The sequence below is a fragment of the Ixodes scapularis genome, unplaced genomic scaffold, assembly GCF_016920785.2.
Source record: "Ixodes scapularis isolate PalLabHiFi unplaced genomic scaffold, ASM1692078v2 PGA_scaffold4__175_contigs__length_147842914, whole genome shotgun sequence".
NCBI classification, from domain to species: domain Eukaryota; kingdom Metazoa; phylum Arthropoda; class Arachnida; order Ixodida; family Ixodidae; genus Ixodes; species Ixodes scapularis.
The window spans coordinates 86,885,096-87,141,259 of NW_024609879.1; the positions used below are offsets into that span (position 1 = coordinate 86,885,096).

The 256,164-nt window shown below is 47.0% G+C and overlaps 3 protein-coding genes and 1 pseudogene across 3 annotated transcripts; 3 read left to right on the top strand and 1 right to left on the bottom strand.

The window, feature by feature from the left end:
• Window positions 1–14,154: 14,154 nt before the first annotated feature.
• LOC120837758 (zinc finger C3H1 domain-containing protein) lies at window positions 14,155–100,478 on the top strand. Its single transcript, XM_040207326.3, has 35 exons — window positions 14,155–14,804; window positions 16,320–16,429; window positions 17,833–17,943; window positions 21,816–21,977; window positions 25,298–25,379; window positions 25,900–26,000; window positions 30,914–31,279; window positions 32,845–32,938; window positions 34,484–34,584; window positions 37,097–37,252; window positions 38,469–38,612; window positions 39,737–39,996; window positions 40,839–41,013; window positions 41,340–41,531; window positions 43,017–43,421; window positions 43,869–44,024; window positions 46,792–47,045; window positions 48,279–48,400; window positions 51,128–51,226; window positions 56,459–56,581; window positions 58,346–58,538; window positions 60,352–60,541; window positions 64,970–65,158; window positions 68,050–68,277; window positions 70,568–70,725; window positions 73,150–73,270; window positions 73,777–73,952; window positions 77,466–77,537; window positions 82,543–82,650; window positions 89,220–89,483; window positions 91,859–91,960; window positions 95,781–95,820; window positions 96,393–96,455; window positions 98,819–98,936; window positions 99,015–100,478. Exons 1-35 carry the CDS (start codon window positions 14,258–14,260, stop codon window positions 99,068–99,070), a joined length of 5,838 nt encoding a protein of 1,945 aa, XP_040063260.1. The 5' UTR covers window positions 14,155–14,257; the 3' UTR covers window positions 99,071–100,478.
• On the top strand, window positions 99,350–100,478 carry LOC120837757 (annotated as a pseudogene).
• Window positions 100,479–103,381: 2,903 nt separating this feature from the next.
• LOC120837761 lies at window positions 103,382–208,089 on the top strand. The gene is made up of 2 exons (XM_040207332.3): window positions 103,382–103,597; window positions 206,192–208,089. The coding sequence occupies exon 2, from the start codon at window positions 206,273–206,275 to the stop codon at window positions 207,017–207,019; it is 747 nt and encodes a 248-aa protein (XP_040063266.1). The 5' UTR covers window positions 103,382–103,597; window positions 206,192–206,272; the 3' UTR covers window positions 207,020–208,089.
• Window positions 160,075–162,076, bottom strand: LOC120837760. Its single transcript, XM_040207331.3, has one exon. The coding sequence runs from the start codon at window positions 162,074–162,076 to the stop codon at window positions 160,922–160,924; it is 1,155 nt and encodes a 384-aa protein (XP_040063265.3). The 3' UTR covers window positions 160,075–160,921.
• Window positions 208,090–256,164: the final 48,075 nt, after the last annotated feature.

A 256,164-nucleotide genomic window follows, 5' to 3' on the forward strand; every position in this document is an offset into this window, starting at 1 on the left:
CAGCTTGACTCGCCTTGGCTCGACTTCTGCTGACTCGCCGATGTTGCCAGATGCACACACACAACACTCACGACGCAAAATTCCGTTTCATTTTAAGTGCAAGATCCAGGCTTTCAATGTCGCTACCAAGCATGCACGATCATGCAGTGGTAGCATCGTTCAGGGCAACATGCTCACGCTCATAGCCTCAGCTTAGTAAATGAAACCATAGCCCCTGTATCCACTCTAATTCTCCAAGTCAGTAGTAGGCTGAAGTTTATCCATCACTACAAGAAGTTGGGAGTGATGCTGAGAAGTCTGGGAGGGTCGTCGCATGTACGGAATTGACTGATCGACGTGCAGTTCCCTGCAAGATGATGTCCTGGGTTGGGCAAGGTTCGAGCATGTTGGATGTTATCAGGAACACTTGGTTACACAGGATCCGTGGGGGCATGGCGGTCCCATTGACTGTGGCCATATGTGCCTGGGGTGTCACTGCTTCCCGAGTGCTAGCCAGTGCCAACCTCTTGAACATAGTCACGACACTGCCTCAGCATCCCAACATTGAGACACTGGAACTGGTAGCAGTGGTCTAGGAGAGCCAGAGGAATCGCTGTAGTTGGATAGAAACATTGCAACAGATGCATCAGTCCTCTAGGCATAAAATATCTTACACCTTAGACATATTATTCTCAAAATTGTAGATTCAATGGGGAAGCAGAGCAGTCAAAATTTCACCAAACAGCTAGCTTGGAACATTTCTCGGAAACTTCACAGAATGGCAAACATTCTATAGCTTCTAAACATACTATTTACAGTGCTAGAAGCTGGCACTCTTGTCTCGTATTTAGAAACAGTTATTCAGTCATTTTCACCTCATCGAGGATGCACAATTGGGAAGATGATCAATCCAGTTGTTTTATTCACATTAAAGCGAATTAACGAATAACTTTAGAATGCTGACAGGAGCTATATCAGTTAGTTTTGAGTGACATTCAGTAAAAGGAAGACAAGTGAATTTTTTTTTCTTTTTAATTTTGTGAGTTTGAAACAAGATTGCCTGCATTTTCTAAGAGCTAAAAAAACATGTAGGGATATTATTTCTACTAGTTCAAACATTTTTTCTTGTTTTTTTGCAAAAAAAGGAGGTACTTACTATTTTTATTATGCTTTGGTAGCCGCTGGTGCTGAAACTTGATGTCCTAGGTGGCATTCCTACAGCGATTCTCTATGACCTGAGGGAATCCTGAGGCAGTTCGGCTATCCCGTGTGTGTTTAACCGTTCAGCGGTCGCGGCGGCGCTCACGATCTTGGGCCAGTCGCGTCGGAGGGATGCGATCACTTGGCAGTGGTTCGCCTCACGACGAGCAAGTTGGCGATGATTCTGTCCTCCGCAGGAGAGTATGGCTTTGCAGCGCCGACTCACTTTGTCACTGGGGTGGTTAGGTGCACGCAAGTCACCTGGCGAACCAAGTACTCTATGTAACACCGACACACATTCACAAGGTGCCTGATCACGTCGCCGGCATCAGCCAAACGCCTGCTTGAAGAGGCAGTACGTTAGTAGGTACGGTAGCCTGTTTTCAAACCGAAGCTCGCGGAATGCGTCTACGACGAAGATGATGGACGGCCTTCTCAACAGCCGGAGACGCTCGAACCAAGATCAATCCATACCGCCGTGATAGTGACGGCGGAAGCGCAATACGGCATCCAGGATCCCTCGCAGACGTAGAAGTGAACACGGCAGCCGAAGATCGAGCGTGAGGGACAACCAGAGCAAGCAAGCACTACCGAAATTAACGAAAGAACTGTGCCACTGTGCGAGCAAGCTGTCAGCTGTAGTGGCACTGGCAAAGCGCGGGAGGCTCGGCTTACGGATCGGCTTATGACGACGTTAGGTTGGCTAATGGATTTCGCCCCACGCTTCGCTTTATTTTTTCGTCAGAAACTAGTGAGCGCAACTTTCTATCCCAGTTTTTTGTTATATTTTCTTGTCCCAGCAGACAACACACACAAAAACAAGTGTTTTGCCGTGTTAAAATTGTTTATTAACGAAAACGTGTTCTATGTGCACGAGACGAATTTGCGATCGCAATCGTAATAGACATCACTTAAATGTCATTTTAGTTGTCGTCTGGCAGGTCCCATCTTGAATGTCATTTGAAAACCTGAATGTCATTTGGCGTAAATGCCATTTTAGCTGCCGTCTGACAGGGGTATAAGCTGAAAGCGTGGAGCAGGTTTCGCAGTCATCGGACCGATGAACCGGAGGCTAGCGGAGCGGCGGCAACATGTAGGCACCCTACCGGAGGCTTTTTTATGCCTTGAGTCCGCTGTCTGGGCGCGGGTAATGGCAGGAGCGTGATGATGTGGCAAAGGTTTCACGGGTGACGTAGTAGCTCTTTTCGATTCGGGAATGTCTGATTCCCGGCCTATAGTTTCTTGTGTGTTATGCTGCGACCAGCGGGGCTGCCAGAGATTTTGTCCGTGACAACGTATTCGAGTGTACCAAGGCTTCCAGTGTTTAAAAAGTCCAACGTACATCGGCAACAAGCGATTTCTTCAAAAAAAGCTTAAGGAACTCATGTGATGCGTTTAGTGTTTGGTTTGGCAAATTACTTCTTCTGCCACATCGTGTTGAATCTTCACAGACCCCTTTCTTTCCGTGTTTGTGTTTGTATGGTTCTGCAGTGCCCGTGTCAACATCTATCTCGGATTACATATTTCAAGTCCGGTATTTTCATCGTAAGTGCGCTGCAACCTACTCCTTTGCAGCAATTGACCGTTCCGTTCCTGATTACGTCTAAAATTAGGCAGTGTCTATTTCCTAGCAGCCGGGAGAATAATTTCACCGAAATTCTATCGGCAGTCGCCTGCCTTTAGCTGTCTACAATCATGTGATAACTGCAGGTGACTTTCTTATTCTCCCGGCGTTTTGTGAACACTCGTTTCATGGGCACCTTTTCGTTGATACATGTTTTCTAGACACGTTTCGTCGACACTAACGTTTCACCGTTACTCGTTACGCGAAATACAGGCTGTAGGGACATTTCGTCGTGCGTGTGTCTCTGAGGCGCGTGCTCACCGACCCAGCCCACCCGTTTACGTCGCTTCGTAATGACAGTATGCGGCGGCTCATTAAAAAAATTGTTCACCCTACCTGTGATGCCCGTATATATCACCTCGCGCATATAGCCTAAAACGGCTCATTAAAAAAAAAAAAAAAAAAAAAAAAAAAAAAAGATGTTTGTAGAGGAAAGCTAACCTGAGCTGTCGATGAAACGTCGTTCGATGAAGTGATTATATCGCCAATGAGTGACGACTGCCGGCACGATTTCGGGTAATTTCGGGCTGCTGAGAGAATAGACACTACCTAAGAATCACCCCGGTTCTTGTTCGCTCAGTAATCTCCTCAGTTGTGTAACAGCTTCGTTGTACATCTTCACATATCACAGATTGCTTGCACGTTTGTACTTGTTTACGGAATAGGCTGTCTAATAAACTTATAGGAGATTTGGAAACAATCCGTTGTGTCTGTTTATCTGCCTTTTTGCAACCACCTGGGCGCGTACATTTTTTACATGTTTCCTTGAGGTGGGTGCACAAAGAGGTGTGATGGTACATCATTGAATGAGGTGTATATATGTTCCATATGAGCGGGTAGGGTGTGAAAACGGTGTAATAGTAAACCCTGTTGGCGGGTGTATCTCTGTTCCCTATGAGCGGGGTGGGTGTAAACAACGGTGTAATAGCAAACCCTGTTGGCGGGTGTAGAGAAGGGAATACTTGTACACCTTAAATTGGGGTGTACCTGCACACCGAAACGACAGTGAGGGTGTAAGAAAGGAGTAGTGACACACCCCAGTATGGGGTGTACATGTGCACCCCCGAATGCTGAAGGTGTATAAAAGGGTGCACATGTGCACCCCTAAAGAGGGTGCATATATGCACCTCGTTTTGAGGTGTACTTGTACACCTTTATGGGTGTAGTATATGTGGCAGCACTTACACCCCCTGTGGGTGTTCCCACTACACCCTTGTTTTTTTAGAGTGCACAGCCGGCCTAGGGACAATCTACACAACATTGACTCTAACGCGGCGTAGGGATGTAGGAACAGGCGAGCGCGACGTCATCAGTGCAGCCGTTCAATCGCCTGGCGCCACGGTTTTGCTCGCGCGCGCTCCGGTGAAGCTCGCTACGATTTTGTGTTTTAGAATGTCGCTGAAATTTGAGCACCGAGAGAGTTTGGATGATTGACATCTTGTCCCGCGTAAAGTGCCTTCATACACACACGGGCTTTTGCTTGAGTGGTGACATCTCAGCCATTTTTCCTCCCAATCGTTGTTTTATGCATGTTGAAGTGCGCGCAATCCGGCGTCGCTCAGCTCGGGCGCGTAGCTTTGGCTAATAGATAGATGCCATTTTACCGCCCAAGTCACGCACCGAGTGCGCGAGAGCGTTACGCGCTGGCACATTCAGGGCAACAATGGATGTCTTCACCCTGAGACAGACAGACATGTAGGCACCCTAGTCCCGCGTGACGCCATCGTGGCGAGAGTCCAATCAGCACGCTCTCCAAACTTCGGCCCCAACTTTGTGTTTGACGAGTTTAGAGACCCTGCAGACTGTAGCAGCGAAACGGAGAATAAACTCCCCTTGCCTGGCGCGCGCCCTAGTTTCAAGGAACGCTACTCCATGATGCTGCAGGCCCCCGCGGCGTTGAGTTTGTTTCAGAGTTGCGCGCCTGTTTTCCACGTGCCGCCGCGCCGCTATTCGCTGAGATCTGATCACGTGAGGAGCAGACTTCAAATGCCATGCAGGAAAGCCGGCGCCACAGGGATGAACGCGCAAGTCTGGCTCCCGTCGCGCCATTTTGAGAACGAGAGAGTAAAGGAGAAAGGGCTACCGGCGTTTTCCCCCTTGCTGGAGCGTTAAAAAGAGCGAAAGTCCCGAATGAGAGGCCTCGCCGGTGTTGGGTGACTGCATTTCCCGAACTTCGTTCGCGCTTTCTTCTTTGTTTTAAGCTACCAAACCTAATTAGAGCCACGGGCTTCGATGGCGACAGCCCCTCGGTCATCGGGACACCATTGCTCGGTTATAGGGTGCACGAATAACGACAGAAAGCGTCGAACAGGGTTGTTAGAACACTCGAGTAATGAAAAAAAGTTTTCAAAGTGAATAATGCAATTATTAATATTTACCAAATGTGGCGGATTAGTTTATTTACTGAAATACACCAAATGTGATTGACATCCTTTATTTCAGTAAACCAAGTCGATCAGAATACTCATTATTATGCGCCAAAACCCATTAGGCGAGTGCACGATAAAAATGCCTCAAAAGTATTTGATGAGAACACTTTCGTCTATTGTGCTTTCTCCGAGGCAGGTCTTCGTCTGAGCTTACTAATAGCAACTTCAACTGGTCATTTTGAAGGCGCCGGGATTAGAAAACCAGATCCGAGATGGCCGGACCACGCGATCCGAACGGAGTCGCTCCGCCTCCTCCGGATCCCCCATTGGAACGTGAGAAGTCCTCCGGGATCGGTGGACGCCTTCCCGTCATTCGCAGCAGTAAAACGGGCGGCCCTTCGCGAGCGGCCGTTACGAATTCTTCCGAGGAGGCGAGAAGCTCTGCGAGAAAGGAAGTCACGTGTGCGTGCCGAGAGGCTGACCAGGCTGGCTTCCACCGGTCGAATCCGCCGGAATCGGCGGAGCCACTTTTCTCGGATCTGGATCGAGATCCGCATCGAGATCGAAGGGTGCAGAGAATGCGTTAACGCGTTAAGGGGTGTCAGCGCACATGAAGGCACTCTAGTCCAAACAGGACACTACAACACGCACGACTCCGACAAATCGTGAAAATTGAAGCGGACGTTTCTATAGAAGCGTCCGCTTCAATTTTCACTATTTGCCGGAGTGATGCGTGTTCTATAGTCAGTTACAGGTCAAGAAGGTAGCGGCAAATGCCCCTCAAAGGGAATCACATATCCCTCCGCCACCTCCGCATCCAATAGCGTCCCACCGTTTCCGCGACGTTGCGGCCAACGCGCGAGGAGGGTCTTGCCTTTCTGTACATATCTGCTTTATTTTTCGAATCTGACTTAGCATTGTGGAAGCCACGAGAGGGAGATTAGAGTTCTGCCCCACCGACGGAAACAAATGCGACTTTCGGGGATTAGCTTCCCCCCCCGATGGATACAAAGGCTGCTTTCAGGAGCTCGGTTCCCTCTACGATGAATACAAAGGTCGCTTTCTTAAAAAGTGGGATCGGAGACAAGTTGGAATCTATTGAAGCGGAACAAGGAGCGTTTCCAGTGAACTCTTCTTTCGACTGCGGAGAGATTTGAAACGGGCGCACCACACTTGTGGGAGGAGCTTCTCCTACCTTCTTGACTTGTAACCGACTATAGTGTCCTGTTTGGACACCCCTTTACGAGTCACGTAGTAATGCGCTCGTTACTTCTTTTTTTTTTTAACAGTAACCTGTAATTGGGGGGGGGGGGGGGGGGGTACTTGCGCTCCCTTTTTCGAGTGACTGGCAACGTAGTTACGTTACTCGTTATATTCACAAAACCTGAAAAAAGATACTCTTATTATTATTTTTTCATCTGTTCATACTTTGTTTTACCCTAAGTCCAGACGCAACCCACGCTACGAGCTGATGGGATCAATCTAAAAGCGTCAAAAGGGTACAATCGTAATGTTCGCCCTCTTTGTATACGTGTTCTATCATTGCTGAACCAATCATGAACGAAAACGGCCCAGTGACTCGCCCTTTTGACGCTGTTTGATTGGTCCAGTTAGCTCGTAGTGCCGGCTGCGTCTGGACATAAATTGAAAGCAAGTATAGGCGCGAAGCCATTACTTATCGCACTCATTCCACACACATATTTTGCCTGTCTTATCACGTACATATAGGGATATCGACATAGTACCAATAAATATTTATATATCTCCAACATCTGACTTTGAACAAACTTTAGACAAATTAGACAACTTTTTTCGTTCCTTAACAAATAAAAACATAATAATAGTGAGAGATTTTAATGCTAAACATGAGCTATGGCGGAGTACGGTCACAGACAAGAAAGGAGAAATCTTATGTGAATTTCTTATAATACATAACCTTTTCACACGTAATAATAAACCTTCTCCGCCAACGTTTCGAACAAGTAATGGTAAAAGTTGAATATATTTAATGATTGTTTCAGGGGATCTAATTAATAAAATATCACACTGTGAAATATTGAATAAAGAATCTTCGAGCAATCATCAGTATATTTCTGTTGGCCCAACGGAATTAAAAATTCAAACACGGAGAAAACTAACAATAAATGGTCTAACCAAACTTTATAAACTTACCACAAATGACTTCTGGTTAAAATCTAACTATTTCTCTAATTTAACAAAGGAAATATTATAGAATAAATTGAATGGATTTATCATAAATTTAACAAATGGATATAAAGCTGTGAAATAAATGTTAGTATAGTGAGCATACTACACCACGGTGGAACTCAGAACTAAAAGAAATAAGAAAAAAAGTTAATGTGTTACGCAAACCATATCAAAGATGCAACAATACAGAACAAAACCACTATATAAAAGAAAATACTACGATTTTAAATAATCATATAAAGAGAAGATAAACTTAGCTAAAATAACATCATGGAGGAACTTTTGGTATGAAAATGCAAAAAGTTCGCTATTTGGAGTTCCTTTCAAAATCGCTCTAACTTGTTAAGACACCACTTTTACACCTCCAATAACCAAAACAAATGGAACCAGCACCACGTTGCTGCTATAATCAAAAGATTATATACTAGATAACCTTTTTCAAAAAGACGACGTATCCACGGACTCTGATCTTTTAATTAATACAAGAAATAAAATATTTGATCTCCCAGTAAATGCAGACGACTATCTGTTCAATTACCAGAAAATAAATACCATCGTCAATAATTTACGTACAAAATCAAACCCTGGGGTGGATAAAATAACAAGTCCTATCATAATGCAAATATGGACTCATCGTCCACATTTTACATAAATATATTTACCTCGTGTTTACAATCAGGCTATTTTCCAAAGGTATGGAAAGTAGGCAAAGTAATTCTATTAAATAAGCCAGAACGTCCAAATAATCTTACAACCTCAAATAGAACAATCTGTTTAAATCCCCTACTTGGTAAAGTCCTAGTGCGATCACTTTATAATACACACTCTTTTAAACAAATCACACCTATTACACCCAAATCAATTTGGGGCTTACCTATAACAAATCTTCCACAAAAGCACTGTATAACTTAATATAAAATAAAGCTAAACCTAAAAATATGTACAATAATATCACTAGATTTTTAAGGAGTATTTGACTCAGCATGGTACTCTTTAATTCTATTTTTTTTTTTTTTAGAAAACATAACTGTCCACAAAATTTATATTCTCTGCTCCACGTATTCTTTATAGATGACCTGTAAAGTATAATTGGGAACCTAATCGAGTACAAAGGAAAGCAACTTGGGGTGCCCACAGGTACCTCCACTAAGTCCATTATTATGGGATATTAAAATACACGACCGACTAAATCCTTCCAATAGATACAAAAAAAAAACATTTTAAAAATTGGCTTGCTCTTTATGTTTATACAGCCTTGATGGAGATGCGCCTCAACGGGTAATCGGTCTCTTAGCTGTAGATGAGAAATTTAGCCAGTGCGGTACAACCGCTAACCTGGGATTTTTAACGTGCATCACGCAGGAGTGATCACACGAACGCGTGCCGGTACGAAACTCATCCAGATCGAAACGGGCGGGGGCGGCGGGAATCGAACCCGGAGGTTCCCAGCGCAAGCTTTCGCTCCAATAGATACATACACATAGACAGGTATTTGTAGACGATGTAGTGCTTGTAGTAGACGGATTCTCCAAGTCAAATTTGGGGGTTTTACGTGCCAAACCTACGACGGGCATCTGGCACGCCCCAGCGGAGGACTGAGGATTAATTTCGACCACCTGGGGATCTTTTGACGTGCAACCGAAAGCTCGGTTACACGGCGCCTTCTCCGCAATAAGCCTCCGTCAATTGCGGGCACCTCGGTCGGGATTCGAACGTAGACGCATTCTCTCGCCAGGAAATCGAAACGCGCTCCGAAATTATAGTTTTAGTGGACCGTACGCTATAGCTTTGCGTACGCAAGGAGATTGCGGGTCGTGAGTGCGCATGCGCAGAACGCAATAGAAGGGCTAGCGTATTGCGTACGCACGCAACGCTGGGGAGTTTGCGTTGCTGGCTAGCGGGCCTTGAGGGACGCTCTCGAGAGATCTCGGACCCAACGAGGGCGCCAGTTTCAAGATGGCGGTTGCCTCGGCTGGCGCAGCAAAGGCGACATGGTGTTTTCGAAGTTCTGTGTTACGTGAAATTGCGTGGTGTTCAGCTCGACGATTCTTTCTGTGACCTACCGCGGTCGAATCAGATCGCCCTGCAGCTGAAGGAGTGCACAGTGGAAATGTTCGCCGCTCTCAGTGTGCGTCAACGCTGCGATCTGCTCAACGCTAAGCCTATTCCTACAGTTCATCGCCGACGGACGAATGACTCTAAAAGAAATCGCCGAAGTTCTCGCTGGACATCAGTTGGTCATTAATTTCATTCCGCGATAGCATTGCTAAAAGATGCCGTTTCCACGGGACGACTGACGGAGGCTCCGTGATCGAATTTGGCTACGCACTCGTACTCGTACACTCTAAAAAAAAAGGGAGGAGAAAGGGAGGAAAACAACGATGTTCCTCCCTGTCGCCAACGGAAGGGAGGAAATTGCCCTTGTTCCTCCCTTTCACCGATCCACATGCAGCGCGACCTAGTGGCGCTTGAAAAAGGGACGAAAATTCCTCCTCTATATTCGTGGCGGCTGCGGCGGTCGAACCGCCGCTGCCACCGCAAACATGTTTAATGGCGGTGACGGCAACTTGAGCGCTTGGTAGCTTGGTTGCCGTCACCTCCACGAAAAACGTATACTCTTGAAATAAAGCGTACGTACCATACAGCGAAAGGTAATCCGTGAGGTGTTTATTTCAGTTCTGTATAAAACAGAACAGCATATCCAGTCGATAGGAACGAGCCTTGCGTTGCGGCGAGCGACTCCGTCCGACACACGCTGTAGTCCGTCCACATCGGAAAAACGACCGGCTTGCGGGAACACGCGTTTTTCAAAAACCATAGCCCGCACAAGAAACGACACTGCAATGACGATTCGGGGAAGGGACGAGGCAACGGATCCGGAAAGCAAGGTCAACTATGCATTCGGGAAGAGTCCACTTGGAAGAAAGGGTAGTACAGACATTCCATTCCCGTTGCGGGGCAAAGTGGGGGCGGAGGGCAGATCCGCGGGCTTGAAGGAACGCATGATTCGACAGAGCCAACGGTTCACCGCTGCTTCTTTTTAGTTTGCGCTGCGCCCCATCTGCTGCTACATGTCAAAACTCGCACTAAAAAAAAGAAAAAAAAAACTCAGTTTTTTACGTTTTTTTTTTTATTCGACTGACTTAGTCTATTATCACGCGATCCCTTTTGTGTCGCGAAACGAGCGCAGCTAACCCGGCGTCAACAACCTGGATCTCAAACTCGTCGCAAACGTACTGGACGTACTTATAAAGGAAGCAAACATGAACATAAACACTCGATAATAAATTTAAATACTATTCAGATAGAGACATGAATAGAAGATTACTAAAAATTGCTTTAAGAACCTCTATTTTAGCTTTAGTGTCCGAAAGAGTTCCGTTGCGTTAGCTCTCGGAACGCTGTATTCTGCACCGGGCTGCAAACGTTCTACTAGAACACGAAAACGCGGCTCCGCTACGGTATATATAGCGGAAGCCATAACGGATTGCGTATGGAGTTGCGAGTGACTAAACGATCTATTAAAACCCTCAACACGGGCTTTTTAACTTTCTGACTCGGGCAATGTGATGTTTTCAAGCGGTCGCATTATATCACCAAAGACAGTCTTATTTTAGTTGTCTGCTGAGGATACCAAAGTCATGGTTCGTGGGCCTTTATCACGCCCGGCACTTACTTTTTATAGGGAAAACGCTCCAGATTAGTAAATTAAAACAATTCTAAATTTCTGCAGCACCGGTGACAAAGCATGAACCAAGATATCTTCTCTGCTGTTTCAGGAAGTCTTGTTAAAATCGGTAATCTTGTTTGTTTCAAAATCCGTTGAACTTGTGCAACAATTAAAATGATTAATTACCCCACCAAAACTGAAAATAATTACACTGGCACTGAACACCGCAATCAAGCAATAGCTTGATTGCAATGTTTAGCACAGTGTACTGCATTTCAGCACTGCATTGTCAAGATAATTCATCAAACTTATTCAGAAGAAAATTATTAAATTTTAGTTAATTAGCCTAATGATCTACATTTGCTTTGCTCGGGGTGTTGAATTAAGAGATGGGGGCTATTCCACAAGACAATTCAAATAATGTATTAAGTAAGAGTAATATTTACTCCACCTTTCCGTGTTTATGTGCCAAATGATTGCAGTCACCGAAAAAGTTGGATTCAAAAATAAGACTGCCATATATAGAGCTAGTGGGAACTTGGCGTACGTAGAGAGACGAGGGGGTCCGGTGTTGCTGCGTTGTTGCTGTTGTGTGCGTGGTTGATCTGCGTGTGTTCCGTGTGTTCTCTATGTTCAGTGATGTATGTGCATTTCCACCATGTAGCGTTCGAAAGTCGGCAAAACCTAAAGAAAGAAAAAGAAGAACGCCTCTACGACTTTTTTTTTTTTTTTTTTTGCCGTTTTGAGCTCCATCTGTTGAAAGCTATATCAACACGAGAGGAGGAAGTTTCCTCCATTGAGAGAAAAAAAGGTGGCACTTTTCCTCCCTTCTTAGGGGAGCAAATTTCCTCCCCTTTTTGTAGGAGGAAATTTCCTCCCTTTATAGAGCAATATAAGGGACACGCGAGTTCCTCCTTTCGTGTCTCTTTCAACAAGAGATTGGTGCGTCTGATGTGATAATGCTCCATTGAACACGAATATTAAAGGGGCCATGAAACGAATTTTGGGTTGGAATGATTGATTTTAAATTGGGACTTTACTAATCGCATATCGTTTAGTTGGCCAAAAGAAAGAGGCTAGAAAGTCAAAAGCCAGCTTTTCGGTACGAACATTTGAAAATGTAGCGGACTATTTTGTACCTTCTCTTGAAAAGGCGGAGAGCTTTCGAAGGCGGAAAGCCTTCGAAAGCTCTCCGCCTTTTCACTATGATACATCCGCGGTTCCCAAAGCGCGTCACCGGCGCCAAACTGACGTCAGCAGAGCCCAGCTCACGCATTGGACACGAGAACTGCGTCCCTCGGACGTATGTGCTCGTCAACAATCAATCCGTCGACGAATATTTGGGTTCGCGTTCGTGGCCAATGAGTGCCCTGACGGAACTTATTGCCACTGGCGAATGACAAGTTCTATGGTGTGCATAGCAAGCACGGTGGAACCTAGGAGTCATCGCACAGGTGCCGAAGGAATGTCACGACCACGTGATTTCACAATTCGCATTTAAGTTGAGGATTAAAGCTAAGGTGGAAGAAATAGAAAAATCGTTTCATGACCCCTTTAACCAAGAAATATGCACCGACATTTTAAATCTGGTCCATTCAAAACTGCCCCTCTACATACGCAGTGAGTGCCAAGTTCATTACCAAGTTTTGAAGACCACTGCTTTTCTCCTACAGCTTATACCACATTCCTCGGTAGACTCATACCAGATAAAACTGATCCCTTATGCCAAGTTTCCAAAAACTCCACTTAATTTGCATTTTTTTGTCACAAAGTGGCATATAGTGGATGGTGTTTCGAACTACAGGTTGCGTGAGAGCTCCGTAAAGTTGGCTGCACCTGCGAAGATTCTAGGAATGTTCGCAAGCGAATGTGCTAATGTTCGAAAGGGAACATTGCAAAAACATTGTGCATACGAATGTTCGCCAACGAACGTTCCTACGATGTTGAGCAGCTTACCTTGTAGGGAATGTTCGCATGCGAATGTTCATAGAACGTTTCGAGTGGTGTTTTAACGTTCCTTCAACATTCAGATTATACAGGGAATGTTCGCACAACATTGGGGGGTACTTGGGGCCATCGCTCACGGCGACCTCGATATGCTAAAACACCGTTCACACATGCGCAACCGAGTAAGCGTCAACACTCTGTGAAGTTTCTCGTCGGCTTCGTGATTTCTTATTTTCGTGCCTGTGAATATAGTTGTTTCAGTCTGTACAGTTTTAGCAGCAGGCGACGGTAGGCGCGTTTCAAATGCAGGCTTTTCAGGCGAGGGTGGGACTTTCGATACGACCTTGATCCTGTGAGGCAAAACAAAAACACGCGCTTTCATTGTGAAACAGCATATCTAGATGAAAGCAGTAACACGGCATCAAATGCACCGTGTAAAAACAACTTGTCGATGTCGCGTTTTAGTGATTTCAATGGGTACTGATCAAGGAGGATAGAAGGGTAGGAGAGGGCATGACGTCTGCCGCGTAGCCTCCACAAGCCACGCTCCCTTGACGCTTCGCCTCTTTCTCATTTTCCTCCTTACTCTCCTCACTTACCCTGCCAACGTGACCACATCACGTGACCACATCACGTGACCGTAGCTAGCCTTGGTCTTGCTATGGGGTACTACAAGACACCACAGTCTAGCCTTCGGGCTGATAAAACGTACCGGACGGAGCGCGCGCAAGCCTGCAAGGAGTCAAAGGAGTCCTACAATCAACCTTCCATCTCACACGTGACATGTCACGCGCACCAATCACCAGACAAATCTGCGGTCACGCCGCGCACAAAATCGTTTAAACTTTTTATGACTAGGCTTCATCAATATTGCAACGTGCCCCCTCCTAGTACTTCTAACCTCCTTGTCCTTGGGCATGCAACTCAGCAAAACTACGCAACGTCAACGGAAGGATGGCAATCTTCGTGTGAGATTGTGACAACGTTGTGTGCTCGTCACGTTTATGTTTTTGATCGAATTTTTTGAGTCTTCGCTGCGATCGTGGAAGAAGCGCAACGGCGCAACAGCCTTTGCCCCATCATCATCATCATCGGTGAGCAGCCCACAGGTGCCGCCATCTGCAAGAACACGTCGTCATTTACGTAACAATGGCTGCGCCTATCCGAGGGCACCTACCTGCGCAGGTCTGAAAAGTCAGCTTCAAGATCGTGCTAGAAGCTTCTTCGAGGCGTCTTCGAGACGCCTCCCGGACACCGCAAATGTCCTCCAGGGGAACCTCGGCCGCCTGCGAGCTAGAAGAAGGCGAAATCAGCGACGACGCCGAGGAAACGGTCAAGTTCGAGTCCAGTCGGGCTTCGCGCGTTCCTAGGCCTCCGCCTTCAAAGCACCACTTCGGCAACAACTCTCACCCTGATCCTAGCCCTCCGAGACACTACAAGAAGCCGTTGCGGTGCGCGAACACACAAAACGGACCTCCGCCGAGCGTATACGGCCGAGGGGCCAAGTTAAAACCTCGGGAACCTAGGCCTAGCGACGGTACCCAACGCGGGCGTTCATCGCCTCCCCTTAGGAATGCCCCCGTGTCTTCGAGAGAACGGACTGGTGTTACGAACACGTCTCAGTCGCCCGCTATAGGCGAGGGCAGAGGACGACGGAGCTCCCAGCTCGAACACTACTCGTGGTTTCGGCGATCGGAAGGCGCCGAACCTCGTAGGGAGGACGACGCACAGAAACGGTCTAGGAGCACGCCTCTGAGGACAAGGAACAAAGCCAGCCCGTCGCCGCCCCCGAGTGCCCGCAAGAATCGTATCCTTCGAGGGTCCTCTGAAATTCCGATGAGCCTGTTAAGTTGCAGGGAACTAAAGGTTCAGTGGGTACTAAAGTTTCAATGGCTAAGAGTACCCCCTTTTCAGCAAATATGCCTCCGGACACAAATCCAGTGATGTCTAAATATTATGGTGTTGTGTGCCATACACCTTTTGCTAAATCTTTACAGCGCCAAGAAACGTATTGAGTTTGTAGTTGCATAAGCTAGCATCTAAAGCAATTTTTTTTATGCAGAAATTTAAAGTATTTAGCCTCTTGCACGTGTCAAAAGGTCTCCTCCAAGTTGTCCCCTCTTATGGCTTGTTGGTCAACAAAGCCAGTGAAGACATAACTTGATAGTCAGAACATAGGAAAGTGCAAATTTCCAAGATTTTAATAGCTATGCTTATGTTCATGTGTTTCTTTTTTTGTGTGTGTGTGTGATTTACAACACACAGGGGTTGCATGTGACTTGGTGAACATCAAAGAATGAGGTAGCAGCTTTGTATCGCTGGAGTTTTAGCTGTGACCTCTATCTATGAATGAACAACAGATATTGATAAGCCTTTGCTGTTTCCACCGTTTATCTGCACTAATATGTGCAGGTACTCATACGAATGCAGCCACTAGCTATACTCGGTGGTTCAAGGAGAGGCCAGGCTCTTTAAATCAACCGCAAAATTCGGTTTCTTAACTTATCGCGCTACGACTTGTACAGCGTTGCCCACAGGTGGTGCATTTTTTTTTTTTGTAAAATTTGCAAAGAGCGAACTTACCCGAGGAAAAGGTAAAGAAAGAAAAAGGCTTAGCTCCTATGGAAACGCAGCGACGCCACCGGTCTTCAAAGAACACGGCGCCGTTTCGCACGGGAGACAAGGGATGGCGCAACAAACGCCTCCAACGAACGAGCATACGGTGCAGAGATTGTCTTTAGCAGACAATCTTTTCGACTAAAAAGCGGCGCGCGTTCCGCAGGCGGTGACAGTCGCAGAAACAAAAACAGGCGCGGTAACAACAAGGAACTGCGGTTCCTTGTCTGCTAAAGACGCCGGCTCTCAGTGTCGTATGCTCGTTTGTTGGCGGCAGTTGGCGTCGTGACCGCTTGCGCCATCTCTTGTCTTTTGTGCGAAACGGTGCCGTGTTGTTTCAAGACCGGTGGCTTCGCTGCATTTCCATAGGAGCTAAACCTTTTTCTTTCTTTACTTTTTCCTCAGGTAAGTTTGCACTTTGCAAATTTTACAAAGAAAAAAAAAGCACCATCTGTGGGCAACGCTGCACTAAGTCGTAGCGCGATAGGTTAAGAAACCGAATTTTGCGGTCGATTTAAAAAGCCTGGCCTCTCCTTGAATCACCCTGCACTATGGTGCGTGGGTTTTACTTGTTACTCCGTGCACTTGTGTCTCTCCCTACGAAAGAATGTTTCTACCCCGTATCTCCTCTTGACTGTCTACGCATAACTTCTTTCTTCGCTCGGTTCTCCTGTATTTTCCTTTAGTCCACCTTCACACCCTACAGATTCTCAGCCTACATTTCTGCAAAATACGGTCAAGTCAGAACCATCCTACGAAGATCTCTTGGCACAGTACAGAAGCATCCAAAACCAATTGGAAGACCTGAAGAAACATGTGAGTTTCAGATTAGGCAGTCCCATCTTATGTATGTGCACTGTTTGGATCTGTACTGGGGCAACGCAGGCTGCATGAAGCATTTTTCGTGGGCTACCTAAGTCCACAAATCGTCCAATCGGCAGATTGCCGAAGCTTGAGTGGCCGAGAGTGGTTCCGAGATCCAAATTGCGCACATGTAAGGTTGGTCGAGTTAACGGTTATAAAATCTAGAAACTCCTTTATTGATGCTGCAAAACTTGGTGCCTTTTTCTTTTTCTTTTTTTTCAAGTGTTGGAAAGTTGGAAACAGCGCCTTAATTTTGTTTTAAACTGTGGGATGTCTGTAAAAAAGATCATAAATGTGACTACATCAGGATTTCAATGCTCGTCGCAGCAGATGTTGTGTTAGGTTCCTTGCAGCTCTCTTCTTTGTTTTTTTGCCATGCGTAAATGGTACGGCACAGCATAAACACGATATCGCTACTTTTTTGCATTTAACTCGTTCAAGCGTGTTATTGTTGCTTGTGCCATGATTTAAATTCTGGAAGCTGCAAGAACTTGCCTCTTTTTGGGCAGTAGTGGAAATTGGAATATGCCTTCTATGCCTCTTTCAGTTTTCTTTCTTATTTATGTTCTGTAATGATATTCTAACAATAGTGACATACTATACTAATTTCTTTTAATGGTAGTAAAAAAAAAAATGTCATTATTCTAAAGGAATGTTTCTAGAGTGTACATATTTTGAATAATTGGGCTTTGTTGTACCACTTACTACTGGAACAAGAGACTGCAATCTTGACTTGCACACAAAGATAATTGCCAGTGCTCTTCTCTAGTTTGTAACTCTCCTTTTTCTTTTCAAGCTGTAGACAACCTGCCAAGAAAGTGATACTTGTGATGTATGGAAGGTAATATTCAAAGTGAATGTTAACCCTTTAATTGCCTTGGACGAGCTCTGCTTGTCGGCTGCTTTCTAGTTAAAAATGCCATGGACGAGCTCGGCTCGTCCAGTGGTTTTTTCAATAGCACTCAATTCCACGGACGAGCTAGGCTCGTCCGAGTAGTTTGTGGTGCTGATCATAGATGGCAGCACTCGCTTTAGTTGGCGCCTTTTTTTTGTGCTGCCGCTGATTTTTGCGTAATAAATTGAAATTGTATCTGTAATACTAAAAAATAAAATTCCCCAATAAAAAACAAAATTGGCATTTTTAGGTTACTTTAAAAAAAAAATGGCACTTAAGGGGTTAACAAAGTGTATGGTTTTTAACATTAATTATTATGCTGTAAGAGTAGTTTCTGAACTGCCCTGTGGTAGCACAGCTATGTTGGGGGAAAACGGGCTTACCAGTTGCACCCTATCTCGAGTGTTCAATTCGTCCACGGAGGAAAGTGCATACTGCTCGGCTCTCAAAATACTCGCAGAGCATCGAAGAGCATGGAGCTTCCAGAAACGCAAATGGAGACAAGTCAGCTTCCAGGAAAGCAGATGGCAAGAAGAAACGCCACCAGCCAAAGTGCAGGAAAGCCAAAAAGGTTAATACGAAAGATTTTTTTTTATAGTAGAATGCACTCTTGTTTTGCCAGTTTATAGGGCACTGGTGTGTAGCTAGTAGTGATGCAAAACTATTAATAAACTGACTATCGATACTACGATAGCTTTTCCAGAACTATCGATAGTGGCAAAAACTATCAAGAGTACTACCGATAGTGCAAGCGATACTATTATTGATAGTGCAGTCGATAGTTGACTTTTGGTCGACCATCGATACTATTGAAAGTCAGCTTTCAGAAACCTATCGAGTCTTAGGAAAATTAAACCACTACCCAAAAAGGGAATGACGACGGATATGTGTGGACAGACAACGCATGGTTTTGGGAAAACCAAGAAATTGAAAGGAAACAAAACAGAGTTGCTTTCTCGTCCAATTAATTTAATTTTAAACAGAAATGGCTGTTTGCTAGTTTTCTTGTGCACATATTTTGCATATTTGTGGGGTTCAGATATTAGGCTTTACACTGTAGTATGCCCGCATTCGTAAAATTATTCAGTATATTTTTCTGTCTTAGAGCTATTGAAAGCACTCGCTGAAGACATTTAGCATAAGTTTTTTCACAAGTTTGTTTCACGCTTTTGTTTCTTTTATTATTCAGTTGACTCACATTCCTTTTCATAGCATTGACCACGGACAGGTGAAAATAAGCACTCTGCTAGAGATCGTAATTTGTTTCTCTCCTGATGACCATTTATAGTGAATTCCCGAAATCGGGAATTAGCTGTCGACGAAAGCACTTGGGCTTGCATGCCGTCATATGTTGCCACTTTTTTTCGGTTCCATTTTGGGAAAGTTTTATAACGGCGGCTGGGAAAATATTTACCTGTTGGTATAAAATACAACTTAAGAATACAGATGCCATCACTTGATTTATAAGTAAATATTTTATAATCAATATATACCTTTCCAAAAACCGCTTCTAGGCCGTTGCCATGTTGCTGATGCTGATGCGGCTGGTGTGACTCTCGCACCCTCTATCAGCCAGAAATTTTCTGCCACTCTCTTGGACTGTGAAGACCCGCTCAGCGCGGTTCTCTACCTACGTTCTTGCGGTTTTGCATTCAACGTTTTCTCGCCCCTCTTGAAAGTTTCCACTTAATTTTTTTTTTTTATGCATCCTGGGTACCCTTTTTGTGTTATCTTCCGTTGTGAGAAATAAGACTGGTAAGTGCCTGCCATTCAAGCTTTTCTGCTGGACATTCACGGGAAACGAAGGAGGTGAAGGACGTCGAACGACCCTCGACGCGACTTTGCAAACATTGTTCTCCCCCCTCCCAGAGGTAATCCGCGTAGAATCCTCAGTCATCTCCAAAAATTGTTGTCCGGGTTGGGGTGGGAAACGGGTCAGTCGCGTTCGTTCCTTTGCTCTCCCCAAAACGTGCCCCAAAACGAAGTTATCTGCGATTCTGTCCAATCGTCAAGATGTGACTGTCGTCCACTGTGACTGTGTTATTTGAGATCTTTCTCAAATAAATTCTTTTCCGATAACGCTGCATCGTGCGGTACATACCATATATTGTTCGAATGTTAACACTTCCTCAGTTGTATGTCCGTGTCCTGTCCATCGGTAAACATGTTATTTGTGAGCGTGAAAAATGCATGCCTTTCGGTTATCTTCTGTTGTAAATTATTTTCGACAGCTAAGCGTTTTGTCGTTTAACACGTGGTTAATCGGGCGGCGCCGTCAAAGCTTATCGTAAAAAAGAATAACGGCAACTAACATTCCGGTCCCAAAAAATAGTTTATTTTTTTTATTTTTTTTTTGCTTCTTTGATTTTTTAAATGTGTACAATGCTTTCTTCATGTCCTCGAGAAAATACATTCATCATGAAACACAAAATACAGCAGGAAAAGACCAGAATTTATGCACCAGCAGTGTTTGAAACTGCGCCTACGCAGGCTGCACCTGTCGAAATCACAGTCCACTCGCTTAGGGTTAGCAGGAACGCCGGTGAGAGTCTAGCCTCAAACCCAGTGACTGGGCTCGAATACGGTTTGTTGTCCCTGGGGTTGAGTGTTTCTTGGAAAGGTGTATATGGAACAAACTTTGTTATGCAGACTTCAGATTGAACATTACCAGATAAAAAAAGCTTATACCAAAAAAAAGAACATAGTTACTGATGCTTTTAGTTTTTTCATTCTTCAAATACAATAAGTTTGGGAACATAACATTAACTGGATTAAAAATGAATTATAAAAACAAAAAATTTCTTGTGATCCAAGTAGCAATATTGGTAATGAGGCATTAGGAAAGGCAATATCTTTTCCTTTCTTTCTCGCAACCTGTTTGTTTCGAAAAAAAGCCACACTTTTATTTTCATTCTTGTAAATTCATGTCCCCTCCCCATACTTGCGCATTAGATCACCATCGCTATCATCATATTCAAGCAGGGTTCCGGATTTATGCAACACATATATAGGGTGTTTCACGAAAGGTGGACAAATTCAATATTGTGAAAACTATGCGTGGCGACAAAAAAAGGCTTGTGTCGCTTTGGTCCTTGACCAGGGGCCTATTTAGGAAAATGATTAAAGTCCAGGATAATTTGATTGTTAATTAATTTTGGGTAATTAACTTTCTAAATATTGTGTTTAAGGGCATGGTTTCAATTAGAAAATTGCTCAGCATCATTGAAAAATATAGGTTTTAGATTGTTCCTTTGTAATTATGCAGAAGTCCGTAACTAGTTGCGTTTTTCTCCATGCTACATGACATTTTCTGGACATTCTTCGTCACCTAATAAAACCCCATCGATAGCTCCCATCGATAGCCTGGCTATCAATACTTTCTCGATATTCGACTATAAACAATTTCACGGTAGCTGACTATTAATAGTATGCTATCGAGTTTCAAGCTAGTCGACTATTAATAATTTTACGATAGTCAACTATCGATAGCACTATAGGTAGTTTTTTTTACTATCGATAGTTTTGCATTACTAGTAGCTGGACTTGGCGTAGTTCTTTTAAAAGGTCTTCATTATCTGATGGACGGACAAGTCACTACAGTGACTGTCTTGAAAGCAATGCTTTGCTTATTTTTAAAGGAAGCGTTTAAATGCTGATGAATTATCATGCTAAGACATGTTTGGATAGCCATAGCAGAGTTCTGGCATACTGGCATGCTTGAGAAAGACCTTAGAGTTTGGCTTCCTTCATAACTCATTTTCGCAGTTGTTTGTAGAAATTAACATTTCCAAGTTGTCACCATCTATAGGACTCCAAGCATGAGCATTGCTTTTTTGCATCTAAACTCTTAAAAATCACAGTTATATAGCCTGATAAAATTACATGCTATTTCCAGAATGGCATGCGTAAGTTCTACAAAACTGTACTTTCCACAAAACTTAGCATAATTTCCGTAAAACTGCGGGAAGAAATTGTGCATGAAAGATACTTCTTGTATGGCAGACGCACATTTCAGACGTCATGTCGGGTCTTTCTTTCTTGTCCCGCACTCTTTTCGTCTCGTTAGGTCTTTCTTGGTCACAAATGTGTCTGTGGCATGTGCTCTCGCAGCAGAAGAACCGAACGTAGATTGTGACGCAGCGTGACCGCGCACATTGCTAATTCGATGAGTGAAAAACCCAAACAAATGCGGTTCGTGGAGTTCTCGTGGGAGGCTGCTTTTGACGTCAAACTTTCTGCATCCTTCTACAAAACATTTTGGGGGAGACCCGATCAATGCCGTGCAAACTCGTCCATTGTGCCTCAGCTCAAGCGGAACCTTTATTGTCCAAAGTGGCCTTTCGGACGTCGCCGTTTTGCTTTCTCTTTTCTTTTCTCTCGTCAAACAAGGCAGCACAATGTGTTCACTTCATCTTTTCCTTTTTGTGTACATTCCTTTGTCAGAACCTCTCGGAAGCGAGGGACGGCAGCTCGGAAGCCCACAGGGACAAGTGCACGTCCGAAAAGCCGGAAGTCCACGAAGCAGAAGTCGAGAACGGTGCTGCACCCGTCGAGAACGGCCATCTGTCGCCAGTGTTGCTGGACGTCAGTGACATCAGCGACGACGTGAGTGCTGCACCTCCGTGCATCCGTTTGATTGGCGGGTGTGAGTTTGGCCTTTCTCGAAATGAACGGACCGCTTAAAAACGCGACGACCCGACTTGCCTCGGAAGCCCCCTTCCGATTCAAACCACAAATACGAGTCGGTTCCTCTTTCTTCAAGTCGAAATATGGGAACCTGCCCGGGTTGTTTCCCCTGCCGATTTCAGAATGGAGGGGTTTTCGAGCTTTGGTTTGGCTCACAGTTTTAGCACTACACTCCAAATTACTCGCACATTCAGACCCTTGTAGTTCACACCCGTGATTGTTCAAGTTTGGGCTTTCCTGTGGCACTGCTTGACAATCCTTTGACGATTGGTTATTATATCGGTAACGTGGTTTAAATTCTATACGTCAAGCTTGTTTGTAGAAATAGAGTGCCGAGACCATTTTTTTGTTTGACACGTGTCTCTGTGTATGGTATTTAAACCATGCCCAGATCCAAACGTCTGGCAAAAGCGAGTTTCGACCCCGGAAACTAGCAACTCTGCATATCGACGACTTCGAAGCAACCTTGGGTTCTGCTTCGAAATGTAGTGATGCTCTTTCAAGGAAAAGCTCGGGCTGCGAGACGCTTCATTCGGGCTTGAAGTCCTTTCGGCACTTGAATTTTAGTCAGAAACGCTTCTGAATAGGGGAAGGGCCACTGGAGAGGTGCACCAGTGAGACTAAGCTAAATTTGAGCTGGAGCACACTTAGAAATGGAGTGGCGGTGGATCGTGGACCAAAACTCTTGCAAAGTCTTAACATCATTCGAAAGCCCCCCTCCCCGCTTTCCTTCAAAATTTGAACAACACGCCCAGGATTGGCCAGTGCAGCGACCCGTCATGAAGAGCATCGTCACGTGCGATTTCAAGGCTCACGATCCAAAGACACGGTGGCTGTCGGTAAGCTCGATGAAGGTGGCGGAGAACGTTGGCCGCCAAGAGTGGTCCTGTGTTGGCGTGGTGTGTTGTGATGTCGGAACGTTGGCCGCCAAAAGTGTGACCCAGCATTGGCCCTGTGTTGTTTGCCAGGAAGTGGAAACATTGGCCGCCGACATAGCGGCCTATTATTGGCCGATTACCGTTTGCCGTGAAGGAGGAATATTGGCCGTCTAAAGGGTCTAAAGGGAGTCCTAACGTCGGCCCGGTGTCGTTTGCCGTGAAGTGAGGAGTTCCAACGAGAGAGCAGCCCGCTGTTGGCCCAGTGTTGTTTGCTGTGAAGTGGTGCTGTTGCTCGTTGACTTGGGGAGGTGGGAAAGGAAATTTTTCCTGGTGTTTCCCAGTCAGTTCTTCTGCTGTGTTTTGGTTTCCCTTTATTCCCTCCCCCTTTTTTTTTTTTTTGTGCAAAGTCTAAGATTATTTTTTATGTGCAGCAAAGTGCTGTGTTTCCTCACTGCTGCATTTACTTTCTCACCCATCGCAAAACCCTCCGCTGTTAGATCATTTTAACGAGATCCTATGCTGGTGATTTGTGTCCGATTTCGGCAGTGGTGATCACTTCCCGATGAGAATGACAGGGTCTACCATTTTGGCCCAAGCACTGTGCTTCCACAATGTTTGTTACACACACACACGCACCATCAAACATCTTATTCTCAAATGAGAAGAAGTCACTGGAATCACAAGCACTGGCATGCATCCTTACAACATTCTAGGTGTGGGCACCCCCAGAACCACCCACTGCCTTTGAAGCTGGTTCTCGCATGTAGCGCAGTTGTGAATCTGTTCTGTAGCTGGTGCCGATTTAGCGGTATAATTCTTTCTCTCACTGCTGAGGATTCCCCCTCACAACTTGCAATACCGCGAGGTAACCCTCCGCAGCGAGATCAATTCTATGAGATCCCGTGCCGGCTATAGAAGTGCCCTTTATTCCCTCTTCTGTCATAGTCGGGTAACTTTATCCTGCGAAAGACAAAGTTTATGGTACTGAGGCAAGCTTTGCCCCAGTACACCAGTCAAAAGGCCTTAGAACGAAACCGCCGGAAAATTGGCCCTTTATCAGCACTGTGTTATTGATGCATTGTATGGGGGACAGACCTTTAATCTAGCTTGAGACTTTTTTTTTCCCAAGAGAAAATTGCACAAGAAAGGTCATACCTTGTGTAAGGCTTATCTTGTTTTAGAAGTTAAAGTGGCATTTCTTTTTTAGTATGTCTGTGTGTCGTGAGGAAGTGGAGAAATATAAACTTCTTGCCAATTCAGGCTGGCTTCTTCACTTCATCAGCTTCTCATTTATCGATAAGGACCGCCGCAAGTTCTAAACTGAATTTTTAACACATCTTTTTGTTTCAGCTTAAGAATGAGGCAAGTACATAAGCTACAGCTCCATTGTCAAAGTAAAGAAACACCAGTTGCTCGGTGTTGTATAAGAAAATGTGTCATATATGAGATTTCGCCTTACTGGATATTTGATCATTGCTTTACCGTGCATTTGAACAAAACAGAAATTACCATTGTTTTTTGCGTCGACAGTCGACAGTACCCAACATCAGCAGGGCGTGGCTCTCCTTAACGCATTGAAGAATTTCATATCCGCCGAAAAGTCCTACTATAAAATGGTTCTGCACGTTCGAAAGAAGTTTGAGCTGGAGCACGCCTAGAAGTGGTGCGGTGTTATAAGGACTTTGAGAGCAAATGGTTTTTATAATTGTGATTTATCGGATAAATTCTGTATTTTGGAGCGGAACGATTCAAAGGACTCCGGCGTGTCCAACGTTCTTCCTGTGCCACAAGACTCGGTCGGCTTTTGTGCAACCTTAACGTTCTACTAGCCGCATAAGAGAAAGTCTAGGATTATTTTCGCCAGTCGCTCAGTGCTAAGGTATTTCCGTTTCGTGGGGTTCGGTGAGCGGCATCCCCTGCTCTGCTGCAACGACCCTTTCTCTGCAAGTTTTGAACATGCTGTTGTGAGACAGCCAGACAAGCCAAACATTTTGTCGATTTGGAATCTTAACCTAATGTTAGAATAAACTCAAAAGGATGCCGCCTCCTTTGGCACAACGAAACCGCATTTTCAGCATGTTCGTACGCGTGCTCGACGTAAACGTATTGGAGCTTGTTTTTCACGTGGGTGGGAAGCATCTGTGAACTATTTCGGGGTGTGCGATGTAGCGAGCTTTGTCTCTCTCTCTGAATCGATTTAATCTCCACTTTCTAGCGAAAATGGGCGCGACGCTTTTTGGGCTAATAAGCTAAAGTTTAAGCGGCGCTGCAGGCTCTATGTCGTGGAGCTGTCGTTCAATGGCTTGTAGCCTTTTTGAAGCCGAGGCCGGCCTAAACGTTGCTTGCCCTTGCTGGTTCCAGGAGGAGGACTTGTTGGAGCTGCGGCGGAAAGCCCTGGAGTCCATCAGGAAGGCGAAGGAGCGGGAGGAAGCCAAAGTCACAGGTGAAAGTTTAGCTTTGTTCGCAAGTCTTCTACAACCTTAAAAACTGAATTTGTGGAGCCTAGCAGTTATTTGTGCTACGTGCTTGCTCGTGCAGTACTACGTGCTTGCACGAGCAAGCACGTAGTAACCAGGCACTTTTGACAATTGTGTGTGTCGCATTAAGCTCGCCTTAGTAGAAAGCACTTTCATCCCCAGTCATGACCTGGTCGACAAAGGTATTCAGTTGGACACTGTAGGCTCTCAATAATTTAAAATCGTTCTATTCTTTTTATTAGTTTTAGGCTTGTGTGCTTTCCCAGCAGTCGTACATACAGATCTCTGGGACAAAACTTGCAGTAATTCGAAGTTTTTCCTCTGTGTCTGGTTAATTAAAAAATAGAGTGTGCCCCGTGTCTTTATTAAGAATTTGCTTACTTCATGGAGAGCAGTAGTGTACCTTGTCAATGTCTGAAGGGCATAAACCAGCTTAAGAACTGGAGTTGACATTTTTGCATACCCTGCCCTCGAAATGCTTTTCAGACAATGAGGACGACAATGTTTCATTGCTGGTGTTGGAAGAGTTGCCGTCGGATCTCTTGGAGACGGACCTTCCAATCCAGGAAGTTCAAGAGAAGCAGCAGGTAGGTCTACTTACGATGTTTGATCCAACCCATTGTAGCCCCTTTACATTGGTTATGTGTATATTTACTAGAGCAGTGATATTCCCTGTCCGTGCTCTTCAGAAAATTTATCCCGCATGAATTTGTGAACATTCCAAAAGTATTGCTAACGACGTGCTCAGATATAGACCTTTCCAAGAAAGAGCGTGTGGCCGGTGCCATCTTGAGTGTTTGTGCGTATGGCGTGTGCTTTCCAAAGCGACGAACACGCACGTGCTGGGCTGTGAAGATCGCACGCTGGACTGTGATTTTGTAAACATTGGACATTGGAAAGGTCTATAGTCTGGACAAAAAAAAAACGCAATGTTGTGTTGGTTTGTAACCACAAAGGCAACCTTGTTTATGTGCAATCAGCTTTTTACATTGAAGCAAAGTAACCTTTTTGTTGCATAGATCTGTACCACAACAATCTTGGATCAGAATTGTGACTTTTTGAGTTTTAAGTGCGTCATTAGAAGTCCATCGCAACACCGTTTTGCCCTGTCACTGACTACTTCAGCAAAAACGGCAGCGGAAAGTGTTTGCTGGGTTTCCCATCAGCAAGGGCCGTTGATCGCTAGCAGTGTTACCAGCTCAAAAATCAAAAACCTGTTAAAGGGTTCCCGAAAAACTGCTGAAAACTGCCAAATTTAAAGGACAGCTTCAATCAATTTCAAGGATCTTCAGTTAATGGTTGATTTATATCCCGAGGTAGTAATAAACGGTACTATGTTAAAAAAAAGTGTCATATTTTTTGCGCAATCTTAATTTAAAGCTTACCCAAACTAAAACCTTGTCTGCTGCTGGCAACATTGATGATGTATCTTCACTTACATCCTCTAACCACGTGGTAGAAATTGTAACGTCACGTACCAGACACGCGGGCGGGCGCAAGGGCGGAAGTGTCGTCTGCCATGGTCGGCAGTCCGCTACGCCCAGCGATGCCTGCGCTGCGCAGTTGCAGCTTGTGTTTTAGCGTAGAAAAGGGCAAGTTTTCCCAAGGGCTTGTTTTGAAAACATCAGTAGAAAGTGAAGTTCAGTAACCGCACATAAATATGTCGCGACAAGTTTATAGAAGTGTGCCATGCTCAACGTCGCAAACTGACTCTCTCGCACGCGACATATGCTGCCGGCGATGATGCACGGTCGCACGGAAGCACACAGGTGCACGTGTGTTCCTTGAATCACGTGGTCAGTGAGAAGTGCACTGCCAGTGCCGCCTGTGGGCTTTGCTTAAAAAGTACAGTACAAGCAAACAAAATCTCCCCAAGAGACCTGAGCACGACATTCGTAGAGCAAGGTCGGCTGCTCCGACAAGGTGCCATTGATTGCTCCGTTGGCTTCACCGCGGCTCACCCTCTAGGATTAGCAGTTTTTGGTCGTTTTGCGCTTGTCGAACCGTGTTTTCTGGTTTTATAAACATTTGGGTAGAATTGATCGAAATATCTGGCGTGTAGTCTATTTAGGCGTTACTAAACAGAATTGCATTGTTGTCTTAATCTGTAAAATGATCCGGAGTTGCCCTTTAAGGCACGGGACAAGAACGACCATTTTTACACCATGTTTCAATGTTTGCCCCCATTATATCTCGACGGCGTCGCAAGTGTTGTTTGCACTGACAAAGAATTTTGTCGAGAGTAAGCAAAAACAATGACGTCATGACTCTTAACTTACTGCAGAAATTGAACTTTGTGCAATCAATAAATGTAAACTGGAGAACATTTTCTACCACCAGAAAACACGCCAACATGACGTGAAAACTGCGAAAAATGCCGCCAATTGCTAGACTGCCATTTCTCCCGCAAGACAACTCGGAAAACTCCTAAATTTAGCGGGAACACCTCTAAATCGGCAACACTGCTGGCTACATCGGTCATGTGCAGCGATGTGGCTGAAGTGGCGCTGTAGGAGAGCTTTCTGTAAAAACAAACTTAGCCACAGAGGCATGCTGTCGACTCTACAGGGGAACCAATCAAATCGATCGATGAGCCTGCTGGAAGAACTAGAGAGGCGTCCACATTCGCCTTAATTCTAGTGCTTCATAGCTTTTGCGGCGTTTCGAAGGAACAGCGTCGAGAGCTGACATCCTTTGCCAGAGTGGACAGAAACTCGTTCGAGACTGCCCACACGAATAGGACACTGTCAAACACACAAAGAACGCGAGGCTTAGCAGTCTGACCAAGCAGATGCCATTAGCAAGAATTAAGGACTGAAGGGCTTTTCACACGGGACCGTGCGTTTAATTCTTTTTATGTTACATCACGAGTTGGTGAGACAGTTGTGCCTCGTATGTTACATGCAAAACTACTTTTCGAACTGTTCGTTACACTTCATAAAAAATATGGACGTCCCAGTGACTCGCTTCATAAGCAGACGTAAGCTCCTAATATAACGAAAGCTAAACAGAAAGGAGGAATTATGACAGACGTGTACAAGCTCCCGTAGCATAACGCAACGTGAGCAAACGGTTCTGTGTGGACGTGCCTCGACGACATCGTCTATTGTGACTGTCGCCTTATGAAACTGCTTTCCATCCAAACACAATGTATGTGTTTGAACTGTTCCAAATCAGTCTTGGAAAAGAATGCCTCGACGACTTTCACCTCTAAGACACTTTGATTTCTGTGGCAGAAAATTTTACTAGATCGCAGAATCCAAGGACGGCGGTCCGTATGGAGTGCCGTAGTGGCTTCGTTGTCTGGGAACCGGAGGCAGAGACCTTCCTTCAGATCCCAGGATCTCGCGGTGTCGCATGGCGTCGTGTGATACCACAATGTTAAGTGACACTGTGACGTCCTCGTATATTATTGGAAATTATAGTTCCGTATAAACATTACATCCACTCCCTCTTTGGCCAAAATATCGGCTTCCAGTTGTCCCGTAAATAACAAATTCAGTGTACCGTAATATCCCAAATCAACCCCCCCCCCCCCCTTGCCGCCTGAAATTCATAAAAAAAGTGGGATGGGCCATGTCTTTGTGGGATAGCACAAAAAGTTTAGAAAAAGCAAAATGAACGCCCATTTTTTTGTATGTTTATGGTGCGGCTGCACAAGAGATACAGTACATTAAACTAAAAACTCGAATTAATTTCGTTGTTTTTGCAAGAAATGCTCACAAAAAAAAGTTTTATTATCGCAGTCTGTTGCTTACATATGTGCAATGAACACTGCCAATCGGCATATAGCGTGAATGTTTGTTCCACGACAACACGTTTCTAACGCCGCTATGTTCTCTTCGCTAAGAAAGAAAATTAAAAATTCAATTACCGTAAAGTTCCGAAAGAATGCCCACCCAAAATGAAGAGATAAATGGTGATAGCCCACCACAAGTTAGTGGGCTATCTTTGTGGACGCCACAGCAAAAATTTATCAAAAATCGGCTATATAAACCACGTGATGTGGGAACTGATACCGCAGATCGCGGACACCGCAAATTCGCGTGTCACGATGCGATAAACGCACAAGAATTCGCTACGAACTCCTGTGTCATGGGAGAGGATACCGCAGGTTGCGGACGCAGCAGATTCGTGTTTCACGGTGCTAAGGACCCACAGAAATCCACCGAGAACTCGTATCTCACGGGAATGAATACCGCGAATTGCAGACGCAGCAGATGCAAGTTTTATGGTGCAATAAACACGCGGAAACCCGCTACAAACTTGTCTGTCATGGGAACCAATATCGCGGACAAAAAGGCAGGAATCTGCTACAAACATGTATGTTACGGGAACAGATCATGAACGCAGCAGAATCATATTTTTCTATGCAATATACACGCGGGACCAATTCACGTGGAATCAAGAATGCGCACGCAGATCGCAAACAAAAACGCGGGAATCTGCTAAAAACTTTGTCACGGAAACGGACACCACAGATTGCGGGCACAGCAGATTCGCATTTCACAGTGCAACATACACGTGGGAACAAGTCGCATGTTACCAGAGCCGATATCGCGTGCGCAGATCGTGGACAAAAACGCGGGAACCCGCTATAAACGCCTGTCAGACGTGCCGGTACAGCAAATGGCATGGTTGACGCAATTCCCGTCGGACATTGCGTGACATTTGACGGGAATCGGGAGGTGGGCGATGTTTCTGAATTTTTATGTTGCAGATATTTAGCCAGAAAAACGGGATGGGCAATCTCTCGGGGGCAGGCGTTCTCAGGTTGAGGCGGCTTTGCTGCGTGGCGTGAACGGCACCACAAACACGGAGCTCAAAATGGGACGCTGTACAAACGTCTGTGTGCGGCATTCTAGCAAATCTTTATTTTCCCGCTGGCTTTGTCTTAAATATTGCACATCCTTACCAACCGCGGTCGCGGCGTTTCGGGAGAGGGGTGGGTTCACGGTGAACTTACTTTGGTAACTCAATTTCACATTTCAGGACATTGGGCGTTCACTGACCTCGCGATCCCTGAATGGGTTACTTCTTGTGTTATTTCTCTGCCTTTGTTTCTTTTTGTCCGTACAGACTTTTTTCTAAGCAAAACAAAGTTTCATTTTATTATCTCTGTCATTTTCCTCTCGCACATATCTACTACAACTTCTGAGTCGCATGAATCGAAGAGGAACTGCGTAAACAAAAAAGTGTCTTTCCCTCCTTTGTTTTGCTGTCATGGACGTCCTCTAACTGTCAGGTCCGCGGTCGCGTCATTTGGGTAAGATGAATGTTCACGAATTGTCGAGTCTGCGTAGGAATATTTAAGGTAGGCGATCACATTTTTTTTTTTAAATCGATATTTACCCAAAAAGTGGAGTGGGCAATGACTCGGGATATTGTGGTAGTTGTTACGTTGCGACGGACAAGAGTGACCCTGGGGTGCGCAGAGTACTCGAGCGCAGCGTGCCGCGGCAAAGTTGTTCAAAGCCGCACCTTTCTCCGCGTCGTGCAGCTGAAGAAGGGCCAGAAGGCACCCTGGTACGACCGGGAGCTGACGCAGCAGATGCGGCGCAAGGACCGGGCGTATCACAAGTGGAAGCGGCACCCCTGCTACGACAACTGGGAGGCGTTCAAGTCACTCAAGCGGGAATACAACCGCATGCTCAAGCGCAAGCGGGCCGCCTTTGCCCAGTCTTCCTCCGACGGCGCCACCGTGATTGTGGCTGCATCTGCGGTCGACGAGCAGACGAAGGCGGGGGTTCCCGAGGAGGAGCAGACGGCGGAAGGGGACGTCGAGGCGACCCCCGCGGATTCGCCGGAGGTGGCCATCGTGGATGCGGCGGAGTCGTCCTGCGACAGCACCACTCTCCCCCTCGAGGTAAGGTCGGCTTTGACTGTGCTTCTGGTGTTTCTTCTGTGCGGGCACGGCCTTTTTTGGAACGGTAGTTTAGTCTGTGAATTTATTTGTTAATGAGGAATGTGCGTTATCTTTCGAATTCTGCGAGAAAGGCGTCACGAGGGTCTGTTATGTCGTATTGTGGTGTCGCACGACGGGGTATTGCCAAAATGTTGCATGATGTTATGCAATGCTGATGCCATGCGACTGATGTTACGGCGTCACAAGACGTAATGACATGACATGTGATGCAGTGCCATCACTGTCGTGTGACTTCTTGAGGCCACATGGCATCATGATATAATGTGGCACTATAACATTGTTTGACATCACATATGGCATCTCACACATATGGCATGCACCCAGCTCAATCACAGCACAATACGTCTTGTCCAGTCTTTGTCAGTGTGATCTAGCTTGTGTAATCTTTTCATGGCGATAGCTGTTATAGCCTCTTCCCTCCACTGGAAATGACGTCCTTCGTTGTGGTTTTTTATGTTGTAGTTGGTGTATTAGGGTGTAGGGTGTTCGTCGTCGCCGTTGCGAAATTCTCGAAAAAGATTGCCCTTTGCCCCCGGGAATCGGTCCTGGGTTCGTCATCTGCAAAGTGGGCATGTCGCCACTAAGCTCGCCACAGCTTTGACTAGGTTGCCTCAATATCCCTCTGTTTAGGGCGATGCCATTCTTTGTAGTATCTGGTGCCGACTGCACACGCTTTCTGTCAAAATACAAAGAAATGGCCAATAGCAAAATGCCAAGAGCTTGTTCCGGGAGATATGCTTTCACATGCTTCCGGTAAGAAATGAGGAGTCCTGTGTTAATCCAGAGTACAGTCACAAGGATAACTGCGACATGCCACGGCAAAGTCGTTTTGTATTGGTGTCGCGTTCACACACCGTGGGGTGCGTAAACAAAGCTTTCAGAATGAAATGGACATCTGGCTGTTTTGTTCTGAACGCTTATGTTCATGCGCCCCACGGTGCATGAACGGACGAGGGGTAGGGATGGGTATTGAACCCAGGATTCTCTGGATTTTGCAGCGCAAACTCGCTCCACGCACTCCGAGCTGCAATGGGCCAACACGCTCGGCCACGGATCCCCATACCGCATTGGCACTTGGAAATGTTGTGTGCACCAAGGTCCCAAGCATGTCGATGTCACATTCGTAGTTCCATTGCGAGAGGCTGTTTAGAGTCCGAGTAGTCCGCTTCCACAGTCGCTCGGCGGAAACCGTGAATAGCACTAATTGCCTCCCTCCCTGCATTCTTTGCAAGAGCAGGCAGGTTGCCTTTGTTTCCAAGAAATTTTGCATCGCATTCCAATAAATAAGCGCATCTAGTCAAGAAGGCTATATTTTCAAAGCTTGCTCTGACTCGAGAGAATGCTTCGATTCTTAATTTCCGGAATTGGCCGATACAAAAGAATGTAACTAAAGCGCTATGCTTGTTTCCTTTTTTTTTTATGACAGTGATTAAGTTTAAGGTGACAGGGGTTTTGCGACGGGTGTTCTTTACTCTGACTAATTGCTCGTTTCTCTCACCGTGCAGAGCATCCCACTGCCGGACTTTGTGAGCGGCGACAACTATGAGCCGGTTGAAATGGAAGTGGACAGTGACGATGCTACCGAGACGCCCACTCTAGGTTGGCTACCTTCTTTGAAATTATGGTTTAAATGCGTAGCATCTATAGGGTCAGCTCTTAAAGGGGCATTAAAGGGGTTTCTGAGATCATCTATTTATGGTCATCACTCACTCTACCTCCTCTAGGCATTCTAAATAATTCGAGATTAGATCGATACGCAACCGATTTCCCCGGTGGAAACAGGGTCGGGGATCACGACGCGCCCGTTTTTTTATGATTCGGCACGGAAACCGGTTGCTTCTCACGCAGTGAGCGGGTCGGCCAACAACGGACCGATTTTTGAACGCGTGCAGGAAACGTCGCTCGCGATTGGCCCTTGCACGTCCAATGGCACTTTCCGGTTCCTGCACCAAACCGCAAAAAGACTGGCGTGTCGCCATCTCCGATCTCGTTTTTAATGGCGAGATTGGGCTCGACGCTCTGATGTCGAACTTTTCAGAACGCTTAGAGCCTGTAGCCTGAATCACGGCCATGAGGGAAGGCCGCACTCCGTCGCTCGTCAAATCCGACTGCAGTCAGTGCTACAATCTAACAGAGTTATTCGAGCGGTGCCAAGAGCGCATTGCCATGGTGCTCATCGTCTCTCTGCACTTGCCATCGTCAGCAAAACCAATCGCGAGCAAAAAACGCTGGGATCATGTTGCATTTATTGCGCACGATTAGATCAAGATGCACTTTTGGTGCTGCCCGATTGGCTCCTTCTGATTGTGGCGTCGGCTGCAAGTGGGCCTAACTTGAAACGGAGTGTGGTGGCTTTGCACAAGACCCGGAGCAAAGCTTCAGCAGAAGCTCGGTCAACGAATCCTTGCCGTCTTGTTGTTGCTTGCTGGTTCGTTTCTGGCAAGGTGCAAGCTTCCCGAGTGGAGCTTGTTTGGCCCAGTGGTCTAGCTGCGTGAACAGTTATGCATACTTGAATTATGTATCTTGAATTTCGGTCGCCTTTATGCCTTTCATTTAACTTTTGTCGTTGCGTTAGTCATTTCTTGAGTCTGGCTCACACACACTTGTGGCTGCCTACAACCGGAGAGGCCAGAGAGCAGTTTGCAGCCCCACGATTGTAGGGAGTCGCGAGTGCAGGAAAGCGGCCTTTATGCATGAAGATGGCAAAAAGTCGCCTTGTAAGGCAACCTCACCTGTGTAGCTGAAACTCCGCCAACTCGGGGATCTCTCTCTAGCCTTTCTGATCTTACCTAGAGCCACATAATGAGCTACGCTTCCGAGTAAAGTCACCTTTGCCATCTTGCCTCCTAGAATCATTGTTGCCGACCAGCTGAAGCTTTATTTGAAATCACAGAAAACGGTTTTTCGGCCTCTGGATATGTTAAAGCAGCCCGCTCAGCACTAGGCGCCAAAATGGTGGCACCCACAAGAGAATCGGGGAACGGAGTGCCAACACTCGAGGCGTAACTTGTTTGGCGGTTCTAATCTTGCCAATTAGCTGATGTTGACGTGACCAGCCCGTGTCGTTGTTATTGTACTAATGTTCGGGTCAGTGCAAGGGAGGAGTGGGATCTCACTGTGTGTCTTTCCCGTTCGGCCAATCAGAAGTCCCGGACGGAAGCGAAGACGAAGACGAAGCTGCCCTCAGGGAGCAGCTGTTGCAGGCGGTCATGCGGAACCGAGTGACGAAGGCACCGACCACCGAGGTCTGTTTTCCCGTTTGTTTCGTCGTCTCGAATAGATGCAGCGGGAAGATTTCATTCCTGTGACAGCTTTAGTTGTTTTGTAAGAAAACAAAGTGTATGATAGACTCTCATTAATTCAAACTCTAAGAAGCCACAAATTTTGTTTGGATTATGAGAAATCCATCTAAATATGGTGCAACTTAAAATTGTGATTTACCATATGATGGCTACACACACAAAGCAGATATTTTATGATTTCTTCCACATAGACCTACTGATCATAAGCAGGTATGCCACGCACGAAACATTTGCAAAGTGTATAACGTAAATTTATTTATCCCTCAAGAATGTTGCTTATTGTGGTCTGTTTAGACAGCACATGACAACTCAAAACAGAATTTTGTTCATCGTGCTAAGAAGTTGTCTAATGTGGACTATTAAGCAGGGAACATATGAGCGATAAAAGCGGGCACCACCGGCAGTTTTAATAGCAACTCACGTGGACGCTGTGATCTGGACCTATGCCATGTCGCAACGTCACAGCATCCACGCAAGTTGCTATGGAAATTTCTGTGTGGTGCAGGCGTTTTGATAGCCCATGGTGCCCTGCTCAAGCCCCGTTGAGTGCGCTTGTCACCGAGCACCGGTGCACTGCAGAGAAGCGACACCCATGGAAGCAAGCTCCGTGGGTGTTGCCTCTCTGCAGTGCGCATTTGCTCAAAAAGAAGCACACTCAACGGGGCCACAAGAACAAAAAGTATGAGTAATGCGAAAACGCAGTCCAAATTATGCGGATTATGAAGTCATTAGAAAACATAGTGGGACTACCAAAATTTTTAAATTTCTTTGAATTAACCAGAAGTATGACATATCAGAGTTTGAATTATCGCGAGCCTATTGCAGTTCTGCTTGCAAGAGGGATACTTCTCCGATCACAAGGACTTGTGCTCTTGAGCTTAGGTGGGATGACTGTGTATCCAAAGGGTTAAAACGAGCGCTCCTTGGACGGGTTTGCAATCTATACCTTGTTTCTTCGTTGCTTGCCAAAAAGCGAGTGCTATGCCCCCATCCCCCCCCTTGAGCCAATTGGAACAATGGAAGTGAAGCCCGTGACAAAGGTAGAGGGGCGAGAGTGTAACCCGAACAGTTGGAGGAGAGGGGAAGGAGGAACTCCCCTCTGGGGTGTTTGTCACTCAAAATTTGAACTAAAGCTGTTTTCCTCGCTTCCCCGTCCGTGGCTTCGACAGCATTGCGCTCAGCTAGTGAGGTCGAGGTGTCTTCCTCCGACATTTCGATTGATTCACTGAGGCTCTAGCCTTCGCCGTTTGCCAAATTACGGACGGTAAAACTTACCTTTTGCTTGACGCCGAAATTGGTCACAAGTCGATGCCACAAGAGTTGCCTCAGCCATAGGCATAAAGTTTTCAGATTCTCAGGGGTGGCTAAGGGGCGAACAAAACCCAAGCCCAACTAAGAAAAAAAAAACAAAGAAAAAAAAAACACGATGCACACTCATAAAAATGCGACGCACTGCGTTGCGTCGCGTCTTTTTGCATTCAGGTTTTAGTTTTGCGCAATCAACCTTTGTTGACTCGTTGCTGTCTCTGCACTCCGTCCAAGTGAACCGTGCCGTTAGCGCTTGCTCGAGTCGATTTCGCTTGAACAAAAAGTTTGCGTTACCCATGTGCGCTCCATCCTAGGCCGGCTTGCACATTTGCAGTCGAGCTCGATCGACCGCGTCACAACCGGTCACGACTGTTTGTGGTGAGAAAACACACCGGGGCCACTTGTCGGGTAGCTGTGGAGCACCTCGGATCTGCACCTATTTTGTGCGTCATTCCTTCCTCACGTGCTTAAAATGTTCTCACAATATTAATGCGAACCATTTCTCACAAACAGCACGTAGATTTGAGCTTGCAAGTTGCGTGGAACCTTTGGTCTAATTATACGCATATCGGAAAGGTTTCAATCGATAGGTGGCACAAGCGTGTTCCCTCGTAAGTGGTCAGAAGCAGCTGCGATGCAGTCTATCAGACTCCAACGCAAATGTTTGAAGCGGCCTTCAGGTGAAAGCAGACATGTACGGTAATCATTACGAGTGATCAGATAACCTGTAATAAGTTACTATTTGGAGTAATTCTGTAATCATTGGTATACATTTATTAGGAAGCAATTACAAAAGTAATCTCATTACGTTTGGAAGTGTCGTGCTTAGTCGATTCTAGCTCAACCACGATTGTAACGCAAAGGGCTACTTTTCGTTTTGCCCCACGAACCTTCTAACCCACTCTTCCTCGCCTACCTCTCCCCCTCACTTCACTGCTGGTCACATGACTTCCCCGTAAACCAATCGGCGTCAAGCATCTCCCTCCTCCTCCTCCCACCCCTCAACCAATCAGTGTCGAGCCTCGCAGCCACGCTCTTATCCAGGCTTCAGTTTTGGGCTTCGCGAAAGGCCGAACACATTACCAAGGAACGTTTCATGTTGAAAGCTTCATTCTCAAAGACCTCTGTTTGCGTTGTCTCGCGACAGCCCCGGCTGGAGGGCTCCACGCAGCCGGGGAGTCCCGCCACGCCCGTGCCACCCTCGGCGGGCGCCACGCCCCCTGTCGTGGAGTCTCCCAAGGTCAGGGTCATGCAGAGGGCCCCCGCAAAGAGGACAGACTCACCGTTTGGGGACACCAGGAGGGTACGTCCCGGACACTTTGACGGTCCTTTTCCTTAACGTGCCGCAGACGGCTGTGTGTTTGCGAGCTTAGCCTCTCATGAATTTCGAGCAGGCTGCTTCACTCGCGAAACTTTAGGGAGATAGTTTGCCAGAGCAAGACCCTGCGAATGGGACGAACGCGTTGCCGGATCCCTTGCGTCGGAGGTGTAGTTAATCGATTGAATGTTTGCGGTTGAGTAAATTTAATGGCCACTGCTGTGGAAGCATTTTCAGTGAGACTTCCTGGAACTTTCTATGGGGCGCTTCATTACTTTCACTCTAAACCTAAAAGTTAATGTATTTTAGCCTTATGTATGAAGCTGGGGATGTGGAACGTGCAGTTTGCTTTTAGTTGAGCTGACACGGAGAAATTTAGCCCAATGAATTTTGTGGTGTCATGCGACTTCACATTACATTGTGGTGTCTTGTGATGTAATGTCATATGACGCTGACGTCACATGACACCCTGGTGTCATGCGACGTCTTGACATCACGTGACATGGTTTGGTCATGCGATGTCAGATCGTGCAACCACCGTCGAGTCGATGACGTCGCGTAAATACCGTCTGCTAAATTCAGCAGGTGTGTGGTGGTGATTCGTGGCGTCGCATCACGCTTTCTTCAGATATCCCAGCCCTCGAACATATTCGACGTTAAAATTCAGTGTTTATTCAGACAAAGACTGAAAGAGAGGAGGAGACGAGAGCATCTGGGGACGTTGGAACACCAAGCTCTGGTTGAAATTATTAGTGGGCAGACGGAAAGCTAGATTTGTCTCCACTGCACCGTGCGAACGCCGTCCGCTGGATGCCAGAGTTCCACATTCTAATGCATTCGATGAGGACAGTGGAGGAAAACTCAGCTTTCGTCTCCTTTGCATTGTTCGAGCACATTTCAACACGAACATCCGGCGTGCATCCAGCGGGTGGCGTTGGAACACCACCCGCTAAATGCCAGAGTTTTGCATTCTAACATGTTCGACATGTTTTGCATTCTAACATGTTTGAACTAATCGTTCAAACAAGAGTTCGGTGTTCCAACATCCCCGCACACTCTAGTCTCTTCCTCTCTCTTAATTTCTGCCTGCACATGGGCCTACGACACGCCGAATCGTGAGCTAGCCCGTCGGAGTGCCAAGGCGCGTGCAGCTTTAAGGTGACGCGGGGCACCGCTCGTTTGCCTGCCTTCTGTCTACCAGGCGGCGCCGGTGGTGATCAACCTGGCTGCGGACGACACGACGGAGGAGGAAGAGAGTGAGGATGAGGACGCCCTGTTGCCCAGTGAAGCCAGCTTCTCCCTGGGCCTGGACCAGCTCCTCAAAGAAGCTCGGATGAAGGCCCAGGTACTTCCCTCTGCGCTCTTTCCGCAACCTCGGGAGAAACTGGGTCACGAAGCCTCTGGCTCGCTTGGGTAGTCCAAACAAGATGCAGACATGCGCCAAAAACCGGTGACGAGAGCTTGGCGGGAACTTTCTCGAAGTTTTGGAGTGGCAGACAATGTTTCGCCAGGAGACGGCTTCCTTTGGGAATCGGCCGAGAGACGTAGATTTCGAAAAAGTTGTGGCATCGAGGCCCCCCGAGAGACACTTTTCAAGTTAGAATGCATAGGGGAATGCAAAGCCACTAAGGCACGGGTTCTTAAACTGGGTTTCCCAGAGCATCGTCGAGCCCGTCCTTGATCATCCTTGCCCTAAGTACAGCATTTTTCTAGTTTTAGCACCATTTTAGCAGATTTTATGTCAAACACTCTCCAGTATGTAAATTATTGTTTACAAGGTCTGTCGGCATGTTTACCACTTTGTTGCAATATGTCGAAATCGGTAGAGGTTTCTTGGGATAGAAAAGATGGGGAACCCTCACTTTAAGGCAGTGGTTCTCAGCCATGGATGTGTCAGGGACCCCTTGCGAACCGCTGGCAGTGATGGGGGATCCCTTCCAGCCGGCGGGGGCGGCACGTTAGTAAGTTAACAGATCTGGAGCATGAAACAGGTGCCTTTTATTGCTACGTAGCAGAAAAACATAAAACAAAGGTGCCACATCACTTCATTTTGGTGAGTTCATCAAAACGTGCCAACTAAAAAAAAAAAGAAAGTTTTGTTGAGGGTCTTGCGGACCCCAGAAGTGGCTTCGCGGACCCCCATTTGAGAACCACTGCTTTAAGGTGTTGATTTTGGGGACGAGTATGGCACTCGTTGGTTAAAAATAATCTCGCTGATTGCTGCCAGTGTCTGTCTTAAGTTTTTATCTAAGTTGATTAGATCTTCATTACAGCAGATGATAGTTCTAAGGTGCCCAGAAAATATGTGGATAAATCTTGCCACAAGGCTAATGCCCAAGACTCTTTTTTTTTATGTACTTAAACAAATAATTAGGATAACCGACATAAATGGGATAGCTCCGGGAAACTGCGGCTTTAGTCGCACACCAGTAACTTAGTTTTTTATCTCCTCCCTTCATCATCTTGCAGGGACCACCGCCGGAAGAGCCAGCGCCGCCCGCAGTCACACTGACACCTGCGTCGGTGCTGAAGCTGTCGCAGGCTCAGCAGCTGGAGTACCGCCGGCTGAAGGCGGAGATTGCACGCCGGGAGCTGCGCAGCGCCACCGCTCCCACCGTGAAGATCTCGGCCGCCGAGCGCCAGCAGCTGAACAAGCAGCGCAAGCTGAAGCAGCAGGCTGCCATGCTGCGCTCGCTGCGGGCGCTCGAGAACACCCTGCACGCTGAACGGTGAGCATTGGCAGGCACCACTTTGAGGTGGCCGCCCAGAACACTGGACCATTTCCAAAAAAATTCCCCCTTTCCCTCATCATCATGGTAAAGGCGGTGGCAACTCAGAACGTGACGCAGCGTCGAGCTAGATGCAATTGCTGCACCGGAGTTTTCGGGTCTGCGGTAGCTTCGAACGTTGCTAGATCGAGGTCAATTGACAAGCTTCCTAAAATGCCCGGTGCCCTTTCGCGGCGCATTCGTTCGGTGTTGTTCGCTATACTACCGACTTACCGAATGGATGGAAGCAGCAGGACCGGTGGAACCTTGGACGTACATTGCCCGTGGTTGAAAGCGACTCTATGGTGTTTTTTTGTTTTTTGTGAAAACAAAGTTTGTTCAGAAAGGGCGCCATTTGAAAACGGTCCTTCTCTGTCCCATGTGGGAGCGGTGCTCCTCGTAGAGCCAAGATCACGTTCCGCCCGTAGTTGCTCACATGCGGGCGGCTACGGCTAATAGAGCGCATCGTTGGTGCTGCTCTACATTTTGATCCCACGACGTGACCCTTGGGAGTAACTAAAATTCTCTTCGAGCGAGACATTGGCTGGCACTTGCGTCCAATTGGCGAGGAGATGAGCGCTGCGGGTACGTTCAGCTGGCACTTGCGTTTTATTTCGTTTCACTAGGGCGAAAGCGGAAAAGAGCTGGGTGGCAGCCACATAATGCATTCTGCGTTAAAATCCCGAACGACCACGTCTCGGGCGTGCGGACGAATTGCAAGAACAGGTCGTACGTTCCTGCCGACGTCCGTGTGGTTCCGGAAGCGGAAAGCCAACCGTGGTTTCGCCCGTGCCTCGCCGCAGGAAAGCACTGCGGCTGGAGGACAAGCGCATGGGCTCCCTCCGAACAGAGGTGCTGACCAAGAAGTCGGCGGTGCGCGGCACCCAGGTGCGCATCCAGAAGCTCAAGGAGCAGCTGGCCACCCTGGAGAAGGTGGTTGCCGGTCACGTGACCGTCATACGCAAGGCCAACGTGCAGGTGAGGCCCCGCATCTACCGCGCTGCCTGTAGGTCGCCGAGAGGACGTGTTGTTTGCCGCAAAGACTACAACAGAATCGTCCACGGACGCTGCTCGAGGACGTTCAAAGCGTGTTTTCTTTGTACTTCCGTGTGCTTCGGAGATGTGTGCAGACAGTTTTTGTACGACCAAAGTGACGGAACCATCGTACAAGTTAGAAACGCGCCTCAGACGGCTCTAGACCGTTCTTCGTACTACATCTTAACAGTGCAACCTCGACCTTAGGTGGTTGGTTAAACTGTCGGTGTCTGTGGCACCCTGTTTCACAAGTTGTGTCTGCTGTACAGCTGCAAGCACTGCAGGGGGAGGTGGACAAGCGCAAGGAGCACATTGTGGACCTGGAGCGCCAGTGCCAGCACCACGGAAGGGCGCTGTACGGCGCCAACTACAAGGTGCCGGCCACCGCAGATGCGCTAAGCTCACCCGCGACCTCCGCAACGCCCACCAAGCGGAAGATATCCATCGGCTCGTTCCAACAGGTGCGACACACCAGCATGTCGGAGCCCATACCGTTTCAGCTGCTGCACGTAGAAAGATGGAACTTTTGCCGAATTCTCACTCAGACGGTGGATTTCGCCTCGCGAAATTTCCGGGCACAGTTCTCGTTAAAAACCAGACCGAGAAACCTGCCTGAGTTGACAGCAGACGCAGTCGCTACCAACCAAGTTGGCGACGGATGTAACTCGCGGCGCCGTATCCCAACTGGCTCGTCCGGCAAACAATGGAGCATCGCCCGCTCATCGCAGCCCGGCGAAAACACTTTAAAATGGGTCGCATCAGTTGAGACGTCGTAACTGCTACGGAAGCGGGCCACCGTTTGAAACGTGTTCAATACCTATGGAAACATACGGGAAACGTGTCGCTTATAAAAGGAACGATCAACCGTAAGCACAATTGCCGACAACGGGTCTGGGCGGCTGTCTATCGCCGTCAAAACCAAGACAAAGGGTGGTCGAGGTCGACGATAACGTCGTCCATAATCGTTGGCGGCTTTGGAAACGTGGCGTGTGGTTCGTTACGTTTACACTTCTTGTTTTGCGATATGTTCTTCGGCAATCTTGTCGGCTAATGCTGCGATCTGATTGGCTGGAGAGCGATTATAAGATGCCGAGTGTGGTTCGCATACTTGCAACTGCTTACGACCGCGTGCCTTAAAACCTCTTAAATTCTCTCGCAGCGAGAGATGGTCTGGTAGTCGTGTAGCACTTGGCATTTCCGTACATTTCCCATTTTTTTTCGTGCGTTGTTCTTTCTTGGCTTGAGAGACTTCCGACAATGTTACAAACGACCATTTCTCACGAATAGTATGTACCTTTGATCCCGCAAAACCTTCGCGCTAGCGAAGTGTGGTTCCAGGGTCGCCTCATAGACGGCGCCAGCGTGCAAGTGCATCCTCTCGTCGTAAGAGATCCCGGGAACTCGGTCGTAAGCAGACGCAAGTGTGTCAGCGGGCCTCTAACCGATCGGTTACCATATTTTCTGGGCTATAGTCCGCAGCTTTACATGTTTCAAAGTTGACATTTTAGGCTCTGCGGTCGATCCACGTGTGCGGACAAGACGGGAATTTTGTCTTTGAAGATTGTTCGTTATGGCGAGACGTGACGGCTTTTGTGAAGTGAAGAGTATGTTAATGATGATAGTTATGTAATACAAGCTTTGCGAACTACGAAGGCAGACACTTGTCTAGGTGTGCTGTTCTCGAGAAGACTTTCGCGTCAACTAAGCACCTGGTGCGGCGGACTGTCTAAGCGAAAACCTTTATTTTTGACCCCAAATTTGCTCTTGCGGACTATACACCAGCTGCAGACTGTACACCGGCTGCGGGCTATAGCTCGGAAAATGCGGTTCTATAATGCAGAGCAAGCGCCCTCTCACGGCGCGAGGATTCCCCTCTCCGAGTCCGGACCAGAGTTGCGCGTTCAAGTTGATCCGCCAAAGTCGTCTCGTCTCTCGTCCAATTGCAGATCCAGAAGCGAGCACGCGTAATGGCGCCATCCGAAACAGACAACGCGGCGCGATTGAGGCGCACGGACGCCGCTTATTTGGCCGAGAAGATCCGGCTGCAGAAGCTGGAGGAAGCCATGAGGCTCAGGCTGCAGGAGCTGAAGCAGGCCTCCGGTGCCAAGGGGGCGACGACGCCGCAGTGTGCATCCACTCCTGCGACACCTCCACCCCCCGCCACGGTGCCTGCCACAGAAACGTCGCCGCCCATCGATCAGACGTTGCCAACGAAGTCAACGACGCGTGTCGTTATTGCCGCCACTGCGGCTTCCAAGGAGAAGGCAAGGATGGAGAAGGCGGCTGAGAAGGAGAACCTTGTCGGCGCTCTGGCTGGCGTCTGCAAGGCGAATCCTTGCGTCGAAGAGAAGGTGAGTGCGTTGGAGCCAGTGAATGAGCGTCGCTTAATTACTGTTAAGCAGCCAAGGTAGGAAAGATAAATTTTTCAGGGTTCACGATAAAGCACACATAGGGTGTGGTAGCGCAGCAGTAAATTAAAGAAAAAACATGTATGGGTCAGGAACACACACCGAGCAGAAAAGTATTCTTTTAAGGGTGCGCCAAGGCCTGAAAGATTAAAACTCTGACGATTCATTTATTGGGGCTAAAAACAGTGGCGTACAATTCAAAGAGGCAATTGGTTCAGGTGACAAATTCCAATTGTGGATAGTACTAGGAACACAAGAGTATTTGTAACAGTTGGGCCTGCACATTATTTAGGCGATTGACTTTGACAAGGAATCAGCTTTCATAGAAAACTTTAGTTATGCCAAAATTCTAGGGGAAAATACTGACTGAACTTTATGGGGATGTTGCAGGCGGAGACGGCAGAAGAGAAGGCACTCAATCGAAACCAGAGAGCAATGGAGGCGCTGTTTGTGGCGCATTGCGCCAAGCAGACGCTGGCGAGTCTACCCCAGGTGAACGCCCTCGTCTCGACGGAGTTCCCCCTGCCCCGAGAGGACACACCACGCGTGAGTGCATGCCGCCTGCCTTTGTCGAGTAAATTACTTCCACCCCCAGAGCTGTTACTAGAGGCATTTGGGTGAAACCCAATTTCTAAGTCGTATTGTCAGTCGTGCGTACAAGAAGCGTGCCTCGTCGTTTTCGTTTTGTCGGTGATGGTACACACGATAATGGCCATCGCTGCCACTTCTTCGCGTTCTGCAGTGAAAATCTGTGGACTTTTATGTGCGCCATTGAACCGCCGTAAAATCCCGAGAGATGCCCCACTCCCGAAAGGTAGTCCACCCCCTATTTCTGGCTTCATTTGCTATACCGTATTTATTCGAATATAAGGCGAGGTTTTTTTCCGAAATCCTTAGTCTCAAAGTCGTACCCCGCCTTATATTCGAAGCTCAGTACAGCAATACGGCAATTTTGGTGTAACAGTTTCGGTTTCCGCCTTTCAACCATTTCCAAGCTTCCAAAAGAGCCCGACAATACTGTTACAAATCTAACGCAGAGATTTAAGAATAAAACATACAAAATGTTACACAAACGCAAGTTACAGATAGTAACTACCGAGTTTAGGCAGCTGCGATGCAGGAGACGCGATGGCTGCAGACGCCTTCAACCATATCAACGAGCTGAGCCAGCAGTAGCCGCTTCCAAGCCAGTAGTAGCCGCAAAGTTTGTAAACAAGTTGGGACGCCATTTTGCATTTTTTTGTTGGAGTGGCCGAGTCTCTACGGCAGGATTTTTTCAGTGCTCGCTTATTTACGCTACCAGCGCAATGGCGAGTCACCGTTGCCACTATGATGCAGCTTTCAAGAGGAAGGTTGTATCAGAGGCGGAGGTTTCTGGAAACTGCGCGGCGGGTCGGAAGTTTGGTGTTCCGGAGAACAACGTGCGTCGTTGGCGCAAACAGAAGACTGCGCTGTTCGCCTGCGCAGCGACGAGAAAGGCTTTCCGTGGCCCGCGAAAGGGAGCGTTCCCCGAAGTGGAAGAAGTGCTGACGCAGTTCATCAAAGAGAGGAGAGGCCGCGGTTTGGCTGTTACTTCCGACATCGTGCAGATGAAGGCGCGCGAAATCGCGAGAGAGCGTGGCATCCCCGCTCTCAAGTTCAAAGCTAGCCGGGGCTGGGTGCAGAAATATATGAAGAGGGCCGGATTTTCCTTGCGAAGGCGGACCTCCGTGATGCAGAAGTTGCCCGAGGACTACGAAGAGAAACTAATCTCTTTTCAGAGATATGTTATCGGCCTGCGACGCGACCACGACTTTCTACTCGGGCAGATGGGCAACGCCGACGAAACCCCGATTTTTTTTGACATGCCGTCGCCCCAGACCATTCACCAAAAAGGTGATCGCCAAGTGAGCCTGCGCACTACAGGCAACGAGAAGGCTAGGATCACCGTTATGTTAGCCTGCACCGCCGATGGGCGGAAGTTGCCCCCCTTCATCATCCTGAAGAGAAAGACCTTTCCGAAGAACGAGGTCTTCCCGCAGAACGTCCACATTCGTTGCCAGGAGAAGGGGTGGATGACGGAAGAGCTTTTTCTGAACTGGATTAAGTCGGTGTGGTGCCGAAGACCAGGGGCACTGCTCGCCCGGAGGTCAATGCTGGTCCTCGACGCGTTCCGCGGACATCTCACGGAGGGTGTGAAGAAGAAGCTGGTGGACGAACGCACGGAGCTGGTCGTCATCCCGGGGGGCATGACAAGCCAACTACAGCCGCTTGACGTTTGTCTTAACAAGCCCTTTAAGGCACACGTCAGACGGCTGTACAATGAATGGATGGCGTCTGACACTGTGGCCCTCACGCCGTCGGGACGTCTAAAGCGGGCGTCCCCGTCTATGCTCGCCCAGTGGGTGGTCGACGCATGGGCAGCGATCCCCGAAGCTATGGTTGCAGCATCGTTCCGCAAGTGCTGCATTTCCAATGCCCTTGACGGCACCGAAGACACTGACCTCTTTGAGTGCGAAAGTGATAAGGATGATTCGGATGCTACCACTTCTGAAGACAACAGCTTCTAAGTTTGTCTTTCGTCTCGCTCCGAATAGGTAAATATCTTTGTGTGCAGATAGTTCAAATACTTGTGTCTGCTTCGCTGAAAGGTAAGGAATTTAATTGCCTTCTTTCGTTTCTTTCGCCTTATATTAGTGTGCAAACTTTTTTCTTTTTCTTTGGTCCTTCAACTGCCCCCTCGCCTTATAATCGTGACCGCCTTATATTCGAATAAATACGGTATTTTTTAAACACCGAAAGATAGCCCACTCCCAGTAGTAGTAGTGTTAGGATCAGTGATGGCCTCGGCTTAAATGCGGCTAGTTAGCTATGGCAGGAAATAGTTGAACGTCGCTAACCTGGAAGTATTGTCACCTTTGCTTCGTTGCCCCTCACCACGATAACAAGCTTGGAAGGAACACCAGGCCTAAAAATGGAATTTACTTTACTTTTGTCGGTTGTACACCGAAAGTTAGCCCACTCCATATTTTCACCCAATTCGCTCTTGATTTTAGGTGGGCTATCTCTCGGGATGTTACGGTAGTCGTCATTTGTTTCTTTTGGAAGGAAGCAAGAGGGGGTTTGCAGCTGTTGCTCCTGGTCGTGACATCGAGGATGGGAACCATAAGGGAGCACCAGGGAAACATTTCGTCACCAGTGGAGCCCCGTGCTCACACCCTCCCTCTTTTTAAAGCTGCACCGTGCAGTCTCAAGGAGCAGTACAAGCGCATTCTCGCTTTCGTCTGCGGTCGTTCCTCGAGGTTTGCTGCTAGGGGTGCCTTCTCCTCCGCAGAGGCTAGAGCTGTGCCTGCTGAAGCCCCAGCGGGAACAGCTGTCTCCCGCCGCCGCCACCCACCACGCCGTGGACGTAAGCGAGCCCTACCGTAGCCCCCTGTGCCACCTGGGCTCGTACCGGCTGAGCCCACACCTGCTGCGCCAGCCCGGGGCCTGGCTGGAGGGCACCGCCCACGCCCACAAGGTGCAGCCCCGCGTGCACCTGTGCCGCTACGAGCTGGACGGAGCCTGCTACGACGACCACTGCACCTGGTGAGGAGGGAGGGGACGGGGGGGGGGGGGGGGGTTGCTGCGTCGTCTTTGATGTCCTCCTAGAAGTCATCCTTGAGGTCATCCTTGAGGTTGTCTTTGAGTTCGTCCTAGAAGTCATCCTTGTGGTCGCCCTTGAGGTCATCGTAGACGTTGTCCTAGAACTCATCCTTGAGGTTGTCCGAGACTTCGTCCCTGAGGTCGTCTTTGAGGTCGTTTTCGAAGTTGTCCTCGAGGGCGTTTTAGACACTGTCCTCTGGGCGTCGTCCTTGAGGTCGTCCAAGAAGTCGTGTTTGAGATCGTTCCATCATAGTACAGCTTCGCTGGCCTTCCTTCACCAGAGTGGAAAGGCTGAAAGATTTTAGTTGTTTTCGTGCACCAAAAGCTTTCTGAAACAAGAAGCGGCGCAGTGCTATGGCGACGCGTGCTCGGTGACTCGTTAGCTTCTTGTGCTCGGTAGGGTCGCAAAATTTGGTCACGAATGTAAGATGAAATTCTTTGGTCACGATTGTAGGTCAACCCTTAATTTTTGACAACATTTCCGAAAAAAAAAAAAAAAAGGTTGACTTATACAGTCGCCGACCAATTTTTCGGATGCCGATAATTCAGATTTGTTCTTATTCCGGACCTAAAGGAAGAACTGTGACCTACTCAATAGAAATAGTGCATATCCACGACCAATGTTTCGAACAACTTGAAGTCCAAAAGTTCAATTTTTCTGTCAAAATCATCTTGAGCGAACAGCGGGAAACACCACCGGGAAGCGGCCATTTTGGATTCTATGTTGGCTGCACATGGATTGGCTTGGTTTGGCAGCACTCCTTGAGTACTGCCAAGTCTTACTGTTAGGTGACAACGTACGGCTTTTCTTTTTCTCTAGCTGCGCATCATTATCATCATCATTGTTAGCATTTTGCTTTGTTCATTCGCCATTGCAGTCGTGAACTTGCGCCTCTCACCTTAATCTCGTCTCGGTGAATCAAGTTTTCGGACTATGCTGGCTTGGACGTCATTGTCCCATCTGTTTTTTCGCTGCCGCGATATGTCACTAAGAAGCGCTGAAAGTACTCGACCATAACGCTAGAAAAGAAGGCAGTTATTCTCAAGCTAATAGAAAGTTGCCGAACACGAACGGAGGTGTAACCTGAAGCGAGTCACTATTTACGGCTTTTGGGCACTTATTAGGACATGGTCTCATGCTCGATGTCTTATAATACATCTTCTTGCTGCTCACAGGCAACATGCAAAGGACTACGCCTGCAGCCCGGAGGAAGTGCTGCTCGATCTTGCCCTCTACTCACCCTCCTTAATTGGCGTGTCCGCCGACGACTCCGCTCAGCAGTGCAAGGCCAAAGCAGGTGAGTTCGTTGAATTGTACGCGATAACAGAAGTTATGACAAGTCGAATATGGTTGTTGTGAGCACAACCCCCAGGAATGAGACTTTTAAATAATAATTAATAAATAAATAAATAAAATCCGTAGCATTTATAGGGCTAACTCTTGGTGCTGTAGCATTTATGGCATGGAAGGCGACATCGCCCTAATGATGCCGCAGTGTTCACATGACATCATGAGCGGTTCAAAAAGTTGGTAATGTCACGGTGTTCGCACAATTTTATCAGTGTGGCAGTCGTCACAGGACATCATAATGTCACCGACACTGGCGTCATAACTTCACGTGACGTGACCTGACGCCATGTCATGTTCTAACGTCGCATCACTTGGTCCTGTGATACTAGTGTTTCATGATGTCACGTAACACTGTGACATCATTGTGTCTTGTCATGGCATCCTGATGTCGTGTGAGACCATGACGGTCGGATCGTAACCGCTAAAGAAAACTGCAACCGTGCCAGGTATCGAACCCTGGTCACTGGCGTGAAAGCTGAGTGTGCTGCTGACTGAGCTACGGACCCAGTAGGTTGTTTGAGAAAGCAAGCGGAGCAGAGAGGTGGAAAGGGCAAGAAAGAGAGGAGCAGAAGCAGGTGGTCTAGAAAGAGCTCACAGTACGAGGAGGAGTGAAAAGGGCCAGGAAAGCTTGCTTCCCCTCTCTTGGTGACACAGAAAATTCAGCGCAAGGGCTGTGTATCCAGGAGGTGCTGGAAGAAAGTGTGCGTAGCGTCGCGAAGAGAAAATGGTGTGACGTAACCCGTTTTCATACACAGCCTTGCCCTAGGCACCATCACCCCAGGCAATGAAAGGCCAAGGGTCATCCTGCCCTAGGCATTACCCGAACTAAGAGCACACCCCGCACCCTGATAAAGCTTCCGCATTTAAATGCATTCGGCAGAATGACCACACATATACCATATTTACTCGCATAATGAACACACTTTTTCCCGAAAAATTGACACATATTTGGGGGTTCATCACATGGGGTAAAATTTTTGCATTTACACGCTTCTTGTAAATGTCTTATTAGGTGCCAATATGACACGGCAAGGCACTGTGGCACGTCTCCAGTGATGGAGGCGCACCCACGGCTGGTCAGGGGTGCACCACAATAACCATGCTTTATAAATTGCAAACCTTTTTAAGGCGCTTTCAAGGTGCCTTTTGCCAAAGGAAAAGCGCCCTATGAAGCTCACTCAGCACGAAAAGCAACACGACCGTTCTTAGGCGATATATATTGCTAGTATCTATATATTGCTAGTATCCAGCGGGCACGCTGAGATATAATCCGCGACTACCCTACTACCCTACGCATATAAGAACTCGTATGAAGTTCAACCCCCAACCTCCAAAGCCCACTCGCACGAATCAAGTTTCGTTCACCGAGAGGCTACCAGTCACTCTCGGCCTACAGCGCAACGTGCACCTCGCTGTGCCGTTCTGTCCCGGATTAAAATGAACACATTTACACGGGGGTATGTGAAATTAGGCCTAACATCTTTCACGATTTCACTGTCCGAAAGTGGACCACAGACGACAGCTTGTTTGTTGACATCAATGCATCCGATAGGCGAAGAACGTCCGGGGCTCGGCAATTCCTCAACCCAAGCTTCGTCAAATGTGTGCAACACTCGGTTTCACAGTTGATCACTTCCGTAACTATCGCAACGACGCACTTGCGGCCATTACGTGAGCAGCCTGGCTTGGCTTGACTTGGCCTGACTGCTTGGCGGCAAAAGAAAACTGGCTTGGTGGCTTGCTAAATTGGACACAATTTGAGACACATGGATCCGAAAATTGGAGGTGCATTGATTACGGGAGGGGAAAAAAAAAGTCAAAATATTGATGTCCGTTGTGGGGGGTGCTTTTATTATGCAAGTAAATACGGTAGCCAATTCTTTTTTCTGTGTTTGCTTAGCAGGCACAGGTTTACGTGTCTGGAGCATTGTCTGGCTTTCTGCACGAGAATCCGTGCTTTGGCTCTGACAATATGGGGTACAAGCGGTTTTCCGTTTTGTGATTACAGTCGGTGACAGGTTAAGAACCCGGCAGATTCTTTGCCTCGAGCACAAGCTTTCTGCCTTTGGTAGCCCTTTGTCGCACGCAGCCAAGGCCCCGGCGTAAGGCAACAAGCACGTGCTGGAGGTGGAGCTTCTGCCATTGCCTTCACCTGTATAGAGTGTGTGGCCGTGATTGGGCTTGCTGGTCTGAAATTGAGGGGAAGGGAGCAGCATTTAGGCAGGCCAGTTACTTTCTTCTGTGAAGCGAGAAGATTCTAGGATCTGCTAAGGATGATTTACACTTGAAGAGTCTTTATGGAATTTTCTCATTAAGAGGTTTGTGTCGGGGAAGGTTTGATCAAGTCGGGTATCTGAAACGGTGATTGTGTTGAAGACTGTCGGGGTGAGCGAAGTCTTCCCGACAGTCTTCGAGTTTGTAGGATTTGAGTGTTGGCCTGCCTTCTTGCCGAGCTTCGATTTTCTCTCGTAAAGAAAGTTGCAGTACGACAACGGATTTTGCAGCGAGTTGACGTAATTCTGTCTACTTGGGTGGAGTATTCTTTTGTTTTCTTGCCTTTACCAGTAGGCGAAATGTGCCACCTTGTTGATTCCACATTTTAACGACAGCCTGCTCTCCACGATATTGTCGATTGACGTAGTGCCTCAGACTGTGGATGAATTTGTTGCCGCAGAGACGTATGTGGCCAACATGACGAAGAAGCATAAAGGTCTCGACCTGAGGTCGCTGTGTCGGCTGGTAGTCACCGAAGTCAACAGGAGCCTAAAAAAAGGTATGTGGTGCCTTGTTCAATTAAAAAGTTGTGCAAGCTTTTCTTTTTTTTTGCAGCAGTTAGCAGCACATAGACAGCATGCACACTTGTTTCCTTCCTATTAACCCTTTGCGGTCAGATACTCTGACCAACTTAATGGTCGTTCCAATCAGAAACTATTTTAAGGCGAGACACTGGTTCTAAAATGGACTATTTTATTTTTGCAGCTATACTAATGAAAATCACTGTGCATATGTGTTCCTTCTTCCTCAATTCAAATATGAAATCAGTTTCAAAATATCTCAATTAGTTTTCAAGTTATAAAAAATAGTGTTGCCTAATTTGGTTAATTTCTTACGGGTCGTTAAGGCCATTTCGAACAAAAATATTTTTTTTTATTGATGTAGATGCATAGCTAAAGGTCTGCCATGCATTATAAAGCTATTTATATTTTCACAAAATTACATTATAATACAAAAATGTACTAATTATGCTAATTATGACACTAATGAGGTCGCATTATTTATCATAAAATTTTCGTTGTCATTATAAACTGCAAAAAAATAGCTTTACTCCACAATCCAGTCCTTTCTGAATAAAACGGTATAAAAAGTTTCAAAATGCTACGATAAAAACTTCATGAAAACTCCCGTAAGGCTAAGCACGTTGACAAAAAACATGAAGATGAGAAAATCAAAGTTAAAGTTTTGACATTGAACATAGAAAATTGTGTGAACAATGATAAATAATAATTGCCACCAAGGTGTAGTGTAAGTCTTTATGAACAACTTGACATAAAAGATGATGTAATCCATTTATGGGAACATTCGGAAAAAAATATGAAAGAAGTAAAGAACGAGTGAAATGTTGATAAAATCACATTTTCCTGTTTCGACGCTGACTACAATAAATTATGTGAAAACCCTTATGCAATAATAGTTATCAAGATGTAGTGTAATGCATTCTGAACAAATAATTTTAAAAATTGCAATAATTTGTTTTTGAGAAGATTCCAAAAATGGTGAAGAATTACTGATATAGGCTAAAAATTGCTTCTAAAGTGATGACCCGACAACTTTGGACAACGGGAGAGGCGAGCAAGAGTTTCAAGCTCCAAACATAATTTTGTTTGGCCCTGAAAAGGGCCTTTGTTCCACATGGCACTGGAAAAAGCCATTACAGCTGTCCTGGGCTGTAATCTCGTGATGCTCCTGCCTGGTGTCGCTTGGAGAACCTTTCCTTCACGCTACTGCTGCTCTGGTGCACCGCGTTTGCTTTACGTAAACGGAGACTGTCCTTTTCGATGCTTCGGCGGACAAGGCAGTCACCGGTGGCGTAGCCCAGGCCTGCAGCAATGGACTCGTTGGTCGCTCTCCTTCCCTGGTTGTAGACAGCAACAGCTTCAGCCGCAGCCCTCTTCACGCTGTCCAGGGAGGCATTCGCATTCTTTGAAGTCTGCGTCCAGATCACCGAATGCAGGCTCTCACTGGCATTCTGCGTCTTTCCCTCACTACACCGTGCCAACAGGTCTTCATTGCTGAGCCTTTCAAACACTGGCTCCAGTGCAGCCCGAACACAATCCGGAAGAGGATTCTTGTGCGGCGGCGGAGGCTCACTGTTTGCCAAGGCCCTGTTGTATTTGCACCAGGACTCCGCTCCCTCGGGGCACTTGCTGTGGTCTGGGGAGCCGTCTGTGGAGGTCATGTGCAGGAGTGTGGCTTCCACCGCCCTCTTCATTCCTGGAACGTCATGGCTGTTGCTCCTGAGAGCATAGCCGTAATAGTTAGTGATCTTCTTGATCTTTTCCTGTGTCAGCTTTCCTCTCCCACCAAGTGACTCGCCTTGTGCCTTCTTCTTCTCAACAACGTTGCGCAAGGCAGCTCCCATCCGCTTGTGGACGTGGTTCACGCAGTCCTTCTTCTCTATCTTGATGAAGCCGTAAACCTTCGCTTCAGACAAGGCATGGAATGTCCGGCTGTCCCCATCCGAAAGGACGGTGGTGTAGCGGAGACCATGCTTGGTCAGAGACCTCTGGAACATTGTGAGCGCAGCCTCCACCTCCATACGGCCAGCATTGCAGTCAATGTTTCTCTGGCAGTCGTGGGTTGCGTACCAGTCGCTGTAGCCATCGTCCTCGGGCTCCGGTCCCAAGGCACATCCAAGGCAGAAGTTGGAGTACACAACATGGTCGATGACGAGGCCAGAGTACAACTCCACAATGCAGCCTACACCAATGTGGGAGCTGCGTCCTCGGGTCATCCATGATCTGTCGAAGATGACATCGATGTTGCCAATGGGGTTCATAAAGCCTGTGTAGAGCCCCTTGACGACAGCAACACTGGCGGCTTCACTGTCGGTTGCTGCATTCTCACATGCCCGCACAAGCGTTTTCAGGTGTTCCTGGTACGTCTTGTGGTGCAGGCCCCGATGAGAAATGTTCATGGAGGCACAGAAGTCTGCCAAGGCTGTCACTCCTTTGCCAATGGATTGGATCCCCTTCATGGCCCTCATGTTCACTTCAAAGGGAGTGATCTTTGCTGTTCCAGCAACCCTGGGAGAGGAGAACTGCTTCTTCTGGAAGTCGCAAGTGCTGCAGACGAGCACAAGCTTGACGGCCAAGCCGTACTCCTTGTCCGCGGCCTTGCTGAGCGTGAGAGATCCCACACCGCAGCTTCCACACCTCGCGTGCGCGAAGAGGTCGTTGAGGACTTTCATGTCGACGATGACAAACTGGGTCCCGGCATCGCTTGTTTGGCATGATCCGTTGACTTCAAGCAGATCGAACTTCCGCTGGGTCGCCGACTTCTCCGATAAAACGCGCTTGCTTTGCTCCGATCGCTCGGCGCGCTGCGCTTGCTCGGCCGTAGAGTAGTAGGTAGAGTCGACGCGAGTGGTGCCGGCAAAACTTGAGCCATCCGGACCAGAGCTTGAGGCCGCAGCATCGTCAACGGGAAGGCTAGCCGATGGTCCCGGCAGATCCAATGCGTTCGGCAGTGGCGCAGATCGTAGCGGCGCACTTGCAGGTGATGTCTTCCGCTTGTTCCACGCACGTCGCGTCTTCCTCCCGAACGTCCGCCGCGTACTCTCTTTCAATCGAGAGTCCCCCGGCATCTCGATCGCTCGAAATAAAACTCCCGCAACTTCGTAGCGAGAAACCAACGATGTCCGACGTGAACGCGCGAACGTAAACGATTTCGAAACAACGTGCACTCAGCCGCAGAACGAACAAAGCGACAGGCCAAAACGAAGCAGACGACGCTTCTCCACGCTCTCCTTGCGCTGCTGGAGGCGCGCGCGCCAAGAGGAGGAAAGGAGCAAAAGTGGAAAGGGGCGCGTCTTGGCCTATGACAGGCGCGCGCGGCACGACGTACCTGTGACGTACGCGCGCGGGCCAATGAGCAATCGTTATTCCGGTCATGAAAACCCGCGGAATGCGGACGCTCTCCAAGGTTGTCGCGATAGTGAGTGGGATGAGGACGTAGGGAAGAGAACCAGCTCCCCAACAAGACCAAGATGGCCGCGATCCGACGATCGGTCGTGAAGCGACGCGGGCGCGCAGTTTGACTATTTTTTTGCGTTGGATTCGCGATTTGAGCGTCGCGGAGGCATCGTATTTATCGTTTTTTTTATACTTAGACGTCGAATAGGACATTGAAACTTCGCAGGCAGGTACTTCAGACTATATTCTATCCAAACATGTGATTTTTGAAAAACCCCAAATTTCGCGATTTTTTACCATTTTAAGACCCGCGTCTCGCCTTAAATGCATGGGCCACGAAAAAGTAAAATTTTTTTGGCGAGCAAAGGTCGCATCTTACACTGAACGTAAGTACAGGGAAGTCTGGGAGATTGTTTGTGTACGAACTCCAGGGCGACGTTTGTGGCGGAGCGGCTCCGCGGCCGCTGTCTTTCGCAGTCGTTTCATCTTCATCACTACTTTCACTCAAGTCCCAGAGGACGTCTCTTCATCATCTGATGGAGGGATATAGTCGTCCTCTTCACCGAAATCATTGCAACTTGCAATTATATCGCGCGAAGAGTGAGAGAAAGAGGATGGCGGGAACGTGGCCATCCCTCGTGCTAACGAAGTTGAAATTTGCGCTCTCCTTTAGGCTGTTTAGGATTGTGCACTCTGCAATGATTTGTTCTGCTGTTTGAAAAGTAGACTTTTGGGTTTTGTTTGTGAAAGGCTGCATTTGATCCGAGCGATTGCGGTTACTCTCAGCTGAACAGATGTTCTATCTTAGTGATGGGCTTAGTCTTTCGTGCCCTGAAAGTGAACGGATTGCATATACTGTTTGGGGGCACAAGTACCGCACTTACCGTAAAATCCCCGAATGGGGGGGAGCTTGAACGAAGTGGGTGCTTCCACAATATTTTACGGTAATTCTTTTAACACAGAATGTGTTCTATGGCTGGTACCTAACCATATCCGGTTGGGCGCCACGCTAACGCCAATGCGGCAACTTGTTGTCACTTGGTCGACTGTTTTGGAGGGGGGGAATGGGACAAGTGAAGTTGTTTCGAGTGAAGAGTCGCCCTATCGGCAATTCCTATGGATGATGACAGTAGGAGCTGTCATCCTGAAGGCCAACCTGCAAAATCGTTCTCTGCCTGGCAGAAAACCCTTTCAGAGTGTCCTTCTCTCACTCTTCCCTTCTCATCTTCACGAAAGAATAATCGGTTTCCTCTCTGGAATGGAAAGTAGAAATCGAGGGTCAGATTTCAGAACTTCTGGCGGGAGGATTGCGACTTTGTGCGACATACCTGGCCAAGGATGTCGCACACGGCTGACATCTGGAATGGGAATCTATACCAGCATTTCTCCGTCACACTGCGCTACCAAACCATAGAATGTCAAAGTACCGTGCACAAACTTCCTGCTTGAAATGACTCTTGGCCACGAGAAAATGCGTGTTGCAAGCTTTCCGAGCAGCCTCGGTGCTGCTCCCCATTCATTGCCCAGCTGACGGGGCAGTGTGCGTTCACCGGACCATTCGACTGTCAGCCTTTCTCTGCCCGACCCAACTTTCTGCACTCTTGAATGCGCAGATAGCATCGCCATGCGATGCAAGGCTGGCGGCGGACTTACCTAGCGAGCACGTCGCTTGCATTGCCCTGTCAGCCCGGCGGAGAAGGAAACATAGCAGTGCTCCTTTGGCAGCTCACTACCTTATAGTTTGAGGGGGTGGGGTTGCGTAAGGGATGGAGTTGAGACCGACCTGTTTCAATTTTTTGCGTCGTTGGGTCCAGCCGCTCCGCACTACTCGAGCCTGGAGAAGCGCCGGTGGTCGCTGCGACAGTGCCAAGGACCGGTGGGGGCATCGAGGTCTCCGGAAGCGGCCGAGAAGCCGACGTTACTGGCACCGAAGAAAGGTACTTCCTTTTATTCTTAAGATCTTTCATTTTCATGTTAAAACAAAATGTGCTTTAAAGCTGGTTTTTGATGTTGAAAAAAGCGCACAACTGGGACAAAAACAAAAAGACAAAGAATGCAAGACAAGCGCTGACTAATGACTGGTTTGTTATTAGAACATAAGGAAGAAAGAAACAAAAAGAAAACATGGAGTCAAATGTTCACGCGCTTGCTGGGCGATCTCGTAAATGTTGAAAAAAACAGTCGCACTGTTTTTTCAACATGAACTTTTACCAACTTGCGCTGTTATCTATCCTAATCTCGTTTTTAAGCCTAGCACATCACGAAGTGTTGCAACAAAACTATTATAGCACAAATAGTTCTCTCTGAAATACAAAGAATGCATCTTTGACCGGCGTGTTTAGTGTCCTACACCGTCCTTGCTTCGAAGGTGGTCCCAGAGGGACAACAAAGTGCATCGCAGGATCCACGTCACGGGCCTGGCAGTCGGCCGTAGGAGTTCTGGCAAAAAATTGCAAACGACCGCGCAAAGTGTGCCGCGATTGACAGCGGCAGCTGCTGCGTCATGGAAAGGCACATTGAAGGATATTTTCCTTCAGCCAGTGTGCTGTACAATCTTTGTAAAGAGTTCTTTGCTTTCAGTGGAGTTGATGTAGGTTGACATGTATGAGGAGATGCATGCTTTGGTGTGTATGTATGCGAACTGTTCTCTAGAGGGGCTTAGCACCTCTACAGAACAGCTCGCATACATACCTTGGGAGCGTGTCCACACAGTGCGGCCGCCTGGGTATTTCGCAACAGCGGCTGCCGGGGTGGGTTGGGGTGGATGAAGGGAGAGCAATTTTCTCACGATCGCGTGGGTTTTGGAACAGCGGCGGCCTGCAGGGGGGGAAGGGGGGGAGAGAGCGAGAAAGAGCCTTATTGGTGGGAGGAACAACAGAGAGAGAGAGTGCAGTGCCTCTGCTGGAGAGTAAGGTTTGGAGTTCACATATGGGCATCTTTTGCCGGGAACGGGCTCTAACACCTACCGCTGTAAAAGAACTGTCCAGTTGGAAGAGCGACCTGCAGCAGAACAGGCGTCTGCCACCACTACTGCTGTGACGCCGCCAGGACTGCGGTGGCATCGGCGGTGGCATCCAGATCGCGTAACTCATTGTGGCCTGTGCAGGTCGTCGGCTCATTAGACGTTTCCTTTTTTTGTTTTCATGAAGGAGTATTCAACGCTCGTTAGTGTCGTCCTCGTGCGGGTTCTCGTGCAACCGGTTTTGGATTCCACGTCTTTCGTGTTGCATCCACCCTTTCACCCCGCGCTACTTTTAGTAGGAAGCGTTTTTTTTTTCCGTATCTGACGGCGCTGCGGCCATAATCGCATACCGCCTTCTAGTGTACACCTTCCATTTTTCTACCCTTGTGAATGTGCACCGACCCTCGTTGTCGAAAGTGCCACCGCCAAGTGCGTCTGCCAACACCGACGTCCCTCTAGCCTTCCTGTCGTCCATGTGAATGCCAAAGCCAGTGAGGGAGTCCCACTGATAAACGTAGATAAAAGCGGGAGAGCGTACCGGTTAAACATATTTTCTGGGTTTTTAGAATTCTAAAGTTTGTTCTCCACCCGTTAGCGTTCTAAAAAGCAAGAAAAAAAATTGGTCCCACCGGTTCCGCCAACGTCACGTGCATCTCTCTCATGCGAATGATTCAATACCGTCGCCGTGCAATGGGCCGTTCTGCGGGTGGTCCTCACTGTTGGGCCCCACTCCCCACAGACTGGAAGAGCCTGCTGCAGCGGAGGCTGGAGCCCAGCGAGGACCCCGAGCTGGCGGACCTGGAGCCGGAGGTGCGCTACTTCGACTCGTGCCACCTGGGCATCCAGGCCCTGGAGGAGGTGGTGGCCCAGGAGCCGCACAACGTGGAGCTCTGGCTGCGCCTCGCCTACCGCCACCTGCACAACCGGCGCGGGTAAGTGCGCCGCGCCCCCGGGCCGGGTGCCGGGGCATCTTTAGGCCTCACACGCGCTGTGGGCGCATGGAGCACGACAAAGGGAGCTTACCGTAACATCCCGAGAGCAGTGGTGTAGCCAGGGGGGGAGCAGATACCCCCCTTCCAAATCCAGTTTTTTGTAGCGTGAGCTACACTGGCCGAGGTTGAGCAGTTTCGCGTGACTGTCAAAGAGCTGTGCTGCTCAAGCGTGAGGCGTAGTGACGTCACACGGCGCACAGCTGGTGCGCCGGAGCCGTCACCATTGTGCGCGCCTTGCCGGTCTGCGCATTCCAGAAAAGTGATGTCATAGACGCGGCAGACGCACTAGCGCCACCGCGTGCCCAGCTGTGCGCCTTCGTTGCGCAGTAGCCAAGTCTGACGCTGCACCGAGCCGCTTGATAGCGCCTCTCATTTTGTGCGTATAAGCTCATGCTATGTACCGTATTTCCTCGCACAATGAACGCACTCGCGTAATGAACGCACCCCCCAAGTCGGCTCTCAAAATTTCGACTTTTTTTTTCACTCGCGTAATAAACGCACCCCCAACTCGGACGTCAAAATTTTGACCCCCTCCTCCCACGCGCGCGAAATTAACGCACTTTTCTATCCTGGTGCAGCGAGGTCGCGAATGCATGGGCAGCGTAGCGTGGTCGAACAAAACGCCTTGCAAAAGGCGTTCAAAAAATGCGAGAGATCCAACCGAAGCAAGAAAAAAAACATGCGAGAGGAGCTTTTTTTTTTTTTCGCACAGGGCAGTCTGGACTTTGGGTTCGCGAGAAGGAGGTAAGAAAGAGAAGCGGAGAAGCGCTCTAAGCGAACGAAACAGCTTGCGAAAGGCGGCAAAAAGAAAGAAAAGAAACCCACCGAACTAAAAGAAAACAAACAGAAAAGCCTTTTTTTTCTTTCTTTTTTTTTTTTTTGCACAGCGCAGTTTGGTTACGGTGGTCGCGCGCCGCGCGCAAGGAGGTAACAAAGAGGAGCGGAGAAGACCTCTAAGCAAACGAAACAGCTTGCCAAAGGAGGAAAAAAAAATAACAACCCACGGAACTGAGAAAAAAAAAACAAGAAAAAGAGGAGCTTTTTTTTCTTCTTTTTGTTTTGCGGAGCGCAGTTTGGTTACCTGGGGTCGTGCGTCGCGCGCCGCGCGCAAGGAGATAAGAAAGATAAGCGGAGAGCCCTCGCCTAAGCAACGCCTAAGCAAACAAAACTGCTTGGGAAAGGCGGCAAAAAAAATAAGGAACTAAGAGAAAAAGAAAACAGGTTTTTTTTTTTTTTTTTGCACAGCTCAGTTTGGTTACGGGGTCGGGCGCCGCGCGCAGGGAGATAAGAAGTTACTTCGATTTTTCAGGATAAAATGTCTGTTCATTATGCGAGTAAATAACCGATGCAAAAATTTTACTTCGCGTAATGAACGCCCCCTTAACTTTGCATCGATTTTTCGGAAAAAAAAGTGCGTTCATTCTGCGAGTAAATACGGTATATCCTAGCATAGTCGAGCTAAGCCACCGCAATTTTTGGGTAGTGTCCCCTCTTAATATTGTTATATTCTTTTTCCTAGGCTGCATTCTTTGCAGCCGCACGAGTACGTGCGTAGCACCTGAAGTTACGCTTTTCTAAGGTGCTCAGTAGCACAGTTGTAGAGCATTGGACAAATGAGTAAGGGTTTGTGGGTTGGATTCCACTCGAGAGACAGTGATTTTTGCAAAGACATCTAATCGTGTTAGCACTTTCCTAAACGTTAGATGCCTGGATGGCATCCAAAAGGAACCTATTCTCTCTCCCCCTCCCCTAGGGGTGACCCAGAGTCCAGGCTGGACCAGGCCCTGCACGTGTTCTCTCAAGCCCTGGAGAGCAACCGGGGCAGTCCGGAGGTGTGGTGTCACTACCTGGGATGGTACGGGGCACACCCGCAGTGCCAGGACCTGGCCTACCTCTGCCGCCGTGCGCTGGACTACTGCCCGCACAACTCCGTCTGGTGGAAGGTGGGTGGGCTCGCAGCTTTGCTTCTGACAAAAAGTGACTGTCGGTAGCTCCGTCTGGCGGACGGCGCGTGCGGTCGCAGTTGCACCCTTTACAGAGAGAGATTGTTGGTAACTTCACCTGATGGATGGTGGATGCGCTCGCAGTTGCACCATTTTACAAAAGGAGATTGACAGCGTTAAATGTTGGGACTTCGTAATTGGGGGATTCTTCAACTTTTCGGGCTAGTGGATCCTTTATGGTTGCCCTCAGTTTCTGCTGTTCTCCTTGGCATAACATTGTGCGGTCGTGAGCAAATACTATATAGTGACCAGTGTAAAGAAGAAGAAGAAGAAGAGGCAGTCACGAAAGATCCACGAGCTCTGGAGCAGCTTCGACAGTGGATGTCTTCGAATGGTGGTTCTATGTTTGTAAATATTGTAGATAAGACATTGTGGCACTGTGGCTCTTCATCTAGGATGTTGAACCATTATTTATTTGACGGGTTAGTTCCACTCTTCGAGGGCGACCAGCAATCTGTGGATTATTTCGTGCTTTCTTATTATGCGTGCGCACATTAGTTTGCGCTGGCGAGTGATGCAAAGCTATGAGGTAAAGCATCTTCATGCACTCTGAGCTCTCTTGTCAAACTGTTCTTTTGAATCATTCTTTGTCACATTATCGGAGTGCAATAAGCCAGAGATTTTCCCCGAACCTATCGACTTCTCCTCTGGGCACTCTTGCAAGATTCCTTGACCGAGCTCTTGACCACTTTGTCTACCTTTTGGCTCGCGTCTTGGGCCGTCTTGGGTTGAACCCATCGAATCAACTTTCGACTTCTGTGCTCCATTCACCCCAGTTGACAGTACTACAATCACCTCCGTTTTATCACCTGACGCTTCTCTCCGTGGGGTCTACGGGCGGGAACATGATCGTGCAATGGAAAAGATGTACGGCTGGTCCAATGTGCACATAGCTTCCCCACTGCACTGTCAGCTTAGGTTTGGATGGACAGTAACTATAGTGAAACTCGTTTAGAACGAACCCACGTACAGCGAAATATTGTCAATATCGAACTCACAAAAATTTTAAATAAAAATGCATGTAAAAAGTACTTTATATAACGAACAACATATTGGCTATATCAAACTTTTTTCCTGTGGGAAGGCTTCCAAAAATGCACGAACATTCATCTTCTACCCTGTCCCTTTTCTCCAAAAAAAAGTAAGAAAGAAAGAAAATTCCAAAAGCTCAAGTTGCAAACAAAATTGAGTGAAAAGAGGCAATTCAGAAGGGGGAGAAAGCTAAAAAAAAATACACTCTTAATGCACACAAAAAAAAACAAAAAAAGAACTTTCATCCCAAAACCATTGCTCACGAAAAGAAGCGATTCAGAAGCTAAAGACACAAACTCTGCATGCATGCCACAAAAAAACAAAAAAAATTTAGCGCATTGTTACAAGGCGGAAGCTAAAAGATGAGAAAGAAAGAGAAGCTCTCGCCTTACAACAAACGCATCGTGGAAGTTCGTTATAAATAGTTTTTTCTATATCGAATTACCTGCTATATCGAACTGATCGTAGCATTTCCTGCTGTTTGTTATAAACGGTTTTGACTGTAAACTCATAAAAAGAAAAAAAACACTACCCCAAAAGAAAAGATTGCAAACAAAAAAGTTTGTTTGAAAAGTGTCATGTTCACCAACTTCTAGAAAGAATTCCCGAAAAGTAGGGGTGTGCGAATACCGAATAGTAGTTTTCGAATCGAATACCGAATCGAATCAAGAAAAAAAAGCCGAATATTGAATCGAATATTGAACAGTGATTTCATATGTAGGAATTTTTCAAAGCGTGCTGCAAATGAGACTATTATATGTGCAGAGTATGCGCCTGGTGTAGAATATGCATCTTGTACGGAACAAAAGCAAAAATGTAAAAAAAGTTCTGGTAAAAAAATAAAAGCAGTTGCTGTTGGACGTTGGCCACTAAAGATTCAATTTTATGGCGCAAACATAATTTATCTACCCTAAACGTCGCAAAAAAAAAAAGTTACAGCCACGCGTGCCTTTTTTTTCTCATTAAAAGCACAACCTAACATCGCGACGTTTTTTAAAAAATATTTGTGTATCTCAGAAAAGGAGCATTTTGCGATATTTGGTCTCCATTTTAAGGAAGAAAAAGGACACCGGGGATTTTATTTCGCATAAATAAACAGATAGGTGTTAAATCTGGGTAAACAGGCTTAAGGGGGGAGGCTGGTCTTTAACTTTGTGTTTTTTATCTTTCATTTATCGTGCTGAAATTTAGTATACTGATGTATTTCTCAGTGGCGATTTCAAATATGCAATTAGTTTTCAGGTAGCTTTACTAGATTTTGAGTTATCAATAAATTAGTCCTTTTAATTAGGTCCTCTTCACGGGTCGTTAGCGTAAAATTTTACAGAATATATCAGTAATATTTATAGAATTGCACTCATCAGGATATATTTTGTGCGGTGATGCTATTTTTGTTGCTTTATAGCTCATACAATAATTTTAATTAATTAGTCTCAAAAAAATGTAGCCTCCCGTTTTGTGCAACTTGATTGCAAATGTTTTTTACCAATGTAATATCATTATATCAGGCTTAAAATAGCATCACCGCACAAAACATGTCCTGGTGAATGCAATTCTACAAAAGTTTCTGTTATATTCTGAAGAATTTTATGGTAACGGCCTGTAAGGAGGACCTAATTAAAATTAAAAATTTATTACTAATTAAGGATCTAGTAAAGCTATCTGAAAAATAATCGTATATTTGAAATCACCACTGAGAAATACATCAGTATACTAAATTTCAGCACAATAAATGAAAAATAAAAAATGAAATTTTAAGGACCAGCCTCCCCCCTTAAACAATATAATCTGAAGCAAGGAAACAAAACTTGGTTAGGTGGTGCAAGTCACCGTCCAACTGCCGCTATGCATCCATTTTTCCGTCTATCTATCCTGTTTTAGAGAAACTTGATTTAAAAGAGGGAGCAAGTGAAACTTAAATTACGAAGACTGCTCCAGCGCAGGTTGGTCGTAAGTGTGCTTGTGTTGTCGCGTGGAAAGAAGGCAAGCAAACAAAAGAGCGACGACGCCTGCCCTGCCTGCCCGATCCCGGTCGACGCTTTCGTCTTTTCGTCACCTTCTCGCAGTTCGTAATTCAAACGCGGCTATTGAACGGTTGGAAACCCTCTCAAATCTAGGCACACTATTTTTCCGTTCCGTTTTGTTCCGAATCAGAATGTGCGGCTTGCAGCTCCAAAAGAACGGCGACGATAACTCGGCTGGTTTCATCGGCGTGGTTAACGTAGTTTTCTTTGTGTGATCGTGCAATCGCCGATTTCCGTGAATGCGGCAAGTGCGTTCGACATCGGCGCTCGTGAAAAAAAATTAGGCATGGCGCGGCGTAACGGGATGTTTCAGTTGTGATTCAAGGGAAGATTGTGTCACGATCGTGAGTAAATCTGCGTGCTATAAAGTTTGTGGCGCTCGTTAATTTTCTTTTTTCTAACCTGCGCGTTAGATTTTTGTGGAATGGTAGGACCAAGAGGTGTTTCTCGCATGGTCTGTCTAATATCACGGCGCTTATATCGGGAGAAAGAACGGCTTTTTTGTCAGCTCAGCACCGACCGCGTGTCTTTGGCCGAATATCTTGAATATTCGAGTGACCGAATACTAGGAATGCGATTCGCGAATCGAATTATTCGGGAACTTTCTATTCGATTCGAATTCGTATATTCGAGTATTCGCACACCCCTACCAAAAAGTTTAATTTGTTTACACTACATAGTTATTTTTTATGATTTATTTTCGGTCCACCGATGCTAAAGAAAAGGTCGAGATTCGAGCACTTTGAACGTGTTTTTCTCCGTTCCACTTCTCAGCGTAAATTTTGCTTCAGGAAAGCTATCATTCGGTAACTGGACAAACGAAAAAGCTCACTCATTGTTTTTTCTAATTGGAATTTAATAACCAATACAACTGTGGCTTTTTTTTTTTTTTTTTTTTTACTTTCTAGGTGTCTTTTATTCAAATGTTAAGATTTTGTCGACGACATAGAAAGCAAAAAAATGATTAGATTTTTCAGTGGAATGTTAGCACAAACTAAATTGTTTTGGAAAATTTGTTTTCACATTTTGCACTGTCTAGGCATCCTGCGGCATATCAGGTGAAGAAAAATGTTGAGTATTACGTCAGTTTTCTAAGGACAGTTTTCCTAAACAATGTCAGTTTGTTCCTGATAAAAACAGCTATAATTTTTTTCAAAATTTATGTATGCAGATACAAATTTGCATTGCATCCTGCCTCACAACTGCCTCTATATACTGTAAATTACATTCATATTAAGCCAAAGGTTCACAAGTTGACCCTTTCGCGTAGTGTCCTCCCTTAACCTTGACTGGAACGGTTCATCGGGCACAGAGCGTGACCCTGGCGGAAGGGGTCCAGGCCCAGGGCCAGCTGTGCCAGCAGCAGCTGTACCACCTGACCCAGGGACTGGCCAAGGGCGACACCACACCGGATTCCGGCTGGATCCTGGAGGTGCTGCTGTACTGGGCACGCCTGAGCTCCCTCTCGGGGAACCTGGCCCTGGCCTTCCTCATCCTCAAGGTGGGGGCCAAGCGTGAACTCGGGGCTGTGTTTGGGGCCGCGGGTTCATCCCCAGCAAGCCGAGGGTTACCCAAAGTACCGAAATTTCAACGCGGAGTGTGTTACGTGGCTGGCACCTAAACATATCTGGTTAGCTGCCAGCGACGGAAGTCGAGGGGCCGACTGCAAGCTGAACGTTAACACGGCGCTCGTCTCCTCACTGATTGGACAGAAGTGTTGGCCGACCCTCTTCCCTCGAGCAACTTCGCGTAACTCCTGGCAGGGAAAAAATAACATCACGTGCTCGGACATACAGCGACGCTCTGCTCCATGAAACGAGCGCTCTCCGACCTTTCCCAGAGAAAGGGCACGAGGTGGAGCAGCAGAAAGGAAGAGGAAAAAAGCAGACATTCACTTTGCCGCATCGGGTCGAGGTGTAATTTGAGCGTGTGTTGATATGGCTCCCGGGGGCACCATTCGTTTGGTTAACGACCGTTGCCTCCGCCGGCCTACCTGCCTCGTCTCCTGAGACCGCCTGCCCCTCCAGCACAGCAAGGTCGTTGTGGTCGCACGTGATGCCGTCGGTTGCCCCCTGATCAGCGTGTCCGCGGTACTGCTACCCACAGCACACGGTCCTCTGATTTTTCCTCTGGCGCTTCGAGCGGACTCCTCCGTACACAGGGCAGCATCTTGGCTCGTGTTGCCGACTGCATCTGCTACATTTTCGGGTTCTAGTGTCTTTCTGTTGCGTCGAAACTGGCACGAGGAGGTGCTCTGGCGCTTCCCGGGCCTTTTTCTGTGTTTGCATTAGTTTGGCCGTTTTGCTTAACTGCACTCCAGAACTGAACTCCAGAGTTGAGCCCTCTCGAAGCGTGCATTCCTGTAGTTCTTTGTCGACGGCGCAGTACACGTTCTGGTCTCGCATCATAGACTTGGTGAGGCTGGCAAAATTGCACAATTCAATTTTCAGCTGCAGATCCCAAAAGTGGTTCTTGAAAGGCTCAAGCTCTTTCTGCATCCAAGGTCGAAAGATGTAGCATTCCCACATCTCCTTACAGCAAGGCGTGCAGTAGCCTTCAAATTTCCGGACGAGGACGCCGTAATCTCTGCGTTCGGCATCGGTGCATCGGAAGGTGTTGAACACTTTGGTCCTGCGACTTGTACGAGTATTGACGCCTTCTGTTTCGCCGAGCATGGTTTCTCCGGTTCCCTGGTTTCCAAGAAGAGCACCACTCATTGACAAATTTTTTTCAGTTTTGCACGATGTTACCAGCCCGTTGGAGTCCCTCTGGAGGCTCGAATCCTTCTGTAGTGGGCGTTGTGGCTTATGTCAGTGTTGGGGCAGTTAGCGGGATTGTTCTGACACCGTCTAATGTCGCGCATGTTAAGAGACTTTGACGAGCAACGGACAAAATGAATGACAAACGTTTAGTGGTGCCCCCGGGGACCATATCCCCAGATGCCATAGAGTGGGTGGCTGGGTTGCCAAACCAGCTTGTAGGATCTGCCGTTACGGCACCCTCACCGATTGATGAGAGCCCCAGCCAAATGCTGACGCCGCAGTCGTGCCCAATCCGTAACCCCAAGCTGGCCTCTGGTACATGACAGAAAGTTCGGCACTATTGCCGTGTCGTCTACGTGTGAACACACTCGCACGTGTGGTCGGCAGGTGTGCTGGAGGCAAGAAGGAAGAGAGCAGGCACATACTTAGGAGGTCGCGGGGAGGCGCGAAATGGCAAGTTCAAAGCTGGGATGTGCGACCACAAGAACGCACGCTCTGCGTTCCACTCCTGCCAGGGCGCTAACTTTAGAAAAGCTTCCACTAAATGTTTGCCATTCACTTGGTCCGTTGCTCGTTGGAGTCCCTCAGCATTCACGACGTTGCATGGTGTCTGAACAATCCTGTCGACTTCAAGCACGACAAAGTTTGTGCCGTCGAGGCATAATATGCGTACCGAGTTCTTTTGTGCAATGTCACTGCAAAGCAACACTTGATACGTTCTGACCATCTGAAATTCACAGTCAATAGACATTTTTGCAGTAAACTTCTTCACATGCGAACGCCCCCTCCGCTGGCCTTGTTTTCCACTGTTGCCATTTTCGCAGGGTAAAGTTCTGGTCGACCAACACACTCAGTACCTATCTTTGCGCATATTTCGTCTTTTTTAACGATTCTTGTTTGTGTGTGCTAGTATGGGGCGTAAAAGGCAATGAAGATCAATACAACGGCACGATGCTGATGTATTCTGACGGGCGAAGCGAGCTGGGCTGCCCTTCATTTGTAGTTCAAAGACAACTCCCCAGACGGCGCTTATTACTGGAAAAAGGTCAATTCACCGATGTTTGTTTGCAAACAAGCTCGCTGCCAGTGGACCCCTGTACACTTACAGATTTTCTCCTTTCTTTTAGAGCGCAGCTCTTAGGCGCCTGTTTCCGGCTTGTGCGGCGTCGGCGTAACCACGCGGTGCATTACGGGTAAATTTCCCCGCTAAATTTAGCAGTACATTTTCCCCTAAATGGGAGGCGAGCAGGAGAGGAAGAGGGGCATAGCCTCCTCTCCGTACCTTCCCCTCCCCGTCCTTAAGAGCTGCGCTTTAATTCGGCATGTTGCATGGAGTTGTAAACGGCTTTTTTAGTTTCGCATTTTTTTTTTATTTCTACCACTTTCTACAATGCATGCAAGTTCTTGCAAACGTATTATGGAAAGCTTCTTATCCGATTGCTGTGCGTTGCCGAAGAACAAATAAATACACTATCGGAAGTCTACCTGCCAAATACCGCTACGCCCTCGTAGCATCGACTCCCACTGAACACAGCGAATACATCACCCGTCTGCGAAGCATGGAATAGCAACCGATCGAAACAGCTTACGGAATCTCCTCGTCCGGTCTCTGTTCTCACCTTCCCCACAGACGGCGGTGAAGTCTGTGATTGGCTTTGAGCACTTTGTGGTTGAGCCCGAGGCCGGGGAGCTGATGGATGCAACCACCCAGGACATCCTGCAATGCGCCAACATGCTGCTCAGCCCCAACGACCTGTGCTTCCTCTGGCTCTGCTTCCTGTACTTCGTGGAGTTCCGACACCTGCCAGCGTGCCTCTTCTCCACCGAGCGGGGCTCCTTGGGGAGGCTGTGCAGCAAGGTACCAGAAGCACTTCCACCACCGATAAAGGAAACGTGTCCCCGAGGGCCTGTTTGCACATTTGCATTCAATCGAGACCGCTGGCACCGTCAATGTGGTAGCCCCGGAACGTTTCTGACCTAAGTATATTTCCAGAGATTTTTTATGCGTTGCTCTTTCGCCACGTCCTTCGGGCAATTCCGACAATGTTGTGAGCAACCCTTTCTAATAGATAGTGTGTAGACTTGACCTTACAAATACCGCGAAACCTTCAGTTTAATTTGACATTTTTCGTTTCCTTTCGTTTTTGGTAACGTGGGTTTCGTATTCGGTGTGCAGGACGAAAGAATACGACATTTGAACCTGAAATGCGAGAATGTATAGGTGAGGCAAAACAAGAATGTGTGACAATCACACATTCTTGTTTTTGGAGCGAGGAGCTCGTGTACCAGAAAAGTCTACCGTAGAATACCGCGCATCCACCCATTCCACATTAAGCGCCCATTACCAAATTCGTAAGATCTGAGAAAATACGCACGGTACATTAAAGGCCCATTCACACTCTTGCAAACAAGTACGACCGAGAGAGACGAGACTTGTTAAAACCTCTTACTATTTCTTAGGACGAGAGAACACACTGGCGCCATCTATACGGTGACCCTGGGACTGCAGTTCATGAGAGCGAAGGATTTGCGGTATTTCCGAGGTCAAATGTGCGTAATACCTGTAAGCAAGGCTCGTTTATAATGTTAACAAAAGTCTTTTGAGTCAAGAAAGAAAGGATAATGCGCGAGAGAAATTGAAAATATGCCGGACCGCCAAGTTTACACTGCTACCCAATAGATGGCGCCAGTGTGTCCTCTCGTTGCAAGAGCTTTCAAGGAACCCAGTTTTCAGAGGTCGCAAGAGTGTGAACGGGCCTTTATATGTAAAATTGATGACCGGACAAGCGCCCATCCACCATTTTTTTGCAATTATCTCCAAAGTTTAAGTGGGCGCTTGCCCAGTATGTCGATTGCACGATGTGAAATCTTCTGATTGGTCGATAAGGTCACGACGTCACAGCCGCATGACCTTACATGGGAATTTCGAACAACACACAATGCTCGCGTGAAGCGCGATGTCACGCATAAAATGAAAGGGATTAAAAAATGACATGTAGTGCGAATTAATGACTGCCGCATGTTTCAAATGGTTTCACCTAATAAAGTAATTCATTTGCCTTAAAAAAAATTTGAAGAATTTTTGGGCAAGACTTGAACCCACGACCGTTCGGTTGCGAGCCAGACACGCTACCAACTGGGCCGTGCCCGCCGCACTTCCTGCTCACTGGCAGGAAGAGCATGAGAAGCGAATGAGAAGGTGATGCCAATGGGGCTCGATAACGCTATTGCTTTTCACCCTTAAAAGCTGAGTTTAAGCATCCTCCAAGTTTTTCGTGAACACCTTTCAGTGGCGTGGAGGGATGAAATGTTGTTTTAATGCATACCAGAAGTGACAACATTCAAGGTGTCTGTGCATCTGCGAAAGAAGTGCACATGTGGAGCAGAACTATTTCAGGGCTCCCTGATAGATGGCACTAGTGTGTTATCTTGTCTAAAGCGCTGGATGGATTTTGTAAACAAGTACCTCCAAGCTGGTGCAGGCTCGGATACACTTAACCAAAAATGGCTGAGCATTGCCGCCATTCTAGTTTGTAGCAGAGGCAAGCACCGGCATCTACATTAGACCGATAGGAGTGTGCTCGCAAATGGCGGCACGTCACCGGCAGCCACGGCAGACCAATATGGAGAGCAAGTCATCTGCTTCTTGCGCAGGAGTTGCGGTAACATCAGAACGACGCCAAGCTCTGATTGGCTTTGATTGGAAAGATAGTGGGTAGACTTCAGTGCGGTCTACTCACTACTTTTTTTCACTCGGCCAATAAGAGCTCGGCATTCTGACACCATCGCAAGAAGCAGACGAACCTGCGCTCCGCATAGGAGCCTGCGTGTCTGAAGGTGGGATACACCATGAGCCGAAAATGGCGTTGTGTCACCGGCATCCAAGAGGAGAGCCCACGGCATAATCAAACGACGGCGGTACTTGGATAAGTCGGGATATCCAGTGCTCTAATCTTGTCATAAGGGTCATGAGTGGTTTTAAGAGCAGAAGCACTTAAACACAAGGGTGGGAACCCGCCTTAATGTGGTGAGGGGGTTGACGTGTAGTTACTTCCACGCTCCCCCGTTCTGAGGCAGCTGAAGTGCACGGCAGAGGGGGAGACCTCTTCCAGCAGGCTTACAGTACGGACTCTACAACTCTGGTGCAGGACTGCTTCGAGATCCCCTGGCACGAGCGCCGGACGCTGACGCAGTCGTACGACGCCCTGTGCTGTGCCTTTCACGAGGGCATAGACGAGCTCGGCGGCCCCGAAAGGTGCCTGCCCCTCTTTGCAAGCCAGCTGGCCCTGATGGTCTCCCAGGGAATGTGAGTGGGACTTGGAATGGGACCCCGAAACAGGGGGAACCCTGCCACGGAACATAGATGCAGATGGGAACCCGAAACTAACGGGACCTTGAAACGAATACAACACCCCAAAACAGATGGGACCTCAAAGCAGGCGGCAAAACCCGTCCGGGCAACGCTCAAGGTGCCCGCACAATGTGTCGTGTTCCAAATCTTGCTATGTGAAGTGTAAGTTTGTCCGCTTCTTTTTCAAGGGTTAAGTGACGTCAGAATGCCGAGCTCCAATTGGCTCTGATTGAAGGATGGTGGGTAGACCTCGAAGCAAGCTTCCTCGAGGTCTACCCTCTATCTTTCGATCAGAGCCAATCAGAGCTCAGCATTCTGACGACTCCACAACATTGGAGTTGTTACTCCTTGTCATTTCATTCCGACGAGGAACTGGAGTTTTCGTCGGAAGACTTGCCGCACTTTCCAACAGGCGTATCGGCGTATGGGACCAGTCCCATGCTGTCGCTGTAGCACAACATATCTAATTGAATTACGCTCAGCTGGGATGTCTACATGGCTATCGCGGCGATGAGAGGTGCCGATTCAGAAAATATGTCGGTGGCATCGGCGCTATCAGCACAGTAAAACCCTGTGGTAAAACCTACCGGCACACCGCCAGCTCGCCACTGACGCTCCCATTCTCCTACTGCCGAGAGAACTACCGGTTACGGTGACAGCGCACATCACAACCGTCAAAATTACTCCGCGGGTTGTTTTGCAGGGAGTTGTAGAGGAAGAAAAACTCAAAATTTCATTAATTTTTCGTGTAGAAGTTAATAAATGAAAATGGAAACAGATGCCTTTTCGGCATTCAGCGAACATTGAAAGTTTAATGTAAAGATTATTTGGCAAAAGTAAAAGGAGTCACTTCATGGTCTTTAAGCCTAAAACGAGTGCGAGCAGAAGTCGCGTCGCACCGCCAAACAGCTTAACCGTAACAATTGTTGCGCGGGATGGCACAATGTTGGGTTACGTCGTGGCGTCGACGTGACGCGATTCTTGCTTGTTTTCATGTTTCACACATTAATTTCCGTGTTCGGCCTCTGGCAAGCCCGACTGAACGGACCGCCGGCCACCGAGTGAAAAGCCTTTCCCTCAAGGCTTGGAGTTTGGAAGAATAAAGAATGTGAAGCTCGTATGTATGTTTGCAAAAAGAAGCACAGCTAAACGTAAACTGTTTCACGCTTTAAGACTGTTAAAGTGTTTGTTCTGAACAGTGTTGCTGCACTGCCCCTTCAATTTTTCCCGCGTCCAGTGGCGAAAATTTTGTTTTTTTTTCCCGCAGAACTAACTTAGTGACAAAACTCATTTTTAGGATATGTATGATGCCAAGTGTCTTTAAATACAGCAACTGCTCACTTATGTTCTTGTTTTGTAGAAATTTTCTTTGCATAAATTACGAAATGTAGGAGTTGGACGTTCAGCAAACTGGTCCCCCTCCCCCCCCCCCTTCCCCCTTTTCTTTTCCACACTCTACATTGGTTGAATGAACTAAGGGAACTAAATGATGAAGGCAAGAAGCCCATTAACTAAACTGTAAAAATGTGAGACATTTAGAAGAATATTTTTATCAAACACACTGTGGTATAGTAAATTTATATTGCATTTATTAAATTGTCTGAACTAGGGTTTCTAGCTGCCATGGGGAGAAAATTGCCTAGCTGCCATGCTTTCTCCCACAATGTGGGAAATTACCCACGATTCTGCAACACTTGTTCTGAATGCGAGTCAACCAAATCCAAAGTTTGTCTTCTGGCGAAATATTAATAGTCTCAAATTTGCCTCAAAATTTGGTTCCACACATTACGTACAGAGATCTAAACTAAAAACCAGTCACAAGTCACTTTTTTTTTTTCTTTTTAAGGTATTGAAGTTTTAAATTTGGTTTGAATGGTTGAAAGGATCAACTGGCAAGACTGAACTTGACATTAAATGTTCTCAAATAGAGGACAGTTTGGGGGAAGTACAGTTTGTTTCCGACAGATCACAAGAAGTTTGATGGCGTGAAATGAATGCTGGTTTAGCTCACGCCATAAAAAATAAATAAAAAGAAAACCATGCACGAAATACTGTGTTTTTTGGACTGCCTGCTTGACTCGACTACAACATCATCTTCCGAATGGAGAGTGCGAGAAAATTTGCATGTTGGTTTCGGCGTCAATTTTATTTGCCGTTTTCTCAGTCGCCGTTTTGAATTTAGAGATGAGAGATAAGCATGCCGGAGAAGTGCAGATCGGGCACTCCGAAAATTTGTTCAGTTTGGGTAGCTGGAAAAACCGCCGGAGCTCCCCTTTTATGCTTCCTGCCGTTTTGTTTGTTTGTTTTATTTTGTCCGTTTGAATGTTTTCCGCCTCGACTGTCGATGTGCCCGTGACCGGTGTCGCCCTCCCCGCCCAGGGGTTCGGAGGCGGTGGCGCTGTGCGACTCCGTGCTGCTGGACAACCCCACTTGGTCCGAGGGCTGGATCGAGCTGGCCGAACTTCACCTGCGCCTCGGAGACACCGCCCAGGCCACCAAGGTCTCCCGTCTATCCTCGCGCGGTCTCCCTGTGCACCGTTCGAAACTTTTGGCAAGGGTGGTACCGCAGTGTGAGAATCGCACTCACTATCTGCTGGGTGATGAGCTTCACAACGAAAATGCGTGCTTACACCTTTCTGACATGGAAGTACAAAGTAAATTCCTTATGTCGCTCGCAGTTAAAAGAAAACTAGAATTACTCACGCGTCGCGGACCCCACCTCCTCCTGCCGTTCTACGATTATCTTCCAGGTGACAGTCATTTTGACAGGCACCAGTGCGCCACCTATGGGTCGAGAAGGGGAGGTATTCACTGGCGGTGGTAGCCGAGCGCGTCTTTATCAGCATGATCGAGCTCATATAGTTGTTTTAATAAAAAGCACGAATTACTAAAAGCATGCTGAAACACCTTCGCCCAGTGGACAATGGAAGGACAATGGACCAATGAGGAAGTCTGTTTCAGGACCCATGTCTTGCTTTCCCCCCCCCCCCCCCTCCCCCCATTCAGGCGCTGAGGAACGGCCTATCCCAAGTTCCCGGGGACGCCCGGCTGGTGTTCAAGGCGGCCACCGGGAACTTTGAGCTCTCGGGCTTTGAGCTCAGGGAACTGCTCAAGGACTTTGTGGCCACCCACTTTCACATGGAAGCTCTCTCGACGGACACCCGCAATGACGGCACCACTGAGTGAGTCCACATCTTGAAGACATTACACTTGCAAATGCTGGAATGTGTAAAGGGGCTAAAAGCTCTTTGGCTCTAAAGAAGGCAAAAGACGCACTGCGGCAGGTGTACTCTTCCCAACCAGGGACGGCGCCAGGATCTTCATAATAGGGGGGCAGTGGGGAGGCGAACCAAATTGGGGGGGGGGGGGGGGGGGGGGGGGGGGGGGGGGGGGGGAGGGGGGGAGGGGGAGGGGCGGTTGCTTTGAGGTGCTGTCGCCCACGGGCTTATGCAAGATAGCTTATGCGGTGTGCTCATTGAAAAGGGAAATGCGGAGACACGAGGAGGAAGACGGGGGGGGGGGGGGGGGGGATCACAGCAGGGACCTCTGCCCCCTGTGCTCAGCCTCACAACCAGGTTTTGCTTCCCTTTCTGAGACAGTCCGGAATTCCCCATGACCTCGACTTTAACTAAGCTCACCTTCGTTCACGTCTCCGGTCTCCGCTGAAGATAAGCACCACAGAGCGGAATACGGAGAAAAGCAAGCAGGCGTCACAAAGGGAAGCTGCTTTTTCTAAAGCGCATGATAGCTTACTCGCCCGCGGTTAGGGAGGCATGAAGGCACCCTACCCGCGGTACGACTTCCAGTGGCTGGAAGTTAATAGAAAAAAATAAATAAAACGCATGAACGGCTCTAAAGTCTGGACGGGAGGAAGTGGCCGAGTGGGCTAACGCGTCTGAGCTCGGAGCGTGGAGCGAAAGCTTGCGCTGGGAACCTCCTGGGTTCTATCCCCGCCGCCCCGGCCCGTTTCGATCTGGATGAGTTTCGTACCGGCACGCGTTCGTGTGATCACTACTGCGTGATGCACGTTAAAAACCCCAGGTTAGCGGTTGTACCGCACTGGCCAAATTTCTCATCTACAGCTAAGAGACCGATTACCCGTCGAGGCGCATCCCCATCAAGGCTATATAAACATAAAGAGCAAGCCAATTTTTAAAGTCTGGACACTCGTTGCACTGGGTCTTCAAGCCGACGTCGTAGGCAATTATTTGTGTACAAAGCTGCTTCATCTTGGGGTGGCAGAAGAAAGTTTAGGGGAGGCGCCCGCCACCCCTCGCATCCCCTTGGCGCCGTCCCTGTTCCCAACCAAAAATGACATTTGTTGTTGATGTTGTAGTTGTTGATGTGGTTGTCGTCGTTGAAGTTGTACTCTTAGTAGTAGGGCTTAGGCTGTCTGTCGTCGATGCTGCCGAATCCTCGAAAAAGATTGCCTGCCGCCCACGAAAAATTAACCTGGGTCTGCTGCGTGCGAGGTGGATACGTTACCACAGAGTTACGTTACGGGGTTTATCTACGGCAAAGTTGTTATACGCTAGGGTTTGGGAAAAAATCCATCCTCACTTGTTGACAGGAAACTCCCTATTGGTAGTGGCAAGTATGAATAAATAAAAATAAAAAGAGGGTGCAACCAGTGTGAGTTAGCCTTCCTTGGCATTATTAGATAGTGAGGTTCTGACCCCTTGTTATCATCTCTAGGCGTGGCATCGAGAGGTCGACCTAAAAGTCGTCTTTGAGGCCGTTTTAGACATCATCCTCGAGGTTGTCCTCTAGGCATCGTTCTCGAGGTCGTCCTAGAAGTCGTACTTGAGGTCGTCCTCGAAATCATCCTAGGAGTCGTTCTAGATGCCGTCCTCAAGGTCGTCCTAGAAGTCGTCCTCGGGGTCATCCTAGAAGTCGTCCTTGAGGTCAACCGAGAAGTTGTCCTAGGCATCGTCCTTAAGGTCGTCCTAGAAGTTGTCCTTGAGTTCGTCCTAAACGTAGTCCTAGAAATTGTCCTTGAGGTCGTCCTAGACGTCATCCTCAAGGCCAGTGGTTTCCGCGAAGCCCCACTTCTAGGCAATAAAAGTTGGCTTTTTTCAGCTTGAGAATGAACGTTGCAATTTTCGGGTGCGTTTTCTCGTGTATATGTTAATAGGAGAAGTCTACTTCACACTGGCCCCCAGTTGTATCTATTTATTAAATCACTATCTTAATTAACCAATAACTTTTCTTTCCCCTCACCACGAACGGGGTCCTACATCATCTCCGCCAATCCACAAGGGGTCCGCGAAACGTCAGTGGTTGAGAACCGCTGCTCTAGGCGTTGTCCTCAAGGTCGGTTCGAGGTTTTCCTAGAAGTCGTTCTTAAGGTCGTCTGAGACGTTATCCTTTAGGCACCGTCCTAGACGTCGTAAAGTTTCGATCGAACAGTCGTCTCCGCTCGCGTGAAGAGGCACGCGCAACTGCAAGCCTGCCAAAGTTGCCCTCACGTGCATGCGAACATGATTGCACGACAAAGGCACCAGCCGGTGCGCTTGCAGCTCACTGTTTTATGTTTGCTTACTTTTGTTGAAAGTCTGACACGTTGGGAACTGGTAAAACGGTGGCAAAAGGTTTTTTGGAATTGCGCGGCATTGCCTATAGCATTGTACACTTGTGGGCGGTCTCAGCAGTAAAAGCACAAGCAGCGAGTTCCGTCACAGCACGTCACATCAGAGCACAACACACCTCAAATTGACCTTCATTTGTACAGCTCTTAAAACAAATATTTTTATTTATCTAAGAATATCTGCTTCAAAAACCACTTTTGCTGCTCCGAAAGTGAATGTAAATTTTATCTAGGTGTATACAGTCGAAGTAAATGAATGCTTATAGACAATAGAAAATAAACGGTAACCATTATCTATGCCAGGGGTGGCCAGGCTGGCCCGGCCTAAGAGCCGCAAACGAAACCACGAAACTTCTAAGAGCCGCGGGGGGGAGGGGAGGGGGGGAGGGGAGGGCAAATTTAAATTTTGTTCGGAGTCTGACTGTACGTATGAGTGCACAAGGCTGTACGACAGTATGTATGGGGGTTACAAGGCTGCCAAACCGCGAGCCATACTTTATTCTGCCTGAAATCCCTTCTGTTTTTCCTGGGGAAACGCGGAAAGGAGCCAGGGGGGGGGGGGGGTCCACTTATGAGGGATCCGCGAGCCGCACTTGGACCACCAAAGAGCCGCGGTTTGGCCACCCCTGATCTATGCAGACAGAATCGCATTTCGTGAACACGACGCCGATGCCCAACAAACTGGATTATCATCGAACTGCTCAAATGTTTTTGGATGCAACAGCGTTCTCCCGGAAAATTCTCATCTGTAACACGAAACAATATGGCCCACTGCTCTTATCGCATGCACATGCGGGTGGTGGGTCGGTCTGCGTGTCTGTCGTTGGACGAGGGGTCAAGGGGTGGTTTGACATGCAGGTGACACACTGGACGAGCGTGCATTGCAGTTGGCTCCGCTCTACGATGGCGATGAAGAAACTTATTTAAAAAGGGAGTGGCTCTCTGGCCTAAAAAAAAATGTGAGACGCTCGCTGGAACTCCCGCCGTCCTTTTCACAATGCGTCACAGGAGCAAGCAGATGACCACTTTGACACCTCTCTGCCCCTTTTTTTGTTTTTTTTTTATTTTCGCGTCAATCTTGCCTTATCTTCCTTGTTTGTTCTTGCAGGTCTCGCGTGGGCTTTCCGAAGCTCCCGAAGAACAGCCAGTGCTCGGCGGTTCACGCACATCTCATCTACATGTAAGTGCCTTTGAATCGATTGTTTCAAAGAGGTCGTCCAATATCCGCCACTCGTCTTCCTGGGAGCACCTGGTGCATCTTGTAGAGCAGAGAGCTTAGAGTCGCGTGCAAAACAGTTGGCGAATTCCAAACTTTCACTGCGTCCTCGAACGTACCTTGGTGCCGTTTGTGAACCGCTATACTCGGCATCAATGTTTTCGTGGTATGTTTTCAGAGTTGATATAATTTCCTCAGTACTGCAGCCCAACACTGCTCAAAGGGCGCACGGCTTGGTGCCCTCGCAAAGATTTTCTTCCTCAATCCTGACAAACAACCTCGAGGCTGAAAAAGGGTGGGGACGATTGTCTGTACCTCATATATACTCCGTTTTACGATAACTTGGTGAACTGTGAAGGCTGCAACCCCCTGTCGCCGCGACCCAACTAGAGCATCGGAGGAAGTCGGATGAAAACACTCCATGGGTCGAGGCAACAGAGACCTCGCTCGTTACCACCGCGGCGGCAGTGCCGTCCGTTACAAAGAGGAGCTCTAGGTTTCTTTCTCTTTTAACAGCAATCGAACTCGCATGATTTTATTCCCATTGAGAATATTTAGAATAAATGAGGAATAAATATTTACGAATTTATGAGTTTCAATTATCTTTAAACCAAAAACGTAACGCCCCATCCGTATCCACTCCCGATTTTTTTCTCCTTGTAGCACCGTGGCCCTTGGCACCATTCTTTCTTTGTTGCGCTCAACTGGTTGCAACTTGGGTTGCGTTTAGACAGACCCTTCTGACCGCAACACTACAGGACAAAGAAGAAAGACAGACATGTTACTTTTTCGCGTCGGCCTTTTTTCAAGAACAATGTTGCTTTTGAACGATCGCAGCCATGTAATTGACCACTTCCGCTCAATACATTTCCCTGTCATTTATTTATTTATTTATTCATCCTTAATATACAAGGTACATTATAGAGGGGAGTGAACAATCTAAAAAGAAAATGTAAATTAAAATCAACTAAGGGTGCTGTTAGTAAGAGTTTGTTTAAAAAGTGATGTATCAGTAATTGATGCTATTGAAGCAGGAAGGTAATTCCAGTTTTTTAATGTGCAACGTAGAAATGAGACACTAAAAGTGTTAGCGTTATAGTTTCGTATGCCACCATTATGGATATGGTCGAGGCAAGCCGAGTGACAAAATGGTTGAAGTACAAGTTTCTGGCGTAGTAATGGGTTGTGATCTTGTGAAATAAACAGAGACGAGCGTGTTTACGGCGGGAGGACAAGTTAGGTAATGACAAGGTGGTTTTCATGTTAGTGACACTGGCTGTATGGTGATAGTTGGACAAGATAAAGCGAGGTGCTCTGTTTTGGATGACTTCTAATGTATCGGTAAGACTTTGATGATTGGGATCCTGTACGGATGGTGCATATTCTAATTTGGAACGAACTAGACACTTGAACAATATTAGTTTCAGGGATGAAGGTGCTTGAAAAAAATTGTATTTTAAATATCCCAGCATGCAGTCAGCATGGCTTGCAACATACTCGACGTAGGTAATCCAAGAAAACTGAAACAGATGCCAGTGTATCATTGTTTATGTAATAAGTGGGACATACAGGTTTTGTGCGTGATACCCTCATTCTCTTACTTTTATCAGTATTTAATTCCATTAGCCAAGTATTGCACCAATGAGCTATAATGCGAAAGCATTAACTGTTCCATGGAGCAAAGCCAGCGTTGTCTATAACCATCTGTAGCAGCGAAACGGCAGTTGAATTCCCATTGGCCAGCAAAACGGCCATTAAATTCTTATTCGACGTGTCTGCAAACGTGTCCGCCTCTCTGCCCGGTTTCCTTGACACGCTGGCCGCAAGCAACCAAATCAGATGCACTTGCTCCAATCTGCCCAGGAGGCGCCAGTCATTAAATTGCAGCCGCCTCGGTGGCTCCGAGGCGAGAGCATCGGCCTACGGATCCCCAGGTGGCGGGTTCGAATCCCAACCGAGGTGCCCGCAATATGACAGAGGCTTATTGCGGACAAGGCTCCGTGTAACCGAACTTTCGGTTGCACGTCAAAAGATCCCCATGTGGTCGAAATTAATCCTCAGTCCTCCGCTGGGGCGTGCCAGATGCCCGTCGTAGGTTTGGCACTTAAAACCCCCAAATTCGACTTCGATTCATTAAATTGCAAATGCTCTCCGTGGTTTGAGTTGCTCTCTCTCTTAAATCTACGCTCTCCGTCAGCATGATTCAGTATGTTGTCACAAATGCTGGTTCGCTCCGTTTATGGTCGAGCGCTTCGAGCTTGCGTGTGTGAAAGAACCTGCGGTGCCCATGACCAGGCATCGGACATGACCAGGCATGACCAGGCATCGGACATGCCGTTAGCGTACACCCTATGGCGGTGCACCACAGCCATCACAATGTCACTGTGGTTACAAAATAAATAACAACCCCGGATCTTAATATATACGTCCGATTCTTTTATCGTTCAATTACCCAATCACACCTTAATTCTTACATTTATAAATACTTCATTCCCACCATAGTACAGCTTCGCTGGTCTTCCTTCTTCACCAGAGTGGAAAGTTTGTTATGAAGTTCTGCAGGTAAAATGGTAATTGACGTTCATAATCAAATGACAAGTGCTTTGTTTTTTATCTGAGTTATAAATTGCTGTTTTGTTACAACCTTTAGAACTCGAAGGAACCATTAATTTATGGGCTCTATATTATTGTATTATTTCAGTGAGATTCAGTACCTAAAATAACCATTCACAGCAGTTTGTGCTGTCCTCCTTCGTTCATCTTCTCACCCTGTCTGGTGCTTCTCCATGCAACTAAACACTAGTTGTGTTTGAGGGACTCACTCCTGCTGATGCTAGCTAAGGGATACATGTAAGTGAGAAGTTAATGTAGACATTGCCTTTTAGTTGGATGTGCCAACACTACCCAGAAAAAATATATCGGCAAAAAAAAGTTGATTTTGAAAAATGGCATATTTACATCCACTGACATCTAGAAAGTATTCCCAGAAAGTTTGAGTAATTTACACTGCATAGTTAATTTTTTTTATTAATTATTTTCTGTCCACCGAAGCTAAAGGAATGGTAGGGTTTTGGAGCATTTTGAATGCATTTTTCTCCTTTACACCTTTTTGGTGTAAGTTTCATTTTAGTCAACCTATCGTTTGATAATGGCAGTACAGGGAAGGCTCGTTCTTCACTTTTCCTGCCCGAAATTTAATAAGGAATGCGGCTATGAAATTTTTTTTTTGTCACTTTACGAATGTTTTCTTATAAATAAAGTTGACCAACTTTGCAGAAGCAAAAATTTATAGAAATAAGACTTTGTATGGAGAACTTTTCATAGAGGCACCCTCTAGGCATTCTGCTACATATCTAGCGAATAAAAATCTTCAATGTTGTGATAGTTTTCTGACGATAGATTGACTAAACAACCTAGGCGTGTTGCTGATAGAAGCTGCTCTAATTTCCTTCTCATTTAACCGACAGACCTGAAATTCTGTTATGCACCGTCTAGCATGACCACCAGCCTACCCTGTCAATTTCATTGATTTTAAGTCAAGGGTTCAAATGTTGACCTTCCAAGGGGGTGTGTCCCCTCAATCTTAACATAATGTCTGCATTGGTATGAATAAAAATGATGCTACAAAGGTTATTTTGGCTGCTCCAAGAGCTGCTTCAAAATGACTCGGACCAATCGCATCACTGGTATGCTCCAACGTGTCTCGAACCACTCTTATGAATTCTTTTAGTTTAGCGAGATTCGCCCATGACAAAATGCTGTATGAGAAGGAGGGGCGAGAAAAGGCCCCAGCAAAATGCAAGATTTTGGGGGCGAGATTACTCTGAAGCCGTGTCTCACAGAACTTAAAATAAACCCTTCTTCAGATTTCTTTCTTTTTTTTTTTTTTTTCTGAGTAATACACATAATTTTTATGTGAACCACTGCTTGTTGCATGCTCGTTTTGGCGTAAGCATAAGTGATAGAACAAACTCTTCTCGCAAGCTAAATATGTTTTTCGTTTAGCTTTATCTATTGGTCATTGACGCTTGAGCACTCGGACAGAGTTTATTTTTGCATAGTCTGCTTGGTCATAAAAAAATGCCATTCGTTCACGTGATTTGCTCTTGCTTACACAATTTAAGTTTACCTCAGACAGAATAAGCCACCTCGGTGGCTCCGAGGCGAGAGCATCGGCCTACGGATCCCCATGTGGCGGGTTCGAGTCCCGGCCGAGGCGCCCGCAATCTGATGGAGGCTTATTGCAGAGAAGACGCCGTGTAGCCGAGCTTTCGGTTTTAGTCGAAAGATCCCCAGGTGGTCCAAATTAATCCTCAGTCCTCCGCTGGGGCGTGCCAGATGCCAGTCGTTGGTTTGGCACGTAAAACCCCCAAATTTGACTTTAGACAGAATAGCTTTATGATCACTAATCCCTGGGCCGTATGCATGTTCTCGAAATCCCGGAAGTGTTACAAATTAAAAGATCCATAATACGGCCCGTATCGTGGCGTGTAAATGCACGTGAAAAGGTGAAAATGTACAAAAATTTACCTCGCGTGATGAACACACTGCAATATATCCATTTTTCTGCAAAACAAGTGCATTCATTATGCGAGTAAATTTGGTGCATCCCTAGTCAAGATGTTTATCTATGACAGTACCTTTCTTTCTGTTCACTGTTGCACTGGCAGTCATTGGTGCCAGTGCACCAATGACTGCCAGTGCAGTCATTTGGTGCACTGGCAATATGAAGGTAGTTTTTTTCAAATTGACTTTACTAGAGCGAGGCTCTGCTGTACTTACATTAGGTCAGAAACAGGCGTTGTATGCTGAACTCCAGTTTAGTGCACTTACCACAAATATTTTTTCTTTTTTTTTTTTTTTTTTTTTTTTTTTTTTTAATGGAGGGATTAGTTTGAGGGCACTTATAGTGCAAGAGGTGTTCTCTGCTCAGCCATCTGGTATTTAAGAAGAAATGTCTCGCATGCAGAGAGCTGATGAAAAAGACGGGAGCAGCCGAATCGGACATCACCGAGCTCTACGAAACATTGGTGACCATCTCCAGCTCGACATCTGACGTGCAGCTCGCCTGGTGGTGGTGAGTGACCGTCCCTCGTTTTGTTTTCATCTTTGTCTGGCCACTCTGTGCCCATCACTGGTGTTGTTTCAATTATGTTTGTTGTCGCAGCTATGTGTTTAAGTGGCGCTGTTGTAGTGTAAGGCAACAAACCCTCGCTTCATCTCTGGCTGGCGTTTTTACCGAAGCTCTTTTTTTTTTTTGTACGCAAGGGAATAAAGAATCTGTCACATTGCTTATTGGGGCCAGTTTGGTGCAAAGGAGAAGGAAATGATAAAAAAATGTTCTAGCAGTGGGGATTTAGCCAGCCTTGTAGTATTAGCTCTCTTCACCACTGTAAAATGGAAATTTGGCCGGTTCAATACAACTTTGAACTGGGTTTCCTAAATGTTCACTGGCAGCAGTAGTGACTAGATTGATGCACTGTACAGTGCCCGTCTATAGCAAAACTGAGAGGTGTAAAAACTCGCCTGGGAATATCTGAGTAATGCACTCAACAGACACTCACTGACTCCCTTTTACTCACACATGCTCAAGTTTACATATAAACACACACTAACGCAGACTCACTCGGGCTCATTCACACACAGGCACATATTTGCACACTAATACACAGTCACATTAGGACACCCTCACATTTACACAGTTTCAAACACATGTACTAACCGTGCACTCACTCACACTCGGGCATACTCACCTGGGTGTCTAGCGGCCAGGAAAACCGGGAATTGTCAGGGAAATTTTAATTACCGGGAAAAATCGGGGAATTGTCAGGGATACTATCAAAAAGTGAGCCCAGCCAGGGAAAATGAGCCGGAAACGCCATTGAGTGCCCCGAGCGAAGACTTCAGGACTTGGGGGCAGAAAAATAGGCAATAAATTCTGCTTTGAGCGGAGCGCAGGCTCTGCTCACCTGATGTAGAGTGTGCTACTCGATGCAAAGGGAACAGCTGACAAATTTAATTAAACCTTGGATTGGATTGAATTGAGGGCACAACACTAGGCTAGATCCAGTTAGAGCTACTATACTCCGCGACAATTTTTCTTGGCAACGCAGTGGAAGGTACAGGCCCGCGTCCCCTGTTCCATTTTGAGTGTACGCAGGCTCTCCTCCTCCCCCATTTCCGGGGAGAGGAGGAGAGCCCGCGCACACTCAAAATGGGAGAGGGGATGCGGGCCTGTACCTTCCACTGCATTGCCAAGAAAAGTTGTCGCGGAGTATAGATTTAGTAACAAATGGAAAAGCTCAGACTCCAATCCAAGCCTTAAGCCGAAAATATGCATCTGGCAGCCATGCTGCCATTCGGTTATTGACGTGTGTGGTTGAGCGTCATGTTTCCATCATGTTTCCGGAAGTGGCCTCTTCACTGATGATGTCGGCGGCAAGAAAGTGCTCGTTTAATTTGGACTGGATGAACTCGGAATATGAAAGCTGGATTAATCCCGTGCAAAATGATCCTCACAGTGCTCAATGCTCAATGCATTGTGTTGTAATGGTCGTATATATTTAACCGCCTCTAAAGTGTTTAGGGAATTTCACCTGAAATTGTCAGGGGAAACCTGGAAAAGTCGGAATTTCAAAATAATAATTTGCTAGACACCCTACCCTGACTTATGTATGGGCATACACTGAGTATAGCGTGCTTATAACGAGTACATCAAGAATATATCTGAACTTTAAGGGAAGCAGCGACAAAATACAGTATAGACCACTTACAACATAACCGCTTATAGTGCAGGACCGGGTATAACGCGGTTTTTTTAAATCATTGGTTCGCCTCCCATAGAACTCCATGTAATTACATACCGCTTAAAATGCAGGCGCGCGAAGGGAAATACCAGTTATAGTGCGGTTTCTGGCACAGCCCGCCGACCGCGCCGATGACCGGAGCAGCGAGCACGCTTCCCTGTGCGACACTAGATAACGGCGCTGACTGCGCGAGCCGCAAGCGGCACTTGCGGGTCAAGGAGGTTGCTCGAAAAAGCGGAGAGAAGCGAAGAGAGAGGCTTCAGTTGCCATAGCGACGGAGGGACGCACGCACGTGTCATTCACGTGCGTGCGTCCCTCCGCTGCGTTGGAAACAAACAACCGCAACGACAGACCAATCGCAGGTCGAGGAGAAGTGTTCGCGCGCGTTACATGCCGGTCGCGGGCCGGCTGCTTCTATCCGCAAACATGGCGTCGGTTGTGATCATCCTCGTAGACGGCGTTCATCTCATCGTTCCGCTTAAAAGCGCTATCCTTGACTGTGAATTTTCGTAGTGTGTCGCTATGATAACCCAGCATGTACTAGAAGGGAAAATCCACCTACTCGTGCGGCGATGTCGTGGCGGCGCTCTCAAGACGGCAGAAACGCCCTTGTCGTCGTATTTGTTTACTTCAACTACAGTGGTGATTTCTCAGCATTTGTGTCCTCGAACATCGCCCGGATTTCTTATTTGGCGCATTTCATGCGTGTGCTCAAGTTCAAGGTATTACTGGCACGTACCGTATAAAGGATGCAAATTTTCACGCGTTTTCATCTCTGGAGAAAAGTGATTAGGGTTAGCAATCCTGAACGCTCGCAACGTCCGTCCGCAACCCGCGACGCCGTTAAAAGGCTGCGCCAGGCAAAAGCCGCTCATTTCTTTCAAAATGTGTGACACACTTGAGACAGAACTGTACTAGTCTGGAGAAATAAAGACTTTCCTCAAACTAAGCTTTATTTTTCACCTAACAAAATAAATTCTTTTACAAAGGTAAGTTGTCTCATGGCATGTATTTTGGCCTTGAAAAATTGATGTTTTGGTTATAGCGCGGTACCGCTTATAGTGTGGATTTTCACGACTCCCGCGACATACGTTATATGCGGTCTACACTGTAATGGTTTTTGAGCTAGGGCTTATTGCTCATTGAAGAACCAACTCATCGGTGTCTCTACACCGCATGTTGGAGACATCTTCGCAATGGACCTTTTCCACATACCGACGGCACCAGTCGGTGGCTGCATGAACTAAAAATCGAGGAAGTGACCTACCTGCGCTACCAATCAATAATGGGAGCTACGCTACCAGTTTCTTCGCTCTCTGAGCAGCGGCGCCTGCCCAACACGATTGGTCCGTGGCGTCCACCCAAACGTCGCGTTTTCCTTTTCGTCGACATTCTTTTTTTGTGTAACACATATATATTATATATATGCTGCAGTTACGTGTTCTACTCATTGATATACAGCCTCCTTCCTAATTTCCTAAATTTTTCGTTCCGACTTCCGCCGCTTGGCATCAGGCGCTCGCGCGTGCGCGGAACGCTTCTCGGAAAAGGTTTATTGCAGCCTCTAACGTGTCCGATTGCATAAAACCTTTTAGTCAAAGTGAACGGGAGCGTATGAAACACTGTGATCGTCATTCCGGCATAGACCAACGGTTTCGCTGGACCTTCATCGTCATCAGTTCTGCTAGCTTCCATTTCCTCGACAGGGCCACAGTTCACAAGCTTTTCGTTAGTCGAATCCTCCGTGGCAACGTCGTCGTCCTCCATCATGACGAACTCCAATATGCGCTGCCAGCATCTTCGTCTAGGGCCGCGTCATTCTTGTTCCCATTCTTGATGATTGTCGACAGTCGGTGGAGCAATTCTATACGTTTTGGGAAATCTCTTGACCTCTTGACATTACAACAAAGTTCCTCCAGAAGGTACATTTCACTTACAACAAAAAAACCTTTCTTTTCGCGTTCAACTGTCTAGGGCTCGACGTGGTGAAGTAAATCCGTGTATGTTTTGAGTCAGTTGCGATTGGGCGCGCTTCATCAAGTCGTAGTCAGTCTTTGTCGAGGTGGAAGCTGTTTGTGTAGGGTTTGTAGTCAAATAGGAGTAGACGAAAGGTGAGTGAACGCGAACTGTGCAAACCACGCGAGATTTGGTGGGAGCGGGAACTCGTGGTACCCACGGAATCCCTGCAATTGCTTCTTTTAGCTCTTTGTCTCTCTCTCTCCCGTGCTTCTCCAAAGTCGCACTCTGCACGTTTCTTCAGACTAGGTGTGTGTTCTGTGGAGAAGCGTTGCACTTCTCCGTAGGGCTAAGGTTCTTCATTACGCTTCAGGTCCCGAAACTTCGGCCATAGTTTGGCACAGGGTTGATAGCTGTCGCCAGAGGCGCCACTGTCCCTGAGGGCGACTTTTTTTTTTAGCCCACTTTACTCTAAGCGAGCCACTCCGAATTTGCGATTACAACTAGCTTTAAAAACTGTCTTGTGCGCTGTCATTTTGTTGCATCTGTAATTGATCGCTGTGTGCAAGCACTGGTCATTAATTGTTCAGTATAGACCACTTACAACGTAACCGCTTATAGTGCAGGACCGGGTATAACGCGGCTTTTTTAAACCACCGGTTCGCCTCCCATAGAACTCAATGTAATTACGTACCGCTTAAAATGCAGGCGCGCGAAGGGAAATACCGGTTATAGTGCGGTTTCTGGAACAGCGCGCCAATTGCGCCGATTGACCGGCGCAGCCAGCACGCTTCCCTGTGCGGCACTAGATAACGGCACTAGCCTGGCTAGCCGCAAGCGACACTTGCGGGGCAAGAAGGTTGCTCGAAGTCGTGGCTCCAACAAGCGAAGAGAGAGGCTTCCGTTGCCATAGCGACGGAGGGACGCACGCACGTCCCTCCGCTGCGTTGGCGTTGGAAACAATCGCAACGACAGACCAATCGCAGGTCGAGGAGAAGTGTTCGCGCGCGTTGTATGCCAGTCGCGGGCCGGCTTCTATCCGCAAGCATGGCGTCGGTTGCGATTGTTCCGCGTAAAAGCGCTATCCTTGACTGTGAATTTTCGTTGTGTGCCGCTATGATAACCCAGCACGTACTAGAAGGGAAGATCCACCTACTCGTGCAGCGATGTCGTGGCGGCACTCTCCAGACGGCAGAAACGCCCGTGTCGTCGTGTTTGTTTACTTCGACTACAGTGGTGCTTTCTAAGCATTTCTGTTTTCGCCCGGATTTCTTATTTGGAGCATTTCATGCCTCTGCTAAAGTTGAAGGTATTACTGGCGCGTACCGTATAAAGGTTGCGAATTTTCACGTGTCTTCATCATTGGAGGAAAGTGATTAGGGTTAGCAATCCTGAACGCTCACAACGTCCGTCCACAACCAGCGATGCCGTTAAAAGGCTGCGCCAGGCAGAAGTCACTCATTTCTTTCAAAATTGACACACTTAAAAGAGAAGTGTACTAGTCTGGTGAAATAAAGACTCCTCTTTGTCTAACTGAAAATAAATTCTTTTACAAAGGTAAGTTGTCTCATGGCATGTATTTTGGCCTGAAAAATTTATGTTTTGGTTATAACGCGGTACCGCTTATAGTGCGGATTTTCGTGACTCCCGCGACATACTTTATGTGCGGTCTACACTGTACATCTCTAACAACAAGACTTACAAAATACGTTTTTACAGCGGAGCTGTTCAGGGCTAGTTTCCCCAGTATTGTGTCCATCAGCAAACAAATGATGACACCAAACTCTGGACAGCTACCGCCGCCTATGAGCTACGACGGCAACCCGACAACCGGCTTGCCAATTGTCTGGCTGCCACCGTTGCTCATAGGTGATGGCAACCTTTCCAGCCTTTCCACTCTGGCTTGCTGACTTGTGGCGGGCCGTTACTTCACTCCCACCCGAGTACAGCTTCGCTGGTCTTCCTTCTTCACCAAAATAAAAAGGCTAAAAGCTTTTTTTTTTTTTTTTCTTTTTTTTTTTTTAAACAAGAGTGTTTATGCGAGAGGCAATAAGCTAGGCAATGAAGCGTACGGGTTTGCAGTACCTCTACTTGATGGCGCTGCAAAGACGCTCGCTTTTACAAGAAATGCTGTCAATGCGATGACGCATCGCGGCGTTCCATGTGGGGCTCGTTCGGAGGGTGTTCCAAATTTTGCCTGAATTCCCAGTTGCCAGACTCTCAGCAGCGCTGGCTAGATCGGCCGTTCCTGGCCCCTTCGTCGACGCCAGTGCCGCACGGGATTGAGTACCAAGCTTTCTCGTAGCATTACGAAGAAGTTTCATGACCAGTAGTGTATCGAAGGACTCTGGCCGGTGAAAGAACGCAAGCAGCGTCGTCTTCTCCGAAGTGTGTGCTCACGCAAAGCGCGATTCGTCGCTATCGATTAGCAGCTAAGTTTCATTTTTTGTTTGTCTTAGCACAACTAAAACTTTAAGGTGCTTTTTATGAGAAATTTAATGATTTCTCAGGAAGTTTTATTCGTCATGCCTGCAAGGGCCTTCTAAGTTTGTTCGTTGAAGGTGGACCGAAATCGCGTCGCGAGCATACGTACGGCAATGGGAAATCAAAATTTGTTTGTTATAGCCATCACTTCGTCATTACCAGGTTCGTTATAAGCGGGTTGTACCGCAACATTAACACGCACTCGCAGTTAGCCACGCTCAGCCGTACTCATATTCACACGCAGTCTGGGACACTCACTTGAGCACATTCACACCCATACACACTCACATTCAGTCACTCTCTCAGACGCCGACACACACGCTCGCCAAGGCGCGTGCTCGCACCGGACCATCGGGCCCCTTTCCCGCAGCCTAGCTCATTGTCTCTGTCTGACGCACAGCTACCTCAACTACTGCCTGCAACGCCCAACGTCGTCGTCGTCCTCGGTGTCCTCGCTCATCCGCCGCTGCCTGGAGAGTGCGCCCGCCCAGCGGCCACTGCCGGCGGAGCCGCGCAAGGCCTGGCACGACCCCAGTTTCTTCAACCGGGTGCTCGAGTTGCTGCTGTCTCACGTCCCCTCGACGCGCGACCAGGCGGACCTGCTGACGTCTTACCTCGGCGACGGAGCGGCCGGGAAGCGGCGCAACGCGGTCCTGGTGCAACGGTAGGGTCGTCTGCACGCGCCTCCGACATTGCTGGGACGTTGTTTCGCGGCGTGGTCTTTGGACTTAGTTCCGTCGGTGCCTTTTGTGAATGCGCCGCTTAGGGTGGAAGGTTGCACAAAAAGTTTCAGCATCGCGGTGCAGCCTAACTCGTCTTTGCCTAGTTTTTTGTACCGAATGGTGTCGATTGTTGGGCGAGTTGGTACTGAATTCGAGAATGCGCGGTGTCGCTCGAAGACGAGGACAAAAAGGAGAACTGGACATCGCTGTTCACCTCGGTGTTATCTCGGTGTATACAAGTCGGGCAAGAAAAAAAGTGTCTCTACGACGTGTACATCGATGCTTCGATCCCGCTTTGGACGGGTCACAAAAAGCAGTTTCTTAATGTGTCGCGATGGGATTTACTACGGAGGTGCACGAAGGTGATGCATTCAATAATTGAGAGCATGAATCTGTGGAACCTCCAGAGTGAAGAGGAAGAAGAGAAAAACTGGTTTTGTTTGTGGAAAAAAAGTATCTTGTATCCTTTTTTCTCAAAATCATCAAAAAATCTCTCTTTGCTATTCTGGCATTTATTATGACTGAATAATCGGTGAAACGGAAAGAAAATACAATTGGCTTACATATTCTTCACTTCGTTTGGCCTAGATAAGTACCACAGTGACACAAAATACTAAATAAGTGTACACGCAAAGTGTACACTTCAATAATAAAGTGTAGGGAAAGCATAGATTTTTATTTTTTATGATTTATTGGGGTGAGCCAACCTTTCCACAATTTTAGTGAAAGCTTCCACCACCTTTGGGCACCTCTGTAGTAAATCCTAGCGCAATACGTTAAGAAACCGATTTATGTGGACCGTCCAAAGTGAGATAGAAGCGTTAGTGCACACATTTTACATCTTATAACTACAACTCTTTACTATGGTGCAGCACAGTAGAGCACTGAGAAACGGTGTCCTACCCAGCAGCACAAACTGTTGCTCACCCTGCTGGTTGGCATTCGACAGGCTAAATTACGGAGCAAACAGATTGAGCTTTTGTGCATCCCCTTATTTGCACAGCAATGTGAGCAATGTATAAGAAGTGTACGTGCTGGCATGAACGTGGCTACTGAATCGCGGCATCTGAACTTGCAAGTGTATGCCTTACATGCTAGCGTTCAGCATTTGGTGAAACAAAGACTCGCGAGTCATTGGAGCTATGAACGGGCTGCTGGTGATCATCTTGGATCGGGATTGTGGGGACTGCCCTGACCTCTCCTGTTCTAGGACGGCGACACACAGGTGCTTGTTGTTGCATGTTGCAGCACATGGACGTTTCGATTAAGCCGAGATGAAAACGTGCGAGCAAACTGCATCTTGGAGACAACAGCAAGTTATTTATAAAAGCAAGCTGTAGAAAGCACTTCATGAAGGCTGTAAAAAGTAGCGCATTAAAAGGCCTATCGAAGAGGTTAAGGGGGGACACTACCCAATAGGGTTAACTTCTTAACCTATGGCTTAATATGAATGAAATTTAGAGTATATACTGGAAGTTGCAAGGCAGAATGCAGTGCAAAGTTTCATCAGTGTACATGGGTTGTAAAATAACTTGTAGTCATTTTTATTAAGAACACACCGACTTTGTTTAGGAAAACTATCGTTAGGAAACTAATGTAATACCAAACATTTTTCTACTCTAGATCTGCAGCAGAATGCGTAGAAAGTGCAGCTGTGAAAAGAAAATTTCCAAAAAGGAATTTACTTCATGCTAACATCGCAGTGAAAAATCAAATAAATGTTTTTGCCTCTTATGTCAAGCACAAAATCTTAACATCTTTTATAAAAGACATCCACAAGGTCAGAAAACAATTCCATAGTTGCACTGCCCATAAAATTCCACTTAGGAAAAACCATAAGCGAGTCTTTCCTCTTGTCCCATTAACAAACGATAGTTTTCCTAAAATGAAATTTATGCCAAAATGTGGAACGGAGAAAAATGTGTTCAAAGTGTTCCAAGCCCTACCTTTTCTTTAGCTTCAATGGACCGAAAATATTTATAAAAAATTAACTATGCGGTGCAAACTAATGAAACTTTCTGGAAATACTCTCCAGGTGCTGGTGGATGTAAATATGACATTTTTCAAAATCAACTTTTTTTTTGCAGAAAACTTTTTTTCTGGGTAGTGTCGTCCCCCCTTAAGTCTCATTGCAACAGCAAAAGGGGGCATATAAAAAACCGATTGCACTGTTTCCTCGCAAAAAGTTTTGCCACCCTAAGACGCGGAGGATGGCAGGGTGTCCCCAGAGAGTGAGTGATCTGTGCCGGCGGCGAGTCTGAGGAAGTGAGAAAAGCCTGGACTGGGGGCCGGGGGGGTGGCCATGTTGGTGGGCCAGGGCGGCGGAGCTTTACCTGCAGGCCGGCGACAAGGACGCTGCGGAGACATTGTTGCGGAGCTGCGTGGTGCCGGGGCTCCAGTCGCTGCGGCTCTGGCAACTGTGAGGCCTTGCCGTTTCCTTCTCAACAAAATGTTCTGTTGCTCGTTGCATTTTTTTTTTTTGCATGTTTTTGAGCCTTATTTTTATTATTTCTCGCATAATGAACATGCTTCCAAACCGTGCCTCGGCTGTAAAGAAATAAAATTGGAGAAGGACAGGGGCATGCAGTCTCCGACCGATTTTCCGGACTTCGCAGGGACTGAAAGAAATGTTCAAATGATAGAGCAGTCCGAAAAATCAGCAGATTAAAAATCTTGCCTTTATTACATCTAAGTGGACTTAAAAAAGCCGTCCATAGTGCCTTGCTTCAAGTTACCGTATTTATTCGAATATAAGGCGGTCACGATTATAAGGCGAGGGGGCAGTTGAAGGACCAAAGAAAAAGAAAAAAGTTTGCACACTAATATAAGGCGAAAGAAACGAAAGAAGGCAATTAAATTCCTTACCTTTCAGCGAAGCAGACACAAGTATTTGAACTATCTGCACACAAAGATATTTACCTATTCGGAGCGAGACGAAAGACAAACTTAGAAGCTGTTGTCTTCAGAAGTGGTAGCATCCGAATCATCCTTATCACTTTCGCACTCAAAGAGGTCAGCGTCTTCGGTGCCGTCAAGGGCATTGGAAATGCAGCACTTGCGGAACGATGCTGCAACCATAGCTTCGGGGATCGCTGCCCATGCGTCGACCACCCACTGGGCGAGCATAGACGGGGACGCCCGCTTTAGACGTCCCGACGGCGTGAGGGCCACAGTGTCAGACGCCATCCATTCATTGTACAGCCGTCTGACGTGTGCCTTAAAGGGCTTGTTAAGACAAACGTCAAGCGGCTGTAGTTGGCTTGTCATGCCCCCCGGGATGACGACCAGCTCCGTGCGTTCGTCCACCAGCTTCTTCTTCACACCCTCCGTGAGATGTCCGCGGAACGCGTCGAGGACCAGCATTGACCTCCGGGCGAGCAGTGCCCCTGGTCTTCGGCACCACACCGACTTAATCCAGTTCAGAAAAAGCTCTTCCGTCATCCACCCCTTCTCCTGGCAACGAATGTGGACGTTCTGCGGGAAGACCTCGTTCTTCGGAAAGGTCTTTCTCTTCAGGATGATGAAGGGGGGCAACTTCCGCCCATCGGCGGTGCAGGCTAACATAACGGTGATCCTAGCCTTCTCGTTGCCTGTAGTGCGCAGGCTCACTTGGCGATCACCTTTTTGGTGAATGGTCTGGGGCGACGGCATGTCAAAAAAAATCGGGGTTTCGTCGGCGTTGCCCATCTGCCCGAGTAGAAAGTCGTGGTCGCGTCGCAGGCCGATAACATATCTCTGAAAAGAGATTAGTTTCTCTTCGTAGTCCTCGGGCAACTTCTGCATCACGGAGGTCCGCCTTCGCAAGGAAAATCCGGCCCTCTTCATATATTTCTGCACCCAGCCCCGGCTAGCTTTGAACTTGAGAGCGGGGATGCCACGCTCTCTCGCGATTTCGCGCGCCTTCATCTGCACGATGTCGGAAGTAACGGCCAAACCGCGGCCTCTCCTCTCTTTGATGAACTGCGTCAGCACTCCTTCCACTTCGGGGAACGCTCCCTTTCGCGGGCCACGGAAAGCCTTTCTCGTCGCTGCGCAGGCGAACAGCGCAGTCTTCTGTTTGCGCCAACGACGCACGTTGTTCTCCGGAACACCAAACTTCCGACCCGCCGCGCAGTTTCCAGAAACCTCCGCCTCTGATACAACCTTCCTCTTGAAGGCTGCATCATAGTGGCAACGGTGACTCGCCATTGCGCTGGTAGCGTAAATAAGCGAGCACTGAAAAAATCCTGCCGTAGAGACTCGGCCACTCCAACAAAAAAATGCAAAATGGCGTCCCAACTTGTTTACAAACTTTGCGGCTACTACTGGCTTGGAAGCGGCTACTGCTGGCTCAGCTCGTTGATATGGTTGAAGGCGTCTGCAGCCATCGCGTCTCCTGCATCGCAGCTGCCTAAACTCGGTAGTTACTATCTGTAACTTGCGTTTGTGTAACATTTTGTATGTTTTATTCTTAAATCTCTGCGTTAGATTTGTAACAGTATTGTCGGGCTCTTTTGGAAGCTTGGAAATGGTTGAAAGGCGGAAACCAAAACTGTTACACCAAAATTGCCGTATTGCTGTACTGAGCTTCGAATATAAGGCGGGGTACGACTTTGAGACTAAGGATTTCGGAAAAAAACCTCGCCTTATATTCGAATAAATACGTACACCTCCGCTTGCGCTTGGCCACTTTCTGTTAGCTTGAGAATTGCTGCCTTTTCTAGCTTTATGGGCGAGCACTTTCCGCGCTTCTTAGCCACACTTCGCTACGGCGGAAGGACAGATGTTGCCATGATGTCCAAGTCAGTGTAGTCTGAAAACACGATTCACCGAGACGAGCTGAGAAGCACAAGTCCTGACTAGAGAATGGCAAATGAACAAAGCAAGATAGTAGCAGTGATGATGATAATAGCGCACAGCTAGAAGAAAAAAAAAACGAAAATCCATAGCATAGTGTCACCTAGCGGTAAGACTTGTCAGTAATCAAGTATCACTGCGAAACCAAGCCAGTCCATGTGCAGGCAACATAAAATCTAAGATGGCGGCTTCTTGGTGGTGTTTCCCGCTGATCGCTCACGACGATTTTGTTCAAAAAATGGAACTTTCGGACTTCAAGCTGTCTGAAACATCGGTCGTGAATATAGACTGTTTTTATCGAGCAGGTCACGGTTCCTCCTTCAGGTCCGAAATATAGAACAACTTCAAATTATCGGCGTCCGGAAAATCGGTCAGTGACTGTAGTCACCGAGACCAGTAGAAAACTTTTGAAGTTTTGTTCTCCAACGTACTGTAAACAACTTTATTCTTGCGGGCTCAATAGTACTTGCGATTTTTGGGGAATTATGTAAGTTTTGGAAATATTTTGCGAGCATGAAACTTCGCGAATTGGCGGTATGCTATGCATTCACTACCATAGGTATGCACGCTATGCATTCACTAGCATAGGGTGCTATAATTACGAAATTAATGTTTCGCAATATTTTTCGAATTGAGAAATTATGTAATATTAGGTCCTCGCAAAACTATTTCACTTACAGCTATTGCATCTATAGTTTGTTCTGCTTTGTGCATAACCGAAGCTACATGCAAGAGCATCTTGACCAATGTGTGGACCAATGTGTGAGCTCGCATACTCGGTAGGGACACTGAAGGCAGGAACCTTACTCTTGTGGTTTTTCGTGGGCTCACAGTTAAAGTGAAGTAGTACAGTCTTGGCCAGAAGTTGGGGCAAGTGTAGGTATGGCAATGACAGCAACGTGCGACCAGGTGCGTCAGTGTAGGGGTTAAAGTCCTAGCTGTAAACCTCCTACGTCTGGCTAACAGGATGTCTACCCGCAATTAAATCAGACGGGTGTTACCCTAACCGCAAGTAAAGAAGCGATTTCGAGTTAGTACCACTTTATTGGGTTCCACTCGGCAGTTATTTAGAATCCATTTAGAATCCTAGACAAAGCGAGCCAAATCCTTCGTGATGCGGGAATCTGCTGTGGCCAGACGGCGCAGGGCAGCAGAGTCGCTCTTGTGAGATTAGCCACGAGGTGTAAGCTTGAATGCTTCCGTGTGGCAGGCACAAGCAGATGGGATGATCAACTTATGGTTCCCTTAGGTTTGTATGGCCAAATATGAACCGGTCTGGTTCTCCCCTGGCTGTCCATAACTTTGGAGTGGGGCTTGCAATTGAGTTCTCCCCAATTGCATTGCTTGTTTTAATCTGCTCCTTGTTTTTCCTTCTTTTTTTCCTCCGACGTGGCCACACCTAGTGCCATACACCTTGCCATTGTGGACGGAGACATTTACGAGGTGTGTTTGTGTTTGTTCTATCGGAGTTTTTTTATTTAACGCAGAATGTGTTTTAGGACTAGTTTCAAGGTCTATGGCGTCGCGAGCTATCGTAACGAAAATATGATCGCACACCCAGTTGTCTTTACAAGAGGCTACGTCCACCGGTGGGAATCGAACCACGTCTCGCTCGGTTATTCTAAGCACTCTCCGCAGAGCGGCTTTGGTTAGCTCGGTTGTAGTTGGTGCACATGTACTCTTATTGCAGCGGAGCTTTTATGTTGCCCCGGTTGTGATAGGTACACAAAAGACACGGCACATTGTTTCCCAATTTGTAGTATAAAGATACACTTTTCTTTCTGATGTTTTTTCTAATATTGTGTATAAACACGGTTCGATTTCGTTTGTGTCTTCCTCGTCCTCTGCCCGGTGGTTCCGACACTCACCCCCGGAAATTATTGCTGTCGTGGGATTCAGTTGTTTCGCTCGGTTATTGGTAGTTGTGTGCGTGCGTGTTTGCGGGTTGCTTTGCCCTCCCCCCCTGATAGCTATGCCCCACACACGTGCGTCCGTGTCCAAAATTTTCACTGCAGGTTCACCGGCTGTTCGAAGGAGCCGTCCAGAGTATGCCTTACCATGTGGACCTCTGGTGTCACGTAAGTTTCTGCCAGTCTGCACTTTCGCATTGGTGCAAACGGCACGCCCCCGGTAGGCCAGTGGGTTTAGGTTTAGGATTAATCTGGCTGGCCATCTATGAATAGTTCGCTGACTACTGCCGTTATTGGATCACTGCTTGGCTACTCATTAATGCATACCGAACGATTTTGTTGCCGGTCATTCTTTGGTTAGTGCTCATTTAACTCTTTCCTGACCACTGAAAAAGCAGCAATTTTGAAAGGATCCATGCAGACACTTTTATTTTCCCAACTTGACGACACATCAAATGTGGCCAACTTTTTTTTTTTTTTTTTTTTTTTAAAGAAACAAAGGTTGGTATAATGTGGAAGAAAGATTTTAAAGTTTTATTTCTTGATTATGTGATGTACGTGCAGAAGGGGTAAAAACGCCGAAACTTCTGCAGCTGTGCTATATTAAACTACAAATAAGAAAAATTCAGAGTAGAGAAAATGTGCCCCACACCCACAGCCTTTACTTCTGAAAGTTAGTATACTTTAACATTGTCTATTTTTGGTTCATAGGAGAGTTAGCCTTTGTAGCGCGTGTGCTTTTCAACTAAGGAATGCTTATATCGGTGAAGCACAGATAGTACTCCCCACATCCCCAGCAGAATGCTTTCTTTCTGTTTTACCTTGGTTTTGTCATAGCCTTGATTGCAGTTCTCTCATATTTAGAATTTTTCTGTGCCTTCTTGGGAACATAAAACGTGCATGCCAACTCAGGGTAGCCTTGGAAATTATAGTGATGCTTACTGACAGCCATCTGTTAAGCAACACCTTTAACATAATTTAAAGTGTCTCCAGAGCTTATGATTATAGTACAATTAAATACAAATGTGCAAGCAAGCTGGACAAGAATGATGAAAATAATCCCCAGAGAAGAAGGGCAAAGGATAAACACAAATCTCCAAGCACAGCTAGGTGACTGGTGCGCATGTTTGTCCTTTGTCCCCCTTGTTCCCCTTCTCCAGGGTTTATTTTTTGTTGTTCTTGTCCAGCTTTTGCACATTTGGAATTAATTGCATTATAATCATAACCTTAGAATGCAGGCCATTCACCCTTGTTGGTGTTAGACTGGTGGAAGCTGATAAAACCTGTTTGGTCTACTGACGTCTAACTCCTGGTTAGCTCAGTTGGTAGAGCGCCTCACTGGAAATGGAAAGGTTCCTGGTTTAATACCAGACCAGGCGGATTTATTCGGTCGCGTCCCAGTCACCTAGCTGTATTTGGAGATTTATATTTGTCCTTTTTCGCCCTTGTTCCCCTTCTCTAGGGATTATTTTTGTCGTTCCTCCCTAGAGCTCTAGAGGTCCCAACAGAATGCCGCAATACGGTTGAATTATGTAAATAATGTCATCTTTGTTACGAAGACTGGTGCAAGCAGTTAGCCATGTTAGACAAGTACCACCATTGTTCCCAGGACTATTTTTGATAGCCCACAACCTTGTGATAAAACTTAAACCTACTTTGAAACTGAAACTAGCATTCTTCGGCTGTCAACGAGATTGTAGAGCATAGTTCTCCGCACTAAATTTAATTTCCTGGTGGAGCTTGGAAACCATCAATCACCAGTGATTGATGACCTATGGGCATGGTCAGGAAAGTCTTATCCCGAACTACTTTGGCATTGCTTGATGATTGATTGTGCATTATCCATCATTGGCACTCTTTATTCAGTCTTACGCTTATATGCAGTCGCTGCGGCTAGATTTCGTGTTCGGCGTTACTTGCATCATTGTGCAAGGAAGAGGCACGAGTGCATTGTTTTTAGAAAGTGTGTGCGTTGCGCAACGGCATGTGTAAAAAACCATTTCGCAGTGCTACTCCATTGAGTGTTTAGGTTGGATAGCACTGCGTCAAACTTATGAAATGGGCTCGTGAAGAACTAATTTAGACTGAGGTGACAAACATCAAGCGCAAAACAGAACAGAACTCGGTAGCCCGATGCAACCTTTTCGCTACTTCCGGCCATTTTCAAGCACCCCTCAGACTTCTGACATTCCGGGGAGTCCACATACGCTTTCAGTAGCTTCTCGCAATCTAGATCAGTGGACTTCAGCTGTTAGCCAGTTGATGGGCACTCAAAAGCATTTGGAAACGGCTACAAGCAGCCATAACGTCGTATCCTGCCTTCAAATTTGCCTCACAACGATTGCCATTCAGTTTTTTGCACCTCCGTGCGGGCAGTCCCCAATTACTTGCCTGTTGACCAACCCACTCTTGAGCAGAATCGGTAGACTGCTAGATGCGTGGCCAGCGTTGGGTCGCAGATCAGCCGTTGGCCAATCCTTGGCCGGCTTCCAACAGATTGGGCCATTCCACGACGATCTTTCTCCCGGCAGTTCCTCCTCTACGAGCTAACTCAAGGTCACGTTGAGCACGCCAGGAGGGTCGTCGAGTCGGCGACCAAGCATCAGATTCCGGGGGCCGAGGAGATCCTGGAGAGTTTCCTCGGCAAAGGTGCTGACTCGCTCTGCGGCAAGCGCTCACCATTTCAACGCTGAATGGTCCACCTTGCCTTTCTCTCTCCCCTCGCAGAACTGACGGAGGAAGAGGCGCTGAACCGTCTCGGCCTCTACCTCTTGCCTCCCTGAGGCACAGCCCGACGAGTGGGGTCATGAGGTCGCTCTCTGGGTCACGACCCTTTAGACGGCCTCTCTTGTAAGTACGTTTGACCGGTTGGTTGCTGCCACTGTAGCTCTCTTCTTTCTCTTCTTGTTTCTTTCACCATTCTGAATTTCGGACAAAAGGAAAAAAGGACTGGAGGGGGGCCTGGTGGTTGACATCTGTCACTGTCTTTCTCTTTTTCCTGCAAGGCACCTCTCTTTGTTTAAAACTTGGTGTTGTTGTTTTTTTTTTTGTTTTATTAATTTATGGCTTGCTCGATGCCTTGCGTACATAGCAGCACCTCTCTGCAGTGGCACAGCTTTCTTTCTTTTTTTTTTTTTTTTTCTTTTTTTTTTTCCTCTGTCGGGTTGGGTTCAGATTACCCTCTCAAGAGGGCGTGGGTCGTGGGGGACGGTCCTTCTCCTTTGATAAGTTTGAGGGGGAAAGACTGTCGTAGCATCGACATCGACTTCAGCCAAGTTTCTTCGTCAAGACCTTGCCTCAAGAAGCACGCCGCCAGAAGACTGCATTGTGGACCATGTTCCGGAGGTTGTCTTCCGATTTCCACCGGGAATTCCCTTTTCTGTGTGTGTGTGGCGCATTCACGGATCTGGGGCAACAGGGTTAAGTGGCACGGAGCTCATCCGGATCTGGATCTTCCACCAAGCATTTGTCGTAGGTGTAGCCGTAGCCAAGAGGCAAAAAGCAGACGGTACCAGAGGAAGAGAAAAAAACGCCACTTCACCGAAGTTGGCAGGGCTCATGATCTCAGTGGCGGACGTCAGAGGGACAGGAGATGAAGATGACTCGGCATTTTGTTTCCTTCAGTCCACAAAGGCCTTGAAGGGCCCACCGAACCAGCTGTGATATCGACTTCATCTGCAAGCCTTCCCAGGAACGTGTGCATCGTGTGAAGGTCCTCGTTCGTTTGTGTGATTGCATGGCAGAAGTTTTTTTGTTTGTTTTTTTCAATGATATTGGCCCTCTCTTGCTTTTATTTTATTTTGTTTATATACAATTCTTTTTGTATGTCTGGAGATGTGAGCATCCTGTAAATACCAGTTTGAAAGGTCCCATTTGTGAAATGAATTTATAGGTCTTTAATTGCTAGTCCACCTGTTTGTATATACTATACGCCCCTTTTCTTTTTTTTTTTCTTGTCTTTTTGCATGCCTGTTTCGAGATGGCAACTCAGGGTCTTGTTTGGGGGTCTTCCTTTTTTTACTGAATCGTACGTGCCATGCAAACACACCGTTTAGGGTGCTAGCCAAGTGCCGGAAAATCTGTACGTGTCTGTCGAGGAGCAAAGGGGCAACATGACTGCGATCGAAGCACCTGTCATTAAAGAAAAAAGATATTGCTGCCTTGTTCGATTATTAAAGCTTACTTTTGATACTCCTCGTGTCTTTCATGTGGCTCATCGCTTGGTTCGACGTGTCGGAACGAGCTTGATGACTTTTGTTCTCGGATTTCAATGCATGGCATACAAGTATTGCAATGCATGCACTCAGATGTTAAGAATTTGAAACTAATTAATATCACTTATGCTATGTTAATTGCAATGGCAAAGCACTGCACTAAGGCCTAATTCCAATAGCACACAAGGTACCAATCTTCGTCTGCCGACGAAACGAAGCAACCTTTTTAGCTACCTGACCGATCTTGTGTGGGGCTACCGTTCGCGCACTATCATACTTTGCAATCGGGTGGGGATGATGAAATGTAACGAGATTGCTAGCTACATCTGAAGCATGTGAAATTATTAAATGCATGAAGAGCGTGTTGTGCTAAGTATGTTGAATCAGATATTGTAATTATGATTTTTGGGGAGGCTATTGTAAGGCATCTCCATTTGACACCACCTAGAAGATCCTTTTCCTCCTCCAAACGTTGTCACTAGTGAATTCACGCAGTGCCACCTAGGTTGCATTTGTGTTGTTGCCAGTGTGCAGCAACACCAAGACTGACGCGTCTGCCACTTTCCGGCAGCTCTCGTCAAGTTTCAACGTGTTTGCCACTTGGAGAGGGTCGCAAATCCGTTAAGGTGACGTTATGAGCTGGGTGCTTTGCCGCCATTTTGAATTGCATTCTATTTTTCTTTGCAATTTCGCACCGGTTGAGCACAAAAAAGAGCAGTCATAAAAACCCTGCTACATCAGTCTGGACACGGGTCGACAACGAAACGTGCATCTGAAGATTCATGTTTTATTGTCGACTCTGTGGTGAAGCGGGATTATTGCATAAGCAGATGGGACAAGGGAGGCGTCTGGATAAAAATAGTCTTGGAGCAGGGCTAGTAACATGTATATTGAAGGCGTTTCCGAGTCTATTTCCAGAGCATTTGCCCCTTTAAACATCCAAACAGTTTCAGATCTCATCTTAAACTATGTGACCTGGTTCCCAAACAAAAAGGAAGACAACCCCCACCTCTCAGAGTCTCAGTGCAGTGTTGTGTATAGGTTGAACTGTCTAGATTTGATGTATCGTATATTGCGGAGACCGGCCGGTAATTGTTGCACATGTATGAATGAACACAAGCAAGACGTGGCGAAGGTCGCACACGCCACTAGGGCAAAGACAGCTGGTTGACCGTGCTGGGCAACGTGTAACAGTTTTGATTTGGAGAATGTTTTGGCCTTGGCACTCGAACAAAGGAGGGATCCACTAAAGTACTTGGAGTCGTGGTGCATCCGGAGTGATTCATCAGCTTGCAACTCTATCTGTAGCCCCCTTCTCTGATGATGTCTCCTGTATGGGATTGGGAGACGAAACGTCTGATTAAACTGTTGTTTGTTATGTAAAGTCGGTGTAGTTTACTTCGTCATGATGTTATCTGCAGGTTTTTATATTTTATAATGTTTAGACTACGGGCATGTGCATAGTTTGCACTACACGCCTAATGAATCCACGGAGGCATAGTGATGTCTAGCGATGAATCATTCGATCATGCTGCAATGCACTTTAAGTGCTTCAAGGATCCGAGCGTAGCTCGTGCACAACGCTAGAAATGCCTTTTGGGGTGGTAACGGGAAATGCCTTATTCATCTAGGCTGACGTGCGAATGCTGATGTTTAATTTATAAACAAGCTAATTAGAAGTTTCCTCGATAGTACTGCTACATTTCTATTCAATTTTTACTGGCAGGATGCTTATCAGAATTAATTCACCCTCCGACATGATAAACTACGCAAAAGTGTTTTGCTTATTTTAAACTCTAATAGTATTCGTCTGTAGGTTAAATAGCACGAGTTTTAGTTATGGTGACGAAAGCGCCCCCTGCAATCAGCTGCACGAACAAAGAATTGCTAAACAGATCAACTTTTTGCGCATTTTATTCGGCACTACTAGGTGGCGCTAGCTGTCAGTTGATTTTTTGAAGCCTGCATTTGTGATTTTGAGCAAAAAACTGCAAAAAACAAAGATATGAGAAAGTTCGTACATCGTTCTGATGAGTCGGATAATCATAATGATACCCCGCCGCCGCCTTTGCGCACGCATTGTATCGTTATCGAGGGTATTGGGACAGGCGCTGATCGGGAGCATCGGGGTGATCTACTAAAACTCTGCTAGAAGGTTGCAATTAACGAAATTACGGTGGAAGTTTACCATGATTATTTTAACCCGAGACTGAAGCAGGAGGAAATATCTTCACAGTTGGAGAGAAAGTACCAAGTAACAATGTCCATGTTACTTTCTCTTCAACTGTACAAAAATTTCCTCCTGTCTCAGTCTCGGGTTAAAATAATGATGGTAATGGTTACGATGGCCGGTAACTCAAGTTACCGTAACTGCGAACTTCAGTCACTATTTCTGTGGTTGAAGGCACTTCAGGTTTACAATGAATTCCCAACTAATATGAGATAAACCGAAACACAATGCTGACAAAAAAATGACGACACTGAGGCAATTATACTACCGAACCATCGACTAGAACATGCCTGGTAGACGAGTAGGGAGGTATTTATTTGCATTCGGCGCAAGAAAAGGGTATCATTGACCCGTAGAGCCGCAGAGCTAGCGCGACAAAATGCGTATGATTATGTGTCCTTTTTAGTAGCGAAAATGTCAAGTAACGTTTTAGTAGTTAGGTTGCCGACAAATTACTGCAATGCACTGTAGCATTAGAACCTAGCTGACCATGCCCCTAAAACAAAACAAGTAACGAAAACAGGCACCAACTAATGCCCACCACAGGCGCCAAATCCGAGCGGCAGAACTGGCCGAACGGGCGAGCACGTGATGCGTCAACACAAACTGATGGCGTCATAACCGCACCGGGCCTTCTGGGATACCCGCTGTCTGCATTTCGCGCTTTTTGCTTTCGGCTGCCCCTCGCGTCGTCTCGCCGGTTTCGCCGTCTCGCCCGTCGTCTGCTGCGCTCAGTTTGCGTTTCGGGCTTCGGCGGTCGCGTTGGGGTGTGATCGCTTGGCGCTATATTTCGAAGTGACGGTTCGGATTCCTGTGGATTTTCGCCGCACCCAGGATCTATCTACGCTTGGACCACACCATTCAAGGTAAAGTGAGACGGCTTTTATACGCCTCGTAACACTTTTTATTTTATTTTATTCTCACGCGCTCCGTTTAGTTTAGGCGCAGAAGTCCGCCTCAAACTTCATGGGAACAACATTGGCGTTTTGTGTACCGATTTCTCATCAGACGTCTCATGCACAAATCTGATCACTTGTATAGTACGCGTGTAAACTTAAAATTTGCGGACGAGCAGAGCTGTGTTTAGTTACAGCGTGTTTTCACAGTGAAGGCCTGTTCACACATGCTGTGGAGCGCTACAAGCATAGCGCTGACCTCGCGCTTAGCGCGTGCTGACAAGAGCTTTGTATCGCACCGTCAAAACTGTTGCTCATGGCAGATGATAAGTAGCTGACGACACATGAGCAGTGCTACATCAGCGCTTCGCTGCATGTGAGAACCGGCCTTTAATCGCGGATTTAGATCTAAGCGCGCGGCAAAGCGGAACGTAATGAAAACCGATGGCCTATTTTCTGATGTCATCAGATTGTCAAACTTTTTAACAATATCTTCGTCAGTTCAGAACGCCGAGAAAAGCTGTTTTTGGTCACGGGCTGGTCAAAGTGGTGGTGTCACTCTGGCGATTCAGTTTTAGCAAATATCAAATTCTATCTGACAAAAAAAAAAAAAGAAAAAAAAAAAAAAAAAAAAGACGCTAATTGATTAAAAAAAAAAACTGTTACCGGGTTGCTTAGTGACCATTACGATTGGCGAGCTGTCATTTTAATATTTTATTTTGAATTTAATGCGCGGGCAAGTTTTATTCTGGAACTGACAGAGGAAGTTCTGATGTGTCATCGTGACGGCCTCTGCGACTTCGAGGGAAGATATCTAAAAAAAAAATCATTGTAAGCTGCTTGATATCATTGCTGTGCCATGTAGATTAGTGCGTGGTATCCTCACTGACAGAGTTAGAAGGGCATGCAATGTCTCTCAGCCGCCCCGGATGCAGCGCGAGAGTTCTACCAAATTTGGCTCTACCTTCGATCACACATCGGCGGCGGCGCACCATGAGCTTCGGGCGTGCACGTTGTAGCCAAAGCACGGAGGAAGGCAGGGAACACGTGCCTTAGCGTCGCAACATAAGAACTGTAGTAAAACTTGTGTTTGGGCGAGTTGGTTCACACTGATTTCAAAAGATTAAAAAGCGCAAGCAAAACAAGGACAATAAAGACTCAAGCTCCGCCCCCTTAATTGCCAGAGGTAAAGACGTCACGGATTAGGATGGATGGATGAATACGGCTGAGCCCTTAGGAGGTGCCACCGTCAGCGCCCTCTGTCGAATATTAGTGCGCAGCAAAAACAACGCGTAGCCTGAAATGCCCAATGCGTATCTGCGCGTTGGGCACTTAGCCTCTGACTAAACGAAACGTTGCGGTTTTTTTTTTTTTTTTTTTTTTTGTGGGCGGAGTCTTTTTTGCAGTTCCTGTGTTGGATCGGGTTATGCGCCGAGACTTTCTCGGCGCGTGGTAAGTATGTTAGACTTAGAGCACGCTTTTGTGGCCTTCCTTGCCTTCCGTCGTGCTTCGGCTGCACATGCACGCTGAAAGCTCACAACCAAGCTAAAAATATGTATTTATATTTTTTTAATTATGTAAATTCAGATATTTTTTGTTTAAATCAGACTAATTCGATGTAAATCACTAGCTTAAAAAAAATGGCGATTCTTAACCACTAGTGGATGTGTTCTAAAGCATGGCAGATTGATTAATTCATCCAATCACTGATGGCGATGCGGAAGAATTACTGTATATTTGAAGTACAGTCTAATAAACTAGACGTGATACGCGCCATACTAGAGGGAAAACAGCTTGATTGTTTTAGTTCTTTAAAAAAGCTTTATTAAAAAGAAAATTTCGCGTTCTGTACGTGACTTTAATTGGACATTAATTTTCAAGTTTTCGTGCGTGTGTGTGTTTTTTTCGTTTTGATTTTGTTTTGTAGGACGTTACATAGCTGACTAACGAAGTGGAAGCTATAGAGATCAAGCTCGGCGCTTTCCGCTTTAGCTCGTCGAAAATGGATCTCTACCTTCCACTCCTTAGCTTGTGCTCAGGTTTAAATACAAAAACAAATTAACATAGAATGCTCTAAATGAATATGGACGAACGGTAAACAAAAATATTTTCGGGGTTCTTTTTCGCGACAAAGCTCCAATTTAGATCATCATAGTAAAACTGGCCCGATTTAAATCGCGATAGAAATCGCATTGATTTGTATTCTCCACCCTTCTCACGAGGGTGCTCCAAGATACGAAGCTCGTGCTAGACCCGGGAACAACTGAAGCTGATCCCTGTTTTCCTCATCTTATCAGCGGCTTTTAGCGACGAGATGTTTCGGTGACTCGCTGTTACCCGTTGGCGGGGACCATTTTGACGCTGTGTTTGACCACAATGGAAGCTCGGACTCGCCGCGTCCCTGACCTAAACCCACACAGTCTGACATCGGTGAGCGTTTGGCAAATCTCGGAAGGGTAATTTCGTCCACCATTTTGCTATTATGAACTGTTTGATGTGTTCCGAAGGCGAGCATTTGACTCCTCAATATACGTAGTGCTCGGAAGCTTATAAGTCTTCCCGCACCGATATCTCCTCGAGAGGTTGCGTTGTAATACTTTAAAACAATGGACAGATGTCCAAAAATTAAACGTCACTGCTGCGACTCGCGAGGCGGGGAACGCCTTGACATTGCGCTTTTGATCTGCTTGGTTGGTTAGTAGCAACAGTTCGTAGAGTCAGCTGCACGAAGAAGGACGGGGACGGTGCTTTTCGGTGCGCGATCAGCGAACCGGTGCCTACCAATGTGTAAGATAGATCAGCACCTTATCGCGGCGTGAGGAAGCTGATCAGCGAGACTGACGCGCGTGTGGCAGAAGGCACACGTACGCGCCGACTCGCTGTTTCACTCCGCGATTCAGGCGCCGATCTCCCGGCTGGTCTGTACTTACTTGTGCCTCGCTCCGGCCGCTAATCTTTGATGTTATCGGAGACCGGCGCGGTCTTTCTGTTGTGCCGGCTGCGTTGGGAAGGGGTTGTGGGAAACGGCGCGCGCTAAACGAGGCAGCCGGGCGCGGAGCACGGAAGGGGGATCAGATTTGATTGAATGCGTTTCAACAATCGGGCCTGTAACGTTACGCCATAACCGTTTTTTTTTTTTTTTTCTGTGACGAATAATTAATTTTGTCAATTCTTCCGCGGCGACAGTGTAACTGTTTCGTTACTTCCTGTAAGTAGAGAAACATTTTTAGTCCCCTTTCAAAAACAAACAAAAGAATTTTTCTTGGGGGGGTACGGAGCAGGTGAGAAAGTAAAGATGTCGATCCCTTCCGTGTTCAGGACGGAGGGATATAATTTATTTCCGTTTTGTCGACAGGGACAATTAAGTAATTTTGTTACTTTTAGACGCAATAACAAACAACTGTAATTCTTTTTTTTTTTTTTTTTTTTGCGTTTTTGGCGATTTTACACCGTGCCGGTTGCTCGAGAGCATGCTGTGTTACGGCCAGTAACATGTAGCAAGCGCTGCATCTTTAAACAAGAACAGACAACAAAATGGGACAGCGTGCGAGTTCATCTCTGCTCCTCGAGCAGCTTGTCCGCTTGTTTACCCGCCAAGTGCACCCACGTGCTTTTGTTTTCCCTCCGACCTTCTAGCCAACGGAGAGTTTAGAAAAGGGGGGCCCCGATCGCATGGGCAGTGCGACGCCCCAAGCTGCTGGGAGACCCAGTGCTGCTAACGTAGACTTCCTTTTTCAAGGATTATCGATGTAAGTTCCCCCCCCTTTTTTTTTTTCTTTTTTTTTCGGCGCTTCCGGTAGTGTTCAACTGATGAAAGAAACTGATATTCTGGCCATTACAAAATCAAACATAAAAGTTAAAAAATAATACTTTGTGCCCTCTTATGGTGGCTTCCCCTCATTTCCTTCCATCTGTTTTGTAGGCGTTTTGAGCCTCCATCTTTGCTTCTGGCTTGTCTTCTGTTCGGTCGCTTCCGCTTCAAGTGTGCAATCACTCAACTTTGCCCTGGAATGTATGTACCGATTCCTATCCCTGTAAAAAAAGGAAGAAAAAAAAAAGACCATTTTAGAAAGTCGCAGGTTCAGGATGTTCTGGTATGAAAATCCTTGGAACCCACGCATGCTCAAGCGAGCGCGGGCTCTCGCTCGACCAAGGAAACAGGATCCTGCTGGCCCTATTGAGGTGCCGTGACGCCAGTTATTTCTAAAAAGTGTAAATTCCAGCGACAATATTTTTTTTTTTTTTAAATGACAAAAATATTATTTGAAATAATGTGTACAATATACTGAGAAATGATAAAGTAGGGAATACTTTCGATCAAATGTATTTGCAAGATACCAAATTACCAAAAATAGTATTTGAAATGCAGTATAATGAGTCAGGGGGGTAAAGGTGGGTGAGGAGGAGTGGCAAATCCCGTGCGCCGACATCCTGGGTCCCGAGTGAACGATCGCGAAAGAGAGCGACAGAACACGAGAGAAAGAAAGCAACGTTGCCAGCTGAAGGACGACAGTCGCAATGGTAAACACGAAGAGTGAAAACTCTCAGCAATATAAACAGTGATGATTTAACGTTGTAAACTAAATTCTGAGCTATTCTAACGCTTATAAAAAGCAATAAAGTCATTACGCTGCATTAACTTCCCTTCTGTCGAAATCTCCGAAATCTGGTGGTTGTGCGGTTTCGTATTCCTCTACCGCGCCCCCCCGCGCCCCGCCGGCGAAGCCGGGTATCTGGTTTAGTTTAGCGTTGACTCGAGGGCGTACATGTGCGCGCTATGCAAAAAGAAAGCTTCGAAAGGAACGCGAATATCTTTCCACCGGTAAGTTCGTGGATTGTTGAAGTTCATGGCACTGCACTGATGATATATTTGTGAAATCGAAGGCAGTTGGTAACCATGTGGGACCCCGAGGGTCTGCCTGCATACTCCGCCGCTTGCGGCAGCCAGAATGCATGGGAAAATGGCGGACCTTTTCCTCTAGAGTTAGTATGTATGATCTCTATGATAATGAGTAGAGTAGTTGACCCACTAGTCATTTTAACCAGAGATCGATGTAATTTCACCGCTGTAAGTTTTAACTGGTCAATGCTCATGTGTATTGAACAGCGCAAATGTGCAGAGTGCGTGCTTGCGCATTGAAACTCCCAATCTCCTTCGTCCGTTTTTTTTAGTTGTTTTATAACTTTAATTACCCCGTGTGCCCGCCACAGTCAGCCGGATCGGTTGTCTGGCTTTCACTTGGAAACCCGCTTTAGATGTAGCACGCGCGTGGCTCAAGAGCGCACGCTCCCAGAGGTAATTATATGTTTGCAACCGGGCCAACGGGTCCACGTCTGGATAATTTGGGCGCAGCTTGCGTTCGAGCGAACTTATGCATGCCTCGCACGCGGCAACGTTTCTAACACCACCTTCCACGTGCCACGGGCTCTTTCTTCAACTCTAGTCCCCCTGCTATTTTACGGTGTCGAATGAACACTGCGACATAAATAAAACTCCTACCAAAGGCTGCTAATGGGGTGCTCTGGAGAAGGGTGCATCCACCGCACGAGTGTTCGTGCGGCCGAAGCGCGATGAAACGTGACGTGAACTCGCGCGTGTGTGCAGTCTTTGCTGTCACGTTTCTCCCGCGTAGCTGGATACGTCGCACCTCTCGACGCAGCGCTGTGGGAGTTCACGAGCACGTGGCTTTCGTGGGAAAGCGGAGAATTTTCGGGAAGTGTCTATATTTTCTGAGACGAATTACGGTATTTTATATTGCCTCGAAAAATGTAGACGCTATGCAGCAGCTGCTGTGTGTGGACCATTCTCTCATTCAGAGGTTATAAGAGATTTTTTGAAAATTTCAATGGAAAAATGGGGCCCGTTTTCGGTAACTGACGCCATTTTCTCATTAAAAATTTTTTTCAGAAAATCGCTTATAACTTTTGGCTGAGATAACGGTTTGTTCGGAAAAATTTGGCATTTGGTTCAAACCGCATCATGCGCTACATTTTGGGTGGACAATGAGCGTTCGGCAATGCGAAGTTTATTTTTGCTGTGAAAATAACCCTGCAATTAGTTTTTGGGACACTCTGTATTCTCGGACTCCGCCGAACGCACGAACGTAGTCCTCTTGTCCAATTTGTGCGCCCCGCTGTCCTCTTTTCTTGAGGGTGACGAATAAAGTCCAGCACCGAGGCCTTGTCGCGTAGGAGGGGGTTCATCGAGGTCGCATTGTGTTCCACACGGGTCGTTGCTCAACGTGTATTGCCTGTGCTTAGGGTAGCGACGTCGGTGGGAGAACAACGGTGACGACACCGGCGTTGTGTCGCCTCCCGGTCACGGCATTCTTTTGACCGGTGTCGGTGCCGCAGTGTCGCTTACTTTTACGGCAATAGCGGTTATTGGGGATATTTTGCAGCGTGTTCCGTGTACGCACATGGCGCGACACTGCTAGCGCGAACACGGCTTGGGCGCTGTTTGGCATTTTACTTCGGATAGGTTTACCCGGCGGACATCAAACTTCGCCACTACTAATACCCTCAATGATACTGTAGTGAGTGCGCAGGCGAGCTGGTGGAAATTAACCATTCTGATGTTAGCCTGAGACTGAGGAGACTGCCTCAGTCTCAGGCTAACATCAGAATGACTAATACCCTCGTTACCCGGGCACACATAAGTGCAGTTACGCTAAGCTACAGTTATCGCACTACCCTGGGCAGGGATCCGGCCAACTCGTCGAAGCGCAATTTGTCAAATGGCAACTTGTCGAAAGGAGCAATCTGTCGATGGGTGATTCGTCGAATGGTCTGAATGACGGTCCGACGTAAAAAGTTCATAGTTACTTGCTATCTTTTAACCTTTTTTTTTTTTTTTTTTTTTTTACACGTGTTTGGACTAGGGACAGGACTTCTGTTGGGTTACAAGACAAAGAAAAATCACAAGAGAGCGAAGACGGGGTAGAACTTTGAGACACGTTAAGAAACGTGTGATCTCGGGATGGTCCCATAGTTTCCTTTCTTTATAACTTTTTGTAATGAGCCGCCGCAGACTGTCACCGCGAAGCGGCGTGAACCGGTGGGCCGGATAGGTTAAGACGCGGCCCAGTGATATACGCGCGGCGTAATGACCGTCTCCTATCTGCTCCCTTATAGCGACAAGTTGTCTTTGACAAGAAAGAGGACACTGGAGGTCAAATACCGTGCGGCGATTTCAAGGATTACTACAAAACAGTATTTGCTTCGAATTTCAGGACAAAAATCATATTTTTTTTTTCGCTTTGAGAAAAGAGCGACGAGTTGGCCCAGACCCACTCTTGGACAACGTTTTGTCGATTTGCCTTCTGCCGGAACTCTTCAACTCCTGACGTCAAGGTGGCGAGGCGCGGCAATACGCCAGCAAGATCCTGCTGCATCGCTGCGGGGTTGACTCGAGAACGGCACCTGCTTTCTGCCCAAAAACGAAAGCGTTACCATCTGCCATCTGCCGGACCCCTTCGGCTGCTGCCGTCAGGGTGGCAAGACGCGGCAATGCGTCACCAAGCAAGATCCGGCGGGTGCGAGGGTCACCGCGGGATTAACTCGCGAGCAACGCCAGCTCTCGTCTTGGGAACAGGGGAACCAAACCCCAGCAGACTCCTGACCGGACGTGCCCTCCTTTGTATTCGTGAGCGGTTTGTGCAAGCGTCGGATAAGCTCCGAGAAACGAGGCCACCTGCGCAGCGTCAGGGAGCGTCTCCCTCTTCGGGAACAGAGTTCGAAAAGTGCCACGCACCAAACCAACACTCTTCCCCACTCTCAAGAGACAACAAAAAGCGCCGTCCTTCGCGAGGACCGTGGTCCGTTCTGAACTTGGCGCTATGCAATATGCGTCTGTTTGCGTTTGCCACCCCGTGACTGGCCGAGTCGTGACCGAGCCGGTCGCGACAGCACCGAGTCGTCGGACACCAGCGGCCTTGGCACGGCTGGGCGCCGCGACTTCACCTCGACGCACGTGCGCTTGGGTATCTTGAGCGCCCATCAATGCTCTGCACGCGAACGCTTCACTTCTGAGATAGCTGTAACTCAGCACTTTCCACCATAAAAGTATAATTCTCATAACAGCCCTTCAAATAAAAAAAAAAAAAAAAAAAAAAAAAAAAAAAAAAAAAAACGGAGGAAGCCGGCGATGGTTTGTTCGCGCTTACAGCGGCCCACTAAATTCAGGGGGAAAGTTTCCCCGCTAAATTTAGCGGGCGAATCTCGCGGCACTGATGACGTCACAATTTTTTTTTCACTAAATGTAGAGGAAAAGTCTTTCGCTAAGTAGCGGGAACTTTTATCCGCCAAATTTATCAAAAATGTAATGTCACGTGACGTCATGGTTCCTTGTGACGTCACGTCACGCCACAGTGCCACATGAGCATCGTCCTTTAGTGTGCAGCGCGTCTTGGCTGTCGCTGCAATGCGTTTGCAACGCACCGCAATAAATAAATAAAAAAAAAAGGCTATTGTATTTTTTGTTGTTGTCTCCATGGTGGTAGAACGTTTGTGGCACCTCGATGCACATGATGTGCAATTGAGGCCGACCTCCCCACGATGTGTATATGGTTCAGTGGCAAGACGCGCTTCATCAGCTCGCTCGACAGACGACGTATACTTCCTGAAGTGGAAAGAGTACGTCACTCTATTAGATGCGCCGCATTTAGCCGAGACATAAAAAAAACACCGTAACATTTTTTTTTAATAGGCACCATAAGTGGGTATTATGGAGTTTTTGTCGATCGGTCCGTTAACGATATTTGATACTTCGGCGACGTCTTTGCGCGTGCATCGGCTCGTTATCGGGTCTCGTTTTCGAAGTTGTCAGAACGGTCTACTATTACAAATGCTTACTTATTCTTTCGCCTCCTGCGCCTGCCAGCTCTTCGAGGGCACAGCAAACATTGAATGATCGATTAAACGATTTGTGCTTGACGAATCTAGAGCCCCTGAATCTTCAAACTCGAGAGGCTTTTGCGGAAGTTTCAGCTGCAGAACCTTGTTGTTTTCTTGTTCTCGTTGGCGTCTTTCCCCATTCGTTCCGCACGTGACTCTTCTGCCCCGAAGGCAGCAGAGGCACGGGAAAAACGCGGTTCCTTTATGCTTCGAATCGGGGCCGCTTTCTATTCAGTCCGTCACTCGGTCCTCTCGCTTTTGTGTGCGAGCAAAGAACTGTCGATGTCTCTCTCGTTCTTCGGGTGCCCTTTGTCGGGGTCCCGTCCGTCTTGTCGTCTCTGTGCCGACCTTGTTTGGAGAGCGGGAGGCACTTTCGAATTTCCTCCATTCACTTATCGGTACCTCCTTTTGTCCGCCATCTTTGAAAGCGAAGACGTGACGGCCGAGACGGCGGGAAAATCGTCCCGTGCCCTTTATTTGCCTGGTCTGTTTCTTTGCCAGAAAACAAAAACAAAACAGACGCGAATTAAAAACAAAGCAAAGATTTTGCACTTTTTTTTTTTTCCTCTTTGAATTAGGGTGTGTGACTACCGGTTTGAACCGAGTATAGCATTGCGCCGTTCATAACCTTCCAGTAAAGTAGTAATTTGAGCTAGTTGGTATTTCAACGGTGATAAAATGGCGATGCTTCATCATGTTTACAGCGGAAGGCAAAGTCGCGACGACCATTTTTGAAATTTCATAAAATATGCATAGATTATGTGCGGCCGCCATTAGTTGGTCATGCACTGTGAGCTCGCATTGGAGCACGAGCGCTTCGTCAGCATTCGGATTGTACTCGGATCGAAACGTATTCCACACGAGTGCTGCGTAAGTGCTCGACGTGAATTCGGAACCAATCACGGGGATTCACGCCGGAAGCGATGAGACCATGGCGGCTGCGCATAATCTATGCATCATTTTGCAATTACGGAAAGCCTATATTCGATTCGAACTGGTATTCCCACCTCTAATTTTTATGTAATAATTAGGGATGTTGCGAACTTTTGGCGAACCTAAACTTCGACTGGTTCGCCGAACTTTTTATTTTTTCGGCTATTGAACAGCGTTGCCCAACTTCTACTCAAATAACTTTTTTTTTTTTTTCGGGAGAAAGAAATGTAAACAGTACTTTATTGTATATTAAATACCGATCAATATAAAAGCAATATGTATGATATTTTAAATAATTTTGTTACTTCGTTAACGTCGGGCGGAGGAGGGTTTTCACTTTGCTTTTTATAATGGGGAAAACATTGATAATAATTTTATAAAATTTAAAAATGAACTACCGTATAAATTATTTTCCCCAAAAATATGAAAGGTTACGAGTCGGGTGCTCGATATTCGAACTTGGTCGAATTTCGCCAAAGGTTCGAAGCTAAGATCTCGAGCCGAGAGCCGCTGTTTCATTGCTCCAGAGCAAATAAAGGTAAAGAAACATCGTATCATAATATAACCCCATGTAACTGTACGTGTTTCTCTCTCTCTCTCCCTCTTGCCACCGGGTAAAAATGAGTGCTTGTCGTTCTAGCATTACTGCGTTAACAAGCCCCTAATGTCCGCTTGTCGCCGCTCCCGCCTTCGCTTCCGCCTTAGTTTAGAGGTAGTTATTGGGTCGCGTGGTAGTGAGTCACAGGAGCAATGGACGTCGCGTTCGGCTCATTCCGGGGAGTGTGTACACATGCCATTACGCGATTCGGAAGAAGGAACGGAATCAGACGGCGGAATACGAGGAAACGGACCCAGACAATTCTGGTAGACGAGGTGCCTCCTTCCGCTGTGTCCGTTTCGGCGGCGAGCAATTAAGAGTTTCGGGTTAAAGGGGACACGGGGAGATGGGGCGGTTCTAACGCCATGCCACCGTGCCGTTAAAAAGAAAAAAAGAAAAAGAAAAGAAATAGCCGCTCGCATGCGGTTTTTTTCTTTTTTTTTTTTACGTAAAGATTTTATTAGGCAGGGACGTTGACTTGAGGGGGGGGGGGGGTGACCCTTTCCTATTCAGTGACCGTGAGAGCGTGTGTTGTGCGTGATCGTGTAAATCAAGAAAGTACATATGCTGTTTAGCTACGCGCAGTAACATATGTCATAATAATAATAATAATACCTTTATTCGCCATGTATATAAGCGGCATCCGGCGTTTGAGCGGACCGCATTCGCGTCAAGTGAGGTGTCTGCACACATGCCATGCTGATAGCAGCACCACCGGAGCATCGTGACGTTAGAGCCGCATGTAAAGGGGAAAATGCCCGAGCAACAAGCGGTCACGCTTGATCATTTCATTAAATACAAAATGAGATGTGTACGAAAAAAAAAAAAATAACGGCAGTATCGTTTCATTATTATTCTTAGGTGACGTATCGAAGACAAGGACTGCACGTACACTGAGGTCAAAACTGCGTATATACGCGGCGTATCCGAGCCCGACGATCGCCATGTTTTCCCCCCTGTCCTGTTTGATGACCGTCATTACCATGGTCTCGGATAGCGTGTTACGCGAATGTGGCGCCCTCCTCTCCCCTCCCAGGGGGACAAGAGCACGCAGCAGTGCTCGTTGTTTGGGGTCAGTGGCGGTCGCCATTGTTCTCCGAGGTCCTCCGCCAAGGCCAACGCTGACTGGTCCACATGGGACGACCGGACCAGCGCCCCTAAGCTGACAGTGCAGTGGATACTACGAGCTTGCCGGACCAATCAGACGCCTCCCTTTTGTCACCTGACTCCGCTTTCTGGGTGTGGACGGGAGCGTGATCAAGTGGCAAGAGACCGACGTGTGACTAGTTCAACGTGTGCGACAGCTTTGACCCGCACTGTCGGCGCAGGGTTGAAAACCGTCGGCGGCGCAATCTCTGAGACCGTTGGCCTTCCTACTCTTCTATCGCGTGTTTTCTTTTCTCTTAGTCGGTCTCGAGAGCGTTGCACAGGATGGCGCTGAGTCTGCCTTGAGTACCTGGTACTGGCAACCCTGCGCGAGCTTTAAATGAGATTTAGAGGGGATTACCAGTTGGGAGTGCTTCCTGGATAGATAGAAGTCACGCCGCGGTGGCTGAATAGTTACTGGATCTACGAAACGAAAGAGAAGGGGGGGAGGGGGGGGGGGGGGTAGATTGCATACGTCGACTCAGAAAGAAGCTACAATTCCTATTTTTGGAGGTTAAAAAACTAGACTGACTGTTGCGAAGTGTAAAAACGCACCACCGGATTGGGACAATTTGATGTTGGCGGAAAATGGCAGTTTCAAAAGAATGGTAAGAGATAATAAGTAAGTTAATTACAAAAAATGGTGTATCCTCGTTCAGCTTCTGGGAGCAACGCGCGATAAAGGGCGAATTCGAGACTTCGTTGTATTAAAGTAAAAGAACAACGAACTTGCACGTTATCTCGTTCTACGCGATTATATCCATCACATTCCTGGGGTTCTTATATTTTGTCTTTGAAAGAAAATAGGGCACATTTTATTATATCCTACTCTTTGAAATGTCGCTGACATCTGTAGAAAACAAAAAGCGCGCTTCTGGGTCAGATATTCGCGATAGTCTGGACAAATTTCTTCGAAAACGATTGCGATGTTTTATGGTGGTGGGCGTGGCGATCTTTCGACACATTGTAGCGTCCTTCTTTAAAAGCTGTCCGCTGCACGATCAGCGGCGAAGACAACTTCCTTAGCCTATCCTTCCGGGCAGCTCGTTAACTGTGTCGCTTAAAAGAGTTTCCCTTTCTGTAGTCTGGACTATCGCCAATCCATCGAGCTCGTTTCAAGTCATTGGCTGCTCTCAATTCGGCGGCTGTTGTCCGACTTGTCCGGGACCGCTTATGCCCGCACGGCCCTGTCGTGTATACGCCCGCAGTGTATCCTGCAGGCTGAGCGGCGTCATTTAAGTTGTCCCCAGCTCTAATAGTCTAATTTTAGGTGGCTGTAAACGTGGTGTAGGTCTGGCGTAGCAACTTAGACGTCGCCAAGGTTTTCTGTTGTTGTTAAATGTATTTTTTTATTTTGTTTAAGAAATTCTATAAAAGAAGCTATGAAGATTTATCTGCGCTCTTTTTTTTTTCTCTCTTTTTTTTTTAAATATTGGATGTTATTAATACCGCAGGCTGGTAGTTGCCAATGTTGATCTTTTGTGGTGTTTTTAGTGTTTTCTGCTTCTTTCCCAATATACCTCAGAACAAACTCGATTCATTCCTCTAGGAACTATGATACTCATCTTCGAATGACGCCGATACGTAAAATATCTTGCAAGAGAGCATGGCCCATTAGAAAAAAACAAAACAAAACATCCAATCGACAAAAAAAGAAATAAAAGGTACCAGCTTTTAAAAATTTTTGTTATAATTACTCACCCGATGAAACGGTCATAATGAAAACGGCTCCTTTGCTTTCTCGTTGAAACGGGGACATTAACTAGATCTCGCTTGTGTACGGTTACTGATGGAGCAGAACTGTAATCGGAATATTGATTGAAGAGCCACTGCTTAATCTGTAATTGTTACTATAATTTATTTTGTTGTGTTGCTTCGTGGCTACTTCTTGTTATTTGTAAGCATTTACCCTCATCGCACAAGCGCTATTATCGTTTTTTCCCGTGACAAAAAAAAAGAAAAATAGACTCTTTAAATATGCGCAACTAGGGGCACTAAATCAACTATACGCTTATCGGCACTCCATTAACTTTCTGAGCTCGGGAAGCTCAAGTGATATTGCTTTGCTCTGTCGCGGACTGTTCTAACATATTTGGAGAGCAGAATGATCGTTTTCAGCGGTTTCAGATACTTCTTCAGAGAAATGTTGTAGGAATTTGCGTACCGACGCCGATTCGATTCAACAACCCGAGTCCAGCCTGGTTCTTTCACGGGAGCGGGATTCCGCTCCCAGTTTATTCGTACAACAAAACACAACGCTACAAAACACTTAATCTAAACTACAAATACACGCGACATTATACAAATATTTACAAACGCACGTTAAGACCAACGCTAAACACAAAGTAGGCCCTTAGGCCTCGCGTCCCGCGATATCCAGATCCGGTCGCCACCCACTTGCCTGCCAGTGCCTGCGTCTCGGTCGCGTCCGGAGTTCTTAGAGGGCTCTTGCCCCCTGCCCCATCTATCGATGGGCGAGGAGGTTTCTCCTCGCCTGCCACGGGGGCGCCTGCAGCGCCCTCCAGTGGCTAGGAGAGAAAGCGGCGCGTCGGGAGCCGAATTCGAGATCCCGATCGACCCCGCGGCAACACGACCATGTGATCGTGTCGCGGCCAAGATTGGCCGAATGGTTTGATGGGCGCCCTCGTGAATTCACGGTGCGCCATACTCCCCTCTCCTAAAAATCGAAGTACGCCGGAATTCAGACGTACGGCTAGGCTGCTGAAAACACCGTCGCTTGGTTTGGCCTGGAGACCCCCCCACACGCACACACACACCGCTGGTCCCATGGGTCGTCCTCACTGAGGTTCATCAGTTCGCCCGAGACCTGGGGTGCGCGGCCACCGCACACCTCACAGTAGACTTTGCCGACTTCGGCTTGGCGGCAACCTCCGGGGCAACGGGGTCCTTGAGCAGTGTGCCTGGCCACCATGAGACTGGCCCCCCCCAGGAAGTGGTGCACTGGAGAGGGACTGTGGTTGTGACCCAGCTGCGACAGCCCTCCCGGAGCGCTGTGGGGCTGGAAGTCCAATGTCACTGAGAACTGCACCTCGGCGTCCTGTGTGGCGTCGCGGACGTCCAACGAGGCTCCCCGAGCTGTGGTTCCGGCCGGGGAGTACGCCGCCCGAAGACGAGGAGTTCAGCCCAGGCTGGTGTTTGTCCAAACGGCGACTCCTCCTTTCATCCTCTCCCAGAGAGGACCATTCGGTGCACACCAAGTTGCGTCTCGAAGCAGTAGCCGCAGGGGCGATGACGCACAAGATGGGAAAAGTCCAAGGCGAGCGCCCAGCGAGGGAGCAGTACCCCAACACCAACAGCAACGCCTCACACAAAAAAAAACAACAAAAAAAACATTCAAAGCAAAAACAAGAAAAACAAACACTGAGGGTTCCGAGGCACCCTCCCCCCACCCACAAAGAAAAACAATACAAAAAAAAAATGCCGGGAACGCCGATTTCGGATCGCTCCCCCTCTTCTTCCCTTTCCCGGGTTACGGAACGCCGATTTCGGATCGTCCCCCCTCTTCTTCCCTTTCCCGGGCCACGCACTCTACGAAGTTCCGATCCCATCGGGTTGCCTCCGGCTACGCGTGTTGTAGCTGTGCCGCGGTGGTCCCAGGAACTCCTGAGATCGTTGGCGCCCGCGAATGCCCCTTTGCGGCCGCTTGACCGGCTCATCCCCTTCCCTGGGGAAAAAGGGTTTCAGTTCGCCGATGTGAACTGTCCCGCGGACGAGATCAGAATTCAGGTCCCTCAGCGTGTATGTCAGTCGAGACTTCTTGGAATCGATGACAAAGGGGCCAACCCACTTGGGGGCCAACGCCGCCGAGAAGAACTTACTCGCATCGCTCTGCACGTGACTTCGCCGCAGAACGGTGTCGCCCACCTCGAACTGCGCATCGCGGTGCGCTTTGTCATAGGTGCTCTTCTGCTCCGCCCGCGCGCGAGCCCTGTTTCCGCGGGCGGCGTCCAGCGCCCGCGACAGTCGCTCTCTTGTGCGCGTCGCGAAATCCTCGTGCGAGGGCACCGCTCTGGCCGCGCTCTGTCGCGGGCGAAGAACCGCATCGGTCGGCGTAGAGAGTTCTCTGCCGAAGTTCAAAAGCGCCGGCGTGAACCCAGTGCTGCGGTTGAGATTGGACCGCAATGCAAACGAAATCGAATCCAAGTGCAGATCCCAGTCCCGCTGCTTACGAGCATACGCCCCGAGCAGCGGCTTGATGTCGCGGTTCCGCCGCTCGGTCACATTTGCTTGTGGATGGTAACACGAAGTCTTACAATGCTTAATCCCGAGGGCCTGGCAGGTTGCCGCGAAGACTTTCGAGCAAAATATCGAGGCGTTGTCACTCACCAGTCTCTCGGGGAACCCGTAGCGACACCAGACTTCGGACAGCCTGCTCAGGACTCCCTTGGCTGTCACCTTCCGCATTGGAAACATCTCGACGAATCCGGTGAAGTGGCAAGTGACTACCAACATATGTTGATAGCCTCCGCTTGACCGCGGCAGGGGTCCCATCAAGTCGCAGGCCGCGATCTCCCATGGCCGCGTACTCACGATGGGCTCGAGCAGGCCAGGTGGTCTGCCGCCCCTGGGCTTGCGCTCTTGGCACACTGCGCAGCTACGGACATAACGGCACAGCTGCCCCTTCATGCCCGGCCAGGTAGCGAAACGGCGCAGCTTATGCCACGACTTCGGTGCACTGCCGTGACCGTCCGCATCGTGGTAGTGACGCAGCGCTGCCACTCTGAGATCGCGGGGAATCACGGTCTTGAACGACTCACTTGAATCGCTCTCTTCCGGGAAGTAGCGCAGCAGGACGCCGTCCCCATCGATCAGGTAAGATTCCAGCTCACCTGCTTCGATGTCTGACTCCTGGGCGATGGCACTTGGCCCTCTCGGTGTTCCGGAGTGCCGGAGCGTCTTTTCGCCCGTCTGGTCAGGATCCATCTCTTGCCTGAGCCGGTCGAAGATAGCGCGACAAAACGAATCGCTCTGCTGCGCTTCGTACAGTTCCGTTCGGTTGAACGCCGGTCCCAGTGAGGTAATCGCCTCAGCCAGCTGCGCGACGCCGCCACAGTGGGGAGCGGAGCGCGAGGCGGGATTTCCCGTCTCCTGGGGGATGGCCCCGCCTCCGTAGTCTGCTGCCTCGCGCGGTGGGGGATCCACGGGTGCGCGGGAGAGGGCGTCGGCCACCACATTTGTCGTGCCCTTCCGGTACCGAATTCGGTACTCGTACTTCTGCAGTGTCAAGGCCCAGCGCGCCAGTCTTCCGGCGGGTTCCTTGATTCGGGAGAGCCACGCGAGGGCCATATGGTCCGTCTCGATCGTGAATTCCGTCCCCTCGACATAATGATCGAACTTCTTAAGAGCAAAAATGATGGCGAGGCATTCGCGCTCACTCACCGTGTAGTTCTTCTCTGCCGGGTTCAGCGCCCGGCTGGCAAATGCCACCGGGCGGATCTCTCCCTCGGTCTCCTGCAAGAGCACCGCGCCGAGTCCCTGGTCGCTGGCGTCCGTCTGGATCGTGAAGGGCCTATTCAGGTCTGGCAGTTTGAGGGATGCTGTACGCGCCAAGGCCTCGGTCAGCTGGAGGAACGCCTCCTCCTGCGGCGCCTCCCAGCTCCAGGGAGCCGCTTTCCTCAGCAATTGCGTGAGGGGTGCCTGCATGGCTGCGCAGTTCGGGATGTAGGCTCGGTAGTATCCTATCATGCCGAGAAAACGGCGCACTCCCCCGACATCGGTAGGGACTGGGAACTCCAAGATCGCCCGCAACTTGTCCGCGTCGGGGGAAACTTTTCCTCTCTCGATCCGGAATCCCAACAAGCTGATCTCAGAAGCTCCAATTTGGGCTTTAGTCGGGTTAAGTGTGAGGCCGGCCATCCGCAGTTTGCGCAACACGTCCTCGAGGTGACGAAGGTGGTCCTCGAAAGTTTCCGAGTACACAATGATGTCGTCCAGGTACGCGAGCGCGTGCTGCCACTTGGCATCTCCGAGCACCCCGTCGATCAACCGCTGAAATGTCATCGGTGCACCGGTTAATCCGAACGGCATCCGAGTGAACTCGAACAAGCCTCGGTGACACACGAATGCAGTTTTGCTTTCGTCGCCCGGGCTCATCTCCACTTGGAGGTAGCCTTTGCTTGCGTCGAGGGTAGTGAAATACTTCGCCTTCCCCAGATTCGAGATGATTTCTTCGATGCTCGGAAATGGATACGCATCTTTTACGGTCACCGCGTTCAAGCGCCGATAATCGACGCAGAGTCTCGATGTTCCGTTCTTCTTGGGCACCAAAACCACCGGGAATCCCCAGGGGCCTGATGACTGGCGAATGATTCCCGACTTCAGCAGCTCATCGACTGCGGCATCTATCGCTTTTCGCTTCGCCAGGCTCACAGGACGCGGATTGGACTTCCAAGGGCGTGCGTCCCCAGTTTCAATGCGATGTTGCACCTGCTTAGTGCAGCCCGGCTGTTCGGTGAACATTTCGTCAAAGTTGTGCAGCAAAGCCGCCAACCTCTCTCGCTCTGGTCGAGACAGTCCATCGGCATTGGCCAACGGGTGGCCCATTCCGTCGCAGTGCTCGGCGGAGCTCGGAGTTGGGTGACTCATGGCGTCGTCGCGGTCGGTTCTTTCCTGTTCTGTCGCTTTTCCCAGCGCTGCCGCCATGGCCCCCATGGAGTGCTCTCGGAAACTTGAAAGGGGTGCATGTGCCCCCTCTCGGTACCCGCCACTTGCCACGTCAATGATGATGCCGGTGTGGGCCAGGAAATCCCGTCCCAGAATGATGGGCACTGTCAGCCCGGCCAAATGGACGAACCGCTGTCTCTGCGCCCGTTGATTCCAACGTACCACGAGACGCACTGCTCCCCTCGAGGTCGTCGACCCACAAGCCAACTGGAAAGTGGTCTCCCCATGCCTCACCCGAACGGACTTCTGTTGGAGATGCCTGAGGACCTCGTCCCCAATTAGCGACGCACTAGCCCCGCTATCCAGAAGAGCTGCGAACTCCTTTCCCGCCACCGTCAGGGAAATAAATGGGGCCGCGGTGCTTGTCACTGTTCCGACTCGATACGCCGTCGGCACGCACACAGTCGATGGGGTGTCGGGGACCCGCTCGTTGGTCTGTTTCGCCGCCGATAACTTTATCGGCGGCCTCCTCCGTTTCCCGGTATCTCCCTTGTGCAGTCGCGCCTATAGTGCCCGATTTCGTGGCACCGAAAGCAGCGGCCTCGCCAACCTGGGATAGGACTCTCCCCAGTGGGACGTGCGATGCGCTCACCCCCTTGTGGCAGCGGGTCGGCGGCAGACTGCTCCTGGGCTGCGGCGATCCGTGGTGCGCCGGTCGGCCGGAATTCCGCCGCGTGGACGGCCGCGCTCCCTCCTCGGCGTGATCCTGGCTCCAAGGCGTCATCTGTGAGCTCCCAGGGATTCCCGCTCGGCTCCCCGCTGGCCGCCGCCATTGCGGCTTCCCCCCGTCGACACCCACGTGGCACCGCCCCGTGCCACGCGCATCGGGGTTCGAGCGTGTCGATTGGTGCTGGGGGAAGGTGGTACCTGCGCTCCGCCAGTATGTCGGCCTGAACCTTGCGTGCCTCCTGTGCGAGCTCACTCAGACTTCCGAATGGGCGCCCACGCAGGTACCGCGAAAAGGTGGGATGCGCCTGCCTCACCACCCGCTCGACCTGCTCCTGGTTCGTAGCATTCGGATCGGCGATCTGCAGGAGTTCCTGCATTGCCCGCAGGTACTCAGCAAAGGGCTCAGCGGGAGCCTGCGTTCTTTCATCCAGTTCCCTGCGCATTCTTGGCAGGTAGTCTGCCGGCAAGAACTCTTGTCGGAAGAGGGCCGTGAACTCGTCGAGAGTTCCGGCTGACTCGCCCACAAGGCGATGCCACCTGGCTGCTGGGCCTACAAGAGCCACCGGCAGAACTCTGCCTAGCGTCTCCTTCTCTGTCAGGCCGGTAGCCTTCCGATATCGCTGGATTTCCAGCAAGAAGTCGGTCGCGCTCAGAGCTCGATCGCTGTGTCCGCTGTACTCCGGCACCGGAATGCGGATGAGGGTTTTTGGCGACGGCGTTTCCCTCTGCATGCTCTGTAAGGCCTGAGCGAACGCCGCAACCAACGCCGTGGATTCACGGGACATCTCCGTGCTCTGCGGCATAGACACTACTGGCGATACCGTCGGCGTTTCCGGACTCAGCCCTACGGTCATCTCCGCGGCGTTCCCCTCCGCCAACCCCGAGAGCCGTCGCTCTTTTTCCGCTTGTGTCGTCGCGACGTCCGCCAAAAACATTAAATCTGTTAGCGCGAAATTACCCGCGGCCATCCCGAACACTTGTTTGGACGTGCTCTTTCCACCTTCACAGTGCCGCGGTATAGACCCGCCAACCAGGGGGACCGCCCCGCGTGAACTTTCACGCAGTGTCGTCGACGGACGTTGCGACCGTAATTACGGCTCGCCAGCCCCAACGTTGATGCGCCATTTGTAGGAATTTGCGTACCGACGCCGATTCGATTCAACAACCCGAGTCCAGCCTGGTTCTTTCACGGGAGCGGGATTCCGCTCCCAGTTTATTCGTACAACAAAACACAACGCTACAAAACACTTAATCTAAACTACAAATACACGCGACATTATACAAATATTTACAAACGCACGTTAAGACCAACGCTAAACACAAAGTAGGCCCTTAGGCCTCGCGTCCCGCGATATCCAGATCCGGTCGCCACCCACTTGCCTGCCAGTGCCTGCGTCTCGGTCGCGTCCGGAGTTCTTAGAGGGCTCTTGCCCCCTGCCCCATCTATCGATGGGCGAGGAGGTTTCTCCTCGCCTGCCACGGGGGCGCCTGCAGCGCCCTCCAGTGGCTAGGAGAGAAAGCGGCGCGTCGGGAGCCGAATTCGAGATCCCGATCGACCCCGCGGCAACACGACCATGTGATCGTGTCGCGGCCAAGATTGGCCGAATGGTTTGATGGGCGCCCTCGTGAATTCACGGTGCGCCATACTGTCAAGTGATATAGTGATTTCAAGCACCGAGGTGGCTCTGCAGCGCAGCCTGTCAGCTCATTACGCGTAACATAAACCAGACGCAATGCCAGACATTAGAGGAGTTTTAGTAAATCGTTCCGATACCTCCGATAACGATACCCGATACTCCGCCGCCGCCTGTACGCATGCGTCGTATCGTTATCGGGTGTCGTTCTCGGATGTATCGGAACGATCTACTACAACACTCTACTGTTTTCAGACATAACATGGGCAAGTCGGAATCTCTTCGACTTTGTAGTCTCAGTCACCATATTTCAAAATTATCCCGACTTCTTCGTATATCCCGCCTCCCATCTGTCCAGAATAATCATCCCTCCCCCCCCCCCCCCCCCGATCACAAGCTGACCCTTCTTTAAATAAACGTATAATCTCATCTGATACGGACAGCGATGGCCTTTTGGTTCTGAACACCATCATTATATAGCTCCTGCTCCAGATCTCATACGGGGAAACAAGATTTCCGCCTTGAGGGCGCTCTCTCCTCTCGCTGGCACGGAAGTGGACAGCCCTTGTCGTTCTTTGCATTTGCCACGCTAGATTCTCTTCCATTAGCCAGCGAGCCGTCACGCAAACTGCTCCGACTGTAACACCGCACACGAGACGGGACGTATACCAACCAGGCCAGAACCGGCCCTCTGGGCCTGTCGGCCTCACCCCTACCGGCTATCGCGTAAATATTTGACTACCGTCGCTGCTTGTGCACTAAATTATATCGTCTCTGAGATGGACCGAACCAAAGGCTACGTACGCGTGCACACGTGCTCGAAGACTGCGGTTCGCAGCACATACCCACAATGTGCCTGATTGGCTCGAGTCCCGTTGTAGTCCTCGCTGTGGTCCAACAGCAGGGGGACGGAGAACGGTGGTTGACCTATAATGGCACGAGGGAAGGGTGGTGGTGGTGGTGGTAGCTCGGGGTGGTGGTGATAGTACGCTGATAGGCTTCCATTGTCTCCGGCTTAGCGGTTATTGAGCATTTCCCTAATCACAGATTGACGTCTTGCGGTTGACATTAGTTTCTCCCTTCGAGGGGGGGAGGGGGGGGGGGGGGTAATTACTTCAGTGGCGAACTTTCTCATGGAGCGAGAAAGAGAACGTGTGCTCGGGCGTGCCAGGGTATACTTATACTGCTCACCTGTTCAATGAGCCCTGCGGTAACTTCAGAAAAGTGTGGCTGCAATCGAGCGACTTGGTGCCACCGATCCCTGGTCTATGGGCATGTTACTTACTAACTTTATTTTAGTAACCGCTTGTCAGAGATGCTACTAACTTCTTAGTATCTGCAGTTAGTAACGGGCATGTTCGTAATAGTTAGTAACCAAGGAAGTTAGTAACGAGAACTAGACTCAACCACAAGACTTGGTAGAAACCACTACGTTGACTAAGAAACATATACTAACTTCCGCAAAGAAATCTAGTCTCCTCTTAGCTCAATAAGCTATGGGGCGCTTGCTATTGCCCAATTCAAAGGCAACAAAAATATTTGGATTGCTCGCGCGCTTAGTATTGCATTTTGTACACTTTATATTGCACCCACATTATACGCGTCATCAATCGGCTGAACGCATCACATACAGGGACCAAGCACACGAAAACACAATCATGAACGCACGCGGCAACAATCATTGGCTCCGTCGATTGCTCTTATCCCTGCCTTTTTGAAAGCACCCCTTTCTGAATGATTACCTCAGAGATAAATAATTTTCCAAAAGTTACCTGCTTTTTTTTTTTTTTTCACTGTCATTCTTTAAAAGTTGATTTGAATGGCCCAAGTGCGCCCATAGCTTTGACTGCATAGCCACAGAAAGTAGTAATGAGTACTATCCCGAATTTCTTGGCTATAGCAGCCGCATTTACTGTCCATAGCGTATTTGAGGTGAAACAGCTAGCGAAAATGTAGAAACGGTCATATGGGGGTGGTAACTACTGCAGTAACTACCTTTTTAATAACTTTTTTCTAAGAATGTAGAACGAGAGGGTTCATTCGGTTTGGGGTACATAAATTATTTTTTGTGTTCGGACATATTAAGGGGTCATGAAATGATTTTCGTCAGTTTTCCTTCTCAACTCAAGCGCCAAATGAAAAATCACGATGTCGCGACGTAGCATTGCACCATAACCGGAAGTTCTCCCAGCCGTCTGGGGTCGGCAGTGTTAGCCGTCAGTGCAATCGTCGATGAATGTTGAGCTACAGCGACACCCCTCCCACCCAGCCTTTGGCCGTCACAGTCGGCATTCCCCGACTGGGTAGTCTGAGTACGTTTGCTTTCAATTCAATTTTTATTGAGGGAAAATAACGTATACAACGTATTGGAAAAGGCATATGAACCCATAGCCGCTAGGCTAGTTCGGGCTCGTTAACAAAATATCACAAAAACGCAGAGCCACCGGCATATGTAATTGGAAAGCAGCAAAAATACTCCTTATCTCGTTTTTACAATATTAGAAGGCAATCTAGCTTACAAACACCAAAGAAAGGATGAAGGGGATAAACGAGGATCTAGGCAGACAAGAGGAGATAGTGCTTCTCTGCTTTCTTAAAGGTATGCGAATTTCGAAGGTCGTTCGATAGGGCTTTGCAGATTTTTGTCCCACAGAATTGAATTAGCTTTTCATCGGTGGAACTAGATTCGTGTCAGAATGTCGACTTTAGTGTTGGTTTCGGGATGCGATGACTCCAAGCTTCCACCGTGCTGCTTATCTTTTGCAAGTGATAATAAGTGCTCTCGTCCACGGCACTCATTGGCCACGAACGCGAATTCAATTTTTCGTCGACGGATCGATTGTTGATGAGCTCATACGTCTGAGTGACGGAGTGCTCGTGGCCTGTAAAAGCTGGGGCCGGCTGGCGTGCTTTGGGTGCCTTGGATGTATCACAGTGACAAGGCGCACTAAAAAATATGCGATTAGTTAAATCCAAATAAGAAATAATTGATCCCAGCCCAAAATTCATTTTATAGCTCCTTTAAATTGTTTTTCGTTAACTATATATGCTCTATTACCACAGTCAAAACGGTTGTATGGATGTTGAGACAACGTGAAGTTAGTCCTCCATGAAATGAGGTGACATATCTCCTTGTTGTGGAGGATGAATGTATGACCGGTAACGAGTCTTTGTCATGCGCCACGCAGTAATATTCGTACCACGACCGTTTAGATTGCTGCCGGCGGTGAAGAAGTGCTAGCTTTCGCTCCAGCTCCTCCGAGCTCTATGGTCACAAATACATCCTATGTGGGGAAACAGTACTTGTCTCATTGTTTTTATAATCCAATAGATTATTTAGGTTGTTTATTATATATATATGTGTGTGAGTGAGTGAGTGGAGTGGAGTGAGTGGATTGGAGTGAGTGCAGTGAAGTGGAGTGATGGGATTGGAGTGAGTGGAGTGGAGTGAGTAAAGTGGAGTGGGTGAGTGGAGTGAGTGGAGTGAGTGGAGTGGAGTGGAGTGGAGTGAGTGAGTGAGTGAGTGGAGTGGAGTGGAGTGAGTGAGTGAGTGAGGGAGTGAGTGGAGTGGAGTGAGTGAGGGAGTGGAGTGGAGTGGAGTGGAGTGGAGTGGAGTGGAGGGAGTGAGGGAGTGGAGTGGAGTGAGTGGGTGGGTGGGTGCGTGGGTGGAGTGACCAAGAGGACGTATGGAGTTTTTTATACTCCGTTTCACGATAACGTGGCCGTTGGCGATCATAGTCGTGCAATTGAACGCTTCCGCTCAAAACATCGCACTGTGCCCTGTCATTAATACCCGCCACAGATTCGCGGATAAATTGAGCGTATGGTTTTCTCATGAGCTATCCCCAAAAAGCTCCAGCGGACGGCAGTGTTGCGGCGGTGGACGTTCATCCGAAGTTGGTTTCGCAGCAGACGACCTTTGGCCAGCAGACGACAGCCGGTTTCTCTGGGTCTCACGTTTGCCGCAGTGACACACACGCTACCGTCACGTGGTGTCACCTGCCTCGCTTTTATTGGGTCGTCGGGGCCGTAGCCTCAAAAGCTCATAAAGTTATCGTGAGACGGAGTATAGTGTATACCTTCCTGCTGATACGTGCCTTGGCAACAATGGGTCTTTGCTGAACCCCCTTAGCTGTATTCCGTGAGTAGGTTGGGACATTCGGAACATTGATTAGGCTAATTGGGTATGCAAGTGCGCTGCACGGGATTGGGACAGGAGGTATCGTTGGAGCGGTGACATCGTGGGACAAGAGTCCGTGCTCAGTCAGCAAAAGACCGTTTTGCCAGCCTGCAGCAAGTTGGACACGGAAGTTAAGCGCACCGTTGGGAGGTATGGGACAACCGTTAGCTTCGACTATCCGTGACGCCAAAGTAGTGCGGTTCTCTTTCATTAGGCACAGACGAGCTGACGGGGGAGTCTTGACACGGAAGTTCAGTGTACTGGCGCTCCGAAAGTCGAATAGAGGCTGAGTGTCTTTTGAGTATGTTTATTTGTTTGTGTCCTCGTGCGGTCTTGCTGACCTCAGAAACGAGTAAGAACTCGTGAGAATATTTTTTTTAATTATTACGAGAAGGCAACAAGAATGCCTGCACCCGCAGCCGTAATCGACAAGGAGGCAACTCTGTCCTGGCCACCGCTTTCCCGCAGCAAGTAAAGTCACTCCACGTTTGCTCGCTTCCTTCTCCGACGTTGTCGGGAAGTTCAGGCAATTGAAGTTGCTCCGATTGGCATCAAACGAAAAAAAAAAGTTCGCCCGCGCCTCTCTCTATCTCGCTCACGTTAAAGTTGGAGAGGCCTGGGGACTCGGTCCTCAAGATGGCAACTCCGTGAAGAGCTGACGTTGCTGGCACTCAACGTATACCAAAGAAGATGCCTGACCCTAATCGAAAGAAGGAGTCATCTTCCCTTGGCGGAGAGAGGAAAACCAACAAACAGACTGAAGACCGTAAGGTGAGAGAGGGGTACTCCAGCAATAACAACTTGTTGAGCGTTTGCAGCCAATTTAAGCCGTCACCGAGCGAGAGTGGCGTCTGCAACGCCCTCCGCGCGGCGGTTGCCGACATCTAATTGTGGCCTTCGCACGGCTTGCACTGAGGGATGCGTGTGTGTCGAATTGACTTCTCGCTGGGGGATGGTTTGAATGTTTGTTTGTTGTTGTTTGTATTGTCGGTGATGCTGAAGGGCCGACACAATTTGCTCGACTGTTAGACGTGTGGGGGGAGAGCAGAGAAGTTGGCTGTCGGTTTCCCGTGGTACCCGACGATGAGAGAGCTACTTTCTTGTGGATTTTGTGGGGGTGGGTTGGGAGACGCTTTTGGTGACACGTCTTCCGCAGTTGGAAGAGGCGTATTGGAAACTGTGACGAATCGGTCGGCCGAGTAGAGACGTTGGTTTCATTTCTCTCTATGGCCCGTCGTTCCGTTCGCGTCGTTGTTCCTTGCTGCTTGTTGAAGTCTCTTCCTTTGTCCGCCGAGGTTCGTCAAGGAGATTGTTTCCTTTTATTACTATACGCTTTTGTTTGTTTCGTAGGCGGGTTCTGGAAGGAGGTCACTCTTGGTTTCGGATTTTGGATCTTCACTCTAACTACTAAGTCATTTCCCTTTTCGAATATTTTTCTTTTTCTTTCTTCGCGAGTTTTTTTGCTGCGGAGGAAAACACCCAATTTTCATTGAATTCCTTGTTGTGACTTCCTACATGGCAGATAACAAACCCCTTGCCTTCTGCGCTATTTGATATTTTTCGTCTCCGAGAAGGGCTCTTTGCGAGAAGTGGTCTGTTGAGTTCTCAATCGCGCTGAAATCGCAGACGTTTTCTCGAGACGCTTTTTGGCAACTTTAGCTACAACTCGGAACACTTGGATTCGTCTTTTTTCACAAAGGCTGCGCGCATCGATTTAGGTCAGAAGCATTCATGACCAGACGTAGCTCTTGAAAAGACCTTAACTAAGTGCAACAAGCGCAATTCAAAGGCATTACGTGGACAGGCTTTCGGGGAACCGGCGGTCAAGCTCGCTATCGTCGACTGTAGTCCGTTCCCGCGTCGAGCGCGAGCTTTCCGCCTTTGATAAGACTTCGTCACACGCGCAGCAATGGCTCGAAGGAAAGCAACGAGGACGTGCTAGAGGCGGGGCGTCTACTGATCGCCAAACCTTTCAAAGGCCCTTGTTCTAAAAGCATTTACACCGCACTTTGTGACACAGTGGGATGACAAACATAGCTCGATGGTTTTCGCCTGGCCAAATTTGCCCAGGGAGTTTTTTCGGTGTAGCCAAATCGCATAGAGGTCGATTTTGGAAGGAAACAAAAAGGGGTTGTTCCGGAGTGTGAGAAAATAAATATTCCAGCAGCTCATTTTGGAAAGATTATAGGGTATACCGCGGCATAGCAAGCCATAATTATAAGTTTTTTTTTTTTTTTTTGTCTTTTTTTTTTTTTTGGGGGGGGGGGGGGGGGGGGGGGGAGTAAATGCGCAGGCATTGGCGGAGCTATTTGTCGCCGAGAGCGCACGTCTGTGCTCTTTAAAAGCCTCGTATAACCTCAAACGTATACGTGATACTTTTTTTTTATTTATTTTTTCATTAGGAAGTTCATTTACATGTATATGTACTTTTCTCGTTGACTAGGACACAAAGGAGCCTATTTGGCAGGAGGGTGTAGCGCGTTAATACACAAGTCGGCAGATTGATTTTGCCGCCCCCATCAATCACCTGTTACCACCCTCCGTTCAAGGTCAGGCGCTAAGGAAAAAAAAAGAAAACGGGAATTGGTGTTTCACCTTCTAGATCTGGAGCGTAATTGCGTCTTCTGTTTTCGCAGCCAGTTTTTTTTTTTTTTTAATTTTTTTTTAGCACTTGTGATGAGAATGAAGAGCAGTGTATCGATTCTCACGGCGGCTCTGTTTATTTAAGCACGCACGCAATTACACATCGAATAAATTGCCTCGTTTTGCTTTGAATATCACTCACCGCTGTTATAGGTGTCATCGTTGTGAGACTGCGCACCCGCGGCGTGTCTCGTTGGTTTCTGCCTGCCTGAGCGAACAAAGAAAATAATTACGTCTGCATCCGAATCAATATGGGGTTCGGCTTAGAACAAATAATTCATTTCCAACCTCTTTGGAATACTGCTAATCTCAATAAGAAGGCTTAGCTGTTTTTACGCTGTCCCAGTTGGCGCGGGCATCGAAAATGTGGTACGGCTGCGCTCTGCGCGACAGAAAAGAGTTATCTAGGGAACGTATTCATTTTCTTTTCGAAGTGCTCCTGATCTCAATGTGGTTATGAGTAACCAATAACTTTTTTTTTACAGTTTGATGGTGGTATTTTTGTTTTTGTACAGTCGTATGCAGTCATTCTTGTCTTTTGTAGTTGGATTGCAGTAATACTTGTTTTTGTACTGTTGAACGGCATTAGTTTTTGTACTGTTGGATAGCAGTAATTCTTGTTTTTGTATACTTGGATGACAGTAACTGCTTCTTTATAGTTGGATGGCAGTAATTCTTGCACGGATTAATTGTTGCAATATGACATTGAACCGGAATGAGTACTTGTAAACCATTACTGGTTGAACTCACGGTGAGGACTAGTCATTTTTGTTCCAAAAATACTCCTCAACAACGCGATTAGACAAGAAATTTGGAGGCAAACTAATTTCCCACCAACTAAACATCCTAACAACTTTTTTTTTTTGCTTATGTTTTTCTTATGACATTCATATGTGAACGGAAAATGCTAAACGACTTTCTTTGCTTTGGAGCCGCAAGGCATCAATGAGTTTCTGACAGTTATCTTTTCCCCGGCTTTTAGTTTTTATTGTAGTTTCGTGGGAATTGCTCACTTAATTTTCTTTTGTTGTCCATCCCGACTATGTCAGGATTGAACATATCGACCGTCGTTGTGGTCGAAAAGTAGCCTAGCCGCGTCGCGGATCTCGGACGCAAGTGAACCTTCGTCGGATTGAAACGTTGCGGAAAGGCTGGACCGAAGAAAGGGGCAGCGGATTCTTCACGGAGAACCGCGGAAATGCGCAGCGACGTCTGAACGATGGCGTGACCACTCACAAAAACTCCAAACCGAAAAAAAACAAAAAAAAAACACCTTAAAGTTTAATGGGTTGAAGGCGTGACCACCGGCATGACGTCGCCGCACTTCATGCGTGGCAAACAGACTTGCTTTCGCGGTTTTCGCTCTGGATGGTCTATGGCAGTCTTGTACGCGGTAGTAAAAAACAAAACAAAAAAAAAAGTAGTAGATTACAGTTACTCTTACTCTTGGATAAAAAAGTGTTCTATTAGATTGCTTCATTACTTGAAAGGAAAAGTAATTGCTTGGTTACTTGAAAGGAAAAATAATTGCTTAATTGCTTGTAAGGAAAAGTAATTGCTTCATTACTGGAAAGGAGAAGTAATTGACCGTTACTGGGAAAGTAACCGTTACTTTTCCGATTACTTTAAATCTTCAGAACAGCATTTTTTGTGTCTGCCGGTTTGAAAACAGGCTTTACAAGTAACTTTATTACTTTAGAAAGTAGTTAGGTTATTGTGATTTATACCTAATCAAGATAATATGATTACACAATTACTCTACAAAGTAATCGATTGCAAGTGATTTGATTACTGGTAATGAGTACCGGAAACGTCTGCCAAGACTACCCAAGTAGGCTACGGATCCAGATGCGTTTGTGCAGGGTGATTATTTTGAATAAAAAATGATATTGAATTGAATTGGACGCCTCAGCGCTTGTTTAGGGCCGGGCGATTTTGGGTGATAAAGATTGCAAGGAGAACCGATACGCCGTAGATTTTTCATGCACCGGAAAGACTAAATGAACGACTCAGCACTATTCGATTCAAAGCACTATTCACACACTCCTGAAAAAATCATTCGTTCCGTGGCTTGGCGCTACGTTTCTTGAGCTCTAAGCTTGCTTGCGCATGCAGAAGTGAACTGCTTGAAGGCCTATACAGTGAGATGTTGGTTCGCGAGCGCCCCCAGCCGAACTGCCCGCAGTCTGAGGGCAAGTGAGAACTTTTGGTTTCACGCCTCAAGATTCTGATTGGTGGTTAAGGATGCATCGTCGCCCTTTCACTACGGCTGCCTTGCGGCTACTAAATGTCAGGTTTTATTTCACGTGCGTTACAGATTTGCGAAATTAAACGATTGCACAACGCCGCTACAAAATCTGTCGATACGAATAAAACCAGGAGCGGAAATTCAGCTCACTTGCGAATTCGTGAAGGCGTACATACAGACTGATGGATAAGATAAGGCATACAAATGAGCTTAAAATCTCTTCTTTTACAAAGCAATCTACCTTACATTCATAATAATACTGTTCTAACCTCATGAGGGATGCAATCGTACATTCCTCGTGAGCTTAGATGGTGTAATAAAGAATATCCAGACATCATTAGTATGGTACCTGATACTACGGAAATAAAAAAAAAAACAAAAAAACTTGTGGTCTCTATAGTATGTACACTTACCGTGTCCTCCGTTTCGTTTCTATATTCATCCAAGTTCCTCGTTGAGTATTTTTTACCCTTCGCGAATAGTTTTATCTGTGTGTAATTATTCCAATGGGAAAACGTCGGCCGCCGAGACGTTTTCACATTTCCCTCCATATCTTCCGTAACCAATTAAATCGCGGAGAAAAGGAAAAAGTAAAAACCCGTCGTATTTTTTTTTTCGCCACCGGAACATAGGAAGTAGGTCTACTTGCTCGGCCCAAAATTAGATTCGGAGAAGGCAATTAGAGCGATAGCACTGCTGCACATACACGCGGACAGCCTCGAGCCCTAGCTGCGCATTGGATCGCCTCGGCTTCGCTCGCGGATTCTCTACTCCGGGCTCCGCTAAACTCGTGGACGAGTTCACTAACCCTCCCGGAAGCTCGCCGCACACGAGCCATTCACGTTTCGCGGCGTAAACTCGCTTGACCGGAAGTCGGGGGCCGGGCCCTCCATTCTCCCGCGGTTCCGGTACGCTGGTGCCGGGATAGTTGCGGCGGATTTATGGAAGGGCACGTGATTTACTTTGTTCGTGTCCGGCTCTTGTGGGATTTTCTTTTTCTTTTACTGTTCTGTTTGTTGTAATTAGAGATTTGTAAGGGCTCGCTTGCTTCCCTAATTGACTGTTCTTTTGTTCCACCGCGTGCCGTTGCAGGGCACTGCTGCGCAACGTCTGGTCTAGATTTCATCAAGTTTCTGACCGCATAGAGTAGCCGAGACCCTCTATGCACCAACATTCTGTTTGCAAACAAGCCCTCGATTTCCCAGATCAGGTGTGGTCACTCTGAGCTTCAGGAGTCGGGACTGAGATTCTAACGCAGTACGCCTTCGTGTGTACTTTACACTGTGCGCCTTCGCCGAGTGATATGTCACTACTAAAAACAAATAAAACAAACAAAACTTGATCGAGGAAAGACGGTCTACGGTTTAGGCTCGATTTCAAAGCGAATGCATGCACCCCGGAATGGTTGGTTCCTTACGGCGGCACTGACTTTGCAGAGGTGAAGCTGAGCTCTTTTCTCCATATAGCAATTCCGGGTGAAACCGATAAGGAAAAAGTTCGTCAACTTCCCGTCGTGAAGGAGCAGGGGCCATAACCTTTTCGTTTTTTAAATTTTCGCATAGAGCGCCAGCGTCCGCTTCCTTATAGAATAATCGCGATTCTGCACGCTGCTTCGGATCATTTTTCAAAGTGAACGCAGCCGGATTGTCCCTGACGCATCTATTCCCAACTTGAAACTCGGAAGGGCTGAGTTTATTTAGCGCTGCGCTCCTTTACCTCCTCTTCGAGATAGGTCGACGCAGTTCTTCAACTACGCGCGTTCGTGGCCGTTTATTTATTTTTTCTTTATTTGTTCGGTGTTACCCTGACCATTTAAAGCAATATCAGAGTGGGGGTTTTGTTGCCGGGGAGAAATCAGTTAACACCGGTATATATGTAGGAAAACCAGAATTTAGGGACGGTTCACGAAAACCAAATGCTGAAATTCTGTATTCATAACTACAAGATGTCAGGCAAAAAATAAAAACCGCGTTTTTCGCATAAAAGAAAAAAAAAAGAGGAAAATACAAGTTTACGCATTATTGCAATTTTAGACTTTGCCAGAATGTAGCACCAGCTCTTGAGACAGGAATCGGCGCCAGAGATGTAGAACTTGTTGTTACAGGAATAAAGAGCTCGAAGCAGCTGCTTTCCTCCTCAAAATATAAAATCGCCAAAAACAACAAGTATCAAGATCTGTTTCCCACTGCATTTCTTAACACAAATAAACACAAACAAACGAAAAAAATGACGGAGGAGGTTTTTACACCAGCAAAGGCAGAAACATCAAAGGACCGCACCTGAAGCCATGGACACGATTTGTATAAATTTTACATTGTGTCCGACCCATGCGATACAAGCACACTTTTCCACAGTCGAAACTCACCTCTCGGGAGTCGATTAATACTCTCCGCGAGACAGGCGCACTCAACCACTTTTCGCAGTTCATGGTCATCAGAACGCCATCCGAACGCCCCGACCAGCTCTTGACCCTCGTACAAAGGGCCATTTTCCGGCCGCCAGCCTAATGCACTCCCACTCGCCCTCCCGATCGCAGAACCGCAACCGCCTCCTCAAGATTCAGTCGTGGGAAGTGCGACCGTCTGACGGGCATCGAGTAGTAGACGGTGCGGACCGAAGCGGAGGTTAGAACGCCGGCTGAACCAATCGCGTCTCGGGATCCGCCTACGTCAGGGCGTTCGCCGGCCCGGTTAAGCCAACTAGCGATCGAGTATACGACGTGACGTTGCTGTCTTCCAACATGGTGAACCAATCAAGTGTGTTTCGCGGGTGTCTCTTCAACCCATGCCAACACCACCTAAGAATAATCAAAGCCTGTGAACCAGCATTTCGTCAAGTCCCTGTGCCTTTTCTGTGTCTGATTGGTACAGCGATGACAGAACACGTACAGAAACATGACGAACAACATGATGGTACGCTTTTGAGTCTCTCTGTATGGTCTCATCAGCTCGTAGCGTCGGCAGCGTTTGGACCTAAGGTGGATTCCGAAGTGGAGTTGTCCATACACTTCTCTAGCGCTAATCAGCCGGGCAAAAAATGCAAAATCACTGAGCTATAGATAACATGCGCGGTGTCTGGTTTTTTTGGGTGTTTGTTTTTTCGCGGAAGAGAGCTAGTGCGGATGGTCAGAACGCGTTCTACAGCCCGGTAGGGAAATATGGCAGCAGGCTGAAGGTGATTTGTCTGCATACTCGGTTTCACCTACGATGGACCACGGCGAACGATACACGAATTATCCCAGCCAATCAGCGATGTGAAACTGTCACGTGACTACGCGCCAATGCATCTTACTAAAGACAGTCTGCAAGCACTGTCTCCTCCTCGCACCACGGTCCTGCCAGATAAAACACCGCGTATACTATTTTGTACACCATGACCTTAGTCGCCCTCTGTGCCATTAAACTTGCAATCATCATCATCAACCGTGTCCTTTGTGCTATGTACGGGCGGGACACGTGAGGATCTCACCCTGTGGCTCGTAGCGTCCAGTGCGGTCCATCGTTAGGCGAGACGCGGAGTGCCACGTCCTCTCGGCTGGACACGTCATTAAAAGGAGGAGGTGGGGAGGGGGGGCGCGGTTCGATCTGGGTTAGCAGTCTGGCCCGACTGACTCATCCGGGATTGCCCTTCTGCTCTGGGGCCGGAGAAGGCTGTTGCTGTCACGTGACTCGCAGAACCTGATTTTTAACCCTCGATGCCCCCTTCCTCCAGACGCGCACACAGAACCATGAAAATGATTTGGTACTTGGCTTTTCCTTCGCCGGAGGTGCGGTTTAGCGCGCGGTCGTTTGTTTTACACGTGGGACGGTCTTGACAGTTTACTGAGGTGCCCACCTAAGCTATAGCCGTGCCTGCTTTCGCGTGGTTATTGCGGAAGGTCCCGGATGATGTTAAATACGCAAGATCGCAGTAGTTGTTTCGATGATCTTGGCATATTGAAGGCGCTATGTTTTAATTAAATAAACACTGAGCTGCAAAAAAAGAAAAAAGTGTATGCACACCGAGGGAACTCTGAGCCCCAACACGACGACGTCGGAGCTTTCTTTCTCCTGCTTTTTGCTTCAAAAGAATGCTACAGATTAGGTGAGTGCCCCAATTGGGCACTTTTCACCGCTCTATGGCTAACATCGGAACGATGCTAACCCTTTGATTGTAAAAAAATAACAAAAAAAATTACTTAAAAAAAGACGAACGTTGATTGCTTGTTTGCATTAACAGTCCACAGCTGAAAAGAGGTGGTGATTTTGGGGAAAAAATTGTATGACGCCGAAACGAGGACATTTCCTCAGAGTTACCTCTGAAATCGGACAGCTCACTCCTGAAATAGGACAGCTTACATGCGCACCGAGCACGTGTGTCATGAACAGCAGCTCCGTGACTCATCACCACGTCGGAGTTTAAGTTGTTTTACCGAATTGGTAATATTTTTTTTCTTTCTTTATTAATCTTCAAAATTTACTTTCTGGAAAAAAAAAAAAGTTTTAAACAGACATGAAGTTTTTTTATTATTATTATTTTTGTTGGTCTCAAAGATATTATAATGGCGTGCTATATTTTCTAATAGCAACAAAATTGATTTCTTGCCGTGCACGATAGTTAGGTTGTTCAGATATTCTCGCTAACGTAAGAATAGCTGAACGCAGGACGTTAATTATCTTGACGCTTCGTTCTATGCCGTCCTTATCGGCTAATACTGCAAATCTAACCGACCGCCGAGCGATCATGACTCCACCTCACTCGCGTCGACCGCGTTGGATCCAGACTCATTCCGAGTAATCGAATCGCTTGTGATCGATTACTTTTTGAAGTAATTTTGTAATCGTTTGATTACATCAATTGCGAAGTAATCACAGAGGGTAATCTGACTGCTTTTGGAAGTACTAGAAGTACTCGTAACCGCTACTATTTGTGTTTCCTTCCCCTTTCTAATGGCGCCGTTTGTTTGTACAAGTTTCCTGCCAAGGAATCCCCGAACCGAGTCTCCCCACGGGAGAACGGTTCACCAAAATAAGTGGATTAGGAAGATAAGCGGGTTATCGTTCGGTCGTTCTCATCCGATAATGGGCACTGTACGAAATACCCGTTTTCAAACCGGCAGATGTCGTTTTGAAAATCGATCAAAGAAATAACGTTTCTTTTTATTCATTTTTTTCAAATAATGGCCAATTACTTTTCTTCTGAAGTAATCAAATAATCTAATCGAATACTTGTTTAAGCGCGTAAGTGTAATTGTATTCAACTAATATATTTCTTTAGGACTATACTTCGTTTCAGCTTCGGTCCGAGCGCGGCCGATGTTATGATCCGAAGGGCCAATCAAACAGCGCAAAAAGCGCAGCGTCATGGTGTGCTCTCTGCGCTTGATAGGACTAGCCGGCGGAGGAGCACGCACTGAGAGACGGCGGCTACCGGCTGGTCCTATCAACTGCAGAGAGCACGCCATGACGTTGGCCTCTTTCGCTGTATGATTGGCCCTTCGGCTCATAACATCGGCCGCGCTCGGACCGAAGCTGAAACGAAGTATAGTAACCCGCTCCATAAGGGCATGCGTTGAAACATAGGATCTTGGCGCGCGACACCAAACGTATGATAATCTTCCCAGCGAGGAAATATACCTTTCCGGTACATATCTCCCGCTGGTCTTGACCAGATGGGAACTTGAGCCCCATCGACAACAAACCCGAACCCCGCTGGTCCTCAGTATCTCGGAGCAAACCCCCCCCCCCCCCCCCCCCCCAGCCATCCCCCTTGCCGGTTTTCTCTCCGCACATCCGTTTCCGGTGGGTCGTGTTTGTCTGCGGCCTGAGCTACCTGAGCCGAGCGGCGAGGGACCCACGACGTTTGTTCTCGTCTTTCGTGTGTGTACGGCGCCGCTGTCCCGAATCGGATGCGTTTGTGCGAGAGCTCACGCTTCGGCAAACGGACGGAAAGGGATGTGAAGCGTCGGGCCTGAAACCTATTTTTTTTTTTTTTTTTTGTATTTTTTTTTTTGTATTGTTTTAATGTTTTGTTTCGGTAATCTTCGGATAAGGCTTCGACCCCGCTTCGGAGAGTCGAACCCAGGGGATGGGAAAGTACTTCGAATCTATTCAGCGGACCTTAAAAAATATTGGTTCAGGGGGTCGCAATGCACATAAAGTCGCCAGATGGTGTGTGTGCGTGCGTGTGCGTGTATGTGTGTGTGTGTGTGAGAGAGAGAGAGAAAGGAGGAATGACTGAGTCTAAAAAAAAAAAAAAGACTGATTCCTAATCAAATCATATGTTCGATGTTTTCTCTCCTGTCTCTGTAAAGTTCCCAGCCTATTAAGACGTGCCTTCTTACATTTTGTCGCGGACTTCGCGGAACACTGTGAGCGAATCGAAAAGGACTCCGGTATGATGATGCACAATGCGATTGTAGTTTTAGGCCCCCGACGAATCGGTTTCAGTAGCGTGCAAACAAAGTTTGTTAAAAGGACATCCACTTTCACGGTGTCCTCGTACCTTTCGCATTGGTCGGGAATTAAGCTTTTTGCCTGCAGAAAGGCACTCGCATACAATGTTTTTTCTTTCTTTTCATACTGCTAAGCATGATTAAAGTTTAGTAATTTATATTTACTGTTGAGAGTGAGAAGAAAAAAACAGCAAGAAACGTATTATGACACATCAAATGCCACGTCCACGCCGGAGTTAACCTATGACTATTCGGAGGAAAAAACCGAGGGAGAGGACGCGAGACGAGAAGGGGACGTCAGAATGCCGGTCTCTGATTGGAAGGATTAGGGGGTAGACCTGAAGCTATATCGCTGCCTTTGCCTCCAGTGCACTCGTCGAACGCGGTAGAATCCAAAAAAGCGTTCGACGAGTGCGGAGGAGGCAAAGGCTGCTATAGCTTTAGGTCTACTCTCGAATCCTTCCAATCAGGGATCGGCATTCTGACTTCCCCTCTCGACTCCTCCTCCCCTCTCTCTCTTTCTTCCCGCATAACCTCTTTCAGGTTCAAGGGGTACAGAAACGAAAATCGAAATATATACGGAAACTTTTTTCCGAAATGGGCGGAATATATGACCTATGATATCCGTAAATGACATTCGCACGTTCGTGTTTTGAGCGGATGGGTAATATTTTTTTGTTTCGAGCGTCGATTGTAGCGAGCGCTTCGAACTCGGCCATCGAGGCGTACGAATGCGCCCACACGAGCGACACACGCTTGGTGGTCGAACGATCTGGGTATAGCGTAACGACTGGTCGGTGGTTTTTCGTGTTTTCTGGCGTTTATTTATTTTATTTATTTATTTGTAAATACTGTGCGCCCTTCTGGGCGCTTTACAGGAGTGGAACGTCAGTTTTATATCATGCAATGTTATATACATTTCTTAACACATCTTATATTTCATATGAATTTGCAAAACCGCACTGGTACACATCACGCTACACAAGCTATCAATGAATCTAACCAAGAAAAGTACACTTCTTTTACACATTCATAAACAGAAATGGAGAGTCTAATATAATTCAAGTAAACATTTCTCGAATAAGGCTAATGAGTCACAATTCACAACACTTTCCGGAAGCTTGTTCCACCTTTCAACAGTTCTAACAAAAAATGAATACTTGTATGTGTCATTATTAATTCGCGGAACTTGCATAGCCCTGTTGTGTACCCCCCTTTCTGGTCTAGTAATACGTGGTTGTAAAAAATCAGATGTGTCCATATTTAGTAAGTCCTTTGAAAACATATAAAGAACCTTTAGCCTTGCTATCTCTCGGCGGGTGTGAAGAGGTTGGAGACTGAGCTGTTCGAGCATGTTAGTAACGGAGTCCATTCGGCGGTATCTCGAGAGGATGAAGCGAGCAGCCTGTCTTTGCATTTTTTCCAATTTTTCGATTCGATTGTGTCGGTACGGATCCCACACCGCGCAGGCATATTCTAAGGCGGGGAGTTAATCTTCGGACAGAACGAACGTGATATTTAGAACCAAAAAGATAAAATTACTTAAGAACTCACCTTTTCTTTAAGTCCAGACGCTGCCGGCGTTATGAACTAATGGGAGCAATCAAAATGCGTGAAAAGCGCAATTCAATAGGCCTTTAATTTCTAGGATTGGTTCAGCGATGATAGAACACGTACGTAAACATGACGAACACCATGACGGTGCACTTTTGACGGCTGTCTGATTGGTCCCGTCGGCTCAGTGTGGGCTGCAGCGTCTGGACTTGAATAGCGCGCGGGTTTAGTTGGTCGATCCCGCCGATCTCGTTTCTAACGAGTGAGAACGAGAGCGGCGTGACGTATCGTATTTGTCCTCCTTTGCGATCAATAATCGTTGAGAACGAATCTGTGTAATGAAGCGTGGTATGGGACCGCGAACGCGTGACTTGGTTGGAGTCGGTCCCGAAGGACCCAACCGCGCCCACGGTCCCTACGACTTGCGGCTCGACCGGTTCAAGAGCGGCGACTGACAGGGGGCACCCTTTATTAATTGCCCTCTGTCCTCGTTTTGGGAGAGGAGGACTGACTCTCGGGGAAAAAAACACGCGCCAAACAATGGCGGTCTGTTTGCATGGTGCTCTCTCTCTCTCTCCTTTGTCTCGACCTTGGCGCGCGCGTCGTGCGTGGCTTTGTCGTCTAGAAGTCTACAACTTCGGTTTGTAGACATAGATGTATGCCCTATAGGTCAGCCTTTCAAAAATCATGACTCATCAGTTTGTTCCGTCGATAGGCTTTTTTTCAAAAGTGCGCGCCGTCTAGTGGCTGCTGCACAAATTATACGAGACCGCCATAGTTCGATCACACACTTTGAACATTTGTTGGATCATAGCTTCCTCTATACTCACAAAGCTTGGCGGTTCCATGACGGAGCCATAGTGGCCCGGTCGCAGATTTGGAGCGTGAGGATGTGGTAGCACAGAGAATTTCTCGGGGAGTCTGGTATTCAGCGCGCAGTTTTCGCAGCGGCGAGGACCCGAAACATTGTTTTCAAACCCGACGAGAAAAGAAGCGGTAGCCCGAGAAACGCGAGAAGCACGAGCAGACACTCCGTCGCTCGGGACAAGTGTGTTTCGGCGTCTCGCCGCAGCGGGGCGCCCGTTACATGCCTCTTGTCTGCCGCTCTACCTTTTCCCTTTCGGCGGCCGCGTCTCGTGGCGCTCTGCCGGTCTTTGGGTGTTTAGAGGTTGGACACTTAACTTGCCTCAGCTCGCATAGAGAACGAGTGCTTCGTGATCGTTCGAAATGGACTCGGATTCAACCACACGGTTTGTGCTCGAGAAATGGCTATCGCCAATGTGGGCTGATGGAAGCAGCTCGCTTATACTGGCCCGACCTATAAAAAAAATGTCATCCTAAATACTAATGATATCACTTAATTAATGTAAAGGGTGATTTAAGTTTTGTGTATGGCTACAATATTTTACAAATTTATACCTCTTTAAAAGGTTTCGTGTCGAACGCAACAAATCACGTTCCAGACACTTTTTTTTTGTAATTTTTATGACGTTGATTGGTCCTGCGACTGGTTGACTAATAGTTCGGTTTTTGACGCGGAAAATTATTTTTGCACAGTTCCGTTTTCTTTTTTTTTTTTTTTTTCTTTTTTCAGCTCTGTGCTCACGACGGAGCTTGAAGATTTCGTTGCTTACGTTTCAACTAATTAGAGTCACTAAAATAATTTTGGCTCGTTGCTTAAAGCTCTCCTCACTCAGATCTTTTTTTTTAATATACAGTCTTGTTTAGTTAATATGAACACCGTCGGTAGGGATACCCCGCGATATGGACACCATTTTTAGGAAAAAACCGGGAAAATACGTGCATTTTGTTCTCGTTAATATGGACAACTCATATTATGGACGATTTTTGGGGCGAACGGAGGTGCCCATACTAACGAGACCTGTGTATAAATGTAAATTGTAATGTTTCTTTTTTTTTTTTCTTCTTTTTTTGCACTAACAGAAATATTGTTTTCGATTAGTTTGAGCGCGGATCTCACTGCCCTGCACAGTGGAAGGTTTTCTGGTCTCTACGAGGATGCGAGGTCTAATAAATCGTGTTGATAGGTTAATTCCATCTACGCTGATGGTTTTAGCAGTGGGAGCGCAAAATGCTTCCATTGTTTTCCTTCTGAAGTGACTGCTGCTGTATATATATATATATATATATATATATATATATATATATATATATATATATATATATATATATATATATATATATATATATATATAAATAATGAAGTCGCACTTCGAAACGTTGTTGGAGTTTTAAAGCATTTAGGGAGTCGACGTTTCGGCCTGAGACAGGCCTTATATATATATATATATATATATATATATTATTAATATTATAGTTCACATATTTTGTTTACAATCGCCAAAGTATAGCTGCTCCAAGAAATCTCTGGTCTTTATCGAGCGATCGAGCCTCACAAACTCTCGGCCAGGTCCACAGAGAAAACGAGCCCACTGATCATCGGATAAGATGATCCGATGGCCGAGTGCTGGCGAATTCGAACGAGATCTTTCTTTTCTCTCATCGCGGCGTGCCCGCCCTTTATTTCAGATTCGTCACTGATATCGCTGGCTGAAACGGGTTGACAAGCCTCGAAAACCTCCCTCGGCGTATGTCCGAAGAAAGCCGTATGCGAGGTCGCTATTAGAATGGGGGGCGTTTTCATTCTGAAGCCACTTTACTTCTTCTCGGGAGCATTGGATATGTACTATAGGCCAGTATAATAATTGTCTTCTTTCTTTTTTTATTCTGTACGGGCGTTTCTATTTTTGCCGTAGCAGCGATCGAGGAGCACGGGGGGATCCTATATTAAGCGAATCTTGTCGCGATATCTGCTGTCCAATCTTTGCATCTTCCTTGTGCTGACTTCGTTTGATCTTGTTTCTAAAAGGCAGCACTGGCACCTTCAGCGCCCGAGTAGGTGTTCGATTATCTAGAGGACGAGCTATCAAAATGGCTGTTATCTGGATGATCGACGTAAAACACCAATACGAGGCAAACAACTTTGTACGTGCTACTTAAAAAAATGTAACCGATTACAAATACTTTAAGTTAAAAAGTATTAATTTAGATTGCTCGATTACTTGACAAGTAAAGTAACCGACCATTACTCGAAGTATTCGTTACTTTTCCGATTAGTTTAGATTTAAATATGACCGATTTTTCTACCGGTTTGAAAATGGGCCTTTCGTACTCATCATTACATTTGATTCGCCGAATTACATGCTACTTCTCAATGCCCCAGTTGTCGATCTTCCTCTCTCGGAGGCATGGTTCTTCGAGGATTCCTTTGTAGGAGACATGTAGAAACAAAGGGCACCATTAAAAAGTTAAAGTAGTAACGGTCAAAAATAATTTCAGTACTTCTACAAAGGTAATCATATTACTTTGTAATAAAAATAATTAAATGATTAAAACCTTACTTTTAAATTTATTAACTCGTGTAAGCATGAGATTAATTTTAAAAAAATTGGCAGAGGCACTTAAGAGTGCTTACGTGAATGAATGCGAAAGCATTCCTACGCACTGCGCATTCCTACCAGCAGCGCGCCACGTCTTCCTTTAGTGACATCGAGCTCCTCAGCTGCGCAGGCGCGGCGAACCCCGCCGGCTTTACGTCGGCTCCCGTGACGAAGCACTGCGTTGCTGTGCTTTTCTTTGTGTTTTATTTCTGGGGTACGTCCGCTTTGACCTTGAGCGCCCCCGCCGGCTTCCGGGACGAAGCATGTGCGGTTGCTGTGCTTTTCTTCGTGTTTTATTGGGAATAGGAGTTTAGGTGCCGTTTCGCTCAGCCACTGGGAATTTAATTGCCATTCTTCCTGCTACAGACAACGCCGGCGTCGCTCCATGGGACCGTGAATGTTTTCGCATTAAAAGTAATCGACTACTAGTCATTTGATTACTTGCAATGTCTACAATACAAGACTGGTACGAGGTTAGATTTTTTTTTCACGCGCAAGTAATTCTAATTTTCTTAAATGCGAAGGATTTTAGTGCCTTCGCATTACGCAAGCATCCTATGGCGAAGTCTATCATGATATCATCCATAAACTAGAGAGCCCGGTGGTCGCAAGGCGGTACCGTGGTGCATCGCTGGAAGTTCCGAATACGCGCTGGGCCTAACTGACACACAGTGCCATTTCGCGAAGTTCCTCATTGCAACGCGTTCCTTGCTACGAGTTCGATCGATGAAACAATCCTACCGGTAACAAGTCATCGTTAAGGCACGCACAAACTGATGTATATCTCAGTATCTGTCAGGTGTGAATTTGGCTGGCATCGGGCAACCAAACGAAGAATTGCTGGATATGAGCATTGAGGAACCTGGCACTAAGCAATGTAACCTGCGGTGAAAGATATTCCCGGCGTGCCAATCAGAATATCCGAGCGAGTTACGTGAGAACGTGTATACATGCGGTACAGCTTTGAAATACATGCGGCATTTCTGCTGTGCAAAGCTGTCACTCTGATTCGCTTGTGCCATGATACTGAGTATGGCTGGCTTCGAGTTTCACACAGTCGATGGGTTCACCGAGTTCCTTCCTCCTTCGTTCATCTCTGGTTTTCCATTGGCCATGTCCTTCCGAGAGTTCATTTTAGGTTCGCCCGGAGAGTTTGGTAACCCCTGACCTGCGCTCGCCCTAAATCTGTCAGTTGCCGTATTCCGATCTCCGTCGCTCGCCGGTCTTTTATGTGTGTGCCGAGCGCGGTCTTTTGCCGACGTCGTCGGGGGAAGGGGCTAATAATGCTCGAGGGATCGGCCCGTCACGTCGACTCGTCCAGCGTCGTGGAAGTGAACTGATTTCGGGGCGATCTCGGCGAAACCCCGCGGGGTGGCCTTTTCGGTTTGGGCACACGCGAGCGGCTAACGGAGTGGCGCGTGCCGCGGGCTTGCCCTTAACCCTGTAACCTACTTCGGCGGCTGCGCCTTGGCTCGGCTAAAGCTCACCGGGATTCCTGGATCGAGTTTCCTTATTTTCTTACTCTTATTGCTCTGATTATGTAAGGTTTTTTTTTTATATTTGGTGGCTGTGGTAATTCTTTTTTGATATAGGGTTGTGGCTTGTCAATGGGTACGGTATTCCTTCTGGCTGAGGCGGCTGTCTTTCGACGTGCTAAGTCGGCTAATGGACGGAAAAAAGCAAATAAGCGAAGATGATAAAATGAGAAATGTCCGCAATAAGGAGGAGGGGGGGATGGAAGAGCATTCGAAATCTAGTTACGTCCATTTTAAAATTAATACGAACAGATTACGGAAACGTTGCCGTTGGATTTTTGTGGGCAGTTTTCTTTTGTCGGTATTAATCAAACTGTATTTTAAAGAATAGTTTTAAAAAGTGAAAAAAAAACATCGTATTAAATGTGTTATCTGTCTAGGTTTACGTCTAAAAACCCTCAAAATCACGACTGCGAAAGCCGGCGGATCATGCAGCCATGTGACCTTGCCTATAATTTTAATTTAACGCAACTAAGATTTCAAGAGACAAAAAACACGTTTTCCTGAACAGTTCTATATATTTTTTTCAAACATTCTGGTGTTTTTTTTTTTTTTTTTTTTTGGAAAGGCAGTGGTGCTGCAATATTTTTTCTTTACACTATTTGAGAAAGGGCGGCTCTTCACGTATATTAGTATTTTTTTTTTATAAAATTATTTAGGTGTCGTTTAGAGGATATTTTCTCGGGTGTTGACCTTAGCTTTTTGACTTCATTTTTTTGTAATCTTTTTATTTAATAAATGTTATCTGTTTCAAAGAGCTCTGCACATTGTCCCTTTCCCGCTCCAAGTACCCCGGAGCCTCGTGGCAACCGCTAGAGATATGCCCTTTGGCGGAACCCCACACGTGTTGCATGATTTAGCATCATCACAGGCGTTGCGCGCGCAGTAGAGGCATCGCTTGGAAAACGCCTCGCACGCAAAAAAACAAAAAGTTGCGTTTGTGGCGCAACCTTATATATACGCGGCTATCGCAACGCATAACCGCGCAGATAGGGGCATCATAGACCGACAGAGATTGGTGTGCCTTCAAGGACTTCTTTCGTGAGGCAGGCGACGGCCACGTCATCCCATAACAGCCCCTCGGATTCCGCGTGGGCAGCCGACTGCGACGGAGTCCGCGCGTGGTTAAGGAGGAACCGCTAGCGTCGCCGCTGTCTTCTCTCCGAAAAGACAGCGGCGCCTCTTTGTGAAACGCGTCACTCTTCGCTCCACGGGACATCGCCACCAGCCAGGCGGCCTCTGTTCGGTGAAGGGCGTGCATCCGGGACTGTGGCGCGTGGTATTTGCATTCTTAAATCGCAGCTCCCAAGAAGCCCACTCCCCCCCCCCCCCCCCCCCCCCCCACTCCCTTATAGCTCGCGTCAGCGACGACGCCAGCGTCTTGAAGCGTCTCATGACGGGGCGACGCCTAGATGGACGCGTCTGGCCGGTTTGCGGCGCCTCTCGTCGAGTTTCAGCGTGCCTGCCGCTTGGGGCGCGTCGGGAGACCACTAACGATGACGTCACCGGCAGGCCTTGTCATCTAAGTGGTATTGGCTGAACGCGGTCTGCATTTTAGAGCGCAGCTCTTAGGGGCCCGTTTCCGGCTTGAGCGGCGTCGCCGTCGGCGTAACCGCGCGGTGCATTATGGGAAATGTCCCATAATGCACCGCGCGAGCCCCCCACCGGGGTCACGTGACCTCGTGGGGGGCACGTGACCCCCCCGAAGTCACGTGACTCCCCTGAGGTCACGTGACCCCCGCCGATGTCGCGTGAACCTCCGATGACGTCATCGTCACTGATGACGTCACCGGCATCCACATCGTCATCATCACTGATGACGTCATCATCACTCATGACGTCATTAGTGACGTCACTGATAACGTCACCGGCATCCACATCGTCATCATCACTGATGACGTCACCGGCATCCGCATCGTCATCATCACTGATGACGTCACTGATGTCGTGACCGGCATCCACATCATCATCGTCATCATCACTGATAACGTCATCAGTGACGTCACTGATGACGTCACCGACATCCGCATCGTCATCATCACTGGTGAAGTCATCAGTGACGTCACTAATGACGTCATCGGTATCCGCATCGTCATCGGCACTGAAGACGTCATCAGTGACGTCAGTGATGACATCATCGGCATTGTAGGGTCACGTGACCCCCAAGGTCACGTGACCCCCCCTGGTTAGTTGAACCCCCCCCCCCCCCAGTACCCTTCCCTCCTCCTCAAGAGCTGCGCTCTAATTCGGCGTTACAGGGAGTTGTAAGCGGCTTTCACCTTTTTAATGCGACAGCGTTTAGGAGCTCTTGTCGCAGAAGATCCGGCATCGGACGGACAAAAAAACCCCATAATTCAACACGTGACGTCACGCGTGTGACGTCACACGTGTCACGTGACGTCATGATCCCCCTCGACCCGCTAAATTTGGCGGGAAAACTTTATTGCTAAATTTAGCGGAAACTTTTCCCGACAAATTTAGCGGAAAGTTTTCTGCCAAATTTAGCGGGTCGAGGGGGATCATGACGTCACGTGACACGTGACGCTACCGACAAGACCACTCTAGAATACATGGGACAGGGGTGTCGTTTTTTATCAGTATGGTTGCTCATACTGAAGAAGCAATTCCGCTGTATAGCGCCTCATGCAGGCCACATGGGCGCTACTGGTTGAGTAGGTCGGTCAAGACTTCCGTTCTCCCAGGTTGAAATAAGCGCGAAGCACTGACCCGCGTTATTTTACCTTTCGAACGCTCGAACAGTGCCCGGAGTCAGTCACCTGCGCGCCTACCGTCTCACGCGTGCACAAAGCGACCGCATTGTCTCGGTCGTCGTCGCGGCAGCACTCGGCGAGACAAAGATACCCCGACACCAGGACGGGGTCATGCACTCTAATTGAGCGCGGCTGCACTCTGAAGTGTGATTAATTTACAGCGACCCGCCCCTTTCGTAGGGGACTGGATGTGCGCTCTATTAGCGGACTTGCGAGTACGTCGACCTTAGCTCCTAATCCCTTCCCTGCGTCAAAAATTGTTTGCTAGATGGAGAAAGCTTACTCTGGGTGCGAGAGCAATGGTGGGGTTGAGATGTGGACAAAGTTTCCTCTGGGTGCAAGAGTAATGGTGGGAGGAAGATGTCTGTCACATTTTATTGAAGTATTCACACCAGTTCACTTGAAAAGTGAGCTTCTAGCTAGGGGCTTCAGAATTTCCGCGGAAGCAACGAGGAAAATCTTTGCGAGTCCATATGCAAAAACGCAGTCCAGATGCTGTCGAATTGGGGAAAGTTTTGCTACTACTTAGAAGCTAGGGGCTTCCAGGTTTCTTTTTGTTTTTATTAGCTTCTGTAAACTCTGTGTTTTGTGCGTTCTTATTACACTAGATTACAAGTTACAAAGAGTGCCGAACGTCTCGAAAGACAGATTGCTTTCACACGCTGATAAAATCGGCATTTTTAGTTAAGATACCACTTCAAAAGCTAGCTCCTGGAAACTTCAGAAGGGAGGGCCGCCGAAGTTTTCCGACGACATTTTGGCGCTTTCGGGGCATCGACGAGTAAAATCTTTGCAGAGTAAGCCATCTTACAAGAATAGAACCTCGTATTCCTCTTTTCAGTTTTTGGCAAACTTCGCGTAATGTGCTTCTTTGTTAAACTCGATTACTAATTCTAAAGGGTATTCCGAACGTCTCACAAGACCGATACTATTCGCGTGGGGGCTAGTTCGCGGTTTGTCAAAATGTTATGCGAAGCGCAAGTTCGTCTGCTTTTTGCACAGGGGCAATTGCGATGATGTCTGAACGCGGAACTCTTATTGGCTGTTTGAAAAAAAAAAATAGTGGGTAGATCTCGAGGCACCCAGCATTCAGGTCTACCCAGTATCCTTTCAAGCAAAGCCAATCAGAGTTCCGTGTCGTTCTGACGTCACCGGAGCTTCTGCGCAAAAAGCAGACGAACTTGCTCTCCGCATAGCGTTCACACGTGACCTCTGCCCCTTCCTACACTTGGTCACACCTGTTCTTGTCGTCGTGCCTGTTGTGTCTGTTTTTGGAGTTGCCTCGTTGGTGTTGCGTCTATTATCGTTGTCTCTTGATGCTTCGTCTGCTCTTGACGGTGCCTCGTTATTTTGTTGTTGTCGTTGCCTCGTTATTACTGTTGGTATCTGTTAAGGACCGCAGGCTAGCGGTTGCAGTGCATTGGCTAAGCACCAGACGCCCATTGAAGCTGACTAGCTTCCGGTTGTCAAAGAGTACATACAGACTTTTACGGTACTCAATACAAGTAATCAAAGTACTGTAATCAATTACTGTTTGGAGTTATTTGTAGTCATTTGAATGTATTTATTAGGAAGTAATCGCATGAATACTTTTGAAAGTACGAACATATTACTTGTAACTGTTACTACCTTTCTCTCTCTTTCTAATGTCATCCTTTGTTTCTACAAGTTTCTTACCAAGGTTTATAATTCGGTGATTCCAATCGAGTAATGGACCGTATATACCGAAATGCCTGTTTTTAAACCGGCAGAAAATATGACGTTTTGAAAACTCGGAAGCAATCGGAAAAGTATAAGGGTCATTTTTTTCAAATAACGGCCTATTAATTTTCTTCTCGGGTAATTAAGTAATCTAATGCAATAGTATTTAACCAAAGGTTATTATAATTGATCGATGATCTTTTCGCGTAACGTGTACAAGAATGCCACGCGCGGCATAATTATTATTCATTATGTCTGATGTAGATGCCGCCAGGATGGGAAAAATACGTCCGCTTTTCGTTTATTTATTTATTTATTAATTCAGCACCTAACAGTCGGCGCAAGAAAACTTTCCCTTTTTGGTGTTGCCTCGCTACTGCCGGGGTGTGGCGTCTAGTGTAGGTGTGGCTTTCTGCCGCTGACGCTGCGTCTGCTGTCGCTGTTGCCGCGTTGTCGACATTTTCTCTGCAACTCGGTACTTCTCCACGCTGTTGCATCGGTGTTCCATCGAGAAGCTTTCCGGCTTTGGCATTCCGCTGCAAATAAAGGCCGAGAGCGATACCGGGACCGTTAGTGTGAATGCTATCAGCAACCGATAGCTATGCGTCGTTTGAGCCGGACGCCGCACTGTCAAGTACCAAGATACCGGTCCTCCGAACAACCTCCTGTTCGGGCGAGCCCTTCTGAGCTTAGCTGGCCCGATATGACTAACTCCAATGTGTTCAGGTCAGTGTATACACATACACAGTCTACTCGCACTTTTGTTTTCTCCAAACAAAACACTGTTTTTTTTTTTTAATGGTTTTGCAGTCGTGTCAAATATGCCTCAACTGTATGGAAGTGTATTGAAATGACTAATTCCAGTGTAATTGAGCGTGTTCAACGTAAATTCATTCGTGTATCCGTTTGATCGTTATTTTCAACCGAATTGTTTCTACAGGTTACCAAGGGATTTGCGACCTCGTGAAATTAGACACGTTGCACAACAGGACGACGATCCGTGGATTGATGTTTGTGTAGAAGATCGTAAATGGTACAATTGATTCACCAGCGCTACTAAGTCGCGTGTCTAGTAGACTTCGTGTTTTATCCCTCTGATTTAGATCACTTTAGCACCGATGAAACGCCTTCAATTGACGTATAATCATTTTGAACAGATTGGGGGGAATGTTAGACTAAATAATTTTGATGAAGGGCATACATTTAGAAAGTGTGTTGCTACCATTGTTTTGTCCTAACTTTACATTTTCTTTTTGTAGTGTCCGAGCAATTTGACTACTATTTGGCATTGATAAGATCACCACTAAGGAGGCGTCAAGATGTTTCTGGGTCATTCAAAATAAATAAATGATCAGCGAGATGACTAGCCCGCTATTGACTCTTTGAATTACGGAGTCGACTTGAGCCGCTTTCGCACCTCTGTATGATCATCATTAATCATTATACCATCCTTCCACCGTTCAGAAGTCTTAACGAGTCATACGTGGATCTATTGTCGAACCACGTGTCGTGATTGTTAACGACGTCCAGTTGACGCCGGCGCCCGCTTGACCTTGAACCGATCGCCTGGACCTTCTGTGAAAATTGAAATGCAGTATCTGGGCGGTGCGGAAAATACACCGAAGGGCAGCATCCTCGCAGCTAGCAGTTGTGCATAGCCGTGCCTGTGCTAAAGAGTGTTTCAGCTATCGGCGGTAGAAGGAGGAGATTAAACATATTCATGTAGCATTACCGCGTGGTGCACATTACTAGCATTGGCACTGCACCGGCTACATTTCTCGTGTAGAGCGGACTCACCAGGCCGCTAAATGTACACAGAACACAAATGAAGCACCTCGTAAACATCTACTGTGCATATGCTAGGAAACGTTTGACACACGGTCAAGTATCAACGGAGGGCTCGGAATTTTGAAACATAATTATTAAACCTGAAGAACATTTTACTTGGGGGCGGGGATGGCCGAGGAAGTTTAGGAACTCGGTGAATTTGTGTGGACGCTCTGGGAAACCCCCGGGTCTTTAGTAAGGTGTTTTTACGTGGCGTCAATCCGGAATTTTGTTGTTAAACGAGTAAAAAAATGTCTTTTTTTTTATCGGAAGAAAATAAAAAGGGGCGTGGTAAGTTTTTGTGCACTACCGGTTGGAGATTGTCATGCGAATCTTTGGAATACTCGCCTTCAGCCATAGAGTTATTATAATGTACGCTAGAGGTTCAACTGGCGCTAGTGTGCTGTTGCAAATTGGAGCAGACAGCAAGCAGTCCGAAATTGACTTCCGGTAATGCATTTCTATGGAAAAAATCGAGTGCATTTCCTCTCTGCGCTCGATTATAAGAGCAAATATCGCGAATAATTCGTACCTACTAGGCACATTGGAACATTTCCCAGACACGCAGATGAAATAATTGGTCAGTTACGGCGTTTTTATTTTAAAATCGTGGCATGAAAAACGGTGCTAAAACCGCTTCGTGCATGTATTTAGGTGCAATGTCGGGCACTGTTAGCGCGAACACGGCGTCGGCGCTTTCCAGCATGGGGGATATACGTGCCAAACGAACGAAGGACATGTGGAAAACCAAGAGAGACGGCAAGAACTACGCAGTAACACTGGATAAGTAACTCCTTGTGCTTGCAGACGATCAAGATAAATTGAGAGTCACGTAATATAGTCCGATTTGCAATAAATCAGTACTGCTTTATTCTTTCTGCTCATGAATATATGCGAAGATGCTTTTTCTGTGTTCAAATCATCGCCCGCACGCTCCAAATCTTTGCGAATAGGGAGAAGCCAGAGAACAGGTGCGCGATAGAAACTGCCCAACATAGGAAATAATAAGAAAACACACCTTTCGTAGCCCACGTACTTTATTCTTTACGTTTCAAACTTTTTTTTTTTTTAACCACTTGTAAAGATGCATGACGGGGTCATTTTCATATAGTGAGAGGACAGGCATATTAGCAATATATAAGCACCAACGGAATGCTGGCGAACTTTGAGCACACTCTACATTCCTTTCGATTGTTATTTTGCTTAGAATCGTCGCTCGTTTCTACATACCCGCCATGGAACAGAGGTTTGGGCCTGAAATATAGCGAAGTTTAACATCGTTCAGTGGTAAAGGAAAAATGCTGTAACTAAAGCAATTACACTTTCACAATATTAATAAAGGTACATACTATCCGGTACAACCGAAATAACAGAAGTTTTTAATCTTATTTTCCGGCGACGAGACAAAATTCACGCGCGTAGACTGCATGCTGTCTGCTTCAATTTGCAACCGGAAGTCCCATAGACACTAGCGCCAGTTGAGCCTCTAGCGTTTATTATAATAACTCTTCAGCACGCGCCAGACAGCTCGTGGACAACAAGATGGCGGAGGAAATTACGCTTTCCGAGCACAGCTCCGACGCCATGGAATCCGATGGAGCCCAATCAAACAGCTCCAAAAGCGCATCGCGTCGCGGCGCTCGTCGTCTTCGTCTATCACACATAAAAAGAAATTTATCATGCATAAAGAAATAATCACGCATAAAAAAATTATCACGCATAAAAAAACACGCCGCATTCAGTGCGCATGATTTTGGTTTAGCGGGTTGTATAGCAAGCGCACAAACACGACGGTCGCTGTGGTGCCGTGGCAGCGTTCGGACTTGGTGTGAAAACGGAGGATATATACTTTAGAGCGCATGCCACTGCAGCAAAAAGTGCCGAATCACCGATTGGATGTCGGCGAAAAAAGCGCGAAGTCATCGTCGTGATAGGCCTATCGGCGCGCTCCGTAAACTTCCGCCCCAACTGTGTGTTTGACGAGTTTAAAGGCCCTACTTCGTCGTGGCGTGAGCATAAACAAACATGGCGGCGCCCATGGAACGGAGCAACTTGTTTTCTAGTAGGTGGTATTGGCCGAAGGCGGTTATTGGAGCGCCGTACATGTGGTTGTCTTCGATATAAAAATTGCGTTTAAGACGGCCGTCGCGGGGGTCGCACCCGTACATCTTTCCGACGTTGTGTTGGTATATCCTGACCTTGGACGAGACGACGCTTCCTCGGAACTTTCTCCGGGCGCGCTGCAGAGAATGCATAATTGAGAGCTGACGTAAACGCCGGGCTGAAACGAAACGACGGAGTCGCGTTTGTTGGGCAACCGTAGACGACGCTATAGCGTCGGGAAGGGCTGTTTTGCAAAGGGTCCGCCGCGGACAGGGCTGTAAGGGCGAAGTGGTTAACCCCTTGCGCCACCTCTTTTTCCTCCCTCTGGTTTCGGGCTCGCCCGTCTTTTGTCTTCCACTTATTCTCGTTCTTGCGTTCTCTTTTTTTCTGCGTACGAGCAAAGTAAGCTACGCTCTCGAGTAAAGAGTTGTCTTTGGGTTCAAGGATCGTGATGCCTGTTATCCGAGGCTTTATCGGAAATCTCGGGAAGCAGTTCTCCGTTCTTTCAGAAATGGTAAAAACAATCCGCGACAGAATTAAACGATGTCACCCAAGCTCAAGAAGTCGCATTCACGAATCGTTACGTAAGGGGCGGTATCGCTCAGGTCATGCTTAGTCTTGCAATCTGCCGAACTGATCTTCGCTTCAAGCTTCTTCGCATCCTTGCAACCACTCGGGGATGGAGTAATTTTTTGCAGCAAGTCTGTTCAGCCGAGTTGTGTTGTTGGATGAGGATAGCGGACATTTCATCGAACGCCGTTTCATCGAACGCCGTTTCATCGAATCAATGGACATTTCATCGAACGCCATTTCATCGAACGCCATTTCATCGAACGCCATTTCATCGAATCGCTAAGGGCCGTTTCATCGAATTTCTCTGTATCGAGTTTTGGGGCATAACAGTGCTTTATAGATGTTTTACATTACATTTGTTAAGACTAAGGTAGTCACTTGTGAAACTGTTTTTAGGGTGGAGCCAAATTACTAGAAATAAAGAAAAGGGGGGTAACACAAAGAATGAACACAAAACACGAACTCAAGCACCGTGTACTTGTACGTGCATTTTGCTGGTGTTTACTGTTTACTCCAGATGCACCCGTTCGTTTTGGGACCTTGGTATTGTTTCCGTTTCTAGCTGACTCATTGATGATAGCATTTTAGTGCTGGCTCACGCTGACTGCACTTCTTTTTTTATTCCACAAGAGGGCGTCATTGCTACTCTTTGCATGGCTTGCACGTTACGTCATTGCCCCGTAAGAATGGTCATTCCCCTTGTTCTCCGAGCAAAACAGAAATTCAATAATGGGGAAACATATTGTATTTATATTTATTTATTGAATAAGACTAGCCGGCCCAATCAGGGCCGTGGTAGGAGGGGCTCGACGGAATATCGATCGAATATTGCAGCAAAGGAATGCAACATCATTCGAGACATTAAACCAGCAACAAGGTCCTTCATAATGGCCGCCTATGTGACGTCACTCACGCCAGTGCGAGCCATATGTAAAGACCGTTCTAATAATCGCCTGACACATTCTGCCATTTTTGTCTCCAGGGCGAAAATGCCCGGGAGACCAGTTTTAAGCGTGCGCGGTCTCTTCTGTAAACTGCCAAACTCCGCGCATGCGTCTACTGAGTCGGCATTTTTCGCCGGGTGACAAGCGCTGGAAAAAATGTACGATAAACGAGGAGTCTCATCGTTGTTTAATGTTTTCCGGGATTCCGCTGATCGCTAGCAATCAGCACACGCGTGTTTGTTTTACCGGATTAGGAGAGGTGGTTATTTAGTGACTGAGTGCAGGCACACGCGAGGTGGCCGCGAGGAAGAAACAAGCAGCTCCGCCCTATCTGGAAAGGGGATCGTTGTGCAACGTGCTATCATCTGCAGCGTCATGTGAAACATGAGCTTACCATCACGTGAAATGAGCTAACCGTTACGTGCAACCAGCTGACCATACTACTAAATGAGGTGGCCATAATGTGCAACGAGCTGTCCATCATGTCCAACGAACTGACTTACTTGAACTCGAAGACGACCGCTTGGACACGAGAATGGTCATTGGGAGACGAGGGGGATCATCTGGGGGTGCGAGCCCAGCATGAATCAGCACTCAAAATGCGCACGAACGATGTGCATTTTTTTACTACTGCCTGCGAGTATCCACTGTCCGGACTGGCCACGCCAGGTCCTTGTAGAAGTCGACATCTTAAGGATGCCTGTATGGGCGCGACGTCCTTACAGAATTCCCGCGCTGCGCTCACGAGCAGCCTTTTACGAGGCAGTTCGGGGAACCACTCTGCCTCTGCCTTTCCATATTCAGTGCGGCGAGGCATCGCGCATGCATTTATAAAACATACACCGTGATGTTCCCCCGTCTACCTACAAAAAATACCCAGCAGCGATGACTCATCACCTGTTGTTCGTTGTAGTTGTTTATTTTGTATACGCAGAGCACATCGGTAGAAAAGCAGCATCACTGTGCCCCACCCCGACCCCCCTCCCCCGTCATCCCCGATTTGAGTGTTCGCTGAACATTATCAAAGCTTTACAGAAGTAAGGGAGCGTTAAATTTTAATGCGTACTCCTTTTTAAATAAAATGCGCAAACTCACTGATGCCGCGTTTGCGCCAGCTCTATTGCGGAATATGTAAAAATAAATAATCGATCACTATAACGATTGAACATACGTGAAAAATATTCTATTATTTTACTCTATACTAAGGACAACCGATACTTCAACGATTGGTTAAATCGATACCTTCTACGCTGTAAGGGTAACATTACCGATCTAAATCGATAGCGTTAATTACTCGCTGACGTCTGCGCTGATGACACTACGCTGATAATTTCTATAGTATAAGGGCGAACCTCACTCACTAACTTGGCTTTTTTTTTTTTTTTCCACAATAAATTTACGTTGAAGGACGAATCACTTTTCGATCGCGACCCCATATTTGCACCGTCCCAAATTAACGGCATTTCGTGCCTTAAACAAACAATTAAGTTCCAAAATTATTTTCAGGCAGCGTATCACCGCACTACAACCGGGCGCGAAAGGCCGAATGACGAGTACAGCGGACGGCACGGCAGCGCTTGTTTCCAACGCCTTCGTCCTTCTAGAAAACAAGGCCCTACTGCCGGTCTTCCTGCGTCCCCCACCGGGAGGCCAGGTTGAGTACACGCCTTCGCGTTCGTACCCAATCAGTTCCCCACGGTGGCCTCCTCTAAGTGACGTGGAAAGAGCGCAACTACGGCCTGGTTCATTCATTTCATTTATTGATACTGTCAGCCCTTGCACAGGGCTATTACAGGGGTGGAGAAAAAAAAGGACAATAACAAACAAACATGTACGCTTACACGCAAGCATACACAAAGGTTACAGACATATTGAGAGGCTTCGTCATTTCGGCAGTTTACGAAACGAATATCACTTCGTAGTTGTGAAACATTTCTTTACACAAGCTGTAGTGGTTTTAGTTTGTAGCACATACAATAATATCACTGACACGGTCCAGAAATTCATTTAGCGACATAGATGACACAGCAGAATCAGGTAATATATTCCAATCTTTAATAGCCCTCGGAAAAAAACTGTACTTAAAGCAATCGTTTTTAACAGATGGATTAGGAATGTACATGCTATGACGATGTCTTGAGGATTCGGTGGAGGAAATTTCAAAGTACTCGGATTTCCTTATTTTTACGCAATTATGAATAATCTGAAAAAGAAACTTTAACCTTTCATACTTCGTTCTTGATTCAAATGTAGGAAGATTGGCAAGTTCACATAGTTTTGTGGGGGAATGAACGTGGCTGTATTTATTAAAAATAAACCTGGATGCGAGTCGCTGGATTTTCTCCAGCTTATTGCAATTTGTGACGGTATATGGGTCCCATACAATTTTAGAATACTCGATGACGGGTCTTACCAGTGTCTTATAAGCTAGACTTTTTATTTCAGGAGTTGCAATAGCGAGGTTTCGTCGAAGGCACCACAGTGCTTTATTAGCTTTGATGCATACGTTATCAATGTGAGTGTTCCATTTTAGATCAGGAGTAAATATTAAGCCTAAGTATTTATGTTCTTTAACTCTCTCCAACTCAGCACCCGCAATGCAATAATTATAAGCCAAAACATTTATTTTTCTCGTAATAGACATGAAGACAGATTTTTCAGGATTTAGCACCATTTGCCAATTTTGACACCACTTTTTAATTTTTTCTAAGTTACAGTTTAATTCGACTTGATCAGCCGATGTTTCAATTTTATTGTAAATCACACAGTCGTCGGCGAATAGTCTGATTGGAACCGAGATGTCATTGCGCAGATCGTTAATGTAAATCAAAAATAAAAGAGGACCCAAGACACTGCCCTGGGGTACGCCTGAAACAACTGGGGACATAGTGGATTTGCTACCCCCAACTTTAACGTACTGTTTCCGTGATGAAAGATAAGAGGAAAACCACTTCGTGATGGCTGGATTCTTAAAAACAGCACTGATTTTCAATAGCAATTTGGGGTGAGATACTTTGTCGAACGCCTTTGCGAAATCTAGGAATATTACATCAGTTTGACCACGACAGTTTATCCTTTGAGAGAGATCATGAACAGTTTCTATGAGCTGGGTAGTCGTGGAAAGACCTCTGCGGAAACCATGCTGCGATTTAAATAATATGTCATATTTTTCAAGGTAAGCCAGTAGATGTTTAGATATGATATGTTCAAGGAGCTTTGAGCATGTACTAGTAAGGGAAATGGGGCGAAAGTTACAGACGTCATTAACACTACCGCTCTTGTGGATGGGAATAATTTTTGCTATTTTCCAAGCGCTGGGAAAAGAACCGCTACTCATAGACAATCTAAAGATGATAGTAAGGTATTTAGAAACCCACTCAGCATACCTTTTTAAAAATTCATTCGGAATTTCGTCTGGACCTGGGCTCTTTTTTGAGTCGATGTTAAGTAGAAGGTTAAAAACTCCTTGCTCACTTATATCTAAGTTATTGATGGGAGGATTGTTGGAAGAATCACTAAAGCTTGGCAAATTTCCATCATCGTTGGTGAAAACGGATGAAAAAAAAGTGCTAAAATTTTCAACGCTCTGCTTTTCATTTTTTGGGTCAGAGGCACGCTGCTGGAACTTAGCCGAAGGGTTGACGTACCGCCAGAACTTCTCAGGTGCCTCGCTAAGGAATTTTTTAAGTGTTATACTATAAAACCTTTCTTTAGACTCTCTAACTAGACGCCTCAGCTCCCGACTCAATCGCTGAATGCAAGTTTTTTTTTCTACACCTGTACCATGTGAACTCGCTCGTCTCCGCTTCAGTTGTCGTTTTGCGTGGATTATTTCCCTTGTAATCCAAGGATTTTTGTTCGCGATTTTTTTAGGGCGCTTCGGTATAAATCGCTCAATACACCGTAATGTCATGCTTGAAAAATAGTCCCATAACGTGTCTGGGCTAGCATCTGATTGGTAAAGAAACATAAAATCATCAAACGATTGTTCAAGGCAATCAAGTACGCTTACATCATCAGCACTTCTAAAATCCAAAAACATCTTTCTTGAATGACTGTGCGATTTTTCTGGGGTAACATTCAATGAGACGAGTACCATCCTATGATCGGATAGGCCTTCTTCGGTTTCACATTTCGAAAAATATGGTTTTAAACTCTCGGAAACAAAAACTAGATCTAAAATTGTTGACGTTGTTGAACATACTCTAGTGTAATCTGTTACCACCTGGGATAAGTTATAGCAAAATACAAGTTCTAATAATTGATCGCAACTAGCTACTTCCGCCGTTCCATGAGAATATGATGACCAGTCAATCCCAGGTAAATTAAGATCTCCCAGTAACAAAATGTTGTCTCCGTAACGTAAATTGGAATCCATGTAGCCCCTTAGTTTTAACAGCATTTCAACTGGCGAATTCGGGGCTCTGTACACGCCACCAATATAAACTGTACGGTTATTCAATTTTGTCTTGATCCATAATGCTTCTACATCCCGTACTTCCTCAAGGACTTCAAATTTGATGTTATTTTTAATCATAATAGCAACTCCGCCTCCCCTTCCCTCTCTATCTTTTCTTATTATTGAATAATTCGGTGGAGTAACTTCGGAGTTTAAGATATTTTCATGAAGCCATGTCTCGGTAATTACGGCCACTTCAGGATCGTGCTCTAGCATTATGCTTTCGAACGCGTCAACCTTGTTTGCAATACTTCTGGCGTTTATGTTTAATATTTTAAAACATGCTGAATCATTTTGTTTTAGTCACTCGTTATTTGCTTCCGGTGGAACGCGACACTTGTATCTCTCATTGCTGACTTCATTCCAGGCGTACAGAACATTGTTAAGCCACAGCTTATCAAAGACTAGATTGACTTTGGCACCGTTTTTCCTCTCCTCTGCGGTTGAATTCCACAGGTTCTTTCGAAGCTCAACAACCCTCTTGGAATAGTCTTCATTGATGCTAATTTGGGTACCTTTAAGTTTGACACAGTTTTTCATGATAGCCATTTTCTCTTTAAAATCCCCAACTGTAAGTATTACAGGGCGATCTCTACCAGTCATCTTTTTTCCAAGTCGATGTATACGTTGGATAGAGTTCAGTTTTTGACCTAGTATAGCGTCAAACACCTCATTGTTGATTTTCCTCATTAGTACATCCTCGTTTTCAGAAGACTCTTCCTTAATTCCCCTTACGATAACGTTATTTCGTCGTGAACGATTTTCTAAGTCATCAATTTGTTTTACAAGAGTATTTATTTCGACATCGTAGCCACTAACAGAGTTTTCAAGTTTAGCAAGCCTGTTCTCAGTTTCACCTACGCTCTCAAGTTTTTTTTCTATCGCAAGTAGCCTGTTTTGCATTTGTAGCATACTTTCTTCCGAAGAAGTCTGTTTTACTTGTACCTCAGTAATTTTAGCAAGGATCTCCTTTTGTGTCCGAATCATATCATTAAACATTTCTTGCGTAATAGGCCCAGGGTTTTCCTCCACATCTCCAGCTAGTATGAGCAACAGGCCTGCTACAGAGAAACAATCGCGTACACAAGCTGCAATTGTGTGTGGACACGGCAACACAATCAAACAGAGGTAATCGCTGTGAAAAACATGTTTTCTATCACCAACCTGCATGAGTAGTGGTACATTAGGCGACATCATCACGGCTGGGTTGCCGTGTCCACTGACGCCCGCAGCCGCTTGCGTTTCCTTTATAGGCAGTGGTGGCGCTGCTTCTTGAAGTTCTTCTGACGTCATCGTGCCCGTGAAGGGTGCGCTGTAGATGTTGGCCACGTGTAGCAACTGCAGATGAGCGATGTCAGCGCGATATCCGATAGGCGATGAAGACGACGTTTGGCCCGAAGCGATGAGTAGGCACCAAGTGCAAACCTGCATGAGTAGTGGTACATTAGGCGACATCATCACGGCTGGGTTGCCGTGTCCACTGACGCCCGCAGCCGCTTGCGTTTCCTTTATAGGCAGTGGTAGCGCTGCTTCTTGAAGTTCTTCTGACGTCATCGTGCCCGTGAAGGGTGCGCTGTAGATGTTGGCCACGTGTAGCAACTGCAGATGAGCGATGTCAGCGCGATATCCGATAGGCGATGAAGACGACGTTTGGCCCGAAGCGATGAGTAGGCACCAAGTGCAAACCTGCATGAGTAGTGGTACATTAGGCGACATCATCACGGCTGGGTTGCCGTGTCCACGTAGGATGCCGTTGCTTTGCCTCGTTGCCCTTTGCTCTTTAAACGCGGGGCGGTAGAGGAGGAAGAAGGGCAGAGCGGACTGCCGTGACGTCTTCCGACCGCGACTGTCTCTTGACCCGATTGACCGGCCACCTGTGGCGCCCGTGCGACAAACCGAACGCTGCCCGCTCGCTCTGCGGGGCGACATCCGCCCTGCCGGTGTCGCGTCACGCCGATTGGACTCCCCTCGAACCACGCCTCCGCCGAGCGGTACGTTTCCTTCGCAGCTGACGCGCGACACTTGACTTCCTAGTCGGCCTTTTTTGTTTTCTTCACCGGGAATCCGGTTATCCGCGAGAAGGACGTAGAGGGCGCTGGAAGAGCCCAAAATGTGTTCGAGCTTGATGTTTGACACTTCACTTCAGAAGTACCTGTTTCTTGTTTAGGTGCCGTAGGGCTACTGGCCTCCGCGTTCACAACCACCCTCCATGAGCTTTGCTACAGTTACGCGGTGTTCAAGTAGGTCTTACCCTCGTAATGGGCGTTATTGGAGGCGTATTTATTGAGATATAATGGGTCGCTAGTCTCCATACCTATCCGTCCACCCTCTTTGTTCAGCACATATGTTTGAAATTGTAACCGATTGCAATGAAATATGCGGCCCTAACCTTCTGTCAGTATTAAAGTGAACTTCAGTATGCATTTTTTCTTTCTACGTTTTAACGGTAAACGTTCTTTGGCTAGGTGTTCGGCATTTCGTGAATCCCAAAAGTGAAGCCTGGATAAAAGCCTGGCCGCGAGACTCGACACTGATTGGTTGGCGGGTGGGAGAGGAGGACTGAGGTGCTCGACGCTGATTGGTTAACGGGAGGTCGTGTGACCAGGGGTGAAGTGAGGAGGAGAGGTGAGTGAGGAGGCAAGGTGGGATAGGAGTGGGTTAGAAGGTTCTGGGAGATCAGCAGGTTTATCATTTCAAGTGTTCACATGCCCCGTGTTAGATTATCTGATGAAGAGAGCCGCGAACGTAGGCGTCTGGCTGAACAGGCTAGACAAGCTGCTAAACGATGATATACATGTTTGTGATTCTAATTGCCTCGCAATTCGGCATATTATCTTTCAATATTTTTCATCTTTCAACTAGGTTGTTCCCTGCCTCTTTTTCATTACCATTTTAGAGTATAGATTTCGAAATTGGTGATCTCCGTTTCTCTTCCAAAAACCATTCGCATATTACCAAAAGTGGTGGCCACGCGCATTTCTATACATATTTCTATTTATTTCATTTCTCTATATATATAGAAGTCCCGGTCCAGCTTGCTTCTAGAAGCACGAACCCTTGTCCTTGCATCTGCACAGGCAGGAGACATACAGCCTGCATCAAAAGAAAGCAAACCGCGACATCGGTCTCTCGCTGAAGTTTACGACGAGTTGTCTACTTATAGGCTAAGGGCATAATACATCCCGCGGCATCGCATACATCCTGCAGGCCTTCCTTCCAGCCACGGCCATTCATGAAAAGGTCTGCGCGGACAGTTACAGCGTTTGCCTTGTGCGCGCGTTTCCTGGTACGGCAACAGCGAGACGCTGCGCAGTGCGGAGGGGCGCGCTTCCACGCACAAAGAGTCTGTCGACCTCTGGCGCTGTCCGCACACACTGCAACAAAAGGCTTCGTTTTGCATACCGGCATGAAGGCGCCCGCGCGGGCAACCGCGCGCTCGCCCAAAGGGGACCGGCCGGTCGGTCGTCTCCATAACACGGCCCTTTGTCGTCGTCTCCCGAGCCTGACAGGACACGAGGTCGTAGCTGGATATACGGGGAAGGTGCCAAACGCAGCTCTTTTCGCCGTCTGCACTTCACTTTTCCGTTGTCGCACGCCGCCTTCTCCAAAATGTGTTCCAATTTTATTTTTACTTTTGAAGGGCAGAATTGTGGGGCTGCTATTGTTTCGTTTCTATGAACTGAGTGCGCAAGAAGCATTAGGAAGTGCTTCTCCGTATCCCTCTTTGAAGCATTCATGCTTAGCGCGCTCTCCTTGCCGTAAAGGTGCCGCATCGGCAGTACTCAGCTTAGACTATAACTTTCACCCTGCTTTTTGGTTACTGTTATATGGTGTCGTTTATCTCATCTGAGTCACAAGCGTGGTTTCTCAATCCACAGGTAATATACTTATGTAAAGTTACAATGTGGTGATTGGCCGGCAATTAGGGTTCCTATTACTTACATTATTACGGTTTCCCTCTATAGTTGCTCTTTGCTTTTTCTGCGTGTTTTTCTGCTCTATTCACTTTAGGCATGCACGGTATTTTCTCCGGAGTATAGTTTACAAATACCCTCGGGTTGCCGTGGTTTTCCATTAAATACTAATGCAGATGTGTAAGGGTTACTCCGCTGCGGTCACTTTACGCAGTGTTGGGTAAAGTACATGAAAAAAAGTACCTGGTAAAATTACAAAGTAAATGAGAGGTGATGTACCTCAAGTAAAGTAGTCAGTACACCGGCGTGCAATGCACTTGAAGTAAAGTACTATATATAGTGTGTACTTTCACTAAAGTACAAGCGCATTTTAGCACCGTCTTTCGTGATGCCCCTTCATTTCCTTACACGGCGATTTTTTTAACTGGTATGCATTGCCCCAGGGGAAACTAGGGGTGCATCACTTATTTTCGAAAATGGCGGCAAATATTGGATAAACTCAAGTGACCACAGAGTAGTTACTTTCGGAAATGACTCCAAATTCAGAAGTCCGACTCCTGAACTTGGCACCGCTTGTACTGGCTTGCTGCACCTGTCTTACGTGTCAAATTATGATTAATTATCGAAGGATAATAGTCGAAGGAAAAGACAAAAGAGGAGAACGTCTCAAACCATTGAGACGTTCTCCTGAGTTGTCCTTTTCTTCGACATGAAAGTTTCTTAATTTTTCCGCACCAGTCTTAGGTATTACGTTATGATTACCAATTGTCCTCTCCTGGTATTTTTAACCCCCTCACTTGCGCTGAACGAGCGAGAAGTAGCCAAAGTTTTCAAAAGTACGGAAAAGCCCCCCCCCCCCCCCCCCCCCCCCCCCCCCCCTTTTTCACCTCCCAGTATTTCTTCTTGTGAGAGTAGAATATCCCTCCCAGTATTTCTTCAGAGTTAACACAGCATCATTTTATGATACAAATTTAACGAGACCAAATTTGGAGGAAGTACTTTACAGTCGGGAGTTGTACTTTCCTCGGAAAATATCTGGAACAAATAGTTTAAGTACAAGTTCATGCCCAGAGAATGTACTGCGAGTAAAGCGGAAGTTTTCTATACCTGACTTTACGCGTAGTGACTCTTTCACAATGACTCTGTCTCTTTACGCCAGACACGAGGGGTGAACCGAACTTCCACAGAAACGGAAGGATAAAAAAAAAAAAAACGGACAAAACAAAAAGTCTTAAACACAGCGTCTGAAGCTGTGTTGTTGTTTTTTTGTTTCGTTTTTTTTAATCGTTCCGTGTCTCCGGTTGTTACGTAAGCTCTTCACCAGCTCGCCTGTGCTTTTACCCTTTCTTCTATGAACCGGATATCGTGGTCAATGTTGACCTGCGGTCTTCCGTTGGAAACAGCTTCCAAACTTTCGGACTTCTGCAGTTCGCATTCTCAAGTCGGGAGTACCGAACGGCCGGAGCTGTATTCGGTCTGCTGGAGCGTGACTCGGGGTGCACATATATGAACTCGCCCGACTCGGCAAACGTTGGCTGGCGTAAATAATAAAGGCGGCCTCGAAGTATAACTACCACGACGATACACGAAAACAAAAGGCCGACATTCTGTTTTTGTCTTCTTTTTTTTTTTTTTTTTTTGCGTACCGCAGTTTCAATAATATGTTGGACATTCTGTTGTAAGGTGGCCTTGGGTGCAACTTCAAAACACGCAATCCCCTTTTTTTATTATTATAATTTGCTCAACCGTGCGCTATCTCTAAACGAATCGGTTTCGTATACATCCACGAGCGGCGCAGACGTACTATTTTGCAACTTTGGTTATAGCTTGCGACAAGTTCTAAGTTCCACGTCGACTCCAAGTTCCCGGCGCTTCTGTCAACCAGGCTTATCTTCCGCCTCATTGAAATTGGCACGCTTTGCATGACCTGCCGGCGGGATGGCTCCCGAGGCAGCTAGTAAAAACTAGTAAAAACATCAGCCTTACTGCCAACAGTCCGAGCGCTAGTCCTTTTTTGTATGCCATCCGACCTACCAGGGCAGCCTGATTCGTAAATCTTAGGGGGCACGCAGTTTGCGAAGGATCCCTTGATGCGAGGACTGCAGAAACGCCCTTTTCTATCCCAGTGGTTTTGTATACACAGCAAGCCGTCGGATGGCCCACAGCGGTATATATTTGACGCCTACTTTTTTTTTTTATATATTAGCTGCGCGAATTTTGTTTGTCCTTTGTTTGAAAACGTTGACGCTTCCGTATTGCCTTACCCAAACATTACTCCCCGGACTTTTGCCTTCGTATTTCCTGTGTTGAGTACACGTATAAGTGTTTGCGCTGCAAGTCTTGATGTGTATACGTGACTACTCAAGATATATTGCTTATAACTGTGAGAGGGTTTTCTGGCAGAATTTATAGACCAGGACTTAAACTAAATGTGAAAAAAAAAGTAATTTGAAATTGTAAGAGTTCTGGGCGACACTCGAAAAAAAAAAAACTTAATGTTTTTTTTGTTTTCTTTTAAGGTTGTGCCGTGCTGCTGAAATGTCAGTTTTTAGTCCGTCCTATGAAACTGGCATAAGTAGAAGATGAAATGTTGTGAACTTAGCAGGTAGGCACCCAGAGATTAAACAAACGAAAACGAGAAATCTTGTTTGCTTTGATTCTTGATTAGGACAAGCTTTTTTTTTGTTTTCTTTCTTGAATTATACGGTACTGTCAGAAATATGGACCATAGTGAAATAATTCTTTGACACTTCAGATAACTTGTGCAATATTGTGAAGTAGTGAGATAACAGACAAAATAACAGTTGAAAATACAAAATACTTCAACATGGTGTTTTTCATTTGAACAAGAAATAATACAATGAACAATTGATCTATAGGTGATGTGCAGGTATACAGGATTCAATTCACTCGAAACTCCTAAATAACGCAAAATATGTGTCGCAACGGCAAAATGGAACGCCTACTTTGTAGTGGCGGTGATCGAGACGGTGCGGAAACAGGTGACTTTGGGGTTATCGGGTGATTTCTTGAGTACAGTGTCGTGATGAAAACAAAATCGTAAAAAAAAAAAAAGACGAATAATAAGGTTCTAAAAACGTAGCTCTAACCTAGTCTCGAAAGAAAGCCCGACGTTTCGAAACCAGCGCAGTTTCTTCCTTAAGGGTGACTGAAAGGCCGCGGAGCAGCAGCAACTCGTATCCTTTTGGTCTTTAGTAAAATAATATGTAAAAATTAAAACTTTTATTTTAATTTTAAAAATCTTGGTTTCAAAATTTGAAAATTTTTGAAGAGTAAGAGGTTCGGAGCTGCTGCTGCTCCGCGCGTTTTCAGTTATTCTTGAAAAAGAAACAGCTGGTTTCGAAACGTCGGGTTTCGAAACCAGCTCAGCGTCGGGATTTTTTAGATTGCTTTTTACCCATCTAGGCAGATTTCTGCCGAATGTGTTTCGAGACAAATGCTACAAAAGTTTTGCGGCGATGTGCGAGGTCGGGTGGAAACATAGCCTCCTATATACTGACAAAGATCGCCACGAGAAGCGGCCGCCGAAATAGAAAAGGTGGAGCGGCAGACAACGGATGAGAGCAGAGCCACGTAACTGGCGCCCCGCTGCGGCGAGACGCCGAAACACCCTTCTCCCGAGCGAAGAAGTGTGTTTCGGGTCCTCGCCGCCGCAAATGTTGTGCTTTGACGTCCAGGTTTGCGGAGAAATGTCTCTTTGATGCTCTGTGCTACCAGATCCTCGCGCTCCAAATCTGCGACCGGGCAGTCGAACTGCCAGGCTTTGTGAGTATAGAGAGGGCAATGGTAGAAATCAAATGCGAGACTGGGCAGAAATGTACTAAAGAAAGTGAACATGCTTTATTTAAACATGCGTGAGGCGCGCCTGCAGCAAAAACACCGGGTCTTTTGTATATATGATGTACGAGCACCGTTACGTATACGATTTAAGATGGCTGATGCATATTGGGCACGCGTGTAGACCTAATCCGTCCCGGACCACAGAAGCGACCGCCAAGAAAGGGCCCAACCAGCGTCGCTATTAATAGGCATGCGCGTAACAATGGGCGTAGTTTACGTCTGCTCTCCTAAACATAGTCTCGAAACGACTGGCGTTCGCGGGTCTTGCGTTGTTGGTGAAAGATAAATCTCACGCGGCTCGCGCATCATTCATGACACACTTGGCTTTCTCTGGTTACCCGACGGCACACGCCCGTATGGCCTGTACATCGGCTTTCGTGCGTGCGACCAACCGCCGCGCCCCTAGCGGGTAAATTCAGAACTATAGACACACGGGGGGAAAACGACAACGTGAATGATTAGTTTGTGTTTCTGAGGCGGCAGCGCTCGGCTGACATATGGCCGGCCGAACGCTGTGTTGGCGGTCGACTGGGGATCGTGCTCGCTTAGTAAGGCAGCGATTAAACGCCGAGTTCCCGGTTGAACGCTGGAGAGGCAACCTAATGCCTGATCTGCGGCACCCCTGCGCTCGAACGAGGAAAGGGACGTAAAAGAATCGGGTCTTTGTGTTGGGTTAACATCGGGCTCAGTGGAAAACAAGCTGCACCGAGCGATAGGTCGATATCTTCGCCAAGAGTAGATATGTGTGATGGACTGGGAGTAACAGTGTGAACCAGGCGGTCTTTCCATTTGCCTCCCTGTGTATAGCAGAAAAAAATTTTAAGTTCTTAGGCCTAATCTTTTTGTTTTCTCTTTTAAAACATGTGCACTCAAAGTTTGAGTTTGATAAATGTACCACCTAAATACACCTTCGTGAAAAGTTCCCATGCCCTTTGTTGGTTGGTTTATTTATGCGATGTTTTTACTCCCGAATAGCCCTCGTGAAACACCCTGTGAATAGAGAGCATCATCTTTATTATAGACGCCTTAAACGCGCGCCAGATTGAGCCTCCGTTGCGGACCTTCTCTCGTCTTACCGAGATGCCGTGCTACTGAACCGGGCGTTGACGGTCCTCCACAAAGGCCTATGCTAGGGAAAAGGACACAGTAGAAGCTAAAGTGGCAGTAACCTGTGTCCTGCTGTCCCAATGATGAAGTGAAGCGAACGAAACTAGAGCAAATAAAAACTGAAGGTCGGTTATGGCGGAGCCCACGCACAGCTGCGTGCCTGAAAGCGTCTCTTTTAGCTGGGTCAGCGGTCCACGACAACGCTCTTCTCTCTCTCTTTCGTACCGAGTGTGTGCGAGTATGTCCTGTCTTCGTCCTTTTTGCTGCTTTCCTTTATCCCCGTAACCGTTATATTTTTAGCGTTCGAATTGTTTGCGCTCCGCCCAGCCTCCCATCGATCTTTTTAATCCGTACCAAAGCCGCCGCAACCGTCGGATCGTTGTTTCTTAACCCCGCAAAATACAAAACTATATAAACGAAAAAAACAACAAAAAAACTGGTATTCGACTTACATTGGCGCCAGCTTCTCATTTGCATGTTTCGTCGTGTTCTATCCCCTGTCAGTTTACGGATCTGCTGGACGAAAAGGCTGCAACTCCCGGTACCCATTAAAAACCATCCGTCTACGAACACGCGCTTTCGTGCAGCGCCCTGTTGGCGTGTCTTTTGCAGTCATCCAGGAACTGGCAAGCTCGTGCATGCATACATATATAGAATAGAAAAAAAAGAACTGGGGCTGCGTGCTGCGCCATTTTCGTGGGAGCGCTTTCGAGAGCCTCCGTCGATTCATTCGAAGCTCGAATCGATCAACGCCGGGATTTTTGCCATTGGGAATGCGGTCGAACCAGACCCACTACGACCATTGGGCCCGTCTCCCTTTGTCCGGGTGTCCGGTTCCCGGTGGTCAGGCTCCGTCCTCGGTCGACCTCGGGCGGCTGGCTGGACGACGCGCGCTCACGTTTATCTCTACTGTATACACCTGTCTGCCCGTTAAGTACGACTCCGACACCGTCGGTGCGAATTACACGCGACGCTGGAGTCGTCGTCTGGAATCTGGAAGCCGCTCCTTTCTTCTTCGAGATCGCTCTCTGGTTTCTCGTGTGTCTCGCGGGGTGCGGTGGAGTCGGTTTCGAGAGATGGCACCTCCGAACTGCCGTGGCCCGGCTCATCATATAACCTGTTTTCATCCGGCCACACCCTGGAGTAGATCACCTCTCTGCAGCTAGCAACTTAAACAACGACATTAAAAAGCACTTTTTTTTCATTAGGTACTTTATATTTATTGAAAGAAAAGCAAAATGCGCTAGGTTCATACTTTGCGCAATGTAACCCCTAGGCCGGGGTCACACTGCTCATACATTATACAAACGATGGTGTGCAAACACGAGTCACTGCCGATATCCGCGGCTCGAATGGCGCGTGACAAGGTTTCCCCCTGAACTCATTGTCATTCGGCATTCGAAGCACGGAACTTGCGGTGACTGGCATTCGAATCTGTACGCAGACTGTCTTTTGTATGAGGTATAAGCAGTGTGACCATGTGGTTGTCAGGTAAAAACACGGCGCTTTTCGCGTTGGTAACTTGTGCGTGTCGTCGAAATCGCGAATAAACCGGTGATATTAAATGCGCATACGAGTATCTCAATTCTCCGCGTAAGGAAAAGTGCTCCGCGAGTATCCGAACTTATTTTGCTGCGCTTCTTGCAGTGAAAGCGACTATGGTCCCTCTAAGCAAGCAAACAACCAACGGCTCTTGTCGACCTAATAAGATAAGTTTTGTGGTGAGCCGAGTAATCGTTCGCACTGCCTCTTCAATCATGTTTTTCTTTTTGCTGCCCACCGTTTAACCGCTTAAACAGGTTACTAACGAAGTGCAGTTGACTCGTTTGCGATCATTGTTTTTTTGTTCGCCTAGAGGGGGATTACTTTTCATGATTCGTACAACGAATTTTACTCATACGACGAAATACATGCATAGAACGAAATATACATATAGCGAAGTTTGCTCATACAACTAATTTGACTCGTACAACAAATGATTCAGAAAACGAGTTTGGTCCGTACTACGAATTCGGTAGCTGCTTCGTGGCGCTGTTTGAAAGTTGAAACAGATCCTAGATTATGTGGTCTGACATATCAGGACAACGGCAACTTGATCCGAACTAACCGAGCAGTCTGCCGGTGTGAGCGCTCATACAGTGGATCATGCTACTAAGCCCTTTCGGCAACTATAAGTTATTCTTTTTCCCATATTTCTAGTAAACCATTACATCCAGCAGTCTAACAGGGTGCACTAATTCTCTGAAATTACGTTTAAAAAATGTATTTAGTATAGTATGACCTTGTTTTGACGAGGCGAGCGTGAAAGTCTCATAAGCATTTTTTTTTTTTCGAAGCTTCGTGAGGACCACATAGTTTCTCTGCACGACTAAGGGAAAGGTAGGCACCGGCTGCGACGAAACGCTTCGTGCTAACAAGCCGCACGAGAAGAAGGTACGGCTGCCATTGACACCATTCCGTTAGTCAACAAGTTCAAGGTGTATGCCCTCCGCGGTCAAATGTTCTGTACCCCCGTAGTCTAGGACTGCCGCTGTCTGTAAGAAAATAGACTATGTATACGTGTATATCGGCCGGCGCGTTTTTATCCAGCGATGCATCTCAACGGTTCGAGCCGGCCGTCGTTTGAGATGGGCCACAACGGACGCTACGTGCCACAGCATCCAATCCAACGCCACGTTCCTGTCACGTGACCTTCCCGAGGGGGGCGCAGAAAAACGCTTGGGGAACGTAATCACGTGGTACGTTCCTAGCGCTGGTTTGACTGGGGGGTTGCTGGCGGCATCCGCTGCAGTTCATCGTACAGGGTGAAACGCTGCATAGCCGAACTGGATTAGACCTTGATCTCGAGCGGTGATTTAGTTCGGCTTTCTGTTTTCGCGCTCCATCTTAATGGGGTCAAGAAGATGGACGAACTGGGTCCGGTGCGAGACGCGAGATAGAACCTTCCCCCCACTCCTGCTCGATACCCTGTTCTGCGGGGTCAAGCGTGCGAACGGATTGTTCTGGGCGATGAAAACGATCTCGGCGGCGACGGCGGCGGGGTGGATATATGCTCCGTGAAGGCCGACGTCTGTTTACAAACGGGAGGAGAGCACGGAGTGCAGGCTCTGTGCACGTGGGCGTGCAGGCGTGCGCAAGGGCAGAGCTGTGGCAATTCCAAGCACCGCCGGACTGAGCGCGTAGGTAATTGGTGTTTGCCAGAGCGTTGCCCTTCTTGAGGTTATTTGGGGCCACCTTGGTAGAGCGGGGTCCTCCTTGGATGGGTCACTTTCTTTGTCGAGGGTGATTATAGTAAGTCCCCTATTTGGACGCTCCAATAACTCATCTTTTGTTCTGATAAGCTACGTACGATAATTGTTATCTAATGTCTTCTCGGCAGTATGGGAACAACGTAGAACCTAAAAATGCTGAAAGTCTGTGCTGGAACAGCTGATGGCCGTCAACGCCCGAAGAACGCAGGGTAATTACGATAATTGAGGTATCTCGCATCACTGCTCACGAACTCTGCGGCTCGGGAGACGAACAACGCGTTCCTTGCAGTGCCCAAACACGACGGTACTGCATTCTAAAGTTGGCTGCTATCAGCGGTACATTACATAGGCTAACGTCGTGTGCCTTTTTTTTTTTTTTTTTTATTAACGTATGCATGCATTATTTGTTGCATAGCGCCGAACAAGTTCCGAGCAAAAGGTTTGGTGATGGTGTTATTGATTGGGCTTAATAGCAGAGACGAGATTAGCTTACCTGTCAATGCTGGCACCGTCAGAAGTACCGGATATGTCAAAGCGCCGAGTAAGGCAAAAAGATTTAGAAATAACACGTACGATACGTTTTGATACTTTGACAGTATGGAGTGGCTCTATTGTCTTCGAGCTCGAAGCACCACTACTGAAGGCAAACTGTTGAAGCGCGGCAGTGCGAAAATGTAAGAGTTTCGCAAAATTTCTCATCGCCACACTGTACTTACAAATAAGGTGATAACCTTATTTGTTTCCGCACGACGGAATCACCATCACAAAGTGGGCGTCCCATTTTGCCATTATAATATTTTTTTTTGCATCATTTATTTCTGGAGTTTTGAATGAATGGAATCATCTACCTTTTTCTTCGAGACATGCAGAGTACCATGTATTTCACGTTGTTTAACTGCTCTGCATCTTCCACTTCAATGTTGTTTGTTTACTCACCACTCCCCTCCGTATTGCCTCTGGCTCTAAGGGTAAAATAAATCAACAATTAAATAAATAAATAAAGCTCTGAGAGGTGCACCCACAATCTGACGGATGCTCATTGCGGGGAAGGAGCCGTGCAACCGAAATTCCGATCGCACGTCTAACGATCCCCAGATTGTCCATATTTATCTTCAATCTTCCGCTGGGACGTGCCAGACGCCCTTCGTTGTTTTGGCACGGAAAACCTTCAAATTTGGCTCTGAGAATTACTTCGTCCGCACGTAGGGTGGAAGCCCGTGGTTCCTTCTTCTCTCTTTTTCCCGTGAGCGTTTCCGGAAATCCCCGGGTAGTAAACCAGTAAAGAGGCGGAAAATGCTCTGACGCCCCCATTGGCCTATTTCAATTTTGAAGCACGTCATAATCGCGCTTTAGAGAAGTTCTACGACAGTCGTCCGACAGTGTCCTCACTGTCGAGTGATTACTGCGGCACGATTTATTAGAAATACAATAATGCAAGCATATGGTTTCTCTTGGTATTATAGTCTTAAAAGCACCTTAAGAACAAACAAACAAAAATCGCTAAAAAAAACTTAAAAAATAACAAGCAATTTTTTTTTTCTCTACTATTATAAAACGGTCGTTTCCGTGCTTTGGTCCCGAATATTGGCAAGCATATAAAATATCACTGGAGCAACGGCTTCTTCATCTTTTTTTTTTTTTTTTTTTTTTGCTTTTTTTATATTGTGAGGTGTTATTGAACATCCAAAATGCGTTTTCCAGCGCTGTGTGTGTCTTTCTTCATCTGGTACCTCGTCCTTCGCACTGTTTTAATTCTCAGATATGTCGTACCAATTCGCCCAAGCTTCAACTTTAGCTATTTGTTTTTGCCTCTCTACCGCCACTGCCGCGTCAAATGCACAAGCTTTTGTAACTTATGTAAACGTAAAAAAAAAAGAAAAAATAATAATAATTTTAATAAATTAGTATTTAAAAAAACTAAATTTTTGTTGAGTGTTTTAGTAATCGGTTTTCCAATCTTGGGCGGGTATGATGTCATCCGCTTACAAACAGTCGGGTGTTGCGTACTGACACATCAGGCGTTCACCTGCGCGATGACGTTGCTTCGTCGCCGCGCCTCTCTGTCTTGCCGAGCGTCGATGTAAGCGTGGTGCAAGGGCAGCTAGCTGCTCTTCCTGCTTGTCTCGCCTTCATCCTCGCATCTTTCGTCCCTCAGCACGTGCACGAGGGCCTGCCAAGGTTCTGTTGTCTTGTACGGCTCACGAAAGCGACGTGTACTTACACGCATTCAAGGAGAGCGACATCTCCTGGCACCGAGGCCTCCCTTTGGGAAGCCTTCCTCTCTATACGGTTGCTCGAGAAGTTAGCTAACGAGTCTTGAGGCTCGAGACTATATTTCCTCAGCAAAAACGCCGCTTCATTTGCGTTGTTTTTTGTTCCTGGTGCTAAACTTGGGCTGTATTCCTCCTGATTTGTCCTCTTGTGATGAGGCTCGAATCCAAAGGCCGTTTCAGGTGGATGAGTAGAAGCTCTGAGCACGTTATGTCGAAAGCTCTACGCTGCAAAACCCAGCATACTTCTGGCTTTTGATCCCCACTTCTGCCCGTTTAGAGCTGGATGAGCATCGTACCGGCTTGCGGTCGTGTATCACTATTACGTGATGCACGTTAGAGATCCCAGGCGAGCAGTCGTACTGCCCTGACTAAATGTATCATCTACAGTGGAGACACCATGACGTCCACTAAGACGAACTAACTTCCTGCTGTCCAGAGAGATTGAATGAAAACGCTCGTTTTAGAGCGCAGCTCTTAGGGGCCCGTTTCCGGCTTGAGCGGCGTCGCCGTCGGCGTCGGCGTAACCGCGCGGTGCATTATGGGTAAATTTCCCCGCCAAATCTAGCGGAAAAATTTCCCCGCTAGATTTAGCGGAAAAATTTCTCCGCTAAACCTAGCGTAAAAATTTTCCCCGCTAGATTTAGCGGAAAAAATTCCCCGCTAAATCTAGCGGAAATATTTCCCCGCTAAATCTAGCGGAAAAAATTTCCCCGCTAAATCTAGCGGAAAAAATTTCCCCGCTAAATCTAGCGGAAAAATTTCCCCGTCAAATCTAGCGGAAACAATTTTCCCGCTAAATCTAGCGGAAAACTTTCCCCGCTAAATCTAGCGGAAAAAATTTCCCCGCTAAATCTAGCGGAAAAAATTTCCCCGCTAAATCTAGCGGAAAAATTTCCCCGTCGAATGTAGCGGAAAAAATTTTCCCGCTAAATCTAGCGGAAAACTTTCCCCGCTAAATCCTAGCGGAAAAAAAATTTCCCCGCTAAATGTAGCGGAAAAAATTTCCCCGCTAAATCTAGCGGAAAACTTTCCCCGCTAAATCTAGCGGAAAAAATTTTCCCGCTAAATCTAGCGGAAAAATTTCCCCGCTAAATCTAGCGGAAAAAAATTCCCCGCTAAATCTAGCGGAAAAAATTTCCCCGCTAAATCTAGCGGAAAACTTTCCCCGCTAAATCTAGCGGAAAAAATTTCCCCGCTAAATCTAGCGGAAAAATTTTGGTCACGTGACCCGGGGGTCACGTGACCTGGGGTCACGTGACCCCCTCCCGAGGTCACGTGACCTCTGAGGGGGCACGTGTTTGCCCCCACGTGACCCCACCAAGGTCACGTGCCCTCGGGGGGTCACGTGACCCCCCCCCCCCCCCCCCCGAGAACACGTGGCCCTCAGTACCCTCCCCTCCTCCTCCTCAAGAGCTGCGCTCCAATTCGGCGTTACAGGGAGTGGTAAACGACTTTCACTTTTTGTCCTTAAAATTACACAGAAACAAAAAAGTTTCTTGGCCAGCGGCCTTGCGTGCGAGTTTCCTTGAGTTCCACTAGTGCCAGTACGCTCGTGTAAAGTGAAAAACATTCCCAGTGAATATCGTTGCAACGCCCCTTTTTAAGGGTATATCCTCGTGTTCAATATGCATTAGCTTGCCTGCACTTGAAACGTTTGTTTAAAGTGCAGGCTTTGATGTGGCCCTGTAGCACTCCTACTGTCTGTCCTATCTAATTTCTACGGCACCAGTCTAGGCCGCACGGTGTATGGCCTGCCGAGCCGAGCATTCAAATTGTAGATAACGTTTCCTTCCTATAATGTCTTTCGTGCGGTGGGCGCGTGGTCTATTTATAACCGTTCACTTATTTGGGGGGAAAATTGCCCCCCATTTGGATTCGGGAAATATGGGCGTGCTCATGCCGCTTGACAGGGGGAATTACTTCTGTTGCGTGGCGAGCGAGGCAGGCTTGTTCCAAGTCCCGCTATTTCTCACGCCTCCGCACTTTGACGAGATGTTTCCTTGTCCCTGTTCAATGGTCACACTCTCCGATTTATCTTCGCCTGCTTGCGCGTCAGGTCATCTGAACCGAATCCTTCGAGAGAAAGTCTTTTTCACTTCCTCGCGTGCATAGTTCTTCGGTTCTTCCTGAGCGACTGCGTGTTGCTTTGGGCTTTCTTTATTCTTTTTATTTTCCCATGGCTCTAGTACATTTGTTTGTTAATTCGTTTAGTTTGATTCAAGTTCCTTCGGTCAATACATCTAGCTACGGTTACACCTGCTTCTTCATTTCGTCGAGTGTGTATACACGCTCTCTGTTGCTGGTTATAGAAAGAGAAAAGTATGACAAGCTCCTTTCGCAAAGCCCCCACTCTTTGTACTTTATCGGAGCGAACGTGGGAGAGGAGGCGATGGAAAAATGAGGAACTACCAATCATGGTTAGAGGAGAGATCTCACCTTCCTTTTGCAACAGACTATAGATATATTTGGGTCTTCTACAAGGATCTCTTTTACGTTGTGTTGAAGCTTTTTGTTTGGCACATTTCGCAGCATATGTTATCCATGACATGTTGTGTTAACGTTAAACTGTAACCTAGGTAACAAAAAAGCAAAAAAAAACAAAAAACGCCGCTTTTTTCTTTTTTTAGGTGAATCAACGTTTAGTGTTCTATGCCACTCATCTGACGTCCGGCGCCCCCCAGATTAGTTCACGCTACTTTTCTTCACTAGCCTAAATTGTACTTTAAGATTACGTGCGGTAAGTAGTATTTTTGTATACGTCTGTTTGGAAATGTGCGTGTAACTATATCTACCCATACACGTTTAGCTCCACTTTGAATGGCTTTTGTTAAGGTTTTTGACCCTATATACCAAAATTCGAAGGTTCGTGTTTAACAACACAAAAAATTCATATAATATATATATATATATACACATATATATTGCCAAAAATAAACTACATTATAACCAAGAATATAATAAACTTGTTCCAGTCTTAGTCTCAAAAAAGGGGATAAACAAAGTCTTCACAATGTTCATAAACTTTTGATTTCATCAAGGTTCGCTTTCGAAGCTTCCTTTTTGGTCGCTAGTCAGCGCCTTGCTTTTTCGCCATGATTTCCATCGCTTGACTTTTGGCTGTTTGAAGTGGAAAGTGGTAGGTCAAAAGAGGTAATGGCCCTTAACGGCTAATCACGTGCGGATTTCTCTTTCTTGCCGGTTCTCCGCCGCCCACTTTTGATTGCGTGGGGTTTCTTCTTTTTCGGATTCATTTTGCTTTCGGGATGGCCCCTCAACGCTTGTTTGGGAAATAAACTGTTTTCAAAAGAAGCTCTTCACCGAGGATACACTTTGCTACGAATATATTTCGTGTAGTGCCTGCTAAATAATCTTAGAACTGATAATCCACTAAGGCACCAGGTAGCTAAATGTTTTGCTTCGTTAATTTTATTTTATTTTTTTTTATTTTGGGACTAATTGTCTTCCTGATTTGCATCCGCCAGAACAACCACTGTTCTGCGATGCTTTGGCAAGCCTTTTCCTGTGTTTTCTTTTCTTTATCCATTTTTTTTTAGGTATTCGAAGCGCACTAGCAAGCTAACGATCTTCCATGGATATGTTGCTCGACGCTGTATTTGGTTTTTCACAAATATGCCAGTATGACCGTGCATCGATATTCCTCGGATATTTCCCTGGAATAGATTACTTCCATAAATCCCTTCGCGCAACACCGCATGCGTTTGCATTCTAGGGCCCCGGTCACGGAGAGGAGTGGCATGGTTTCGGTTTCCGTCGCTTCGTTGACGAAGAGGTGATTGCGAGGACCATACCGAAAAGCGATATCTGCTGTCGGTGTTCTTTCATATGCGCCTCGTACACGTCCTTAGCGTATAATTTATTTTCTTGGCCTCTCAATCAGCTTGAATGCCTGATCAGCGCCAGCCTACACCACGTGTAGGGTTTCTCTCGATGCATGGCCAACTTTCATCGGGGTCCGATTGACCCCGATTCCTCTGGGGTAGTCGTTCGGGGGATACCAGCTGACGTAAAAAATATTGCAGCACTGAACTAACCCCGATAGGAGAAAAAGTAGTAGCTAGAAAGACGGCAATAAAACCGCACTCTCCTTTGTCACCGCAGCCCGTGATTTCCCCGCAATGTTCCACAATAAACAGTTGTCGGCCAGCGAACGCTCCAGACTCTCCCCTATCCACCCGAAGCTTTTACTCAGATGCCAACCGTCTAGCCCCACAGACTCGTTTATTACGGACCTTTCTTTATACCTTTCCTTTTACGATTCCGGTTCTTTTTTTTTCTTTTCTTTTCTTTTTTTATCGCTGGCTTTACTCCCCGTCTACTAGCAGCGACGGCACCAGCCCGACTGGAAGGTCCAGGAGGTCCCACGAAGAGAAAGTGCCTGTCTCGGGAGGCCCCGACGCCCCCTAGCAGCCGTCTGACTTGTCGTGACTGGCCCGCCCCTTGAATGTTTTCAACGAACACCGCTGTAGACCATAAATAAAATAAAAAAGCTTGCTCGTGCCCCTCCTCCGTGCTTGATCGTGATCAGCTCTGTCAGCTGGAGCTCCGCAAGGACCCCCCGCCGTACTGCCCGCGGCGTTGCACTAGGGTTGGTTGGGGTCGGTTGGGTTCTGTTGCTGCTGCGGATTGTGGTTGTACCGGATATATCTGAGGGGTGTCCGCGGTTGTCAGTTGGTTAATGGGCACTTGGCTAAAGGTGCTCTTAACGTGAAGTATACTGAAGGGCCACTTATGGCCAAGGCAAGTTGCACAGCAGCTTGCCATGGCTCTGGTTATTTAGTTATCTCCTCAAAATAGGGTGAACTTGGGGACTTTTTTTTATATAGGAGAAACACGATATATATGTTTTAGCTATCGAGATCAATCGTGTCTGTCACGCTTCCTTTTTGAATATTGATGGACCCTTTGCTCAGCTTAGTCGTGATCACCAGGATTACCCTCTTTACCGTTCCACCCGTTCTTGGTATGTGGTGAGAACAATATCTACGATGGGAAAAATATTTTCATGGTGTCCAAACTTGGAGCATTGACATTTTTTTCTTCTTTCGTCTTGTTGGCTGCTTCGGCTCATGGTTGACAGATGTACAACACTGATCCGTGCAATTTTTTTTGTCTGTTTCAACGTATTGGGCCCAAAACCTAACATTACTCTGTTTAACCGATGTCGCAAACCGGGAGAGATTCACCACCGTGACTCTAAGCACCTTAGTGAACAGGGTGATACCGACTTAACCCGCACGTTCACAATGACGCAAACCTGAGACTGAGGAGGGACAGATGGAGAAGGGGACAAACAGTATCACTACGAATGACATTAATCAAATAGTTTGTTTTCTAAAAGTATGATTGCAAGTACAACATGGAAGATTACTTACACGATGGGCACGTGCACTGCTCTCATGTTTAATTGCGGACGCAGTAACACCTGTCCGGCAAGACACATGCACGTCTCCAAGTAGGACAGTGTAGTTGAGAGGTTCCAATGTATATCTAACCAGCAAAAGTAATTCCTTAGTAACCGTTTTTTTCTTTTGCCTCTTTTTTAGACAAGGCCGTAATCCTAGATATCTAGCACACTTCAGGAAACCTACTTTAGCCGCGTACAAATAACAGAGATGGCGCCCACTCCAATTGTTTTTTTTCCTCCATCAGGACCCGGAATGACTCCCGCGTACGTGCGCTTCTTCTCATTGTTCTGCGAAGATTTTGCGCCGACGGCGAATAAAGAGGCGGACCCCTGGGATGGGAAGGGTCATCGAGGTGCGCGTTCGTAGCGTGAGAAACCGGAAGTCCATGTAGGAAAGCCCTGCTGGACGTGAAACACGTGTCCCGGTTTGTTCCGGCACTGGGCGTATTAGACGGGCGCGGGTGGAGTCCCTACAGTCCAATGTGAGGCGTTCATTTGGTTGTCGACGGCCGCATCTTCTGGCGCCTACCCTTTGATGATGCATGCCGTCGTCCTATTCGGGTATTAGCCGAGTGATCGATGATTTCAGTTTGTTGTGCAGCTTCGCTAATGGGATGCCTTGCAGCGATTTGAAATGGAAGCCATGTGTAGGCTGTCCTGGATGCCTTCATGCGGGCTTTGCTTAGCTGAGCAGAGGATCTGGTTTGGGCGATGACATCTGAATATACTTTGTTTCCAATCCTACTTTTTTTTTTTATGTGTATGGAACATGTAAAAGCGTGTCTCCCGGCACGAGTTCTTCGCGTTTCTTTGTATTTGTCCTCTTTTTTTATTCCTTTTTTCTTTTTTCTTTTTTTTTTTTGTGTTGGCTGAACCCGTTGGTGCACAGTGGGCTTCTCCTACATGTTAGGGGGTGTCCTCAGCACCGAGGAGTTATATGCGAGATAAAACTTGGCAAGCTTACTTCAAAAAGGACAGAAAAACGAAGAAAAAAAAAAAGCAGTTGGCATCGTAAATATATTTGTACAGCGTGAACCTTTCTTTGGCGTGCGTGTGAGAAAGAAAGCTCGCGCACTGGGGGGAATTCAAATGCACGAGGCTGAAGCGAGCGGCACGAACTGGTATGATAATGAGATCAGTTTACATTTTCTTGGGACGATATCTTTCGCTTGAAGTTATCAAAGTCCAGCAATAAAAAAGTTAAAACAAGAATGTATGTTATTCGCTCTCGTTAAGACGCTCGCCAAAGCCGAGAGGTTGAAGGTTGTCATCTGATAACATTCCGTGCTGTAATCCTAGCATCGAGGACAAATAGAGACGGAAGTTTTTTTCTTTTTTATCCTTTTCGCTTCGACTAACATGTGCGCGAATTGCGGGGCGATTTTTACGACGTCTCAAATGTCCGCGTCTCTATTTGTAGTCGCACCGGTTGTGGCTACTCATTTATAAGCTCATCGAGTCGTACCGAGTCTGCGGTTTTTTTTTTTTTTTTTTTGCGGAACTCGAGCAATACAAGGCGTAAGGCATTTTTCTAACGCCGTTGGTACCGATTAGTGTGGGAAACAGATCCAGCCTTCGCGCCCCTGGTGGCTAAATTGAAAACTACACCGGTGGAAAAAAACCCAAAAAACATAGCACCTTTCACGACAAAGCGCAGAAAAAAAAAAAAAATTGGGCACTACATTTGCGGGCAACTTTCTGTGGCCATGCAGTCGAAGCTACGAGCGAAGGTGCGCTTGCACATCTTGAGCGCCCATCAAAGCTGTGCATCATACTTTTTACTCTTGAAATGCGCCCAATCGAGAAACATGGAAAAAAAGAATCCAGTTTCACATGCCTCGTGTTGCTGAACACTCCTGTGAACACACAACTCTGAGGAAAACAAGCTGAACATAGCGTCCCCTATAGGTAGATCTCTTCGCCAATAGTTTGACTGTAGGATAGAACGCACTATGTTGATGATTCTTTCTTTTTTTTTTTTGAAATCGTAGGAAACAGCGCGAAAAACAAACGACGACGAAGAAGAAGCACACAGTGTATCGAGTACAGCTCCGCTGGTCTTTCTTCTTCACGAGAGTGGAAAGGCTGAACGTTTTTTACTGCGGTTTTTGAGGTGATTACCAGTATAGACGACTCCAAAGTTTCATCTAAATACTTTGCTAATCAGGTACTGCAGTATGTACAGAGCGCGACACTGTTAGCGCGAACAAGTGATCGTCGGTTTTTCCAGTTTTTCTCTTTGAAACCAAGGGATATTATCCAAGTTATTATGGCTACGGAAAGAGCTCATTTTGTTATATAATGTAAGCGATAAAATTTCGTGCTCGCTAATATTCTTTAGAAGTAAAATGCGAAAATGCGCCAATGTCGTGTTCCTCGCTAACAGTGTCGCGATGTGTACCTCTATACACCCTTCCAATAATAGCTGTCTGCGCGCTGCCGTCCTTCCAACTAAACAGTGGAACGCGTTCCAATCCCGCACAGTGGCTCTCTTTTGCGGAACGTGAGACGCCGCGCATGCGCCCACGGCCCACTGACTCGACAACTTTTCGCCTATGTGATAAATGCTGGGAAGTTGTATTGAGTTTATCTCAAGTTCTCGGTTGTATAAGCCGTCGGTTTCTGCACATACATGTTTCGCTCGCATCGTAGCCAACCGACCCCGACTTCTCCCGGTCTCTGAAGGACAACGACACGTTCAATAATATATGCCACATCCGTACACCAACCAGTGTTTGGATGGATGGGTGGATGAATCCGGCTGATCCCTTTGGTTCAGGCGGTAGCTTACGCCACCTAGCCATTTTTGTTTTACCATTGTGTGTACCATCTACAAACAAACCGGAGCGCCCCTAGCGGCACACCGCCGGCGCCGCGCATGCGCGATGGGGCGTGGGCAAGAAGCGCCGCGTCCCGCGTCAACAAACCATTGGAATGTCATGTTGTCGGCGTCGGTGTAAATCCGCGCTTTTTTTTTTTTTCCCCCGCGTTGGAATTGATTGTTTTACGTCTTACTAGCAAATAGGGTGCCTGCATGCACACATGAAGGCTCCCTACTACCAAATAATGTCTTACTATACTGTAGTAACCTGAGCAAAAATTATCGAGGCCCGTGAAACCGCAAGACTTCGCGTGAATAATGTGACGTGCGGCGTTTCATTCCGTGTGAACGCCGCAGAATGGACGCTGAAACTTGATTCGCACGATGAGATTCTGCTCGCTATTTTCAGTCGCGACGTCGCTCGGGCTGCAAAAGCGTAGATGGTAGCTGCGGTGCTCGACGTCGATATATGCTGAAAAATCGCAAACAGAATCAGACCGAGTGAGTCAAGCATAACAAGTCGGTGATCGCCACTGGTAACCATGATCAACTTCTCCTCCTGTCTATTGTTAAGACTGAGCTTACTTACCTCAAGCGAACTTTAAACTTAAGTATTTTCAGGCCTGCACTTACTTCTTGTCGCAACGTTTGGTCTAGTGGCCGCTGTCGTTTAAACGAGCAGACGACGGCTTGAGCGATCAGACGGCCGTTTGAACGTGAAGGCGTACTGAACGCGGTCCGCGGGTGGTCTGGACAACTTTACGGTTTTCCCACGTTCATGTTGGAACGAAGCAAATAAATCCAATGACCACAAGTACCCGTGAATTCAACCCAAAGGGCTTCCCTCACGAGCAATCGCGGTGCGACGGCGTCTGGTTTTCTCTTTTCACGGCACCGATCTACGTTCTCGGACGAGCCGAGCAGGCAGAAAACGCGTGAAAACTGATTTTCACACCTTTCCCGACTTTTTTTCATGCAGACCCAGTCACGACGTTCTGGCGAAAAAACAGGTTCCCCCCCCCCCCCCCCTCCCCTCCCCTCCCTTCCCTCCCTCCTCCCCCCCCCCCCCCCCCCCCCCCCCCAGTCTGGGTTCTTCCAAAACAACGTAAAAATGGCCGTCCCACATGGCGACTTCCGCCCACACCGCTAGACCGGAAGTGCGCCCGAAGCGTCACCACCGTGGCGTGACATAAGAGTTCATGTAGCTGCTAACTTCCGGTCAATTCAGAAATATTTATTTTGACAAACTTGCAGAATCGTACAGAGGACGAACAGTCCCCACCACAGCAGCTCTTGTAACGTTCATGAAATATTTTATGACCGCTTTGCCAGATGGTTAGCTGAAGAACCGGTTAGTGAGATATTTGTAGCAAGTTTTTTTTTTTTTATTACTTCCGTAAGGCGACCAATCCCCTCTTACATGTTGAATAGTGCAACAAAAGGACTTCACTAAATCTCCAACTTCATGGTTTCACGTTCCAGGAATTTTGACATCAGCAGACTCTGAAGGCCCGTTGAAACGGAGCGACAGGAAGTGCCTTAGGAGCCAGCAGACGGCTTCTCGTTGTAAACAAACCAGGACCAACTTGAATAGGGGGGAGACCTGTCTATCGCGCGCCCCTCCTATGGGAGAGCTACTGGAGCTCTAGTTGGCGTTGCGGCTACGAGGCGGCGCGCAAAGCCCCCCCATCGATTTGAACTGGGAAGGCTGCGCGATTCACGGCGCGATACTGAAACCGGTGATTTTGTCTTACAGGCGTCTATTAAAGCCTGAAATTATTTAGCACTGGTGCAGCTTATGTGCGCAAATATTTCATTTTATTAGATTCACACAGTAATAATTAAAAAAAAAAATATATATATATATAGCTTTTTTTCACTAATTACAAAACAAATTTTTTGCGTGCTTTTTCATAGAAGTCCTACACCTTCAACACAATTCGGGAAGTCGGTTTTTCCTTTTATGACCTACTTTGCCTGGAGCTCCTCCATCATGTTTGATGCAATGATCGTCAGAAAAGGCCTCGTGAACTTCCTGACGACGACTGCAGCCAGGGCCGGTTCTGTGATCTTGTCAGTCGTTGACTCCACAGGCAAATAGCAGGTTGCTCGCAATTGCCGGCAGAACCCTTTTAGTAAACGTCAGCAGTGGCTTCCTCGGTGCAAATAACCCCGCCTGGGCAGAATTGGCTGCGCTCTCAAACGTAATCAGAAAGTTGACGAAGCGGGGGCTGAGGTTGCGCGGTACCCCACGGTCCAGGTTGTATGCTATCGTAAAGGTTGTGCTGTTGTGTAGAGGGGAGTTGAGCTGGTGCAAGCACCTGTCGCTGGCAATGTTATCGTCAGCCGCCCTCACGAGGAAACCTCCGATGTGTGCCTCCGCGCTGGTTTGCAATCCTGGAGCTGGAAAACCTACCAAAAATTTTGTTTTGCATTTTTTACTAGTTTTAATTTGTTATAAACAATAAAGTGGTTCCTTATCTGGGAACGTCTGAAGTTCCTTTAAGAAGGGTTGCAAAATATTCTTCATATTTCGTGGCGGAGCAGCAGGCTGCAGTTCTGGCTTTTTCAGCAGCGCACCGATATCGAACTGTGCCGCTCCTTTGAGGAATGCCCGTGAGAACCTACAAGGATAATAAATTATGATGATGATGATGATGATGATGATAACAATTTTGTGCAGAGAGGAGAGGGCGCCTTAGGCATCCGTTCAGCCCCACCGCAGAGAAGGGCGACTCTTCTCTGTGTGAAGAGAACTTGGACGTTAAAACGTGCTTGACTCCTTGGTCCAACAGATTGCGTGTGCACAATACAGTAGACAACGTTCTGATTGCTAAGGCTTCGCGCGTCTCGGACGTTAGAAATACGCTGAACGACGGTGCCGTTCTCTTCCAGTTGTCCACGCACTCGAAGAATCTGTTTTCAAGCGAAAATATCGAGGGGTCCATCGCCTCCACCTCGGCCCCTCTGAGGCAGTATTCCTTTCGTTCACCGGGCTCGCCGTCTGTAGCAGATAAAAATCTTGTGTCGCCATATATAACTGTTGCAATTATCCTAAAAAATGAATTGCACGCAAAAAAAAAAGCATACTTTTTTTGTTTTTGCGATGGTGGTGCATGCGTCGCCGGGTGTTTTCAAGTCTGCTTTGATTTGCACTGTTTGTCGATCGGATAAATCTCGAACACGGAACATCGCTGGCACCGCACTGTTTTTTTTTTTTTTTTTTTTTTTTTTTTTAATTCACATTTTTCTCATTTTCATCTGCTGTAAAATTCTGAGAGCATAGGACAGTGCCCCCGCTATCACTTGGGCGCCATTGGGAGTTCTTTTCACATTTAAAAGAAAAGAACGAAAAAAAAAAACATTGAAACATGTCCTGAATGCCTTTTTTCTCCTAATATAATATGACGCTATTATTTTTATTTTTCCAAATGACTGAGATGAAAAAAAAAAGTCGACACTTACCCGCTCTTGAGATTCTTTTAATCCATTCTGCGGATACTTGGTGACGGAAATTTGTGAAATAGAAATCATTCGCCCTTTTTGATGTGCGAGGTACACAGCGGCACGCAACAGTGCACCAATTACCCGCAGTTCGAGCCGACACTTAAATTTTCGTATCGTAACACACAGATTCCAGCGGCGTAGCCACGTCGCTTCGGTGTTTCCCAAGGCGTCCCGGACTGGATCCGGGAGGGAAGGATAGGGCAGAGCCGTAGGGGGGCTCCGAGCGCCACCACAAGCGTTCGTGAGGAATGCGCGTACTACTGAGCCGGCGCTGAGCCTCCGTTCAGTAGACAGGTCTCCCCCTTATTTAAGTTGGTCCTGAAACAAACAAACAAAGAAGGGCTAAGCGTGCAGGGCAAGTTCCTTTTTAGCAGAGCTAAAGTGGAAAGATGGGGAGAGGTTTGCGGGGAGGAGCCGAGGAGCTTGACCTGCACTCTTAAAGGGACACTGACAGGGTATTTATGCTCGCCAAGGTTTTTATTTGTACATGGCACATGAAGGCCCAACTACCCTGGACACAATCTGCGGTTCAAAATACTGGACCCTTTGTACGGGTCTGGCCCTACTTATACAAAGGAACATCACAGCCGGAATGCTCGAAGCCCGTTGCCCTAATATTAGGATATCGTTTCACCCCCCCCCCCTCCGCCCCCCCCCCCCGCCCCCCCCCCCCCCCCCCAAAAAAAAAGAAAAAAGAAATGGAGGCCTGAATCTTTTTTAGCCTTCGTCTCTCACGTCGGCAGTGGTTGGACACTGTAGACATATCGAACTTTCTACCTTCCCGCATATTTGAGCAGGATATTATACGGGAGCCAGATATTTCCTGAAGGTCGCGACCGAGACACCGAATCTGGCAATCAAACCTACACGCCGCTCGTAATTTCTCACGATGCCTCGTTCACTATTTGGCGTCTTAATCTTTTTTTTTTCTTTTTCATCTTTTCTTTAGATGTGTGTCAAGGGATTAGAAAGAGGCAGTATGGGCTACCCCGATACGTTTTTCCCCCCTCGACTTCTGTACCCCGATTAACCTTGCGGTAGACCGCAGGATACGAGCTATCTAGGCCAATCCAGTGCCCCGTGGATATCACGTGGCTTCGGGACAACGCAGTGACGTGCCGGACGCGTGTAGTCATGTGACGCGTGCACACCGCTAGATTGGCTGCTGCAAAAAGGCTAAGGTTGATCTCAGGGAGCAACGAAGTACAGCTTCCGTATTTTTCCCCTACTGACGTTTTCATTGTCTGCTTTTCTCGCGGGGAAGTTTTCTTCTCGGATCCAACGAGGCCAAGCGAGTCATCCGTTCTTTCGGCGGAAGTCCTTTCTTTCGCACTTGGTTCGCTTTCCACCAACTCCTCCGTGTTTTTCTTTCTCGGCGGTTTCCTTCGCCACGGCGTGAGATGCCCCGCGTGTAAAGTGCGCAACACTTCCTCGTTTCGAAAGCGCGGGGGTGAAGTCCCTCTCGTCTCGTCGCCCGTACGCATCCGCGCGTGTCGAGGAGGAAGGGCTTCGCCACGGATTCACGTCATCGTATTCGTTTCATCTATACGCTAATGCGACGAACCCCCCCGCGCCACCCAGACAATGACGCGCTGTGACCCGTCCACGATAGCCGGGGAATCCAGATTAGTGGGAGACCCCGGGTAGCTTGCGTGTTGTCTTTGAGCAGAAGGAGAAATTTCTCAACGGCCTCATCGACAGCGTCGTTGGAGCAGCAAAACCGCCGGATGAGGTCTAGCTGCATTTGCACGCGGCAGTTGCTGGGAAGTCGCGCGGTGTCTCTTGAAGACTCGAAGCCAAGAGACAAGTCGGTGCGCTGTTACCTTTGTACTTTGACTATGCGACCTTATAGCCTACTTCTCTCTCGGTTCTATGAAGCCAACTGCAGTGCGACTAGAGTCTCATTAAAGCAAAAACGAAAACAGCGCGAAGACGAGGTAAAAGTAAAAGGGAACCAACAGGTCACAGAGCGGACTTTCAACTCAAGTTTATTCATGCTGGTATCTATACCCGTTTTCAGCTTAAGAAAACAGTAAGTTTTGCGCATTGTTCATACGCCGCGCGAAATAGTTCTCGCCAGATTTGGTTGTCGGAGGAACAGGCGATGCTTTTGGCGTTTGAAACGTGTACTCCTTGATAAGATAACGTGTATCCACTCTAAAATGCTAATAAATATATCTTAAATCTCCACCTAAAGGTAAAAATTAGTAATCATCCGCGAGAAGCCGGACTTTTTTTCCTATGGTTCTTGAGGTGAAAATAGGTATATAGTCCGTTGCAACCTAAGAACGAAGGGCGAGGGTAAGGCGGGCCGGGGAGAAGGAAGCGGACGGAACGCTAAAGAGAAGAGGAGGTTTCCCCCTCTCTTCTCCAGCGTTCCGTCTGCTCCCTCCTCCCCGGCCTGCCTTACCCTCGCCCTTCGTTCTTAGGTTGCAACGGACTATAGTTTTTATAGCATACTTGTCACCCTAATAAACCACGAAAAAACACGGAACATGTATATCACGTGTTTATTACTCTGCCGTCACTGGTATGCCTTAAAAAATTTGGGTTGTGTGTATGTTTATACAGCCTAGAACTTGGTCTGCCTCACAGGGGCGACGAGTCTCCCAGCTGTAGATGAGAAATTTAGCCAGTGCGGTACAACCGCTAGCCTGGGGTCTTTAACGTGCACCACGCAGTAGTCTGGTATGCCTTCTTATGCCTCCTTCTGTGTCATATCGGTTAACTTTTACTTTGTCCTCGTCTTCGCGCTGTTTAAATCATGTATCCATCGGCCCACGATAGTGTAATCGTGTCATGACCGCCAAACGCCAACGTAAAAAAAAAAAAAAAGTGCGCCTCACAGTGTTTCCTTATAAGAACCGATACAAATGCGAGAGATATAATTTCAGTAGTAAACCTTGTTAGATTATTTCCCTAATCTACACGAGGCTCGAAACCAAATGCCACCGAGCGAGTGTAACCCGTTCTGAACTCTGCTACACTGTGTAATATATCTACACCCTTGCACGATCTAGTTTCCGAGCGCAGCACGCGAAGCACGTGTAGTGCGCGAGAGACGTGGATCAGGGATGCAGCGTTCTTTTCCGAAGATAAGCCGATCTTCCAGGCCAGGAAGAGAACGTGCGTGGCCGAAATTGCCTCCGAGAGCCCCCCCATACAGAGCCGAACAGGTTTGGGTTCCCTCGAGAGCACCGCGACAGCGCTGTCAAAGACGCCGTAATGAATTCAACCCCCAGACACCTCCATCTTTATTTTCGTCTGGCGTAGACCACGCCGACGTGTTTATACCCACACTTTGTTTGACCTTACGACGGACCACAGTAGACGCTACTACCCATCGAAGCCGGTCCAATCCAACCCCGCGTGAAAGTCACGTGGCGGGTCTACAGCCTCTTGATTGGCCGGGGTGGCTCGTAGTGTGTTCTCCGCGGTCCATCGTAAGGTGAAACAGAGCGCGTACTATACGTAAACCCACCGAAAGGCCACGGACATCGACGAAGGGGCGCCGTAGCTCCTGCGATTTGCACACGAGCAGGAACAGGTGCTGCTCATGCATGGTGCTTGACCTCCCGGTGCCCTTGAAACTCGGTGTGGACTCCGCCGTTCAACGGTTGGCGGATTGGGCGATGACTAGCGGCAATTCGCCGCGTCATTATCTCCCGTAGTTCGTGATCGGCTTGAAAGCGCAGGTGCTTGGGAATCCAGGAAGTGATATGAGAGCGACTGGAAATGGAAACTCTATGTAATATGTATGGAGGCAATTATACTGATTATACTTTTGTCCAAGGCGGGAGTTCAGCGGCATAGCGTTATACAGTCTAAGGAGAAACGAGCGGGAGCCATGTTGGTTGATCAGGTCGCATGTTACGCGTCGCACCTTTTGGGCTACGTGCCTTTAACGCGTTTTGTTTTATTTAGGAAGGGTTGCTGCGGGGCCAGCTATAGAGTTAAGCTCCGACCAATTACTGTTTTTGGAGCGCGTCTTAGCGATATTACGCGTAACGGCCTCCGTTTTCTTGTTTGTTATAAAAGAAGTATTACGCCATACCGGCTGTGAAAGGCTAGACACTATTTTCGAAAGAACCAAGCGCGTTTTCATTCACACTTCGCCTCGGAAGTGCCGGCCTACCGATCTCCATCTGGAATACCTGCCGAGTTCCCTGCATTCTGACTTATCGCGGGTTACATATTTAAAGGTAGTCGAAATAATACCCAAGTCCTTCGCTGGAGTTTGTCCTGCGTTTCTTTGCCCACGTTAAACCCTTAAGAACGTCTTTTTGTTTTTGTCAGACATTGTGCGTTAATGGCAGGGGTGGTTCGTGTGATATATGACTGCACCCGCCTGTTGCCACCAATCACTAATTGTGGTGTCAAACTTGTTGTAGGAATAGTTTTGCAGCCTAAAGTTAAGTTTGATGACAAATATCGTTATCTTATGTTTAATTAGTGGTGTAATATGGCCAGTGCTGTACGATTTCTCATGACGTGCATTACGCAGTAGTGACTACACCAATACCCACCGATACATTGCCCGTTCGTATCGCAAACGGTCCGAGAGGTTTACCGCGATGACTGAGTCAGCACATGTGTTGTCAACACACTCCAGAAACGGTGCCAACGTGCGAGTGTCCTCTTGCCGTGTTTGGCTGTCGTGTTCGTGAATGGCGACCCCGTACGTGAAGGCATCCTTATGCATAAACACGAGTCGTCTTTCGAAGACTGCCCTAGAGCTCGAGGTCGCCACCAACAAGGCTTCGCCCGCGGAAGACGGCGTCTCCTCTTGGCAAGAGCCTTCGCTTTCCGGTGGCCTTCTTGGCGAACGATTTCGTGTGACGAACCTGCCAATTCGGTGTCAGACGCTCTGAGAAAAATTAGTTTTCTGGGCGGCTTTATAGTCTACCTTTTTTGGTTCTTAAAACAGCTACCCCCGAACCGTCACTTCTAACTCAGTTAACTTTTGTTTTTAAAAGTGATGGCGTGTGCTAGGTTCTTTCGGTGTCCTGCATGTTGCGTTCGACATTGTTAGGGTTCTTTGAAAGCTTATCTCATTTTACATGAGAATAAATGAAAACTGCCTTGTTTCCCCGCTGATACCGATCTCTATATCAAAAAAAATTGTTTATGGACACTACCTCTGCTTGTGTTTGGGCGTTTAGTCTGTGTTTGCACACCCAGCAGGCTCTGACGTTTGAGCGCGGGGGACGGTAACTTGGAATCGTCGACGGCAACACATGGTTACTCGGTAGAGCATCTTGCAGTCTTGCAGCAGTCTTTCCCGTGGGTGGTCCTTACGTCGATGCCGTTTTGTTTTCTTTCTCTTTTCAAGTATCAACGGATACCAAACAAACAAGCAAGAGGCCGGTGCTTGAACCAAACATGCTAATTTCCCCTGTCCGGGCGCAGCCGTTACACCTAACCTTCTTCGCGTAAACGACGTGCCTGCGCTCGAACGACTAGCATTGATTTCAGACTGACGGATTACACTGGTTGGTTCGTTCCGCAAATAGTGTCTAGCCATTCACAGCCGGTATGGCGTAATACATCTTTTATAACGAACAAGACAGCGGGAGCCACGAGCACGTGGGTACCACAGCAACCCCCGGCCAAGAATCAATCGTCGGTTGTAATTTACGGCTAGCATGAGTCACATATCGCTTATTATACCCACATCTTTTTTCTTTCACGCAGAAAAACTAATGGACAAAGAAAAAAACGATAATTGGTCGATGTCCAACGGAGTTAACAGATGGACACAGCCACGGGTTGACCTGCATCCTCGCTCGGACAGACTCACGCGGTATAGGGCGGTACACAGATGCGGGTTAAATAAATAGAGGCCACGTAAAAGAAGAGACGAATGCATGCAGCTACCTCCGGTTCCACGCGGAGAAAACGCTGCCTGAATCCAGAAGAGCCTCCTCGAAGGCCTTGGAACAACCAAAGGTGCCGCGGGTGCGCTGCGTAGAACCAACGGCACGGCACGGCGCGCCGTGAAACGTAGATGCGTTTTTTTTTTCTCTCCCTCCCTTCAGCTCTTCCTGCGGAGACCACTTCTCTGTTAGCAACTAAGAGAAAAAAAGAAAGGAAAAAGAAATATTCAAGGACTTTGGTTCAAGGATCGACTTGCGCGACCTTTGTTTTTTTGTCTTGCGGTCTTCTTGATGCGTAAAGGCTTTTTGGCGCCGCCGCCGCTGCCACCACCTCCGCTGCGGTGGTTTCAGTGAGGTCGAACGTCGTGTGCTGCGTAGCTCGGCCCCATTGGGGGCTGTCGTTGTTAAAACGCCATTGTCTGACTGGGACGGAGGCGAATTAGGAAGTGCTTTCCATTTCTAACGCGCCTTGGGAGCGGACGATGAGATGGAATGTTGTAATCCCTGTTGTCTTCCGAGCGTTCTCTTGGAGTTGACCGGGGCGTTGATGGCATGCGAAAAGTGGCGGCGATCAGTGAGGTTGTCGTTTCCGTTCGAGGGGATTAGGAGAAAATCGACCTCGAGGTTCCATTGTCGTTGCCAGTATAACGGTCTGTGTGAAAACAAAGTAGTTTCTGAGCATTTTCCAGGGCGGGAGGCACTCACTTGATCGAATGACGTTTTAGCGAACGCCCACGTTTCATCGAACGACACTTTAGCGAATAGTCGGACGCCGCGAAGCGGCGTTTTCGGGTGGGCCAAATGAGTTCATATTTTTGTAATGAGTTGCCGCAGACTGCCGCCGCGAAGCGGCGTAAAGCGCAGCGCGACGGATGGGTTAACGCGCGCCCCCGTTATTCGCTAAAACGACCATTCGCTCAAATGTTGCCGTTCGCTAAAATGTCATTCGCTCTTGTGATATGGACCCTTGTCCGTCTCGACCCATAATATAGCATATCACTACTATACACTGAGCTCAAACTCGCTGACTTCAGTGCGTCTGTGGCTGCTCGTGATTTCAAATCGTGTAGCTGTACCGTCACACCGCGTTGGAAACGAAAAAGTGACGCAACCGTTCGGTGCAGGTTGGTCAACCAATTGGCGAGTCACGTACTTATTAGAGTCTCTAACAGTTTAAGAAAAAACGCGGGCCGTGGCCTATTAAGGTTCCAGCTTTTTGCTTTGTGGTTTGTTCTTCGGCATTGTTATCGATTAATGCTGCAATCCGAGCAGTAACATGGTTCTCGCGACGCACCACCTGAATGTTCAACGTCCCCTTGACGAGGCGAACGTGGGGCGCTGATTGGACACGAGTGATGACGTAAGCTTTGGGCTTATATTCGTGTCCAATCAGCGAGGACGCGAGTCTCAACCGAACGCTGGCGTCAGCACTCGTGTTCAATTTATGCCCCGCGTTTGCCTACTTTAGTGTCACGTCGGGGACTCCGCATTGTAGCCTTTTTATCTGGGAAATGTTGGTACATTAGACATTGTGACGATCGGCCGTTGCGTCTGCTCTGCACAAAGCACCAAGATGGCGGCGCCCACCAGCAGATCGGGGAACGGAGTGCCGATACTCTCAAGCGTAGCTCATTTGGTGGCCTATAGTCGGAACCGTGTCCGCGCAAACGCGCAACGGTCTGTAAAACCAACCGTTAGGCGCCGTGTCAACGACGCCTTTCCCGGATTGAATTAGCAGGGCGCCGTTATTGAGGTCGCGAGGACTAGCCGCTTCGCTCTAACCCGTTGAAGACATAGCGGGCAATTCGCGCAGTCAAGCTTGAAACGCTACGCGTACAGCACCGCGGTTCTCGCCTTCCACGCGGTGCCCATCATCGCATCTGTCCCACTTTGACCACCCGAGGACGATCTTCGAAGCTGCCGGCAGTCTATGAACAATCGTCCACTGCCTTCTAGGTTAAGCGCGATTGCGTAACATATTTTTATTAGTCACGGGTAGCCGTCGTAAGTGCTTGGGAGGACCAACTGCACAAAAAGAATACGGGGGCCATTCCTGGTATGACGGGGCCACTGCGCCTCAAACGATCTGATTTCCTTTCTGATGTTTGCGCTTGATGTCTATATGGTCGATGGCATCAATTTCTGTCAGCCGTTAAAGTATTCAACTTTTTTATTGTTTTTCTTTTTTTTTTTATTTGCCGCGACAATGCTTGGGCATAAGCACTGTACAGTGTGCAGTTGGTTGTTCCGGAGATAGCCTGTGTGACTTGGGTCGAAGGTCGGCACCCTTTGGTATGCGCATGGTTCTGGCTGGGTGCTGATTTCAGCCGGACACGGTTCTGAATAGAGCCACTAAATGAGCTACGCTTATGGCGAATTCAGGTGGTCAATCGCCGGCGAGAACGAGCCGGCGGAACCGGCAACAAGAAACGCGCCGGCGGCACACCACGTGACCCTCACCACCCGAACACGAAACGCCAGGCGGTGGCAGTTTACTTCGCCTCTCGCCCGCGGGACACCGCTAGCGAGAGCCTGTCGCCGCCGTCACCCATGTCCTAACGACTTGGATTGACTCTCGTAGCGGCTGCTAGAGTGACTTCAGATCAGTTTCGCTCTTTCGTTAATTTTTTTCTCACTGACCTTCTCTCCCATGTCGGAAGTGACGACACCGGATACAGTCTGGCGTCTACTCGCCCGGCCGTTCGGAGCTCGGGCAGAAAAAGCGCTGGATAGTTGCCCGTGCTTGCCGGAGAACCACCACCCGAACGGTGCGCGCCGGCCGGAAACTGACCACGCGAACACTATTGCCGCTTTCCCGGCAAAATAAGTTGCCGACGATTGACCACCCGAATTCGCCATTAGAGCATCGGCACTCTGCTCCCCGATCTGCTAGTGGGCGCCGCCATCTTGGTGCTTGGTGCAGAGCAGACGCAACTGTCGATCGTCACAATGCAATTGGTGTGAAACCTGGCAAAGGAACTTAACTTCCGTAAAACCGTTTTTATGACTTTTGTTTAGGCGTTTATCACCTTCTGTGTTTAATTATTCATTCGACGGTTTATCCCTAGAAAGAGTTTTCGAATATAAATACCTTGGTCTTCTCTTCACGCCAGATTTATCTTGGTCAAAGCGCATTGACACGACATGTAACAAATCCCTTAAAGCGCGATCCAAACCAACGCTCCTTTTTGCGCCTGTAGGTCGTGCGGCTGTGGATGTGACGTATTTTCGTGACGTCGCGCCGCTTCTTCGCTTCTTCCGGGCGCGCACAAGAAAGTTGGATAATTTCAACTTCTCAACGCGCACAAAAACGCGCGGTGACGTAGTAGTGCGCTCCTGTGTCCCGGCCAATCGGTGGACGGCAAGCAAGTTCCGGCTCCGCGTTTCTCGCCGTCTGGCTGCCCTCTCCCCCGCCCCCCCCCCCCCTTTTTTATTCTCTTCCAACATGACAACGTGATCTCTCTCTCTCTCTTTCTCTCGCCGTCTGGCCGGCCAGTCTGTCGCAGTTGCACTTTGCTTGCACGCTCGTGCCTGCGTGCGCGCGTGCGCGCTCGCCCGAAGTTTCGCCTGTCCAAACCAAAGCGCAAGGTTCTGACTCAGATAGCGCGCCCGGAAACAGCAAAAACGCCACGAAATGCGTCACATCCGCAGCCGCACGACCTACAGGCGCAAAAAGAAGCGTTGGTTAGGATCGCGATTATACCTGCGCCGTACGTTACGTGTGGCACCACTGAATGCAAAGTTTTTAACTTCTAAAACTTTAATTCGCACAACCCTCGATTAGGGTTCTATTAATTTGGTTTCTCTACAAACAATCTAGTATAAACAAGGTCGAATCAGTTCAGAAGAAATCAGTACGTTTTATTTTTCGTCGGTATGACCGAAACTTTTTTCCTTCGTCTAACCTTCTCGTGTTAGGCCTAAGTCCTCCTTCTTAGCTTCGTGATATTGAGCGCTTAAATACATTGTATTTTATGATTAACTCATCACGTTTTGCCTCTTTCAATGACTACGTCAAGTTTATCAACCCAACTTCAACGAGGAGCCACCACGATTTAAATATTTTACCGTTCATCCACGTACCGACACGTTTAAATACAGTTTCCTCGCACCATTGGACGTTGAAATTTGTTAGCAGGAAACGTCCGATCACTACAACCTGAAGAATTATTTTGTGCCGTTGACAGTGGTTGATTGCGATGTCTTGTTGACTGACTGTCTGTATATGATCCCCTCTCCTGCCATAGCCCATTGAGGGTGCAGTACGTAAAAATAAATAAATAAATAACAAGGTCGCGATGTTTTCATGACATCCTTCCTCGGACTATTATCGTGAGATTATTAAATATATATCCGTGGCGCAGACTTCGCGATAACGGCCGCGTTCCTACAGCCAATGTCATGTTCTCCACGACCAGAGGATATTCTTCGAAGCCCTAATGATCGCCTTTTGCGCTCTGCCATCTTTTTACTGGGCTGCTGAATATATCAGACTACGCTCATCCGTTTTAAAAACCCGGGGACTCTGAATTTCGCTGAAAAGTACGTCTACCAACGTCTGCACTTGAGCTTCGATTCTCTCGATGGGGCCGAGATAACCGCCACGTTACGAGACCGCCGGTGACCCGCCATGTCAATTCTCGTTCAACACCACGGTTGCGCTACCCTTCTTCTCTTTTGTGCGCGTGGGATTAAATTTCCCGTTGGACGCGTGAAACCTTACAAAAATTCCAGCCGAGACAATGAAAATCGTGCTCTCCTCCTCCCGTTCGTGAGGTCACCGGAGAAACCCCCGCCGTGCTTCGCAACAACAAAGCGAGGATGAAACCAAGCCACAGTCCCCCCCCCCCCCCCCCCCTCTTTTCTATTCATTACTTTATTATTTTATTTTTTTATTGTTATTAAAGCGTGCTTGTCGGACGATGACCGCTGTGACGGTGCACCCCTCCCGCTGGCTGCCTTGCGAAACACAGTTTTCTTCTTTGACGAGTGTTTCGACGCCGGCGAGTGTGGGCGAGACTTCTGGGGCCATCCCGGCGCTAATCCCCCGGGCAGGCTGCCCCAGCGGAGGAGCTCTCGCATTGATGAACGGTGCCCGCCGCCGTCGCGTTTCTTCGCAAATCGCGGCGTGAGCGTTCGAATAAAACCGTGACAAAAGTGATCCTCACGCCGGACCCGACCTCAGCCCCCCTCCCTGTGCGTGTGTGTTTTTGTTGGTCGTGCACGCCCGTTTCTTCCTCACTACCTTTATAAATTACAAACTTTTTTTTTCTTTTTTAAGACTTTTTTTTTGTGTGTGTGTGAGCAGTTTGTGATTTAGATAGTATATACTATTTTGCATTTAGTGCGGATACGTGGCCCGCGGCAAAATGTATGAGCTACTATTTGGCCTCGTGCTGAACAGCGCACCTATCGGGTACTTGTACATTATATTATGTTTATAAGCGTTTTTCTGTTTCGTTCTTTTTTTTTTTTTTTTTGTATATTAGATAACTCGTTTGTGCCCCAACTTGTAATTTCTGTAGCCAAGCGACATCAATCTGATGTCATTGTCGTTTTTTTTTTCCCTCTTAAAAGCATAGATAGCGATGCAGGCGCATAAAAAGCTATCACATACACCGAGCTGGTTATATTATTCATGTTTTAAAAACATGAAATATAACCATGAAAACCTTGAGCTTTGGCGTGGACTTGACCCCGCAAAAAAAGAATAAGCATTCTTTTTCTTTCGTAACTGGTGGGTTTTTTTTTTTTTTTTTTTTTTTTTTTGTGTCAGCTGGGTTGGTTAAGTCGAGGCAAGGTTCGGGTTCTTCGGGGCATACCGGAGGGGGGCAACTCCCGTGCATCGGCGTACAACGAATAACCAAACGGCGTTTATCGCTGACTGAAGGAACGCTCGAGGGTCCTGTCGTCTCAAGGACCAACGAAACTCGGCGGATCGAAATTGGCTCGCTTCTCTTTGCGAGCTTTCCATATCACGAACCGGAAGCTTAAATTGTTTTCGGTTCGTAAAAAGAACAAAAAAAAAAAAACGACCACAGTTTTGCTTTCTACAAACAGATCCTTTTGTTTTCTTAATTAAAGGAGCGATGCAACAATTTTTGTACTTTGCGCAAATACCGCTTAAAACGGATCCCTAACGTTAATGACCTATGAAACAGGCGTTCGTTTTTCACCCCACGCAATAGAAGTCCCAGAAAAAAATTAAAGAAAAACGAGCAGAGTTCACCCCCTCAACTCGCACCCAGAACAAGCGGCCACGTGATCTGGAGCCGATTATATGCCGCCAGTGTTGATCATAGCCACGCGCTGGGGTTGGCAAAGCGCTGGACACGCGCTGAGTTCCAGACGTTGTTATGGCTCGGCTGTTGTCATCGTTGCAGCGATTGGACACGGCTCACAACCCGAATGCTCCTCGAGCTAGCAATTGTCACGAGCCCAAGTCGAGTGCCCACGCAATGCTCGGGTCCAATCTATGAACCGCATTCAAATATCGTCACTTGGGTGTACTGCGATCCCCGAGTTACGTCATCAAATTTTGCAAAGGAGAGATTGAATGAAAATGATCGCTTTTGTCCTTGAAATTACACCGCAACAAAGGAGTTTCTTTGACAATGGCGTTGCGTGTGAGTATCCTTGAGTCCCAGGTGTGCCATTAAGCTCGTGTAGAGAGAAAAACATTCCAATTGAATATCGTTGCACAGCTCCTTTAAGGATGTCGTTTTAAGGTTGCGGATGCCCTACCAATGCATCGCACAAGAGGAAGTTTGCAGACAGTACGGAGTTTTAGGGGAACCGTTTCTGTACGTCAGAAACGGTACTACGGGCCCTCCGGTACGCTCTGCGAATGCGCTATCTCAGAAGACTCCGAAGGGGAACGAAGTTGGTTCTGGATAGATGCATTTCTCCTGTCCCGTTGCAAACGATGGATGTCGAGAGAGCAAAAGAGTCTCTCCAGACGGTGGTACTTGTGACAGAAGCGTGTAATCCCTGGGAGGAGGGAGACTCGGCATGTCAGCCCCCCTACCGAAAACTCGTCTGCAGAGGAACTGAGTACGCAAGAGTGCACGGGGGCAGAGGGTAACCCACCAAAAACACGCGACCTTTTCCCACGCAGTTCCTGGTTGGCTCTGGTGATACGCGCCAACGGTGCTGCTGGAAAGGGACGCCTATGAAACAAAAACAAATATATACATATATAAACAAGCGCGTATTGTAACGGATGACAGCAATCGCATGGGTTGCGGGTTTGTCCGCCAAAAGCCGCTGCAGCCCTTGCCGTTCTAGCCGACGCTTCGGCGAGCTCAGCTGGATTTCCCGTCTGTGGCACGCTCAAGTGCACCGACCGTTCGACTCTTCCTTTTGTCCGCGTTTTTGGTGAGGGACTGCCTCGCGTTGATTGGCGGCGGTGCGCCGGTTTGACCAAACGCTGTATGGCTGCGTGAACCGGGAACCTATGGTGCTTTTAAAACGAATTTACTTAAAGCGAAATCGCTTAAATCGAATCCGCTATATCAGATTGCGCCGGAGCGCAGAGCTGAAGGAGGCAAACAGTCTTCTCGAGTCAGTCGCGAGAAATGAAATGTATGGCGTTTCGATCTAACGCAAAACCAAAAAAAAAAAAAAAAAAAAAGTCTAGATGCTTGAACGGTTTTTAGAACTGCAGTGTTCGTATTTGACTTGACTCTACTTTGGAAGTGCATTTGATCGGAGCTCACGAGTGTTCTGAAACAAATGAATAAAAATGAATGTTCGAAATTGAAATAATTGCTAATAAATAAATACATCACATATTTTATTACTGATTTAAAACAGCCTTGCGGTCTTGATTGCAAGGCTGTGCAATTTTTGTAACATATTTATTACGTGACTTTTAACAGAATCGTAATGTTACTATTTTTTATTATATCTTGGGGCAACGACAATGTGAAGCGTTTCGGTCGTAGTTCAAAAAATATTATGTAATCGAAAAAGTGCTTAACTCACAAGATTCCATCAATCACTTCATAAGCGGTTACGTAGCCAGGGGGGGAACTTATAGGGCTTCAGACCCCCCCCCCCCCCCCCTTTTTTTTATATTTCTCGCTACGCCACTGTTTACAGGACTCAGTACCGAATACGGAAATGACCCGCTACTAACGAGACAAAAATAAAAAAAAAAAGTTTGCAGAGTTGTAATGGCTGCGCAATAATCACCAGCCACGCTTCCTCCACCGAGGAAACCGGCACCGGATTATTGCACAAAAAAATTAAATTTAGAACTTCCTCGACGGCGAAGCAGGCTGGACGGGCGACGACTCGCCTTGTTTTTAGCTCGGGGGGAGTGTTACAATACCCGGAATCAGTCTGGTATCCTCTTCCCGGTGAACTTTCCCGTGAGAGCTTCACGCACACCTTTCGTTTGACACGCGTGCCTGCAGCGACATCCAGTCTGGCGCGCCTCTCGGCTATTGCGTGCTGCCCCGGTTAGTGTAAGAGGTGAACGTGTTCCACCGCGGAGCTAAATGTGAGCTACGGTCTACGTTAGAAAAGAGTGGCATAACAGGCGGTGAGTTTTTGCCGAGACGACGTAAGTTTGTTTTGGCGTCTCTACGAAAATAAATAAATAAGGTAACTTTACCGTAGCGGATGTACAAGTGAATCGAATTCGACGTTAGCAGTCGTACGGAAGGCGTTGATCAAAACGTTTCTCGTACCTTATTTTATGGCTACCTAACTTCCAACTATCTAAATATGTACGCGACCCATCTTTAAAGCGATGTAGCGAAATATATTTAAATTTTTGTCCATTGACATGCTTTGTAGGCTTGATTTACAACCACTAAACAGCACGAAAAATATCTACGTAAGACTAATCGTATGAGGACAAATTTCATATTTACCGAGTCAACTTTGAAGGGGACGAATTTATGCTAATTTCGAAGCCTCTTTTAGCATAGAGCACTGAAACTCCATGTTTTATTCCCCATCGAACGGCCAAATCTTTATGGCGCGAAAAGGCGGAATGGTTTTCATTATCAAGATTTATTGACGCACTGACAGACAGCATCCTTAGCATAGTTCAAAGACGTTTAAACAAAACCCTGGCTCTCACCATAACAGCAATTGTTCTAACATATATATTTTATTTTTGTGCGTTGTCTGGTTTGATCTCTATTTCTTTCTTTATATATACATATAGAGTAACTGTTAATTAACAAAATAAGCACCCGACAGAACCCGGTGGCACTGATGCCTCGTGAAACAAACAAGCAGCAGACAAGGCTGTATTAACAAACTCTCAAAACAAAATGCTGTGCGTGTTTATTGGTGGACAGCTTTGGTTGATTGTTTGCCTGCATGGTGTGAACGGCAACAACGTTAACCATTGCTCGCGTTTGCGCGACGGCGATTTATCGTGCGGCCTTGTGATTTTGTTTATTTTATTGATCTTGCCAACGTTCTGTTCTGCTTCATAAGTCATCGCCTCGTCCGCTCGCCCAAATGAGGACGTGTATCCTGCTTTAAAACCATCTCCCGGTCTTTGCCTCGTTGAATAGACGCCTGCCTTCTCCGCTTTCAAGAACGAACATCCCGCATGCTCCCGTGCTTGCGCCGTTCGTGATCTCGTGAGGATCCACTATTGGTGAGGAGACGTAACTCGTGTGATCAAGCACATACTACTCGAGTTCGGTCATGAACGGAATCGTTTAGACGGCTCATCTGAGTAATTTCGAGTTAGGTTTTTAGATGTTTTTAAACTCGAGAATAGGAATGTCAACAGATGTCACTCATATCTGACCAAGCATATACAAAACCAGTTCGTGCGTAAGGCGAGTAATTTGACAACTCGTCTTACTTATTTGCGCTGCTCTCTGAATGCTCCAACAGTAAGCATTATACAAGATAGTACGCGAGAAAGTAATCGTGTTCTGTATTCGTTTAGACGGCGTGAGCTTAGTAAGCCCCATTGCTCGTTTGGTGGCTCAGCTGTAAGAAAGCAATTTAGCCGGTGCAATACCAGGTTCGACGAAAATAAAGTGAAAACGATATTATTGGCAACAGAGAACTTGCGCTACTATAGTGGAATGCTGAAAAAAAAAAAGTTGCAACCTGCTCAAATAAAAAAAAAAAGTTGCAACCTGCTCAAATGAAAAAAAAGTCTATTTTTAAAGAAAACAAATATATATTTGTAAAACTGCTTTTGTTTCAACGGTACCGAAATTTCAATAACGATATTATCGTGGCCTGATGAATGCAAATATATTAGTCTTTCTTATACCAGGTAATTTGGCACACTTAATTTGAACGAACGTATAAGCAAGTTTTTCAGGGAAGATAAAACATTTTTTATGATAGTGTGCGTAAACAAGTTAAATTTACTGTCAATTCCTCCGACATGCTTTAGCACCAGAGCGGTAATTTATTTTCGGCAAGCATAGTCTTCTTGAGGACGCACGGGGAATCTTGTGAGTATTTCGGGCTAATATTGGCATTATCTTTTAAGAATTGTGTTAATAAGTACACAGCTGAAATTTGATCATATTTCAGTATCTATCTGGGCGTCCTTATTTGGCGAAATGTGACCGCCATATAGATTTCCAGTTTAAAAACCCTACTTTGGAAGTGCCTTACACATATCCTTATCTTCATCCCGTGCCGGTTTCAACTTTCGTAGGGTCACTCCACATGCGAAAGCAGGTTTCTCGTTTTTCTTTGTTTTATCTTCAAACATTTTCTAGGGCTGCGTATAGTTTTCGTAATACTCGAGGTCGTGCAACGGAGCTCTTATAACGGTGACGCCTTTGCGGTTCTTTTCTTTTTGTATGCCAAAAGCTTCTCTGCAGAAAAAAAAAAAAAAAAAGGCAGGTAAAAAAAAAACAACCTAAAAAACCCAGACGCTCTGTGAAAGATGTCGTGAGTTTCGGATTTGAGGGACCCGCTTGACACCTTTCATGACCTCTCCCCGGCCGCTCGCGTGATCGGGGGTGACGGCTCACGCTCTTGGATCCTTGCGACACTTAATAGAAAAGTGTGTTATCGCACTGCCAACCCCGTTTAGTGTCACATCAATTTATGTCGTCTTCCGGTTGGAGCCGCAGCGTTTTGTGCTCGGTGCTTCGCTTCGCTTCGTGAGCGCCAGAAATATTTCTTTTAATATCACACTGTTCGGGTGTACACAGACACAGGGGTGCCCAACCGTGCCTGTGACTTTATGCAGCCTGCGTGTATATACTATGTGTACGGAATGTAGGAGCCCGAGTGTGGCTTGCGTGCCATCTCTTATAAGTTGAAGGGGGTAACGGTTATCTCTAGAATATTTGGGTTTGAACGTTAAACGATGATGGAAGAGACGGGGGTGGGGAGAAGGGGGAGGGGGAGGGTGCATGCATGAGCGCCGACGCCATCTTTGCGGTCACGAAATCGAGTTAAAAAAAATTCTTTTTTTTTAGGTTTTAGAGAAGTAACCAATCGTTTTAGCCCGTTTATGGGGTCTTGCGTTTAGGGAGCTAGTATAACCAGAAAGAAATGAACCGCGTATCTGCAACACCTGTGCTTTACATTCAATTAAGTTTCGGCAAACACTTTTTTTTTTTCTAAATGCCTTAGTGAAATATATCTCAGCTCGACCTTGTCATGACGTTCAATATGTATGAAATGGCTGTTGATCAACTTTTATCCTACCAATAAATAGCTATCTACAATATTTTGCAATTATCGTATACTGCGAAGCTGTAGTATCCGGCTTTGAGCAGTATTATCAATTACAATTGTAAATAAGATCTTCGCTGTTTGGAGAATATTGTTGACTTCTGCATAAGTAGTTAAAATTTATATTTCACGGTCAATTATAGTGTCCTTTATTTTCGTTGTTGTGAAGTCTCAAGATACAAATATTAGGTTGTAACAATTTCACCAGAAGGAGACACATTGCGTAACCTTGCCTGTCACCCGACCCCGATCCCCAAAAACCGAAAACCGTCGAACGTAAAGTAAAATATCCCTATAAAAAGAGTAGCAATAATGAAAAACAAAACTTGAAATAAAATTCCCGCTCCGCCCCAACATTCTTCTGCCAACAAAGGCCCTGTACGCGAAACAACCTCCCAAAGATTCCGAGCGCTTGATCTCCTTTGAAGCACCGCGTCATTTCATGGTCCCGGCGTGTTTTTGTTTTTATTTAGTTTCTTTTTATGCGAGGGGGGGGGGGGGGGAAGCTGGGAGGGGGCGCCGAAATAACGACATCCCCCCGAAATTCCTCGCCACCAGAAGCGGCGGAAAACATTCCTTCTTCCACGGGCTGGGTGGCGGGCGTTTTCGGACTTTGACTTTACTGTACTCCGTTCTTAACTGACAGTGTGGCGGAAGCTACGTGCTTTTTGAACCAATCATAGGTCTATCTTTCGCCACGTGATCGTGGTCCGTGCCCATAGCCAGGCGCAGAGAGCGGAGTTTTTCTGCTCAAATGAAGGTGGTTGGGTGGTCCGACGGGCGCGTAGGCTCTCGTCGCACTGTCAACTTAAGAGTAAACGGAGCTTACTCCCTACGAAGCCACTCAAGCAGTTATATACACACCTGGATAGGCTCAACCCCGCTACTTTGCTTCATTTGTTACTTGTTCTTTCCCCCGTCTTTTTAGTCTGTTTAGTATTGGAAGTGTGGGCTACTTATCTCTCCCTCCAGAGATCCTAGGCGGTGGCGGTGGCTCCGGCGCCGCGGCCCCTCTTAAGATTCCGGTGGTCCCAAGGCGTAACGAAGTTGGGATACACTCTCGTTTTTTAGGTTGTTGCTGTTTTTATGAGTATTTCCGCCCTTGAAATTCTTTGCTAGTGCCTCCTCCCGCGTTGGAGAGGGTGCCATAAGTGGTCTCGTTGTTTTATTTATCTTTTTTTTTTTTTTTTTTTTTTGTGTGTGTGTGTGTGTGTGTGTGTGTTTGTGTGTGATTCGAAACAATTTTTTGGTTTGTTAAAAATAATTTTGAAGACGTGAAGTTTTACGGACAAGTCGAGACGTAGTTAAAAGCACGGACATTTAAAAATGTGAATTTTATCAGCCGGCGTCCAGGATTTTGTCGAAAAGCCACATGGGTTCACGCCACGTGTAGGTTTGGTAGTTAGTATCACTGAAACACTTGATTGGTCTAAAGTACGCCCTCGCTTCTGTGCGTATCTCGCGTCTGATAAAATGCTCGTGTATCACTACTGCGTGGAGCGCGTCAGAGGCCCCAGGCTGGCAGTACACAAGCCAAAGTTCTAGCTGTATCGGAAGCGCCAGACGGCCATTTGGGTTGATTAACTTTCCGCTGTCTAAACCAACACACTTATTTTATAAAAGGTCAAAACCTTCCACTTTGGGTATCATTTCTTATGTCTCAGTCAACTTTTATTATATGGTGTTAGAGGAGAATTACATATATGACGAGGACAAGACGACACATCTCTTCTCTCCTCCTCGTTTATGTAATTCTCCTCTAACACCGTAGCTTTAACGGCACGCTCCGTTTCCACGATGATTTTAGTATATGAAGCCAAACTGATCTCTTATTTTTATTCGTGCAGAAACTCCATCGGACATGAGGGTTGCCCGACCCGAATGACCGACTGCGACTCTGAAATCAGTCGAGACAGTCTCCCAGGAGCATGGCTTCGAGCGATGCCATCATCTACTGCTCCTCGGACATCGTGAAGAAGGCCCCGCAGAAGATGGGCATCGAGAAGATCACCACCAAGTACGACACCGTGGGAACCCTGAGCAAGGACCCGGATGAAAACGGCCGTCTGGGTGAGCTCGAAGTGGACCAAGTCGAATCATGCTTCAAGAGCCACAAGACGTACGTGTACGCCTGCCACTGTCTCGCCAACCTGTACTTCACTGAAGTCTGCCAGGACGGCACTCCAGGACGCTGGGAACTGGCGAGGACAGGAGTTCCCGTTCTCATCCTGGACAAAGGGGAGACGCGGGCCAGGACAAGAAGGATGGTGCACATCGTCCTTGCCGAGAGGGGCACCGGTTTCGCTCTCTGGAAGGATGTCATCGACAACCTGAGCAGCTACAGGAAGCCCGCCGTTACCTTCCATACGATGCACCTGTCGTCGGACCATCGCCGGATGGCGGGCCTCAGCTTCGACGTTCCGGACTTTGCCCAGGAGTTTTGGGACCGGGTCGAAGAGCTCATATCGGATCCCCTCAACATCAGTCTGTCCATGCCCAAGGGATGCACCAAGAGTATGAAGAAAAAGAACAGACCCTCGAAGCCGAAGCCCTTGCCGAGGAAGAGCGACATCTCGTTGCCCTGCTGCTTCCAGCATGTCACCAATGTTGGCAGTGCGGACAAGGAGCGATTCTACTCGTTGGCCACGCTGGGACCAGACAGGGACATCGAGTGACGGCATCACTTCTTGTCGACCTGCTCTGCTTAGGGTAACTCGGAGGCGAAGAGTGTGTGGTACTGACCGAAGTTGTGCGCTGATGAGGGTGTCTGTCTTCGGTCGTGCTCCAGTGTAAATGGGGGCTGTGACTCTGGCCCTTGTGGTGTTGTGACGACCATCTGTTGACGATCGTTCAACTTGGACCCATGTGGATTAGGAGTGCGTCGTTCAACGGGAATGAATGTTCAACCAAAGTGAATGACGTTCCAACATCTTTGTTTTGTTTGGTTTCTGAACGTGCGAGTAGACAATCTTTTTTGTACAGTTTGTGCCGACGTCAACGAATGTGTGACAAGCTTTAATGTGCTTTACTTTTCTTTGAAACTGGAGTCAGTTGGAACTATCGTTTGATGTATATTCAGCAAACGGAACATTGAAAAGTTACCCGGTCCTGTATCTAGGCTAAGAACAGGCATGTTTGTCGCGCATTATTCTATGTTCATTCTATATTTGCAAGAATTTTTAGGTTTCGAGCCCTCGCCGTTGTCTGGTAAGTGTCTTTCGACGGTGGTGCACTTACGTGAGCTTGTCACTCCAATGCGATGTCTGACTGACAAAATAGTTATCCATAACGAAATATGAACTCTGTGTCATTTTATGTCTCTAGAAGTGTTGATTTGAAATTTTTTTATGCACGAAGGGACGTAAGTCAACGTTCGCTTGCATTTTCGTGCAATTTAAAACAGGCATATCATGTATCCTCATCGCTGTAAAATACTTTGCCGCGCAATGCAAAGCTCGTTAGAGTTAGGCCTGTCTTGTCAATCTTTTCATCCACATTCAACGAGGGACCATTTTGCGGTCTGTAGAAGCCATGTGTAGTTAGACGCGATAGGCTGATATTAGTGGGGGACCGTACTTACAGTAACCGGGAAAATGTCAGGCACCGATTCCTGTTATCCAGCTGTAAATAAGTTTTATTGTACGACTAACCCTCGTATGAAAGTCACCAGTGCCTCTCTTTACTTTCTCTCATGTATATAGATTTATACAATGTTTTACGGAAATTAAAGAAACGATTCGCATCATCTCGTGTCGTTCTTGACTGGTTGAGACCCGCTCGGAGCGTGTGGCATCTGGCAGATTTAAAAGGGGGGAAAGAAAAAAAAAAGGGGGGGGGGGGGGCGACTGCCCCTTCCGCTTTCTTCAGTTCCTAAGGGCATTTGTTTTTTTATGCCTTGTAATTGGTGACATGGCAATTATTTTCGTCTGTGACGTCACATCCGTCCATGACGTTAGAGGAGCTGTGCAACAATTTCAGTGCTTTGCTTAAATAACTTGGAAGTTGCTGTCTCGACCTTTCTGAAGTAAAGAACAAAAAACCGCTTTTGCCTGCATGTCCTAGTTTTTGTTTTAAAAATGGGCAAAGAGGTTTTCGGCACCTCTCAACTCCTTCACCATGTTCCGAGTCACGTGCGCTGTGACGTTAATGGGGGACGCGCGGGGTTCCGGTGAAGCTCTCCCTCTATACTTCGTCTCACCTTAGCATGGACTAACGGCGAAGGTTGTGCAAGCGCGAGCGGCTAGCTTCGATTGCCTTGACAGGAGCACTCGCTGCGCGAGCGCTCGGGCAGCCGCCGAGACTTCATCCAAAGCAACTAGCTCGCGCTCTTAGCATGCGCGGATAACAATAGTCCATGCTAAGGTGAGACGAAGTATAGAGCAGTCAGTAAGCAGCGAGAACTCACCCGCTCGCGACCACGTGAGCACGTGCTTGCGTAGAGAGATCAACACGGCGAAAGGATGAAAGTCTCATCCGGGTTCGGCCATCCCCGTCCGGCTCTGCTCCCGTCCCCCTCCCGCTTCTGGTGGCTGTTTGCGTTAGCATATACACCAAATCATGTTTGGATGGATGGGTGAATCCGGCTGAGCCCTTTGGATTGGGCGGTAGCTTACGCCACCTAGCCATTTTGTTTTACCATTTAAGCTTAGAATATTTACATGTGAAATCTATATTCACTCCGCACTGCAAAGAAAGTGGGGCTATAAAACCCCTTGCCATCAGTTAATAAGAACATACCTAGTTTTCTCTCGCTTTCTGCCACCATTCACTTAATCTTTGCTTTGTAATCTCTACAGTCTTGAAATCCGCTCTCCCTTCACTGTCTCTAAAACCCAATGACTTTATTAAATCCATGTTGTCTTCGGTAGGCGTAGGGTGAAGCCCTTTACAGTAGAGTATCAAGTGCTCAGCCGTCTCGTCCTCCTCTCCACAAGCAGTGCACACTGTATCCAGTTCCTGGTACTTCACTCTGTATGTTCTGGTTCGCAGAACACCCGCTCTGCTTCGCTCCGCTTCGCTCCGCTTCGCTCCGGTTTGTTTGGATGGATGGATGAATTTGGCTGAGCCCTTTGGATCGGGCGGTAGCGTATGCCACCTAGCCATTTTTCTTTACCATTTAAGCTTAGAATATTTAAATGTGAAATCTATATTCACTCCGCACTGCAAAGAAAGTGGGGCTATTCGCGACTCCAGCAAAACGGACGCCGCCAAGCGGGAAAACCGGGAACCAGCCGGTCCAGGTCGCTCCGCGCCCCGCCGCGTCTCTGACGGCTTTCGCGGACGCGTGCTGGCGGCGCGGCGGCGAGCAATGTAGTTTGACGAAGGTCCGAAAATTTCTTAAGTTTGCCTGAGTGTTCATTAGTGTGGTGAAGCCTCAGTAGATTGTTTCTTTCCATCACGTGTTTGAAAGCCCGTTTATTCCACAACACACGATCGCGTGCTTTCAATTTTTTGGATGGGGAGGAATCACGGAAAAACGTTTTGATTTGTCGTCTGTCTCTAATCGCAATCAAAGTGACGACTGCTTGGTAACTGAGAAGCAGTTTCTTTATAAGGATGTAGAACAGTAGACTGAGCTCGACAGACGAAGTGTTTCACTGGAGGGGACACCAATGTTGCAGTCAAGTGAATGGGAAGGTTCGATAGCTGCTTTCCTTGAGTTTGGTTGTGCTCGATTAGCTTCAGGTTAATTTGAGCCACTAACGCCGGCCGGTGTGTTGGCTATTCATCTTGGCGGCTTTTCGCCGAAAAAGACCACATTGAAGGAGTTGGGCTAATTTCGCAATTACTTGATTCAGGAAACCTGCTCGCTGCATATGATTAATCAGGGAAATTATCTGCTTTCAAAAGGTGGGGGACGCGTCTCGCAAAGATAGAAGCTGTCACGTCATTAGGATCTATCGCGCCTCGAATACTTATAACCCCTGTCGAATCCAGCAGCAATATACGTCTACATTGCTCAAATTGACCGGCCACAAAAAAAAAATAATAATAATTTTATTTGTTTAAAATTCGAAGTCAAGTTCAATGCAGAGAGGTCTGAGTGAATCTCCGATGAAGACTTTCCTCAGCTTGTCCGCTTTCGTCTCCGTTCTACCGGCTAGAACCATTTGGCTAAGTTTAAGTAGTATCTCTCTGTCTCTCAAATATACTTTTATTCAGCAGTTCACCCTAATAGTTAGTCAACTAAGTTCATATTTCAACCCGAAGAACATACTAATATCGCTTTAGTGGGACCATAGTACGTAATATAGTACATAACCGCATATTCATCAAAATGGCTTCTTGATTGCTACTAAAACCTTAATTGAAATACGAGTATCAGCTGCTTAGTGAAGTGCCAGCGAGTTGACATGCTCCTTGGCTCAAGAAGCGCTTGCTTAATTTTCTTAATTTTCCTGCAGCCTGTGTTCTTGACCGAGCACACGACTGCAGCTGTTTCTTGAAACGCGGACAGGCACAAAAGCTCAATTTCGCGGACAGGTAAGTCGCATGATCGAGGCATGCGAGTTAGCTAAACATTACTCTTGGTGGAACAATTTTGTAGCCCTCGCCGCTTTCCTTAGATGATCAAAACTAATTTGAGTCTATTACCGTTTCTCCGGAGCCCATAGTTTCGGTTTTGATCGAAGTCTCCGCAGCGAAAGTTTGACATGAAAAGAACAAAAAACACCGGCAAAACAAAACTATGCTCGGCAAGTTTATGCGCACCGGCTAAACTTAACTGTCTCAGTTCAAATACCCATAAAATTGGGCATTCAACAAAAGAATAATTGTTAAATTGATTGCGCCACCCATTCAGGCGGCCCGGCCGAGCCGACGCGACCTGGACTCAGCCGCCATGTTTGTTTGGTGGTGGCGCCCCCTATAGGTCGCTGGAGTCGCGAATAAAACCCCTTGCCATCAGTTAATAAGAACATACCTAGTTTTCTCTCGCTTTCTGCCACCATTCACTTAATCTTTGCTTTGTAATCTCTACAGTCTTGAAATCCGCTCTCCCTTCACTGTCTCTAAAACCCAATGACTTTATTAAATCCATGTTGTCTTCGGTAGGCATAGGGTGAAGCCCTTTACAGTAGATTATCAAGTGCTCAGCCGTCTCGTCCTCCTCTCCACAAGCAGTGCACACTGTATCCATTTCCTGGTACCTCGCTCTGTATGTTCTGGTTCGCAGAACACCCGTCCTCGCCTCAAACAAGGATTATCTTTCCCTAGCATTGTCATAAATGCTTTCTTTGGCAATAACTGTTTTGTTTAATCTATAGCTTTCCAGAGCCGTATTTGTCTGCATTCCGTCTAGCCACCGATCTCTTTCTGTGGTGTTAACTTTCTTAACCGAGACCTGCTCTTCCGTATCTCCACTATAGCCTAAAAACTTTCCTCTTAATTTCCTAGTGTGCTGTCTCCACTTTGTGTCTATGCTCCTCATGTATAAATAGCTGAAAACCTTTCGTGCCCATTGATCCCCGTCCATTTGCCTCAACCGATCCTCAAATTCTATCTTGCTCACCGCTTCCCTGCTCTCAAAAGACGCCCATCCCATGTCTCCTTGTACTCCCTGGTTTGGCGTTTTGCATAGTGCCCCCAAAGCCAGCCTACCTACTCCGCGCTGTTTTATTTCTAGTCTTGCATGCACATCGGATTTCGTGCAAAGCACTGCGTTTTCAAAAGTCAAGCCAGGGACCATGACCCCTTTCCAAATCTCTCTCACCACCTCATACCTGTTGTAATTCCAAAGTGCTCTATTTTTCATTACAGCTGCATTTCTGTTTACCTATTATATACTTTTCATGCTCACTGAGATATTCTGCACCGTCACATATTCATACTCCTAGATACTTGTATTTACTAGCCCTCTCAACTGTAATATTCTGTATTTTCAGCCCAACTTCATCTTTGTTAAAAATCATGACTGCTGATTTTTCACTACTGAACTCTAAACCTAATTCCTCTTTTCCCTTAGCACAGATGCTCATTAATTCCTGCAACTCTGTCCTGTTGTTAGCCATTAGTACAATATCATCCGCATACATCAATCCCGGTAAGGATTGCTGAAATTTTTGGCCTTGCTTGCTGTACGAAAGGTCGAATCCAAGCCCACTCTTCTCTAGTCTATCCTCCAATCCTATTTGTGTTTACAAACAAACCGGAGCGCCCCTAGCAGACGCCACCGGCGCCGCGCATGCGCGATGGGGGTGTGGGCAAGAAGCTCGCCGTCGCACATAAACAAACCATTGAAATGCGATGTTGTCAGCGTCAGTGTGAGTCCCCCTGCTTTTTTTCGCGTTCGAATTGTTGATTCTACGTCTTCCTGGCCGATGTCTGACAACTTGAGCGGCGTCAGCGAAATTACCGAAGCTCGTTACACCGCGAAACTTCGCGTGAATAATGTGACATGTGGCGATTCATTCCGTGTGGACGCCGCAGTATGTACGCTAAAACCTGATTCGCATGATGAGATTTCGGTCGCAATTTTCAGTCACGACGCCGCTCGGGCTGCAAAAGCGTGAACCGTAGCTGAGATGGTCGACGTCGATACTTAAAATCGCAAGGAGAATCGGACCAAGTCGATTAGGCATAGTAAGTCAGTGATGGTCACTCGTAACAACGATCAACATCTCCTTGTATTTACTGCTTACATCGAGCCTGCTTACCAACCTTCAAACTTAAGTCTTTTGAGGCCTGCACTTACTTCGTTTAGCAAGTACAGGGCAAACATTTAATCTACGGGCCGGCGTCGTCTAAGAGAGCAGACGACAAGCAGAAACGTTTGAAAGAGCAGACGACAGTTCGAACGATCAGGCGGCCGTTTGAACTTGAAGACGCACTGAACGTAGTCCGCACAACTTGACGGTTTTCTGGCGTTCATGTTGGAATAAAACAAATAAATCTGATGACCACAAGTATCCGTGAATTCAACTCAAAGTGCTTCCCGCCCAAGCAATCGTTGTCCGACGGTGTCTGCTTTTCCCTTTTCACGGCACATATCCAGATTCTCGGACGAACCGAGCACGTGAAAACTGACCTTCAAACCTTTCTTGACTCTTTTGGTACGGCCCCAGTCCCGGCGTTTTGACGAGAAGGCAGGTTCTTGCCTGGTTCCCTTCAAAACAACGCAGAAAACACGTCTGGCATCGGGACTTCGGCCCACAGCCCCAGACCGGAAGTGCGGCCGACGCGCCACCACCGCGCCGTGACGTCACAGAGATGAGTTGGTGTATAGAGCTGACGGTTTTGTTGACCTCGCATAGATGGCGCCACTATAACTCCGTATAATAAAAGTTTTGCCGATGATACCAGGCTTTCGACGCATTTATATTTATGTTAGAACTACAAGATTTATAGAAATATTACCTTTTAGCAATCAGGCATTTGCACAACGTCCTATCTTTTTACAAGTCCCCCATTGACATCATGCCGCGTGGTTCTCATGGCCGCCGCTCGCGGCTGCAGGTCGGGAAATATTCTATTTTTTGTCTCGCGATTACGCGGCGGAATCGCAACATTTCGAAGGAAGGAGGTGTGTTTTCTGCCATTTGTGACAAGGTGAACAATATCAAAAGTAGAAGACGCAAATTCTTTCAGCGTTAAAATCGTTGCACAGCTCCTTTAAATTTGTTTGTGACGTTACATCTCTCCCATAAATTTGCTCTTGGTGGCAAAATACGTCGGCTGGGTCGGTCATATTGCCAGGGACTATTTTTGCACACACCTGTGTTCTATGTTTCATTGATAATAAGCAGCTCAAGTTTTCAATTACGTCGAAAGAAAAAGATGACCAGTACATCCCGTAACACCACATGAAATATGACCTGTCCATTCTTCCCAGTGGAGAACGTTCGGATCATGGGTGGATATGTAGATTGTATTGGCTATAAAATATGCACCTAGCCTAGCAATATGTACACCCTTTAAATTTTTCTCTAGATCCATGAACAAGCATCAACTTAATCGATATGTGAAAGGTAAGCACCTCCGACGCAGCACCAAGCACGCTAACGAGGATCGGTAAGCGGCCACCGTGCTTCTATCATTTGTACAAGAACTATTGCATTTTTGGGGGGAGTTGTTTTCTAATTCAGCCAAAAATGATCATTGCTAAAAAAATAAGGAGGGAACGGGGGATTTGTTTTCGAATTTTTAGACTTTCACTATATTGCATAATACATACTTGCTGTTCTTGCAAAAAAAAAAAATCTGTTTTGTGTATTTACAATTCAGTCACAGCGACAGAGGAGGCAATTTATTGGATTCTAATGTACCTTTATGTACGATATGCGGGGTCGGAGCCTTACGCGGTGGAGCTATCTGCTGGGAGAGTGACCGACGCACTTACTAATAAAAACTTATCAATGAAAAAACAGTTTTTTTTCGTTAATCATTTACTTTAATACACACAGAAGCCCTGTAACAGACGCGGCGTGATGCCGCGTCACATCAACTACTGCCATCTGGCGGCGGCTGCGGGACACTCGTGTTAGCAGCGGCTCTCAACAACACATGCTGTTTATTAGGTGGCCCGTTGAAGCAATATTGACGATGTACACCCTAAATCATTGCGAATGTTTGTACGTGTTTGTAAAAGAGGGGGGGGGGAGGGAGCACGTAGCATGTATTGTTAAAAAGTTAATGTAATGACTTTAATCCTATAGTAATTTGACGACATCACATATAAGTCCTACAGGCCGTCCTTGCGTCATTCCCAGCATCGGGCTTGCCCCAAATAGCGCAGTCAGAAGAGCTCGATCTGCGGCATTCCCTATAATTGTAGCGGGAAAATAATATATTCCTGCTCGGTCGCTATGCAAAGGGACGAACTCGGAAGCGCTCAGAGCATCTCCCTTCGAATTCGCACGCATGGCTGGATTCGAGTTGCGCCTTCCAAAGACCACTTTCCCACGAAACGCGGCGTGCGCGCGCGGCGGGCCGGCTTCTGCAGCGTTGGGTGTCGGCGAGTTTCAGGTTCTTTCAATGCGTGTTTTCGTCTGAGGTGCAAGGTCCAAGTACCGCTGCCTTTGGAAAGATGGATGGGTGGCCGACTCGTTGAACCGGGCGACCGGGCGGCGGCTTAACGCAATCTTGCCAATGTTTTTTTTTTTTTTTTTACTTTACCTTTGAGGAACGTAAGCCAAGCGTTATCAGGCTTGCATAACCAGCCTGGCGATAACGCATAACTTACGCTAAAGATAAAGTAAAACAACAATAGTTGTTTTATGTCGATCTTTCCCGGAAAAAAAAAAAAACGACACAGAAGTGACGTCGTTTGGGTTGTATGATTACGGACTAAACTCGGATCAGTCTCGGTTAATGTCCCGAAAAATTGCGACATGGTAGTGTATTAAGCCGATTTTACGCTATTCTTTGAACTCTATCGGCTAATTAGAATGTGTACACTAACCATTAAAACGTGAACTCTCGTATTTTCTACAACCCCCGCGGTGTTCTGTTCGCTTTTCCGTTCTTGCCGGTGGTCTTTGCTCGAGCGCACGCCGTCTTAGTGCCACGCTAGTTTGGTCACGTGGCAACAATTGGGCTATACTATAGACCTTTCCCCCAAAAAAAGGGGGAGGGGGGGAGGGGGGCTCCTAGCTGGTTTTATTTTCAGTTTACGTGCGTATCGCGCGTGATCCGTAGCGACGAACATTCCTGGACTGAGGAGATCGCACGCTGGCCTGAGGACTCGTAAATATCACAGTAGTGTATAGGAGGTATTTACTGGACGCCATATTTGGGGGTGCTGTTTATAGCGCATGCTCAGAACGAGCTCACATTAATAGCCTGCTAAGACCGGCAACCTTGATGGTGCTAAATGCACGCTCCAAAAGGACTGCGGAAGCTCGCTGTCAGCACGCGCTCAGCAGCAGCGCACACGGATATGGCCGCCAGTGAATACTCCCTATAGACCCCATTCCAAAATCACGTGCCCATTGAAAAAAGAAATTAAAAAATCCGATCCACTGCACACAATTTGAATCACTGCACAAGAACCGACACCCCCGAACGTGCAAGTAGCGCGAACGGGTACAGTTCGACTTGTGCTCGCGCTTCGTGCAGCCGGGGCGCAGTCGAGCGCAACAAGCTCGTACTTGTGTCCGCCATCGTACAGGGATTCTACAGCTTCCAACAGAGGGCACACTTTGGAGAGGGGTCTATTCTAAGTTGCAGATATGTGACTCTATACAACGCGAACGACGTCAGTGAAGAAGGCGCCGACAATGGTGCCGCCGCCGTTTGGCCTCCTCGAATACCCCAACTGGGCGGCAGCGGCAGCAGTTTGGCGGAGACCTCGAAACTGTGTCTTCCTTTGCGGCATTTGGGCGGATGGTGGTTCGTGGAACGAGGCCTCTTTGTAAAAGAAAATGTCGTCTGCAAAGTGGGGCGAGCCAAGGCTGTCGCCGTTGTGGCGAAGGACAAGGCTGGGCCCAAAACGAGGACAAGACGACGTTGTAATGGGTGCTAATATAGTTCCGCATTTCCATATTGGGCGGTTAAAATTCTGGTGAAGCCGCCATCCATCGGGGAGTAGCAAAGCGTCTCCGACTGGTGCGTTTAGCGTCCATGCACCCATTCACCCAAAGGGGTCCCGAAGGGGTAACAAAAAGACGTCACAAAAGCCAGAGTGTAAAGCGAGATGAGCTGTGTTCCAGAGCCACGTGGTTTATGGGCCGCGTTTGCAATGCGGAGCCCAAGTTCGTCTGCTTGCGCCGGGATTGCGGTGACGTCAGAACGCCGAGCTACGATTGGCTCGATTGGAAGGATGGTGGGTAGACCTCAATCGTAGCTGCCTTGAGGTCTACCCACTATCCTTCCCAGTGGCGTGGCCAAAAAAATTTTCCAGTTGTTTTTTTTTTTTTTCGAGCTTTTTAAACGACAAGGGAGGAAAAGAAATTGCACAAACAATTTTAGTTGCTCTTTTTCTGTTTCTTAGTAGAGAAAAATTCAAGCTTTTTTGGCCACGTGGGTCATAGAAAACGCACACACGCACGAGACTCCGTTCGTGCGACCTCTAAAATAGGAAACTTTAATGGTGAACAACGAAAGCACGCGATCATAAAATAGAATAACGTGCTTTGAACTAAAAGCTAGACAGGCTCACAAAATATTCCGGTGCGATACGGTTCTCTGCGGAATACTCTAGTATCCTGTGGGCTGAAAACTACGAAAGAGTGACAGAGAATAGCGAAGTTTATAACACGATAATTCATAAAAACTGCAATTGGCACAGGGGCAATGAGCAAGCAAAGCGTCACGCTTATTGTTCTTGTGGGGATCGCATTTATCAGAAATGATCGTGCTATGGTCATTCTTTTTCGGTTCTTTCCGTTCATCGCTGTGGTTTTACGGGAAAGTGGCAGAGAAAAGTATCAGTTTCCACCAGGCACATCGCCAGGATATTGCTTCGGGGGACAGGGGCCCGCCCATGACAAAGTGCTGTATGAGGGGGGGGGGGGGGGGGGGGGCGGGGAGAGGAGGGTCCCAGCAAAATGGAAGATTTCGGAGGGGGGGGGGGGGGGGCATGTTTCCCCCTTCCCCCCCCTGGCTACGTGCCTGGTTTCCACTATTTTGTGCGGTCGAAACATTTAGTCCAAGCTGCCGCCGGTCCACAGAAAGAAGCGAGAGGACCCTTTCGGGACTTGGACGTTACGGTGAATGTTCAGAAGCGCAACCCCTCGCAAGCTCTCCTGGGACGTTGAAGCTCTCATGTATGAATTTAGTCTTCAGAGTCTCAATACCGGACGTTCCACTTCAGCGGTGGTAACGAGCATGGCGACCAGGATTTGCAGCGGGAAGTTTACATTAGGATACAAAGCCTAGGAAAGTTGCTCGTACCGCGCAGACACGATCAGCGGTGCGGTCCCTCCACATCTGTGTCCAAACCAGAACTTCTCCAGGCAATTCATTTAACGAAACGAATGCTCCGCACAGGCTAGGGATTTGCTCGAAGTCGAGGCTTGCGACATAGAAATCGACGCCGTTGGCCACACAACATGGCTCTCACCCAGGGAGGACGATGCTGCCTTATGTGGAGGTGCCGACTTCATGTAAGACGTTGGCAGCACGCTTAGAAGTGTAGGTCTATTATCATTCTTGAAAAAAGCGTCAAGCGATAGCTTGGCTCGTTTGATAGAACTTATATCTGAGAGTCTATATGCGAGGGACTTTCACGAATCGCGTGTTGAACGCACGAGATTATGAACTTACCCACTGCAGCGATTAAAGAAGTAAACTAGGTACGCTTTGAAACCAAGTGATTATGAGCATTACAAATTTGTTTCTACGTTACATATGTTGTCGCTTTTTTCTCTTGCTTCTTCTTTCTTTTTTTATTAAAAGGATTTTTTTTTTTTTTTACCTTTTGGTTGGTGTAACATTTAAAGGTGTGCAGGCGAGTGGGAAGACGGAACGAAAAGAAAAGCGCTTAAAGGGCCCATGAAACGATTTTTGGGTTGGGATAAATCATTTTAGATTGGGATTTTACTAATACCACATCGTTCAGTGGACCAAAAGAAAAAAGGTAGAAAGTCAAAAGCCTGACTTTCAGTGCGAAAATTTGAAAACAGAGCGGACTATTTCGTACCTCCTCCCCTTCGCAACCTCTCTGCCTTTTCACTGTGATACATCCGCGGTCCCAAAAGCTCGTTATCGGGTCCAAACTGACGTCACACGCAACCGGACCTCACTTATTCCCTTCACCCCTAAGCTGACATTGTGGTGGAAGCTACGCGCTTGCCGGACCAATCAGCCGCCTCCCTTTCATCACCTGACTTCATTCTCTGCAGCCACATTTGCCACGCTCACGCGACAAGTGTGGCTGGCCCAATGAGCACGTAGCTTCAACAGCACTGTCAGCTTCGGAATGAACGGGGCGGGGAAAGCAACTTCTGTCTGAATTTTGAGCGACGGGCTAATCTTCTAGGGGGAGAATGGATGTGTCCGGGATTACACAAACGAGAGTGCGAGCAAGAGGGGACTCCCCCTTTTCGTCTTCTTTAACTGTTTGGTGGAATGCGCGATTTATGAGTTGAGGAGGAAATCGAAACAGGAAAAAATTGGAAAAGCGTTTCATGACCCCTTTAAACATCTGTCCTTTCGTCGTCCTGTTTTCTCATTGTAGGGCTTGCACAGTCAGAGTTTTGCTACTTTGGGACTTTGTTTATTGACATCGAGGTCGAGGTCAGGATTTCGCGGCTTCTGTGACGTCGGGAGCTGAGCCATTCGCACCTGCGGGCCTATCAATCCGGCCGAGTTGGCGAGAGCTCTTCGGAGAGCCGGATCCGGACTTGTGTTCCTCACGCAGTCGACGGACAGTGTCGTAATCTACGCTTTGCTCTGAAATGCCGTGGGCTTGGCCCCTCACCGTATTGAGCTGTCAAACAGAAAGAGAAACACAGGAATTTTGATGCCCTAACAAAACGGCAGAAAAAAAAAATAGAAAGAAGATAAGGGGAACGAGGAAAACCATAAAATTTCGGGGGGCATTTCGACCCGTGAACGGCCCCCTGGCTACCCTATCCTTCCAATCGAGCCAATCAGAACTGGGCATTTTGACGTTACCGCAACCCCCTGCACAAGAAGCAGACGAACTTTCGCTCCGCATACGAGCTGCGAGGAGGTAACGAACGCGTTGGTCGTCTGCGAGTGTCTCCGCCTTTCTTCCTGCTTCCCTTCTTGCAGCGCGAAAACGCAGTGCATGCGCGTTTGCGACCAATCTCAGCAGGAAGCGATTGCAAACGCTCCCCGTGGTTTGAGATTGTTTGAGATGCACCCTCTCTTCAACCTAGGCTGTCCAGTGACGCTATTTACTTGTGGCGCCATCTCCCAATAGGCGCTGTGAGCAGACGATGCTCTGTTATCTGCTCGTAGAAGACGTTTGGGCGCAAAAATTGCGACAAAAAGCACAAACGCGGGTATCGCTGTCTATGGGGCTTCCCAAACCCTGGCTACCGAAGCCTCCGAGGACTGTCAACCTGGGCAGGGACCTGCACCATGGTGTACAGGCGTCTGCCAGACCCACCACCGCTGCTGTAACGCCACTAGGATCGCGACCGGCGACAGCATGACAGTTCTATGACGTCATCAGGCGGAAATCGAGGGACCTCTTGGCCGCGATAAACCGTAGACACACCTTTCGGAGACGCGTTTCAGGCACCATAGAAGCCTCATTCGGAGGCTCTCGTTGTAACTGGGAACGTCGCAAACCTGCTGGTTCGACCAAATTCGACTTCCATATATCAAATAATGTTTCCGTAATATTTCACATAACCAGTACGAGACATTTAATGAATGTTTTGAGCTGAGAACAGCAGGGCGTATCTTTCGAACGCCTGGCCTGTGTTGAACAAACCTTCAGAACAGCAGTTCTCTAAAACTCGGAGCCCCCAAAGTGTAGAAAATTTCCGGACCATTTTTTCCGAGTTTACTATTGGGACCATTTTGGCCGGGACCATTTTGGCCGTGACATTTGTCCGGGACCATTTTGTCCGGGACCATCTAGTTCTGGAAAATTTTGACCGGGACCATTTTGTCCTACACCCGCACGGTGGAGGAGGGGTGCAATATTAATAAATCATTAACAGCGCTAGTTTGCATGTTTGATTTTATTTTGTGTAAACATTGGTAACGATTTTCTGAAATTTGAAGCAAACTACCGTATAAATTAGTTTCTCCAAAAATTCAAGACGTTTCCTACGAAGTCGGACAACATTGTGTAAGAAGCCGAACTTCGTCGCCTTTCGCCAAAAGTTCGAAACCTCGCTCTTGAGCAGAAGTGACCGTCATCTCTAAGTCACCACAAACAAACATTTCGTTTTGGTTGACAAGGAAAATAACCATTAATATTCTGTTCAAAATTTGTTTTTCTTGATAATAAAAAAGAGGTGTCTTGATTCACCACATAAAGGGGTAAATTAGTAGCGCTCCTCAAGTGGCAGAACCTTTTTTACTGCGTCTTTAAAGTAAAAGGAAAATAGTCGAACTACACTCACTTAGCGATTTGCAGAAATATGGGTTCGAGAGTAAATAGATCTGGTATCCTCTCTCTCTCTTCCTTCTGGCCGAGCAGAAAGGGAAGATGGGGAAAAAAGACGAGTTTGGGGGAGCCGCATCTGAAGTCACAGCGGCTCAACGGGCAAACAGGATGTAGCTGACGTTTTGGCTGTCGAACGGGTGGGAGAGGGCTTGCGCGCGCGTTTGCCATATTTGGCGAAAGGTGGATTTTTCCGCAAGCAAAACATAATCAATCTCTCTCTCTCTCTTTTTTTTTTTTTTTTTTGCAACAGCGGAAAGTTTACACTGCACGGTCTGTAACGATTTAGCAAATTTTTTATTGATAGTCCTTATTTATTATATTGAAATCGTCATTAAAACGAGACAAGCGAAGCCAATCAGTCAACGTTCCACGTGGGATCGAATGGGCGGTTGTTCTTCAGTGGCGGAAAAAGGCACGGGGCGTGACGTGTGCAGGTACGCTAGTTATACATTCCCCAACGTTTCGGGACATGTGCCCCTTGTGCCCTTTCTTTCTCGGGAGGGAGTTATGAGGAAAATTCTAAAATAGATTATTTCAACTGAGCAGTGACTTCCTGCACACCCTAAGGGGAGTGTACACCTCCCCCCCCCCCCCCCCCCCTCTTGTTTTTCTGAAGGCACTTAATTCGCAAAGACTCCTCTATTCTCAATGCGCCCCCCCCCCCCCCCCCCAAACACCCTCCCTAAAATTTTAGATACCCCCCTAACTTCAATTCCCGAAGAAACCCCTCGAACTGGGCTTCTGCATAAATTGTAATATCCCCCGAAAGAACTATTGATGATAACGATACAGTAATACTTAATCCTAAACTAAAGCTTAGGAACTTTTTTTTTTTTTTATAGGCCCGACATATTTGGGGGAGACTTATTGCACATGCCAAAATTAAAATGTCACTATTTCCATCAATACTTTTTTTTTCTCAATAACTTTTCGTATAAACCACAGTATTAGCCCCTGTAAAGTCACCCTTCCCGTGTGCCCCGAAGCACTCAGGCCAAACATCCTTTACAGACGCTAACGTTAGTCATATCGATGGTACATACGAGCCTGTTTGTAATGCCATTGACGTTCAGACCCCACGTAGGGAATCCCAATGAAGCTAAAACAGAAGGCCTCGCAATCTTGGCAATGGCCGAATGTTCCGCGCTCTACAGTACCGAACTATACATACTCGCACACTTGCAACGATCGCGCCGCTCGACTCGTTCAGAAACACCTTTGTTTTTTTTTCTGTATAACACCGTTACATGCAAATTAGAACGATTTTTATTTTTCGACGCTGTCAGCCGTAAATATAGATCGAAGACGCCGTGCTCGTGCCCCTCGGACGGTATTAGCGGGAACAAGGAAGAAGAAAAAAAAAAGACAGCATTAGCGGCTTTGGTACCGTTCCAATCAGCGTAACAAGGGCTACTTAGAGTTCGAAAGAATCGGCACGCGTCGCGTGACCGTACACCGAGAACGTGCTTCGAAACACAGTCCCTGTTTTCATGGTCTTTTCTCCTCGCCTTTTTCTTTTCTTTTCTGTAACAAGGAACTAGCCTATCATCGCACTAAGGGACCCCACGTCCGGTGATTACATCTGTTTTGTCCATGCCTTTCACACACTTGTGTCGACTCCTTCCTTGACTTGAAGGGAGTGTAGTACCCGTTTTCACCTCGAGAACTGCAGTAAGAAGAAGAGAAAAGAAAGTAGTTCGGTTTCTTACAGAGCGTTACTAATTTCTCTCTTGACGTGGTGAATTACAAAATACTACCGGGTCCGTCGGAGAAAATAAAACCGGATTTTTTTTAGGGCCACATAAATAAACTTGACATCGCAGAAAGCTATAGTATATAGCGTGCGAAATTTCGAGAGCGTGACGTTAAATGGATCGAAATATTAAAAGACGTTATCTGTTTGTTGTTTTATCGAATTTGTTGTTCTATCAAAACGTACGCATTTCAAACGCAAAATGCCTCTTTTTCTTTTCTGGTGTTCAACTTCTTGTAAAAACTACATTGCGCAGCGCGAAAACTATGCCCAAAACTTTTTTTTTCTTTGGGGTTACGAGTATTGAAATTTGCAGAGAGACTGAGAAGCTAGATATAAGTATATCAGCGAAACGTCAGCTTTACACTTTGAGTTGTCATTAACGTAATTTCGTCCAACATTTTGCTGGTATGACTCTTGGCCGCGTGCCGAAGGCGAGCATTCCAAAGATGTGTTTGTCACCACCAAATACCTAGCTATAAGAGGTATTCACTGGACGCCATATTTGAGGGCGATGTTTAGAGCGCATGCTCAGAACGAGCTCACATTAATAGCCTGCTAAGACCGGCAACCTTGATGGTGCTAAATGCACGCTCCAAAAGGACTGCGGAACCTCGCCGTCAGCACGCGCTCAGCAGCAGCGCACACGGATTGGGCCGCCAGTGAATACTCCCTATTACACTGACATCTGGGCCCGTTTGCTCGAACGCTAACCGCGGCTAAAGTTAGCCGCAGTACCTCGGAGAGGGATTTTGAAATCACGTGACTGGCTCGGTAGGGATGCGGGGAAACATGGCGGTGCCCCGGTGAGTGAGTACTGATATGTCGTTGTAGCTGCAATACCGGGCGCGTTATTTAGCAACGAACGGTGCAGGAGGCTTTTGCTTTGCCTTACCTCACTTAAATCGCAAAGCATGAGCAATGACCTTGCCGCATTTTTCGGGGCAAAGCTCCTTAGGGTCTAGCCTTGTCCGGCGTCCGTGTTTACATCGATTGCCATCCCATCTGCCTTCTTAAAAAAAGAAAGAATGTTTGCGCCGTCGACAGTATTCAAACCTGTGCGGGGAGACGTCAATGGATTTCTAGACCATCGACCACGACTGCGGGACGAGTAGGGGGCTCTGAGATGTGGTAGCAACTCAAGAGCTGGGGATGTCATGGATAAAACGCTGCATGTAGCTGCTCAACGTCTATACAGGAGAGGGTGCTGCTGTCAGATGCGTATATAATCGCGTTAAACTTTGCATGCATTGGCTCAACGTTTATGGACGAGAGGGCGCTGCGGTCAAATGCTCAAATGCGTATGCACCATCAGCACTACCTATGAACAAAATCAGTATCACCAGCACCACCAGAGCTTCGCCCCAATCAACATCATTGACCACGTGGCGATGCGGTCATTTATTTAGATAGTCTTTCGATTCTGGCAATTCCTAAGCCTAAATGAACGCGATAATTGTCGGCATGGCAACGTCTTTGGAAAGCGGATTGCCTTGACTCAATCGGCCGGGTGCTGAAAGCCCACAAAAGCAGACAGCGTCCCAATAGACCTTTTTTCTAAATTACCCAAGCATCGAGGATAACACGGGAAGTGTAATTCTACGGTCCGCGCGCGCTGACCTTCCGCTTATAAAAGATTCGAAGTAAATAACCATAATAAGGCTACGAACGCGCGTCCAAGGCAAAATTTGTTTTAGACTTTTTGCTTTAGAACAATTACTACTGCATGCGCCAGCACGTGCAACGTGTGTAACTACACTCGTAGCATGCACCTCGGTGCTTGGGAAATTGCCGTGAAAGTGCCGTTTTCGCTTCTTCTGTGTGTGGAAGCTCTCTTCGCAGACGCTTATCCAAACCCTACTCTCGCAAGAAGTTTAGTAGCAGGACTCGGTTTTCGCTGTTGGCGGTTCCATTTGCTGGTTTGAGAAACACAAGTTCTCCAAGACTGAAGCAAGGAAGGCCGTTTACGGCGCATCCGTGAACCAGGGTCCTATATAGTTCTTCCTCACGTTCCGTCCCAGGCAGGAGCAGTGTTGGACAAGAACTCGAGAATAGTATTTAAGATACTAATCACCTGATCTATAAAGTATTTAGAGCATGCTACTCAAGTTACTTTCTCTGCAAAATATATTTAGTGGAGTACACTTACTTAGAAATGTAATTCAATCACTTTCGTACATATATACTTCCACATAGCGTAATTTCTATCGACATCGGTGACACCAGACCAGAATGCGTTATTTGTAAACGTTAGAAACAAACACAACAGCACAGTGCTACTCTGCGATGTACAAAAGGCAGTTTCACTGGTGCATTTTACAAAATAATATTTCTAAAGCAAATTAGTAAAAAAAAAAGAAAAACCACTCTTATTTATCGTATTACAGCGCTGAAATTCATATGCTCTGGTGATTTTGTAATGCGCACCTTGGACGCACCATTTCACTAAGTGCCGAAATCACTATACCCGGAGTTTATTTTAAATTTGGGACACGGAAAAGAATGACTGGATAACAAGTCCTCAAGTAGGTTACCCAAACGCATTCAGATATGACTAAACTTCAAAAAGAAAGGCACAAGGGGACACGGCGAAGATGTCTTCTCGCGGTTTTCGATTTCTTTTATGTTTTGCCCCAAACTAAGTTCTAGAAGCGCGTACAGAAAGGCGTACAACTTTGAGAAAACTCTTTGTATTTTGAGAACTCATCCTGGTAGTAGCTTGATTCCAGCTGCTTAATTTTAATCTGTCCTTGTAATATTTCCTCACCAGTCCCCCACTGAGTGTTCCTGAAAGTGCGAAACTGACGAAATATGCACTTTTTTATGTAACAAAATCAAACATAAAAAAAAACATGCACGAACGAACGACTTTGTGTATGTTTTGTCATTTCCTCTTTTTTTTTTTTTTTTCTTTTACGTTGGCATTTTGAGTCTGCATTTTTAGTCTAGGCTTGCACCCTGTTCTGTGTTCGGTCGTCACCGCTTCAAGTTTGCAGTCTGTTCAGCTGTGCGCTATACCTGCGACAAATGTTTTTGTTCAGATACTGAAAACTTGTTGTTTTTTTTTTTTTAGATAACGAGTACGAGGTACTCAACAAGAAATATAGACTGTATGAAATACTTTCGAAAGTATTAAGTTACTACCAAAAGTAATTAAGATGCAGCAGCTTGAGTAAAGCATTTGAGATAGGCACAAGTCTGGGTAGGAGCCCGTAAGTGTCCGATGTGTTGTCATATGGTACGCAATGCTGGCAGTAGGGGTCCCTGGTTCGTTTTAGACTCGGGAGCATATGGATCTTGCGTTGACAACATCGTTCAAGCGGCGTGGAGCGTTGTTTCGCCTGATGTACATACTGGGTATCTTTGTGCCTCTATAGGCTGTGCGCTTCAGCAGCAGGAGCATCAACCCTCCTATTGCCAACAATCCCCGTCTGCGCTGGTAACCAGTGAGCCATCATGATTCTGCATAGCCTAAGAAAATTCAAATTTTTAAATATTAATCCTATAAATTGGTTTACTCACGCTCGAAAAAAGAAAAAAAAAAAGATTGCTATGAAGGCACTATTATATTCATGTAAAGTTGTTCTCTTAATTTAAAGGGATGCTGAACCGAAATCTGGATTGCACAAAACACGCGGCAAAAGCGTGCAACGGGATGCATCAAAGCATCACTCATACAGCGATATCTCAAACGGATGACCGTATTTTTTTTCAAAAAAAGGAGGCGCATTTGACAGAAATGTTCACGTCACGTTTCTCCGAGGGGAGGGAGGGGACGGTTTCGTGTCTTCTCCGCCTCGCCGCCTTGAGGGAGCGAAGCGAAGAGAGGAGGAAACGAGATATCTCTACGGTCACGCGCCTCGTCGGCTCTCTATGGGAGTGCACAATAGGGAGTTTTCGTAGACCGCGCTGCCCCCTCCGCTAAGCGTTCCGCAACGAAGAAGTTGCTACCGCGCCTGCGCGCCGATAGCCTTGACTGTGGAGTTCCCGCTATTGTAGCGGGTAGCGGAGGGCCTTGCGGGACGGCGAAAACGATCTACGAAAACTCCCTAATACCTGGAACGAAATAGCGGAGGCTGTCAGAATTTCGCAGCTCGAAAGACTTAGCCGAACGACCACGGGCAGAGCTATCCTCGCGCGGCCGTTACCGAAGGTAGGCAGTGAGAACGCCAGAGAAAACGAAACCGAAACCACGCCACGTACGTTGGTACGCATTGAAGTAAGAGCGGTGCGGTTGCGCTGGGTTCGCAGCATGAAGTGCTGCCGATGCTGTGTCGTTTAGTACTTCAATAGTTGGGCGTCGTATCTTGTGGGGACAAAGTTTCACCGATGTTTTGTGGGACAGCGACAACGATGGACCGGTGCCGTACTACGCGAGAATTTTAGTCTCCCGATCCGATCTGCCACTGTGTCGGCACGGCTGACATATTCTACACTGCCGCTTTGCGCTCTGCGTTTGTTTTTGGTACCAGTGGCGCCTACATGTGTTAGCGCCGATGGGACGAACTGAAATGCCATGCCACGCTCGCGGGTATGCAGTGCCGATTTCGTTTGAGGAATGCCCTCCAAACGAGTTTTGTCCCCATCGTACGCGTCATATGATATTTCCGGACAAGTATGGCACGCAATCTGTACTTCATGTAAAACGATTCGAACGGTAAAACGAAAAGTGACAAATATGAATCTAAGGAAAACTACAATGAAACTCGGAATCACTGGAGAATCGACGATTGAGTACGGAAGTTTATGTGGTGTGCTTTCTTTCTTGATCAGCCTCCTTTTGGATGCGGAATCGCTGATACCCCGAGTTCTGAAGACAACTTTTTTTTTTTCTCGGCTTTGGAGCCAGCTATCACAAAGTTGTTCGAACTGGAAGTACCGTCCACTGGTCCCTTCCTACCTGTAAAGTGTGCACCTCCCACGATGAGTGGCGTATTATCTTGACAGCCTTTGACGGTCAAAACTGGTTCCCATTTAGTTACGGCGCCCAAACTAAATTTCCACTTGGTTTCACTATGCCACCTCTTTTTGGTATAATAAGTGTTGTGTCAAGTTATGGTCATGTCAAAGTACCTGTGTGCCGCAAACCGGCACCTCAAGCAACAGGTGACCGCAACCGTGTGTTGGCCGACCACTTTGTTTTCTCGGCTTTAGAACCACCTTTCGTAAAGTTGTTCCAATTTGGAGTACTGTCCACTAGTCCCTTCCTCCTACCTGTAAACTCTCCACCTTCCACGACGAGTAGTATTTATTATCTTGACAGCCCTTTCATGGTCAAAACCAGTTACCATTGAGCCACGCCGCCCAAACTAAATTTTTACCTGGTTTCCCTATGCCACCTCTTTTTGGTATAATAAGTGCTGTATCATGTTACTGTCAAGCCCAAGCACCTGTGTGCCCCAATTTGCACTTCGCACAGCCCGGTTATAACACAACATTTTGGGTCCAATATTGCTTTATTTGTTTATTCGTTAGAAACATAACTCTCACACCTGCTGTCTTAATGAAACTTGGCACGCTTCGTGCACAAACTTAGTGAACATCTCACTCACCTCCAAATATCATTGTTCCCGCAGTCTTGTTTACAGCGACGAGCGAAACAAATTTCCCACTCAGAGCAATTATGGTGGCAGCCGTCTTGCTTTTCGCAAAAATTGCTCCAGCTCCTTTTTCGGCCGCAACTAGAGAAATTACCCCTAATAACGATTGACACTCATTATATAAGAAGTGGAGAACAGCTAGATGCCCTTCTTAGGTCTGTCCCAGCACTCATGCAACGTCACCCTCAACGTGTCGGTTCAAAAAGCCAAAGTTTCGTCCGTGCGCGCTTCCGCCGCCACAGCTTCGCATGAGAAAAGGGGCCGCAGGCTTCTGAACGCGCCAAACTGTCGAACGCCAGCTCCCCCGCTAGCGGCGCTACGCGCGTTTTTCAAAGCGCCCCCTATAGTTTCCGCACGGAGTGTATCTCAAGTCAAGCATTCCGTAGCACTGCCGAGAAAACCTAATCATCCCCCCCCCCCCCCCCCCCCCCCCCCCCTCGTCACATGCATCTCATATCCAACACGGAGAGGAGGGAGAAGAGAGCAGAAGCACTAATCAGACGCTTCGATTGGATGGACAGCAAGTCGGTTGCGTATGTGGACGCTGCAAGTGGCAAGTCGAGTGCGGCGGTCGCCCCGGTGGTTTACAGCCGAGGTGCTCCCGTATCGGCCACCACCATTATAGAAGCCGCAACGCAGAAACGGCTGAAGAAGTTCCGATAGCGCTCGCTTGCGTTGGAACGAAAGCCAATTTTATTATTAGCGATAGCAAAACGGCCATCTGGAATTTTGGGAAGGGTAGGATCTCGCCGGAAGCGGCGAGGATTCTGACCGGTAGAGAGCTAAACGGAAAAATTAGCCTAAAGGCCCGTTCACACTCTTGCAGCCGAGTACGACCGAGAGAGACCAGACCGGTTTTTAAGCCTCTTGCGATCTCTTAGGACCAGCTCCGCTGTATCGCATCCAGTCACAAGAAGTCGCAAAAGGCTTAAAAACCGGTCCGGTCCCTCTCGGTCGTACTTGGTCGCCTATATGTGAACGGCGCTTAGTTTGGACCCCCGCACACACGTCCGTTCCTGGCAACGAGACGGCCCACGAGTTAACCCGAGCTCTCTACTTCCTTGTAACTGTGGAGCCGCCCGACTGCCTTAACATGGACGAGCGTCTGCAAAATTATACGGAGATTGTCGAAAATTATAGATTACAAAAAAAAAACAGGTGCCACCACCGGACAAAAGTCTAAGCAATGGGGAGGCAGTTGCATGGCGGCGCCTGCAAGCTGGGAACTTCATAAACCCACATTCCAAGTTCAAATAGATGACAGACAAAACGATAAGCGCAATCACTGTGGGGCGAGAGGGACCCTTGACCACAAAATCTGGGAATGTGCTAGCTCCCCAGGGGCTAAAGCAAATATACATTGTAGAGAAGCCTGGGAAGCCCTGCTGCGGAGCGAGGTCAGCAGCAAGCCATACGTCTGGCGGAAGAAGCCGCGAAGAGCCAAGACCTCTTTGCCTGCTTCTAATCTCGGAGGTCCCGGGCCCCGTATCCTAGGCTTGCGTGCCGGGGACGAGGACTAGGTGTCTCCTTATCTGGTGGAACATTAAAGTTGTTATCCATACATCCGGCCTGGTTCAATCTCGACCTCTTTTTCCCAAAATACGGCCGTCCATTCGAGATATCGCCTTAGGAGTAGTGTTGTAGGGATTGTGGCGACCCGCCTACATCTCCAGCATTGTTTTTTTTAGAGCGCAGCTCTTAGGCGCCCGTTCCCGGCTTGAGCGGCGTCGGCGTCGCCGTCGGCGTAACCGCAACCCTCGTAACCCTCGTGAGGGTTACGAGGGTTACGAGGGTTAAACTCATGAGGGTTACCCTCACGAGGATCACGAGGGCCACGAGGGTTAGTTACCCTCAAAAGGGTTACCTTCACGAGGGTTACTTACCCTCGTAACCCTCACGAGGGTTACGAGGGTTAGTTACTTTCAAAAGGGTTACCTTCACGAGGGTTACCCTCACGAGGGTCACGAGGGTTATGAGAGTTACCCTCACGAGGGTCACGAGAGTTACCTTCACGAGGGTCACGAGAGTTGCCCTCCAAGGGTTACTAGGGTTACCCTCACGAGGGTCACGATGGTTACCCAGGTCACGTGACCCCCGTTGACGTCATCGCCACAGATGACGTTATCAGTGACGTCACTGATGACGTCACCGGCATCCGCATAGTCATCGTCATCATCACTGATGACGTCATCAGTGACGTCACTGATGACGTCACCGGCATCCGCATGGTCGTCATCATCATCATCATCACTGATGGCGTCATCAGTGACGTCACTGATGACGTCATCGGCATCGTAACGTGTCCCCAGGTCACGTGACCCCCCTTGACGTCACGTGACGCCCCAAGGTCACGTGACTCCCACAAGGTCACGTGACCCCCAAGGTCACGTGACCCCCCCCCGCCCCCTGAGGTCACTTGACCCACCCCCCCAGTACCCTTCCCTCCTCCTCCTCAAGAGCTGCGCTCTAATTCGGCGTTACAGGGAGTTGTAAACGGCTTTCATTTTTTTATATCTAAATTTCGGTTCACCATCCCTTTAACATGTCATGAAAGTTCAAAAAGCTGTCTCCTCGGTCATATCGCACAGTTATCCAGAATCTGGCGAAGGCGACAGTCGCACAATTTGTAACACTTGACGTGAAAAAGTGGATCCTCATAACATCAACAAAACTTGTTGATTTAACATGACTCGTTGTTGGACTGGTTGCTACATGACGCGCAAGAAACTCGCAAGTGCAAACAGAGACGAACGAGCCCGTCTCTTTTGCGCTGACAAGTTTCCCGGGAAGCTCATTAAGGTAATTAAACAAACCGAGAAACAAATTAAGAAAAAAACGTTCGTCTTAAACGGAGTTCGAAGCTCTCTAGTCTACCTTTCCTGCTTCCAGAATCAATTGCGTTCTCGCCGCAAGCCACGGAAGCCAATCTCCCAGATCAAGATGAAGAACGCCTCCTCACACGCGCCCATACCACTGACATTACCACGTGGGCTCTAACTGCTTTACGAGCTCCGAGGGCAGCACCTACGGTCTCTTCCCTCCTCCCCTCAAGCTACACCTCGTGCCCTTGACTCACGTTTTTGCCCTTGAGTCACGGCCATTGCGGGGAGCCTACCCCTTGCGACATAGCCAAGGTGCGTCGTCTACGAAGCGACCGGCCACCTACGCTCGGCGGTTCTGTTTTTGCTTTCGCCTCGTGAATAATGCGATTGTCTTGGGGGTCGGAAAATAAAACCTGCTGCGCCGCAACGCGAAAGTGAAAGAGAAAATCAAGCACGTAGATGTAAAAGTCTCTCGCGCAATCAGGTATATTGCTTTCTTAATCTGGGCGTGTACCACTTTCCAAGAAAACGATATACTTGTACTTCCGAGTAACGCACACACCGAAAATATTTACATCCTTAAGGGTGTAAATCGACTTGTCTCCGGGCGTTCACCGGCATACTAAGGGTGTTCGCGTTCTTGCCTCAGTGCATAATATATCCAAGTTTAAGGAATGTATCTTCAAGTAAAAAGCATTGGGCAAGGGCGCCAACAACCAGCTCCACATACAGTTCTTAATGCAGAAACAGCGCATACAGACGTAAGGAATCACACGAGAGAGGAATCATGACCTCGGTGGCTGCAAGCACGAAGAGAGCTGGCCAAATATTTGGGAAGTTCAAAGAATGTACTTCTAAGTAAAGAGCACTGGTACAGGCAAGATTTATTCAATATCTTCGCTAAAACAACCTCGTGGAAACGGTTGTCAGTGGGACGAACACCCTTCAAAAAGGGAGTTTGTCTTCCTTCAGCTTCCTTTCGCACCCTTTACACACCATTCACGAAAGAAGGATGTTCAATGCGACACCCGATTTTACAATTAAAAAAGTTTATTAGGTCAAAATGACGTTGCTGAAATGGTGCAGTCGTGGGTGTACTTCGCTGGAACAGCGTTTATTCCTCCTTAAGGGTGTAACACGTCTTAGTGTGTAGACTCCTTACTCATTCAACAAACTCTTTTTGAAAAGCGGGAGAGGGAGAGAGGGAATGGGAGATAAACTACTTGTTTTATGTTATTGCAAAGATAAGAATAATCTGATGATTATGAAAATACAAGAGAAACTCCCGACCTCTTGATAAATATTGGCAGGTACTACGAAGCATGTAATGAAAAGAATGAGACGTATCAAGCCGGGCTTTCATACTTCAATTCAATTAATTTCAATATTTTTTTTTGTTAGAATATATTCTACAAAATGCACACATAAGCCCGAAAGACTTGTGCGTGGGGACCGCCACTGCTATGCACCTCATCTCTAAAGTAGTTTCTAGGAATACTTTTATTTTTTTTTTAATATACGCCGTAGATAACGAACTATAATATAAACACCGTTTTGAAAAAAAGTTTGTGAAAAACTTGATAAAAGCTGGAAAAAGAGTGGGTTTCTAATTTATCGATTTGTCTATGCTCTTTTAGCTCACTAATCAATTATTTGTCATTTTAAGGGCTTTTAATTAATCAGTTCATGGAGAAAATTATTAAAGAGGTTGGAAACAGTGCGTAATTTGCATGTAGCTTTGCTGACTTTGCTTAATTTGTTTCGTTCTTCCCGTTAGATTCATTGGGTTTCGTTGCATTTGTGTGTGACAGCAGCATTACTGCTTTTTCTCGTATGTGTACAATCTATTACTGTTTTTTTTTGTTTTTTTTTTTTTTGCTTTGATATTGTATATTTCCGACAATATCTTTTCTAATGAATTTATTTTATATTTTGTTTAAGAAATTCTTTGTGAAGGATGTCTTCAGAGCTAATATTAATCATAATTTCTGACAAATATGTTTTATTATCAAGATTATTTTCCACGTCACTCTCTCGCTGCTTTTCAGTTTGAAGCGTCTTTTATTTCAGTACCTTTTTTATCACTATATCGCGTTTTAAACATATATTTGAACTCGAACCTTGAGCAGTGCTGCATCCTCGCGGTTGCGCATTATGATCAGTATTTTAAACTGGATATTTCTCCTCAAATCACCGAAACACAATAATTACGTTTGGGGATCATTCATAACGACAGGGTGTGGCCTTAAGTACTAACACATTTAGCACGCGCCTTGCAAAATTCGAATACAGGAAACGACATTTTAGCGAACGCCAACTTTTCATCGAAAGACACTTTAGTGAATGGACGGCTTGGATCGGTCGCCGCGAAGCGGCGTTTACTGCCGCCGCAGACTGTCGCCGCGAAGCGGAATGAACGCAGGTGGGTGGGTGGGTTAACAAGCGCCCCCAGTCATTCCCTAAAACGTTGATTCGCTCAAATGACCGCTGTTCGCTAAAACGCCATTAGCTCATGTGATATCGAGTCATAGACCCGAGCCTAGGCTGTAACTCTTTATTCAGTGATGGAATTGAAAAAAGAAAAAAATAATAATTTCGAACGAACGTTTGGAATACACCTTTCCAAAAAACACTCGACCCCAGGGGCAACAAACCATTTTCCAGCCCAGTCACTGAGTTTGAGGCTAGACTCTCACAGGCGTCCCTCCTAACCCTAACCGAGTGGACTGTGATTTCAATAGGCGCAGCCTGCGTAGGCGCAGTTTCAAACGCTGCTGGCGGCTAAATTCTCGTCTTTTCCCGCTATATTTTGTGTTTTATGGTACATGTATTTTCCCGAGGACATTGAGAAAGCATTGTGCCACATTTGAAAAAACAAAAAAAGCAAAAAAAAAAAAAAAAAACTTATATATTTTTCCTGGGTACGCGCGCGACAGAACGAATGCGACTGGAATGTATAGTCGAAGTTATTTGCGTTTTTTTTTTTACGAAAAGTTTTGACGGCGCCGCGGGATTCACCGCATGTGAAACGACAAAGCGCTTTGTTGTCAAAAAAATAAATTGCAACGGAAGAGGTCTGATAGGCATGCATTTTTCACGTTCACAAATAACGTGTTTACCGATGGACAGGACACGGACATACAATTGAGGAAGTGTTAACATTCGGATAACATATCACACGTACCACACGATGCAACTTTATCCGAAAATAATTTATTTGAGAAAGATCTCAAATAACACAGTCACAGTCGACGACAGTCACATCTTGACGATCAGACGGAATCCGAGATGACTTCGTTTTGGTGCAGGTTTTGAAAAGAGCTTCCTTTTTTCACAACCGCACCAACGCGACTGACCCGTTTCTCACCCCAAGCCGGACAACTATTTTTGGAGATGACTGAGGATTCTACGCGGATTATCTCTAGGAGGGGGGAGAACAATGTTCGCAAATCGGGTCGAGGGTCGTTCGACGTCCTTCACCTCCTTCGTTTCCCGTGAATGTCGAGCAGAAAAGCTTGAATCGCAGGCACTTACCAGCCTTATTTCTCTTTATGGAAGATGACACAAAAAGGGTACGCAGCACGCATAAAAAAAAAATTAAGTGGAAACTTTCAAGAGAGGCGAGAAAACGTCGAATGCAAAACCGCAAAAACGTAGGTAGAGAACCGCGCTGAGCGGGTCTTCACAGTCCCGGAGAGTGGCAGAAAATTTCTAGCTGGTAGAGGGCGCGAGAGTCGCACCAGCCGCATCAGCATCAGCAACATGGCGGCGGCCTAGGAGCGTTTTATGGAAAGGTGCGATGCGCTTCAGCTTTCGGTACACAACTCTCCGCATGCCGCTGTAGATGCCGGCTCTTGACGACACCAACGGCGCACTGCATTGGTAACCTCGTTGTCGTTCGCAAACCGTGTACCCTACAGGTGTTCCTTCATCTTGGACAGCGGCCAGAAGTCGATGGCGCGTAGGACGGTCCAACGTGACATCAGTCAGTACGAAAGCTGTCTGCAGAGAGTATAGATACGTACGAAACAAGCGTGCTTGGAAGATGCTTGAGGGATGTCCGCTAATACATCTGTCGTCACTAGCCCCCCTCTCCCCCCTTGTGACGCCACTGCTTCTTTCATGTCTTCAGCGAATATCGTGTATTTTGTACAATGGATGAGAAGGGTGACTGCATGGCCATGATCACCGAATGTGGACGACAAGCTCAATGGATGTGTAACAAGCGCGATGGAAGTTTGAAGCCATTGTGTTCATTGAAGGGGTACGGAAACAAAAATTTAAATATTCGAATTTCGTTCGGAAATGAGTCAAGCGCATGACGCATAATAACCGTAAATAATAATCGCTCGTTTGTATTTTGAACGACCGGCTATATTTTTCGTTCCAAACGGTGCACTCAAGCAGGCGATCGAAGAAAAGCGAACGGAGAGCGCGATGCGTCATGGGATATCCGGCGCAAACAAAAACAGAAAGAAAAGAGTCGCCGCACTCGTGACTTAGCAAGGCTGGCGTGGTTATGAGCTTTGCCGTTGGTGGCGTTGGCGGTCCGGCATATTTTCTATTTCTCTCGCGCACTAGCCTTTCTTTCTTGGCTCGAAAAAACTTTTGTCAACGTTATAAACGAGCCTTTCTCATAGGTATTACGCACATTTGACATCGGAAATCCCGCAAAACCTTCGCTCTTGTGAAATGCAGTACCAGCTGGTCACCACATAGATGGCGCCAGAGTGCCAGTGTGTTTTCTAGTCCTAAGAAATTTTAAGAGGTTTCAACTAGGGGTGTCGCGAACTTTTGTCGAACCAGATTTTTTGGTCGAACTTTCGGGGTTCGACTGGGTCGAACCGGTTCGACGAACCTTCGAACTTTTCACCAGATTTGACCGGTTCGACTTTGTGGACAGTGTGGCCAGACCTTGATACAAGTAGGTCTAGGTTTGGAAAAAAAAATTATGCAAAGGGTTATTTTATATTGTGAACAGCTGCAATTAAAAGAAACTAATTCTAATCAATGAAGAAGTTAATAACTTAATTTGTAGTACTGTATTAACTGAAATAGCCAATCAGCGCTGCACTTAATTCATCTCTTAGCCATTATCATCCAATCCGAAGCCAACTGGCCAGCCTGTTGTGCATGCGCACACGAGTCGAACCTCAATAGAAGGTTCGTCGACTTTCCGCTAAAAGTTCGAAAAAGTCGAACCTGGTCGAACTCGAACCGCGGCCGGTTCGCGACACCCCTAGTTTCAACAGGTCTCGTCTCTCTCGGTCGTACTCGGTTCCAGGAGTGTGAACGGGCCTTTAAAGGGGTTATGACACGAAAATTAAACGGATAGATTATTCTTGAAATGGAATGCTCATAGGCTACTTAGTGTATACACCAAGTTACACGATTTTTAGAGCTATAGTAATTGCAATAATCAATTTACGAATTTGTATAATTTTCATCTGGCGACCAGGCAACACTGCCCGAGCTAGTCACGCCATGGTGTCCATAAACCACGTGACCATGAACGCTCTTTCATTCTAGGCGCCCCCATGATGACCCGAGCTCTCCTCGCCGCGGTACGATCAAAACCGCTCAAACCCCTTTTTCGGTAACCTGGAAGCTATTCTTGATCTCGCCTCCAGCCTCTTGACCTTCCACCCTGCATGCACCTGCGAGATATTCCCGGACGACGGTGACCACGGCGAGCCCGTCTGCAACTCGCCGTCGCTGTGGCTGGTCGCCAGCGGGTCGCAGTCAAAATGAACAGCTTCCAACATCTGTGGATAACAATCACTCTCATCGCTGCTGCGATCATTGTCGAACACTTTGACAAGGCGAGGGATGCCGTAGACGTAATCGTCACGGACCGCATGCTCGAAACGCGGAAGCTGAAGCTCGAGACGCCAAGAGAGCCAAGTCTGTGAGTGCGTGCAAGGAAACGCCGCGCTGGAGGCTGGCTACGTCACCAGCCTTCAGCTCCACCCGGCCGGCCCCTCCGAGGGATCCGCACATAAATCGATTTATCCACAAAACTATCGCGCCATTTTCAATACAAATTTATCAGGATTATAGGAACATACAGTGGGTTTTAGCAGTATTGTTATCTCATATTTTATTTTTGGCGTGTCATAACCCCTTTAAGGGGCCCTGCAAGAACTTTTTTACTGGTTTTAATTTGCACAGAAGCTGAGCGCACTGAACGTAGTAACTTAATAAAACTGTTCTCGAATTTCGCCTTATTTTAAGTTATAGGCAAATTAAAATTACAAAAACAAGCAAAAAATAACCTCCTTCATGACGTCCTTAGTTGCTTGAGCGGCCATGAACTAGAGGAGGGGTAGTGAGCTCAGCGAGCGCTCACGGCTGCCGCACTCCGTGTCGACGGCGCGAGAGGGCACCACTAAAGCATGTTCTGGATAGGCTGTATGCAGCGGGCAGTTAGAGCGACTCTCATTGCATTTGCTGCGCGATTAAACACTAATTTGGCGTGACACTTCATTGGCCACAAACGACAGCAAACACGGGGTAAAGATCAGTTCACAATGGGAGCCACTTCGCGCTGCCATACCGCGAAACGGCCAAACCGCAAGACAAAGCTGCTCGCCGAAGGCCTTCGGAACGCTCGGAGCCGGTCGGATCCTCCAGTCCATACGGCCGCAGCGCCGCCGCGTACATCCGGGACCTCTCTGTGTCGGCGCCTGGTCCCACTACCCCACTACTCCTTTCTAGTATGCGCCGCCTTTTTCACCGCTTGGTGGTGGGTATTTCGACAAGTCATTTCTTGTTTCCGTACTTTATTCGCGACTCCAGCAAAACGGACGCCATCAGGCGGGAAAACCGGGAACCAGCCGGTCCAGGTCGCTCCGCGCCCCTCCGCGTCTCTGGTCGCTTTCGCGGACACGTGTTGTCGGCGCGGTGGCGAACAATGTAATTTGACGAAGGTCCGAATATTTATTTTGCCTGAGTGTTCATTAGTGTGGTGAAGCCTCAGTAGATTGTTTCCTTCCACCACGTGTTTTCGATTTCTTGGATGGGAAGGAATCACGGAAAAACGTTTTGATTTCTTGTCTGTCTCGAATCACATTCAAAGTGACTACTTGGTAACTGATAAGTGGTTTCTTTATAAGGATGTAGAACAGTGGACTGAGGATGACAGACGAGGCATTTCACTGGAGGGAACACCAATGCTGCAGTCAAGTGAATGGGAAGGTTCGATAGCTGCTTTTCTTGAGTTTGGTTGTGTTCGATTAGCTTCAAGTTTGAGCCACCCACGCCGGTCGTTGCGTTGGCTATTCATCTTGGCGGCTTTTCGCCGAAAAATCCTCTGGACCACTCTGAAGGAGTTGGGCTGATTTCTCAATTATTTGTTTCAGGAAAGCCTGCTCACTGCAAATGAAGAATGAGGGAAATTATCTGTTTCAAAAGGTGGGGGACGCGTCTCGCAACGTTAGAAGCTGTCACGGTATTATGATCTATCGCGCCTCCAATATTTCTATTATACCCCCGTCGAATTAAGCCAGCAGCAATATACGTCTACATTCCTCAGGTTGACCGGCCACAAAAATACTAATTTTTTTCCGTTCAGGATTCGAAGTCAAGTTCAATGCCGAGAGGTTCTGCGTGAATCTTCAATGAAGACTCTTCAGTTTGTCCGCATTCATCTCCGTGCTACTGGTTAGAACCATTTGGCTGAGTATAACTTAGTATCTCTCTGTCTGTCATATATACTTTTATTCAGCAGTTCACCTAATAGCTAATTAACTAAGGACATATTTCAAACCGAAGAATATACTAATATCGCTTTAGTGGGACGTAGTACGTAATATAATACATAACCCGCTCGTCAAAATAACTTCTCGATTGCTACTAAAACCTGAATTGAAATACGAGTATCAGCTGCTCAGTGGGGTGCCGTCGGGTTAACATGGTCCTTGGCTCAAGAAGCGCTCACTTAATTTTCGTAATTTTCCTGCAGCCTGTATTGTCGACCGAGCAGACGACTGAAGCTGTTTCTTAAACGCGGATACGCACAAAAGCCCGATTTCGCGGGCAGATAAGTCGCATGGTCGAGGCATGCGAGTTGGCTGAAAATTACTGTCGATGGGAGAATTCTGCAGTCATTGCCGCTTTCCTTAGATGAGCAAAACTGAATACCGGGTGAAACAAGGAGACGGTAGGCTCTTTAAATCGACCGGAAAATTCGGTTTCTTAACCTATCGCGCTACGACTTTGTGCAGCGTTGCCCACAGATGGTGCATTTTTTTCGTAAAATTTGCAAAGAGCGAACTTATCTGGGGAAAAAGTAAAAAAAGAAAAAGGCTTAGCTCCTATGGAAACGCAGCGACGCCACCGGTCTGCAATCAACACGGCGCCGTTTCGCACGGTAGACAAGAGATGGCGCAAGCGGTCGCGACGCCAACTGCCGCCAACGAACGAGCAGACGGCGCCGAGAACCGGCGTTTTTAGCAGACAAGGAACTGCAGTTGCTTGTTGTTACCGCGCCTGTTTTTGTTTCTGCAACTGTCGCCGTTTGCGGAACGCGCGCCGCTTTTGATTCGAAAAGATCGTCTGCTAAAAACGCTGGCTCTCGGCGCCGTATGCTCATTCGTTGGCGGCGTTCGTTGCGCCATCTCTTGTCTACCGTGCAAAACGGCGCCGTGCTGATTGCAGACCGGTGGCGTCGCTGCGTTTCCATAGGAGCTAAGCCTTTTTCTTTCTTTACTTTTTCCTCAGGTAAGTTCGCACTTTGAAAATTTTACAAAAAAAAATGCACCATCTGTGGGCGACGCTGCACAAAGTCGTAGCGCGATAGGTTAAGAAACCGAATTTTCCGGTCGATTTAAAGAGCCTACCGTCTCCTTGTTTCACCCGGTAGTATATTACCGTCTCTCCAGAGCCCATAGTTTCGGTTTCGAACGAAATCTCCGAAACGAAAGTTTGACATGAAAAGAACAAAAAACACTTGAAAAACAAAACTATGTTCTGCAAGTTTATGTGCACCGGCTACACTTAACCGTTTCAGTTCAAATACCTATAAAATTGGGCATTAAACGAAAGAAAATCTGCTAAATTGAACGCGCCACCTGTTCAGGCGGCACGGCCGAGCCGACGCGACCTGGACTCAGCCGCCATGTTTGTTTGGTGGTGGCGCCCCCTATAGGTCGCTGGAGTTGCGAATAAACTGAATTCATTTCTTTTCTGATCAAAATAGTGAACAAAAACTAGTTTTATAAATAATTAAAACGGTTCGCCCCACTTATTTTTTCTTATTTTGACAAAAAAAAAAAAAAAAGAAGCTTTTAGCGGCTCTGACCAGTAGACGTCACATATCGCGCGCTTTCGGCACCGCGGGTCGCCCCCGTAGGTGGGGGAGGTTTCCGCGTCGGTCCGGTTAAAATATGACGCACTGAAATTTAGCTACTCTTTCCATGCCCATTGGCTTACCCGAACCCCAAGAGACCTGGAAACCGCAAAAAAGTAGACACTCAAATATGATTTGCAGGGCCCCTTTAAAGGGATACTACAACGAAATTTCGGCGCTCATTTTTTGGTCTATATGTGTTCCAAAGAGCAGTATCACATGGAACATACCAATATCTTGTTAAAAAAAGTCTCGAAAAGGAATTTTAAAACGAATTAAACGATTAGCAAAGAGCACCTGGTGGATGTCGCTAACGCCTCGTTTGTAATGCTCGTCTAGGAACCTTGACAGCTAGTGACGGAGGTTGTCTCGTCTCCGGCCATGACGAGAGAAGGGGGGAAGGAGGAAGTTCCCTCTTCCCAAGAATCCCTTTTGTGTGTCGCAGAAGTCGCTATTGTCCCCCTACAAGATTATAGAAGATTAACCCGTCACTCAAAATTCGTACAAAAACAGCCGCTTCGGTGGCTGGAACGACTAGGCCATCCTCTCGACGTCAGCCTCGCCGTAGCTTTGCTCGTCTTGAGACGACCTACGTCACGATTGCGTTGGATGTCACGTGCTCTAAGCTGGGCCTTCTCCGAGCGCTTGCCAGAGTGGGCCGTTTATAACGAAAAATACAGGCAGCAGGCTCAAAATACAAACGTGCGATTGTCATTTACGGATATTGTGGATCATATTCAACCTATTTTTGAACACGACGGGAATATTTCAAATTTCGTTGAAGTATCCCTTTAAGGGTATACTCTAAACAAATGTATGACAGGCAGCGGCGTAGACTTTCTTTTTTCCCGGAAAAGGGGAAGGGGGCGGGGGGGGGGGGGGGGGGGGGGAGGGGGTCGCTGCGCCTTACCTTTTCGCCAGAACTGTAGATTGAAGCTAATGAAAGCGCGCTGGGGTTCCATTTCCCATGTATTTTGTCAGGGCAACGCGAGCGTTATTTTGTTTGCATGCCACTGCTAGAAGTGCTAGAAGCGCGTTACATGGCACGTAATCAGCGTCTCGGCCCCGATGCCCCTCTGAAGTCCACGCCTATGATGACAGGACTCTATTATATGTACATATAACTTCGGGTATGGTGTGGCTCTTTCGTGGTTGCAAATATGAACCAAGCATGCCCAGCTTTATTGTTTCACGTAGTTAAACAATAAATCAACAAAAACTGCACCGCTCTCCTTCCTTGCCATTTTAAAAAATCCCGCGGAGTACGAGATGTCGCGCCGAAGGGTCATATTACAGCCATATCGCTGGCACTGGTAGCGCCGATTCTCGGCGATGAAGGGAATTACCACGGGCGGCTCATGTGGCGGCTTCATTTGAAATGCACGCTGCTGCGCGCGAAGCTCTACTTCTTGTATTACTAGCTGAACAATATACTGTTGCTCCACTTTTATCATGTCCTCTTATCCTAATCACTCCGCTTCTTTTTTTTTGGTGTGTGTGTGTGTGGGGGGGGGGGGGGGGGGGGCGATTATACATCGCCCCCCTAATAGTATCGCAATACCAGGAATAACCCCCGGGAAATGTATTTCGATCCAAAAACACAAAATACAGTTGAAAATTTGTATCACGATGCAGAAGTATAATTAATGCATTTCTAAAATACTATCGCGATACATTTGTATAGCGATACTGCCCAACACTGGCGAACATACGTGCACATCCTCGCACCGCAACCTCATGCAGTGTTGTGCTTGGCGACATTGAAAAATAATTTTCCTACCATGAAATCCGCACGAAAAGAATTATATCACTGTAACAGATCTGTGGAAATAAGTCAAATCGTTAAGTGGATAGCATATACAGTGCCAAAGAGGCTTGCATATTGGGGAAGAACGCTTTCAGTATGACGCTCCATCGCGGTCTTGGGTTGGCTGGTTCAGAACGACCCTTTCGAATACACTGTACTTTCGAAGCTTCAAATATTTTAAAGGACCAAAATGGCGATTGTCATGGCAACAGACACTGGCCAGCAAAACGCCTTGCAAGGTTGTGGTCTCTAGCAAGCAGGAAATGCAATGGCGGCACTTCCCCAGGATCCAGTGATCTACAGGTCACTAACTGGAAGGGGCACGTCCTGATGTGGCCGTCAAGGTCGCGGTGCGGGCAGTGGTGCTCTCACAACACGCGGGGACCTTTTGGAGCTCGCACACGTTCAGGTGCACCGTGTAGTTCTTCGCGGCAACTCTGGCGCTGCAGCCAGGCACTTGACCGTGAGCTGGCTGACAATGTTCCGGACGAGAGCTGTCACGGCGGAGGCGGCTGGGACCAGGGGCTATGTTGCACGTTTTGGACTTCCAGGAGACTAGGGAGAAGGAAGTGACGTCAACGATACGGCAAACGCAGATTGAATGTTGACAGAAGAAAACAAAATCAACATCCAATCTGCATTTGCTGCGTTGTTGACGTCACTTCCTTCTCCCTAGTCTACCCAGGGGAAAATCAGTCCACTTCCAGTTCCATAATCCAGCTGGAAGTGGACTGATTTTCCCCTGGGCTAGTCTCCTGGGAGTCCAAAAACCGCAACATAGCACCCCAGGGCACACACGGGCGCCTGCTGCTCTTCCCCAGCAACATCTTGATGCAGCCCTTGTAGAAGGAGGACAGACGACGGGTGCTTGCAGCACCGAGTTGCAGTTGGCACAGATCAGCTGTTTACTCGGTACGGGATCCTCCAGGGTCGGCTCGGGGGCAGTGCTTCGTGGTCATTCTTCGCAAATCGGCAGGTCACCGTGATGGAAGCCCTCGACGGTTCTGAATTCCCCTTCCAATCAAGTGCGTGAACTTATAGTCCACGTCAGCTTCGAGCACTCGAATATCGCAGTCTGCGAGGGCCGGTTTTGACAAGAGCAGCTTAGATGAGCTGTGTGGAAGCAAGCCTAAGCCTGGGGCGCGCGAGCGCTTTGATATATTCGAATTCATGCACTACTAGTCTCATGCGCTAGCTTTGGCAGTGCTTCCGGGGGTAGGGTCCGTAGGGAGCACGCTTTTTGTCAATTTTAACTTCCTCGAACCGCAGGCCTTAAGCCTCTATATCGCACTATCTGCCAAGCAAGATTGCTCACCCGGAGCATACAAAAGAAGAGAATTCTGGAAGAAGTGCAGTCTTTTTTTGGTGCGGTAAAGCGAACGAAACAGAAGAAAAAAACGAAACCAGTATAGCAACACCAGTAGAAGGAGCAGAGGTTTACTAAATAGTTGGTTGTCCAGTGATCGGGTGTCTTTTTAATGCGAAAGCATTAACTGTCTCATGGAGCGAGCTGACGTCATCAGTTTGAAGCGCGAAAGCGGCTCCTAGTTTCCGCGATCGCCTTCGGTTTCATTAGGGAGTTTTCGTAGACCGCGCTGCGCCCTCCGCTAAGCGTTCCGCAACGAAGAAGTTGCTACTGCGCCTGCGCACCGATAGCCTTGACTGTGGAGTTCCCGCTATCATAGCGGGTTGCGGAGGGCCTTGCGGGACGGCGAAAACGATCTACGAAAACTCCCTATTGACTGGCGCGCGTCGACGGGGCTCCCATTAGCCGCTGAGGCATCTGGTAACGTTGGCCATGCACCGAGATCCCGAAGCGCGCGCGCGCTAGTACGCAGAAGACGGCAAAGGGAACGGACGAGCAGACGACAAATGGAGCGGACGAGCGCCTTGCATGCTTTCGCATTCACAACTCATAAGAAATGCTTAAGTGTACCTCGAGCTTTTTCCAATCTCTATAATTTTTTGTTAGTTAAGCTGGTTGAACATATGTACAACCGACTAGCTCAGCTCATACCCTTCCTTCCCCCCTCGCCCCCTCCACCCTATCTCCCCTGTTTCGACACCTCTGCTTTCTGTCATACAGTCTTGGGAATGCACTGTTCCTAGCTAGTTGGTCCCGGGGGTTCAAATTTGAGGTTATGATAATAACGGTTCTAACGAGAACAAAGACAGCTGCTTGCTGTGGTGTTTTCCCCAGGAAGAAATTTAAGTCGTGAACTGCCCCAGAAAATTGGTTTACTGTACACCTTAGGTTATTTATTTGTAATAATAGGGGAAAATTACTTTGGCAAGCTGGAGTAAGTAAACAAGGAGTAGTATATGATGATGTAGGACTGACCAAAAGATTCGAAAAGCTCGAATCTGTCCACGCAGTTGCTCGCGATTCAACTTCAAACTCCCCAAATGAACGAAATCCGATCCAAACACTGCTGCGACCATTCACTGCGAGAAGAATCGAAGGATAAAGGTCTCCGCAACGCTGCTCTAAATAGCAAATAACTCAGGTTCCTTACTCCACCACAATTCGAGGTTTCGATTGATGTCGCGGAAATAATCGAAACCGAAACCGTTTGTCCTGGTTGCTGTTGCCCGACGATGGGCACAAAAACATTACCAATGTCATCAATCACGACAGGACGCCTTGCGCCACCTGTCGGCGACAAGCGTCCCAATCGCCGTGTGGGGCACCACAAAAAAAGTTGCACTTGGAGAGGCGAGTATCAGGTGTTTACACCCTGTATCCGTGCTGCCTTCTACGCGTTCGAGACGCCGCTCGGAAATGCCCCAAACGACGGACACCGTCAGGTAGGCTCCTTTTCTCTTCTACGCGGCCGACAGCGAGTCTGTTGAACCCAGCAGTTGACCGTCAAGGCCCTTCCAAATCGACGAGGTGTTGCCGACTGTCTTGTGTGGGCTGCCCCTTCTTGGCAAGCGAATCACTCGCCTGTCTCACCCCCTTTTCGCGCCCCTAAGCCTAACTCTCGCAATTTAGGACGACCCTAGGACCGTTTCCCGCGGCAAAAGGCCATAATCAGTCGCACGAAACCACTCCCAGCGGTTCCTCGACGTCTTCGGAGCCGGCGAGGCACGGGCGGTGACCCGCTACGTAGGCCCCATGTGAACTTCTCGCATCGCTACATTTTTCTTTTTTCCCCTTCGGATCCGACGGCGACAACCGTTAGCTTTCAAATTTCCGCAAGGACTCGGGCTTCCTCATTTATCGTCCTCGATCCTGCTGGGATGGTAACGTCGTTTGATCGACTCTGGACACTCCTTGAATGAGCAGCCGTTGAACGACAGCTACCCCCTCGCCACAATCCCGACTCCTGTATCCGTTCTCTGCTGCTTTGCCTCGACGTTGTACCATCGCAGCTGCGAGTTCAAGTATCAATTTACCGTCGATCTGTGCCCGGGTCAGACACACGGGGCGAGGGTCGGCAGCGGTCATGGTTTTTGTGCGGCAACATTTTGTTTCCTTTATTTTTTTTTTCTTCCGTAGCTTCGTGGAGGACTAGCCGTACTTGATGAGGTCACAGTCGTCCCTGTCAAATCATGCGAGACTGAAAATAAAAATGTACAAAAATGCGTAGGGGACAACGTGCTCATTGTTAGGGTAGTGCGCTATGTTAGGTGTGTTCTTTGACGCGATGATGACGCGCTTACGAAGAGCACCCCTTTCATGGAATGTGTTTTCGAGGCGTTGGAGAGGTTAGCACGACGGTGGGGGGTGTGTTGGAACGCTCGAGTTCGATCTGAGGAGGTGAGGTTTTACATAGTTTTACGTGCCAATGCATTCTCGCGTTTTGTGTACAAGCCTGGGTAATATGTTTTCGGAGTTTGAGTTACAAATTCGCTGCCTAAAGGTCGGTCTTGAGGCAGTCCCGCTGTTAAAACTTTTGACACTAAACTTATTGCATATAAAAGTTTTTTTATTAGGCCTGTGCTAGAATATGCTAGTTCAGGGTTGTGTCCTTTCACATAAAACAGTATTAATAAGCTTGAAAGTGTCCAGATGTTAGCTGCACGGTTTATTTTTAGTGATTATCATACAGAAACGTCGTCCACTGAATTAGTTACTAGAGCGAAGCTTCAACCATTGCAAATGAGAGCGAAAATTGATTGATTAAAATTCATGTTTAATATCCTTAACGGCACTCTTCATGTTCAAAGCTCTAACTATATACAACCATTATCGACCAGGTCCTCACGTCTAAACCACACGAGAGCGTTAAAACAATACAAGTTCAAAAACAACTGTTTTAGATGTTCTTTCTTCCCTCGGGCAATTCAAGAATGGAACGAATTACCAAATGATGTCGTCGTCAACAGAACTGTTGCCAATTTTGTATCTGCTCTTGAATTTATACTTAATTGAGTTTTCATTTATAAATCTGCATCTTGTTTACATGTTTGTACCCGCTCCTTGAGTGGAGCCAGTAGTATTCCTAAATAAATAAATGAAATAATAATGATGTATTTCACGTAACGCTCTAGTGCACAACCTAGCGAGTCATTGAATATGTTGGAATGCAATTTTCTAGGTTTAATTGCAGTAAAATGCAGACCTAACTCTTCAAAAACCATCGGTACTAAAAAAAAAGTTTGCCAGTATGCCAGGTAACTTATCCGTTCACCTAAATTCTTTTGCGATCCTGCAGTGATGTTCTCAGCACTCACCAGTTTTGTTTTCCAGTTGGATCTTTCTGCTGGTACCTTTGTGAGTGACAGTGACTCATTGTAATGTTGCCATGTTGTGAATCGACAGAGCAAAAGGAAAGCCATTTGCAAGCATATTTGTTCAGTTACGGCAGAAACCAAAATTGTCTGAGCGTCAAGTGAAAGATAATAATTTCTTATCTTTTCACTTGACTCTCAGACAGAATTCTTGCTTGTTCATTGGCCAAAAGCAAATGTCTAAGCTCGTTTTGTACATCCTTCATTATTAATACATTTGTTTTCCTTCAGCATGAATAAGCAGGATAAATTGAATACCAATCATAGGCACTAGGCACATTTTAATGAAGATATAAAATGTCATCTCTTTGAAAGTTACTATATGTTAGAAAACTAGCAGGTAATAGGAGTAGTAATCTAGGCAGTGACCCCAAACCATAACTTGATAACATTTCAGTTACGGTCGTTATAACAGCCGGAGGTTATAATGAAGCTGTTGTCTGCAAGTCTTTACGGAAATTCTTACAAAGCGTCTCAGTGATTTTACATTGTACCCCATGGAAAGGGAAATCATGAGGCCATTCCGATGTACTCTTAGGCCAACTCGTGCAAAACACCTCATACGCTCCTCCGCACCCTGGAAGCAGTGCAATTCCTTTCTCTTATCATTGCGAGATTAGAGCACAAAGATAACAGGCTAAAGACATAACAAAGTCAATACATACCTTGTTTTGTTATCACCTTACCTTCTAAAACAGCAAAAGACAACCAACATGAGCAGCTTCCTCTATTTATGGGTACTCCCACACATTAGATTTCTGTGATGCATCAAAAAGGTGGTGGAGGCACTGTATGTTTCTGAAATAGTCTATTCAGCACTGCAATGAGGACCTCAAATGTGCACTCAGAGAGAGATATTTCAAATAGGAATTACAAAATAGGAGTTGTTTCCAAGGGATTGTTGTAGGTGCTACTAAACAGCAGTTTAAAAACTTTCAAGCACCGTTCACACTCTTGCTACCGAGTAAGACCGAGAGAGACCAGACCGGTTTTTAGCCCTCTTGCAATCTCTTAGGACCATCTCCGCTGCAGCGTATCCGGTCCTAAGAAGTCGCAAGAGGCTTCAAAACCGGTCTGGTCTCTCTCGGTCGTACTTGGTCGCATATATGTGAACGGCGCTTTACTCTTTCTAGCAAACAAAAAAAAAAAAATTGCGGAACGGAGATTTTTTTTTTGTAGAACTGCTTAACTTTTTCGAGTGTTACTTGGCATGAATATGCAATGTTACTTTGGCCAAATTACCCAGACACCAAAAAGAATGCTGAGAACATAGGTGCATGTGATCAACTTATCTGTGTAAAGGATTCAAAATAAATAACCATAAGAAGATGTTGATGAATTCACATGCAAAGTGCTGGGTGTTTTAGATTTTTGCTTGAGAAGCAAATAGAAAACCAACTGCTGCAGATGCTGGCACATACAGCTTGTGTAGCTACACTCACAGCATGCACCTTGGTGCTTGTGTAATTTAGGAAAAGGTCTATAGAGTAATCCATTGGAGTACTCTCAACTCCAGCAGTGGGCCACCTTGTCTGATTGCTTGATTCTGCACTCCCTTTGGGCACTGCAAGGGATAAGGGTGGCGGATAAACACTGCAGAAGATAATGGCGTCGGAGGACACTGCAGGGGATAAGGGTGTCAATTAAGTACTGTAGGGATTAAGGGTGTCAAATACACACTGCAGGGAGTAAGGTTGTCAAGTAAACACTGCAGGGAAAATGGTGTCAAAGGTCACGTACTGCAAGGGATAAGGGTGTCAAAGAAATGCTTCAGGAAATAATGGTGTCCAAAAATCACTGCAGGAGATAGTGTTGCCATATGAACACTGCATGATATAATGGTGCCAAATGAACACAGCAGAGGATAATGCTGTGAAGGTAACACTGCCAATGTTAATGACAAAGTCGGTAATGATGGGGGACTGTGTGCCTTTGTTGGTCACAGACAGTACTACCAAAAGTCAACTGTTAAAGTTTATTGGAGCGTTTGGGGTGTTGGAGGTTCCAAAATACTTTGCATTGTTTTTAGTTGAAAAACACTTGTCTGAGCAAATATAGGAAGTCACTGGGTATTCACAATATAGTATTAGTGCTTTGTGGCAGTTTAGTAAATTCAGAAAACATAGTTGTTTCCTCGAAACATTGTTTTCAGTTTTTAGTGTCCTGCACCTTGTGATCCAAGTTTTCGGGAGTCTACTTTGCTGAAATGCAGAGGATGTCCTCCAAGTTTTTTTTTCGCGATGCAGTCAAATTTGTAACGAACAGCAGGAAATGCTACGATCAGTTCGATATAGTGAGAACCATTTGCAACAAACTTCCACAATGCGTTTGTTGTAAGGCGAGAGTTTCTCTTCCTTTCTCATCTCTTCGCTTCCGCCTTGTAACAATGCGCTGGAAAGTTTTTTTGTTTTTTTTCGCGTGCGTGCTGAGTTTGTTCTTTTAGCTTATCTCCCCTTCTGAATCGCTTCACTTCGTGGGCAACCGTTTTGGGATGAAAAGTTTTTCTTTCTGTGCGTGTGTGCAGAGTTTATTTTTTAGCTTTCTTCCCTTCTGAATCTTTTCTTCCCTCAATTTTGTTTGCAACTCGAGCTTTTAAAATTTTCTTGTGCCTTGCCGGAGGGAAAAAGTTGGACATAGCCAATATGATGTTCGTTATAAAAAGTACTTTTTACATGCATTTTTATTAAAATTTTTCGTGAGTTCGATATTGACAATAATTCACTGTATGTGGGTTCATTCTGAACGGGTTGCATTGTACATTTGATCTTTTTGTTGGGTATTTCTTGTCAAATTCTTAAAGAAACGCTGATATCCCCCCGAATTTTTTAAAAAGTTTTTGCCAGGCGTTTTATTATGGTGTTGGAAGACTACCCAATCAATATTTTGTTACAGTGTCACATATATTTTTAATAAAGTCAAAATACGCAACTTCTCTAAACCGAAACTGGACTGGGGAGGAAGCAAAAATTTGGAGGAGGAGAGTAACCAAAAATCATGTTGCTGTGCAACTTTCTTTTTTTTTTTTTTTCAGCCAATGTATATTTAGCTTTTTAGAAGCCACAAAAAATGGATAGGATATTATTTATCTATTTTTAGTATTGAGTGTGTGCCTTCAATGACCCATGACTTTGATTATCTTTGATTGTTGTGTCTAAATTAGGGGTGGCCAGGCTAACTCTGCCTAAGAGCCCCAAACAAACCTAGTAACCTGCCAAAAGCCGCGAAAAGCAGAAAGTGGGAAAGGGGGGGGGGGGGGGGGCAAACTTTTGTTTAGTGCAATAAATGAAATTTGAACTACTTTAGATCTGTCGGAGTCAAACGCAGTCCAACTGCATGTAAGGTGTAGCGCAAGACTACCAAACTGCAACCTGTCTTTCAATTTAAACGGCGCTCCATTCCTCTTCTTGGGGAAGTGCTTGTGTGACCGGGAGAGGGGGGGAAGGGTAGGTTCATTAGGGAGTTTTTAGCCGCATTTCGACACGCAAAGAGCCGCAGCTTGGTCACCCCTGGTTTAAACGATAGAATACGGCACGTGACCACAGGGAAGAGAGTGAGCGTGACTCAAACCGGCCAGTTCTCGATCGGCAGTTTTCGGGTGGAAAGAAAACAAATTTCAAGCCGCAAGTTGGGTTCTGGGGAGTTAGGCTTTCATATGTCATGTACTAATAAAAACCTTGGCTACCGTAAATGCCCTGTCGGTGTCCCTTTAAGTGTCCAAAATTTGAGTAAGTAACCCATCTTTAGCACAAATAAACAAGAGCAAATCATATTTGTCCAACTTGCAAGTCCACTTGTAAGAGCATTGTGTTTGTGCTGAAACAATATAAAAACATTTGGTTGTTGTAGTACACAGGACAGCAGTGAGCCTGTGAATTTAGTATCACTGATCACGTTGCAACTAACTAAAAAGCAATGCAAAATAATGAGGTATTTTTGCTTTCCACTGGTCATTATGATGTTTAAAATTGGCAGCTTTACCAGATCAATATTATAAATTGACATAATTTTTACCTAAGACTGCTTGACCTCTTTTAAGATTAATCTGAAACCGCGGAGCCCTATTATTAGCATAGCCACTTCTGCATTAGACTTTTTAACGATCCGTCGGCTATATATGGGTAACTTCGGCAATTTGAACTGGTTAAATATGAACTTTTAAGTTTGTTTTCTGACTTTACCTGTATCTCTGTCAAGATACTTTTAAAAAATGTATTTGTGCTTCAGTAGGGAAATACAACATTTGCTATGTCTCGCTTGTGTCGCGATACTCAGGCTTAGGTATCTCATTACATTTGTTGTCAAAAATTAACTGTCGATATAGTCAGCTCTAGAAGAAGTCCTCAAGGACTTTCCCTGCTAATTGCTAAAATTAACTGTCTTTTTTTTTTTTTTTTAATCGGATATGTGCCAGGGAAATTTTGTTCTTTATTATTTACGATATTGAAATGAAATTTTAGTTTATGGTGCTTAATAGTCTATTCATAAATCTGGTGTTAGATTTGATATAGCTTGTTAACACACTTAAAAAAGTGTAGTAAAATAGACTATTTTGCTCCTTTTAAATCACTGAGTGCAATGAACAACAAAATTATTGTGTGCAACACTTCTTTCATTTTAAAATAATTAAAAATAGCAAAACTGCCATTTCAAGGGGCTAACAAACGATGCTTAAATTTTTCATGAATATAAAAAAATATATATATTTGAACCCAGCCTAGATAGTTGCACTCCACATATTCTAAAGTATATGCATGCCAAATTTGGTTGTAATAGGACAATATTAAAAGCAGAAATTCTTGTGTGCAAACTGTAAAGATGCCCCAAAATTGCATTAAAAAAAATGTGTGAATATTACCATCGGTGTTAGCTACACTTTTTTCTGTGTGGAAAATACTTTTTTGCTTGTAAACCTCCGTGAGAAATTGAAGCTTGAGAAGAGAGCAACGGAGAGGAAACGACAAGGCTTACTTGTCAATGTAAATGTGATGGCGGTCGACGTCACAGCTTGAAGCACCACTGTTGAGAAAAAGGGCTCAAATTCATGCCATTCTGGGTTGCCTGGAGGTCTTGAATTACGTATTTGACTAATTCCACGATCTTACCTGGCGCTAAATATTTTTATACATCAAATATAAAGATTCAGAAATAACAGAACACCATAAAACCCAAAATTACATTTTTTTTTTGTGATAGCAATAGAGAGCTTTAGGTGGGGCTTATCTTCCTTGATAAATTTCCCTGTCCTGGTTTCATTTTGTTTTATTTATTCTTACCTCACAAGCACCCTACTAGGGCCTACATGAGGGGGGAAACTCAACAGCTTGAAAGTAAGCAAAAACGTGAAAGCGCGTAAAAAGATGCTACAACAAAGTAAAAAATGCGCACAAAACACTCTGGTAAAGTACAAAAATAAAAATAATGAAAACATGTGGCACATAAGCATGCATGTAAAAGACACTATAGCAAAGTGCAAAAATAAAAAAAAAATAACTGTACCGTGGCACACATACATGTGCATCAATTCACAAAGTACAAAGCACATGCATTCTTGAATTTGTCAAAGTTATTGAGGACTATAATATTGGCAGGTAGTTCGTTCCATTTGTTTATTGCCAGCTGTTAGCGGAGATGTTTGGAGAAGTTTGGTGGCGAGGTGCCTTAGTAATATTTTATGTTGATGATCTAATCTAGGAAAAATATGATGTGGTGGCTTGAGACATTGCCCATACATTGACACTGTACATTGCCTCAGAGGGGTATTATTATAATGGATGTCGTGGAGTAAGGTTAGTCACAAAACTTCAGGTAGAGAGGAGTGGCAAGTCGGCTTCATTTTTCAGCTGGGTTATACTCGTGTATCGAGAATAATCTTTAAAAATAAATCTAATGGCCCTGTGTTGGATTGATTCTATTTCTTGAATTAGCCTTGTGAAGGATTCCATATGATCGAAGCATATTCCAGCATGGACCGAATATATGACTTGTAAGCAAGTAAACAAACGTCTGGAGGAGCCAAATATAAATTTCTTTTCATAGAGCCTAATGTCCTACTTGCCTTGCTAGCCACTTAATTTACATGGTCCTGCCAATGTTATTTGTTGTTGACGTGGAAGCACTTACGACAACAGCTTAAGACACCCTCAGTTCAAAATAGGGTTCATTTCAGACTGACACCCTTTGTCAAGCATGCAAGCAGTCATTGGTCTCTAATGATCTTCTAAAAACATTTTTTTTTCTTTTGCAACATGTGGGATTTTAGTTGGGAATAGACAGTTTGAGGTAAGGGGAGGAGCATAAACTGATGTAAAAAAAAAAGAATACAAGCACTACCATTTCCGTTCGCCACTAGCTGCACCAACGCCACCTACCATTCTTTGGGAAAAGCATTTTTGTATGTTTAAACCATAAAATACCGGACCACACTGTCACTGAAAACTGGGTTAATCTAGACGTGGGCACTTGTCTGGTCAAATCAGGTGCTTAACTCATAATTTGCAAAACTCCCAAGTTCGGGAAATCTTAATAGTGGGCACTTGAACGAAATGGGCACTTCCACGGTATTTTAGGGTATGTGCTTGTTATCCTAAATACATTTCTTTTTTTTTTTTTTGAGAAGTCTCTTGGGGATATCTTGTTACACAAAAGACAAATGTACCCTATTTTCCTCGCTATAGTCTGAAAAGTATACATGTTTAAAAGTTTATAGTTTAGGCTGTGCGGGACTATACAGGAATTTTGTTATTCAAGATCAGTTATGATGACAAAACATTACAAATTTTGTAAATGAAGGAGTATGTCAATGATTTATGTATAATACAAGCTTCTTTGTGAGCAAAGAAAGCAGACTTGTCATGGTGTGCCATGTACGCGAAGATTTTCGAGTCGACTAAGTACCAGGTGCGGACTGTGTACGGTTGGCGGACTATGCACCGGGTGCAAACAATCTAAAGAAAAACATTTTTTTTTTTGCCTGAATTGGCTTTTGCAGACTGCAAACCAAAAATATGTTATCTTAGTATCTGTAGTTTAGCCATAAAATACATGTATCTCAGTATTTGTGTTCCGGAATACTTTTAGGGGCATCTCTGCCCAGCCCTAGTGCAAAGAAAGTGGAGCAGGGCCAATGAGAAGGCAGAAAGAATAGCCTGAACCAAAACCTAACCATCGTGTTTTTAATTGGTTGGCCGCACGTAAACATCAGATACCCCTACCTGACAGCCCTTGCCGGCGCGTATAATAATTGCGCCTACATTGTCGCATACATTGTACACTGGTTAAATTTCTCACCTACAGCTGGGAGACTCGTCGCCCGTTGAGGCAGACCAAGTTCTAGGCTGTATAAACATACACACAATCCATTTTCTTTTTTTTTATATGGCTTACCTCCACTACTCTGTACACAGACCATGCCGGGTATGTGATTTATGATTCATGGCAACCTTGTATGGTATCGGGGAGGTCCTGTTATTATGTGCCAAAGATAAGCATGTAGGTAAAGGGCTGTCCCCTTCTGTGAAACCAGCTATGTTGACATTCTTTCACATCCGAGTCTTAGTTTCAACCTTTGCCAGCCATTACTATGTGACCTTATAGCTGCTGCTATTTGTGTGGGTTGTTTCAAACAGTTGGTAAAGTTTGTCAGCTCTTGCGGCACTACCCTAGTATTAGTAAATCTGCTACAAACTGCAAGTGTGGTTTTGTTGAAGGTCAAGAGTTTGTTCGAGGTCTGTTTTGCTAGACAAGTTGACTAGTTGGTGGCTGTCATTTAGTACCACTGCTGGTACCAAGCAAACTAGTACTTGTATTTCTTTGAGCATATGATATGTGCTGGCCATATAACCACAGCCTTTTATACCCTAGCTGTCTTCACCAGACTAATATATAATTATGTTTTAATTTGATTATTACAGTAAATACAGGCATACAACTTATTTGTGTATTGGCCCCAAACTATTTCCACATAGTTGCCAAAAAAATCAGACAGCCTTCAAATGTTGACATTAAAATCTAGATATGCACTACTAGCTAGCTTGGTAGGTTTGCCTAAACGTTTTTGTTTAGTCAACAGGCAATTTAAATGTAAAATGGATGGAGCCTGTAATTTTCCTATATATTATCATTTTTAAAGGTTTTAGTGAACCTATCAAAAAGTGTTGGGTAGAAACAATCGAAAACAGTTTTGAAGTGACTCCAACATGAAAGAAATTCTGACGTGTGCTTTTGTTTTGTTACTGGAATGTTACTTGTGACTTATCATTGGTTGAATCCCACAGGGGCCCATCATGGTGGTGAAATCGCAGCAGTGACTACTAAGTTGTGCTGTGGGCACTTGTGCTAATGCTGCAATAAATGCACCATCTTCAGCCACCTCTGTGCAAAATCTTGACTCGACGTGCTTATTTATTTTGCGAATCGGTGCAGAAACCGGAGGGCACCATCGGATATGTGACAGTCAGTCACGAGTGATCTTTTCCCATGCGTGAGTCGCACACATTCGAAAACCAATGCACCGCTGGTCGGCCCCATCGCCGCGCAGAAAGCAATAGATTGCGATCGGCTGTCATGCGTCCCACGTCGTCGTCTAGTTTCTGCGCCGAATCCGACCGACGTGTCGCGATATTTCATCTCAGTTTTAATAGGGAAATCGGATGCTTATCACTCCAATCTCGGGTTTTCTAGAATGCTTAGAGTTTGTAGATCAAGTTATGACCATAAATATCGAC

What these genes read in the sequence shown, in the direction of transcription:
- LOC120837760 (XM_040207331.3), bottom strand. Translation starts at nt 162,076, where the DNA reads ATGATGTCGCCTAATGTACCACTACTCATGCAGGTTTGCACTTGGTGC.
- LOC120837761 (XM_040207332.3), top strand. Translation starts at nt 206,273, where the DNA reads ATGGCTTCGAGCGATGCCATCATCTACTGCTCCTCGGACATCGTGAAG.
- LOC120837758 (XM_040207326.3), top strand. Translation starts at nt 14,258, where the DNA reads ATGTCCTCCAGGGGAACCTCGGCCGCCTGCGAGCTAGAAGAAGGCGAA. An exon ending in TACCGAGACGCCCACTCTAG is followed by an intron (nt 32,939 to 34,483) that starts GTTGGCTACCTT and finishes TCGGCCAATCAG; the next exon opens with AAGTCCCGGACGGAAGCGAA. An exon ending in ATGTGGACCTCTGGTGTCAC is followed by an intron (nt 96,456 to 98,818) that starts GTAAGTTTCTGC and finishes TTCTCCCGGCAG; the next exon opens with TTCCTCCTCTACGAGCTAAC.